Source organism: Heloderma suspectum, chromosome 1, assembly GCF_057233095.1.
Source record: "Heloderma suspectum isolate Gila_16-S chromosome 1, 16-S_ref, whole genome shotgun sequence".
Lineage (NCBI taxonomy): Eukaryota > Metazoa > Chordata > Lepidosauria > Squamata > Helodermatidae > Heloderma > Heloderma suspectum.
This window is the reverse complement of record NC_139458.1, coordinates 224128864-224417221: the sequence shown is the minus strand read 5'-3', so window position 1 is coordinate 224417221 and position 288358 is coordinate 224128864. Positions and strand designations below refer to the sequence as shown.

Below are 288358 nucleotides of genomic sequence, written 5' to 3'. Positions count from 1 at the left end.
TTGTACAGAAGTGTTCAATGACTGAAGTGGCCCCAAAATGGAATATCCTCATATTAAGAGCCCTTTTCAATTACAGTTTTTTACTTTTTGTGCAACAATTGCACATTTTAGTCAAATGTTGTGCTGGATCAAGACACCTGATATGAGAAATTGTAGGGACAAGCCCTAACCCTACCTTAAGATGTTACAAAAAGCAGGTTTTGGTGGCTTCAGCATCACGCCAGCCCATTTTTCCAACAAGAGTTCTGGAGGTTTTAGAAGCTTGCTCACAACTTTGTATCATTTTGTTTGCTCCAAATAAAATATACTGTTGTGTATTTTGGTGTTTTTTTCCTGATATGGGAGCTTGCTAGCTAACTTGGGGATGAGCAGAAAGTAGATCTCCAGATATTTTGGACTTCATTTCCCAACATTCCTGACCATGCTGGGAGGGGCTTCTGGGAGTTGGTCCAAAACATCTGGAGATCTACCTTCTGCTCACTCCTGAGCTAATCAATCCAATTCAGGGGATTGAATGCCTATGCCATTTTGGCTTGCTGGAAGGACTTTAGAAATGTTAGGGATAACAAAACACATATTTAATAAGAGAATGCACCACACACACAAACAAACACAGAGAGTTAACACTGACAATCCACACCTACAGGTTATTTATTTATTGCATTTATATCCCGCCTTTTTTCCTCTTGCAAGGAACACAAGGCTGCTGACAAGGCGGCTTCTCCTCCTCCTCCTCTACACTTTATCCGCACAACAACAACCCTGTGAGGTAGGTTGGGCTGAGAGTCTGTGACTGGCCCAAAGTCACCCAGTGAGCTTCCATGGCCGAGTGGGGATTAGAACCTGGATCTCCCGGCTCCCAGTCCAGCACTCTAGCCACTACACCACACTGGCTCTCTTCAACATCCAATGGCCAAATCAATCTCTAGGTTAATAACTGCTGTACAGTAACTGCTGATACCATAAACCAGGGGTGGGCAATGGGCAGCCTCGGGCCACACACAGCCCCGCCCCCCACTGCCCCTGAATATATATTTTTTTAAATAGCATTTGTAGCAGCTATGGTGGAACACCAAAACAAGCAAGCTAAATGTGGCCTATTTGGTACTCCATAGCTGCAACAAAGTGGCATTTAACTATAGTAGTGCTCTATAATGTTTTGTTGCAGAATATTGGCAGGAAACTGGTAATTTTCTCTTTTGGGCGGAAGGGAAGTGCTACATGGACTCCCATGGGAAGGGGTCTGGACAAAAATGGCCTCCAGACCTCTTGAAGTTGTCCACCCCTGCCATAAACTATGTTGTTGGTGTGGTTTACAACTGCACATGCAGAGCTCTGCATGAACTGACTTTCAGCATGTCACTATGATAGGGGCAGTTACCCATCTACCTCAGCTTGTGGTATGGGTGGCTATGCTGGCATGCTCAGTGGTTACTAAACTGGAGATATGACTCCAATGTATACTTCACTAGCCAGGCTGACTCCAAGGCACATACACCTTGTGAGAGTGGTGAGAGTGACGGACTGGGAGCCAGGAGATCTGGGTTCTAGTCCCCACTTGGCCATGGAAGCTCACTGGGTGACTTTGGGCCAGTCACAGACTCTCAGCCCAACCTACCTCACAGGGTTGTTGTTGTGAGGATACAACGGAGAGGAGGAGGATAATGTAAGCCGCCTTGGGTTCCTTGCAAGAGGAAAAAAGGCAGGATATAAATGCAATAATAAATAAATAAAAATACACAAGTCAAGTCATCAAGATAATAGACATTTTTGTGAACCGCCCAGAGAGCTTTGGCTACTGGGCACTATAGAAATAAACAAACAAACAAATAAATGTCATATAAAATATGTTAACACATTTCACACACATAACATATTCTCTCTCTCTCTCTCTCTCCACTCTGCCAAATGACACAGTATAGCCCCATTTCCCCAAGAGAAGAGGTGAGAAGTTCCAGGTGCAAATGCTGAAGGGTTTCGTTTCTTTTGGGTGAGAGAGTGGTGGATATTTACAATGTCTTTGTAATGTCTTTTACTTATAAATATATACAAGGGCTGTGCAGGGACCCGCGAATCGAAGGCGGAATCAGAGCTTCCCAAAACACGCCTCGGCCCAATCTGGAGCTGGGATGCCCTGCTTTAGCCTCTGTATCCAAAATGAGCTCTGGACAGCCAAAGGGCACCCCCACCCCCAGCCAGCCGCATGACCCCCCTGCACATGTGGGGAGAGCCCGCAGTCGTCTGTCTTGTGGGGAATTGCCATTTTCTTTTAAAATGGGGACTCTTCTTCTTCTGGTAATTAAATGTTGCGTAGATTGTTACCATAAAGGGGCCATCTATGGAAGTTTAATTACCGGAAGAACAGTTGCCAATTTAAGAAAGAAAATGGTGACTCCCTCCAAGGTGGCAATGGCTGTGGATGCTCCCCACGGGTCCAGGTAAGGAGCAGGGGGCTCACGCGGTTGGGTGTGGGGCTGTCTGGATTGGGCAGGAGTGTGCTGAAGTGTTTCAGATCAATCCGACTTGCTTAGGGATGCTTTGGCCTGATCCTGACCCACTCCAGAACTGGACTGCTTCAGTCCGAATCACCCTGTTTCGCTCCAGGATTTGGGATTTGGACCGAAGAGGTGCACAGCCCTAAAATATACACGCAGAAGCTATTGGAAGCAAATAGGCACTCCCACAGTGGTCAGCAAATCCACTGACTCTGCATCAGATTCCCCAAAAGTGACTGTTTCAGGCAGCCCCACAAATCTGTCGCCAGTTTTTATTATCTAACTTCAGCTAATAGTTCTCAGATCTCTTCCTGCCAAACTGCCTGCTTAAATCCAAACTGTAAAAACTTGCTCAGACTGGGTCGCTGCCCCTTCTTCCAGCTGGTGGATTGACACACAAAAACCTGAAGAGAAAAACATCAAGAAAACATCCTGAGTCATGAAAGAATAGCAAGATACCCTTGCTAAAGTCCCCTGCTTCCAATCAGTTACCTATTCACTGTCATGGGCCCTTTTACAATAATCCAGATGGCCAGAGAATATTGTTTTATTATGAATTAAATGCTATTTACACAATGTGAGCAACATATAAGCTAATACCACCAGATTTCATAAACATTTGTTCCAAAATGAGCAGGGCACCCCCCCTCAATATTCCAGAAAGGATTTGTATTCATTATGGAGTTGCACATAACTGTCAGATAGGAAATAAATTAACAAGCTGATGGCTTGAGGGAAGGGAGCAAGCCTAATAGTTGCAAAAGCATTTGACAGAGCCCATTAAAGAAAATTTAAATGCTACTTTTGTATTTAAAGGACTGGGGCAGCTATGCAGTACTCCTGCTTGATTTTCTTGCTGACTGTCTTACCCAAGAAATGAAAAGGGCCTAATTAGACAGGGCAGCATCTCTGATCCTACTAGTCTGTGAGGACTAGCAGTGAACAGACTGAAGTTCACATTAGGTTGCCACTTTTTTTTCTGGCAGGGCTTGTATGCCTTTTACAGCTGCCTGAGAGGAAGACCTGCAAAAGGTACTGTTTTCTTCCACTTCGAAAATACTTTGAAGGGAAAGGCTTCACTTGTTGCATTTCTGCACTTTATGCTAGGAGCCCTGCCATCAAAAAGAAGTATGTAACCTGTCAGGCTTTAGCAAGTGTCAAGCTCGTGGCAGATGTGTACTGTCTGTATCGTCTTCTTAAAGAATGAGATTAATTACGAATGAACACTTTTATTAACTTTGAGAATAACTAGAAAACATGAGCTTACAATCCTTAGAAGTATCTGGCCTGGACTTTAGCCAGTTCCTACTGTTGTCGGCTTGTGATCTCCGGAGTCTCAGAGTAAGCCACTCACTATATTGCAGGAATTAACCATTAGCAGAACGAAGAGCCAAACAACACATTATGCTAATTGCATAGCCTGTAGACGAGGTGTGTCTTTTTATTCACTCTAGTATAAGCAGGCACAGCCTTGATTCATTTTGGGACCATTGTGCTTTGAGAGAGACGGATTAAACTTTTCCCCACCCACAGTTTGCTTTCTGAAATCCTTCCCCCTGGAGGGGAGGGCTTTAACCAAATAAGAAGAAGGAGCCGCGAGTGGTGCCAATGGAGAATTTTTTCTTTTGTTAACCCCCCATGGGGGGCGGGATTCTGGGAAGTAAACAGGAAGCATGGTGGTCCCAACACAAACTGGAGCTGGTTTTACAGTAGAGTAAATCAAAAGATAATCCTGAGCTACACATGATGTGATTTGTGTAACGTATAGTGGCTCTAACTTTAGCCCATCCAGGGTTCCAAATGGCAAAGATTCCTTGCTGCAAAAGTTCACCCGCAACACAAAGAAGGTTGCTGGTAATGATGATGGCAGGAGGGGGCCAGCACACCCACCCTCTCCCCGCCCCCTCATGTGTTCATTATACTCATAGTAAGAATGCCTGAATAGGGCTTCTTCTATGCTACAGGTATCAGGATCCAGAAAAGCTGAGCACTCACTCCAAATGGGCATTCATTTATTTATTTATGTAATCTATAGAGCACTCTTCAAAATAAATGACAGAGTGGTTTACAAATTAAGCGTAACAATACAAAACACAAGCACTAATAAAACAATATTATAAAACTATAAAAATTAGAGCTGTGTGCAAATGGCCTCTACTTGGGTGCAGAGAAATTGAGGGGGCAATTTTTTCACCACATTTCTTCAGAGGGGGGAGAAATTGTCCAACAGTTGTTTTTCACAGGTAGGGCTTGCCCTTGGCAGAGGTTAAAGCACCACTTCTTTCATTTTTCCCTAACAGTTTTTTGGGGGTTTGAGCTGCCACTGAAAGTGGCAACAGCAGCAACTGTGTTGGCAGCCTGGCCCCATTTTCAATGCCCCAGAAAGCCTCATACCTAGCAACATACTGGAGCATTGTGGGATGGGGGGAGGGAAGGTGGCCACCACAAAAGAATGCGGAAGAAGGTCTGGAGAAAAATCTGTGAAGTGGCCTTTTTTTTTCTAGGAGAGTAAGAAAAGAAAAATCTTGAAACTTTTCTGATAAAATTGTCTTCTGGTTCAGATCTAGTTGTCAGTCAGGGTTCAGCATCTTCCACAGGGTCTTCTAAATGTTAAATTTCTTTTTTTAAAAATTAGATGTTAAAGTTCTGAGGGGTGATTGTGGATACATCTTGTCTCTAATGCAGCGTCAGCACCCTAAGATGCAGTTCCTCTGGACCTGGGAGCTTGAATTCATTTAAGGGGCTTAGATATTCCCTGACCATCTCTCTGCCACCCTCAAGTGCACTCCCACCCTTTCAGCCTATTTGTCACATATACCAGGTCATATTTTGGGAGAAGACTGAGTGAAAATAGGAGGTGAACAGTTCCGCCTTTCTTTATCACCTGTCAGCATTTTGCCCTCTTTGCTGAGCAGCTAGTCTACCAATACTTTTGTCTTCCTTTGACTTTGAACATATGTGAAGAAGACCTTTTTGTCATTCGTAGCATCCCTCACCAACCCCACTTCATTCTGAGCTTTAGGCTTCCTGCAACATCTCTGTAATTCAGGGCTCTCTGCCTGTACACTTCCTTAGTGACCTGTACACTTCCTTAGTGACCTCCTTCCACCTCCTATATGTGTCCTTTTTATTTTTAGATTATCACTAAGGGATTGGAATGCTAAAGTAGGAAGTCAAGAAATCACCAGGATAACAGGCAGGCATGGCCTTGGTGTACAAAATGAAGCAGGACAAAAGCTAATAGAGTTTTGCCAAGAGAACACGCTGATCATAGCAAACACTCTTTTCCAACAGCACAAGAGACGACTCTACACATGGACATCACCAGATCGTCAATATCGAAATCAGATTGATTATGTCCTTTGCAGCCAAAGATGGAGAAGCTCTATACAGTCAGTAAAAACAAGACCTGGAGCTGACTGTGGCTCAGATCATGAGCTTCTTGTTGCAAAATGTTGGCTTCAATTGCAGAACGTAGGGAAAACCACTAAACCATTCAGGTATGACCTAAATCATATGAATATACAGTGGAGGTGAGGAATAGATTCAAGGGATTAGACCTGATAGACAGAGTGCCTGAGGAACTATGGACAGAGGTCCATAACATTGTTCAGGAGGCAGCAACGAAATCCATCCCAAAGAAAAAGAAGTGCAAGAAAGCAAAGTGGCTGTCTGATGAAGCTTTACAAGTAGCTGAGGAAAGAAGGGAAGCGAAAAGCAAGGGAGAAAGGGGAAGAGATATCCAACGGAATGCAGAGTTCCAGAGAACAGCAAGGGGAGACAAGAAGGCCTTCTTCAATGAACAATGCAAAGAAATCGAGGAAAACAATAGAATGGGAAAGACTAGAGATCTTTTCAAGAAAATTGGAGATCTCAAGGGAACGTTTTGTGCAAAGACGGGCATGATAAAGGACAAAGAAGGCAGGGACCTCACAGAAGCAGATGAGATTAAGAAGAGGTGGAAAGAATACACAGAACTATACAGGAAAGATCTGAATGTCCCTGATAGCCATGATAGTGTGCTCACTGAACTTGAGCCGGACATCCTCGAGAGTGAAGTCAAGTGGGCCTTAGGAAGCATTACTAACAACAAAGCTAGCAGAGATGACAGTATTCCAGCTGAGCTATTTCAAATTCCTAAAAGATGATGCTGTTAAAGTGCTGCATTCAATATGCCAACAAATTTGGAACACTCAACAATGGCCGCAAGACTGGAAAAGGTCAGTTTACATTCCAATTCCAAAGAAGGGCAATGCCAAAGAGTGTTCAAACTACCGCACAATTGCGCTCATTTCACATGCCAGCAAGGTGATGCTCAAAATCCTACAAGCTAGGCTTCAGCAGTATGCGAACCGAGAACTACCAGAAGTACAAGCGGGGTTTCGAAGAGGCAGAGGAACTAGAGATCAAATCGCCAACTTTCGCTGGATCATGGAGAAAGCAAGAGAATTCCAGAAAAAGTCTATTTCTGCTTCATTGACTATGCTAAAGCCTTTGATTGTGTGGATCACAACAAACTGTGGCAAATTCTTAAAGTGATGGGAGTAGCAGACCACCTTACCTGTCTCCTGAGAAACCTGTACGAGGGTCAAGAAGCAACAGTAAGAACCAGACATGGAACAACCAATTGGTTCAAAACTGGGAAAGGAGTATGACAAGGCTGCATATTGTCGCCCTGCTTATTTAACTTATATGCAGAGTACATCATGAGAAACGCCGGATTGGATGAATCACAGGTCGGAATTAAGATCGCTGGGAGAATTATCAACAACCTCCGATATGCTGACGATACCACCCTAATGGCAGAAAGTGAAGAGGATCTAAAGAGCCTCTTGTTGAGGGTGAAAGAGGAGAGTGCAAAAGCTGGTTTGAAACTCAACATTAAAAAAACTAAGATCATGGCATCTGGCCCCATCACTTCCTGGCGTATAGAAGGGGAAGAAATGGAAGCAGTGACAGATTTTACTTTTTTGGGCTCCAAGATCACCGCAGACGGTGACTGTAGCCATGAAATTAAAAGATGCTTGCTCCTTGGGAGGAAAGCTATGGCAAACCTAGACAGCATAGTAAGAAGCAGAGACATCACCTTGCCGACAAAGGTCCGTCTAATCAAAGCTATGGTTTTCCCAGTAGTAATGTATGGCTGTGAGAGCTGGACTATAAGAAAGGCTGAGCGCCGAAGAATTGATGCTTTCAAACTGTGGTGCTGGAGAAGACTGTTACGAGACCCCTGGACTGCAAGGAGGTCAAATCAGTCTATCCTAAAGGAAATCAACCCTGAGTGCTCATTGGAAGGACAGATACTGAAGCTGAAGCTCAAATATTTTGGCCACCTAATGCGAAGAGAAAACTCTCTGGAAAAGACCCTGATGCTGGGAAGGATTGAAGGCAAAAGGAGAAGGGGACGGCAGAGGATGAGATGGCTAGATAGTATCACTGATGCAATGAATATGAACTTGAGCACACTCCGGGAGAGAACGCAGGAGAGGAAGGCCTGGAGTGCTATGGTCCATGGGGTCACGAAGAGTCGAACATGACTGAACGACTGAACAACAACAACAAGCTTTTTGTGTCGCCGCATTGGCTTCTTCTGTAGTCTTCCATTTTTTCCTCTCTTATAGCATGTTTAGTATATCTTTTTCCAGGAACTTCCTTCCCTCTTGAACTTCTCTTCCTGTTAGGTTTTCCTGCCATGGAATCCTATTTATCATTGCTCTGAGTTTATTAAGATCAGCTTTCCTGAAGTCCAAGGTACATGTCTGACTACACTCAACTTTAGTTTTCCTTAAAATCGAGAACTTAAGCACACATAATCACTTTCTCCCAAAGTTCCTGCAATTTTCACCTCATCAACTAACTCTTCCCTATTGGTCAGAATCACGTCAAGGATGGCTGATCCCCTCTTTACTTTCTCCACCCTCTGAAGGAGAAAGTTGTCGGGAAGGCAAGTCAGGAATTTCCTGGAGAGACCATGCTTGGCAGAGTTTGTCCCCCCACAGATATCAGACAATCAGAGTAAATGAAGTCCTGCATTACTACTACTTCATACTTCCCTGACATATTTGCAATTTGCTTTTGGAAAGCATCATTCACATCTTCTCCTTGGTTGGGGAGGTGATAGTAGAGAGACACCAACCACAGTATTGTTTTTATTCTTTCCTAGGGATGGCCATTGTGGGAAAATCCAGCCCTTTTAGGGCCCAACAGATTCCCACAATGCCCCCAACTCAGCTTCCTTTGCAAGCCAAGCCAGGGGTTTGATCCCCAAATCCAGGAACCTCTTTTCTCCCCCCCCCCGTAAATGCGAGGTTCTGCAAATTACAGCTGTAATTTGTCTTTGCAAAAATGACAGGCATAATTTGCCTAATTTTGCAGAAATTGCAGCTGTAATTTGTGTAAATTACTGCTGTAATTTGCAGTCACATTTACAGAAGAAAAAGAAAAAAGTTCCCACCACCACGCAACCATCCCTCTCTCCCTCCTGGCACTGGAGGGAGAGAAGGAGGGTTATGTGGTGGTGGCATGGTGGTGACAGTGTGGGAGGTGAGCACCGTGGGCCATTGTGGGAGCACTGCTCCTGCCACAGCACTGTTGACACTGGCAGGAAGAGAGGGACGCTTGCACGGTGGTGGTGCAGCAGTGACAGGATGGGAGGGGAGAGCCACGGCCCATGGCACCCCCTCCTACCCTGCCTATACCATCGCCACTGTGCAAAGGCGGAAAATTCAGCAGCTGGCCTGACTCACTGCAGGCTGAGTCAGGCCAGCTGGCAGATGCTGGGTCAGAGTCTAGGGGGCCAAGCCAGCAAAAGCTCGCCGATCTCCACCCCTCAAATGGATTTCTCTGACACCCTTATTCCTTCCTCTCTTTTTGTTAATCCGGATGCTTTCAATGGGGCCACCATGTCCATTCTTTTGAGTGTTTTTGCAGGAATGTACATTTCTAACATACAGTGAAACTCTTCCCACCTTTTATGCCTTTTTGAACAAGTTATATCCTTCAGTTGCTATATTCCACTTATTACACAAATCCAGTATTTCTAGGGATGCAGGGAGATATTTTAACGGATGCTTTGCCTCCAAGTTGGGGGCTGTCAGTATCCATGAAAGGGAACATATTTCTACTGAGATGTGAACTGCCACTGCAGATATACCCTTGGAAATATATACATACCCACCGGGATACATAACAATGTGTATCAGGACTTATACATGTGTTGATGATGCAGAAATGCACGCACATTGTCCTCAGTCAATTTGAATACCCCCCAAGTCAGTGAAGAACCATACAGAACTGACACAGAACGGATTTAGAGGCAAATGCAAATGCAGAAAGTCTGCAGAATCGGACCTGGCAAATTCGGCCATCGCCAGTATGCAAGAGCAGAGCACCACATCAATGCGACTGTTTTATTATGAGTATGTTAAACAGGCAAAAGCTCTGCATAGACTGTTTTTGAATTACAAAGAAAAGCCCCAGGTCCATGTCACCCCTCGGCCTGTCCACACTTTGCTTATCACTAGTCGTTTTTCTCTCCCACTGAACCTGCATTTTTTTCCTTGAGAGTCTTTTCTGCTTTAGGCACGTGATTGCAGCCTTGTCTGGAAAAGCAACAGAAGATTAAAGAAAAGGAAGGGGTCGGTTTTGGGATCTTGTTGTTTTGTGTAATTGTGTACTTCCTTGTTTGCTTGTGTTATGCCTCACATTGTTTATCAGAAGCTACCTGTTTTATCCCATGGCTGCATGATAGCAGAAGGTTTATTGGTCTGTGGAATCAACTCTGTGCCATGTATTTTAATTTCTTCTCTCTGTGGTGCATGCTAAATCCCGTGATGTCACACAGATAACATTGAGCTGTGCGAAGAGACTGCCTGGCATGTCGGTGCCAAGCTGCCGTTGCATTTCCTAGCTACACCACAGCTGAACTCACCCCTCCTCCTCCCCTGAAGGAATGACCTATATTGGCTGCTTTGAAGTTTTGTCCTCTTCGGGGGCTAACTGCAGTCTCAAAAGAAGGGCTGCAAATGAACTAAGGATCACTGGCGCTTTTCTCTGTCCTTCCAATGGGCAGATCTCACAAATGGCATCCTATGCACTATGATGGCATCCTATGCACTATGATGGCATCCTATGCACTATGATGGCATGCTGTGTCAGTCCAACATGTACTCCACTGTTATCTGTTTCAAACTGACTGATGCCAGAAGAGGATGATCTATGGAAACAGTTCCTTATTTCTCTCCCGTTCTGATGTTAGAACAAATCTTGAAAGGAAAGGCTACCTTTCGTCTGTTTCAAGCTTGTTTTTATGTTGATGATGGTGGCAGTCACATTATGAAGTTGATGGTGAACTTATGGAATACGAAGTAGTCTAAAGCCACTTCAAATGACATGGCAACCATGCTGGCATGGCTGTGAGTTGCCAGGTGGGGTCTCGAGCCAGGACTCCCAGCAGTTCATCTGTGGAACCTTATGTTTTCATCACCAGCACTCTGTTTGTATTGCAAGACTGGTTGACTGTGCTCTGGTCTTCAAGGGCATGACTGAGCACCCAGGCCACTGACTCCCAAAGGCCAGTCCTGGCCCACCAGCTTCTGTAATCCCTCAGCCTCAAGGTTTGCTCTTCAGTCTGGTGTGATGACATTGCCTCTTCTGGTATGCATCAGTCTGGCCTCTGAGATCTTTGGAAGGGCCCCTGGTTGAGGTCCGGCTTATGGGCAATGCCCAGGGAGTGGTGACCCAAGTGAGGGCCTTCTCTGTTGTGATGCTGTCATTTTGGAACTCCCTGCCTTTGGAGGTATATCTTCAGTAGCTTTGTTTTGTTGGTTACTTAAGACACACCTCTCTGCCCAGGCCTTTGGGTCTTGATGAGACCTTTGAGTCTTCTGCCTGTTGAAGTGTCTCACTGCTGGTATTACTGTCTCACTGCTGGTTGATGCTGATTAATTTTTAGTGGTGCCATGCTGAACATTTCTTTCACATTTCTCTACCATTCTCACTCAGTTTGATAGAAAAGAAATTGCTTTCAAAAAGACATTCGAAAGAGAAGAACATTTTGGAGAAGTTCTCATGGGTTGGGTCCTCGTGCTTACCTTACTTATGAAGTAGTGTGTGAGTGTCCTGTCTTTCATTTAGGGATGTCCATTGCTGCTAAATCCAGCCCTTTTATGACCCGACTGAGTCCTTCCTCACCCCCAGCTCAGCTTGCCTTTGTGAGCTGAGCTGGGAGGTCTGTTGAACTTGGGTCTTGAACTCTTAGGTTACGTGCCAGGATAGTGATACATCAGACTCAAAGGTTTACTTACAAGGAGACTTTATTGGGTAACTTACAGCACACAGGCGTACCCAATGGTTGGACCAGACAGCTTCTCTGAACCATGAGCCATTGGGTCAAATGGGTCTTATACAATACATGTCAGCAATGAGGTAGCACGACACTAGCAAGCACCCCTAGCATACATTCCCAGCATAGGTGAGAAGTGTTTGGTTCTCAAGCACAGCCCCCTGTAAACAGACTTTGCTTCCCAAGCACATCAGAGATAAAGACTCTCCTCATTAGCAAGGAATGCACCAAGAAGGCCTTTTGGCTCATCTGCACATGCTCAGAGGCTCACTAGCATGGGAATTGCACCAATAATGAACTTAAGCAAGCATTATGGATCTCTAGGCCCCTCTAACACTATAAATTACTTGGCTACACTCCTGGGGCCAATATGGGGGGAGGGGGATCTTCCTGCTCTACCCTGCAACACACAACCATCCCTCTCTCCCTGCCATCATCAGGCACTGTCCTGGAGAGAACCCATGTGTCAGAAAGGAGAGACGGTGGGCTCTTTGAGCTGGAGGCTGACGGTGGCAGGGAGAGGGGACGGTTGCATGCCACTGCTGCACCAGTAGCAGCAAGCGGCAGTGGGAGGACACCTTTATGCACAAATGTCTCCTTCCTCTCAGGCTCCAGGAGGGAGAAGGAGACATTTGCGCACAGTGACCAGCGGTGGTGACAGTGGTGATGGTGCCAGCACCGGCGGGCAGCAGGTGGTGGCAGTGGGGACTCCTGCTGCCGCCGCCTGCCACCTGCCCCGCTGCCGCCAGCATGCAGAAACCCCTCGCGCTCCCCTTGCCAGGGTCAGCATCAGGAAGGAGAGTGCAAGGGGTTTGCACATGCTGGTGGTTGAAGTCAGCAAGCTGGCCTGATTAATGCATGTTGAGTGGGGGCCATCGTGCAGGCAAGTGAGCCGGAGTCCAGGGGGCCAAGCCGCCGACAGCTTGGCGGACTTGACCCCCCCCCTCCGGGATGGAATCCTCTGCCATCCCTACTTTCAGTGATTGTACAATCATCTCTCAAGCAGCCTGTAGCTTCTTTGGCTTCCTGCACTTCATCTACAGCCCTGGGGAAAACATCATGAGGCAATTCCCCCATAGGGCTTTTTTCAGATCAGGAAGTGCAGAGTAACAGGGAAATGTGTAACAGAAGGAAAACACACACACAGCACCACCTCACAGTGATCTGATGAGCTGCGAAACACCACAGAAATGGAAGTCTCTTTCATGGGGGAAGAAAACTCATGAAACTGGAGGACACATTTTGGGACAACACCAGCTCCACCTCTTTCCTGGAGCTGGACACAACACTGCCGCCCTCATACCTGCTGCAGGACTTTCAGGGAAGGAGAAGTATTATCAGCACCTGCATTTAGGGATGTCAGAGAATTCTGCCACGGACTGAAATGGGATTGAATTCCCTTCAGTCTGTGCCACGGAATCCTCAGCGGAATGGCACCACGAGGTCCTGCGGAGCCAGCAGTCATGCGGCTTTTTTTGGTCATCCGCACAGAGTCGCGAAATTTTTGTAAATAAAAACGCAAGGTAGGATATTTCGATAATAAATACGTAAGTTTTTTTTTTAAAAAGAATTATGCTCACTGCCTTGTTTGTGGGTGTTCTTTTTCAATTGAAATCCTCCATCTCCGTTTACTTTCAGCCAAAACAGTTCCTTCTCCTCGGGGCTTCCCAAAACTAGGGATGTCAGAGAATTCTGCCACGGATCTCGGTGAGGCCGAATGCCAGTGCATTCGGCCCCCCAAACTCTGTGGCGGAACGGCCGGCCCCCCCCGCCCCCCCATAGATCCCCCCGGGACGAGACTTACCTGGTGCGGATCTTCTGGGTGGCGGCGGCTCAGTACTGGTGTACTGCAGTAAGCCAATAGTGCTTTCTATAAATCCCCTCCGCTTTCAGCTGCCTTTTTCATCAGGTTTTTAACAGTTTGGATGGACTTTTCCACAAGACCATTGGATTGGGGGTAATGGGGACTGGATGTACTGTGATGAAAGTCCCAATCCTTTGCAAACGCCTTAAACTCTGAACTGGAAAACTGAGGTGCATTGTCACTAAAAAGTTCACCTGGAATTCTGTGCCTTGCAGACACTGCCTTCAGGCTGGCTATCACTGCTACACTACTTGTACCATTCCGACTGCACATCTCTGGATACAGAGAGTAATAATCAGTAACAATCGAGAATGTTTGTGAATTCCAAGTGAAGAGGTCAGTGCCTACCTTATGCCCTCAGTGGGACAGGGTACAGATGCAGAGGCTCTGACTGCCGGGATGGCTGGAACTTTAAACAAATGAAACAGCTTGCTACTGTGTTAGTAATATCCTGGTTGATCCATGGCCAATACATGACTTCCCATGCCCACTTCTTACATTTTCAATTCCTAGATGACCTTCATGGATCTTTCTGAGCATTTTGTGCTGGAGGATTCTTGGAATCACTAACTTGCTGTCTTTGAAGATCACCCCATGTATTTCTGAGAGGTCATGCCTGCAGTTCCAGTACTCCCATAGGCTTGGATAACAGCTGCATCAGTCCTGTGGCCACCCTTCAAGTATCCAGTCTTTTATGAGACCCATGGCCTCATCATTCTCTGTTTGCACTCTGATATTCTGGAATTTTCTATCTGATATGGGAAGTGACTTACTATCAGATCTACGTATGCTTGAACCTCCATGTCAGAAATATGCTTTCAATGTAATGAAGGTTGTATAGCCCTGGACAGTGCATCCACTGTGAACATCAATTTTCCTGGTGTGTAAAACACAGTCAAATCATATTTTGTAGTTTGAGCATCATTCTTTGGATTCTCAAAGTATAGTCATTTAATGTAGGGATGTACGAAAGTCACTTACCTTTAACGAAATTTGATTTGCGGTGGGGGGGAGGCGCTCTGTCCCTCCCCTATCACGGCTGAGTAAAAAAAGAAAAAGAAAAAAAAGCACGTATGCAAATGGCGGCGCCCGTGGGTGCCGCCATTTGCGTTTCTTATTTTGGCATGTCTAGTCTACGTAAACATTTACGTAGACTACGGCGAAAATAAGGGGAACGCAAATAGCGTAGACACTACGCTATTTGCGTTCCCCTTATTTTCGCCGTAGTCTACATAAATGCTTACATAGACTAGACGTGCCAAAATAAGGAACGCAAATGGCGGTGCCCATGGGCACCGCCATTTGCGTTAGGGTTGGCGGAGAATTTCTCCCCGAAACTTCGGGGGGCTGAGCGCCAACATGTTCGGCCGCCCGAACAAGTTTCGGGGAGAAATTCTCCACACACCCCCGCCCCCCCCCCTCGGGACGGGACTTACCTTTGGCGGCGGGTCCGGCCGGCGGTTTGGCGGGTCTTCGTCCGGGGCGGGAGCGGCAGCCGGTCTTTCGACTGGCTACCGTCGCCGCCATTCCAATAAAAGAAAAAAAAAACGCCCCCGTGATAGGCTACGTGACGATTAACGTAGCCTATCACGGCTAGATTTGCAAAGACTGCCGTGATAGGGTACGTAAATTGTCACGTAGCCTATCACGGGTGACTTTAAAAAAAAAAAAAAGCGCGTACGGATAATGGCGGCCCCCATAGGGAGCCGCCATTCCCGTTCCTTATTTGGTCGCTGTAGTCTACATAAATCTTTACGTAGACTACGGCGAAAATAAGGGCAACGCAGCGTTTACTATGTTTACATAGCCTATCACGGTGTTTTTAAAAAATCTAGCCGTGATAGGCTACGTAAATCTTTACGTAGCCTATCACTTTTTTGTTGTTGTTTTTTTTTACTGGAAATGGCGGCGGCAGCAGCCAGTCGGAAGACTGGCTGCTGCTGCCACCGCCGCTGTACCGCCGCCACACCGCCGCTGGAGCCACCGCCGGAGCCGCCGCCACCAGGAGGATTCGCCCAAGATAAGTCCCGTCCCGGGGGGGGCAGGGAGGGCAGACTGTTTTGCCACCAATTTCGGGGGGCCGAATGCATTGGCATTCGGCCTCCCCGAGATTCGTGGCAAAATTCTCTGACATCCCTAATTTAATGGCTTGTCAAACAATGTTAGCAGAGGTTTATGGTTGGTTTGTACCTGCAATTTCTATCCATAGATAAACTGGTAAAATCTTTGGCAAGCAAACGGAATGCCCAACAGCTCTTTTTTGATCTGGGCATACCTGGTTTCTGCCTCTGTCAGTGCCTTGGATGCATATGCCACTGGTTGCCAGTTACCACCATGGTCCTGCATAATCACTGTACCCAGCCCTGACTGTGAGGCATCAGAAGAAACCTTGAGTGGCTTGCCAGGGTCATAGAATTTTAACACAGGGGCTTTGCTAAGTTCATGTTTCAAGATGGTCCATGCTTCCTCCTACGGTGCATCCCAGAACCACTCATGTTTGTTTTCAAGAAGTGGCTGGAGGAGTGTTGCTTTAGATGACAAACTTGGTATAAATTTCCCAAGGTAATTAACCATCCCTAGGAATCGTTGCACATCTTTCTTGGACTGGGGCCATGGCATCATTTCAATAGCCTCAACCTTTCTCTTGGCAGGTTTTACCCCCTCAGTAGAGATCACATCTCCCCACAATGTCAACTCAGTGACCCAAAATACACATTTTTCTTTATTTATTTTCAGATTTGCTGCTCTTCTTGCATCAAAGACCTTCCGAAGCCTCAGATCATGTTCAGCTTTGGTAGAAAGCTACCACATGAATATATCATGTGTATAGTTCTATGGTGCACTTCAGATGCTGAAGCCACACCAAATGGGAGCTGCAGAAAACAGTATCTCCCAAAGGGGGTATTAAATGTGCAGAGTTTGGAGCTCTCCTCTGTGAGTTTTAACTGCCAAAAGCTGGAGGACGCATCAAGTTTACTGAAAAAGCAGGCATTCACAAATTGTGCCATGATTTCCTCCATAGTGGGAAGTTTGAAATGCTCCCTCTTGATAACCTTGTTGAGGCATCTGGGAGCAAGACAGACCCGTAACTTGCCATTAAGTTTCTCTACAATGACTAGAGAGCTCACCCATTCTGTGGGTTCCTCAGTCTTCTCTATGATCTTTAAAGCCTCCATCCTCGAGAGCTTCTTGATGAAGCCAAGGCTGGAGTTAAAATCACTGGAAGAAACATCAGATATGCAGATGATAGCACTTGGATGGCTGAAAGCGAGGAGGAGCTGAGGAACCTCATGACGAAGGTGAAAGAAGAAAGTGCAAAAGCTGGGTTGCAGTTAAACCTCAAAAAAACCAAGATTATGGCAACCAGCTTGATTGATAACTGGCAAATAGACGGAGAAAACGTGGAGGCAGTGACAGACTTTGTCTTTCTAGGCACAAAGATTACTGCAGATGCTGACTGCAGCCAGGAAATCAGAAGACGTTTACTTCTTGGGAGGAGAGCAATGACAAATCTTGATAAAATAGTGAAGAGCAGAGACATCACACTGACAACAAAGGTCCGCATAGTTCAAGCAATGGTATTCCCTAGGGATGGACGAAAGTCCCTTACCTGATCTGCAGCTTGCTTCACGGTGGGGGGGAGGCGCTCCGTCCCTCCCCCCAAAATTCTGGACGGGGGGGAGGCGCCTCGTCCGTCCCCCCCCAAATTCTGGCCGGGGGGGGAGACACCCCGTCCCTCCGGCCGCAAAACCTCCTCTCCTGCCGGGACGCAAATGGCGGCGGCTGTAGCCGCTGCCATTTGCGTCCCTGCAGTCAGCCGCGATAGGCTACGTAAATGTTTATGTAGCCTATCACGGCTGACTTTGAGAAAAAAAAAAGCGCCACCGAGATTCATGGAGAAATTCTCTGACATCTAGGGATGTACGAAAGTCACTTACCTGTTCGCTGATTATGCTGATGCTGGGGGGGAGGCGCTCCGTCCCTCCCCCCGAAATTCTGGCCGGGGGGAGAGGCGCTCCATCCCTCCCCCCTCGAATCCTGGCTGGCCGACTCCACTCCACAGGGATTCTGTGGAGCCGCCTGCCGGCTCTGCCAGCAGTCAGACATGCGGCCGCTGGCTAGTAGGGATGTCAGAGAATTTTGCCACGAATCATGGGGAGGCCGAATGCCAGCGCATTTGGCCCCCCGAAATCGGTGGCGAAACGGTCTGCCTCCCCCGCCCCCCCGGGACGGGACTTACCTTGTGTGAATCTCCCTGGCGGTGGCGGCGGCTCTGGCGGCAGTTTGGCAGTGGTTCGGCAGTGGCGGCTCTGCCGGCCGGTCTTCGCCGCCATTTACAGTAAAAAAAAAAAAAACACCCAAAAAACGTGATAGGCTACGTAAAGATTTACGTAGCCTATCACGGCTAGATTTTAAAAAAATACCGTGATAGGCTATGTAAATGTTTACGTAGCCTATCACTGCTGAGTAAAAAAACAAAACAAAAACCCGCGCGTATGCATTCGCGTTCCTTATTTTCGCACGTCTAGTCTATGTAAACATTTATGTAGACTACGGCAAAAATAAGGGGAACGCAAGTAGCATAGCGTCTACGCTATTTGCGTTCCCCTTATTTTCGCCGTAGTCTATGTAAATGTTTACGTAGACTAAGATGTGCCAAAATAAGGAATGCAAATGGCGGCGCCCATGGGCGCCGCCATTTGTGTATGTGCGATTTTTTTTTTTAAATCAGCCATGATAGGCTACATAAAGATTTATGTAGCCTATCACGGCATTTTCTAAAATTTAGCCGTGCTACGCTACGTAAATCTTTACGTAGCCTATCACTTTTTTTTTTTTAACTTGGAAATGGCGGCGGCGGCAGCTGGTCGGAAGACCGGCCGCTGCAGCCGCCGCCGCCGCGCCGCCGCCAGAGCCGCCGCCACAGCCAGGAAGATCCACCCCAGGTAAGTCCTGTCCTGGGGGGGGCGGGGCGGGGGGCTGTTCCGCCACCGATTTCAGGGGGCCGAATGTGCTGGCATTCGGCCTCCCCGAGATCCATGGCGGAACTTTCGTACATCCCTAATACCATCATCTCCTGCTGCCTTGTTATTAGCAATGCTTTTTAAGGCCCATTCAACCTCACTCTTCGGCATGTCTGGCTCTAGCTCACTGACCACTCCATCAAACCTATCCCCGATATTATTATCCTTCCTATACAGATCTTCCAAATATTCTTGCCACCTTTTCCTGATCTCTTCTGCTTCTGTTAAGTCCTTGCCATCTTTGTTTTTGATCACACCCATTTTTGCCTGGAATTTACCTCCAATGTTTCTGATTTTCTGGAAGAGGTCTCTTGTCCTTCCTATTGTGTTATCTTCTTCCGCTTCTGCGCATTGCTTGTTTAAAAATAATTCCTTATCTCTTCTGGCTAACCTCTGGAATTTTGCATTTAATTGGGCATATCTCCACCTATCACTGTTGCCTTTTGCTTTCCTTCTTTCTTGGGCTGCTTCCAGTGTCTCAGCAGACAGCCATCTTGCCTTCTTGATTTTCTTTTTCTTTGGGACGTTTTTTGTGGCCGCCTCCTGAACAATGTTGCGAACTTCTGTCCATAGTTCTTCTGGGACCCTATCTACTAAATCTAGTCCCTTAAATCTATTCTTCACCTCCACTGCATATTCATGAGGGATATTAGTGAGCTCATATCTAACTGATCTGTGGGTCTTCCCTATTCTCTTTAGTCTGATTCTAAATTGTGCAATAAGAAGTTCGTGATCTGAACTACAATCAGCTCCAGGTCTTGTTTTTACCGACTGCATAGATGTCTGCCGTGATAGGCTACGTGACGATTGACATAGCCTATCACGGCTGACTTTGCAAATCTAGCCATGATAGGCTACGTCAATCGTCACATAGCCTATCAGGGGACTTTTTTTTTTCTTCTTTTATTGCAATGGCGGCGGCGGCAGCCGGTCGAAAGACCGGCTGCCGCTCCTGCCCCACTCGAACACCTGCCGAACCGCCGGCCGGACCCGCCGCCGGGAGGGACATTCGGCGAAGGTAAGTCCTGTCCCGGGTGCGGGGGGCGGGGGAGGGTCCGGAGGATTTCTCCCCGAAACTTGTTCGGGGGGCCGAACACGTTGGCGCTTGGCCCCCCAAGTTTCGGGGAGAAATTCTCCGCCAACCCTACGTTTGACTACCCACCTTAGCATTCCAGTCTCCTACAATGAAAATAACATCTTTTTTTGGCATACTATCCAGTAGGTGCTGCAGATCCCCATAGGACTGATCTACTTCTGCTTTTTCAGCATCTGTGGTTGGGGCGTATATTTGGATCACTGTGATGTTAAATGGCTTACCCTGAATTCGAATTGAGATCATTCTGTCATTTTTTGGATTGTATCCAAGCACTGCTTTAGCCACTTTATTATTAATTATGAAGGCTACACCATTTCTTCTGTGGTCCTCTTGTCCACGGTAGTAGATCTCGTGGTCATTTGATGTGAAATGGCCCATTCCAGTCCATTGCAGTTCACTGTCACCCAAAATGTCTATATTTAATCTTGACATCTCCCCAATAACCACATCCAATTTGCCCTGGCTCACAGATCTTACATTCCAGGTTCCTATGGTGTGTTGATCTTTAGAACATCAGATTCGTCATTCACCACCAGCACCATCGGCTGCTAGCCATCCTTTCAGCTTTGAGCTAGCTGCGTCATCACATCTGGGGCTAGTTGAACTTATTATCTGTTCCTCCCCAGTAGCATTTTGACCATCTTCCGACCTGGGAGTCCCATCTTCCGATGGTATTCCGATGGTACACAATGCTCCTCAAATTTCAGCATCACTGCACTGCACTTCATGTTTTCCCCCTCTGCAGCCTGGAAGTTACTGTCAATCTCGAATGCTTCCTCCCCCACCACATGAAGCAGCATTGATGATTTTACTTTATCAGCTTTCCCTTCAGCCCCCGTGGCTGCCAAATAGAGTTCAAATCTTTGCTTGGATTTTCTCCAGTTTTCTGCAACATTCTCAGACATTTGCAGGCTGGATGGGGGTTGCATCAGCTCCACAGTCACCTCTGTGCTATAGAAGGAGGTGGTTCTGCTGCTCAGTCCAGACCAGGCCACAGGCCCTTGGGCAGGGCCCTTCTCGCCTACAAGCGCAGCTGGCCCAAGGCGGAAGAAAGCTGCACAGCTCCAGAAGCCGTGTGCCCTCCACTACTGACGCCATGTATAAGTTTGGGTCTGTATCTTAAGAAGATAACAGGGTGGTTTTATTAAATAAAGTTATAACGACAAACAGTTCTTTGCTGGAGCTCCCTCAGCCAGTCCAGGCTCCACCGCCTCACCCCACTCTCTAGGGATCATCCCCAAGCTCCCATCCCAATGCTTCTTATAAGGAAATGTCTCTAAATGACTACAATCACTAAACTCTGTATATTATCTTTGAGAAATACTGGAGAATGGGTGAAGTACTGGAGAAGTGGAGGAGGGCAAATGATGTCTCTCTCTTCAAAAAGGCAAAGAGGAAGATCTGGGGAATTATAGACCAGTCAGTCTGTTATCAATGCCCAAGAACTGGAAGCCAGCATGGATTTGTCACAATCAGGAGCTGGCTATAATTGCATTGAAAGGGAAAGGTAGAAGGGAAAAGTTGGTATAAATATAGAACCAAACAGAAAGCGTTGCTTTGAGACTGCGAGGAACAGCCACTGCCTCTGTCAGTCAGAGCTCACCTTGATCACCAGGCTTTACGGCTCCGCATTCTTTACAGTGCAATTCTGAAGGTAATTGTCCAGGAGGAAATCAGTGGACCTTAAACTCTGGGCCAGCCTCTCCTGATGCTAAAGGAAGCAGAGTCCATTTGGAAAGCTGCATTTCTTCATCGGGGGGAGAGACGTCTCGCTTTTGCTGTGACCGTGCTGTGGCTGACACTTGTCCCATCTCAGCCACCACCGAATAAATGAGCTGAAAGCCATGTCTTCAAAAGAAGAAGAAAGAGCAGAAACATTTCAGAAGGTAAGACCCTCTCCGGAGAAAAGCTCTGAGATGGTGAAAGGAGCATAACAGAACTGTTGCTTCATCATCCATTAGAGGAAAGGAAGCTGCTAATATTTAACTTCTAAAGCCACCGCTGCCAGAAAGGTTTCGTTACTTTGGTGGGTGAATGTTTAGCTAGAGAGAAATGGTTTGGATCAGCGCTCACTTATAATAAGTGTTTTCCAAGAAAAGTACAAGAAAAATTTGGATATTAATAATAATATCCAATAATAACATGTGACAAGAATTATTCTAAAACTGCTGGTTCACCACCAGTTCTATTAATTTGATTAATTCCTGTCATAAGTGTTGACACTGAGTAGATATTGCCAAAGTGGCTGTTAGATTTAGTTATAATAATAACGACACTGCATGGGACGGAGTTTTCTCAACCAAAGGTGTTCCAATACCACCGGTGACAAGGGACTAGCGTCTGTTTTGGCATAGTGGCTAAAGCTGCAATCCTAAGCGCACACACTGAGAGGTAAGTCCCATGACACTCAGTAGGACGTGCTTCTGAGAAAACATCAGTAGGACTGGGCTGGAAGACACCGAGCTACAGCTCAGGAAGTTTCCAGGCTCTGCTCTTCCATGAACTTGCCAGATGGCTTTAGGCAAATAGCTATTCTCCCAGCTTCCTATCTGCCAGATGGGGATAATAATGTCGGCGTGTTATCTTACATGGTTGTTGCAATGATTGTATGTGGAATACTTTGAACACCCTACAGTACTATACATTAATATTAAGTTCTGCTACCACTTCTGGGACTTCTTCTGTTAAAGAAGAGTGATCACAACCAGTGTCTTGGATTATCAGCGCTTAGTTACCCCACCTACAAATCGTATGACTATGGCTCACGTCACACAGCCCATCAAGGCAGGGTTTGCACTATGCACAGTTCAGTGTTGGACTGGTACTGGGAGACCTGGGTTCAAATCTCCACATCCATGAATCTTACTGGGTGAACTTAGGCCAGTCACCAACTCTCAACCTAACCTGCCTCACAGGGGTTTTTAGAAGTCTTTAGAAATGTTCGACAACATACATATGCGCATGTGCATTTGAAGTGATATCTCTGTGATAGCCACGCACAGAATTGAACAGACTCATAGAAATCATATAGAAATTTGGACATTTGCTGTTACGAAGTGATATTTCACTTGTGCACTATGTAAAAATATATATCTAAAAATGATAATTGTATCCACAGCTCATAGCTATCCTGGTGTTTTTAATGAAGTGTGCTCAGACTATTTTGTTTCATATATAAGTCACTGGGGCTGTTCACACAACGCGCTAACCCACACTTAGAGTTGAGTGGGTTGTTTTGAACTGTGGGTTGTCCTTTGAACTGTGGGTTAGCATGTTGTCTGAATGCAACCAGGGTGGCTTATTAACCAAGCACTTTGGCTTATTTTCTTGAACAACCCACCTTGAGAACCCACAGTTGGTTGTTGAGTTGTTCAGGATGGTTAGCAACCACACTGCCTGGTCAACAAGCCACCCTGGCTGTGTTCAGACAACATGATAACCCACCTTGCAGAAAATGTGCTGTGTTACAACACACTAACCCACAGTTCAACAAACAACACACAGTTTAAAACAGCCCACACTCAACCACGGAGTGTCGGCTAGCATGTTGTGTGAACAGCTCCACTGTGTGTTCTGCTATGCTCAAACAGAAACATTATTTCAATCAGTTGCACATGCACACAGATGTGCAGTAATGCATGCCCCGAAAGCAATCACGGTGTATTAGTCACACATGATGTAAATTTGGTGCTTGTATTAAAAAGTGAATGATGGTTGTGAAAGGCTGAGCTATGATAGGACTACTATAGGAATGCCTTATTTCCTGAGCTGTGCCATTTGTGAAGAGAGCTGTTTTCAAATTTACCTGTTCAAATCAAGTGTACTGGATGTTAATTGAGCAGGATGCAGTGCAACTCAGTCAGCTCCTTTTAGCCACTTATCTGATGTTGCTTAGATTTTATAGAAGGAAATACTTAGAAAGGTGTGTGTGTGTGTGTGACGCATTTCAAAACCTCAGGTACACAAAATTATGCATCTATAGAATTGCATAAATGGTAGGGCAATCAGGAGCATATTTGCCAAATTTAATCCTTTCTGAAGGTTCAGCAATAGTGAAACAGGAGAGGTAGTCTGCAGCACATTTTTACCAAGAACTCAGTTTAACTGCCTGACTGAATTTACTAGAGTGAAATCCAGTTTACTTCCCTTCCTCTTCCAGAAAAGAACATAGACATATATATCAAAAAGAAATATATATCAAAATACCTCACGGCATACATTAGGGGGCATAATTACTACAACTGAAATGGTTTATCCATATTATCTGTACAACTGCTTGACCCACGAAGGCTTCTTGTGGTCCTCAGCTACCACATCTAAGGCCCAATCTACATGGCCGATTTAGTGTGAAGCAAGAGCACACTGAGGTCATTCATGACAGGTGATGCTGTCACCAATCTGCAGCAACCCCGCAGCTTCCCTCTGGAAAAGGAGCATTTTCGGATGGTCCTTTTAGTGAGTCTTTTTTCCTTAAATGCGGCTCCTGCGCAGTTCTGCTGCAGTGTGCCTCATCCCCCTGCATTAAATCCTGGGCATGCCTCTGTGACCAGGAGGTGACCTGGCGGTGACGTGACCAAGGTGTGGGGCCACCCCTCCCCCCATTCCCTCTTTTTCCTCATTCACAGTAGGGCACTTTTGGACACAGGTTTCTTTCCCACTCAGTCGTGCTGTTTCATCCTTTCACTATATTGCAGTAGTGCTGTTTTCCCATTCACAATATGTAGCCTAGTGTAGTAGCTGCATTACCCATTCATAGAATCATAGAATAGTAGAGTTGGAAGGGGCCTCCCATGGCAAGCGAGTCCAACGAGAAAAGGAGTCCAAGATGGGTGGGAGTGTTTAAAAAAAGGAAATTCTCAAGGCACAATTACAAACAATTCCAACAAGACAAAAAGGTGGAAGACAACAGAAGAAGCCAATGTGGCTTCACAAAAAGCTTAGAGATGACCTGAAAACAAAAAAGCACACATATAGGAAGTGGAAAGAAGGCCAAGCTACAAAGGAAGAGTACAGGCAGGTAGCACAGAACTGCAGGGATGTCATTTCCCACAACACCTGGGATTTCAGACAACTTACTTGTCTTTCCCATGAAGTGCGTGGGAAGGCATCCTGACTAGGGATGTACAAACTGTGTTCCTTCTGCACCACTTGACTTCTGCAGTTTGCATCCAGTCCTCCGTTCCACTGTTCACATGCCCCCAGAATTCTCCTCTTTTTTTCTGCTCTGAAAATTACGTAAATAAATACGTACTGACAAATGTAGGGATGGCAGAGAATTCCGCCACAGATCTCAGTGGAACTCGGTCGGAACGGCCTGCCACACCCCCACCCCCTCCGTGGATCACCCCCAGGATGAGACTTACCTGGGGCAGATCTTCCGGGTGGCAGCGGCTCCGGTGGAAGCTTCGGCGGCGGTGGCTGCGGTGGCTGGTCTTCTGACTGGCTGCTGCTGCAGCCATTTGCATTTTTTTTTTTTTTACAGAGATGTGATAGACTACATAAGTTTTTACGTAGCCTAAAACGTCTGGGTAAAAAAAAAAAAAAAAAAAAATGGCGTACGCAAATGGCAGTGGCTACGGCCGCCGCCATTTGCGTACGCGGTTTTTTTTTTTACCCAGACGTGATAGGCTATGTAAGTTTTTACGTAGCCTAAAATGACTGGGTAAACAAACAAAACAAACACGCGTATGCAAATGGCGGCAGCTATGGCCACTGCCATTTGCGTTCCTTATTTTGGGCCGTCTTAGTCTACGTAAATATTTACGTAGACTAAGACGGCGAAAATAAGGAACGCAAATGGCGGCGGCCGTAGCCGCCGCCATTTGCGTACGCGCGTTTTTGTTTTTGTTTTACCCAGAGCCCTCCGCGGCCAGAAATCCGGCTGCGGATGGCTCTGGCCTGGCTGGGCCTGGCCAGCTGCTCCACGGAGGATTGTGAAGCTTCGCAGCTTTGAATCTTCGAAGATCATGCCTGAATTAGAAAAAGAAAACATCCCGGAGAAGCCCCGATTCTGTGAGGATAACGCCTTAATTAAAAAAAAACACCATCCGGAGCGGGGGATAGGAGGGGGTAAAACTTAATCTCATTTGAAGGGATAGAACAACCCCCTGCTCAGTGCAGGAAGCCTGATTCCCAGGCAGTCTCCCATCCAAGTACTGACCGGGACCAACCCCGCTTAGCTTCCGAAATCAGACAAGCGCGTGCACATCCAGCCCATTGCTTGTTGCTGAGGAAACAGGGGCTGCTGTGGAAGCTATGCGATCAGTAGCTGGAAGAAGACATGGGGCCGTCGAGAACTGTGATTGGACAGGAGGGAAATACAAACACCGCCGTATATGGACAGGCGGGGGAGGGGACTACAACCAGATACGGTAGCGAAGGTGGAAAATCAGAGCACATTAAGGGGAAATACTGGGATATTAGGGTATTGAAAGCGGGAGCACAGAAGTAGGAAATTCAGGTTCCAATTCGAGGTGGGTACTGCATAGTGCAAAAGTGGACGGTGAAACCTCATTGGAAGTGAAAAAAGGAGGTAAGTGTAGATCAGCCCAAGAGTCCATCTAGGCCAGCATTCTGTTCACACAGTGGCCAACCAGCTGCCCACAGGAACCCCACAAGCTGGACATGAGTGCAACAGCAGCTTCCCACCTGTGTTCTCCAGCAACTGGTGTACATGAGCATACTGCCTCTGATACTGGAGGTAGCATATAGCCACCAGGACTAGTAGCCATTGACAGCCGTCTCCTCCAGGTATTTGTCTAACCTTTTAAAGCCATTCAAATTGCTGGCCATCACCATGTGTTGTGGTAGTGAATTCCATAGTTTAACTATGTGCTGGGTGAAGAAGTACCTTCTTTTATCTGTCCTGAATCTCCCACCAATCAACTTCTTGGGATGACCCCGGGTTCTAGTATTATGAGAGAGGGAGAAAATCTTCCTATCCACCTTATCCACACTATGTATAATTTTGTACACCTCCATCATGTCTCCCCTTAGCCTCCTTTTTTCCAAACTCAACAATCCCAGCTGTTGTAACCTTTCCTCATAGGGGAAATGCTCCTGCCCCTTGATCATTTAAGTTGCCCTTTTCTGCATTTTTTTTTCCAGCTCTACAATATCTCTTTTTAGGTGTGGTGACCAGAACTGTACACAGTATTCGAAGTGTGGTCTCACCATAGATTTGTATAAAGGCAGTATGATATTGGCAGTTTTATTCTCAATTCCTTTCCTAATTATGCCTAACCTGGAGTTTGCCTTTTTTACAGCAGCCACACACTAGGTTGACATTTTCATCAAGCTGTCCACCAAAACCCCAAGATCTTTTTCCTGGTCAGACAAGTTAGCTCAGATCCCATCAGGCTAGACTTGAAGTTGGGATTTTTTGCCCCATCATGCATCACTTTACTTTATACTTGGTTACATTGAACCACATATGCCATTTAGATGCCCATTCTCCCAGTTTGGAGAGATCCTTTTGGAGCTCCTCACAATACCTTTTTGTTTTAACCACCCTAAATAATTTGGTGCCGTTGGCAAACTTGGCTGCTTGCAAACTTGGCCACTTACTGTCCTAATGCAAATACATAACCTCACCTCTGGACTTAACTAGTGTGTCCACACCCTTTTGAGACAAGATTCCCCCACAGGAAACTGAGCCTACGCACACCCTCACAAGTTTACAAGCAGCTAACAATGAGAGCTGTGTCTGTCACTTCAGAAAGGAAGTTATACGTACATCTGAACATGCCCTAGGGGTGGACGAAAGTCACTTACCTGTCCTCGAAGGACGTTCGCGGTGGGGGGGAGGCGCTTCGCTGGTCCCCCTGCGAAGTTCAGGCCGGGGGGGGAGGCTTCCCGCCTCACCCCGGCCGAAATTCAGGCCGGGGAGGAGGCTTCCCGCCTCGCCCGGCCGCGAACGTGAAAGTTAAACAAAAAACAAAAAACGCCCCCTGATAGGCTACGTGACGATTCACGTAGCCTATCACGGCTAGATCTGCAAAGTCAGCCGTGATAGACTACGTCAATCGTCACGTAGCCTATCACGGGTGACTTTAAAAAAAAAGAAAAAAGCGCGTACGCTAATGGCGGCCCCCATAGGGAGCCGCCATTCCCGTTCCTTATTTAGTCGCTGTAGTCTACGTAAATGTTTACGTAGACTACGGCGAAAATAAGGGCAACGCAAATAGCGTTGCCCTTATTTTCGCTGTAGTCTACGTAAATCTTTACGTAGACTACAGCGACCAAATAAGGAACGGGAATGGCGGCTCCCTATGGGGGCCGCCATTATCCGTACACACTTTTTTTTTTTTTAAAGTCACCCGGGATAGGCTACGTGACGATTGACGTAGCCTATCATGGCTGACTTTGCAAATCTAGCCGTGATAGGCTACGTGAATCGTCACGTAGCCTATCAGGGGGTGTTTTTTTTTTTCTTTCATTGCAATGGCGGTGGCGGCAGCTGGTCGAAAGACCGGCTGCCGCTCCCGCCTCGCTCGAACACCCGCCGAACTGCCGGCCGGACCAGCCACCGGGAGGGACATTCGGTGAAGGTAAGTCCCGTCCCGGGGGGGTGCGGGGTGCGGGGGGGGTTCGGAGGACTTCTCCCCGAAACTTGTTCGGGGGGCCAAACACATTGGTGCTCGGCCCCCCGAAGTTTCGGGGAGAAATTCTCCTCCAACCCTAACATGCCCACATCCAGCCGGAAGGTCCAGGCTCAATCACTGGCATCTCCCGTTAAAAAGATATGGTAGCAGGTGATGGGAAAGACTGCTGCTTGTTCCCATGGGGAGCTGCTGCCAGTCAAGGTAGATAATGCTAGGCCAGGCGGGCGAATAGTCTCATCAGGGGCCTGTTTCCAAAAGTGATTTACTCTGAACTGGCCACATGTGGAGGCTGGTAGGCCATCCAGTAGCGACCCTGGAGCTTATTGCAGAAAAAACAGATTTCCTGAGACTGCTTATAATCCATTTTCCTTAATTCAGCTTGTCTATGCTTTTGTCATGGTGTACACCAACCCTCTGCATTTACTCCAGTGTGTTAGCCCTGCCCAGAGGTGTGCCTTTCACCATGACTCTAGTCAAGAGGTATTTCCCCAATGTTTTCCCTGCCTGCATTTCCCTGATGTTTCCACCATTTCCTCACTGGCTATCAGAGTTCTTTTTTTTAAAACAAAATAAAGGATTAAACTGAAACAGTGCTTTAGTGCTATATCGCGAACCAGAAGTAAGCACTCCCCATTCACCAGCTACCAAGTGTATCGATGTTGGACATTTAAAGCCATTGCTCTATCAGGGGCTAAGACTTACACTATTAAAAGAGCCATGGGTGAGGTGTACATATATAAGTTCCCAGCCAGATTGCAGTTCTAGAGACAGTTACTGCAGAATTCTCAGTTGCACATTTAGAAGGCATCACAATCACTTGACAGCGAAAAAGCCCCAGTTCTCCAGCACCACCTCTACCCCCCTTTGCTATCTCATTATAACACTATCAGGTGTTTCTTACATCAATATGCATACCTGTCAGGAGTGTTTCTGAGTGCAGGGAGTGGGATAGCAGTTCAGATTCTGAAGGAGAACCACCAGACGTGGGGGAGGTGTTTTCCCAGGCTAGTCCAGACATGACTGGGCCAGCTTCTCAGGTTACAAATGTCCAGCTGGCTGAGGATGAGGGTCCCTCTCACCTCCCCCATGAGAGACAGCAAGCAGAAGGAGGTGGGGTTTGGGGAGTCTGATCTAATAGACGCCACGCGCAGAGCAAAGAGAGAGAAGGCAGGGGTGGAACTTAGACAGTCTACCCAATTGGCCTTGCATGAAAAGCTGCGCTCGAAGGCCGAGAGAGAGAGAGAGAGGTAGGGATGGCAGAGAATTCCACCACAGATCTCGGTGAGGCCGAATGCCAGTGCATTCGGCCCCCCGAAATCTGTGGCAGAATGGCCTGCCCCCCCTGCCCCCCTGCGGATCCCCCCCCGGGATGAGACTTACCTGGGGCGGATCTTCCGAGCTGTGGCGGCTGCGGTGGCTGGTCTTCCGACCGGCTGCCACCACAGCCATTTGTCTTGTAAAAAACAAAAAAACAAAAAACGACGTCATAGGCTACTTAAAGATTTACGTAGCCAATCATGGCTGGGTTAAAAAACAAACAAAACCCGCGTACGCAAATGGCGGCAGTCCGCCGCCATTTGCGTTCCTTATTTTTGCTGTCTTAATCTACGTAAATATTTACGTAGACTATGTGGCGAAAATAAAGGGGAACGCAAATAGCATAGCGGGCGCTATTTGCGTCCCTTTTTGATTCGCTGTTTTAGCCTACGTAAAGATTTACGTAGGCTAAAACGGTGAATCAAAAAGGGACGCAAATAACGCCTACTACGCTTTTTTGTTCCCCTTTATTTTCGCCGTCATAGTCTACGTAAATATTTATGTAGATTAAGACAGCAAAAATAAGGAACGCAAATGGCGGCGGCCGTAGCCACCGCCATTTGCGTACGCGGTTCCCCCCCCCCCGAGCCCTCCGCGGCTGGAAATCTGGCTGCAGACAGCTCTGGCCTGGCTGGGCCTGGCCGGCTGCTCCGCGGAGCTGCTGCAGAGCACAGCCGGCCACGGAGGATTCCGGGGGGAGGGACGGAATGCCTCCCCCCCCATCAACATAATTCGCGAACAGGTAAGTCACTTTTGTACATCCCTAGAGAGAGGGACCTCCCCCGCCTTAAGTTAGGCTGGTGAGACTGCCTTCCTCTTCAAACAGCAGTCAACTCTCATACCTTCCTTTTGAATTCCCCTGAAAGCTTTCCTTTGTAGACTGAGAGTCACTGAGAATTGGCATATGTATGACCCTGTGAAGTAATGAATTAAAGGCTGTAGACTGAAGCCTCTCGTCCGTGTTTGGTTTTGGCGTTGAAATAAAGTGGAGGCTAAAGGAATCCTGACAGCACCCCCTATGTCAGTATCTTGCTATGACTCTATGACTCTGTCACTCAATTGCGAAATAGTACTAACATGCATTTGTGCTATTGCACGATAGCACTATTTCACAATCGTGCATTAGTTCAGGGGGTCCTGCTAACTCCTGTTGTAGTCAATGGGGCTTGTTTCCCAAAGTGCACTATGACGTGTTTGTGCTATCACATGATAATGCATTTATTCAGGGGTGCCTGCTAATACGGAAGCCTGGTATTTAGAGGGAAAGGGGAAAAAATGGGCGGAATCAGGCATAGGTCCAGGAATTCTACTCAGAGGTAACTCAAGCTGCGGTCAATGAGGCTTGTTCCTGAATGTACTGAGATTGCCATTAAGCCAAAAACACTAAGTATACCCAGGGCACATCAGGTATTCATCTGGTGAAAGGCATAGTAACTTTGCTAATGGCTGTGAAGTACTATTTCCAAAGCTGCATGTCTCTGCTGTTTGGTTCAAGGCTTTTGGGAAGTAATTAATGCCAGCTTCAATCCTTTGCATCATCCCCTAACCAAGCGGGCAGAAGAAAAAGGAGTAGAGCCTGGAGGGGGGAGCCTCTCTTATTGGTTGAGCAGCCCCTGCCAGTCTGATGATGTTCACTTCCAGTCCCTCCACCCCACCCGGAAGTATGTTTTTGTCAGCAGCTTATAATGGTGTGCTGCAGTCCTTTGTGGAGCCCTAAGTGGAGCCATGCCGATTCCATGAAAAATCCAGTACTCCTTCCATTGTTGTGGAAACACGGCTCTGGTATAAAGCAGCTTCCTATGGGCCTGGTCAAGTAGTTGTCCAGACTCTTAAAAGCAGCGAATTTCCTTCACAGGTGCTGCTGTTTTTCAGCAGGTTCTGGATCTGCTCCAGAAATGGGGGGGGGGGCTCTACTGAAGGGAGGAGGAGGAGGAGGTGTTTTTGCCTCCACCTTCCTGCCTTAGAGGCCATGGGGCAGGCAAAAGGATGTGACACAAAGGTGGACACGTACTCTTGTGTGTTCCATGGCTGTCCATCCAGGGAGGGGTGTCTGTTTATTTCTCTCCCCTCACTGAAATGAAGTGAATTATGGAGGACGTTTTGGTCCATATTTCTGGCAGAGTGGGAGGAAAACATTCTAGTCTGTGCCAAACCTCAGTGCAGTTCCACCCATCCCAAACACAATTGCCACATCATGTGTGAAGAGGCTATGACTTTCAGGTGAGCAGGAAAAAAGACATGAAGCTTTAAAAAAAGTGATGGGATATATGGAAAACTTTACCGTAGGATATAAGAAGCCCAGCATCTTTCTGTCAATGCAATCTTTCGGCGGGGGGGGGGGGGATCCTTAGAATACCTCAGAAAGAAATGGCTGTTCTTGGTACAAAGCTTACTGGGAAGCTTCTTTACCCCATAATAAAGTGTTCCATATATTCCAACTTTGAGGCTTCATCTCTTTTTCTGCTTGCCTGTTTTGGTGCCCCCCCTCTCTTTTCCACTTCTTTGTCTCAGTTTCAGGGCCACTGCAAATGCTAACACCCTCATGAGTACCATCAAATCTTGTCTTTTTTCTGCTTCTTTCCAGGATATGGCCCAAAGAAGAGTGCAGAACAAGGAGGCTATTTCCTGCTCAGATATCCACTGCCCCAAAGACTCTTACATTTTTAAAGTTGTTCTTCTGGGTAGTACTTCTGTAGGGAAGTCAAGCATAGCCTACCGTTACGTGAAAAAAGACTTCAGGGATTCCCTACCTACAGTGGGCTGTAAGTGAATGAACTATACAGAGAGGGCCTAACATAGGTTGAAGGCCAATGCAAGCAATACATGTTTGGTTGTGGAACTGCCTGTGCATTCACAGCTTCAGCGATCTTATCATATCTGAGTGTCTCCATGGCAACAATACACAAATTCAGCCCAGGGTATTCAGCACTATATCTCTGTTGTTAAAATTGTAGTGACAGAGTGACACCCAGTGATATGACCCACACAGTGCATAACTTGAACATATATCAGTGGAGGGCTGGGAGTGAGGCATGGCTAATCTGCGTGTGCCTCCCCCCCTGCTGTTGACGTGTAGCCGCTGGGCAGTTGAAGAACGAGGCTAGGTCCCTGAAGACGCTCTTAGGGTGCTTACATACACACCAGTGGCACAAACGGAGGGAGACAGGCCCATGCACCTTCCCTGCAGTCAACAGCCAATTGCTGGGAATACTGGAAATGGACCAGAGCTGAAGGGGGCAGTGACCTCAGGCTAGGCTTGGGGTAAAGGAAGGTATTGTGTCTTAGGGCTGAAGACATTCAAGGGAGCAAAGGAAACTAGAATTCGGGATGTACGAAAGTCACTTAACTTGAACAAAATTTTATTCGCGGTGGGGGGGAGGCGCTCCGTCCCTCCCCCCGAAATTCTGGCCGGAGGGGGAGGCGCTCCATCCCTCCACCCCTGAATCCTGGCCGGCCGGGACGCAAATGGCGGCGGCCGTAGCTGCCGCCATTTGCGTCCCTGCAGTCAGCCGTGATAGGCTACGTAAATGTTTACGTAGCCTATCACGGCTGAATTTAAAAAAACAACAACCGCGCGTACGCAAATGGCGGTGCCCATGGGCGCCGCCATTTGCGTTCCTTACTTTGGCACGTCTAGTCTACGTAAACATTTACGTAGACTACGGTGAAAATAAGGGGAACGCAAATAGCGTAGACGCTACGCTATTTGTGTTCCCCTTATTTTTGCCGTAGTCTACGTAAATGTTTACGTAGACTAGACGTGCCAAAATAACGAACGCAAATGCAAATTTGCGTACGTGCGGTGTTTGTTTTTTTACTCAGCCGTGATAGGCTACATAAAGATTTACGTAGCCTATCACGGTATTTTTAAAAAATCTAGCCGTGATAGGCTACGTAAATCTTTACGTAGCCTATCACGTTTGTTTGTTTGTTTCTTTGTTTTTTACTGGAAATGGCGGTGGTGGCAGCCAGTCAGAAGACCGGCCGCCACCACACTGCCGCCGCACCGCCGCTGGAGCCGCCGTCGCCACCGTCGCCGCCAGGAGGATTCGCCCAAGGTAAGTCCTGTCCCGGGGGGCGGGGTGGGGGGGCAGATCATTTTGCCACCAATTTCGGGAGGCCAAATGTGCTGGCATTCGGCCTCCCCGAGATTCGTGGCGAAATTCTCTGACATCCCTAAGTCTAGAATGGCCCTTTAAGGAGGGATGCTTTATGGATGATGCGGCTTACTGGCAGAAATGGAAAGCAGCAATGCCAGGGGCGGTGTGTGGACATATTGGGAAGGCCAAAGCAATGCTGGGTTTGAATCAGACATTGTCAGCTTCCTGCACCTTGGGCATATAGGCTGTAGACAGCAGGCTGAGGGAGAGTGAAGTGTCCCAGTCCAGTGTGCACTGCACATTATTTATTACTTTCAAAGAAGGGAATGTTTGGGTTTAGTACAGACACTGCATCAAATATATCTGAGCTGGCCTGTGTTTTGAGTAGGAAACAGTTTAATATAGAACATTACTGAAACTGCTTTGCAGGCTCAGACGTTGCTAGAAGTGCAAAGAAATCATATTAGTTTAAAATAATTTGCATACAAGAGAAAAAAATATTAAATCTGAAGAAAAGAGTGTAATGCCTTTGTTTTGAAATGATGCACCCTTGGTTGGAGCAGGGGTCATCCTAGAAGAGGCATTTCCGGTTCTCTCTCACACTGAATGCCAACAATGTGATGTGGCTGCAAAAAAGGCCAATGCTCTTTTGGGCTGCATTTATAGAAGCATAGCTTCCAAATCCCGGGAAGTACTAGTTCCCCTCTACTCAGCACTGGTTAGGCCTCATCTGGAGTACTGTGTCCAGTTCTGGGCACCACACTTTAAGAAGGATGCAGACAAACTGGAGAGGGTTCAGAGGAGGGCAACCAAGATGATCAGGGGACTGGAAACAAAGCCCTATTAAGAGAGACTGAAAGAACTGGGCATGTTTAGCCTTGAGAAGAGAAGACTAAGGGGAGATAGGATAGTGCTCTTCAAAGGTTGTCACAGAGAGGAAGGCCAAGATCTCTTCTCGATCATCCCAGAGTGCAGGACACGGAATAATGGGCTCAAGTGACAGGAAGCCAGATTCCGGCTGAACATCAGGAAAAACGTCCTGACTGTTAGAGCAATATGACCATGGAACCAATGACCTAGGGAGGTGGTGGGCTGTCTCACCCTGGAGGCAGTCAAGAAGCTGGACAGCCATCTGTCGGGGATGCTCTGACTTGGATTCCTGCACTGAGCAGGGGGTTGGACTCGATGGCCTTGTAGGCCCCTTCCAACCCTACAATTCTATGATTCTATGAAGGGAATGCCTCTTTGAAGGTGGTGTGTCCCATTTGCAGTTTTTATCAGTACTAGTGTTAAAAAATAAATATGTAAATGTGCAGACTGATTAATTGGGGCACCTCTTTAGTTAATCAAAATGTTTTTAACTTGTTAATTGACTAAACGGCTCAGTCCTAATAATAATACCTAATATTTAAATAGCGCTACCAAGTTTTCAAGGTACTTCACATACATCATCATGCTGCAATCCTCACAGCAACCCTGTAAAGTGTCAGTAGCATTAGCCTCATGTAGCAGATGTGGGGCAGAGGCTGAGAAAGGCTAGCTGTTGCCTAAGGCTACTCAGTAAGCTCAGGGTAGATTCGAGCCAGGGATTTCCTGAGATGTGGCTCAGTTTTTTAGCCACTATGTCAGTGGTTTTCCAAAATGAACCTTCCTAGTAGACTGTTGCAATGAGAACCCGGATGGATGAAGGCAAAAATCTGCTCTCCAGTGTACCTACCGACAGCTTCTCCTGGAGGAAGATATGGATTTCTCTCTTGCTTTTAGGTTCCTTCTTCACTCAGGTTCTAAGTTTGGATAACACTACAATTAAGTATGAGATCTGGGATACTGCAGGCCAAGAGAAGTACCATAGTGTCTGCCATCTCTATTACAGAGGAGCTAATGCTGCTGTTTTGGTTTATGATATTACTAAGAAGGTAAGAAGGTATGCTTTATATTTATATTTATGCTTTAACATCACTTCTCCTCCTCCTCCTCCTTAACTATTCCTGAATGCATAACTTGGTGCATTTTTCAAACGGTTGTTTGGTTTTTAGTTGTGCTTTCTATTTTTGTCTGGTACACTTCTATACCTCTGGGCCCTGGAAAATCTTCCAGTGATGGATTGAACAAGGACATCATAACTCACAATCTGCCTGGGAGCGTGGAGCATTCATGATATCAACTAAGCAAATCAAAATCTCCTTTAAGAAGTCAACCTGAATAGATATTGCCAGGCAGAATAACATATGAATCAGACACAAAATTAGGGACAGAAGTGTTATATGACCTGGTTCACATGACACAGACACAAAATTAGGGACAGAAGTGTTATATGACCTGGTTCACATGACACGACAACCCACGGTGTTGTCCGAACCTGGCGCAAAGGCTTCAGCATGGGTTATTAATCATGTGCAAGCCACCCTGAGAACCCATGCCTTGTGGGTTGCTGTTGTTCAGGGTGGCTTGTTTTCGGGGTGGCTTGTCGTGACATGCGAACCTGGCACTGTGGGTCTGCATGGCTTGTTTGAAAGGGCTACAGAGGCGCCTGGCAAGAGCAGCAAAAACCCCAACCGCTCCTTGCAGTGCCCTCCACCCCTCCTCCTCCAGCTCTGCGCTTCATGCCTTTATCCCCTTGTAAGCCGAGGTAGCACAGCTAAGCCTGTATGTGTGATTGACTTACCTCCAGGTAAGCATGCACAGACAGCCCCAATTTGGGACCATGGTGATTTCGGAGGGGCAGTTTAAGCTTCCCCCCTTCCTGTTTTCATGCCAAAATTCCCCCTGCCCTGTGAAGTGGTTAAAAAAAGAGAAAAAACATCTCATATTTTTCTTTTTTTAGTCCTTGGGGTGGGGGTGGGGGGGAATTTCGGCATGAAAACAGGAGGGGGGAAAGCTTAAATCCCCACCCACCCAAATCACCATGGTCCTGAATTGGAGCCGTGCATGCTTACCCAAAGGTAAGTCAAGCATGCATATATGCATAGCTGTGCTAGGAAGAGGAATGGGCTGCAAGGAGCAGCCAAGGGGGATTTTTTGTAAGTGTTAAAGAACGAAAATAGATAAAACCCTCAGCCACCTCATCCTAAAAAGTAACGTGAGCCTCCCCCCTGAAGATATGGCACATGACTGTCAATGGGGTGGTTTGCAAGGCAAGAAGGCAGCCAGGGTCGGGGGGGATCTCATCACAGCCAGAGTATAGAGGCATTGTGTCGCAAAGGCCCCTGGGATACATGCTGGGATCGGGCGGGAGGATGAAGAGGGAAACAAACCTCGGCAAGCCGGCAAGCGCCTGATCATCTGTCAGCAGCAGTGTGGCATAGCAAGCAATTAACCAACCCTCCATGGCTAGCTTTCAGCGTGGCTTTTCGTGAGGTGCAAACTGGACTTATATCTTGCAATTAGGAATGTCAAACTTACTGAAAGCAATACATCATGGTGGAAAATTACTGCTCTTTCTGCAAAGCGGCACTATCGCCATAGAGGGAGGCCCTGTGGGAGGCCTGGCTCCTTCAGTACTACCCCAGGGCCCCTTCCTAAATGTCCAGCGTTCATTACAGACTCAGACTCTAGCCCGGGGGTGGGCAACAGATGGCCCACGTGCTGCATGCAGCTCCCACTGCCCTTTTTTAGGCCCCCACTTGCCCTGCTGCTGCCGTGCCACTGCATTTCGGTGGCAAGGCAGCAGGGGGGAAATGCACCTTTTTAAGGGAGAATCAGTGGTTTGCCACCAAAATTTTGTTGGGGCAGCAGCAGCCCAAAGGGCCTATTTTAAAGCAAAACAGCCCCTTTTTGCAGCCACTGCTGCAGTTCAGCAGCAAACCACCGATTTCCTTTCGAAGGGGGCTTCCCCCCTGCTGCCATGCTGCTGAATTTTGGTGCCACCGTGGGATAAGTGGGGGCAGGGGTGTGGCCCCCATCACATTGCCCCCCTGACCCCTGGAAGATGCCCACCCCTGCTGTAGCCGTTTAGATGTAAGGAAAAGCCCTATTCTACCCAATTGTTCAATCAGAAGTAATACAATTAAATAATGTCAAACCTATTGTGCTACCTTTATTTATGCAAAGTAACTCCCCACTTAGCCCTCCCACCCCTTACCATGGGCCTGGTGCAAAATAGGGATTCATTGGAATGGCTGGAAGTTGGTAGAACTTTGTTCTATTCAGCTTGCTATACCCATTATATGGGGCTATGGTGTTCTGAATGTTATAATGTCATTGATTTAGGTGAACACAGTGCATTTCTTCAGACTATCACAAAGCCTCATAGGTTACCTTTCTCTCAAGGAATGCAGCTCCAAAAATTATAGGCATGTAAATTGCTCAGGTATATTAATCATTTATATATAATGTGTCTTTTCAGGAAAGTTTGGAGAAAGCAAAAGTATGGCTGGGGGAACTGGAGAAGGAATTCCCTCATGATGAAATAACTATAGTTTTGGTTGGCAATAAACTAGATCTTTCAGCTGAACGGGAGGTCACATTTCAGGTAGGGAGTGTCTAAGCTAATCCTTGACTTTTACAAATATGGCAAATGGAGAAATGTTTTGCAAAATTATGGAGCTTCTAACTCAACAATTTTACCTAACATGTTTTTATCCACCTTCTACCTAAGGTGCTTTTATCCACGTTGCAAGGGTGGGTAACATGCAGCCCGCCCCACTGCTGCCAAAATTTGAGGCAGCAAAAAAACAGAGAGTTTACCACTACAGAGTGGTAAATAGTTCTTGAGCTAAATATGACCTATTTACCGAGGCGCTAGCTACTTGCTGCGCTGTAGTGGGTTACAGCAGAATTTCAGCAGCAAGCCACCACTTTGCTGCTGCCATGAATGCAGCTCCCCCGTGGAGCCCCCCAAAGTTGCCCACCCCGGTTGTATTGAAGTGCTCCTGCATCTTCTTTATACCCATATTTTCTCCCCTATGGGATGAAAAGCAGCTTGGTAGGAGGAAAACAGGCAGAGAGGAAAGAGTGAAGTAGCCCTTCCCCCACTTTGTGGAAACTCTTAGTTTCCCAAGGCTGCTTGGTTAAAAAAGAACATCAGGGAAAATACAGGCATGTGAGTTTCATGTGTAGTTTAGACCTAAGCTAGATTCGTGTTGGCTTTCAACTACAGTTGGGTGAGGCAATCTCCAGTACAGCTGAAGTTCTTTTACTGGTTGTGTATTAAGTTCTCTGTATGTCCAGCTGCAGCTAGTCCCCTGTTTGTATTGCATATTAATTGTGCCTCCTTCCCCACTATCCTCAAGAGAGTTGAGTAGGAAGGGGAGGATTAGGAAACAACAGCAGCAACACTGACAATACAGGTTCCAGCTGGGGAGATTAGGGATAAGAGGTGAGAGATGAGAGGGGGAAGGAGCTTAAAATGGAATACTTCGGAAGTGTGAAGGATAACATCCCACATTACACTATGGTGGGACTTCTGTGAACAGGAACTAATGATCCGTTTCAAGACTATGGGGTTGCAGACACCCCATGACCTGGCTGCTGTAATATTAGAAAATTTTGAAAACCTGGGGTAAAAATATCAGGCTGAGATAATTTATCACCGGATAGCATCTGCAAGGATACCTGTTAGTCAAAAATGAAAACAAATGAAATCACCTACAGCAGGGGTGGGCAACTTGTGGCCCACCAAATGGTGTTGGACTGCAACTCCCATCAGCCGTATAGCTAATGGTGAGGGATGATGGAATTGCAGTCCAAAAACATCTGGAGGAGCACAAGTTATCCACTCCCGACTACAGTCTTACAATGGGAAATTAAATACTGGACAATGTAAAAGCTAATTTATATTATGATATATTATTTCACACTACTGGGAAAATATGATATCCCCCGCCCCAGTGATCCTGATCCAGATTGCTGGGATAGAGACAGTGTGTGTGTGTTTGCGTGTACATGTGGGTGTGTGACCCCTGCTACAGCACCTGGCACAAGCACAGAGCCAAAATGTTGCCCACCCCCCACCACACAATTTAAGGAAATAGACTAATTTGTTATGAAAGTGGCTAGGGAGGAAAGCAGTTACGTGAAGGACAAGGAAAGATAAATAAACACTCTTGTTAGAGATCACTGGATAATGAGAGAAGTGTGTTTACAGTGATCATGGGAGTTAAGCACTGTATTAGATTTCAGTAATGTGGTAACATGACTTTAAAGTTGGTTAGTGTGCATGTCAAGCAGTTTTACACTGCAATACTTTGGTAATTTTTGTGAGTATGTTAGATCTCTTTTCATAATGTATGAATTTATTTTCATGTTCATTAAAAAAAATAAAATAAAAAGAGAGTGGAGTGGAAAGAGGGGAATCTTCAAGAATAACCCCTCATCCCACCCATAAGATTGCATGAACAATATGAAAGCTCAGTAGAATGGGAAGGTTACTTGGGGTTGTTGATTACCGAAAGACCCAGGCAAAAGAACAAGTAATTTCCTTAAGCAAAATGTAGCACTCAACCAAAGCAAAGCCCATCAGCTAGACTCCAAGAGGAACTACTGCACATTTTATCAGATACCGTGGTGGGCATGCCTATATGAGGATGAGTCTATATGCCAAAACAATAACTATTCTGCCAACACAGCATTGTTTGTCACACAGAAAACATTTGTCTTTACAGTCTGTGGTCCCCACAAGTCAAACGGAGCACATCACCAGGGATTTATTATACCTGATCGTGCTGTCTGCATTCGTCATTATTACCTGGACTTGCTGTTGTGAACCACCCAGAGAGCTTTAGCTGTTAGGCAGTATGGAAATGTAATACATGAATGAAATGAACGGATGAATGCATGGGGGTGGGGCAGTTTCTCAAGCACATGGCAGTCCACCACACGTGGCTGGTGGGATATATTTGGCATTATGGGCCACAAATCCAGTGGGGTTGACTTACGATGATTAACGATCAACACAGAAGGCACCACTGTGCCAGAACTCCTGCTTTATACAACCAGGTACTCACACGACTGTCTACAAATCAACGTGTGATTGTGCTAGAGTTATCCCACCACTCTAAAATCAGTGATACTTTGTTGCACTGTCTCCAGGAGGCAATGGAATTCACAAAAACAAAAAACATGCTGCACATGGAAACATCTGCAAAATCTGATCTCCAAGTGACAGAACTCTTCATGACTCTAGGTAAGTTTAACTCACGTACACAGTGGAAATTAAGACTGCCATCCTATAGACCAGGGGTGGGAAACTTTGGGCAGTCTGGGGGCCAATTTCCAGCCCCTGGACTCCCCTGGGAGCCTCATTCCTGCCACTGGACCAGCTGCTGTGGCAAAAAATTGTCCGCTTGCTGCCAAAATTCGGCAGCAAACCACTATGGAGGCTCAAATGGGCCTCATCTAGCTTGAAAACAAGTTAAATTTGGCACTTTTGAGTCCTTGTAGCAGTTTGCCACCGAATTTCATTGGCAAACTATAGATTTCTGCTGCTGCACCACCGAATTTCAGCAGAGTGGGAGCGATCGCAGGAGTGGTGATGGGAGGCCACATGCAGCCCAGCCCTGCTATACCCGCTTATGTGGGAGTAAATCCAATGGAACTCAATTTGCTATTTGCGTTGCCCTTATTTTCGCCGTAGTCTACGTAAATCTTTACGTAGACTACAGGGACCAAATAAGGAACGCAAATGGCGGCTCCCTATGGGGGCCGCCATTTACATACACGCTTTTTTTTCCCCCCAAAGTCACCCGTGATAGGCTACGTGACGATTTACGTAGCCTATCACGGCTGACTTTGGAAATCTAGCCATGATAGGCTACGTTAATCGTTACGTAGCCTATCACGGAGGTGTTTTTTCTTTTTCTTCCTGCGGCCGGGTAGACGGGGCGCTTCTACCCGGCCTTAATTTCGTCGGCAAGGGATGGAGCGCCTCCCGCCCGGCCTGAATTTTGGCTGGGCGAGGCGGGGTGCCTCCCCCCCCTCACATGAACTTCGGGGGGAGAAACGAAGTGCCTCCCCCCCACTGCGAAGCAAGCTTCGAGGACAGGTAAGGGACTTTCGTCCATCCCTAGTGGCAAAGCAAGCCCAATATGAGGCATCTTCATTGGCATGGGGGCTGCCCATTGCCCAGATTTCATGCACCTCTGTATAACCAGAGAAAAGTTATAGCTTTTTGCTTTGAGAGTTTGTGTTGAAAAAAGCACATAGTCATGGAACAATTCTGCCTGCCTTCCTACCAGCCAGTGTTCCCCCCCCCCAGACAATGTGTATTCCATTCAACCAATAGAGAGCCTAAGGTCATCAACTGTGACTGAGGAAAATACTACTAGGGGAATGGGGTTATTTTACACTTCAGAGAAACCTATAGCAGAGATTAGGGATAGTGACCTCCTAATCACTGCTTCAACACCTAGTTTCTCTGAGTATCCCTTCTGAATTTTGGTTTGTGTTTCTGAGAACGGGATACTTTACCTGCGTGTAGCACAAAAACTACTGTCTAAAATTTGGCAGGTGGAATCCCCTCCATGGGTGCTGACAGCTCCCCGAATTTCATGCACTTCTGTGCAACCAGTGAAAAGTTATCGCTCTTTGCTTTAAGAGTTTTTGTTGAAAAAACCAAATTTTATCTGTGCCTAGCACAAAAACTACTAGGCCAAACTATTTGAAATTTCTCACGTAGGATCATCTCCATGGTGGCTCACATGTCCCCAAATCCCATGTATTTATCATGAAAACTGAAAAAGTTGTGGCTGTTTCTGTTTTCCTGTACAAGTCAACGGGAAAACATCACAGCAGAATGATTCAGATATCCAAATCTCGCTTTGGATCTGAATCTGAAGCAAAGTGGATGGGGTCTGAATTGGTCCAAAGTGAAGGAGGGCTGATTTGGAAGGCCCCAATCGGCATCCGAAGTGAAGTGGGGGGTCCGTGCCCAGCCCTAGTAGTTAGCAGTGCAGCCTGTGAGTAATGGCAAAACTGAAAGTTTTCCCCAGTGCTCCGTTTGCTGCTGTGCGCGGAGTTCTCATTTTATTTTACGTCTCATTTTATCCTACATCTTCAGCCTTAAAGAACCACCATCTGCTTTCTCTTCGGGGTGTATATAGAAGGGCTGAAACATGTTACAGACAGAGTGGAAGGCTGTGAAAGTATCTTCTGCATAGATTAGAAAAACTATTTTCCACGTGGTTCAGTATCAGCAGCCCAAATGCTGGCAGTGGTGGGGCTAGCTGGCATGGAGACTCTCCCTGCAATTTGGTCACCACGTAACTGCATGGCTGTTCTCCCTGACCGGGCTCACATGACACGATAAGCCACGGAGGGCTGTGAGCCAGGTTTGTTCAGTGAGGCTTGTCGTGTCGTGCAAACCTGGCGCTGCTATGCCAGTGTGGGCCCTTAACCACTGACCAGTCATGCTGAGGACCACGGCTCATTGCTGGGCTGTTCGCGCTCAGCAAGGCTTGTCGTGTCCCCCAGCCCAGTGGATTGGCCTGTGAGTGGCTTCTTGGGGGGAGCTACGGAGCTGCCTGGCAAGAGTGGAGAAAAACCCGGCCGCTCCTCGCGGCCTCGCTAGTTCTGCGCCTCCCCCCTGATGCCCCTCCCGTTCCTACGTCCTGGCATGACGCTTGAGAATTAGCTGCTCATGGGGTGGGGCAGGGTGAGAAAGAGCTACGTTTCCCTCCAGAGGCGGCAGACGCAAAACGAGGAGCTGTGCTGCAAAGGCTGGGAGCGGGTGGGGGACTGCAGGGGAAGCAAGCCAAGGCAAGCCGCGGAGCGCCTGGCCGTCTGCCAGGAGTAACATGGGCTACAAGTGCACAACCCAGCCACAGTAGCGTACTCTCAGTGTGGCTTATCGTGGTGTGCGGACTGCCTCTTTCAGCTTGTAGAGGACGAGGGTAGTCTACTGTTGGTCTTAAGGGGTCAGTATCTCGACAGTAGCTGTCCTGAATCCAGGAGACAGACTCAGAAAGTGGTGATGTGGTGGAGGAAACAGTTGCCCATGGACAGTTGTTATTCCAGGCAATTAACTAACTTGCACTTTAATTGTGGTTGTTTTTTAATCACAAAACATAATGGAGTCCCTCCCCCCCCCTTTATGAAGCTCGTGAATTGTTAAAACAGGAGCAACGGAAAGAGAAGACAACGCATTGGAAGAACTCACGTGTCGATCTGAGAGAAACAGCTTTGCACCGAACGAAATGCTGCCAGAAATAAAGCCAGGCTGTCTGCCGTGAGATGCTGAGTGTTGCTGGAGTTGCTATGATGACAACAACAGCAACAACACAACTGAAAACTTCCACACCGGAGGGTTTACGCCATGTTCTACTCCTGTTTCCTTCTCAATGTTGTATGGAAGATGTCTAAAAGTGCTCATGGGCATTAGCAATCACTTCCAAATCATGTGTAATTGCATTCCATCGTTCTTTTGTTTCCAGAGGTGATTAGCAGAATAAAGCCCAAAGCATTGCGTCACTTCATAAGAACAGAAGAGGAGCCCTGGTCTGTCTGTCCAGTTCAGCCTGCTGCAAAGCAGTCCTAGCTGCACTGCGCAGGAGGCCAACCAGATGCTTTTGGGAAACCCACAAGGAGGGCACGGAGCCCGCTCCTGCCGTTGCTCCTGCTGCAGAAAACGCTTTCTCCCTTAGGAGCAAGCAGGATTTGAGCGGATGTCTGTTTATTGTTGCGCAACCCCCACAGGACCCCAAGGCGTAGTACAGTCCGAATGGCACTAGACTGGACCTTGGACGACAGGCATAAACATCTTTTATACTCACATGTGAGTGAATATGGCTTAACAAGGAGGAGAGGTTTGATTTATAACAACCTGATTGGTTAAACTCTGCAAAATGCAAGTGTGCATAGAAGCTTTTACAGCCAGTGCCCTTTGGCGCTTTCACAATAACATTCCCTGATAAGGCGGAAGCCACAGTATGGGAAAACACTGAAAAGCTGGACTCAGCATAGGAAGTCTGAGCCAGCAGGATTCAAGTCTACTTGTCACGTAGGCGCTTGCGTGTATGAATGGGAAAATTCTAGGGATGTACAAAAGTCACCTTTTCACAGATGTGATTCGTTGTGTGGGGGGGAGGCGCTCTGTCCCTCCCCCCGGAATCCTTGATGGGGGAGGGATCCAGTCCTCCCCCCTGGAATCCTGCTCAGCCGGCTCCACTCCATGGCGGCTCCGTGGAGCAGCCGACCAGGGCCGTCCGCAGCTGGAGTTCTGGCCATGGACTGGCTGCTGCAGATGCAAATGGCGGCCGCCGTAGCGGCTGCCATTTGCGTCCAGCCAGGCTGCCGTGATAGGCTACGTAACTATTTACATAGCCTATCATGGCAGGCAAAAACACACACACAAAAAAACAGCGTACGCAAATGGCGGCAGCTACGGTGGCTGCCATTTGCGTCCCCTATTTTTCGCCGTTTTATATTTAAATATTTAAGTAGGCTATTAGGGCAAAAAAAAGGGGGAACGAAAATAGCGTAGTGGGCGCTATTTGCATTCCTTTTTTTGCCGTTTTATCCTACGTAAATATTTACATAGGCTATTATGGCAAAAGAAAAGGGGAATGCAAATAGCGTAGTGGGTGCTATTTGCGTTCCTTTTTTCCCCGTCGTTTTATCCTACGTAAATATTTACATAGGCTATTACGGTGAAAAAAAAGGAACGCAAATAGCACCCACTACACTATTTGCGTTCCCCTTTTTTTTCACCGTAATAGCCTACATAAATATTTACGTAGGATAAAATGGCGGAAAATGGGGGACGCAAATGGCAGCCGCCGTAGCCGCTGCCATTTGCGTACGCTGTTTTTTTTTTTTTTGCTTGCTGTGATAGGCTACGTAAGTATCATGGCAATCAGCAGGCACAAATGGCGGCCGTGGCAGCTGGTCAAAAGACCAGCTGCCACTGCCGCCGCTGGAGCCAGAATATCCACCCCAGGTAAGCTTCATCCCAGGGGGGGGGATCTGTGGGGGGGGGCGGGGGGCAGGAGGTTGTTCGGCCACGGATTTTGGGGGGCCGAATGCCAGTGCATTCCGCCTCACTGAAATCCATGGCAGAATTCTCTGCCATCCCTAGAAAATTCCCTCACAGACCATCACGATGCGTAGCCATCGACAGCCTTCTCCAGGAGTGTGTCTAATCCCCTCTTCTAGCCATCTAAGTTGGGGGCAGGCACCACATGCACAGATTAATTGGGTACGCTGTGAAGAAGTGCTTCCTCTTGTCTGTCCTGGCCTGAAACTCCCGCCATTCTGCTTCATGGGCTGACTCCGGGTTCTAGCATTATGTGAGAGGGAGATAAACGTCTCTGCATCCACTTTCTCCACACCAGGCATAATTTTATACAGGCCTATCATGCCTCCTGCCCTTACCCTTAAAAAAAAAATGAAACTAAAAAGCCCCAAACATTGCAACCTTTCCTCATGGGGAGTTACTCCACCCCCCTGATCATTTTGGTTGCCTGTTTCTTCAACTCTACAGCATCCTTTTGGAGATGCAACATGATTGGCGCACGCAGGAGGTTTTTCCAAGAGGGGGCAAAGCTGCACAGCACTATGCGATGGGAATTTGCGGCCATGGCACACGCTGCCCCACACACCGTTTCTTTTTGCGTGTGCTTCATTCCTTAGTGTCCTATTCCATGACATGACGAAGCCTACATAGGGTGGCAGAAAATCTTGGGGACTTGACAGCATTAATACAGAAGATTGTCACACTTAAGCTTCACTCAAGAGGCATCATGAACTGAAAAAAAACTTTATTTGAAGTGAGGGATATACGAACAAGAGGGAGAAACAGATGCATAAACACAGTACAGCAGTCTTAAGGATGTCATATTAGTTATTTTCTGGCATCACCACCCAGGCATCACCCCTTTGACAACTTCTCATGACTTGTCACATGCTTCCACATGGCCATAATATTCAGGTGTCCTTTGGAATGGCCATAGGAATGCACTGGATTGAGACAAGCAGACCTACAGAGAAGGTTGCCATCAGCCCTCAAGGAGGCAGTGATAAGACCGCCCTTAAAGAAGCCCTCCTTGGATCCTCAAGTTTTGAACAACTTTTGCCCAGTCTCAAATCTGCCATTTTTGGGCAAGGTGATTGAGCGGGTGGTGGCGGTGCAGTTGAAGGCACACTTGGAAGAAACTGATTATCTAGACCCATTTCAGTCGGGCTTCAGGCCTGGGCATGGGACAGAAACGGCCTTGGTCGCCTTGGTAGATGATATGAGGAGGGCTCTGGATAGGGGTGAATGCTCCTTCCTTGTTCTCCTCAACCTCTCAGCGGCTTTCGATACCGTTGACCACGGTATCCTCCTGGACCGCCTCGAGGGGTTGGGCATTGGGGACACCGTATTGCGGTGGTTCCGGTCCTTCCTCTCTGGCAGGTATCAGAGGGTAGCACTGGGAGAGGAGGTTTCGGACCCGTGGCCACTTACTTGTGGGGTGCCACAGGGTTCCATCCTCTCCCAGATGCTATTTAACATCTATGTGAAGCCGCTGGGGGCTATCATCAGGAGGTTTGGGGTGCAGTGTCATCAATATGCGGATGACACTCAGCTCTACCTCTCGTTTAAATCTTCACCAAGGTTGGCCATAGAATCCCTGTCCAAATGTCTGGAGACGGTGAGTGGCTGGATGGGGAGGAATAGGCTGAAGCTGAACCCTGACAAGACTGAGGTACTTTTGGTGGGAGACAAGAGGAGGCTGGGGGATGTTGACCTGGTGTGAAATGGGGTACGGCTACCCTTGAAAGACCAGGTCTGCAGCCTGGGGGTCATTTTGGACTCCCAGCTGTCCATGGAGGCTCAGGTGTCAGCTGTGAGCCGGACAGTGCTGTATCAACTCCATCTGATATAGCGGCTGCGCCCCTTCCTTCCCGACCATCTGTTCCCATCGGTCGTACATGCCCTGGTCTCCTCTCGTTTAGACTACTGTAATGCGCTCTACGTGGGGTTACCCTTGAAGACGGTTCGGAAGCTGCAGCTGGTACAGAACACGGCGGCTCGCCTGATTAAAGGCAGCCGCCGGCGAGATCACATCACTCCAGTGCTGAAGGAGTTGCACTGGTTACCAGTTGTTTTCCGGGCCAAATTCAAGGTGTTGGTTTTGACCTTTAAAACCCTATATGGTTCTGGCCCAGCCTATCTTAAGGAGCACCTCCAGCAGCACCAGACAGGCTGCTTAACAAGATCAGCCTCGGATGGCCTTCTGTCTGTCCCATCAGCCAGGACAGCTAGACTGGTGGGGACGAGGGAGAGGGCCTTTTCTGTGGTGGCCCCCACTCTGTGGAACTCCCTCCCTAGGGAACTCCGTCATCCCCCCTCTTTAATGAGCTTCCGTCATGCATTAAAAACGTGGTTGTTCAGGCAGGCATTTGGGGTGGGTTAGGGTATTTTAGAAAATGTTTTTATTATAGAATTTTATTGTTTTAAACTGTTTTTATTGTATGTTGTACATCGCCCAGAGTGGCTGGGTGACCAGCCAGATGGGCGATTAATAAATTTAATAATAAATAAATAAATAAAAAATACAGAGAAGAGCAGGAGCCCTCAAACTGCTCATAGGTGATAGAGTTAGTACCACCAAACATCCCAAGAACCTAGATGTGATGCATACCCCAATAGTCATGATCCCATTCCCTCCCCCCATAGCAATGACCCCTCCTTCCGAATCACCATAAAATTCAGTTGACATTCTGAATGGCCTTAGAAATGCATTGGACAGGCAATAATAGCCCTATATGAAACAGCGGGAGCCCTAATATTCCTCATTAGTGAACTGGAGGAATTTGTACAAATATCCTGAAGCATTGCAATGCCATTACCCTTCCATAGAAATGGTCCCTTCTGAATGGCCACAACGTTCAGCTCTGGTACTGAAAGGCCATACAAATGCATTAGGCTGATGAGCAGACCCACGGGAAATAGCAGGAGCCCCAAAACTGCTTACAGGTGACAGAGGCAGTACTCCCAAACATCACAGGAGTTCCAGGAGTCATTTTTATGGACTCCTGAATATTATGATCCATAGGAATGATCCCTTCTATGTGCATAGCCATAGCATTCACGTTTCCTTCTGAGTGACCATAGGAATGCATTGGGTGGATACAAACAGATGCTCAGAAAACAGGAGCCCCAGTACTGCCCACAGATGCACTGAGGGTGCACACCCCCAAATGGCAAGAATCATGATCTCACACATGCTTCATAGCAATGGCTTCTTCTTCTGAATGGCCATAATATACAGATGTCCTTCCAAATGGCCATAGAAGTTAGCAGGAATGGTAGAAGGAACCCCTTACAAAATAGCAGGTGCCCTAGACTTCATCATGAGTGTACTGAGTGGGTACATCTAAATTATGAAGGGTCCCAATGCCACAACCCCTCCATAGCAATGGCCTTTTCTTCTGAAGGGTCATTGAAATAATCTGTCCTTCCCAATGTCCATACGAATTCATTGGACTGATATCCACAACCCCATAGGATAGAACAGGAGCCCCATTAGTCTTCCCTAGGAATTCCGCCATGGATCTCAGTGAGGCTGAATGCCAGTGCATTCGGCCCCCCGAAACCCATGGTGGAACGAAGCCCCCCACCCCCCCACCCCGCAAAAGACACGTGAAATGGAGCACTCACCTGCTGCCGTTCGCGCTGCTCTGCGAATGGCGGCCGCATCTGCGGCCGCCCACCATTTTAGCCATGATAGGCTACATAGATACTTACGTAGCCTATAGGGACGGACGAAAGGGACTTACCTTGTCCCGCAGCTTGCTTCGCGGTGGGGGAGAGGCGCTTCGCTTCTCCCCCCGAAGTTCAGGCGAGGGGGGGGGGAGGCGCCCCGCCTCGCCCAGCCGAAATTCAGGCTGGGGGGGAGGCTCCCCATCCCTCGCCGGCAAAATTCAGGCTGGGTAGGAGCGCCCCGTCTACCCGGCCGCAAAAAAAAAAGTAAACACACACACACACACACACACACACACCCGTGATAGGCTACGTAACGATTTACGTAGCCTATCACAGCTAGATTTCCAAAGTCAGCCGTGATAGGCTATGTAAATCGTCATGTAGCCTATCACGGGTGACTTTGAAAAAAAAAAAGCGCGTACGCAAATGGCGGCTCCCATGGGGACCGCCATTTGCGTTCCTTATTTTGGCATGTCTAGTCTATGTAAAGATTTACGTAGACTACGGCGAAAATAAGGGCAACGCAAATAACGTGCCATTATTTTCGCCGTAGTCTATGTAAATCTTTACGTAGACTAGACGTGCCAAAATAAGGAACGCAAATGGCGGCGCCCATGGGGCACCGCCATTTGCATACGTGCTCCCCCCCCAAAGTCAGCCGTGATAGGCTATGTGACGATTTACGTAGCCTATCACGGCTGACTTTGGAAATCTAGCCATGATAGGCTATGTAAATCGTTATGTAGCCTATCACGGGTGTGTGTGTGTGTTTTTTACTTTACTTTTTTTTTTTCCAATGGCGGCGGCGGCGGCAGCCAGTCGGGAGACCGGCCGCTGCCCCCGCCGAACCGCCGCCGGGACACGCCGCCGAGAGGGACATTCACCGAAGGTAAGTCCCATCCCGGGGGTGGGGGGGGCGGGGGGCCGGCGGAGAATTTCCCCAACACTTTCGGGGAGCCGAATGCATCGGCACTCGGCCTCCCGAAGATTCGTGGAGAAATTCTCCGCCAACCCTAGTAGCCTATCACGGCTAACGCAGGGATGCCATTTGTGTCCCTGCGGAGACGGTGATAGGCTTCGTAAATATTTACGTAGCCTATCACGGCAAAAAAAAGGGACGCAAATGGTGGCGGCTACAGTGGCTGCCATTTGTGTCCCTGCACAGCCCAGCAGCGGCCGGATGTTGCTGTGGGCTGCCCCGGCCAGCGGCTCCACGGAGTCGCCACGGAGCGGAGCCGGCCGTCGAGGATTTCGGGGGGAGGGATGGAGTGCCTCCCCGCCCCACCGCGGATGTATGAAACAAAACAGGTAAGTCATTTTGTACATCCCTAGTCTTCCCACATGACCTGAGAAAATACCTGGTATAACTACTATGGTCCAGATGTGACCACCCCTCCATAGCGCTGGGCAAGAACCCCACTGTATGACATCCTTATGTAGGGATGGACAAAAAATACTGCACATATAGACTTATGTGTGAAATGGTGCAGTGAATCTTGTGTATATGGGTGACTCATGGCGCCATTTTGCATATAAGTCTATGTGCAAAAAATGTACGCATAGGAATCACCCACATACACAAGATTCACAGCACCATTTTGCATATAAGTCTATGTGCATGGTACTGTGGTCACCATGTTTTTTCAAAACATGGTGATCATGGCAGAGACGGACAGGGCCTCGGTAAGTGTAGGTGGCTCAGAGAGCAGGTGTGGGGCTCGAGTGTGGGTCCGGGGACGTGTGAGTGGGGACAGGGGCTGGGCGGGCACCTGGAGAACCTGGACAGGGGGCTGCCTGTCCATCCCTACGTAAGAGGAAGGATGTCATACAATGTTATTTCCCCCCCCCAAAAAAAAAAACATGGTGATTGCTGCGGAGGCAGATGGGGTCTGGGTAGGTTGCGGGCAGTTCAGTGAGCATGGGAGGGGGTAGAGTGGGGGCAGGGCCTTGGCGGGAATGGCTTGGGGGGCACAGGTGCTCTGCTGGAATTCCAGACTGAGATGGGTGCCTGTGCCATCCTTACTCATATGAAGCAAAAGAGCACAGCACAGCACAGTGATGGAAAACACAACAGGACTGAGCAGGTGCCTCAGATCTGTGTGTGAGGCTGATATTGGGACACCAAGTCTGGTAGCAAAATATGACCTGATCTAGCCAAGGAATCACTGAAAATCATCTCGGCAGTTAATAGGGAAAACTGTATCACATTAATAAGGTCCTACGTCCCCTACGCTGGAGAGAGTGTAGCGAAAGGGGCACCTTCTGTCACATGTGATGGAAGTAGCCTCAGAATTATGGGTGCAAAACATGTGATGCAAAGAATTTGCAAATGCAAGTGGTTCCCATTGATTTGCTGCACTTACTGCAAGTATGAGAAGTTGTGTCACAGTTATTCTTAAATAAAAACACATTCGAATATTTAGTTGGATTTATTAGTTAGAAATGGATGCTATAATATGAATATAATATCTGATTCAATGTTATTAAATGAATATTTATTTACTTCTTTATGGTCTTTATTCAGTCCAATGCATTCCTGTGGCCATTGGGAAGGACAGCTGATGCCTATGCCTCTACAGAAGAAGAGGCCATTGCTATAGAGGGGTATAATTTAAGTGTTCACCCTCAGTACACTCGTGAAGAATTCTGGGACACCAGGTATTTCCTGTGGGGTTCCTTCCTTCACTCCAGCTGAATTCTATGGCCATTCAGAAGGAGAAGCCATTTCTATGCTGCATGCGTGGCATCGGGATTCTTGGCGTTTGGGGTGGGGAGGCTCGGGGCATCCACAGGCAGTATTGGGGCTCCTGCCCACATCTGGGCACTTTGGAAGTTTGGGGGGGGTACTCCCTCTATCACCTATGTGCAAGGCTCCTGCTCATTTCTGTGGGCCTGTTCGTCTCGATCCAATGCATTCCAATGGCCATTCCGAAGGACACCTGAATATTATGGCCATGCGCACGAGAGGACATTCCAATACAGCATGCATCAAATAATGACTCTTGAGATGTTTGGGCTACCCACTCTGGCACCCGTGCACAGTTTGGGGCCTCCAGGTCCTTCCTGTGGGGTTGTTCATCTCAGTCCAATGCATTCCTATGGCCATTCCAAAGGAAACCTGAAAATTATGGATCAGTGGACAAAAGGGACATTGCCATGGAGCATACATCACATCTGGGCTTTTGAGATGTTTTGGGGTACTACCTCCATCCCCTGTGAACAGTTTTGGGCCTCTGCTGTTTCCTGTGAGGCTGCTTCTCTCAGCCCAATGCTTTCCTATGGTCATTCCAAAGGACACCTTAATATTATGCCCATGAGCAAAGAGGGGCCATTCCTATGGAGCGGGCATCACATCTGAGCTCTCAGGATGTTTGGGGCTACTAACTCTAGCACCTGTGGGCACTTTTGGGGCTCCTGATCTTTTCTATAGTTCTGCTCATCTCAATCCAATTAGTTCCTATGGCTATTCTGAAGGACACCTGAATATTATGGCCATATGGAAGTATAGGCCATTCCTATAAAGCATGCTTGAAATAGTGACTCTTGGGGACTCTTGGGGAAATAGTGACTCTCGGTACTAACATGAGCAGTTTTGAGGCTCCTGCTATTTTCTGGGGGCTTCCTGTATTAGTCCAGTGCATTCCTATGGCCATTCGGAAGGACATCTGAATATCATGGCCATTCACTAGGAGGGGAATTCCTGGGGAGCATGCATCAAATTGGTACTTTTGGGATGTTGGGGGTACTAACTCTGCGCAAAGAGGTGGCTATTCCTACAGAGGATACATCAAGTAGGATGCTTGGGAGTACTAACTCTGTGACCTGTGTGAGCAGTTTGGGGGCTCCTGCTGTTTCCTGTGGGGCTACTCTTCTGAGTCTCATGCATTCCTTTGGCCATTCTGAAGGGCACCTGGATATTATGGCCATGCACAAGGAGGGGCCATTCCTATGGAGCGTGCTTCAAACTGAGACTATTGGGTATTTCAGGGTACTCCCCATGTCACCCATGAGGAGTTAGGGGGCTCCTGCTGTCTCCCGTGTGGCTGCTTGTCCCAATCCAATGGATTCCTATGGCCTCATCTCCACGGCCTCGGCATTCAAGAAATCGACATTCTTGACAGTTTGGTTTTTATTCTATAGAGAGCCTTCCCCAATCTGGTGCCCTTGAGATGTGTTGCACTACAACTCCCAGCATGCCCCAGCCAGCATCATGTGGAATGCACCAGATTGGGGAAGGCTGCTATAGAATCCTGTGTTACGTTTTGAGTAGCAGCAATCTGAACCAATCAGACACTGCCTTTAGCAGGGGAACAGCCAATGGGGCACCGGAATGGCAAAGGAGCAGTCTGTTCTCTGCTCCTGTGCCCTTATTGGCCACCCCCCCCCAAAGGCAGCATCTGATTGGTTCAGGGATGGCCTACGCCATCTCATCTAGACTGGCTGCCACCCTTGCCAGGCAGGCACAGTCTTTCTCACAGGCTGTGCTTGGGTGGCAAAAGGTGAGCTATCTGCTCAGGCTGGCAGGATGTCTGCACTGAGAGAGCAGCTACGTGGGCAGAAAGCAGAGGCAGGCAGTGGTGGTGACAACTGGCTGGCTGGCTGGCAGAGTGCGGAGGCAAGCGGTGGAGGAGGCAGGCATGCAGGGAGGGGCAGCGAGGCAGGCGGGCTCCTTATGCATTGAATAAATGCATGTATCAGTCATGACAAGCAGGTTAAATTTCTCGATGTTGTAAATGACTGTGCCCTAGAACAGTTGGTCATGGAACTGACCAGAGGGGAGGCGGCCTTGGATTTAATCCTAAGTGGTGTTGCCCAGGACCTAGTTGTTGTTGTTTATTTGTTCAGTCGCTTCTGACTCTTCGTGACTTCATGGACCAGCCCACGCCAGAGCTTCCTGTCGGCTGTCGCCACCCCCAGCTCCCCCAAGGTTGAGTCCGTCACCTCCAGAATATCATCCATCCATCTTGCCCTTGGTCAGCCCCTCTTCCTTTTGCCTTCCACTTTCCCTAGCATCAGCATCTTCTCCAGGGTATCCTGTCTTCTCATAATGTGGCCAAAGTACTTCAGTTTTGCCTTTAATATCCTTCCCTCAAGTGAGCAGTCTGGCTTTCTTTCCTGGAATATGGACTGGTTTGATCTTCTTGCAGTCCAAGGCATTCTCAGAATTTTCCTCCAGCACCACAGTTCAAAAGCCTCTATCTTCCTTCGCTCAGCCTTCCTTATGGTCCAGCTCTCGCAGCCATAGGTTACTACGGGGAATACGCTGCCCTTATTTTCGCATGGCTTATCACGGCTGAATAAAAAAAACAAAACAAAACCGCACGTATACAAATGGCGGTGCCCATGGGCGTCGCCATTTGCGTACGCGCGTTTTTTTTTTTTCAAAGTCAGCCGTGATAGGCTATGTAAACATTTACGTAGCCTATCACGGCTGACTGCAGGGACACAAACGGTGGCGGCTACGGCTGCCTCCATTTGCATCCTGGCAGGAGACAATGTTTCATGGCCAGAGGGATGGGGCGCCTCCCCCCCGGCCAGAATTTCGGCGGGGAGGGATGGGGCGCCTCCCCCCCACCACGAAGCAAGCTTCGGGATCAGGTAAGTGACTTTCGTCTATCCCTAGTTGTCAGTGTGATGTCTCTGCTCTTAACTATTTTATCGAGATTTGTCATTGCTCTCCTCCCAAGAAGTAAACGTCTTCTGATTTCCTGGCTGCAGTCAGCGTCTGCAGTAATCTTTGTGCCTAGAAAGACAAAGTCTGTCACTGCCTCCATGTTTTCTCCCTCTATTTGCCAGTTATCAATCAAGCTGGTCGTCATAATCTTAGGGATGTCAGAGAATTTCACCACGAATCTCGGGGAGGCTGAATGCCAGCGCATTCAGCCCCCCGAAATCGGTGGCGAAACGGTCTGCCCCCCCATCCCCCCCCGGGACGGGACTTATCTTGTGCGAATGTCCCTGGTGGTGGCGGCGGCAGTGCGCCAGCGGTGTGGTGGTGGTGGCGGCGGCGGCTGCGGTGGCTGGTCTTCTGACCAGCTGCCGCTGCCGCCATTTCCAGTAAAAAACAAAACAAAACAAAAAAACGTGATAGGCTACGTAAAGATTTACGTAGCCTATCACGGCTAGATTTTAAAAAAATACCGTGATAGGCTACGTAAATGTTTACGTAGCCTATCACGGCTGAATAAAAAAAACAAAACAAAACCATGCGTATGCAAATGGCGGCGCCCATGGGCGTCGCCATTTGTGTATGGGTGGTTTTTTTGTTTTTGTTTTACTCAGCCATGATAGGCTACATAAAGATTTACGTAGCCTATCACGGCTGACTACAGGGACGCAAATGGCAGTGGCTACGGCCGCCGCCATTTGCGTTCCCGGCCAGCCAGGATTCGCAGCGGGAGGGACGGGGCACCTCCCCTCCGGCCAGAATTTCGGGGGGGAGGGACGGGGCACCTCCCCCCCGGCCAGAATTTTGGGGGGAGGGACAGAGCACCTCCCCCCCACCGCGAATCAAATTTCGGTTCAGGTAAGTGACTTTCGTACATCCCTACATAATCTTGGTTTTTTTGAGGTTTAACTGCAACCCAGCTTTTGCACTTTCTTCTTTCACCTTCGTCATAAGGTTCCTCAGCTCCTCCTCACTTTCAGCCATCAAAGTGGTATCATCTGCATATCGGAGATTGTTAATGTTTCTCCCAGCAATTTTAACTCCAGCCTTGGCTTCATCAAGCCCAGCAGCACGTCACATGATGTGTTCTGCGTACAGGTTGAATAGGTAGGGTGAGAGTATACAACCCTGCCATACTCCTTTCCCAATCTTAAACCAGTCCGTTGCTCCATGGTCTGTTCTTACTGTTGCTACTTGGTCATTATACAGATTTCTCAGGAGGCAGACAAGTTGACTTGAAACAGTCATCTGTGCTGTCAGATTTAATATATATTTAAGTGGAAAATTGCCCAGGAAGTCCAACACAGTCACATTTAACTTCAAAAGAGGAAACTTCTCTAAAATGAGGGAACTGGCGAAAAGGAAGTTGAAAGGGGGAGTCAAGAGGGTTAAATCTCTTCAAAAGCTTGGAGGTTACTCAAAACCAGAATAACAGAAGCTCAGCTAGAATGTATACTACAGGTTAGGAAAGGTAGCACCAAATCCTAGAGGTCACCACTAGTCCACTATGGTTTATGAGCAGTGTCAAAGAACCTATTAGATAAAAAAGGGTTTCCTTCAGAAAATCGAAGTCTCGCCCAAGTGAAGAAAACAAAAGACAGCACAAGCATGCACAGAGGCGATGCAAGCAGACAATAAGAGATGCAAAAAAGCATTTCGAAGAGCATATCACTAACAGCATCAAGGCCCAATAAAGAATTCTTTAAATATATCAGAAACTGAAAACCAGCTAGGGATGCAGTTGGATGACAATGGAATTAAAGGAGTACTGAAGGAGGACTCACCAATTTTCAAAAAGTTCTTTTAGAGTTCTTTGAGAGTGTCAATAAACATGTAGACAGGGATGATCCAGTAGACATTGTTTACTTGGACTTCCAAAAGGCTTTTGACAAAGTCCCTCACCAAAGTGGCCAACCAGCTGTTGACGGGAACCCCACAAGCAGGACATGAGTGCAACAGCACTCCCACCCCCCTTGTTCTGCAGCAACTGGTCCAACTGCCTCCCTAGCTGGTTTCCTGCTTGGCTGCTTCTGACGTATTTAAATAATTCTTTATTGTTGGCCTTGAAGTCATTGGCAGTATGCTCTTCAAAATGCTTTGTTGCATCTCTTATTGTCTGCTTGCATTTCCTTTGTGCAAAGTTGTGCTCCCTTCTGTTTTCCTCCTTTGGGCAAGACTCCCATTTTCTGAAGGAAGCCCACTTTTTTACAAGAGCTTCCTTGACACTGCTCATTAACTATGCCGGTGACGTCTTGGACATGGTGCTACCTTTCCTAACCTGTGGTCTACATTTCAGCTGGACTTCTATTATTGTGGTTTTAAGTAATATCCAAGCATCTGAAGAGATTTAATCCCCTGAACTTTCTGTTTCAACTTCCTTTTCACCAGTTCCTTCATTTTAGAGAAGTTTCCTCTTTTAAAGTTAAATGTGACTGTGCTGGACTTCCTTGGCAATTTTCAACTTCAATATATATTAAATCTGATAGCACGGTGGTCACTGTTTCCAGTTGGTTTAACAACATTTACATCTCATACTAGGTCCTGGCTAGGGATGGCGGAGAATTTCTCCCCGAAACTTCGGGGGGCCGAGTGCCAACGTGTTCAGCCCCCCGAACAAGTTTCGGGGAGAAATCCTCCAAACCCCCCCGCCCCCCGGGACTTATCTTCGCTGAATGTCCCTCCCGGCGGCAGGTCCGGCCGGCGGTTTGGCAGCTGTTCGTGCGGGGCGGGAGCGGCAGCCGGTCTTTTGACCGGCTGTCGCTGCCGCCATTCCAACAAAAGAAAAAAAAAAACGCCCCCGTGATAGGCTACGTGACGATTAACGTAGCCTATCACAGCTAGATTTGCAAAGTCAGCCGTGATAGGCTACGTAAATCGTCACGTAGCCTATCACGGGTGACTTAAAAAAAAAAAAAAGCGCATACGGATAATGGCGGCCCCCATAGGGAGCCGCCATTCCCATTCCTTATTTGGTCGCTGTAGTCTATGTAAAGGTTTACGTAGACTACAGTGACCAAATAAGGAACGCGAATGGCGGCTCCCTATGGGGGCCGCCATTAGCGTACGCGCTTTTTTTTTTTAAAGTCACCCGTGATAGGCTACGTGACGATTAACGTAGCCTATCACGGCTGACTTTGCAGATCTAGCCGTGATAGGCTACGTTAATCGTCACGTAGCCTGTCACGGGGGCATTTGTTTTTTTTTTTTTAAAACTTTTGAGTTCACATCCGGGCGAGGCGGGAAGCCTCCTCCCCGGCCTGAATTTCGGCCGGGGCGAGGCGGGAAGCCTCCCCCCCGGCCTGAACTTCACGGGGGGAGCAACGAAGCGCCTGCCCCCCACCGTGAACAAGCTTCGGCGAAAGGTAAGGGACTTCCGTCCACCCCTAGTCCTGGCCTGGGCGACACCACTTAGGATTAAATCCAGGGTCATTTCTCCTCCTCTGGTCAGTTCATTCATTCATTCATTCATTCATTCATTCAATTTCTCAATTGCCCATCTGGCCAGTCACCCGGCCACTCTGGGTGATGTACAATGGTACAATTTAAAACAGTAAAATTAGACATTAAAACATTATTTAAAAATACCCTAACCCACCCCAAATGCCTGCCTGAATAACCAAGTTTTCAGTGCGTGGCGGAAGCTCATTAAAGAGGGGGCATGGCGTAGTTCTCTAGGGAGGGAGTTCCACAGAGTGGGGGCCACCACAGAGAAGGCCCTCTCCCTCGTCCTCACCAGCCTAGCTGTCCTGGCTACAGAGAGAAGGCCATCCGAAGCTGATCATGTTAAGCAGCTTGTCTGGTGTTGCTGGAGGCACTCCTTGAGATAGGCTGGGCTGGAACTGCATAGGGTTTTAAAGGTCAAAGCCAACACCTTGAATTTGGCCCGGAAAACAACTGGTAACCAGTGCAACTCCTTCAGCACCGGAGTGATGTGATCATGCTGGCGGCTACCTTTAATCAGGCGAGCCACCACGTTCTGCACCAGCTGCAGCTTCTGAACCATCTTCAAGGGTAACCTCACGTAGAGCGCATTACAGTAGTCTAGATGAGAGGAGACCAGGGCATGTACTACCGATGGGAGCAGATGGTCAGGAAGGTAGGGGCACAGCCACCATATCAGATGGAGTTGGTACAACGCTGCCCGGCTCACGGCTGATACCTGAACCTCCATGGACACCTGGGTGTCTAAAATGACCCCCGGGCTGCGGACCTGGTCTTCCAAGGGTAGCCGTACCCCATTCAACACCAGGTCAACATCCCCCAACCTACTCTTGTCTCCCACCAAAAGTATCTCGGTCTTGTCAGGGTTCAGCTTATTTGTCCCCATCCAGCCACTCATCGTCTCCAGACATTTGGACAGGGATCCACAGCCAACTCTGGTGAAGGTTTGAACGAGAGGTAGAGCTGCGTGTCATTTGCATATTGATGACACCGCACCCCAAACCTCCTGATGATGGCCCCCAGCAGCTTCACATAGATGTTAAATAGCATCGGGGAAAGGGTGGAACCCTGTGGCACCCCACACATGAGCGGCCATGGGTCCAACACCTCCTCTCCCAGTGCTACCCTCTGGTACCTGCCAGAGAGGAAGGACCAGAACCACCATAATACAATGTCTCCAATGCCCATCCTCTCCAGGTGGTCCATGGTCAACGGTATCAAAAGCCACTGAGAGGTTGAGGAGAACAAGGAAGGAGCATTCACCCCTGTCCAAAGCCCTCCTCATATCATCCACCAAAGCGACCAAGGCCATTTCTGTCCCATGTGCTCAGGCCTGAAGCTCGATTGAAATGGATCTAGATAATCAGCTCCTTCCAAGTGTGCCTTCAACTGCATCGCCACCACCCGCTCAATGATCTTGCCCCAAAATGGCAGATTCGAGACTACGCGAAAGTTGTTCAAAACTTGGGGATTCAAGGAGGGCTTCTTTAAGAGCGGTCTTATCACTGCGTCCTTGAGGGCTGATGGCATCACTCCCTCCTCAATGGAGGCGTTCACCACTGTCCTGATCCCCTCACCCAGCCTCTTTCTGCAGCTCATAATGAGCCAAGATGGGCAAGGATCAAGTAAGCAGGTGGTCAGCCTTACAGATGAAAGCACCTTGTCCACTTCATCAGAAAGAAGAAGCTGGAACCGATCCCACAAAACCAGTTTGCCACAGGCTGCCTCTTGCTCACTAACTGTATCCACAGTGCATGGAATAACACTCTTAATCAGATCAATTTTATCTGCAAAGTGCCTTGCCAAGGCCTCACAGGAAGTCTTAGAATGCTCCAGTGGTTCCAGAGCAACTGGAGCGACCAGGCTCTGGACCCCCTGGAACAGCCTCCTGAGACAGCACTCTGAGGATGCGACAGAGGCAGGATAGTATTCCTTTTTCCCTGCCTTCACCGCCACGTGATAGGCTGAAGATACAGCTCTAGCCCGTGTCTGATCGTCTTCTGAGCGAGACTTCTGCCACCGGCACTCTATCCATCTCACCTCCTGTTTCAGAGCTCGTAACTGAGGATTGAACCATGGTGCAGTCTGAGCCCTGTTCAGGGGGAGAGGGCATTTCGGAGGCACCCGATCTAATGCCCCAGTGATTGCAGTATTCCAGCCACCCACCAGGGTCTCGACTGAATGGCCGTTGGCGTCCTCCAGAGAATCCCCAAGTGCATTCAGGAATCCATTTGGATCCATAAGGCTCCTGGGGCGGATCATTTTAATGGGTCCTCCACCCCTGCGGAGGGGTTGTGGAACCGAGAAGTCCAACGTCACCAGATAGTGATCTGACCATGACAAGGGGGTGGTGGATATACTCCCGACTTTCAGATCACTCCCCGCTTCTCCAGAAACAAACACAAGGTCTAGTGCATGACCGGCTGCATGGGTGGGCCCAGTTAGAATAGGGTACAGCTCCCAGGAAGCCATGGTCTCCATGAAGTCCCGAGGTGCCCCCGTGAGGACAGCCTCTGAATGTACATTGAAGTCCCCCAACATCAGTAAGTTAGGGGACTGCACACGCACATCAGAGACCACCACAAGCACCTTGGCCAGGGAATTAGCCGTGCAGCAGGGTGGATGGTACACGAGCAGAATCCTCAGACTGCCCTTCGGGCCCAACCTCCAGTACATGCACTCAGCAATCTTGGTCTCCCGGAGAGGGGGTCTGGTGAAGACCAAGGACTCTCGATAGATAACAGTCACTCCCCCTCCCCGATTCCCAGCCCTCAGCTGCTGTGCATACAAAAACCCATCTGGGGACATGGCCACCAGAGTTGGAGCGGCAGCCTCAGCCAGCCAGGTCTCCGTAATACATGCCAGGTCTGCACCCTCATCCAGGATCATGTCATGGATGAGGGATGTTTTCTGGGTAACAGACCTGGCATTGCAGAGCAGCAAATGAAGGCCAGAAGATGGGGTCATGCCTCCCCTAGCCATCCTTTGGCTCTGGACAGGCCTGGAGCAGGGGACAGATACTACACATCTCTCCCTTGTTCCCCTTACCTGGCATGGCCTGCTCCTAGCGCTCCGCCAGCGCCTGCCACTAGGGATGGCGGAGAATTTCTCCCCGAAACTTCGGGGGGCTGAGCGCCAACATGTTCGGCCCCCCGAACAAGTTTCGGGGAGAAATCCTCTGAACCCCCCCCGCCCCCGCACCCCCCCCCCGGAACGGGACTTACCTTCACCGAATGTCCCTCCCAGTGGCTGGTCTGGCCGGCAGTTCGGCGGGTGTTCGAGCGGGGCGGGAGCGGCAGCCGGTCTTTCGACCGGCTGCCGCCGCCGCCATTGCAATGAAAGAAAAGAAAAAAAACGCCCCCTGATAGGCTACGTGACGATTCACGTAGCCTATCACGGCTAGATTTGCAAAGTCAGCCGTGATAGGCTACGTCAATCGTCACGTAGCCTATCACGGGTGACTTAAAAAAAAAAAAAAAGCGCGTACGGATAATGGTGGCCCCCATAGGGAGCCGCCATTCCCGTTCCTTATTTGGTCACTGTAGTCTACGTAAATGTTTACGTAGACTACAGCGACTAAATAAGGAACGCGAATGGCGGCTCCCTATGGGGGCCGCCATTAGCGTACGCGCTTTTTTTTTTTTAAAGTCACCCGTGATAGGCTACGTGACGATTGACGTAGCCTATCACGGCTGACTTTGCAGATCTAGCCGTGATAGGCTACGTGAATCATCACGTAGCCTATCAGGGGGCGTTTTTTTTTTTTTTTAACTTTCGTGTTCGCGGCCGGGCGAGGCGGGAAGCCTCCTCCCCAGCCTGAATTTCGGCCAGGGCGAGGCGGGAAGCCTCCCCCCCGGCCTGAAGTTCGGCCGGGGCGAGGCGGGAAGCCTCCCCCCCCCGGCCTGAACTTCGCGGGGGGACCAGCGAAGCGCCTCCCCCCCACCGCGAATGTCCTTCGACGACAGGTAAGGGACTTTCGTTCACTCCTACCTGCCACCCAGCCTCTGTATAGTCTGGCCCCCAACACTCCCCCCACTGCCTCCATCAGGTGGACACATGCCCCCTCACTCCTGCCTATCAGGCAGGCTATCCACCCCTAAAAACACAACAACCCCCCAACAGTTAAACAAAGAACAAAACAAAACATCCCCTTTACCAATACTGACTCTCCCAGGCCACCTCAGCCAGCCAGCTTCTATGGTCCTTCCAGGAGGAACAGGTGGTGACAGTGGGGTTGACCTGGGGGCCTGGTCCTGCAAGCAGTGGCGGTCTGCCAGGCAGAAGCCCACAGGAAGACTGGTGGTGGTGGTGGTGGCCACAGCAGCAGCAAGCAGAAGGCACTCCCTCTTCCTGGGTGGTGGCTCTCCTACAGGTACTGGCTACAGTTTCATGACCAACTGTTCTAGGGCAAAGTCGTTTAGGGCATCAAGAAATTTAACCTCTTTGTTGTGACTGGGATATGTATTTATGCAGTCAATTGAAGTTACCCATTATTACAACGCTTCCTCATTTGGAGGCAAGCTCCCAGAGAGCGAGCGAACAGAGCGAGTGAACAGGGGGAGCAAACAGGAGTTGGCCAGGGGAGTTGCAGTGGTTGAAGAGACAAAGGAGTCAAAGGAGACAGAGGCTAAGAGGTAAGTGGGTTGCAGGAAGCCCAGGGGGCTGCCCTTTATCCTTCTGACTGGCTGTGAGCTCACCAGGAGCTTCTGAGAGCTCCAACTGAATTGGAGGGGTGTGGCCTGAGTACTGCCAGCAGCTGACTGGGCGGGAAGCTTCAGTCTGTTTCCCGCCTCCCAGCTGAGCAGAGCAGAGCAGAGCAAGCTGCTCCAGCTGGTCCAGGGACTACAGAAGCAGGCAAGCTCCCAGAGAGCGAGCGAACAGAGCGAGCGAACAGGGGGAGCAAACAGGAGTTGGCCAGGGGAGTTGGGCAGGGGAGGTCAAGGGGGAGGCCCCTAACATTTTTTTTTTTAATTTTTTTTTTTAACTAACTTTTTCCCATTTATTTGTCTTGTAACACACACTTCCACACCAGTGGGACTCTGCTTTTAACCTCTACTGAGTAGAGGAGCAGGCACAGGCTAGTCTAGAACAATCACAAAGCTAGACACAAAAAGGGAAAAGAGGCTATGGAAGGACAAGACTCTCCAGTGGTGGTGACCTGCAAGGTGTGTGCAATGTTTGTTTTCTTGCCTGAGAACAACATGGCCTACACCTGCAACAAGTGCAAGCTGGAGGAAAAAGTAAGTGGACTGGAGCGGCGACTGTCAACCCTCCGGGGAATAAGAGAACACGAAGAGTTCTTGGACAGAATGGGGGAACTACAGCAGCAAAGGGCAGACCAGAAGCTTGAAGAGCAACAGCAAGATGAGGCAGTGGGAAATGCTGAGGTGAAGAAAAATGGAGTAGAGGATACTCCTTGGAAAACGGTGACAGTTAGGAGAAGAAGAACTAGACGACACTATGCACCAGTGGAAGCGGTGGAGCTGTGGAACCGATTCCAGGTACTTGCGGATGAGACTGGAGGACAGCCTGCAGAGGAAGAATCACAGGGGAACCTGCATGAGAGTGAGCAAGAGGCTAAAGGTCAGTCAAACAGAGGCGATGAAACCCAGGCCTACAAGAAGAAGAAGAGAAGAGTGGTAGTAGTGGGAGACTCCTTGCTGCGTGGGATCGAGACCCAAGTATGTCGCGAAGACCCGTGGACTCGCCAGGTATGTTGTCTCCCGGGAGGACAGATTAGAGACGTGACTGAAAGGTTGCCTGCACTCATAAAGCCCACTGACAGGTATCCCTTTCTTCTCATCCATGTGGGAACAAATGATACCGCCAAGCGGAGCTACGAAGAGATCACGTCAGACTTTGAAGCTTTGGGAAGGAAACTCAAGAACTTTGGGGCCCAGATAGTTTTCTCATCCATCCTTCCAGTAGTTAGAAGAGGGATAGAAAGGGAACGAAAAATACTCCGGGTGAATGACTGGCTACGAAGGTGGTGCCGACGAGAGAGATTTGGATTCTGGGACCACGGGCTATACTTCCTGGAAGATGGGCTGTTGGCTAGGGATGGGTTGCACCTCACAAAGGCTGGGAAGAATGTGTTTGGCCACAGCATGAAGAACTTCATCAGGAGGGCTTTAAACTGAATCCTACGGGGAAGGGAGATGTAATGTTGGGGGTAACAATGGACGTAGGCGCATGCACTGCAACGGAGAGAACAGCTCTGATAGCGTCCAATAATAGTCTTCAGACACAGGTAGGAAGAAAGCCAGACTATGAAGCACATGGTCTTCGATGTCTATATACTAATGCCCAGAGTATGGGAAACAAACAGAACGAACTTGAACTCTTAATACAGGAGGGAAATTATGACTTGATAGGTATAACTGAGACTTGGTGGGATGACTCTCATGACTGGAATACAGCAGTTGAAGGATATAACTTGTTCAAAAAGAACAGGAGGAACAGAAAGGGAGGCGGGGTTGCACTGTATGTGAAAAATACATATCTCTGCACAGAAATACAGGAGGAGGAGCTTGGTAGCCCCATCGAGAGCATCTGGGTTGAAATAAATGGAGCAAAGAATAAAAGGAACCTGGTGGTCGGAGTCTACTACCGGCCACCCAATCAAGGAGAAGACAAGGATGAAACTTTTGAAAAGCAAATAGCCAATGTTTTAAGGAAGCATGATGTAGTAGTAATGGGGGACTTCAATTTCCCCGATATTTGTTGGGAGACAAATTCTGCAAAACATGGCCCCTCCAGGAAATTCCTGACTTGTGTGGCGGATAACTTCCTCCTACAGAAAGTAGAGGAAGGAACTAGAGGATCGGCTATCCTTGACTTGATCCTAACCAACAGAGATGACTTAGTGGATAAAGTAGCAGTTACAGGAACTCTGGGGGAAAGCGACCATGTTGTACTTGAGTTCTTGGTTCTAAGGGAAGCAAAAGCCGAGTGTAGTCAAACGCGTACCCTGGATTTTAGGAAAGCTGATTTTAATAAACTCAGAACAATGATCAGTAAGGTCCCATGGCAAGCAATGCTAGCGAGAAAAGGAGTCCAAGATGGGTGGGAACTTTTAAAAAAGGAAATTCTCAAGGCACAATCACAAACAATTCCAACAAGAAGAAAAGGTGGAAGACAACAGAAGAAGCCAATGTGGCTTCACAAAAAGCTTAGGGATGACCTGAAAACAAAAAAGGACACATATAGGAAGTGGAAAGAAGGCCAAGTAACAAAGGAAGAGTACAGGCAGGTAGCACAGAATTGCAGGGATGGCGTCAGGAAGGCTAAAGCGGATAACGAGGTGAGGTTAGCGAGGGATGCTAAAAACAACAAAAAGGCTTTCTTCAGCTACGTGCATAGTAAAAGGCAGAGGAAAGAAATGGTTGTTCAGCTATTAAATAAGGATGGCAAAATGATAACAGAGGACAAAGAAAAGGCAGAGGTGCTCAATTCCTACTTTGGCTCAGTCTTCTCCCAAAAGAGGGTCTATGACCCCCCTGGCAAAGGCGAAGTACAGGCTGAAGGGGCAGGATTGCAGCTTGAGATCGACAGGCATATGGTCAAGGAACACCTCATTACTTTGAATGAGTTCAAATCTCCAGGGCCAGATGAACTGCATCCTAGAGTCATAAAGGAACTGGCAGAAGAACTCTCAGAACCGCTGTCTATTCTCTTTGAGAAATCATGGAGGACCGGGGAAGTGCCAGATGACTGGAGGAGGGCTAACGTTGTCCCTATCTTCAAAAAGGGTAAAAAGGAGGAACCTGGGAACTACAGACCAGTCAGTCTGACATCAATCCCTGGGAAAATTCTGGAGCAGATCATAAAGCAATCCATCTGGAAGCACCTTGACAACAATGCCGTGATTACTCGAAGCCAACATGGATTTGTCAAAAACAAGTCCTGCCAGACAAATCTGATCTCATTTTTTGATCAAGTCACCTCCCTTGTAGACCGTGGGAATGCTGTAGACATCATATACCTCGACTTCAGCAAAGCTTTCGACAAAGTGCCCCATGATATCCTGATGAGCAAACTAGCTCAAAGTGGGCTAGATGAAACAACGATCATGTGGATCCACAGTTGGCTACAGAATCGGACTCAAAGAGTGCTTATCAATGGGACCTTCTCAAGCTGGGGAGAGGTAACGAGTGGGGTACCGCAGGGCTCAGTCCTGGGCCCAGTGCTCTTCATTATTTTTATTAATGACTTGGAGGAGGAGGTGCAGGGAATGCTGATCAAATTTGCAGATGACACAAAATTGGGAGGGATAGCTAATACTTTGGAAGACAGAAACAAAATTCAAAGTGATCTGGATAGACTGGAGTGCTGGGCAGAAAACAACAGAATGGCATTTAATAGGGACAAATGCCAAGTTCTGCACCTAGGAAAAAGAAACCAAATGCACAGTTACAAGATGGGGGATACGTGGCTCAACCACACTACGAGCGAGAAGGATCTTGGAATTGTCGTCGATCACAAGCTGAATATGAGCCAACAATGTGATGTGGCTGCAAAAAAGTCCAATGCTCTTTTGGGCTGCATTCATAGAAGCATCGCTTCCAAATCCCGGGAAGTACTAGTTCCCCTCTACTCAGCACTGGTTAGGCCTCATCTGGAGTACTGTGTCCAGTTCTGGGCACCACACTTTAAGAAGGATGCAGACAAGCTGGAGAGGGTTCAAAGGAGGGCAACAAAGATGATCAGGGGACTGGAAACAAAGCCCTATGAAGAGAGACTGAAAGAACTGGGCATGTTTAGCCTTGAGAAGAGAAGACTGAGGGGAGATATGATAGCACTCTTCAAGTACTTGAAAGGTTGTCACAGAGAAGAAGGCCAGGATCTCTTCTTGATCATCCCAGAGTGCAGGACACGGAATAATGGGCTCAAGTTACAGGAAGCCAGATTCCGACTGAACATCAGGAAAAACTTCCTGAGTGTCAGAGCAATACGGCAATGGAACCAATTACCTGGGGAGGTGGTGGGCTCTCCCACACTGGAGGCCTTCAAGACGAGGCTGGACAGCCATTTGTCAGGGATGCTCTGACTTGGATTCCTGCATTGAGCAGGGGGTTGGACTCGATGGCCTTGTAGGCCCCTTCCAACCCTACTATTCTATGATTCTATGAGGCCTCCCTCATTTTGCTTTCCATCTCAAGGTCACCTTGAGTGCTCTGGTCTGGGGGACAGTAGCGCACGTTCCTAGCACTATATTAGTTTTGAAGCCCATTATAGTCACCCACAGCACTTCTGTGGAATAGTCTTCCCCTTTTAGGTGTTCTAATCTGCTTGACACCATGCCCTCCTTGATGTACAGAGCAACACCTTCCTCAGTACGCCCTTCCCTGTCCTTCCTGTAGAGTTTATATCGAGAGATGACTGTCTGTATCCCACTGGTTCTCTCCATTCCACCAGGTTTATGTAATGCCCACCATGTTTAGGTTCTACTTTAAAACCAAGTACTCCAACTCTCCCATTTTGGATTGGAGGCCTCTAGCATTTGCATAGAAAAACCTGTTCACAGTATCCCTCCCCAGATGCCTCTGGCATATACATCTTTTGCTATGGCACTCGGGCCTCTTTGATTGGCTCTCATGTTCTACCCGGTACTCATGGCCTATTTCCTGCCCTTCTACATTTGGGCAATCAGAAACATTTTCACCTTCAGCCCTTTGGGATGATTTAACCTGAACTGGATGCTTCCCAGCGCCTGTTGGTTTCCCCCCAGGGTTCAGTTTAAAAGCTGCTCCACCACCCTTGTTGTGTTTAGCACCAGCAGTCTAGTTCCATTTTGGTTCAAGTGCAGCCCGTCCCTCTTGTACAAGCCCAGCTTGTTCCAAAATGTTCCCCAGTGCCTAGCAAATCTGAACCCCTCCTCTCCGTGGCACCATCTCATCCATCATGCATTAAGACTCCTCAACTTCGCTTGTCTAGCTGGTTCTGTGCATGGACCAGGTAGCATTTCACAGAAAGTCACCTTGGTGGTCCTGGATTTCAACCTCCTAGCTAGCAACCTAAATTTGGCTTCCAGGACCTCATGACCACATTTCCCCACATTGTTGGCACCAACGTGGACCACGACCACTGAATCCTCCCCAGCAATATCTACTTAGGGGTGTATGGATTACTTAACCCGTTCCACTGGGGTGGTCTGCTGGGGGGGAGGCGATCTGTCCCTCCCCCCCGGAATCCTCCCTGGCCAGCTCCGCTCCACATGGAGCCTGCAGAGCCGCTGGCCGGGGCTGCCAGCAGCCGGACTTCTGTCTGCTGCTGGGCTGTGGCTGCAAATGACGGCCGCCTTAGCGGCCGCCATTTGCATCCCTGCGGTAGCCGTGATAGGCTACACATATATTTATGTATCCTATCATGGCAAAAGGCAGGAATACAAATGGTGGCTGCTACGCCATTTGTGCCCCTGCGGTAGCTGTGATAGGCTATGTAAATATATACGTAGCCTATCACAGCTACTGCAGGGTCGCAAATGGTGGCCGCTATGCCATTTGCATCCCTGCAGTAGCCGTGATAGGCTACATATATATTTACATAGTCTATCACAGCTACCGCAGGGATGCAAATGGCGTCCCTGCGTTAGCTGTGATAGTCTATGTAAATACTTATGTAGCCTATCATGGCTAAAGTAGAGAGGAAATGGCGGCCGCAGACCAGGGCAGCCATTCGCGGGGCAGTGGACGGCCGACAAAGGCAGGCTCTGTCCTGGGGGGATTCCGCAGGGTGGCGGGGGGGATTGCTCCATTCCGCCATGGACTCCGAGGGGCTGGATTCTAAAGAATCCGGCCTCACTGGAGTCCATGGCGGAATTCTCTAACATCCCTATATCTACTAGGCTATCTAGATGGCACGTGATATCTGCAGCCTTCACACCAGGCAGGCAATTCACCATGCTGTCTACATGCCTATCACAAACCCAGCTGTATGTGTCTAATGACTGAATCCCGCACTACCACAAGCCCCCCTCCCCCCAGAGGCACATCCTTGGTGCAAGAGGATATTTGTTTGTCTTCCGAGGAATGGGTCCCTTCTAAGGGATCATTTCCCTCTTCCTCCGAATGATGCTGTCCTTCCCTGAGACCTGCACTCTCCATGAGAGCAGAGGAGCTGTCACCCCAGGAGTGGGACACAGCTAATAGGTCCCTGAAGGTCTCATCCACCAACCTCTCTGCCTCTCTTAGCTTCCCCAGGTCAGCAACCTTGGCCTCAAGGGAACGGACTTGTTCTCTGAGAGCCAGGAGCTCATTACATCGAGCACACATCCATGACCTCTGTCCAGCAGGCAGGTAGTCATACAGGTGGCACTCGGTGCAATACACTGGACAGCCCCCATCCCTCCCCGTTGGCTTCCTACCTTCATAACGGTCTGTTGTTGTTTTGCTGTTGCTGTTGTTGTTGTTATTATTATTGGGTTTGTTCACCTGGAAAATTAAATTGTTACTTGGAGGAGGTGGGGAATTTATTTATAGTCGTTTATTTACACTTACTTGCTATGAATAGGGAGGGAACAAATGGATGCTTTGCTATGAAGTTAACAATCACTGTAAGAATATTTCTTCCTCTTAGGAATATTTCTTTAAGTAGCTTTCAGTATTTCCTGGTGCATTTCACACAGTAAAGTAATACACTATAGTGAAGAGAAATACAGTCAAATGAAATGCTCGAGCCAAACATCTCTAGAGATGCTCTACTCTTTTGGTATTAGCCATAAAAGGAAAACTGCAGCAAGGTCCAACTTTTTTATTTGACCTCAGGAGGGGCTAGAATGTGGGTGTGTATGTTCGTGTCTGCACATGTGTGTGCTCACGTACTATTATTCTGACTTGCCATCATTGTACATTATTCATCATTTCTGCAGCATCATTCATCTTGCAAAGATTCATTGCTCTCTTCTATAGGGAAGCAAGCTTGCTGGTGCCTGTAGACAGGTTTCTGGACACCCTCTCCAGCTGCTCTTCTCCTACCAAACCGTCCAACGGGTCGGATCCCTCGCCCGGTATACCAGGAAGGATCAATATCAGGATCTGGAAGGCAAAACCCAGCAGATAATGAGAACCCAGTGAAAAGAGAAGTTTTGTTCACTTTCATACATACTACAATACTTTCATGGGCCTACCATGTTCCAGATCACTGATTTGGGGATGCAGTGTTGGCATTCTAGCATAAGTTAATGAAGCACAAGCAAATCCTTTTTCGCAGACGACTCCACTGACCTGAGAGAGTACCATGTACACAGAGAGTGCTCTATGTGCACTGATGGATGATGATTTCTAGCAGTGGCAGTAGTAACCAGTAAAAGGAAAGCATAAAAGGACTCTGGCAATTGGTATCCATGAGGGTTCATGATGGATACACAGCAGTCTAACATCTAAATGCTCTTCCTACCATTCTGGGGCCCTGGTATGGGTTGCACGGTTGGGGTATAGTGTGGCTTCTGATAAATGGCCATGTAGACGAACCCTCCTCTAATCCCACACAGTAGCCATCTTAATTCTGGTACTTTGTGCCTTGAACCTCCTGGGAGCAAAGGTTACAGATCAGCAAACCCTCCTTACCCTGATCTGAATTCCTTTGTCAAGTTTATATTCCACCTTATCTGGTTTGAAGATTGGGCTGTACATCCATCCTTTTGTTCTAGCTGTCAGACCAGTTATACGTAGTTGCCATTTATTTGTTTGTTTGTTTGTTTATTTTTTTTTTCATTTCATTTCATTTCTATACCGCCCAATAGCCGAAGCTCTCTGTACCTTAAATCACTGCATTTCACAGTGCTGTGATGGCAAGGACAAATGCATCTGCAGAAATGTCCTTTTCAGCACAACTGCAAAAGCTGTATCAGCTGTGCCCTCTACAGGCCCCTTCTCAGGACTGGGCCAGTGGGGCCTGGCCCCAGGAAGCAAAGCTTCAGCTCCATTACAGGATTGGTGGCTCCACCACTCTTTTCCTGACATTCCCATGTGACCGCTGGGCTCGCTCTCAGCGGTGCAATGAGGGTAAAGTGAACCACGGTGCCTCAGTACCAGCCATATCTGTAGGAAATGTGGCCCACTGCTGGACACTGTGGGTCGTGGTTGTCAATTGTGGACACTGTGGTTCACTGCTGCACCCAATGGACACATCAGAGTTGGGGGAGAGCAGCAACAGTGAGAAGAAACTCTTGGGGAGGGGTGAGGAGGCAGAGGAGAGGTGAGGAGGCAAGATGTCTCTGTGGCTGAGAGTGCGAGAGCAGAGCACTTGTGATGGTGAGGGAGAAGCAAGGCAAGGCACAATCTCTTGGCTAGGACTGCAGAGTGCACATGGTGGGTGGTGGTGTGGCTATGGCGTGAGCAGGAGTCATCTTGCAAAGATTCATTGCTCTTTTCTATAGGAAGCAAGAAAAGAGAAAGACACAGGCTGGCTGGCTGGCTGGCTGAGCCTCAGCCAGCAACTGTCTCTTTTCCTTTGGGAGGAGGAGGAGTTGTCCCCACCCACAGCGATGGCCAGGGAGGAGAGGAGAAATGGTAAACAAATGGATAAAACTCCCACTCAGTGCCCATTGCCATGATGAGGCTTCAAAGTGTGGGGGAGAGAGGAACTGGGTGGGTTGGGGGTCACAACTTGTTTTATATTGGGACTTCTGGTTGTAGGCCAGCAAAGAAGCAGCCAGGCATTTTTCAGAAGGGAGGGAGGAAAAGTGACAGCAGGTCTTACTAAGTTATCTTACCTATTATTATTTTTTCTTTAAGAACAATTGTTGTTGGATTCCTGTAGGCTGCTTTTGGGCTCTCTCGTTCAGTTTGGGGAACAGTCAGAGTGACAAAATTTAATTTCTCTGGCGCCTTCCCAGGCTTTTCGCCTCACCATTCAGGGCACAGAGGGTATACTCTATGTTGAAGTCTAGACTGAGTTTATATTTTGCACATTATTCTGTTCACATTTTATTTCATTAATTTAATGAATTCTTTAAAATTCCTGTTTCCCACTTGGGTTTTCTATCAGGTTGCCTGTGGCTCCATCCTCTCAGTTTGGGGTACAATTCATAGCCATTCTTGGACACCCTGCCCCTGCTGTCCAGGCAGCTGTACGTACACCTGTGGAATAATACATTTTAAAAGTTCTGTTTCCATTTAGGGTTTTCTATCCGGATTGGGTTGTGGCTTAGCTCTGCTCTCTCACTTAGGAGCACACATTAGAGTCACATGAATACTTTGTTCAGGCAGCTTTTGATCACTGCAGTATATTTTAAAGCCCCTCTTTCCCCTTTGGGCTTTTTCTGTCGTGGTCAATGTGTGAATAAAGCTTGGTTCCCAATGAGAATCTTCCTGCTGTGCTGCTGCAGCTGCACACAAGGCCACTCAAGCTGTGGCAGGCGGCCATTCCTCTGCAGGCCACATCTGTAGGAGAAAAGTTCCAGAGGATCCTAAGGACCTGGGCAGCACACACAGCTGCCTGCACAAGCACATCTCCCCAGCTGTCCCAAGTGTAAAGTAGGAGATGGGAGGTGATGCTTTAATAGTAGTTGGTACAAGGGGCTCCCCTAGTTGGAATAGCCAATTTCCAGTGACAAGGTTGTCTGGTGCCCTTGCAGAATATATGCAGAGGAGGAAGACAGAGAAGATCCACCATTCCCTGTCGTTTCCATAACTGGAAGACTGCTCTAGAAAGCAAAAATGGATTTCCGGTCACTGCATAACTAGGAGACTACATTGGGTGTAATCTCCCTATACCAGTCTAGTCTACATTTACTGAGAGAAGCCTTTTCCAGGCTCTGTGCAACAAGGGGAATGTACTGGCCACTGGACATTCATTGTAGAAAACCTTCATCAGACTCAGTACTGATTGTTTAGACTCTGCCCAAGAATCCAGCCACCTTAGGTATCCAGGAGTGCCTGTGTATGCACCCACCCCCCACCCCCACACATTTGTGTGTACATTCTCTCAAAAAACAACCTGCCCCAGCAGAATCTCTTGGGCCCCACCAGGAGAAAAATTGGATCTGGATCTGCCCCTGTTCCTCTGCCACACATGGGCCAGATCTATATCTGGTGTCATATTGATACAATCCCAACATGGTGACGCTATATCTCTCCTGCACATTTATACTTTGTCATTTATACCTTGTCATTTATACAATGACACCTGTTGTGGTATGTTGGATAACACTGAACAAAGAGCAATAGTGCTAAACGCTAAAAGCCCTAGTGTATGGATGGAGCCCTGGTTATCTGACCTACAAGAACTTACTTCTGATTTCCATGGATCTCTGAAGGATTTGGCATTCAGTGTCAGGCAGTACCAGGCAGTCCAGCAGCAGCAAGCACAAGAGGCAGACAACTAGGAGTCTCATTCCTTTCAGGTTTTTTCCCCTCTCTTCAAAATTCCCGTAACTTGTGTCAAAAAGGTAGGGAAGTGCACACCCAGCCTGCAGTAACATTGGAGAAAGAATTATGTCACCAGTCTCGTAAAAGGAAAATACTCCTCAAAAGAGGTTTTGACAGAACTGGTACAAAATTCTACAAAAATACAAGAAATTTGAAAGCTGAATTTCAAGAACTATTTGATTTCCTGAAAATTTATATTTGGGTACCTGTGTTTTGTCACCAAAATTTAACCACTGATATAAATACACATACGCTTTTCATGGTGGTCAAGAAATGCTGACGACCATTGGAAACATCAATGACTATCATAAGAAACCTTCCTTTCCCCTTCCTTCCTTCCTTCCTTCCTTCCTTCCTTCCTTCCTTCCTTCCTATTGAATTCCTTGTCTGTCTTTTTATTTAGATTATAAGCCTGTGGGCATGAGTTTATCATGAATTCTATTTGTTATAGTGAACAGTGCCTTGTTTTTAAACATTTAAGAAATGCTACAATGACAAATGCTACATAACTATTACTAACAATATATCATCATCATCATTTCTGAAGCTGATTAGAAGACTGGCCATCCATTGGGAAGAAGAGACAATGATTGAGGAGCTGTCTTAACTGTAGCATTTTGAACATCCAGGGGATTTGGAACTTTGGATCTTTAATCAAAGTCTACCAAATGCTGTACCTATACTTACTTCTTGGAATGGATTTATGTCCACTTCAATGCAAACTTTCCAAATTTACTCTTCTTGAACCTAAACACAAATTGAAAAGCAGTTTGCCACCAAATCCAAATACACATTCAAAGTTTACAATGCAGTTTGCACACAAATGCACACAGTAGACGCAAAATATATGGATTTCCAAAAAAAGATTGCATACAAATAATGTGCATATTTTAAAAAATGCACAGAAACATTTTATTCAATGGGAAAATCTCTTGAAAAATGTATACATTTGAAAAAAAGTGTGCACAAAAATGTGTACATTAGGAAAAATATATAAATATATATAAATCTTTGTGAAAACTAAAACTAAAATAAAATCACAATCCAATGTGGAATTGGGATGGAATGAACTTCACACTGGAAAAATGAGAACTGTAGCAAAATCAAGTTCAACAGATTCACCATACCTAATTTTAAAGTGTTTGCTATGGTGAGAAAAATAATCTCTTACTTTACTCTTTTAAGACTGCAATTGTGAATGTAAATGCTGACATTCAACTTCTCTAATATTAATTTTGAACTATCACATTTCCATTTGAAATAAGCAGTTTGGAATTTTGGAGCTGTTGTACCATAGCGGCTATGAGAGCTAAACTACACATAGAATCATTGAATCATAGAATAGTAGGGTTGGAAGGGGCCTACAAGGCCATCGAGTCCAACCCCCTGCTCAATGCAGGAATCCAGGTCAGAACATCCCTGACAGATGGCTGTCCAGCCTCGTCTTGAATCCCTCCAGTGTGGGAGAGCCCACCACCTCCCTAGGGAATTGGTTCCATTGCCGTATTGCTCTAACAGTCAGGGAGTTTCTCCTGATGTTCAGCCGGAATCTGGCTTCCTGTCACTTGAGCCCATTATTCCGTGTCCTGCACTCTGGGATGATCGAGAAGAGATCCTGGCCTTCCTCTCTGTGACAACCTTGCAAGTACTTGAAGAGCGCTATCATATCTCCCCTCAGTCTTCTCTTCTCAAGGCTAAACATGCCCAGTTCTTTCAGTCTCTCTTCATAGGGCTTTGTTTCCATTCCCCTGATCATCTTTGTTGCCCTCCTCTGAACCCTCTCCATTGTGTCTGCATCCTTCTTAAAGTGTGGTGCCCAGAACTGGACACAGTACTCCAGATGAGGCCTAACCAGTGCTAAGTAGAGAGGAACTAGTACTTCCCGGAATTTGGAAGCTATGCTTCTATGAATGCAGCCCAAAAGAGCATTGGACTTTTTTGCAGCCACATCACATTGTTGGCTCATATTCAGCTTGTGATCGACAACAATTCCAAGATCCTTCTTGCTTGTAGTGTTGAGCCACGTATCCCCCATCTTGTAACTGTGCATTTGGTTTCTTTTTCCTAGGTGCAGAACTTGGCATTTATCCCTATTAAATGTCATTCTGTTGTTTTCTGCCCAGCGCTCCAGTCTATCCAGATCACTTTGAATTTTGTTTCTATCTTCCAAAGTATTAGCTATCCCGCCCAATTTTGTGTCATCTGCAAATTTTATCAGTATTCCCTGCACGTCCTCCTCCAAGTCACTAATAAAAATGTTGAAGAGCACTGGGCCCAGGACTGAGCCCTGTGGTATCCCACTCATTACCTCTCCCCAGTTTGAGAAGGTCCCATTGATAAGCACTCTTTGAGTCCAATTCTGTAGCCAACTGTGGATCCACCAGACCGTTGTTTAGACCCTCTTTTGGGAGAAGACTGAGCCAAATTAGGAATTGAGCACCTCTGCCTTTTCTTTGTCATCTGTTATCGTTTTGCCATCCTTATTTAATAGCTGAACAGCCATTTCTTTCCTCTGCCTTTTACTATGCACGCAGCTGAAGAAAGCCTTTTTGTTGTTTTTAGCATCCCTCGCTAACCTTAGCTCGTTCTCAGCTTTAGCCTCCCTGACACCATCCCTGCAATTCTGTGCTACCTGCCTGTACTCTTCCTTTGTTACTTGGCCTTCTTTCCACTTCCTATATGTGTCCTTTTTTGTTTTCAGCTCATCCCTAAGCTTTTTGTGAAGCCACCTTGGCTTCGTCTGTTCTCTTCCACCTTTTCTTCTAGTTGGAATTGTTTGTGATTGTGCCTTGAGAATTTCCTTTTTTAAAAGCTCCCACCCATCTTGGACTCCTTTTCTTGTTAGTGTCACTTGCCATGGGACCTTACTGATCATTGTTCTGAGTTTATGAAAATCAGCTTTCCTAAAATCCAGGGTATGTGTTTGACTACACTCGGCTTTTGCTTCCCTTAGAACCAAGAACTGAAGTGCAACATGGTCGCTTTCCCCCAGAGTTCCTGTAACTGCTACTTGATCCACTAAGTCATCTCTGTTGGTTAGGATCAAGTCAAGGATAGTCGATCCTCTAGTTCCTTCCTCTACTTTCTGTAGGAGGAAGTTATCCACCACACAAGTCAGGAATTTCCTGGAGGGGCCATGTTTTGCAGAATTTCTCTCCCAACAAATATCGGGGAAATTGAAGTCCCCCATTACTACTACATCATGCTTCCTTAAAACATTGGCTATTTGCTTTTCCAAAGTTTCATCCTCGTCTTCTCCTTGATTGGGTGGCCGGGAGTAGACCCCGACCACCAGGTTCCTTTTATTCTTTGCTCCATTTATTTTGATCCAGATGCTCTCGATGGGGCTACCAAGCTCCTCCTCCTGTATTTCTGTGCAGAGACATGTATTTTTCACATACAGTGCAACCCCACCTCCCTTTCTGTTCCTCCTGTTCTTTTTGAACAAGTTATATCCTTCAATTGCTGTATTCCAGTCATGGGAGTCATCCCACCAAGTCTCAGTTACGCCTATCAAGTCATAATGTCCCTCCTGTATTAAGAGTTCAAGTTCGTTCTGTTTGTTTCCCATGCTCTGGGCATGATGTTAATTGTATGAATTTATTTATTATTTGTATTATTTATTTATTATTACATTTATATCCTGCTTTTCTCCCCTCTTGCAAGGAACCCAAGGCAGCTTACATGATTCTCCTCGTCTCCATTTTGTCCTCACAACAACCCTGGGAGGTAGGCTGGGCGGAGAGTCGGTGACTGGCCCAAAGTCACCCAGGGAGCTTCGTGGCTGAGTGGGGGCGAGAACACGAGTCCTCTTAGTCCCCACCCAACTCGAACTGCTACACCAGACTCGAATGCAGTTAACATGCAAGTTAAAAAATAAAACAAAATAGGGGATAGAGTGGGAGAATTCAACTTTTCCTCCTTTGCTGTAAACCATCCCACTGAGGCTGCAACCCTGTACCCATAGGAGTAAGCCTCATCGAACTCAACGGGTCTTACTTCTGAGACGAGGCATGCATATGATTGCGCTGTGAAACTGATGTTCTCATAGGGAGGGAAGGCTATTGGCACCAGTGGGAGCTCCTCTTGAAATGCACACAGCCGTTCCGAAGAGATTTTCATTGGGACCATGTGAGGAGGGGAAAGGGCTACACTGTCTCTCCCCGCTCCCTCTGGTCTCTCTGCTGCTTGACAGCCCCACCCCCATGGCCCCACCCCACTACAGCTGCTATTTACATTTTTTTGAAATGTGCATGTTAATTGCATTCCGATCTTACCTCTGCCATGAACCCATCAGGCTGGCCTTAGCCAAGGCTCCCTCTCTCCCCTCTTTCAGGGACAGCCACCACCTGAGAACAGGGGAGCAATGCCAGGTCCAGGAGGAGCCCAGGACAGGAACCTCATCTTTCAAGGAAGGGAAGTGCAGACCTGTCCAGCACAGGCTGAATTGGCAGTCTTGCTGGCATTACATTTAGTCAGCTTATTAGCCCATGTGGCACCTGCCTCTGCCACCATTATCCCCTCTACACAACTGTTAATTCACAGGAGCCCCTGTAACATTAACAACTGCAAAATAAAGGTCCAGTTCACTTGCTACTGAAATCAACGGCTGGACTCCCATTAATTGCAATAGAGGCTAGATCGCACCCTAAGGCTGTTACTGTGTGACTCTTTGGTTTAAGTGTATGTTACTATTTCATTCTTTGGAAGCTGTGCACAGTTTCTCTCCTCTTGGTGCTCAGAGGACATAAGCACAGCTCAGCTATCTACCTTGGCAAGTCTATCCCCTTCTATCTAAAACACGTTCATAGGGTTGCATATTCTTGTGTGTGCATGTGTGAGGAGGCAGGGTGGGGGAGTGGTTCATCCCTGAGCATCATTTTTGGAGCTTGCTAGAATGGGAAAGTCTGGACATTGCAAAGATTTCAGACGCTTGACCTGGGCAGCCTATAAAGCCTTGAAAGGAACCTGACCTGTTACTCATGAGACAGAAGGCTTAGGGTAATGGATGGCCATGAATAGAGATGAATGTGGCTTTTGATGGCAGTCCTGATCCTCCAGCCTCATGAAGCACAATGAGTGGGCCCGCCTCAAGTTGCAGGTGTTGGAGGGACACTGTTAAAGGGCAACAAGCTGTAAATTACTTAGGGAGCAATCCTATGGCCACTAGACACTGTCTAGCAGGCCACAGGATATGCTGTTTTCCAGGAACCAACTGCCCCCCTCATCTGCGCTGCCTCCGAGGCAGCGCAGAGAAGCCCCATCCTCCGCGCTCCGAAGAGGGGCGTGGAGTGACTGAAAAGGGGCAGGGCTGGGGGTGTTCCAGCGCAGGGAGAGCAGAGTTCCATGTATGACACATCCAATGTGTCGTCAGCAGCCTCCTCTCCCGGTCGGCCCCCCCGCAGCTAGACAGTCAAAAACAGCTGTCTAGTGGAAAATAGCAGGGCAGGAGAGGCGCGGAGGGAACGATCCCCCCCATGCCTCTCCTGCCTTGCTTTGGATAGGCGGTTGCCTCTGAGTTCAGAGGCAGCCGCCTATCTTGATAGGATTGTGCCCTTAGTTTATTATTCTATGTTTACCGCCATGGTTTGGGGTTTGGAATTTCTGTCTCAGCAAACAGGGGCTGAATGTGGGGTTCCTCTTCTAACCCAGTTGCTGGGGCAGCATGAACATAGCCTGCTAGAAAATGGATAATAAGCTAGCACTGATAAGCTGCTGGATTAGGCGGTGGGGTGCCTGGATTTAGTTTTCCCCCTCCCCTGCTATCGTTCCCTGTCAAAGTCCTAAGTGGCACAATTATTGATGGTCAAACAGGACTACAGTGGCTGAACATAGACATGTTTGGATTGGAAGGCTGCTTACACTGAAACCTTACTGCTTTCAGGACTCAGTGGATTTCAGTTTCCTGGCCATTTGTAAATTCTGTTTTATAAGGTTTGTCACTCTGCATTTGCAAATTAACTTATGCAGCCAAACAATGATAAATGTTTTCTCCCCTGGCAGAATAGCCGGCATCATTCGTCCATGGTCTTTAAGCTGAATTTAAGGAAAAAGAAATTACAGTAAAACTTCTTTTAAAGGAGTCAAAATTCCTAGGAGCCAGAATTATTTTTAAGGATTCAACCCTGAACAGGATGTGGAGGTGGTGGAGGGGGGCAAGGGGTGAAGGGATATTCTATATTCGAAACACCCAGCAACAAACTTTTAGGCACCAGGGTGATCAGGCATCTGAGATTCTTCTTGTTGTATCTCTATCTGTGTTTTTCTTTATGGGAAATAGGGGGGAAAACTGAAGTGCAATTGTTCATGGCTTGGGTTCCAATCCTACAATTATCCGAGTATAAAAGGAGTAGTACTCTGTGTGGAACTTGAGGTGTTTCTGAGGGTTCTACTACAGGCACTCCCACAGCACAATGAGTGAGGAAGTCTCTTCTTAGTTTGAAGTATGCTTGCTATTCAGCTGTGAGATGAGCTGCAGTAGAAACTTCCAAGACACCTGAATCTCTCTCTCTCTCTCTCTCTCTCTCCCCCCAGCCCACCCCCCTGTGTGGTTAGCCCTCATTAGGGCAATCATAACAATGTTTTGAAAAATTGTCAGAAGCTGTCATTAACATCCAACTTTTAAGAACGTTCAGCTAACTTTTAATTAACTTTGCAGACTTTGGTTGTAGATGAACTCAGTGAAATTCTCAGCACTTAATTCCTTGGACCACAATCTAAAAATCTTCATGTGCAGAAGCAAACTGTATGCTTGGCTACATCAGCCAAACTGATGGTTTATCAGCTTTGACAGTTCTGATTACCTACTGGAGAGGTGAATGGGAAAGGAAGGAAGTGTTGGAAAAATATTTTCCTACAACCTCATATGTGTGATTGGTACTGAGGAAACTGATCTATGTGCAGCAAGAAGCATAATGCAGGCTTTCTTGAGCAGTGGCTGTGGGGTTCTCGGTGTCTGTAGCACCTTTTCCATGCTGCAGTCATTGAGACATATTTTCCTGTGCCTTGATGTGTTTTGATGTGTTTCATAGAATCTTGGAGATCGTTCAACCCCCTGCTCAGTGCAGCTCTGCAATGCAGGGTACAGCTAAATCATCCCTGAGAGATGGCTTCTGCTTAAATATCTCCAGCAAAGGAGAACCCACCACCTCCCAAGGTGATCTATTCCACTGCTGCACAGCTCTCACTGTTAGGAAGTTTCTCCTAATGTTTAGCTGAAATCTGCTTCCCAGCAATTTCCACCTGTTTGTTCTATACCTGCCCTTAGAGCAATAGAGAACAATACTGCTCCATGACAGTCCTTCAGATGTTTGATGACTGCTATCATGTCTCCCTTTGATCTCCTCTTCTCCCGGCTAAACACGCCCTTTCTTCATAGGACTTGGTTTCCATCTTGGTTGCTCTTCTCTGGATGCACTCCAACTTGTCAATGTCCTTCTTAAAATACGGTGACCAGAACTGGATACACTACTCCAAATGCAGCCTGACTAATGCAGAATGTGGTTGAACTATTCCTTCCCATGGCCTGGACACTGTTATTATTATTATTTCTATATATTGCCCCATAGCCGAAGCTCTCTGGGAGGTTTACAAAAGTTAAAACATTAAAACACAATATGCAAAGTTTAAAAACCATGTACATAAAGACATATGGACAATATATACAAACAACATATAACTAAAAACAACTTTGAATTAAAAACAATGCTTAAAAAACACTGCTTAAAACAGTACACAAAAGTCAGCAAAAAGAACCAGAGTTCTCAAAAGGGAAGGCCTGCTGGAATAATAGCATCTTTAATGCCTGTTTCAAAACCTTCAACAAGGTCAGCAGGTGCATTTCAGCCGGCAAGTCCTTCCACAGATGACTGAGGGGTAGCAACGGAGAAGGTCCTCGTGCCGGTGGCTGACAGTCTCACTTTAGGCAGCCGCAGCAGAGAGCCCTCAGAGGACCTTAGGTGTCCGACTGGGACGTAGGGGAGGAGGCGCTCCCTAAGGTGCCTTGGACCTTGACCATGTAAGGCTTTAAAGGTAAGAACCAGCACCTTATATTTTGCTCGGAAACAAATTGGCGGCCAGTGTAAAAATTTTAAACCGGTGTAATATGGTCTCCACGGGGTGTCCCAGAGACCAGCCTGGCTGCCATATTTTGTGCCAGTTGAAGTTTCCAAACTAAATATAAAGGAAGCCCCAAGTACAGTGCATTGCAGAAATCAAGCCTAGAGAACTATGCTTCTGTTAATGTAGCCTAAGATTGCATTAGCTTCTTTAGCAGCCGCATCGCACTGCTGGCTCATATTCAAAAAAGGACACCTATTTCTTTTCTGCTTTCAAGGCCGGTATTCTCGTCTTATACTTGTGCTTTTGATTTTCTGTACCTAAATGGAAGACTTTACATTGAAATCTGTTGAATTTCATTTGGTTAGTTTCATGTCACTTGTGTGTGGACATGAAACACAATCACAACATTATACCCCGAGCCTTTTAGACATCTGTACAAGTGTAACTGGTCATTTATTAGCTGCAAAACACATTAGAAAGTGTCTGTTCTGAAAGCCAATATGATCAAATGTTAGGATCAAATCACCGCTTAGACATGGAGATCACAGACTAGCTGTAGGCAAGTTGCTGTTTCTCAGCCTCAAGTTTCCCAACTGGAAAACTGGAATAATAATTATCTACCTTCATCACCTATTGAATTGTGGATTGCCATTCATGCTGATATCTTAGCATATATACCTACAATAATCAAAGTGACTATTCTTTCCTTGGGAATCCTGCAAATTCTAAAGTGTTAGACAGCATCAGTCACGATTTCCCTTGCTTTACTGGGAGTAACCCTGCTTTATTCCAAAAATGGGACACCTGACCTTGTAGAATGCCTAGTTAGCAACCACCTTCATTTTTATTTAACTTGCAAACCTTATCAGTATAAAATGAAATTGCTGCTCACACAGAAACAGAACTCGCACTTGAAAAATGCAAATAAAAACACACACCTGGAAATGGAAATTGATTGTATTTAGAAAGCCCTCCAAATTACTTTGAGGCTGTAGGTGTTATGCATGCTATTCATTCTATTTACACTTGCTTATGCCCACTTTTCCTGAAACAGGACAAGGATTAGAGATGAACAAAACAACGATAAGCTGAAGAAAAATACTTACTTTTCCCCAACAGGACTGGAGAGTGGCACTGTCTTTCTGTCTCTTCAGAGACTGGACTTGCTCGGTGCAAGCTGGCGGTCCCTCTTTGCCTTTTTATGCCTTGCCTTGCCTATGTGTGGCTGCCTGTGACATCAGCACTGGGACAGGGCATCTCGGCATTATCTCCCCTCCCATAATGACTTGTGTTCATTTGTATCAATTCAAGAAAGGGGACTTCATGACTTAGGATATTTTCTTCCTTTAAACAAATTGGATAGTTTGCAACTAGACAGACTCTTTCCCCTCATTATGTTGCACTTGCGATTTCAGCATTTGCGTATTATTCTGAGATATTCTAAAATGTATCTTTGGTGATTAAAAGCCAGTCCTGAAACTCCTAGATTAAACGGTGGGTATTCAAGCCATTTCTCTCTCTCTCTCTCTCTCTCTCTCTCCACTGACACTGACACTGTTACCAATGAACAGCCTTAATTTAATATTTCACTCTCCCCTCCCCACAAATAACTCCCTGGTTTGGATCCAGACTTAGTCATACTCTGAGTAGACTCATCAAAATCAATAGGACTGAAGTTACTCATGACTCACTTAAGTCCCATTGATTTCAGTGTTTCTGCTCTAAGTAGGACTAAGTCTGGATCCACTCCCTTATATTTTGTGGCCTGATAATTCATATTTATCACTAGAAAAATTTAGGCCAAATTGCACATGTATGTGTATACATTATTCATGCTGTTATTCGTTTTCAGAATGTGGAGTTTCTTTGTCCTAATTGCATTGTGCTTCCTTGTGTAGTCGGCAACAGGTGTGCGAAGGCCATGCATGCTTATGTTTACATAGAGACAGTGATTCTGAGAACCATGGAACTCATGTTTGTGACATGTAGAAGTCCCACAACTGACCACTGGATTCCCATCAAGACCCTCACAGGTGGTAGTAATTATAAATGGAAATCTACCTTTCTCTTCTGAGGCTTTTCTCCACATCTTGGGGGCTTATTTCACATACTATTAGCATAAAAGCAATGTAAACTGTGGGCATAATCTAGCCCTCTATGGTGGGGTGTGTGTGCACACACTGAAGAGGATTCGTGCTGTGCTAAAAATGTCTTCCATTTTTATCTTGACCATTCTCTTGATCTTGACCATTCTCATTTAATTTGATTGAAAAGAAATTGCTTTCAAAAATAAATTCAAAGGAGAAGAACAGTTTGGAGAAATTGTCATGGGCTGGATTCAGTGTTCTTGTGTTTACCTTACTTATTAGGTGGCCAAGGATTATGTGCGAGTGTTCTGTCTTTCATTGTTGTAAGGCCCCAGGCCTGAAACTACTATTAGTAGTTTTAGAGGGGCTTAGATGCCCCATAATGCTCTCTGACTTTGGTTCAGAAGGCTGCTGTTTTCCCTAACAGGCCTCTTGATTTACCAGGATGAGTCAAAGGGTGATAGTCAAGCACATTCCATACTAATGAGTGGAGTGTCTTATCAAGATGTGCCTGGGAAGTGAAGTTTGTTTGTCTTAAAGCTGCAGGTGTCTATGCTGGGAATGAATGCTAGTTGGTGCTTGCTAGTGTCATGCTGCCTCACTGCTAACATGTATGGTATAAGACCCATTTTACCCCATGGCTCTGGGTTCAGAGAAGCTGTCTGATCCAACCATTGGGTATGCCTGTGTGCTGATTGTACTCAATAAAGTATCTCCTTGTAAGTTAACCTGGGTCTGATTTATCACCATCTTGGCACCTCTAAATTAAGAGTTTGAAGCCTATGGCTGGGGCAATACAATTGTACAATCATGTCCCTGGCAGCCTGTAGCCTCCTTGGCTTCCCACACTTTGATTAAAGCCCAGGGGAAGATATCCTGAGGTAATTCCTAATTTTTCAGATTAGGAAGTACATGCAGCCTGGAGGCTGCAGAACAATGGAGAGATGTACCGGAAAGAAAACACACACACCGTGCCCTTGGTCACCTTGTAGTGATTGGGTAAGCTCAAAAACTAGGGACGTATGAAATCACTTACCTGTTTCATAAGTGGCATCTGTGGTGGAGAGGGAGGTGCTCCATCGCTCCCCCCCAAATCCTCCCTGGCCAGCTCTGCTCCATGGCGACTCTGCGGAGCCGCCGGCCGGGTGCATCCGCAGCCGGGCAGCCGGCTGCGGCAGTTCTGCAGCCATAAATGGCGGCCGGCGTAGGGGCCGCCATTTGTGTCCCTTCGCTGAGCCGTGATAGGCTATGTAAATATTTACGTAGCCTATCACGGCAAAAGTGGGGATGCAAACAGCGGCCGCTACGCCATTTGCATCCCTGTCTTTTGCTGTGATAGGCTACATAAATATATACGTAGCCTATCACAGCAAAAGAAAAGGCAGGGACGCAAATGGCGTAGTGGCCGCCATTTGCGTTCCTGCCTTTTGCCAGGATAGGCTACGTAAGTATTTACGTAAGTATTTACGTAGCCTATCACGGCCTCCGCAGGGACGCAAATGGCGTCCCTGCATTAGCCGTGATAGGCTATGTAAATAATTATGTAGCCTATCACGGCCATTCGAAGGAAGGCGAATGGCGGCCGCAGACACGGCCGCCTTTCATGGAGCACCGGATAGCCGACACCAGGTAGGCTCCGTTCTGGGCCCATTTCGCAGGATGGCAGGGGGGGTTGCTTTGTTCCGCCATGGATTCTGGGGGGCTGAATTCACTGGAATTCAGCCTCCCTGGAATCCATGGTAGAATTCTCCAACATCTCTGTCGAAAGATAAATTCAAATAACAAGATAAATTAAAATAAATTAAAAAATGCCCTGAGAATGAGGCAGAAAAATACAAGACGCTTTCATGGGAGAAGAAAACTTTCAGGAAATTGGAGGGCAGATTTTGGCATAGCACCAATTCCACCTGTTCCCTGTAGCTGGATACTACACTGCACCGTCACACCTGCATTTGAGAGGATGCAAAATGCAGGGGGGGGGGGCCCTAGGCTGCCAACACAGTTGATGCTGTTGCCACTTGCAGTGGCAGCACGGGAAAACAAAAATCCTTCAAAAAAGGAAAGAACCTGTGCTACAGCCTCCGCCAATAGTGAGCCCATTGAGAAATGGGTGGAGAATTTCTCCTCCCCTTGGAGAAATTCAGTGAAATTGTCCCCTCAGCTTCTGAGCCCACAAATTTGGTGGAGAATTTTGAGAGGCTGTTTGCACACAGCTCTAATTAGCATAGGCTCAGGGGAGCCATCTTTTCTCCATCCTTCTTCCTGGCTGATCTTCAGCGATGTGCAAACACCACATTGCACCAGCCATTATCTGCAATGCCTATATGCCTCTTACATAAATATTCATCCAATCATCCCTTTCCTCCACAGGGTCCTGGCCTGGTAGCTACTTGTGCATCGGTGTGTGTACAGGGGTGAGAGCAGAATAGGGGTGGATTGTGTCCTAGGATGTATTTATTTTTGCTTCAAAGTCATTAAGAAAATCCTGTGGCAGAGAGAACTAAGGCCTGGTTTCCTCTCCACCAAAGTTTAGAATGGATTCCATGTGCAAGCCTCTGACATGTTTCAAGGCTTAAACCTGCTAGACCTCTCTCTGGATGACCAGAGTGCTATGTGGAATTAATTCTGTACTGCAAAATCTATTCCAGAGTTTTGGTAGGGTAGAATGGATTTATTCTGTGCACTGCCAAAACTATCTGGATTGGAATCAAGAAGTTATCTTCATCCCCGTGTACAAAGAAAACTTCATGGGGGAACAATCCTTTTTCATCGGAGGCTGTAGGCTTCCATACTGACTTGGTGAAAAACATGACTTTACCATTGCTTCTCTGTTGCTGTTTTTTAAAGGTCAATGAAAACAAGCAATTGTTTAAACAGTTAAGGAATACTAGTTTGTAATAGAAACCTGTGGGAAGTTTCTTTTGCTGTTGATAGTTGCAGACCACTGGGTACAGGATATCACACATTTCACAGCAATATCCATGGATGTTCCTTGGCTGCCTGATGTTGTTCTTCCTCATCAGGCCTTTCCTCTTCAACCTTCCCAACTGAGGTAGAAACAAGCCAACTGAACAGAACTCATCCTTGAGATGGGGCACATAGAAGCAAACTCCGGCAGCAATTGTTGTACCCAGGACAGAAGCTACGCTGGAATGGATCATTGATCTTCAGCATCAGCATCACCTTGATGAAAATTTAAAGCCACACAATAGCCTCTCCAAATCCACGATTTTGTTGCACAGTGTTGTACAGGTTTGGGGTTGCTTCCATAGCAATACACAAATGGTTGGCTTTTTTGTTTTTGTTTGCATGATTGAATTTCATTTGGACAAACTCTTTCTCTTTATAATGTTGTGCTTTGTAGTTATGCGATACTTTAGATTTTGACTGCCAAGGTCTGTCATGTTTAGCTTTTTGTACTACGAAGACATAAATGCTACAGCTAAAGTTAGATTTCTAAGATTTGTGGTGTTTGTGTTTTGTATTAGCTACACTGGAGAAGGGAATTCTTTGGGATTAGAGAACAGTGATGTTGACCATAACTATATGCTAAAACTTATGTTGTTGTCTTGTAAAAATAATACATCAGGCTATTTTCTCTCTAGTGTGTTGCAACTGTAACTATGCAACATAATGTTTCCTGCCCAATAATGAAGGGCTGTTTGAAGAATTCAAGCAGAAAGACAGAAATAGAGTTTCTCCTATGGGACATTTAGATAAAAAGCTAGTGTATTAGGGATTAAACAAATAAATATCTGGGTCAACATACCAAATTTTACTATCCAAGGCATTTCAAAATACACATTTCTATTCTATCCAAATATAGCAGCTGATTTTCCAAAGCTTAGTTTGAATGTTACTAAAGATGTGTTTATTGCTCATCCAGAGCAGCTAGAACCCAGGCTGAATTGGCCTGGAAAGCAGTGATGCCTAGGGGTGCTGGAGGAATTTGAGACAGACTAAAATGTAGGGGTGGACGAAAGTCACTTACCTTTTCTCGCAGCTTGTTCGCGGTGGGGGGGAGCGCTTCGCTGCTCCCCCCGCGAAGTTCAGGCCGGGGGGGGGAGGCTTCCCGCCTCGCCCGGCCGAAATTCAGGCTGGGGGGGAGGCTTCCCACCTCGCCCGGCCACGAACACGAAAGTAAAAAAAAAACAAAAACAACGTCCCCTGATAGGCTACGTGACGATTCACGTAGCCTATCATGGCTAGACCTGGAAAGTCAGCCGTGATAGGCTACGTGAATCGTCACGTAGCCTATCACGGGTAACTTTTTTAAAAAAAAAGTGCGTACGCGAATGGCGGCCCCCATAGGGAGCTGCCATTCGCGTTCCTTATTTAGTTGCTGTAGTCTACGTAAATGTTTACGTAGACTACGGCGAAAATAAGGGCAACGCTATTTGCGTTGCCCTTATTTTCGCCGTAGTCTACGTAAACATTGACATAGACTACAGCGACCAAATAAGGAAGGGGAATGGCGGCTCCCTATGGGGGCCGCCATTCGCGTACGCGCTTTTTTTTTTTAAAGTCACCCGTGATAGGCTACGTGACGATTCACGTAGCCTATCACGGCTGACTTTGCAAATCTTGCCGTGATAGGCTACGTGAATCGTCACGTAGCCTATCAGGGGACGTGTGTTTTTTTTTTCTTTCATTGCAATGGCGGGGGCGGCAGCTGGTCGAAAGACCGGCTGCCGCTCCCGCCCCGCTCGAACACCGGACGAACCGCCAGCCGGACCCGCCGCCGGGAGGGACATTCAGGGAAGGTAAGTCCCGTCCCGGGGGAGGTGCGGGGGGCGGGGGGGGTGCGGAGGATTTCTCCCCGAAACTTGTTCGGGGGGCCGAACACGTTGGCGCTCGGCCCCCCGAAGTTTCGGGGAGAAATTCTCCGCCATCCCTACTAAAATGAGCTCAGATTTCTAAGAATCCAACCTGGAGAATCTGCTGCAGAGCGGCCCCTTCAGGCCGCGCAGAGTCTGTGGACTTTCGGATGTTTTTTCTTTTCTTTTTAACTTTCCTGAAATGTATGCATATTTATCTGTAGGAAAATACACAGGTTTCTGCTAAGGAAGAGTTGAATGGAATGGAGGACAATACGCTAAATGTTACGTACTAAGGTAAATTATGTAAATTGTTACAAAACCTCTTATGTAATTATTTGCATATTTTTCCGCATGACAAAAAAAAATCGCATCTCTCTGTGAGCGGATGATGGAACAAAAAGTGCCTGACAATCCACAAAACACAGACAGAACGGATTTACACAGTCCGTACATCCCTAGTGATGCCCACAGAGTAATACATTAGATTACTGTGTCATAATCTCTGGGTTGATACATTTGGACAGTCCACTAATATTGATTGCCTTATATTATGGTGCCATTCAGTGTTACTTATCACCACTGCAACTAATTACGTGTAAACAAGCTGTCACCAACAATCCCCAAACATCACATGTTGATTATCCTGTGCAAATGTGATGTGGTGGCTAGAGTGGTGGTAGGTTTAGACGCTCCACTTTCAAGCTCTGCTCAGCTTTGAGGTCCAGTGAGTGGCCATGGACAAGTGACCATCTCTAAGCCTAGCCAATCTCACAACAAGGCAGTTGTGTGAGCCAGGCAAAAATGCTTCTCTGAGCTCCTTAGAGAAGGGTGGGATGTGAATATAATACATAAACATGCTAAGGTTGGATTCATCATGATACTAAATATGCTAGAGTACAGAAATCCAGCCAAACGGTGGCAAGTTTAAAGCAGTAAAACCTCAAATTGCAGGGGTGGGGGTGGGGGTTGGTTCCCAGAGGCAATTCCCACTAGTACAAAAGTCTTTATATACCCTGCTCCATTTATCATGGGATTCTCACTGTGGGTGGGGTGGGGTGGGCACATTTAGCATGCAGAGGCATATCCAAGTTCCTGCCTCACTCCTTATATTCAATCATTCTCTGTAAAAGTCTTAAACAGAACATTTGAAGCTACCTTAGCCAGACCACTGGTTGAGAGTGGTCTGCTCTGGCCGACAGCAGCTATCCTTGGCCTCAAGCAGAGGTCTTTCTCTTTCCCCAACTCTGCTACCTGAGATGGCAGCGATTGAACTCAAGGAAAGGGTGCTGTCCATAGCCTCGCGCCTCGCCCCACCAGTTAATCAGGTTAGGAATGAACATGAGTGTTCTTTGTTTCCTCCACAGTAGTGGAATCTGGCAGGAAAAGCATGAGCATCTTGAGGAAAGGCTCTGTTGCGGCTGCTTGGCACTGTGCATATGCCAGTGCATGGAGAGGTGCTTTAACTTTGTTAAGTTTTATCTATTTTATTAATTTCAACACAGCATTTCATAGAATTATTGTTATGTAACCTGTGCAGAGCCTTCCAGGCGGGGAAATCTAGAATAAATGAGCAAAGTACATCATCATCCAGTACTACAACGGGCCCTGATATGCAACAAATTGAAGCAACCTGCTTCAGGGAGTACCATGAAGTGTGTGTGTGTGTGTGGGGGGGGACAGATTGATGAAGGTAGGAACTAGTGTCTGAAAGGTGCAGCAAGACTTCTGTAAGTAGCCTTAATTGGGGGGGGGGGCAATTGAGCTCTCCTTCAAGTAGCAAAATGCCTGGGGCTGGCACTTTATTGAAATCCTAATGTGTGTCAAGCATCAGGAGGGGATGAGTGCCAAGCCATACTGATACCACATGATTGGGCACCAGCTGGAGAATTTGCCTCTGGAAGGGGCATGCACAGGCTGGTGAACCCTTCAAGATGGTACCCACCTTTATATTCCATCATTGTCTATAAGAGTGGGAGTTCACTTTTGAATTGCCATCAGTTAATCAATGTTGGCATAAGAAATGGGCATTTATTGGTTGCCTCACACTCATAGTAATCCCTGCACCAGGGAGGAAAAGCCCAGCCGGGGGTGGGGGGTGGGGAGGACTGATCACACAGTCTCTGCTGCCTCTGCCTTTCTACATCTCCCCAAAGTACTGTAATTCGAAGTAAAACAGGAGAGTGCCTTTACACTCATTCCTGCTTGGAAGCTAGAGCTGTCTGTCACAAAACTACATGCCTTTCACTCTCTTCACACTCCTGGTGTTTTCCTTTTATGGAAAGATCACCTGGGGCCTCAAAATTAAATCAATTTTGGACTTACGCAACACTGACACTAACCACCCTCTGAAGCTTCTGAAGTCCAAAACTTCAGGAACAGCCCACTTCACTTTGGCATGCTTCAGACAAGAGCCACTTCATTTCAAAGGTGGTCCAAATACATCTGAAGCGGGCCACTTTGGTTTGGTACGGAGGGCGGGGATGTCGCTCAGTGGCACAGCTTTGCATCTAGAAGGCCCCATGTTCAGTCTCCAGTAGGGATGGCGGAGAATTTCTCCCCGAAACTTCGGGGGGCCGAGCGCCAACGTGTTCGGCCCCCCGAACAAGTTTTGGGGAGAAATCCTCTGAACCCCCCCGCCCCCCACACCCCCCGGGACGGGACTTACCTTCGCCGAATGTCCCTCCCGGCGGCGGGTCTGTCCGGCAGTTCGGCGGGTGTTCGAGCGGGGCGGGAGCGGCAGCCGGTCTTTTGACCGGCTGCCGCCGCCGCCATTCCAATGAAAGAAAAAAACAAACGCCCCCTGATAGGCTACGTGATGATTCACGTAGCCTATCACGGCTAGATTTGCAAAGTCAGCCATGATAGGCTACGTCAAACGTCACGTAGCCTATCACGGGTGACTTTAAAAAAAAAAAAAAGCACGTACGGATAATGGCGGCCCCCATAGGGAGCCGCCATTCCCGTTCCTTATTTTCTCCGTAGTCTACGTAAACATTTACGTAGACTACAGCGACTAAATAAGGAACGCGAATGGCGGCTCCCTATGGGGGCCGCCATTAGCGTACGCGCTTTTTTTTTTTTTAAAGTCACCCGTGATAGGCTACGTGACGATTGACGTAGCCTATCACGGCTGACTTTGCAGATCTAGCCGTGATAGGCTACGTGAATCGTCATGTAGCCTATCAGGGGGCGTTTTTTTTTTTAAACTTTCGTGGCCGGGCGAGGCGGGAAGCCTCCTCCCCGGCCTGAATTTCGGCCGGGGCGAGGCGGGAAGCCTCCCCCCCGGCCTGAATTTCGGCCGGGGCAAGGCGGGAAGCCTCCCCCCCGGCCTGAACTTCGCGGGGGGAGCAGCGAAGCGCCTCCCCCCCACTGCAAACATCCTTCGACGACAGGTAAGGGACTTTCGTCCACCCCTAGTCTCCAGGCAGGCTGGAAAATCTCCTGCCTGAAACCCTGGAGAGCTGCTGCTGCCAGGCAGTGTTGACGATACTGGGCTAGATGGACCGATGGACTGCCTAAGCATAAGGCAGCATCCTATGTTCCTATGGTATTCTATCTATCTACATCTGAAGTGGATGCACACACCTAAGGAGGGCTACATTTCTTACTACCTGAATTCCTCATTTTCTGCTTCAGTGCCACAACTTGGTTTCCTTTATTACTAAATATCTGTATTTTATGAATATGACACATTTGCATATTAGACAACTGAACAAAGTGGTAGGAAACCCACTTCCCTCCAAATATGAGGAAGAAAAATAGACACCAAAGGAAACATTGCTTTTAGGAACATAACATCAAGTTTATTGCATCATTTAGCATACAACACACATACACACACACATTGACTATATAGTTTGTTTTAGGGTGAAAAGAATATATTAGCTGTAGTTCTGTGAGGTGTTCCCCGCCCCGCCCTTGCCTCCCGAGGGCTTCATTTGATGAAGTAAAGCAGCTGCAGGTGGCTTTACATTAAGGGCTGGTCAGTGTGTGTGTGTGTGTGTGTGTGTGTGAACATGTGTGTGTGAGTGTAGGTCTTCCCTTCCCAGCCACTTGTCCACTCACATTTTGCTTCCCTCTGCTGCTTTTCTCTGAGAAAGGTAAAAGATCCAAGGAACCCCCCCCCCTTTCCGCCTTGCCCCCCATTCTTCTGTTCAACAGTTGCTTTATCTGATAAAAAAATAGCCCTTGGAAAAAGAATAATGGAACTACCTGTAACATGTAGTTCTGCCTTAGATTGTATAAATGAAATTAATTTAATCAGTGGAGGGGATCTGGGACAGTTGTTGATGACAACATAGTAATGGGAGATATGTTATAGAGGCACAGAATAGTTCAGTGTGAAGGAGTGTCACAGGTGTAACTGGAAAATACATTCTAGCATGGAGTGATTATTGCAAGCGATGTAGTCTTAGCATTAAGGCAGAGAACTTTGTTCTGGACCCACAGGGATTGACTTGCTTTCTATGGCTTGGAAAAAAATGTTTCAAGAGAGTAGAACTATAGAACAAATAAGTAAATTCCAGTTTCTTTGTGCACCCTTTAGTATGTGATACAATTTGTATTCTTATATGTCAATGTGTCTGAATTCTGCTCACGTAGTTGTGTTGCCAGTTGAATCCTGGACTCAGTAATTTCAGGGTCAGGATGATTCCACTTGGTCTTCTTGGGGTAAAGATAATCAGACATTCTAAAGTGTGGTGGAAAGAAGTAGTTTGAACACAGCTTTCTTGCCCTGAAAACACGTGCCTGAGAATGCAGCAAACTCATGCACAGTGCTTCAGTGGCACTTGGCATGTAGGTCACCATCTTGAGCCATGTGTTCCAGCATTGTCCAAGCATTCTAGCACAGAGAATTCAGGAATATCTTCCAGTGATCAAAAGTGTCAGGGTTCCCCTTATGACCCGGACCCCCTGAGCAACTCCTTAAGGATCTCTTGCCTCCTTAAGAGTCCCACCTTCCTTCTTTTAAACTTCCCCTTCCCAACAACATGGGGTTTAGGCTGTAGACATGGGGTGATTGGCATTTCAGACACCTAGTTATTAACCACAACAGTTTACTAGTAAATTAAAACAAACAAATTACAACTAAAAGAGCTGAGTGAAACAAAATACAAAATAAACGTTGGAAAAACACAAGTTCCTCTACCCTAGCTGCACGTAGACTTCTCCAGGTTGCTGCTGCTTCCTGTTCTCTCTTCAGGCTCTGGTCTTCCTCTCTCTCTGGTCTGCCTCTCTCTGGCTCTTTCTCCCTTTATATCCCCCACTTCCCCCAAACTGAAAGTACTGTTTCAAACCTGGAGGAATGAAACCTAACTCAGGAAAATGAAATCTAACCAGGGAAATGAAAGTACTCCTCTCAGGAGTACTCTCTCCCCTCCCAACAAAAAGCCCCAGGCCTCTAACCTTTTTCTTTTCCTTGCCTCTGTAGGCCTCAAACCTTCACAAAAAGTTTGCATCAAAACCTGCTAATATAATTATAGGAATTTGGATGTGGGATATATCACTGCAGATACTTGGTGCAAGTATAAGCATGGAATGGAAATTAATGTTGTGTAAACAACAAAAAAATCAAACTTTAGAATTTCAGGCTGGAATTCCAAATTTGGAGCACAGTTTAGATTTTAGCAAGAGCTGTGCATGGTGCCAAAACACCAAGTATCAGTAATAAGGTTTGAGCTTCATTATATATACATATATGGAAATACATCAAATGTAGAGTTCAATGCACTTTTATTGCAGTCTAGCTCTGAAGATACATACATGAAGGTGGAATGCAACAATGCCATTTGGCTCATAAGACCATTTTCCTAGGGGGTGAAAATGTACGTTTAGGTCATAAACAGCCCATAACATTTTGGTTACCCTGTGTAGGATTAGAAAGACACCTGAACAGGAATAAGTATCCTACCGCTTACCATGGCAAATTCTGAGGAAAGAAGCTTGGTATGCAACTCAGCATTACTACCTGTCCTTATGATTAACTTCAATAATAATTCAAATGTGATTCCTTAAGCTTCTGCTTAATGTATTTATCAAATAACGTGCTTATCAGAATCCATTTTGCTGTGATTTTGAATCCCTTTCTAGAGCATGTGGAATATGGGATTCTTTTCTTCTCATTTAACTTCCAGTCCTTGTAAGCCTGCTCCTCTTTCCCTTCCTAATGTCCTGCAAATACATATGATACTATAAAACAGAAGGAAAGGGTAGATCATAAAAATAAGTCTATTAAGGTTGCTTAAGAAGCAGGTGGTTACATGGTAGTAGTGACAGCTAGAAGCATGGGAAGCAGATCCAACTGGTTGTCTATCTAGCTCAATACTGTCTACTCTGGCTAGCAGTGGCACTCCAGGTTTACAGGGAGAGGTTACCTACCTGATCTTTGAACTAGAGATGCCAGAGATCAAACCTGGGAACTTCTGGAGTCTGTGCTCTACTACTGCTTTACCCTATGCAACTGTTACTGTCTGTTTGTTTGTTTCTCATCTTTTTCTTTTTCTTTTTTTAAGGGAAACCATGCACAGTTCATCTCTGCTTCTTTGAAGAACTGTCTTGCGCTGGAGAAATCTGAACAAAAATCTTCTCTTGGGGTGTGTTTATAAAACAATGGCCTATGCTCCTGGCTGACCACCAGAGCACTAATGGAACACATTCCAGAAATATCATCCCATTACTCTAATGTACCAAAAACAACAAACAGTTTTGTGAACCTTAAAGGTTAACAGTAACATATTTATTGTGGCATAAACATCTATGGGGTAGACTCCAGCTGGTCAGATGCATCAGAAGCACCTTACAGAATGGGCCATTTATTTTGTTGCAATAAATAAGTCTTCAAAGTCCCACAAGGGTCCTTTCTGTACATGAGGATTTAATTAACAAGGAAAGCAAGACACATCCAGGTATGACTGATTGTCTAGCATCATGTGCTGAAAGACAGCTACAGATACTATTCTGTTTTCTAGTTCCATATACTGAACGGCCACACCCTCCCCTTGCCTTCATTCCCACCCCAATGCCCTCCTGATTCTTGCAGGACAGCATTAAAACCTGCACTGAAATGAACAACCAAGCTACACCACAGGACCAGTGGTCCAGACAACATGGCTTTAATCCACTTGCTCAAATAATCAGAATATGGACACATACTTATGCACTGCATGAAGAAAAAGTAGTTTAGCTGCAAGTCCTATTTAATAGATGTGGGTTGATAATTAAGTCAGTCCTGAAGAAGAAATTCCTTATACTAAGTTGGGATCTGGTACAGTGGTAAAGAATTTAGGATCCAAATTTCACAGGAAGGCTGCTCAGAAAATTCTTTTCAGAAGTAACTTGCTTCTTCCCTCTGCTTTATGGCAGCAGGTAGAAGGGAGAAAAAGAAGGGAAAACTAAGGAAATGAAACGTTGAGCCAAGGTCTCACATTGTTGGCCTGGAAAGACATCATTGTTTTCAAGACCGATGGGTCATCACAGGTTTCTGTAAAGTATCAAAATACCAATGTGAAATCCTTTTGGAATTAACAAGCATAACTACATGTAGAGCTGGAATGAAATTGCTCATTCATTTTCCTATTCCCATTCACAGGGAAGTCAGGGCTTTTCAGGGACAGAGATGAAATGTGGAAGTAAACTTATCATTGGAGGTCCCCTGGGGTCATCAGAGTGAGAGCAGGAAACACCAGCCTCACTTTGATTGGCTTGAATGATGTCATTCAGAAGCCAATCAGGGTAGGGACTCTGCTTCCCACTCTTGGTTTGATGCCTCCTGGGGCAAAAATTGTGTCTTAACCACCAGGACACACAGGATGTCTGTCATCACCAGCACTGGGGTGAGAACCGGTGACAGTGAAAAAGACTGAGGGGTTGATTTGGGGGAATCCCTCCCTTTACCCCCAATTTCAAGCTGAAAGGTCTTTTGAAAAACACACACACAACAAAAGCTCATTTGTTTAATGAAATTAATCCCTCTCTGGTCTGGGTTCTGGTCCCATCTCTGTAACATTTTAAAAGATGACTTATAATGAAATATCACAACATTGTGAAATGCAAAGGGATTAGAGACCTCTGGGTCATTACTACTCTGGATTGTAGTGCCGTCCTCCCACACTACCCCTTTCTCCAGAATTGAGACTAGTCATTTATTCCTGAGAAGCCAGATGATGTCCTTCCCAAACTAATGCATTCCCCATAATAGTGCCAGCCTGTTTTTGTAGTGATTTTGAATGCTCTCACTGAGAGTTTCAGGAGTGATCACTCTATTGCATTATCTGTTTTGAAGATGAGGTTTATGACATAGTTGGAAATGGATATGTAATTCCACCTCCTTTATTACCTGCCGGGCTACCTCACCTGAATGCAGGTGGAGGAAACAACTTCATGTATCTTTAAAAAATTAGAATACTATCAAGCTAGCCCTGGTGCAAACACAGGGCCTTAAAAAAATACTCCCCATCTTTGGAGCAGCACCAGCACCAGTGACAGGATGGGGGTGGGGGCTTCTATGGTTGGAGAGAGCTGCCTTCTGATGGAACCAGGTTTGAAAAAAAAACCCTGTGGAGATCAGTGTCCTGTGCACGGGCACTAGATAACGCACAATTACCAATGAACAGGATTTTTGTCTTCCAGCACCCCTGTCTGGACAATGTATTGTTTATGCATGCATCTGAGGTACAAAATGTTTGTGGGATTACATCACCAGCAGTAATATTTGCATGATGTGAAAGCCTGCTACATTGCCAATTAGCTGTCCTTCCATTCTGTCTGATGTGTGATGAAGATTGCGGTATAACGCAAATGTTTGCACATTCCCATATTAAAATAGGCTGGACTAATAAAAGACAGCATCTCTCCTACTTTGAATTGACTACATATTTATGTATATCCTACTATCAAGAAACAAAACTCCTGTTTCTTTCTGTTTGTTTTAGTTAGGGCATTTCAAGGCAAGTTGACATTTGGTGAACTACATGACGTCCTTGCGTTTGGACTCTCCCTGTCTCTCTTTGGTGTTCACAGCTGATGCTGACTACTCTGCTACCTCTGTTTACCATCCTATTCTCAACCTGCACAGAGGCCATGAGCTAGATCCTGAATACTTGCCGCAAAGATGTGATCTGCTTTCCTGTTTCTTCCATTTGGGTTTCGCTGTGTCAAAGATCCTCTGTAATAGGAGTTCCGAGCAGATGATTCAGGATTGCCTTGAAAAATTAAACAGACACATTCATTATGACATGTCAGTGTCTGGATAAAATCACTCATGGTAAGTTAGTAGTGACGTGCTTGTCCAGTGCCAGTACTTGGAAAGGATGGAGAAGGGACTTGAGCAAGTTATATAAGAAGAGTTACATTATGAGAAGGGAGAGAAACCATAGGCACAAAACCCAATTTAGGAGGCCCATTTAATCAGCGTCTAAAAATAGGTGGGTTTCCTTGCAGCCCTTTTGGGAGGGCCTTCTAATCATTCCAGAACCTTAGGGCCATTGCAGTGAGGGTCCTACTTCTAGGGTGGCCAGGTGTCCCACCTACAGAGAACAGTCCTACATCTGAAGGGTTGTTCAGTCCAAGTCCGGTTTAAAGATAAAGAACCATAAGAAGGGAGAGCAAAGAAGGGGCCTTGATGTTGCCCATCCACTGTTAGCAGCACCTGGGCAGCAGACTGAGGAGGCACACCACACAGGGCACCTGTTCCCAGCCCCTCCCACTATAGTGAGATGTATTCTATTTCTGTTTAAATTATTGTAATTATTTCTAAATTTGCATCTATACATATAAGTTAAGATATGCAAATTCTGTGCTAATGTTCTGTCCTCTTCTGTCCTCTTTTTGGGTGATGTGTAAATGGCTACCCTACCTCATTCCTTGCTCTCATAATGAGGGCAAACAGAGCAGGCCCGATAAGATCTTAGCCAGCATGTGGTGTGTTCAAGGAGAGGCAGTCTCTACGGTACATTGAAAAAGGAGTTGTCTATCTCTCAGGCATTCTCCATATCTCCATCATTCAGAAGCTTTGCCTATTGACCTGTTCATAGCCCTTTTATATCTATTTGGACATGGTACAATAACCTGAACCATTCAGTTCCCTCAAATATCTTAATACTAAGCAGGTAGGTTCAAAGTGCTTCATGTACATTATCTTGTCATCCTTACAACAGCTCTGTAATGTAGGTAAGAATTCTTATCTACATATTGCAGTTGTGGGGGCTGAGGGTGAATAAGCGATCAAGCATCTTTCCTAAGGGCCACCATCTGGTCATGACAGGCAAGATTTGAACCAGGGACTTCCTGATTCATAGCTCAGTCTTCTAGCCACTGTGCTACATCAGCTCTGAATACTTTCTTGAGCATAGTGAGTTCACTTCAGGTACCAAAGAGATAGCCCCACAGGTGATTTGATTGCTGCAACATGATGGCTGATATTTTTGGTTTGTGTGTGTGTGTGTGTGTGTGTGTGTGAGGGTATCATGCAGCACTTCTGCAGCTGAGGTGAGTATCTACCTGGTAGTATTACAAGACACATTTATATAGCAATCTTCTCAACACCATGCAGTTATGAGGTATGCACGAGAATTTCATCTCAGTTCACAAATCATTAGAACTTGCCCTGGTCACAATCCTGAATGTGAACCTGAATGGGAGCATTTTTTTTCAGGGAAAGCTTGCACATTGACGAACTTGTGATCACATTAAAAAACTTCACATTTGGGGGAAAATGCACACTTTAAAATGTGTATTTTACCCCATAACACATTTTCATGCTTTAGTCAAGGGGGGCAAAGTACACACTTGCCCCATTTGAACAAAGAAAAACAGGTCGCAAATGAAAGCAGGAGTGAGGCGAACCGAGCTCTGAAGTGGAGCTCAGGTATCCCTGGTCCTCCCATTCCTAATTTATACCAAACCAAAGTATCACTCAATTTAGTTAACATCCTGGGAGTATTCTGGGAGAACAGACTTGGGCAAGGACTATAAATAAAAACAAAAACATTTGAAATTGTGTGAGACAACTTTGCGATGGTGGTGATGGAGTGGTGGTGGGGCACCGAGGCATTCTTTTCACATAGCAGCAATGAGCTTCCAAGCAAGAGGATAATCTGCTTAAAAAAGAAACTGATGCAATATCCACCGAGTTCTTCAAAATGGCATTAGCAGCCACTTAATCGTTCCTTTGCTGCTTTACTCCTGGAATGCATTTCTGAAATTGCCCGTTTAACTTTGTAATAGTTGTTGTTGTTTGTTTAAATAAATATAAATGTAGGTTAGTGGTATTCCAAAAGAACAAACTTGTGCCAGGAGTAGAAAGAAAAATAAAATAAAATTGTGTGAGTCAGCTTTGTTGTGATTGGGCAGGGGGGGTGGCACTGAGGCGTTCTTTTTACAAAGCAGGGAATCCACTCAGTCTGCTCTCAGTTGCCCCCTTTCTAGCAGCCATATTTGTTGGGAAACCAAGCAGGAAGTTAGCAGATGTAAGAGAGCTGTATGCTGCATATTTCTAAATTAAGGAAGTCCGAAACACTGCCTTTCCAGTAAAAAAAAAACTTTTTTAGAAAAGTGGCAGGTGCTGGTGAGTTATACTGGGCACATGCCCAGAATGAAGAAAAGGTACACAGAGCAAGGGGCGGGGGGACAGGGAAATGACACCTGATTACATTCCGTCATGGACCACCCCCCTTGTGTGGATGTGGAATCCCGCTATGCTCACTGAGAAAAAGGGGGTTGGTGTGGATCATGGGTCACAGGATTGCAGGCAACAAAGCCTGGTAAAAAAAGAGCTGCATGTGGAAAATCCCCAGGAGAAAACCTGTTCAGTGCCTTGCATAAGTATTCACCCCCTTTGACTTTTCCACATTTTGTTGTGTTATAGTCTGGAATTAAAATGGATTTAATTGGCATTTTTACCATTTGGTTTACACAGCATATTCACCCCCCTGAGTCAATACTTGGTAGAAGCACCTTTGGCATCCATTGCAGCTGTGAGTCTTTTGTGTAAGTCTCTACCAGCTTTGCGCATCTGGATCCCACAACTTTTGCCCATTCTTCTGGGCAAAATTGCTCAAGCTCTGTAAGGTTGGATGGGGACTGTTGGTGGACAGCAGTTTTCAAGTCTTGCCACAGATTCTCAATTGGATTGAGGTCTGGGCTTTGACTGGGCCATTGTAAGACATTCAGGTTCTTGTTTTTAAACTACTCCAGTGTCACTTTGGCTGTGTGTCTAGTAGTCCAGCAGATAGGTGAAACAATTGTACCTTTGATGATAAAAGCATGAAATTTGGCATTTTTAGACCATACCATATTGAATATGTTTTGCTATAGAGCCATCTCAGATTTGCCCTGTGACAGAATTTGCAGCCATTTTGAAATATGGCCACCAATCACATTTACAATTCCTCAATTTTTGGAGAATCATGCATATTTTAGGACTTATGAGAGCTGATTTATTTGCACCATAACTTTAGAAGCATATAGAAAGTCAAATGGGAGTTAATAACAAAAAAAATCTTAAGGTTCTGTGATAGAATAGAGACCTATGTTGTTGTTTTTAAAGCTAGGCATTGGGAAAAATAACTTTAAAAAGAACAGAATGATTGGCTGCTGTTTATGTCATGTAAACACAAAATTGTCATTACCAGGTCTACCACACTAAGTTATTTTTTTTTAAATCAAATACACTTGGACACCGTTGGACCCCCCCACACACACACACATCTTATTAGTCAGTACAAAGGGCGCCACAAAGACAAAGAGCAGCACACTGTAGAGCAGCCTTGTGACACTTGCAATGTGCTCCACAGCCTTTCTTGTAGCCCCATTGTATAAGTTCCGTACAAGCCTGTTAGCCTCTGGTAGGACTGTCCAGTATATTTTCCATCCACCCCCACCCTTCTTCTTCCACCCCCAATCACTCGGCAAGGGAAGCTGTGGTGTTGCGATTGTCATTTGGGCCCAGCATTAACCAGCCCGATAGACAGCCCTTTTGATATGCTGAATGAGTGCATTCTGTGTAGGAGGCAGACCGTCAATTGCTCAACCTTTCTGCATGAACAGCTGCTTCCTTGCATCATGAACATGCTCTTCATTGCTGGTGCGGTCATATAGCAAAACTACAAATCTCTCCAGTGGCTTCAGCCATTCTTCTGCTGCCTGCTGTCTGTCTTGGCCTATCAGCCAAGCTGCAGAATGCTGAGGTAACATCTCCGTATGCATTTCAGGTGTCCCATGCAGTCCTTTTGCCCCTGCCTCCAACAAAGGACACAGTATCACACCCAGTAATTGTGTGGAACATTGGCAAGGCGATACATCGATCAGGAACCAGAGTTCTTGCTAACTCATGAGCAGCAAGGAACTGGAAGTTCTTCCCAACTCCAAACACCACCCATAGTTTATTAATGTTCAGGTGCTGTGCTGTTGTTATGGCCAGAACTACAACATCTGTGTCAACAGTGCATAGTTGGGCTTTATTGCTGCACAACATCCCTTAAGTGCAGTAGGATGTGAGTGTCCGCCTCTTCGTGTGAGCACAGAGCCAGTCCCAAGACATCTTGATGATTTACCCAAAGCATGTTGGTTTTGTTTGTTAGTGTCAATGCCTGCTAGCATCAAGTGTCAATGATAGTGTCAATGCCTGCTAGCCAAGAAGGACAAAACTCAGTCTTGTTTAGGGATGTACAAATCCCTTACCTCGTTCTGGGTGGGAGTGTCTGTGGTGGTGGTGGGGGGGCGATCTGTCCCTCCCCCTGGAATCCTCCCCGGCTGGCTCCACTCTGCGGCGAGTCCGTGGAGCTGCCGGCTGGGGTCGGCCGCTGCCTGACTTCTGGCCGCGGCCAGTCTTTGGATGCAAATGGCATCCAGCGTAGCGGATGCCATTTGTGATCTCTGCCTACGCAAATGTCTACATAAAGGTTTACGTAGCCTATCACGTCAAAAGGCAGAGATGCAAATGGAGTCCACGACGCTGGACACCATTTGTGTCTGAAGAGAGCAGTGGCGGGAGGCGGAGGGAAGCTGGAATTCAAGTAATAAGAGATGGGACACAGATGAGTGTCACCACGAGGCCAAAAAGCACTCACAGATGGCATTTGAAAAATCGCTTAAGTCTCTCACTCAAGCTATAGAAGATATGGGAAATCCATTTAGTGAAAACAGCTGTCATCTTATTGTACTAGACAGCAGAAACATTGTAGACCCAGCAGTGGCAGACACACTACTCAAGACTGAGAAACTTGGAGTTGCCCAATATGAAACATATGTCAGTGAGAGGCTTGTCAACCAAGACCAACCTAGCACAGATCCTATCAAACGCAACAACTTCCACATCTTCAGCCATCCTCCAATCAGAGAAAAGTCAAGCAAACTGCTGCAACTGATGAGAAGCTTTATCCACATGTTTGCTGTGTCTCCCACAGGCCTTTTGGCAAAATCCAAATCAGATTTGATATGGTTTTATTTTCCAGCAATGGCTTTCTTCTTGCCACTCTTCCATAAAGCCCAGCTTTGTGGAGTGTCCAAGTGATAGTTGTCCCATGGACAGTTTCTCCTCTTTCACCTCTTGGTTGCTTGTCTGACTAATGCCCTCCTTCCCGGTCACTGAGTTTTGGTGGATGGCCTTCTCTAGGCAAAGTTGCGGTTGTGCAATATTTTTTCCATTTTGTAATAATGGATTTACTGGTGCTCTGGGGGAAGTTCAAAGTTTTGGATATTTTTTTTATAACCCAACCCTGACTGGTGCTTCTCTAGGACTTTATCCTGGACTTGTTTTGATAGCTTTTGTGTCTTCATGATGCTCATTGTTTAGATATGCTCTCCAACAAACTCTGGGGCCTTCCAGAAACGAGTGTGTTTAATCTGAGATCATGTGACACTTGAATTGCACACAGGTGGACTCCTATCAACTAATTATGTATCTTCTGACGGTAGTTGGTTGCACCAGAGTTTATTTAGGGGTGTCATAGCAAAGGGGGTGAATACTTATGCAATCCAGGCCTTTCAGTTTTTTTATTTGTAAAACATTTTGTAAAATATGTAAACTATTTCCCCACTTTGACATTATGGACTATTTTGTGTAGATCAGTCAAGAAATCCTAATAAAATCCATTGTAATTCCAGGTTGTAACACAACAAAATGTAGAAAAGTCAAATGGGGGTGAATACTTATGCAAGGTACTGTACATAGTGACTTTCATAGATGACTACTCAAGTATACAGTCATATATCTCATGAAAAGTAAAGATGAAGTGATGGATAAACTATGGGATTATGTAGCTATGACAAGCAACAGATTTCACAAGCCTCTCACACTACAAACTGACAATGGAGGAGAGTTTACAGGGAAGAAAGTTGAGGTCTTCCTGAGAACCCATGGAATAGAGCACCAAAAGACAGTGCCATATATGCCTGAGCAAAATGGGATAGCTGAAAGAAAAAACAGAATTTTAACTGAGATGATCAGATGTATGTTGACAGACTCCAAACTACCAGAGACATATTGGGGTGAGATAGTGGTCATACCTACATATTTGCAAAACTGACTGTATTCCAGAACAGTGAATAAAACTCCATAGAAACCGTGACATAGATAAAAAACCGAACGTAGGACACATCAAAGTGTTTGGCTGCAAGGCATAGGTATATATCCCAGAAGAGAAACACAGCAAACTACAAAACAGAGCAGGGGAGGGGAGTCTTGTTGGGTACAGTGAGGATTCCAAAGGTTACAGAATGTTGAATCCACACAGACAAGGTCACTGTCTGCAACAGTGTGACTTGTGAGAAGACCCAGGTAAGAACACAATGTCTTTGTAAGAACCAGGAGAAGAAGAACACCAGGACACAAACAATCATTTAGGAAGAGCGACCCTCTGAGCAAGCAGTTGATCAGCTTGCAGGCAGCCACCTGAAGTGCATGAACCAGTGCATCACCTGCAGGTGTTGAGATCAGATGGTCAGGTCAACCAGGGGGAAAAAGGCAGACCTCCTGTGTGCCTATCCTACAAAACTAGCTCTAACAGACTATCTGAACCATTGTCCTGGGAGGACATTTCACACATGCCAGCAGAAGGGGAAGTCACAGTCAGTAAGTGGATAAAGGCAGCTGAGAAAGAAATGAAGTCAATGCATGACAATCAAACCTGGACATTCACTCCCCAGAAACAAGCATATAGACATGAGGTATCTTTTTTTTGAGAGAGAGAGAGATTCAGAGAAACAGGGGTTTATAGACCTGCAGTACTGCCCTACAGAAGGTATGAGAGCAGATATTCTAACAAAACCTTTATCAGGGGAATGACACCATAAGCTGTTGTTTAAGAAGAGGTGTTGTGTTGGAATAAGCAACAGCCATTAGTTAAACCCAATGTAGGGAGGGGGAAATGTGCAGAGAACAAATGTGCTTTTGTTTTCACTTTTGCCTACTTTACTTTGCTTGCTTTAGTTGTAAGAAGAAGATGCCTGTTAGTATTAAGTAAAGGTCCTGTTTAAAGCTTGCAGTTGTCTTCTGTTCTCAAGCGTGGTCAGAACTTACTCTGCAACAGAAACTAAGCATCTTGGCAGGGGTGTAGTGGTGACAGGTCGTGCTGGGGCTTCGCTCCTGCACTTTTATTGAAGCCAGCCCCCAGCCGGGTCACAATCTGCTAGGGGAGGAGGAGGGAGAAGACGAAGCGAGTGTGCGCGGCTGGCAGCTGCCTCTCGCCTACCATGCAGAGCCGGCCAGACAAAGGAGGTGAGAGAGGGACCCTGAGGGAGCTCTGCAGCCTGCTCTCAGCGCCCCCTATTCTCCTCCTCAGCTCTTGGCTTCTCTGCCCATCCCTGCTCTGTGCCTGCACACCTGGCACTGCCCTCGTCCTGCAGCACCGACCACCTGTTCAGGGCTGCTGTTGGCCACGGCAGCAGCAGGAGCATGGTGTGTGTGTGTGTGTGTGTGCAGCCACTGTTTACTTGTGGGGCAGGGCAGGCAGCTGGAAGAGTGCCAGGCGTGGGACAGGAAGAGAGGAGAATTCCCCCCCCCCATCCAGAGAGCCTGCCTGGGCAAAGCAGCTTCGCCTGGCAAAGGGTTAATTAGCCCTCTCTTGCAGACCGCCTTCTCTCACTCCGAGAGGGAGAGATGGAGGAGTTGTCCACCATGCCTGTGCCTGAGACTGTGCCATCACCATCCAGTCTCGGGGAAGGAAGGGAGCACATGGGCCAGGCTAAGTTGCTTGCTGGAAATGCTGATCCTGATCGTCAATCCCGTGCCCCCAGCAAGCCCAGCCAGTTGAAGGGAGGCAGCAATCCAGCAGCCCTGCATGCGTCCGAGAACATGCTGGCCAACATCAGATTTAGATAGGGATGTTAGAGAAATCCATCGCGGATTCAAATGAGGCCAAATTCCAAAGAATTCTAGGGATGGCGGAGAATTTCTCCCCGAAACTTCGGGGGGCCGAGCGCCAACGTGTTCGGCCCCCCGAACAAGTTTCGGGGAGAAATCCTCCGCCCCCCCGCCCCCCGCCCCCCCCCGGGACGGGACTTACCTTCCCTGAATGTCCCTCCCGGCGGCGGGTCCGGCTGGCGGTTCGTCCGGTGTTCGAGCGGGGCGGGAGCGGCAGCCGGTCTTTTGACCGGCTGCCGCCCCCACCATTGCAATGAAAGAAAAAAAAAAACACGTCCCCTGATAGGCTACGTGACGATTCACGTAGCCTATCACGGCAAGATTTGCAAAGTCAGCCGTGATAGGCTACGTGAATCGTCACGTAGCCTATCACGGGTGATTTAAAAAAAAAAAAAAGTGTGTACGGATAATGGCGGCCCCCATAGGGAGCCGCCATTCCCCTTCCTTATTTGGTCGCTGTAGTCTACGTCAATGTTTACATAGACTACGGCGAAAATAAGGGCAACGCTATTTGCGTTGCCCTTATTTTCGCCGTAGTCTACGTAAACATTGACGTAGACTACAGCAACTAAATAAGGAACGCGAATGTCGGCTCCCTATGGGGGCCGCCATTCGCGTACGCGCTTTTTTTTTTTAAAGTCACCCGTGATAGGCTACGTGACGATTCACGTAGCCTATCATGGCTGACTTTCCAGATCTAGCCATCATAGGCTACGTGAATCGTCACGTAGCCTATCAGGGGACTTTTTTTTTTTTTTTTTACTTTCGTGTTCGCGGCCGGGCGAGGCCGGAAGCCTCCTCCCCGGCCTGAATTTCGGCCAGGCGAGGCGGGAAGCCTCCCCCCCCGGCCTGAATTTCGGCCGGGCGAGGCGGGAAGCCTCCCCCCCCCGGCCTGAACTTCGCGGGGGGAGCAGCGAAGCACTCCCCCCCACCGCGAAAAAACTGCGAGAAAAGGTAAGTGACTTTCGTTCACCCCTAAAGAATCCAGCCTCCGGAATCCGCAGCAGAATGGCTGTGCTTACCTCTGCGCCTAGAGGATTGTCTGTGGACCGGAACGGCACTCGTCTCCTTGCTTAACCGGAGCCATTCTCCTTAGGGATGGCGGAGAATTTCTCCCCGAAACTTCGGGGGGCCGAGCGCCAACGTGTTCGGCCCCCTGAACAAGTTTCAGGGAGAAATTCTCTGCACCCCCCCGCACCCCCCCTGGGACGGGACTTACCTTTGCCGAATGTCCCTCCCGGCGGCGGGTCCGGCCGGCGGTTCGGCGGGTGTTCGTCCGGGGCGGGAGAAAAAAAAAAAAAAAAGCGCGTACAGATAATGGCGGCCCCCATAGGGAGCCGCCATTCCCGTTCCTTATTTGGTCGCTGTAGTCTACGTAAAGATTTACGTAGACTACGGCGAAAATAAGGGCAACGCTATTTGCGTTGCCCTTATTTTCGCCGTAGTCTACGTAAAGATTTACGTAGACTACAGCGACCAAATAAGGAACGCGAATGGCGGCTCCCTATGGGGGCCGCCATTTGCGTACGCGCTTTTTTTTTTTTTTAAGTCACCCGTGATGGGCTACGTGACGATTAACGTAGCCTATCACGGCTGACTTTGCAAATCTTGCCGTGATAGGCTACGTGAATCGTCACGTAGCCTATCACGGGGGCGTTTTTTTTTTCTTTGATTGGAATGGCGGCGGCGGCAGCCAGTCAAAAGACCGGCTGCCGCTCCCGCCCCGGACGAACACCCGCCAAACCGCCGGCCGGACCCGCCGCCGGGAGGGACATTCGGCAAAGGTAAGTCCCGTCCCAGGGGGGGTGCGGGGGGCAGGGGGGGTGCAGAGAATTTCTCCCTGAAACTTGTTCAGGGGGCCGAACACGTTGGCACTCGGCCCCCCGAAGTTCCGGGGCGGGAGCGGCAGCCGGTCTTTTGACCGGCTGCCGCCGCCGCCATTCCAATCAAAGAAAAAAACAAAAAACTTTTGAGTTCGCAGCCGGGCGAGGCGCCTCCTCCCCGGCCTGAATTTCGGCCGGGTGAGGCGGGAAGCCTCCCCCCCCCGGCCTGAACTTCGCGGGGGGAGCAGCGAAGCGCCTCCCCCCCACCGCGAACAAGCTTCGAGGACAGGTAAGTGACTTTCGTCCACCCCTAATTCTCCTCCATGCCGATCACCTTTAAAAAAAAGAAAAAAAGGGCGATCGGTGCAGAGGACAATGGCTCCAGGTGAGCGGCCCTCAAGCCGGGCGGCTCTAAGGAATCCTTGTGGAATGGACCACTTCCCCCCCACCCCAGGTGGATTCCCCACCAGAACGGATGGTGGGGAATCTGTACATCCCTAGACTCAGATAGGTCAGCTCAGTCAGTCTGTTGGGTGGTGGCAGCGGCAGCCAAAAAAGGCAGCGGGGTGTGGGGTCAGGATATGGGGAGGGCAGAGAGAAGAAAGAGGAAGTCTATATGAGTGAAAAATAAATGATTTTTTTTTAAAAATTAAAATGATAAGAAATACCTGGGAATAAACCCCATTGAAATCTATGTGCTTACTTCCAAGAAGACATATATGTGGATATTGGGAGCCCTGACACAGCCACCGCCTCGTCTGCCTCCGCATTGCTCTGGGCAGGGTCTGCAGAACTTCTCCATCATGTCTCTCACCCAGCCTTTCCCAACCTTGTGCCCTCCAGATGTGTTGGACTGCAAATCCTATCATCCCCCTCCCAGCCAGCATAGCCAATATGCTACCTGGAGCCAATGGGAGTTGTCATCCAGCAAATATGGAGGGCGCCAGGTTGGGAAAGGCTGCAGCCTGCTTTGTTTCTTCTTGCCTGTTCCTGCAGAGGGTGTGGGCCTAAAGTGCACATTCAAAGCAACCCGATGGTCTTTAAATAAATTTGTTAAGTAAAGCAGCTTTTCTTTTGTTCTCCCTCTTCACACGCACACACACATTTCCTTCATATATTTGCTTTGCGTTTACTTGAGAGTAAGCCCCATGGCCATGAGGCTTTATTCTATCCATATGATAGGGTTACTATTTTATCTGAAGTAGAAAAAAATTACATCATCACTGTTTTCCATATCTGATGTATTATTTATTTAATTGATTGACTGGATGTATAGTCTACTTCATCCCAAAGGCTCAGGGCTGGTAACAATATGCTAATCAATCTATTTTATCTTTCCCTGTTGCTGGTCACCAAAAGACAGTTTGAATAAAACATGTCTTCAGCTGCTTCCAGAAGATGCACAGTCATTGGTTTTTACAATATATGTGGTACTTTACAGAGAATCATAAGTAAAAAAAGTCAGGTCTCTGCCCCTAGAAGCTTACAATCTAAATTTAAATTTAATTTGTAATCTAAAGTTACACAGCTGTTTGAAACTTAATTTTTGATTATACAAGCTATTATTATAATCATCATCATTATGTTCTCCTTTTTTGTCACACCATTTAGATATAATGTGCCTTTAGGAAGTAAGGCTGTAGAGATGTGAATGGCCTAGACCCTTGTCCTCCTCTTGAAAATATGCTCCCATTGTTTTGTACTTTTATTTAAAAACACACATAAAGCTGATTTACGTACCCTTACCTGAGGTTTGTTTATGGTGATGGTGGGGGTGAGGCTCATTACTGCATCATCCTTAAAACTCCTGATGCTTAAACTTGTCCTTGGCAGTTTCCCAAACTTTATCCGAGAGTACCAGCAGCCAGAGCACCATCCTATCCCATTCCCACAATTCCAGGGCAGGAAAGGAGAACAGGGCCACACCAGCTCCCTCAGTAAGTGTGTTTAGGATTGGTGCCTTTTTGTGCTTTACGGTGGGGGGGGCTGCAGAAATTTTGTGGAAAAGAAAGTTTCTTTTACATCTTGATGAACGTGAAAAAGATGGAGGCAGATGGGTGGTGCAAATGAGAAACAAGATGATGTCTTGTTCAGGTATTGAATTATTAATATTCATTGCAAGAATTGATTTGTGTCAGTTTTTAGGATTTATCACACAACCCTATGCATGTTTACTCAGAAGTCAGTCCGACTATGTTCAGTTGCCAATTGGGCTTTCTGTCAGGTAAGTGTGCATAGAACATTAATTTCTACAGTAAGTGTGGAATTGCCAAATGCAACCTGCTCCGTCAGCTACAATTTTTGATACAAGGTTGGCATGTACTTGGGCAAACAAACCCTGGTGGAAGGGAAACAGAAAAAAAATCAGTTTGCAGGGAGGAGAGAAAGAAGGTGTGCGTGTGTATATGTGTGTGCAGTTCAATCCAGCTGGGTGTGTGGACGTTTCTGTTGCGGGCTGGGAGAGAGATAACGAAGGAGCTTGGGGAAGGCGAATGGGTAATGTTGGGGTGCTCAGGGAGTGTGCAAGGAGGCTATTTAAATGAGAAGGGATCTGTCCATGAGGGCTGAGTTGAGCTTCCATAGAGTATCATATTCTGAAAACCTAAAATGTTTGTGTGTGAGTGAGTGAGTGAGTGAGTGAAAAAGATTGTAACACCCCTGCATTTTTTCTCAGATGTCCAATTGAAATGCCACTGCCTTCCTCTCAGCTGCACTGTTGTCAGATCCCAGTTGAAGGTTGCATATCTTACAAGGTTGTACAAGCTTAGATGGACATGGGTGTGAGGGGGCGTGGCTGTGACTGTCACGAAGGGACCCTGCACGTCTGGATTTGCCACTACACTACTGCATGTTGGAGGAATCTTCTTTAGGCATGGCGGAGAATTCCGCCATGGATTTCAGTGAGGCCGAATGCACTGGAATTTGGCCCCCCGAAACCTGTGGCAGAATGGTCTCCCACCCCCCGCCACCCTGCGGAATCCCTCCAGGACGAAGTTAACCTGGGGTGGATGTTCCGGCGGTGGCGGCTCCGGCGGTGGCTCTGGTGGCAGCAGCTGGTCTCTTGGCCAGCTGCTGTGGCCGCCATTTGCGTCCTGCCAGGCTGCTGTGATAGGCTACGTAAATACTTATGTAGCCTATCACGGCAGCCTGGCAGGACGCAAATGGCGGCTGCTACGACAGCCACCATTTGTGTCTGCAGCAGCCGGCCGTGGCCGGAACTCCAGCTGTGGATGGCCCTGGCCAGTGGCTCCGTGGAGCTGCTGCAGAGCAGAGCCAGCCCAGGGAGGATTCTGGAGGGAGGGATGGAACGCCTCCCCCCACTGCAAATCCAAGCTGCGAAAAGGTAAGTGACTTTCATACATCCCTAATAGGGATGTACGAAAGTCACTTACCATTATGCAGCTTGGCTTCGCGGTTGGGGGGAGGCGCTTCACTTCTCCCCCCGAAGTTCAGGCGAGGGGGGGAGGCGCCCCGCCTTGCCCAGCCGAAATTCAGGCCGGAGAGAAGTGCCCCGTCTCCCCGGCCACGAAAGAAAAAATGAAAAAAAAAAAAAAAGACCCCGTGATAGGCTACGTGATGATTTACGTAGCCTATCACGGCTAGATTTCCAAAGTCAGCCATGATAGGCTACGTAAATCGTCACGTAGCCTATCACGGCTGACTTTGGGGGGAAAAAAAGTGCGTACGCAAATGGCGGTGCCCATGGGGCGCTGCCATTTGCGTTCCTTATTTTGGCACGTCTAGTTTACGTAAAGATTTACGTAGGCTATGGCGAAAATAAGGGCAGCGCAAATAGCATGCCCTTATTTTCACTGTAGTCTACGTATATGTTTATGTAGACTAGACGTGCCATAAGGAACGCAAATGGCGGCGCCCATGGGCGCCGCCATTTGCGTACGTGCTTTTTTTTTTTCAAAGTCACCTGTGATAGGCTACGTGACGATTTACGTAGCCTATCACGGCTGACTTTGGAAATCTAGCCATGATAGGCTACGTAAATCGTTATGTAGCCTATCACGGGTGTTTTTTTTTTTTACTTTAGGTTTTTTTTTTTGCAATGGCGGCGGCGAAACCGTGACGAACCGCCGCCGAACTGCCGCCGGGACCTGCCGCCGAGAGGGACATTCGCCGAAGGTAAGTCCCTCCCGGGGGGGGGGCGGGGGGCTGGCGGAGAATTTCTCAACCAACTTCAGGGGGCCGAATGCGTCGGCGCTCGGCCTCCCGAAGATTCGGGGAGAAATTCTCCGCCATCCCTAAATTCCCTAACCTTCTTGGGAAGTGGAACTTGATGAGCTTTTGTCAGCTCAGTCCCCCAGACTCGGGTACAACTTCTGCCAGCTGGCCTGACTTGGTCCACAGCTAGTCGGGCCACCTGGCAGATTTCCCAACTTTTTAAAAAATTGCCCCCCCCCAATTCCTGGATTTCTGGAAAAACACACAGCCCAGATTGCAAAAGCAAGCCAAGCCGGGGGCGCTGTGGAAATCTAGCAAGCCCACAAATAGGTCGACTTCGTAGCAATGGACATCCCTAGCAGAAATAGCTGAAACTTCAGGTTTATTGGTAGTTCTACTCCTGAGATACAGTCAGATAGGGATGGCGGAGAATTCCGCCATGGATTCCAATGAGGCTGGGTTCTTAGAATCCGTCCCCCCGGAGTCCGTGGTGGAACGGACCACCCCACCCCACCACCCTGGGAAGTCTGACCCAGCCAGATCCTACCTGGCAGGCTGGCACCGCAGGCTCTGGATCTGGCTGGGTCCATCCGCTGGCCTGTGCGGATGCAAAATGGCGTCGGGTATAGCGGACGCCATTTGCGTCCTTCCCTTTTTGCTGTGATAGGCTACGTAAATCTTTACGTAGCCTATCATAGCCAAAGGGAGGCACATGGGGGTGGGGCTGAAGGAGTGACCTGGGGGGGATGGGTTTTCCCTCCAGTCTGCTCCTCAACTACTTTAAGAGGGCGCGGCTCAGACCTCCTCCTCACTCTGTTGCCTCGGACTTGCCCAACCCACTTTGCCCTCAGTAAGGTTGCCTATTGCTATGGACTGCTGTCAGCCACTAGTGGATGGAGCTGGGAAGGAATTTTACCTGGGGACCAATTGGCTTGTTTCACAGGGTTTTCACCTTCCTCATAGTAAGTTAGTTTAAAGGTCAATTCTTAAGCATTATTGTCACAACTTTAGTGTGGATGCGATTGGGCTGGATCCAAGTCAAGGGGAAAGGGGGTACACACCCCACTTCCCAGCGGAAGGGTGTCCCTGGGGGTAGGCCACAGGGCTCCAGCCCAGCTCGAGGACTGGCATGCCAGTGCCACTCCTGGGGAGCATGGGGGAAACATGTGAAAGACCCATCCTGTGGCATGGTTAACCCCAGGCTCTGGCCCAAACCTCCCCTTTAGGGCCACCAAGCACTCGGGCTGGGATGTGAATCAGTCAGCAGGCTGGCGGGCTGATGATCAGATCCAGCTCCATTTCACGTCAAACTCTATGCTGTAACCAATAAAGTTGTGGCCAGTTTATAACACAATACTGTTTCTGTGTGGTTATTGGTAGACCTTCCTGGGGTGGCCACCCAATAAGTGTTCTGGACGCAATCACTTAATGGCTGAAGGGGGATTTAAACCCAGATCTGGTTGGTTTATGCAAAACACTCTGTTTACGCTATAGTGAACTCACACCTTTCAGGACACTGTGCAGTCAGTACTCCTTCCACTAGACCACACCACTTAGAAAATAATTAGAGGAAGCCCACCATCTTCTGAGGCAGTCTGCTCCACTGTCAAACAGCTCGTACCATCAGGAAGTTTTTCCTAATGTTTAGTCTAAATCCTTTTTCTTGTGATTATTTCATTCACAGCCTGTCCTTACATAGTGTAGGTTTAAACTCTTTGCAATAGTCAAAATCCTTGTATACCATTCTGAAATTGGGGATCCAGCAACCATTATGACAATAATGTTGTGTTGCAGACAGTGTGTTATACCAGTATAAATGATATTACATTTAAAATCCCATCAGATCTACCCCCTGAAACTCCTACAGCACCACGGAAGGCAAAAGCATCAGGTTTACGAGATTGGACATCTTCTAGCCTCTTCTAAGTAATCTTGCAATTCATTACAGCCTATTTCCAATTTTCCTTATTTGCATATTTCTGGAGCCATTTTGTATATCATTGACCCCAGGGGGAGAGCAGAAAGAAGATATGGCCCCTCTCTTCCTCCATTCTGGAAATGATAATTGATTAGGATACTCTCCTTACATTTGATAGTACTTCACTCTATCTGCAGAACCAGACTGAAAAGTCCAGTTTATCTTCTTGCCTTTAAGAGTGAGACTGGATGACTTATTCTGTAATAGAGAAGGGATCTTGCAAGGTATAGATCAGCCTTCCCCAACTTGATGCCCTCCAGTTGTTTTAGACTACAATTCCCATAATTCTTAAGCATTGGCCATACAAGCTGGGGGAAAGGGAAATGGAAACTGTAGTCCAAAACATCTGGAGGGCAGCAGGTTGGCCTAGATCAAGAAACATGTCCCTTACCACTCACGTTTAACTGTAATACACTATATGTCTTCACACAGCCTTCCCCAACCTGGTGCCCTCCAGATGTTTTTGACTACAACTCCCAGCATTCCTGACAATTGGTCGGCTACAGCTGATGGGAGTTGAAGTCCAAAAGATCTGGAGGGCACCAGGTTGAAGAAAGCTGTATTATCGCAACTTAAAATTCCTTCCACAGATTGCACAAAATTGATTGTATTTAACATAGATCATCAGTGTACAATACTGCAATGTATTCACAGGATTCAGTTATAATACCAGAAATCCTTCCGGTAGATTGAATGCTAATAGCAAGTGGCTCAATGAACACTGCAAAAACTTAGGCAGAAAGAGGACATCCTTGCCTTGTTCCATTTTCAAGTGATACCATGTTAGATCCTACTTCACTAATTACTAGTATTGCCTGGGAGGTAATATAAATTGATCTGATATTTTGCAGGAATGTATCTCCCATACTCAATCTCTGTAATATCTTAAATAAACATTGTTGATCGACCCGGTCAAAAGCCTTCTCAGCATCAAGAAAGATAAATAGTGCATGTTTTTGCTGTTGTTCATATATTCATTAGGAAAGTTCACCATTCTCCAGGAGAATTTTGCTTTTACCCATTTCCTACCACCCCTTCCACAGAAAGGTTTTATAAATAGCATTTAATAACAGCACATGCATTCATTCCAAGTGTTCAACACACATTTCTCTTTAAGGAAATATAAGGAAAGCATTTCTTCATCTCTTTGATGCTTATTAACAGTGGTAAAGAAAAAAAATGAGAAAAGAATGCTAATCCATTTCAGTTTTTTTCAAATTGCTATTTCTGATAGATAGATGACAGGATCTGATTTTGTGTGTGCATGCATGTTTGATTCTTTTTCAAATGTAGCTAGATGCCCCAGCCTAGACTAGAAGGCACAATTCTGAGCATTCTGTACTGGAGGGTGGGGTATAAATTATCTTAAATAAATAAATAAACAAGGAGAAGAAATCAGAGTCATAATGGTAAAGGAACTACAGAGACACTTGAACCCATATATCATTCCAGTTCTGATATCACACTTCAAGGTTTACTGGCAAGAGCCGAATGTAAATTGATCAGATTTCCATGTGAACGTGTAGTCCGATAGAGCTCCCAATAAAATGGGTAGGCTGTTGACACTGAAATCCATCTACACTCACGAATGCTACTTCCAGTGGAGTGCACCTTGGTGTTCTTACAAAAGAGCATGAATGATAGGATCAGGCATTAAGGGTAACTAGAGAACTGGCTTAGACAGACATCAACACTTCAGTCCTAGCATATGTAAAACCTTTGAACTTTTACTTGGCAAGAAGTCAGCATAAATTCATTTTTAGAATGGAAAAATGATTATAATGCATTTGAAATGAGCTGAAGGGCAGGCCAAGAATGCTTAAATCCGTGGATGTTATGTGTATTCTGGCATTTCTTTACTTAACTCATTATGAATAAGAAATTAAAAATTTCGCAAGGGAATTTTTCATACATTTGGAGATGATCATAGACACTTCTAACACATTTTGCATTTTATGTTATCAGTTAACCCTTGAGAAACATACTGACTTCAGACAGCAATTCTGAGGTTTTCTTAAGTGCACAGCACATTTCTTTCTATTTGACTACAGCTGATAGTATAACCCTAGCTATACCTTGGACAACCATTACTAGGTGTGTTGCGTTTCCCTCAACTACTAAGCATTTCCTCCAGTTCATACATAAATTAGTACTGGTCTTACTTGTAATTTCAAGAGAACTGGTGAATTTTCTCCTCAACACATGTGGCATAGACATCACCTAAAAAGAATAAAATCTTATTAGGTTATGTACAAACTAACATATAAATTAGGAGTCACTGACGTTGTTCTACCACAACTTAAGCCTCACCTTTCTTTATCCTCACACAAATTGAATGGACGTATTGGCTGGTGAATCAAATGCTGCCTTGCCTGTCTCACCACCATATAGATTATTATGCTTCAGCATACTGGAGATGCTAGAAATGTTAAGCAGCGCCCCTTCCCCACCTCTACAACGGTTAACTGCAACTGCTTTCAGCATAATGCCATCTGCAGCTTGCAATTTCAAATGTTAGTGTCAGGGAGACCACGAGCAGTACTTAGGACGAGTCCAGCATTCATCACCAACGATACATAAGGAAAACACTGTAAGAATGGCTTTAGGGTTCTTAGAGCATAGTTTGATCTGTGGACCCAGTTTTACTTTGTGGCTCATTGTCCATGGTATGCCTTTCCAGCATATGGAAGCCGAAGCATAGTTGAAGGGTAGTATATCAATTTATAAATAAATAAATAAATAACTAAATAAATGTGGTTTTATCTTTCATTCGGTTTTACTCAGTAATGGTTTTGAACCTTATTTTTGTATCTGTATCCTTCATTAAGTATTGTCAAAATTACAATGGCTGTTGGAAGTAGGCCTGAATTCAGGTTACTATAATTAACTGATATAATTATAATTATAGCTGGCTACATTGGAAAAATATGCAGGAGGTAGGGATGGGGGAGAATTCCACCACGGACCCCATGAGGCCGGATTCCAAGAATGGAATTTCCCCAATGAGGATTCCAAGAATGGAATTCCTCCAAGAATTCCCCCAATGAGGCTGGCAGCCATTGCCGTGCCGTATTGCTGTTCTAAGTCTCTGGATGCAAATGGCATAGTGGGTGCCATTTGCAGCCGTAAAGCTGGTAGATTAGCCTAAATGCAGCCATTTACAGCTGCATTTAGGTTAATCTACCAGCTTTATGGGTGCAAATGGCGTCCACCACGCCATTTGCATCCCTGTTTTTTGACATGATAGGCTATGGAAATATTTGCGAGGCCTATCACATCAAAAAACAGGGACGCAAATTGCAAATGGCATCCACTACGTGAATCAATTCAATATGCATTTACTCTCCATGGTAGCACCTAGGAAGATTCAGTTGGCTAGGTAATCTCTAAGAGATTTCAGTGTAACATGTACTTCGTTTAAATTGGGCAGAAATGTACTAGTCGCTTGCTCTGCAGTAACCCCAGATTAGTCAGATAGATCCCAGTGGGACTACTCTAAAGTAATAAGCCACATACTTGGGTGGGTTTCAACTAGCTGCCAAAACCCCCCAACCCTTTTCCATCCCCACAATTAACATAGATATAGTGCTTTGGCTTTGATGTGTTGCATTTGTGTCTCAGCAGTGTTCACTCACTTTGAAGTCATCGGGTGATGCTGTAACAGGAGAGTCTGAACACTGGTCCTCTGTAGAGTTATGGGCATTCCTGGGATGCTGGGGAGTAAACACCTTGGGGTGGAGACATGAAAAACATTGCACTGGTTTGTTGTAGGGCAAAAAACTCAGCTAAAGGCTGGCAAATTGTGGTAGGTTTTCTGCTGCCCTTAGCCCAGTTACATAGCTGATGTCCTGTTCAGTTCAGTGAGGACATTCCTTCTGGTTTTTGTCCCTCCTCCACTGTATATCTGCACCATGCAAAAGTGGTACAACGTGCTACTAAAATTGGGGAAAGCCAAGCTAAAACCATGTATTTATATAATCTTGGAAAACGGGAATGACTGAGACTGCTCCAAGAGTTTCATGAAGTCCTCTCTCTGCTCCATGTATAATTTAATTCTTTTAATGAAGTGATTTCTACTGGTGAACTTATGGGAATACTTATGGGAATACTGATCCCTGCATAATATTTGAAGTGCTTTAAGAGTCATGGATCAGATGTGCGACCATCAATCAGTAGTAGTAGTAGTAGTAGTAGTAATATTAATATTTTGAAACATTTACTTCAAATCACATCATAGCATTGCTTTCATTTTTGCCCACAAAAGCCTGATCTCTAAATGATTCCACCCTTCTTTGCTGTCTGCAGCTCTCATGCCTGCAACTCCCTCCCAGAATACCTACATGATGCAGTCAGTCTCTCTTCCTTCTTTCAAGCCTCAGTGCAAAACCCACATTTCCAAGGATGCCTTTGGCTTAAGTCCTTATCCCCAATAGAAAGTACGCCCAAGCACACATTATTGCCTTAGCTGGCATTCACCCTGCCTCTCCCTCCCCCCATTTCCTTTCTTCCCAAACCCTGACTTAGTGTAAACTCCTCAAGGGATCTGCCTTTGCTTGTGTTGCTCTGTAAAGTGCTACACTGATGTCACTGTATAAATAAATAAATTCAAATATTAAATAACCAGACACATCATGTAACCTACACGTGTTTACTCTGAAGTCCCACCAAATTCTATGGGATTTGCTGCCTAGTAAGTGTGCTTAGAATTGCAGTCCTAGAATGTAATGCTGCCCATGGGAAAAGTCTCCACTCTCCAGGCCTTCTTAGCTAAAAATCCCTTCACGGAGAGCCTTTTATGACTCTAAGCTCTTATTCACTTTCACATATATGTTAAATGCCAGTGTACCATTCTACTATAGCAGGTGAATTTTATTTATCAGTGTAATAAGGAAATTTTAAGTTTTAAGCTGAACTACATTAATCTAAAGGTCCCCTTCTGGCTTTCATGAATAAGCACTTAAAACAAAGCCCTATGAGGAGAGACTGAAAGAACTGGGCATGTTTAGCCTTGAGAAGAGAAGACTGAGGGGAGATAGGATAGTGCTCTTCAAGTACTTGAAAGGTTGTCACAGGCCAGATCTCTTCTCGATCATCCCAGAGTGCAGGACACAGAATAATGGGCTCAAGTGACAGGAAGCCAGATTCCTGACTGTTAGCGCAATACGACAATGGAACCAGTTACCTAGGGAAGTGGTGGGCTCTCCCACACTGGAGGCATTCAAGATGAAGCTGGGCAGCCATCTGTGAGGTGCTTTGACTTGGATTCCTACAATGAGCAGGGGGTTGGACTTGATGGTCTTATAGGCCCCTTCCAACCCTACTATTATGATTCTATGAGTCTTTGAAAAAGAACAAGAAAGGTAGCCACAGGGGGTTGTTCCCAGGGATCTTTACTGTTACGTTGTTTTTGATTTTTTGATTTTCCTGATATATAATAAAATTCTAATAAAAACAAACAAACAAAAAAGGTAGCCATATTAGTCCATGAGAAAAGTTGGGCAGTGCCTTTAATAGGACCAACCAAAATTCCACAGAATTGTGCAAGCTTTCAGGTTTCCCAGAACTCTTCATCAGGCAAAAAAAGAGCAGGAGATAGGGGAAGAAACAAAGTCAGAAAAATTGGCCAGATGTTATCGTCATAAAATCTGCAGTTTAGACACATCCAGTCTCAATTTCTAGTCTTAATTAGCCAATAGTAGGTGTTACAAGTATCAGATTATACCTAGCAATGTATTTTGGGAAGCAGGAACAATGGCTGATCTCTGTTTCTGAAAACACAAAGGCCAGCTATAAATAAGCACTGTTGTTCTTTGCAAGCAAAGGGCTGGATGCACCTGATCTTGTCTGATCTCGGAAGCTAAGCAGGATCAGCCCTGGTTAGTACTTGGATGGGAGACTGCCTGAGAATCAGGCCTTCTGCACTGAGCAAGGGGTTGGTCTCGATGGTCTTGCAGGCCCCTTCCAACCCTATGATTCTATGAAAATTTAGGTCTACTCACCGGAGTGCTCAATTTCTTCTTGGATTTTTCCACTGGTTTAACTGTCAGCCCAGCAGCACTCAGAGCTGCTATTCGGGATTCTATATCAGATACCTTTTGGGCAAATAGCACATGTCATTCCTTAACAAAGGTGATGCAACTCTTTTTACCAGCATAAAGACAGTATATATATACATAATTCAAGGCACTGCAGCAATAGTGCCATTTCAGTTGGCACTTGTTATGTTGGTAGACTGATCCTGTTGATGATTCTCTTTAACTGTTGTGGTGCAAACAGTAGCCAGTGATGTGGTAACTAAAGGACCGTTCTGTATCTGGCAAGTGGGGCAAACATGTTGTGCTTTGCCTATTGGCCATAGATCTCCAGACATTCTCAAGGATATGCTATTCAATGCTTCTCCTTCTTCTTCTTCTTTTAACGAATTGTACTCTGTTTTCACAGTGTTAACATGGTGGTCATGTACTAGTATTGTGCTAGCAATGGCAAGACACTATGGGAAGGAACTATATTCTTCTTAGAAACCATTATTCTCTCCTCTTATTTTTGAGTCACCAGATCTCTGGGACGAAATAATTTCGACTTCAAGGATTACCTCACTCTCTGTGCGTTGCAGCTGAGCCACTGCCGAAGCCACTTTGTCTTCCAGCTCAGACAGCTCTGAATCTGTGGCTGCACTGTGGCGGGCGTGGCCATCCTGGTCTCCCAGCTTCTTCCCTAGCCCATATGCCTTTCCAGCAGGAATATATACCTGAAACCAACAACACAAGTCACCTTCTAGCTATACAGTATATTTTAAATGTTAACTTCCAATTGAGTAGACTCCTAGATAGTTATTTTTTATTTTGGCTTTGTAATGCTTTCTACTGTTGTCATGGAACACTCTTAAGCGTGCAGTCCTATACACCCTTACCTGGGAGAACATCTCACTGACCTCAATGGGGCTTACTTTGAGTAACATGTATATGATTGCATTGTTAGTGACCTTCGGTCCTTTGAAGATCAATGCTTTTAAGCTTCCAGCATCTGTGTTGCTGAATTGAGTCTCTTTACATCTCAGCAGGATTTCTGACTCAAAATGATTGCACTTTTTCCTTGTCTTCCTGGTACTTCTAAGACAAGCAACAAGTTCAGGAAGACTGAAAAGTGTATTGTAAAATGCCAGAAGAATCATGTTCCTAAACACATAGAGCTGGTTCACAATTAATCCATAGTTTGTTGCCTACCCAGGGGTTGTCTGGCACAGGGTCAAACAAATGTGGTTTGTTTTCTCAATCCCTGAATTGTTTGTTTCTGTCCTCCTTCACCCACTTCCTCTCTGTATCCTAAATCCCTTTATGGCACTGTAGTACTTATATGTAGAGCAGCTAGGCTTTCTTCTTCTTCTTACTACTCTTGTTGGCTGCCTCTGTAGTCTAGTGAAACAACCAGTGAACAACTCACGATTATGGGTTCACACATACTGACAACCCATGTTTTAAACAACCCAGAGTTCGCAACCTAACAACAAACCATGAGTTATCTTTTTGGATTGTTCCTGGTTAACAAACCATGGTTTGTTAATGGGTTTGCACATCACGACAACCCAGAATTCAACAACCCATGGGTTAAATAAAGGATTGGTTAGCATTATGTGTGAACCACATGGTGTCTGTATTCCATCTAGGTTCATTTCAATATACTTTCAAATGGAAAATGGTCATATACACCCAGTCAGATTTGCCTTCTCCAGGAAGGAGTGCAGCAAGCACACCGGGCAATGGCACTGCTGGCCAGAGCAACCATTTACTCTCCAAGAGCAATGCTAGGTTCAGAAGTACCCCCAAACTGTGAACCCCATCCCTCAGAGGGAGTGCAGCCTCATCCAGTACAGGCTGTACTGCCAATTTGGGATCGGCTTGTCTACTGAGAAACAGAATCTGCATCTTGTCTGGATTGAGCCTTTGCTTATTAGCCCACACCCAATCCATTACTGCATCTAGACGATGGTTCAAGGTTTCTGCAGCCTCCTTGACATCAGTTGAAAAAGAAAGGTAGTGCTGGGTTTTACCATAATATAGGGATGAGACCTAACTCCAAACACCAGATTAAACTCCCCCAGCGGCTTCATGTAGATGCTTAAAAGTATAGGGGACAAAATAAGACCCTTGAGGAACTCCATACACCAATAGCTATGGACTCAATGAGTAGTTCCCCAGTACCACCTTCTGAGATTGTTTAACCAGATAAGACTGGAGCCGCCACAAAACAGTGTCCCCAAGTCCCATACTAGCCTAATGTCAATGATACCATGGTCAATGGCGCTGAATGCCGTTGGGAACCCACCAAGGCTGTTTCTGTCCAAAAATTGGGCCTGAATCCAGATTGGAGAGGATCCAAATAATCCACTTAATCCAAGAAAACCTGGAGTTACATGATTGCCATCACCCGTTCTAGGACCCTACTTTTAAAAAGGAAGGTTAGAAATTGGCCAATAGTTATCTAGGATGATGGGATCCAATTATGTTTTTTTGCATTCAGTCTTAGAATTGCTTATTTTAGAGGAGCTGGACCACAATCCTCCTTCAACCAAGTGTCTACAATCTCCACCCCCACCCCCCTCTGGCAGATCTTATCAGCCAAGATGTACATGAGTCCAGCAGACAAGTGGTTGGCCTCACTCCTTCATGCAATTAATCCACAACCTCAGGCTGAACAATATGAAATTCATCCACCGAAACTGGACAAGTGGCTGCCTCAGTCACCACCCTAGAGTCTGCTCTTAATGTGGTGTCCGTCCGAGCAGAGGCAAAGGTTTTATCGGCAAAGTGTGATGCAAATTTGTCCCAGTGGATTGCCAACTAAAACTTAGGATAATCCAATGAATTGGATTGGCAGATTCAGGAAAGACAAAAGGAAGTACTTCTTCACATGACACACATTTATGGAATTTACTACCACAAGATGTGATGGCCACTAGCTTAGATGACTTCATAGGGGAACTGAGCAAATTAATGGAGGATAGATTTATCAGTGGTTATTAGCCATGATGACTATATAGCACCTAAATATACGGAGGAAGCCTGCCACTGAATGCAAGTTACTGGGGGCTGCCATTGTTGCCAATGGCAGTTTCACGTGATAGGTTATGCAAATATTTGTGTAGCCTATCACATGAATGAAAAGCAGGGACACCGAAGAGGATTCCGGGAGGAGGAATGGATCACCTCCCCCCCCCCCATGGGCGGAATCCCTACTGACCAGAAGGTAGGGAATCTGCCCATCCCTAGAGAGGACAGTTCCACAGGCTCTGTATGTGTGCGTGTGTGTGTGATAAACAGCAGTTTGAGACATCGAATGAGTGGAGAGAAACTGAAAGGCTGAGTACTTATAGCTGGATTAGCTGGGGGTAGGGATGTCAGAGAATTCTGTGACGGATCTCAGTGAGGCCGAATGCCAGTGCATTCGGCCCCCCGAAATCCATTGTAGAACGGCCTGCCACCCCCCCGCCCCCCACGGATCCCCCCCGGGATGAGACTTACCTGGGGCGGATGTTTCAGACGGTGGCGGCTTCGGTGGCTGGTCTTCTGACCGGCTGCCACTGCCGCCATTTGCAGTCTGTGTTTTTTTCTTCCCCCCCCCCCCAGACGTGATAGGCTATGCAAAGACTTATGTATCCTATCACGTCTGGGTAAAAAAAAAATGCGTACGCAAATGGCCATTTGCGTTCCTTATTTTTCGCCGTCTTAGTCTACGTAAATATTTACGTAGACTAAGACAAAGACAAGAAAGGGGAACGCAAATAGCGCCCAGTACTGGAGACTGCTTGCCTCTTGGAAGTGGAGAGCATGTAGCTTAATAATAGTATCTTGTGCCTGGACCACTTCTGGCACATGACATACATTTACATAACTATATATAATTCACATATATCATCTCAGCAAACCTTACATCCCTGTGAGGTAGGCTAATGTTATTATCCCCCATGTTAGAGAGGAAGGAGTGGGTGCTGAGGCTGAGAGATAGTAGCTTGCAAAGGTCACCTAGGACACTCATGGCTGAGATGAGATTAGAATTTGGGGCTTCTAGTCTGACAATCTAGCCACTACAGAACAGTGTACTACACTAGGCTCTTCACCTTTTCCCACTTAGCTTATTTCTATGGTTCTGAATTTTTCCCATACTCATTCTTATATTGTCATCCGTATCAGAAGACACTAGCAAACATCAAACTGGGATGCTTACATAACTCCTGGCACCTTTAGAAAATAGTTTCCTAGTTTGAAATATCTATTTTTACATGTGTAAGGTCAAAGTAGCTTGTACACAGCCTGACTGCATGCCTTCTTTTTTTCTTTTAACAGCTTCTAAGACATGCTGCCAAGCCATAAGTTTCTTCCTTGTACTTCCTCAGTTTGGGGCAGCTCCTTCTCATTTCTCAAGCTGCACAGAAGATGAAATCATCATCCTAATGCCTTTATCCTTTCAATGAGTCATGCAGGGCTCTCCATATGGTGTTAATGGCTCTCAAGCGCCTAGGCTGTGCCACAAAAAGCCTTAGCTGGTGATCTCTGCAGGCTCTATACACAGTCAGACAGTTATTTTAACCTGTGTGCAGGGGAGCGGAAATGGGGGAATAAGAGAGAACAGCAGGCACCGTAGAAGCTTCAATGGATGGTCCACATTGTCCATTGAGGGCTCTCAGTCTCAGCCTCAAGAGGAGATACTGCCAAAGTACCACTTTGATATTGGATAATGCTTCACGGAACAAAGCTGTGACAAAGGCACCACTTCAAAATGCAAGTGAAGAGCTCCCATTAGGCAGCAGCTTCGCCATAGCTACATGAGAACTACTACATGCCTCAGAGACCAGGAGCTGACCATTAAAAGTGGCCATTTGTCTCCAATGGGGGACATTTTCATTTGGGCCACTTCACTTCTCCATTCTGCCCATGAGAACACCAAATGGGATGTCAGGAAATTAGATATGCTTGGCAGGGGGAAGATAATTTATACAATGTGAATCTACACATTTTAAATACATATTCAAAATGTCACCACAGCATTCAGTTGTTGAATTTCTATTAGCATTTCCATATGAAACATATTTTCAGATTTTAATTTTCCAAGGGAGTCATCATATCGTGGCCTTGTGATATTTAATAACAACATTATCTGTGTATTAAAATGCACATTTTATTGATTATACCCAACATTTCATACCAAACCATTTGCGTTTAGAACAAAGAAACGTTGCCCCCCAAATTCAAATTAAGATTATTTCTGATTTAGGAAGCCCAGTAAATACTTACCACTCTACCTAGTACTGATATAGTTACTTCTGCTGTCTTGAATTCAGTACTTTTGTCAATGCAGCTGAAAGGATTCAGGCCTTTTGTACCACCATATCATTTATTTACAATACAATACTTATATACTACTAAGGGAGCAATCCCATGGCTCCTAGAAAGAGTCTGGGGGGCTATAGGATAAATCGGATCCCTGGATCTGAGGTTGGAGACAGCACTCTGCCCATGAATCCAGGAATCTGCACTCTCCGCCCCCTCCTCCTACCCCTCCCAGCTGGCACGGGCAACCTCAGAGGTTGGGGTAAAGTGGGGAGGGGACTGAGGAAGCCAGTATATGATGCATCCTGGGGCCTCCACAGCCTCCTCCCCTCCCACTCTGATGCATCCGAGCTAGGTGGGCAGAAAAGCCCATCTAGCCAAAATGCAGAGCGGGAGGCAAAGATCGCCTCTGCCACTCCTCCTGCTCTGCATAAGATGCCCATAAGCCTCTGAGCTTGGAGGCTTATGGGCAGCGCCATAGGACTGCACCATTAATAATATATTAAAATCCCTTTTAAATGATTTAAAATCATTAATGTTATGGATTCATGTTCAGATTGCCACCTGTGAACTCTGGACATTGGCAAGGGCTCATGCTTGCTCACCGGAGCTCCTCCCGCCCTGCCTTGATAACAATTCTTTAATCTCCATTAAACAATGTAGCTGCCCTGAGTTTCACAGCTTACCTAACAGATGAGGCACTTATTTTCCAGCCTTTGTAAGAGATGGGTTTACACAGTTACTATACCAAGCAGAAAAAATATTTGACAAATCTGCCTCGTTGAAGAAACATTTCCACATAAAATAGAAGAGCTAAAGGAACAATTATGCAAAAAGAATGTCTGACTGGGGAAAACGCCCTCCCAAAATTAATGTCAGGTGTTATATTTCATGTTATAAAGATCACATTTTCAAATTAGCATTGGTTTCAGCCACATATCCAAATCAAACACCATGGAGTGTAAGTCCCACTAAAACTGTGGCAAAAAACTGCGTTTTGTGGGACACAGATTTCAACCATGTACTCTTTCTTACTGTCTTTGTGCAATTTTATACTTTTATTGTCACTGAATTTTAATTGTTTTATTTCTTCTGAGCTGCCCTAAAAACTTTGTTATAGGGTGGATATTAATACTGGAAGGAAGGAAGGAAGGAAGGAAGGAAGGAAGGAAGGAAGGAAGGAAGGAAATCTGATGATGTAAACCAGAGCTAGTCAACCTCTTTGACTGAGGGTCACATGTGGAGGTGGTTGGCCAGGGCTGCATGCCACGGGGTGTGGCCAGAGCCAGCAGTTGGCTGGATGGTGGGTGGGCCCAGGGCTGACATCCCCTTTGCTCTCTTACTCATACATACATATTCACACGCACTCATAAACACACACTGCCCTGATTGTGATGGGGGGATGGAGTGTGGAGAGGGCCATCCCTGAGTGCTGTTGTCCCCACGTAAATTGCACCCCCACCAGGCCACCAAATAACTGTTTGTCATCATTAATGGACTTCTGCTTACATGAGGGTTGAATCCAACCCATAGGAAGCTGTCTTATACCGGGTCAGACCATATATCCATCTAGGTCAGTACTGTCTACACTGACTGGCAGTGGCTCTTGAGAGTTTTATGCAGGAGCCATTCTGCCAGGGATTGAACCTTGGGTCTTCAACACAGCTTTTTGGAATGGAGCTATAGCTTTTTAATACCTCTTTACATGGTCAATCCCCACCCGCCCTTACACTTTAAGACTGTCCTTGCTGAAGAATCAGCATTATGATCTATAGTGACCTCTCAGCAATGATGCCTGCCAATGCTCACCTTTAGATTTTGAACAAATATCAAGTCCCTTCCTTCCTCAGACCCATTCACCTGGATTTTTGAGCAGACACCAACTGGAGCATAAGGAAGTAAGGTTGCTACCTTTTAATCTCACAGACTACAGGCAATCTTGTCATTCAGCACTCAGTGGATTAAAATGTGTATGACATCTAGGGGCTTATTGAAATCAAGTACAGTCACATATATGTAGAAGCAACATTTATTGTATTAATTATGGAGCTGGAGAATAGGTCACTTATCTCTAGTGGTCATTAGAACCCATTATCATTTTATGCAGTAATTACAGTTTTCAGAGTTAGGGTAGCAAAATAATATCAATGCACTATATGTTATATTTCTACAAAACTCATTGCTGCTCTTTGCTGCCTTCAGAAACCTCTTTCTCCTTAAATACGTATCTTTGAAATTGAAGCAGTACTGACAAAATTTATTAGGCTACATAGCTTGGCCTTCACAGAGAATACAGGCAGCATCCTTGCAGCAAGTGGGAAACAGATGCAAAGAGCATCACTGGCCAGCACTGAGAGGGCTGTGTCCATATGTAACACATCATCTCATGGAAGGTTATGACATTTGCCCTCCTTGCCGTGATGTTGCAGAGAGCTGGGGGCTGCCCCGTCAGGGTGAAGGTAGACATACATTCTACATGTGGTAGAACTGAGGGTGACCTAAAACCAAATACCATGGAAATGCATGCTCAACCACTTCCACCAGACTTCAGCATGCATGCCCATCTTCACCCTCGGAAGATACTTTACCAATACTGTGAGTCAAGGGATCAAAAGCTTCGCATTGGTCACTGCAAAAGGGGACAAGATTTTATGAACTTTCAGAATGAAAGCTTGCAAAGCGGTGGTGTAGTGGTACATCCTGAAGTGCAGGCACTCATCGTAACAGTGCTCATAGCCATGCCCTGAAGGAGCATCCAGACTAACCAGTTCTAGCTGTTTTCATCTTCACCAGGACCAGGTCTTCTGTAAAGCTACCGTTCAAGACCAAGCCACCCACAAATACTTTGCATTACAACAGGGATAGCTCACACCATTACTGGGGAAATCCACTCCTCCCCCACCCCAGCTGCTGTAAGGACTGGAGCTAAGATCAGAGGGAAGCTTGAGCGGGCTGACAGATGACATCATCGTCCCTGGTAATCCAAAAGTCCTGGAGCTTTGCCCCTGGGAGGCCTGGCCCCACTACAATACTGTTGCAAAGGCTCAAGCATTTTGCAAGCTAAGGGCATGCTCACAGAGCACTCCTGTCTTTTCCAATCTGGGACTACCAGTCCCAATCTGCTGGCAGGAAACTGACTCTGTGTCACTTCCGTGAAGGATTCTGTCTGAGATTCGTAGTCCCAGTCTCATCCCCAGTGGGGAAAAGCACTCCACCAGAGCCTGGGGAGCCCCTTGGCCTGCCACTTTCCAAGTCCTCAGGGAAGCCACTGGGAGCCCTGGGCCACAGGGGGAGGCAGCGGCGGTGCTTGCAGGATCGAAGCAAGCAAGGGCCTGCTTGCCTTGGTCCTGCTTGCAAGGCTGCTTCAAACAGGCTGCTTCAAATGCTCACAACAGCATCGCTGAATGTGGCTCATTATTTCAGCCCATCTTAGAGGCACCCTTCGCTGCCTGGCACAAAGGGGGAGAGAAATGTTTCAACTTCATGCAAATATACAAATGTGGTAATTGTCTTTCTTCTCCCCCGTCTCGGGAATGTATTAGGAAGATGAAATTGGCATCAGGCTGCTGAGTCCTTTTGTCTCTGTTTTCTGTTTGAGATGTCTGTTGCTCTACAGGTGTCTGTTCCATGTATTGCAAGGATGGATTCTTAGGACTGTACATGCAACTCCTGCTCTTGGGTCATGCTGGGATCTCTGGCGTGGTGCACTGCTGCTTTACTCACAGCTGCTCTTCATTCAGTTTGGTGATAAGTTGCTGTATCTGTTCCTGCTCGTCTTTTAAGCTCTGTTAGGACTCTGGTTCAGGATGGTGCTGTTCCTCAGATGACCAGTTTGCTGCTGGATGGCGCGGATGGTCAGACTCTAATTGGGACACATCTCTTTCTGCGGTTTTGGCTTTGATGAAGGGGATGTAAAGGTTGCTATGGTTTTGTGTTTAACTCAACACCTCAATCTCAACTGCACGTGATAAAGTTTGTCCAAAGCCTTCCTCAGCTAAGGCTGCATAATTTTTGAAGCGTTGGTCCCTCATTTTGGCAGGCACTAACAATGAGGGCTCTCTACCACAGCTAATATTTGTGAACTGGGTTTTCTACTATCTATTGTTTGTAGTGAGGTGGCACCTTGGAGAACGGGGTACTGCTGGCTCAGCTCTGATTCCCAAGGCTTCCTGTGTGGAGTGGAGGGTCAGTAGGACCTGGGAAAAGTGAAAGGAGGCTGGCTGAACCACCAGTGCGATGCCCAGGGGTGGGGAATGCCAGGGCACAACGATTGCTATGACAGTGCATGGCAGCTCCATAAGAAGGCCAAGGGAGAGATAAGCCTTTTCCAGAGTAACAAGTCTCCAAGCCCTGGCATGTGGCAATTACGTCATTGCTGTGCACCAGGGCCTGGAGACCTCTAAGTGCTGGCAAGGACTGTTGTGGTGGTGGACACTTCAGATGTCCAAAATATTAATTTGAATTTCATTTCAATGTCCAGAACAGTTCTGTTCATCTGCACTATTTCTGAATGTGTGTGTGTGTGTGTGTGTGTGTTCATCTGTCTCTAATATCAAATGATTCCTCATCTCTCTGGCCTCTCATCACTTTGTCTTCTCAGGCATCTACTTTTTCGAATATCTCCTCTCCCCACCACCACCCCGCTATAAGATGTGGATGACCAAGATCTCATGGAAAAGAGATCCTGCTACCTCTTAGATCAGGGGTGAACAAGCTTTTCTGTTGTGTGTGCACACGCACATACACCTGTGCACACTTGTGTGGACGCGTGCGTGCGTGCGTGCACACACACACTCTTCAGACTCATCCCAGCAGCAACAGAACTTCATCGTTCAACAACAGCATCAAGGTACTAAAGCCCCCCTGCCTGGCCCCAACCCAGCACCCCAACCCAATCACCAAAAAAGAGGAATAAGCGCTCTAGGAACAGGCACTGTGGTTCCTACCATACAGCAGGAACCTCATTCCTAGACTGTCCAAGAAAGTAGGCAGGAACCTTCAACCACTGCTTCAGGTATGAGGTTCCTGCTCCATGGTGGGAAGCCTAAACCCTTTTCCTAGAGCATTTTTTCCTCCCCTGCCCCAGCCTGTGCTGGTGCTGGGGGTCTAGGGGATGTCAGACAGGGCTGGGGGGGACTGCCTACCACTCGCACTTTTTGTACCTTTGTCTTAAATGATGAAGGAAGTAGCCTTTCACAGACTGACAGAGGTAGCCTGGCTCAAGTTCAGTTCTTTGGCATTAAAGCTGTTATTAAGAGAGGCATCATGATGCTCAGCAGCAACAATAAAATGGGGGAAAGGTTGACAAAGAAGCCATTAAAAACCCAAAGGAATGCAAATCTCTCTTTTGCGCTAATGGAGAACCTCAAAAGGAAGAGTGCCCATGGAGAGGCTCGGAGGCAGCAGGAGAGGCACAAGCTCTTCCCACCCTTTGATTGGAATTGAGTGCTTCATTTGTTCTAACCAGAAAGAGACTGGCCAAAAGCTATCAATCCAGGTCCATAGACTCTGGGAATCAAAGATGGAAATGCCTCGTTAATAATTGCTTGAAGATGGTCTCGTATTAGCAATGGCAAATGACATTTGTTCTGCAAAGGTTTTCAGTTTCAGAAGAATGATTTCCCTACCTAGGCTACTGGATTTGGCAAGGCTGAAAATATAGGAGCCCCCTTCCCCCCCACCCCTATTTGCTGACTGACTAGCAGTCTCCTAAGCCATGTTGGACAAGAGTGAATGTTCTATGCTGAATTTTTGTGACCTGCCGAGAGTGCTTCGGCTATTGGGCAGCATAGAAATAAATAAATAAATAAATAAATAAGCCCCGCTGCTAGTTGAGTTTTACATTTCAGGAGGTATACAAAATGACCTGAGGCACATTTACTCAGAATAATGTCCCACTGAGTTCAATGGATGTATAACCCAACAAGTGTATTAAGAGTTATGTTCTTAGTTATTTTATTCATATGTGGTGGCCCACGATGGAACATTTGGGAACCCTTGGCTTAAAGAATTCTGGTAAGAGAATGGCTGAAAATAATAGGTTGATAGGCAGCTTAAGATGCTACCTATTTGCTCTGTATTAAGCTTAATCATTTGCCTGAAAAATATATTTGGTATGTGCTTATATTATCTGCACTAACATAAAAAGTACAGGATGGGGGAAGCCTAGCTTGGCAGCAGTACAGGTGATCAGCACTTAGGTGTCTTAGTGGATCACAAGCTAAGTATGAGCCAACAAAGCGATGTGGTTGCTGAAAAAAAGGTGATGCAATTTTAGCCTGCATTAACAGAAATAGAGATGCATGAGAATTTCATTTCAATTCACAAGTCACTTAAAAGTGCCCTGTTCACAACTCCAGAAGTGAGTGTGAGTGCATGTTCTCCAAAAATGTTCACAAATTCCTGAACTTGTGCTCATATTTGCAAAATGTGCACTTTAAAAATGCACAGCTTTAAAAATGCACAACTTGAAGTGTGTGTTTTTAAAAATGCAGAACTTTAAAAATGCAGAACTTTTAAGAAATGCACACCCTTCAAACAAACTGAAAACAGGCACCAAATGAGAATGGGGGCAAGCCACACCAGGCTTTGAAGTAAAGTTTGGAGAATGTCAGAGAGCTCAAGCATCCCTGGTTCTCCCTTCACTAAGAAGAAGTATAGTATCCAGGTCATGGGAAGGAACAGTTCAGTGCTACTGTGCTTTGGGATTATTTTGTAATTATTTAATAATGAAAAGCGGGTAATAAATGTCATTCATTCATTCATTCATTCATTCATAAATAAATAATGTTCTGCGTTGGTCAGGCTGCATTTGGAGTACTGTGCCCAGTTCTGGGCACCACATTTTAAGAAGGACATTGACAAACCGGAGCATGTCCAGAGAAGAGCAACCAGGATGGTGAGGGGTCTGGAAATGAAGTCCATGAGGAACAGTTGAAAGAGCTGGGTATGTTTGGCCTGGAGAAGAGAAGATTAAGGAGAGACAAGACCTGAACAGCTGTCATGAAGAAGATGGAGCAGAATTGTTCTCTGTTGATCTAGAGGGTCTGTTGATCTCTATTGATCTAGACAGTCTGTTTCCTGTCTCATAGCTGAGCAGAGCAGAGGAAGCTGCTCCAGCTGGTCTAGGGGCTATACAAGAAAGCAAGCTCGCAGAGAGCAAGAGATCAGAGGGAGCGAACAGGGAGAGCAAACAGGAGTTGGCCAGGGGAGTTGCAGAGGAGGCAAAGGCAAAGTGTGGGACTCACTTTGTGTTTTTAACCCCCCCGTGAATAGAGGACAAAGCACAGGCTATTCCAGTACAATCAGAAAGCTAGAAACAAAAAGGGAATAGAGACTATGGAAGGAAAAGACTTTCCAGCGGTGGTGACCTGCAAGGTCTGTGCAATGTTCGTTTTCTTGCCTGAGATCAACATGGCCTATACGTGCAACAAGTGCAAGTTGATCACGCTGCTGGAAGAAAAAGTAAGAGGACTGGAGCGGCGAGTGTCGACCCCCCCAGGGAATAAGAGAACACGAAGAGTTCTTGGATAGAACAGTGGAACTACAGCAGCAAAGTGAAGAACAGAATCTAGAAGAGCAACAGCAAGCTGAGGCAGGAGAGGAAAATGCTGAGATGAGGAAAAATGAAGTAGATACTCCTTGGAAAAGGGTGACAGTTAGGAGCAGAAGAACTAGAAGAACTTCCACTCTACACCAGTGGAAGCAGTGGAACTATGGAACCATTTCCAGGTACTTGAGGATGGGACTGGAGGACAGCCTGCAGATGAAGACTTACAGGGGAACCTGCATGAGAGCGAGCAAGAGGCTGGACAGTCAAGCAGAGGCAATAAGGCCTACAACAACAAGAAGAGAAGAGTAGGAGTAGTGGGAGACTCCTTGCTACGTGGGATTGAAACCCAAGTATGTCGCGAAGGCCCATGGACTCGCCAGGTATGCTGTCTCCCAGGAGGATGGATTAGAGATGTGACTGAAGGGTTGCCTACACTCATAGAGCCCACTGACAGGTATCCCTTCCTTCTCATCCATGTGGGAACAAATGATACTGCCAAGTGGAGCTACGAAGAAATCACATCAGACTTTGAAGCTTTGGGAAGGAAACTCAAGAACTTTGGGGCCCAGATAGTTTTCTCATCCATCCTTCCAGTAGTTAGAAGAGGGATAGAAAGGGAAAGAAACATACTTCGGGTGAATGCCTGGCTATGAAGGTGGTGCCAGTGGAAGAGATTTGGATTCTGGGATGATGGACTATATTTCCTGGAAGATGGATTGTTGACAGAGGATGGGTTACACCTCACAAAGGCTGGGAAGAATGTATTTGGCCACAGCATGAAGAACTTCATCAGGAGGGCTTTAAACTGAATCCTACAGGGGTGGGAGACGTAAAGTTGGGGGTAACAGTAGATGAAGGTTCATGCACTGCAACGGAGAGAACAGCTCTAACAGCATCCAATGATAATCTTCAGAAACATGTAGGAAGAAAACCAGGCTATAAAGCACATGGTCTTTGATGTCTATATACTAATGCCCAGAGTATGGGAAACAAGCAGAAAGAACTTGAACTCTTAATACAGGAGGGAAATAAATTATGACTTGATAGGTGTAACTGAAATTTGGTGGGATGACTCCCCTGACTGGAATACAGCAATTGAAGGATATAACTTGTTCAAAAAGTAACAGAAAGGGAGTTGGAGTTGCACTATATGTTAAAAATACCTATCTCTGCACAGAAATACAAGAGGATGAGCTTGGTAGCCCCATCAAGAGCATCTGGGTATATCCATTTGCATAAGTGGAGCAAAGAATAAAAGGAACATGGTGGTTGGAGACTACTACCGACCACCCATTCAAGGAGAAGATGAGCATGAAGTCTTTGAAAAGCAAATAGCCAATGTTTCAAGGAAGCATGATGTAGTAGTAATGGGGGACTACAATTTCCCCAATATTTGTTGGAAGACAAATTCTGCAAACCATGAACTTGACTTGTGTTGCTGATAATTTCCTCCTACAGAAAGTAGAGGAAGGAACTAGAAGATTGGCTATCCTTGACTTCATCCTAACCAACAGAGATGACTTAGTGGATAAAGTAGCAGTTACAGGAACTCTGGGGGAAAGCGACCATGTTGTTCTTGAGTTCTTGGTTCTAAGGGAAGCAAAAGCCGAGTGTAGCCAAATGCGTACCCTGGATTTTAGAAAAGCCAATTTTAATAAACTCAGAACAGTGATCATAGAATCATAGAATAGTAGGGTTGGAAGTCCTATGGCAAGCAACTCTCATGATAAAAGGAGTCCAAGATGGGTGGGAGTTTTTAAAAAAGGAAATTCTCAAGGCACAATCACAAACAATTCCAACAAGAAGAAAAGGTGGAAGACAACAGAAGAAGCCAATGTGGCTTCACAAAAAGCTTAGAAATGACCTGAAAACAAAAAAGAACACATATAGGAAGTGGAAGGAAGGATAAGCAACAAAGGAAGAGTACAGGCAGGTAGCACAGAATTGCAGGGATAGCATCAGGAAGGCTAAAGCTGCGAAAGAGCTGAGGCTAGCGAGGGATGCCAAAAGCAACAAAAAGGCTTTCTTCAGATATGTGCACAGTAAAAGTTAGAGGAAAGGAATGGTGGTTCAACTACTATCTAAGGATGGCAAAATGAAAACAGACGACAAAGAAAAGGCAGAAGTGCTCAATTCCTACTTTGGCTCAGTCTTCTCCCGAAAGAGGGTCTATGACCCCACTGGCAAAGGCAAAGTACAGGCTGAAGGGTCAGGATTGCAGCTTGAGATCGATAGGCATATGGTCAAGGAACACCTCATTACTTTGAATGAGTTCAAATCTCCAGGGCCAGATGAACTGCACCCTAGAGTAATAAAGGAACTGGTGGAAGAACTCTCAGAACCGCTGCCTATTCTCTTTGAGAAATCATGGAGGACGGGGGAAGTGCCAGATGACTGGAGGAGGGCTAATGTTGTCCCTATCTTCAAAAAGGGCTAAAAGGAGGAACCTGGGAACTACAAACCAGTCAGTCTGACATTAATCCTTGGAAAAATTCTGGAGCACATTATAATAGGGATGTACGAAAGTCACTTACCTTTCCGCGGATTATGTTCATGGTGGGGGGGAGGCATTCCATCCCTCCCCCCGGAATCCTCGACAGGGGGGAGGCGATCTGGTCCTCCCACCCAGAATCCTTGATGGCCGGCTGTGCTCTGCAGCAGCTCCGCGGAGCATCTGGCCACGCCCAGGCCAGAGCCGTCTGCAGCCGGATTTCCGGCTGCGGAGGGTTCTGGGAAAAAAAACACCCGTGTACACAAATGGCGGCAGCTACAGCCGCCGCCATTTGCGTTCCTTATTTTTGGCCGTCTTAATCTACATAAATATTTATGTAGACTATGACGGCGAAAATAAAGGGGAACGCAAATAGCGTAGCAGGCGCTATTTGCATCCCTTTTTGATTCACCGTTTTAGCCTATGTAAATATTTACGTAGGCTAAAACGGCGAATGAAAAAGGGACGCAAATAGCGCCCGCTATGCTATTTGCATTCCCCTTTATTTTCGCCGTCATAGTCTACATAAATATTTACGTAGATTAAGACTGCCAAAAATAAGGAACGCAGATGACGGCGGCCGTAGCTGCCACCATTTGCGTAAGTGGTTTTTTTTTAAAAAAAAACCAGCCATGATAGGCTACATAAATCTTTACGTAGCCTATCACGTTGTTGTTGTTGTTTTTACAAGACAAGACTGCAAATGGCGGCGGCGGCAGCCGGGTGGAAGACCAGCCACTGCTGCCGCAGCTGCCGCCGTCCGAAACATCTGCCCCAGGTAAGTCTCGTCCCGGGGGGGATCCGTGGGGGCGGTGGGGGGGGCAGGCCGTTCTGCCACAGATTTCGTGGGGCCGAATGCACTGGCATTCGGCCTCACCGAGATCCGTGGCGGAATTCTCTGACATCCATACATTATAAAGCAATCCATCTGTAAGCACTTTGAAAACAATGCAGTGATTACTCGAAGCCAACATGGATTTGACAAGAACAAATCCTGCCAGATGAATCTGATCTCATGTTTTGATCAGGTAACCTCTCTTGTGGACTGTGGGAATGTTGTGGACATAATATACCTGCTGGTGATGTACGAAACACTTACCTGGTTTCGTCCAGGGACATCCGCAGTGGGGGGGAGGCGCTCCATCCCTCTGCCCGAAATCCTCGATGGGGGGGGAGGTGACCCATTCCTCCTCCCCCGGAATCCTGCCCGGCCAGCTCTGCTCTGCGGCCAGGCTGCGGAGCTGCCGGCCAAGCCAACCCGCAGCAGGGCCTCCAGCCGCTGCTGGGCTGCTGTGGACGCAAATGGCGTCCTGAGTAGGGGATGCCATTTGCATCCCTATGGTAGCCTGTGATAGGCTACGTAAATATTTACGTAGCCTATCACGGCTAAAGCGGGGACGCAAATGGCGTCCCCTATGCCATTTGCGTTCCCATTTTCTCTGTGATAGGCTACGTAAATACTTACGTAGCCTATGACAGCTAAAACAGGAAAGCAGAGCGGAATCTCTAAATCCCTGCAGAGCGGAGCCGGCCAGCCAAACTTGCGGGGGGGAGGGACAGAGCGCCTCCCCCTGGCCAGAATTTCGGGGGGAGGGACGGAGTGCTTCCCCCCCACCACAAATGTCACCCTTCGAAAAGGGTGACATTTTCGTACATCCTTTCGTACATCCCTAGAAATTGCAAGGAAGCAGATTTCAGCTAGGAATGAGGAGAAACTCAGGATGAGGAGAGGTGTTTGGCAGTGGAACAGATTGACTCAGAAGGTGGTGGGTTCTCCTTCACAGGAGGTATTAAGCCAAGGTTGGATGGCCATCTGTCAGGGATGCTCATGCTGTAGGTAGGGATGTCGTGGGCACCCGAATGGGTCCAGGAGTCCATCAGGCACCCACCCACCTGCGACCCACAGACTGCGCCTGCTGAAACGCTGTCCTCACTCACCCCTTGCTCACATCCTCCCGGACTCAACGCAATCGGTCCAGAGTACCTGCCATTTTCCTGCCTTTGTTGTCTGTGCAAAAAGGGAGTTTTTAAAAAATGTGCATATTTAAATATGCGCAGTTTGGGGCCAGGAAAGCTTAATGTGTGCTATATTAGAAGTATAATGCCTCTAATATGGCACATACTAAGCTTTCCTGGCCCCAAACGGTACATACTTCAATATGCACATTTTTTTACACTTCCTTTTTGCACAGACAACAAAGGCAGGAAAATGACGGGTGCTCATCGTACGGGATCGTGGTGAGTCCAGGCAACTCACTGAGCTCATGGGCAGCCCGAGTGTGGGTCTGGGGGGGCACGGCCAGGGGCTGTGCTTCCACGGGCACCCGGAGAACCCGAGCTGGGGTGGGTTCTCACATCCCTGGCTGTAGGTGCACCCTGCAGTGCAGAACCTGCACTGAGCCTTGGACTAGATGATCTCCAGCACCCTTTCCAACTCTATGCTTCTATGATTCTATATTAAGCACCCAGTCTTTATTGGGAAGGAAGTTCTACATGGTTCAAATGGGACTTATTTTTATCGTATAATTAGGATAACAGCCTTAAGGGTGCAACTACATGTGACACTGAGAGATCTGCTATCAGATCTCCTCCTCCTTTTTTCAAAGTTTAGTAGCAGCTATAGGAAGCCCTGGATCTGACTTGGACAGCAGTCCTGGGGCATGTGTGTTTAAACCAGGGAGGAAGAACGTTGTTGTGGTCTGTGTGTGTGTGTGTGTGTGTAGGTGAATTGCCACCCACTGGGCGCTCTGCAGGCTGGAGGACGTTGGTGGGCATGGCCACACTCACCATCATCAGTGGGCATGGCCATACCCACTGAAGTTATTCCCCACCTGCATATTTTGCTTTTCTCCATGCTGGCGAAGGCACAGAGTTCCGTGCCTCTCAGCACACAGGGAGGGACTTGGCTGGTGCTGGATCAGCCTCTGGAGCGGCATGCAAAGCCAGGGACTTTGCCTGCATTGGGAAGATCGCACTTCCTGGTGCCAGACGAGTCCCATGCCACCCACATCCCCATTGATATTTCCAATCTGAGATAGCCCCACTCCCTGGAGGAACCCAAGGACACTCTGTTGGCTGGATGCAGAACCTCCATGGGCTGGATTAGGCCTGTGGGACAGAGGTTCTGGTTTAAAACCTTCCTCTTATTTTGCATCCATTATGAAAATAGGCTCCTCCTCAAAGCTGCTATTTGCCCTGCAAGGAAAAGCTTATATGGCACCCGTATGTTTGCCCCGTCAGGACAAAAAACTTCAGCATGGCAATTTGCCATGGGAAAACAGCACAGGGGAAAGGATTAACACACATAGCCCAGTGCCACGGACCTGCTCCTTCCCCTGCCCCCATGGCTGCTATGAAACTGTACAAAAGACACAGTGGTGGATTTGATCTCCAATGTTACATCTTGTTTGACCCAAAGCATGATGTATTAATAGAACATAAGGGTAGATTCTCACAGCCATATTATCCACATGGTGATTTTGATTTCCATACACCAACTTCGCTGTACCATTGTATGCAATCATATGGACAATGTCACCAATGATTATTATCACTGCCTGCCTGCAAGTGTTCACCCTAAGACTTGCAACAGGCAAAGCGAGTTATTTACACCATAAAGCAGGCAAACTCAGATGCACAAATTGACTTTCTGTAAGATGTAATGAACAGAAGGAAAGGAAGGCAGAATGCAAGGGAAGACAATACCTTCTTAGCATCAGTAGGCAGGTCATCACTGGATGAGCTCATTTCTGGTTTGGACTCTTCATTCTTCTTTCCCTCTTCTTCTTCTTCAGATGAAACTGCTTTGTCACTGATGTTACTTGCCAGCGCTTCTAGTTTTCTCTTCAGTTCCTTCTCTTCTATGCTAGGATCAGTTTGAGACTCAGGAGCCAAAGGCTAGAAGAATAAAAGCAAGAAATACTCAGCTGTATGAACTGGTTTGCTTTACCAAACTGTTCGAATACTTCAGTGGGTGCCTTCTAGGGCTGGCTAGAAACAGGGATTCTATGAAAAAATCATGAAATTGGGTGAGTGATTTGTCTAGGATGGGTTGGGATTTATTTCCAAAGATAAGTCTGTGAGACTGTGCAATGCTGATCTTTAGAAAAACACGTATTAGTGGTATGGTCAATTGTGATGGTACCAGAATTATTGCTAGTTAATTCTGCTAACACTGGTACTACATGAAGTTGTATTATGGGATATAAATGACTGCTTGTTATTAATTGTATGGTATGTACAGATTCTAGTGGAAATTCTAGTGGAATTTCTCTTACACCCTTACCCTGACTTGGGGCAGCAGCTAATGACTTAGGACAGATTCTGACTGCAGAGCAATAATATGTTGGGATACAAAATCCATGTGGGATTTATAGTAAAAATCTGTGAGAAACAAACCAGTTTCTTGTCCACTTGCACCCTAGAAAGATCTCTTGTAAAATCCACATGATTATGTCTTTCTGATATAACTGGCTTTCACTGTGGATATTCCATAGCAAAAGGAAAACATTACCTTTACATCAGAAATTCAGAGATTTCATAGTGAAAGAAAAACATTACCCTTAAATAATTCCTTAAATTACAATTCAGTTTTCTGCCTATATTAAAAACAAGCCTGATAATTAGGGATGTTAGAGAATTCCACCACGGAACCCAGGGGGGCCGAATTCCAGTGAATTCGGCCCCCTGGAATCCATGGCGGAATGGAGCAACCCGCCCCACCACCCTGCGAAAGCCCCCCGGAACGGAGCCTACCTGGCAGCGGCTCCAGCTGCGGCTTTGGCTCCAGCAGTGGCTCCAGCAGAGCCGAATTTCAGGGGAAGGGATGGAGCGCCTCCCCCCCACCGCGGATGTCCCTGGACAAAACCAGGTAAGTGTTTTGTACATCTCTACTGATAATACAACCAAAGGGCAACATACAACACGGAGGGACCAATCCTATGGCCGTTAGTCATTGGCTAGACGTCCATAGGATAGGTTGGTTTCCGGGAACTAACCTCAGAGCCCGTGCTCCGAGATCGGTTCCTGGAGACCCGACCTCCCCCCACCCCCCGCGCTGCCTCACAACCAGCTCGGAATGGCCCTGCGCTCCGCGCTCAGAAGAGGAGCACAGAGCAGCAAAAATGGAGCATTTGGGGGGGCATTCCGGGGCGGGGAAGGTGGAACTGCCACCGTGACACATCCTATGTGTCATCCGGCAGCCGCTTCCCCCGCTCTGCCTTCCCGTGGCTAGACTGTCGAAATCGGCTGTCTAGCCACAAATGCAAGGCAGCTGAAGCATGGAGGGGATGATCCCCTCTGTGCTTCTCCTGCCCTGCATTGGATAGGCGGTTGCCTCCAAGTTTAGAGGCAGCCGCCCATCCCCATAGGATTGTGCCCTAAAATGGTGTTGTTATTTTGCATTTTCTGCATCTGTAGTAGGTACATAAAATCTTCATTGACTAGAACGTTCATTCTCTTCTGTTTTCTAAGCCACACATTAACAATGCTCACATCTGCACATTGATTCTGTACATGACACACTCAAAGACACTTTTGAGGCGAAGCAGGGGAAGCAGCTGCCAGATGACACATAGGATGTGTCAAATGTGAAAATGCCCCATATAAAAAAAGCACAGGCACATTTCACTTTAATGTCCTTCAAAAGAGTAATTTATTTATATTTTACTTGGTATACAGCTTTAAAAAGCCCTCGGAGAGGCTTACAACTTATAACATTAATACAATATTCAACTGCAACAGTAAAAACCATACATTAAAAAAGAAAAGCAGCATATTATAATAAACATCACAGTAGTCATATATTTCCAATGAAGTCACAAATACCAATTTTCTGCGGCCCTGTTGAACTTCCGAAGGGAGGTAGTGCCATGAGACAGACAGCACTACAGGAAAGGCCACAGTGCCGGCCAAGCTCACCTCAGACAAGGGTCCACCGGGTGACCTTGCCAGGGTTCTGGATTGCATGAGGAGCCTGAGAGGGGTGCAGTCAGCTCCCCGCTCCAAACCTTTTCTTTCAACGCAGGTGGCAAGACTGGGCAATGGTAATGGGATGGAGGGGACATGGCCAGCAAGCACAGTCCCGTTCTCCCTCTCACATGATTCTAATTGCGTGAGGACTGAATGCCCCAGAAGTGCTCTTGTCTATCTGTGGAAAAGGTCTCCATTCCACACTTTACCTCTTCTGAGTGAACCAGGATCTTTTCCTCAAGACGGTTCAGCATGTGTTCGGTAGGTGACATGCGTTTGTTCAGTTCAAGTATCTAGAGAGAAGAAAGAAGATAGCATAGGATAGAGCCCACCACCACCATTTTCTTAGCAGTTAAGGAAGAAATATAGAATAGCTCCTACCACCTTTGCCTTTAGAAGGAGGCGTCAGCAGGTTCCCACTTCCAGCCACTGCAATAAAATGGCAGTACTGCTAATTTAAATAATTCATTTTAAATCATTCAGAAATAACAAAGAAAGCCTCATAATATTACTGGAATAACCTATTAGATTTTAAAGGATTAAGAATTTGGGGGTTTTTTACATGTTTTTTATATATGCAGACTCATCACCTATCTGAGCTAATAGCAATATTATGAGCTGGGGGTGGGGCCTGGATTTAAATTTCAGTTCATTCATGAACTTTTATATTTTAACCTGTTCTCTGTTTGGAAAGTAAGAAAAGTAACAAGCCATCTCATGTGCTTATGGTGGAAATAAATGAGGTGAATAGTATAAAGTATTTCACACTCTAAATGTGCTACTGATATTACTGATTTAATTAATACCAGATTATTCAAAGGCAGTATTTTTGTAGTCTCTTAACATGACGGCTAGGAACTTAACTTCCCAAAAACCAAAGACCAAAGATCAACGGAAAAGTAACTGCAAGAAAAGGCTACTGTATGATTTGTGGCTTCTTCTTCCCATTTCCATAGGCTTTACTTTGTTGTGGGAAGTTTTTTCTTTTCTTTTCTTTTCTTTTCTTTTCTTTACCTAACTCATGTCACAGATGATCCATATGCAGTTGATGAATCAGGATATTAGTATTTTATTGAATACTGTTACTCAGATGAAGGTGTTAAGAGAGAGCATACTACCAACATTGGAATGATCTACGTAATAGTAAGTTTACTATGCCAGAATATGGGCATTTTGTGTAACAGTGAATGCAAATCACATGCTCAAATTTAAAAGTACCAATCTTGCATTAACTGAGAGGTTCATACAATGTTCATGACAGGGCTTAAGGGGGAAAATGAGGTAATGGAATGGACCTGGACTTGTTCCATCCGCAGTTGAACAACAAAGTTATTTATTTGTCAAGTGGGAAGGCTGAACAGACAGACTGTACAAATTCAACTCCCAATACTTTCTGAAGTGATAATTGTACATGAAATCTGAGTGCATGCCTCTGCTTTTCAGGATGGAGGCAGCACAGTAAACTGCCACCTGGGAAGGCAACATCAAATATAAGCCTTGTTGTTACAAACAGAGATTGATAAACATGAATTTGGTGCTTTGCTGGCAAAAAAAATCCTACAGCTCCTAGCATCCTCCAGCCAAGCCAGCATGACTGGCTGTGGCATGCTGGGAGTTGTAGAACTTTCCCCCCCTATCTAAATAGGCATAGGATTGCACCCTAAGTCAATTCATTCACGCATATTTTATCATTGAAGTCGTTAAGATTTATATGTCTATAGCTTTCCAAGGTCTCATGCCAAACACTTTCCCGGCCTTGTTACGCAAGTTCTGGGGCCTTCTGCATATAGAAAACTGATATGGAAGTTATTTAGGCTGATAATAACAAGAACTAAAGGCTATAAACTGAACATTAACAAATTTAGTTTGGAAATCAGGACGTTTCTATTAGTGGTCTAAAGTTAGGAAAGAGGTTTCTTAGCACAGTTGTAGGGTATCTTGTCACTTGTAATCACCATCCTTAGTTGGCATCAATGGAAGAAAAGCAGGGTTTTTGTCTGTGTACATACCTATGAGCCACATTTTCTTCCCCCTGTCCTGGCTTAGGATCCTTGCCAGAGATGAAGTGAAACATGGCACAATTCTATCAAGGGAGGGGAGTCATGTCTGTGACAACAGGATATGCTAAAGCACCTCAATACACTGAGAAGCAATTCTTTCTTTTTGAATAGATAAGAGATCTGGTAATTTGATCACAGTTCTCCCACATCACGCCTGATCTAACCACAAGGACTTACAGATGATATTCCACGGAATACTTTTGTTGATAAAGAGTACTTTTCTCTATCCCAAGCGTCTACCACCTCAAAATGCCCCAGGAATAGCTCTAACCACACTAGCTAGCTATGAAGTGAGCTGACTTTGAGTGTTACCACACACACAGCCAGAAAAAGAATAGGAGATATAGCGTGCTCACTATGTAGTTGGAACTGACAAACAATTGGTTCCCCATATGGCTGGTTCACCATGTGGGATGCTTGTTTGCAGTGACCACATAGTGCATATTCAACTATCTCTACCCTGACAGAGGAATTAAAGTGAGGAAGGAAAAGGAAAATGTACTTCTCCTTCAAGCGTATTCATACAATTACTCCTGAAGGGTTTGTTTGCATAAAAATACTACCCAGGGCTTCTGTCTATGACAGAGTTAGAGGATGGTTACAATGTAGAAACAAAGACAGGGAGGAACCAATCCAAGAAACAAAAGAGGCAAAACCTCAAAGGTGGACAAGACAATGACCAGAGTACACCCAAACCAGAACCTCCCTCAGCGATATCCAACAGACAGTAGGTTACCAAGATTCCAAATTCATCTCCTAAGAAGGGAATGAAGATGCTTTTCCCACAGAAAACCTTGGCAGAAATGTCTGAGGTTCTCCAAATTGCTACATTTGAGGTTTGAAATGCAAGCTAAGAGAAGGCTGGAATCCAGCAGGGAAGAAAACACAACACCTAGTCTCTAAAAAAAATCCAGGCTGAACAGTACACTTTGGCAGTAGATTCAAAGCCTTGTGGGGAAGACCGCCTGACTCTTAATGGGCTAGCACAAGCCACTAACCCTCCCTGAACAAGTCTTCCCCTCCTGGAAATCCTTGTTCTTCTGCAGGCTTCCCAATTCGACCACATCTTCTCAGGGCCTCTTATGGGAAAAGGACTGACAAGGCGAATGGCTCTTGTCTGAAAGAGGCTGCCTGCTTTGAGAGATAAACTATGGAGTAACATCTAGCAGATCAAATGGATCAGGCAGCAGCACTCAGTCCTTGTGGAATCTGGGCACAGGATGATAGGAAGCTTGGACAGGAACTGCATCCCTGGGGCCTATTAAAATTTGCACTATGAGGGAAAATCACAGAAAAACAAAAGAACAGTGTTTTTTTAGACCTGCACTAATGCTGTAACATCCTTTATGCTACTGCAAGAGGATTTTATTTAAAATTTTACCTTCCTGGTTATTTTTTAAAATCTTCTTAAGCATGTTACCTATATTGCATTTAATTAGTTAGGATACTGGCTAATGGAGAGACATGGGGTGTGTTTCCACACTATCGGCTTCACTTTGTTTGCAACTTTGTTGCGATGTTTCCCCAATCGCATCTATTCCTTTTCCTGTTTCCACAGTCCTTAAAGACCCGGCTTATCATCGCTGTAGCCTGGGGCTCTGTGCTGTTTCCACTGAGTTCTAATCGAATTATTTCCATGATGGCTGGGTGGAGTCTGAGTGGGGTCTGGGTTGGGTCTGATTACCTCATCCATGTTCCTGCCTCCTCAGCCGTGTTTCCAGGACAACAGAAGGAGAAGCTAACGGAGGAGTACCAGATTTTTTTTAAAGGAATCAGTTTTGCTGTGGAGAGAGGCTTCCCCCTCTCCCCCCGTTTCTCCTTTTCCCTGAAAGTCCAGATGCACCTGCATTTCAGGAGTAAACCTCATTGAGCACAATGAGAGTTACTTCTGAGTAGACACACATGCTTGTGCTGAGAAATGAGGGGACACAAAGAGGGAAAGTAGCCCCCATTTTAACCCACAGGACCTCACTGACCACAATGGGAGTTACTTCTGACAGGACAGTAATGGGTTTGTTGGGGAAAAGCCAGCAGTAAACACAAAGACAGAAACCAGCCCCCATTGTAACCCACAGGGTATCTATAAGGAGGCTGTGAAGTACTTTCTTCCTAAGGCAATGAATCGGAGCCTCATAATCCCACTTGGTTGCTTAATCGCACTTAAGGAATTGGGCTTTAAAGTGTGCCATTTCAATTGAGGGGGAATCTCTGTAAGTTCAGATGTGGGCATTCAAAGGCAAGCCTCATCGACCGCAATGAAAGTTACTTCTGAGGAGACACTAATGGGTTTCTTGTAGGGATGTATGAAACTCACTTATCTTTTCTCAGAATCTCGATGGGGGGGAGATCTTGATGGCTGTCACTCCACCCAGAACCCTCGACGGGGGGGAGGCGATCCGGTCCTCCCCCCGGGATCCTTGATGGCCAGCTCCGCTCCGCGGCCAGGCCACAGAGCAGCCAGCCAGGGCCATCCGCAGCCGGAGTTCCGGCCGTGGATGGGCTGCTGCGGATGCAAATGGCGGCTGCCGTAGCAGCTGCCATTTGCATGCAGCCAGGCAGACATGATAGGCTATGTAAGTATTTACGTAGCCTATCACGGCTACCCCCCCAAAAAACCCCTAGCGTACGGAAATGGCGGCAGCTACAGCGGCCGCCATTTGCGTTCCCTATTTTTCGCCATTTTATCCTACATAAATATTTACACAGGCAATTACAGCGAAAAAAAGGGAACCACAAATAGTGTAGTAGGTGCTATTTGCATTTCTTTTTCGCCGTAAAAGCCTAAGTAAATATTTACGTAGGATAAAACGGCGGGGGAAAAAAGAACGCAAATAGCGCCCACTACGCTATTTGCAGTTCCCTTTTTTTTGGCCGTAATTGCCTACGTAAATATTTACGTAGGCTAGAACAGCGAAAAATAGGGAACGCAAATGGCGGCTGCCATAGCTGCCGCCATTTGCGTACGCTGTTTTTTTTGGGGGGGGGGTTAGGAGTTAGCCGTGATAGGCTATGTAAATTCTTACATAGCCTATCACAGCTAGAAGGACGGCAATGGTGGCCGCATCAGCCCAGCCACGGCCGGCCAGACCAGCCACCGGAGGCGCTGCCGCCACCACCGGAACCGCCGCTGCCACCGCTGCATCCACCGCATCTGCCCTAGGTAAGTTCCATCCTAGGGGATTCCGTGGGGGGGGGGCAGGAGGCCATTCCGCCATGGATTCCGGAGGGCCGGATTCTAAAGAATCTGGCCTCACTGGAATCCGTGGAGGAATTCTCTGCCATCCCTAGTTTCTTGTGGGAAAGAGATGGAAACCAGTTCCCATTTTAACGCACAGGATCTCTACACCATGCTTAATCGCAATTAGGGAATTAAGGGCTTTGATATGTGCCGTGTCAATTGAGGGGCTTCTCTGTTACTTCTCTGGTCACTGAGAGGGCAAGCCTCATTCAACACAGTGGGAGAAAACACCTGTCAGGGTGGGAACTGAGCCAATAGAACCCCAGAGCAGTTCTGATTCTGAGGAGGAACAGCAATCTGTGGGAGAGGAGCGTGCTCATCTCTCACAGGCACAGCAGCTGGCAGAGATTCTTCCTGCTGGCATTCCTTGGAGAGACAGTGACCCTGGCAGCAAGAGAGTGTGGGAGGGGGGCTTGCTGGATGCTCGATGCCGACGCAGGGAGCAATGACAGATGGAGGGCGCAGAAAGGAGGCGTAGCGCTCGTTTGGCGCGCAAGCAACGGTCGTGTCCCGAGGTCCCAAGGGAAAGAGGACGGACCTCTCCCTAGCCCATAAGTTCAGGGTCTTCCCGTGATTCTCCTTCAAACGGGGACCAACTACGTAACCTGGAGCTTAGGCTACTCTGCTATCTTTCCCCAGTGCTGTTCCTTGCTTAGTCGCTGGTGATTAGAATCTGAAAGAGTCATTAAGTTGTAAAAGGATTAAAGCCTTGAAAAGAATCCTTTTTTCTGTGTCCGGAGTTGGCTATTGGAGTAGACTGTAAGAGGCAGCTAGGGCGCTCCTGACAGCTTTATCCCCGTTCCTCCTTTTTTTCTCTCTCTCTCTCTTCTCCTCCTGCCGAATGGAGGGTGCCAGGGACCCGGCAGTGCAAGCTCTGGCACAAGAGAACCAGATCCTCCATGATCAAGTGGCTCAACTGACGACTGCCGTACAGAATCTGCAAGCTGCAGTTCAACCCCCGCCACCTCCGATACCCACCCCCCCGCCGCAAGTGCCCGGTGGCTTTGCCAGAGAAGTTTTCTGGGGAGAAAGGACTTTTTCAGATTTTCCGGGCCCAATCGGAGCTGTACATGCACCTTCGACCTGAGGATTTCCTGACGGAACAGGTTCGTGTGGGATTCATCATTAACCTACTTTCAGGTGTGGCAGCTTCTTCTCGCTAATGACTTCTTCTCGCTAATGACCCCCTGCTCGGGGACTATCAAGGTTTCATGACAGCGATGGCCAGATTTTTTGGTGACCCCCTGCGCATGCAGATGGCTTCTCGGGAGATTCGCTGCCTCAGGCAGGGCAAGGACTCAGTTTCCAGCTACGCGACAACTTTTCGCTTGCTGATGCAGGATTTACAGTGGAATGATGCTGCGCTGGTGGCTCAGTTTTTGGACAGTTTGAACAATGAGACCTTGGATGACTTGTTGGCGCACACGCCTAGCCCGCCTACTTTGGAGGACTTCATCCAGACCTGCCTCCAGATAGATAGTCAGCTGGAGGGGCGCCGGCAGACCCGGCGGGGTGATGGGGGCTGAGATTTTCCTCCTCCCATTCCCCATTTCCTGGCCCGTCCCCCACCCCCTGCCCCTGTGGTGGGGGCGGAGGGGACCCTGATGCAGCTGGGAGCTACCTGAGCCCCACTGCCTCTGGAGGAGCTAGAGCAGCAGCGTGCAGAGCTCCGATGCTTTCAGTGTGGAAAGCTGGGACATTTCTCCAAAACCTGCCATGCTAGACCCGCAGTCCCACTGCCTCCCCCTCCTCTCCTTCCTCCTCCTCCTCATACCCAGGCCTGACTAGGCTGCCCCCCAAGCCTATTGGGGGTCTCCAGTGTGAGGGGTCAGTTCCCCACCAGGTGGGTGCCTTCCACAACCCCCCCACCCTCCCATCTGCTATTGCATGTTCACCTCCACTCCTCCCAGTGGGGTGGGGTGGAGGCCCTAGCTTTAGTGGACTCTGGGGCTACGACCGGTTTCATGGATGAAATGTTGGCTCTCTTCCACAAGATTCCTACCCTGCCTTTTCCTGCCCCCTTGGCAGTGGAGACCATCGATGGGTGTCCTCTTTCTTCGGGTGTGGTGACCCGGATTACAGCTCCGCTCACTCTGCACGCCCAGTCCCACGTTGAGCAGATTCAGTTTCACTTGGCCAAGGTTCCCCAATACCCTATCGTGCTGGGTGTTTCCTGGCTCTCTAAGCATAATCCTCAGATTTCTTGGGGGCTTCAGCAAGTGGAGTTTGCGTCTCCCTACTGCCAGGAGCATTGCCTCCCGACCGAGGTGCCAGTCCCAGCCCAGGCCTTAACCCTTTCCTCCCCCTCCTCATCTGCTTCTGGCAGTTCTTCAGCTACCGTGATCCTCCCAGAGAAGTATGCAGCTTTTCGGGATGTTTTTGACAAGAAGGAGGCCAACCAGCTTCCCCCCCCCCCCGGCTGCCCTTTTGACTGTGCCATTAACCTCATTCCTGGGGTTATTCCTGAGGTTAATGACCATTAACCGGTCATTCCTGGCCGGCTGTATTCAATGTCCGAGCCGGAACTTCGAGCTCTGTGGGAGTTTTTGGACACAAACCTCAGACGTGGCTTCATTCGCCCCTTCTCCTCCACCGCCTGCGCCCCTACCATGTTTGTGTCCAAAAAATCAGGAGAACTCCATACAGTGCATGATTTCAGAGCATTGAATTTGATCTTGATCCCTGACAAGTACCTCCTCCCCCTCATACCGGAGATGCTGGAGCGCCTGGGGCGAGCCAAGATTTTCACAAAGTTGGACCTGTGTGGCACCTACAATCTGATTCGCATCCGGGAGGGGGATGAGTGGAAGACCTGTTTTGGCACCCGGTATGGAGCGTATGAATACTTAGTGATGCCATTTGGGCTCGCCTGTGCCCCCCCCCCCACGTTTTCACATTTTATGAATGCCATCTTCCAGGACTATTTGGACACTTTCCTCACTGTGTATCTCAATGATTTACTTATATTTTCTGAGGACCCCCACGCCCATCAGCACCATGTCTCCGTCGTCCTCCAGCGCCTCCGCGAGCACCATCTGGAGAATGTGCATGTGAGAATGTTTCTCAGCTGGAGAAATGTGCGTTTGACCTAACCTCTTTGGACTTTCTTGGCTACATTATCTCAGCTGACGGTATCAGGATGGATCCTGCAAAGGTCCAGACTGTCCTCTCCTGGCAGGCTCCATCCACCAAGAAGGACTTGCAATGTTTTCTGGGGTTTGCAAATTTTTACAGAAAGTTCCTGCCCAGCTTTGCTCAGCTGACATTTCCTCTCACGGACCTCCTTAAGGGCAGGAAATCTCCTTTTCATTGGACGGCATCTGCCCAACAGGCTTTTGAGGAACTTAAGAAGCTTTTTAGTTCTGAGATGATCCTGTTACATCCCGACCCAAGGAAGCCTTTTGTAGTGCAAACTGATGCCTCTGACTTTGCGGTGGGGGTGGTGCTTTTTCAGCCAGATTGGGCGGGCTGCGGTTTGCAACCCTGTGCCTACCACTCCAGGAAGATGAACATGTCTGAGAAGAATTATACCATCTGGGAGAAGGAACTGTTGGCCATCAAGTCAAGGAGGGGACACAGCACCCAGTCGAAGTTAGAACCGACCATCGCAACCTGAAACATCTTCAGACAGCCCATACCTTAAACCAGCGGTGGATTAGGTGGTCACTTTTTTTTTCCCGGTTCCACCTTAAGATTTGCCATGTGAAGGCCTCTGGATGTACGAAAATCATTTACCTTTTTGCGGAATTTTTTGTGGTGGGGGGAGAGGCACTCTGTCCCTCCCCCCGGAATCCTCGATGGGGGGGAGGCAATCCGGTCCTCACCCCCAGAATCCTGCCTGGCCGGCTCCGCTCCGCGTCGGCTCCATGGAGCAGCTGGCCAGGGCCGTCCGCAGCTGGATTTCCAGCCACGAACGGGCTGCTGTGGACTCAAATGGTGGCTGCTGTAGCGGCCGCCATTTGCGTCCAGCCAGGCTGCCATGATAGGCTACGTAAGTATTTACGTAGCCTATCATGGCAAACCCCCCCAAATGGTGTACGCAAATGGCAGCGGCTATGGCAGCTGCCATTTGCGTTCCCTATTTTTCACCATTTTAGCCTATGTAAATATTTACGTAGGCTATTACAGTGAACCCCTTCATGGATCACTGCCTTGTTGTGGTGAAGGGGCTTGCGTAACTCAGTGAAGCCATAAGCTATGCCATGCAGGGCCACCCAAGATGGACAGGTCATGGCAGAGAGTTCTGACAAAATGTGGTCCACTGGAGAAGGAAATGGCAACCCACTCCAGTATTCTTGCCAAGAAAACCCTGTGGAATGTATCACAAAGCTAAAAGAGATGATGCCGGAAGATGAGCCCCTCAGGTCGGAAGATGTCCAATATACTACTGGGGAAGAGCAGAGGGTATTTCCAAGTAGTGCCAGAAAGAGTGAAGTGGGTGGGCCAAAGCCGAAAGGACATTCAGCTGTGGATGTGTCTGGTGGTTAGGGGTGGACGAAAGTCACTTACCTTTTCTCGCAGCTTGTTCGCGGTGGGGGGGAGCGCTTCGCTGCTCCCCGCGCGAAATTCAGGCCGGGGGGGAGGCTTCCCGCCTCGCCCGGCCGAAATTCAGGCCGGGGAGGAGGCTTGCTGCCTCGCTTGGCCTCGAACACGAAAGTAAAAAAAAAAAAAAAAAAGTCCCCTGATAGGCTACATGACGATTCACGTAGCCTATCATGGCTAGATCTGCAAAGTCAGCCGTGATAGGCTACGTGAATCATCACGTAGCCTATCACGGGTGACTTTAAAAAAAAAAAAAAGCGCGTACGCGAATGGCGGCCCACATAGGGAGCCGCCATTCTCGTTCCTTATTTAGTTGCTGTAGTCTACGTAAATGTTTACGTAGACTACGGTGAAAATAAGGGCAACGCAAATAGCGTTGCCCTTATTTTCACCGTAGTCTACGTAAACATTTACGTAGACTACAGCGACCAAATAAGGAACGGGATTGGCGGCTCCCTATGGGGGCCGCCATTATCCGTACACACTTTTTTTTTTTTTAAAGTCACCCGTGATAGGCTACGTGACGATTCACGTAGCCTATCACGGCTGACTTTGCAAATCTAGCCGTGATAGGCTACGTGAATCGTCACGTAGCCTATCAGGGGACTTTTTTTTTTTTCTTTTATTGCATTGGCGGCTGCCGCTCCCGCCCTGCTCGAACACCGGACGAACCGCCAGCCGGACCCGCCGCCGGGAGGGACATTCAGGGAAGGTAAGTCCCGTCCCGGGGGGGGGGTGCGGGGGGCGGGGCGGGTGCGGAGGATTTCTCCCCGAAACTTGTTCGGGGGGCCGAACACGTTGGCGCTCGGCCCCCCGAAGTTTCGGGGAGAAATTCTCCGTCATCCCTACTGGTGGTGAAAAGAAAATCCGATGCTGTAAAGAACAATATTGTTTAGGAACCTGGAATGTCAGATCAATGAATCAAGGTAAGCTGGAGGTGGTCAAACATGAGATGGCAAGATTGAACATGGACATCTTGGGAATCAGCAAACTAAAATGGACAAGCATGGGGAAATTTAATTCAGGTGACCATCATATCTACTACTGTGGGCAAGAATCCCTTACAAGAAATGGAGTAGCACTCATAGTCAACAAAAGGGTGGGAAAAGCAGTACTGGGGTACCATCTTAAAAACGATAGAATGATCTCAGTACGAATCCAAGGCAAACCATTCAACATCACAGTAATTCAAGTCTATGCCCCAACCACTGATGCCGAAGAAGCTGAGGTTGATCGGTTCTATGAAGACCTACAACACCTTCTAGAACTAACACCAAAAAAAGATGTCCTCTTCATCATAGGGGATTGGAATGCTAAAGTAGGAAATCAAGAAATCACCGGGATAACAGGCAAGCATGGCCTTGGTGTACAAAATGAAGCAGGACAAAGGCTAATAGAGTTTTGCCAAGAGAACACGCTGATCATAGCAAACATTCTTTTCCAACAGCACAAGAAGCAACTCTACACATGGACATCACCAGATGGTCAGTATCGAAATCAGATTGATTATGTCCTTTGCAGCCAAAGATGGAGAAGCTCCATACAGTCAGTCAAAACAAGACCTGGAGCTGACTGTGGCTCAGATCATGAACTTCTTATTGCAAAATTTCGGCTTAAATTGAAGAACGTCGGGAAAACCACTAAACCATTCAGGTATGACCTCAATCATATCCCTTATGAATATACAGTGGAGGTGACGAATAGATTTCAGGGATTAGACCTGATAGACAGAGTGCCTGAGGAACTATGGACAGAGGTCCATAACATTGTTCAGGAGGCAGCAACTCAATCCATCTAGGGGTGGACGAAAGTCACTTACCTTTCTCGCAGCTTGTTTGCAGTGGGGGGGAGCGCTTCGCTGCTCCCCCCGCGAAGTTCAGGCCGGGGGGGGAGGCTTCCCGCCTCGCCCGGCCGAAATTCAGGCCAGGGGGGAGGCTTCCCGCCTCGCCCGGCCGAAATTCAGGCCGGGGAGGAGGCTTCCCGCCTCGCCCGGCCGCGAACACGAAAGTAAAAAAAAAAAAAAAAGTCCCCTGATAGGCTACGTGACGATTCACGTAGCCTATCATGGCTAGATCTGCAAAGTCAGCCGTGATAGGCTACGTGAATCGTCACGTAGCCTATCACGGGTGACTTAAAAAAAAAAAAGTGCGTACGCGAATGGCGGCCCCCATAGGGAGCCACCATTCGCGTTCCTTATTTAGTTGGTGTAGTCTACGTAAATGTTTACGTAGACTACGGCGAAAATAAGGGCAACGCAAATAGCGTTGCCCTTATTTTCACTGTAGTCTACGTAAACATTTACGTAGACTACAGCGACGAAATAAGGAACGGGAATGGCGGCTCCCTATTGGGGCCGCCATTATCCGTACACACTTTTTTTTTTTTTTTTTAAAGTCACCCGTGATAGGCTACGTGACGATTCACGTAGCCTATCATGGCTGACTTTGCAAATCTAGCCGTGATAGGCTACGTGAATCATCGAAAGACCGGCTGCCGCTCCTGCCCCGCTCGAACACCGGACGAACCGCCAGCCGGACCCGCCGCCGGGAGGGACATTCAGGGAAGGTAAGTCCCGTCCCGGGGGGGGGGGTGCGGGGTGCGGGGGGGGGTGCGGAGGATTTCTCCCCGAAACTTGTTCAGGGGGCTGAACACGTTGGCGCTCGGCCCCCCGAAGTTTCGGGGAGAAATTCTCCGCCATCCCTAAATCCATCCCAAAGAAAAAGAAATGCAAGAAAGCAAAGGGAAGCGAAAAGCAAGGGAGAAAGGGGAAGATATATCCAGCTGAATGCAGAGTTCCAGAGAATAGCAAGGAGAGACAAGAAGGCCTTCTTAAATGAACAATGCAAAGAAATCGAGCAAAACAATAGAATGGGAAAGACTAGAGATCTCTTCAAGAAAATTGGAGATCTCAAGGGAACGTTTTGTGCAAAGACGGGCATGATAAAGGACAAAGAAGGCAGGGACCTAACAGAAGCAGATGAGATTAAAAAGAGGTGGAAAGAAGACACAGAAGAACTATACAGGAAAGATCTGAATGTCCCTGATAGCCATGATAGTGCGGTCACTGAACTTGAGCCGGACATCCTCGAGAGTGAAGTCAAGTGGGCCTTAGCAAGCATTACTAACAACAAAGCTAGTGGAGATGACAGTATTCCAGCTGAGCTATTTAAAATTCTAAAAGATGATGCTGTTAAAGTGCTGCACTCAATATGCCAACAAATTTGGAACACTCAACAGTGGCCACAAGACTGGAAAAGGTCAGTTTACATTCCAATTCCAAAGAAAGGCAATGCCAAAGAGTGTTCAAACTACCCTACAATTGCGCTCATTTCACATGCCAGCAAGGTGATGCTCAAAATCCTACAAGCCAGGCTTCAGCAGTATGCGAACCGAGAATTACTGGAAGTACAAGCGGGGTTTCAAAGAGGCAGAGGAACTAGAGATCAAATCGCCAACTTTCATTGGATCATGGAGAAAGCCAGAGAATTTGAGAAAAACGTCTATTTCTGCTTCATTGACTACGCTAAAGCCTTTGATTGTGTGGATCACAACAAACTGTGGCAAATTCTGAAAGAGATGGGGGTACCAGACCACCTTACCTGTCTCCTGAGAAACCTGTACGGGGGTCAAGAAGCAACAGTAAGAACCAGACATGGAACAACCGATTGGTTCAAAATTGGGAAAGGAGTACGACAAGGCTGCATATTGTCACCCTGCTTATTTAACTTATATGCAGAGTACATCATGAGAAACGTCGGGTTGGATGAATTACAGGTCGGAATTAAGATTGCTGGGAGAATTCTCAACAACCGCAGATATGCAGATGATACCACCCTAATGGCAGAAAGCGAAGAGGATCTAAAGAGCCTCTTGTTGAGGGTGAAAGAGGAGAGTGCAGCAAAAGCTGGTTTGAAACTCAACATTAATAAAACGAAGATCATGGCATCTGGCCCCATCACTTCCTGGCATATGGAAGGGGAAGAAAAGGAAGCAGTGACAGATTTTATTTTCTTGGGCTCCAAGATCACCGCAGACGGTGACTGTAGCCATGAAATTAAAAGACGCTTGCTCCTTGGGAGGAAAGCTATGGCAAACCTAGACAGCATAGTAAGAAGCAGAGACATCACCTTGCCGACAAAGGTCCGTATAATCAAAGCTATGGTTTTCCCAGTAGCAACGTATGGCTGTGAGAGCTGGACTATAAGGAAGGCTGAGCGCTGAAGAATTGATGCTTTCGAACTGTGGTGCTGGAGAAGACTCTTACGAGTCCCCTGGACTGCAAGGAGGTCAAATCAGTCCATCCTAAAGGAAATCAACCCTGAGTGCTCATTGGAAGGACAGATACTGAAGCTGAAGCTCAACTATTTTGGCCACCTAATGTGAAGAGAAAACTCTCTGGAAAAGACCCTGATGCTGGGAAAGACTGAAGGCAAAAGGAGAAGGGGATGGCAGAGGATGAGATGGCTAGATAGCATCACCGATGCAATGAATATGGACTTGAGCATGCTCCGGGAGAGAGTGCAGGACAGGAAGGCCTGGTGTGCTATGGTCCATGGGGTCACAAAGAGTCGGACACGACTGAACAACTGAACAACAACAACAATTACGGCGAAAAAAAGGGGAATGCAAATAGCGTAGTAGGCGCTATTTGCATTCCTTTTTCCCCTGCCCTTCTAGCCTACGTAAATATTTACATAAATAGCCCACTACGCTATTTGCGTTTCCCTTTTTTTTGCTGTAATAGCCTACGTAAATATTTACGTAGGATAGAACGGCAAAAAATAGGGAACGCAAATGGCGGCCACTGTAGCTGCCGCCATTTGCATACGCTAGTTTTTTTGGGGGGGGGGTTAGCCATGATAGGCTACATAAATACTTACGTAGCCTATCACAGCTGCAAGGATGCCAATGGCGGCCAATGCAGCCTGGCCGCGGCCGGCCAGGAGACCAGCCGCCAGAGCTGCCGCCGCCGCCACCACTGGAACCGCTGCCGCTGAATCCGCCACATCCGCCTCAGGTAAGTTCCATCCCAGGGGATTCCATGGGGGGCGGGGGGGCAGGAGGCTGTTCCGCCACGGATTCCATGAGGCCGGATTCTAAAGAATCTGGCCTCACTAGAATCCGTGGCAGAATTCTCTGCTATCCCTATGAAGGCCTCCGACAACCTACAAGCAGATGCTCTTTCTCGTAAACCAGACCTCCAGCCAGGGGGGTGAGGGAAATCCCCCTCCTCTGATTCTCCCCCCCCCCAGAGCCTGGCAGCAGCTGCAGTCCCTCGCTCTTGGTAGGAGCTCCTTCACTCTGCACAGGATCAGGATGCTTTTGTCTGCACAAAAGTGGAGGAATTGGGGCTAGCCTCTGCCCCCGCACTCTACCCCCTTCTCTTTGCGAGGTGGCCTGCTTTACCATTCTGGCCGGGTCTATGTGCCTTCTCGACCCCTCCACGAGAGGGTCCTCCATCAGTGCCACGACTCCCCCACCACTGGGCATTTTGGCTTCGCCAATACCCTGCACGGAATGACGCAGGATTTTTGGTGGCCTCGTGTGTGTCAGGACGTCAAGACCTATGTTGCCTCCTGCCTAACCTGCCAGCGGGCGAAGGCCCCCTCCTGGTGCTGAATGGTCATGATGTCGTGGAAACACAGGGACCTCACTGCACAGCCAGCTTGGAGTAAATCACTGGTGGAAACACAGCCATGCTCAGTTAATGTAAAGTGCTTGTTAGATTACAGAATGCAAGTTATAGGTGTGTGTGTGTGTTTAGCGTAACTAGGATTTTCTCAGACCCTTTGTTTAGAAATACACTTTGCCACATCTGGCAAGCTGCTTTTGAGCAGAGGAAATTTATTATGGCATAATGCATTTGTTAGTCTTTAAGGTGCCACAAGATTCTTTGTTGTTTTTAATACATTACCTGACAGAGTTTGTTCATTAAAATTTAATTTTGTCAATAACTTTGTTAGATAACCTAAGGCTCTTTTCCCCTATTGCTGTTAAATATAAAGCATTTCAAAATTTTGCAAGACTACAAAAAATTGTATGAGTTTTGTGATGCATTTATATTATCAGATAAATCTATATTACCTACAACTGAAATACTTTGCAACGTTGGGCCTGTATAACATAAAGCTCTGATACTGTCATTTTTCTTTGGAGCAGAAGGAAAATTTCTAACACAGTGGAATTTCCTGGGGGAATGAAATTCTATTCTGGACTCAGTTCTAATTGGAACCATGCATAGGACAGCTCTGATGCTCTGTTTCCATTTAAATCTAGAAAGACTTGCATAGGTCAAGAAGACTACATGGACTTTTTGGAGTGCAGAATACCGCCCCCAGTGCTTTAGACAGACTCAGAAAGTGGTGGCAATAATATGGTTACATGCACCTAAACTCCAATAAAACTGCGAAGACTAAGCCACTTACGTAGCAGGAATAATAAGATTACCCCCTTCCTCAGCCCAATTCATTAGACCTTAGCATCTGTATCTCTGCAGCTAAAGCAGGGTTGGTTCTTTTCTCATAAATCCCAATTATGAGGTTTAATGAGCACATGACGACAGCTGGCAACAAGCATTCAGACTAAAGCACTTCCTTCCTTGACATTTATAACACAGATACTATATGTATAAACCGTTGTGTAAAATGCTGTATGCTTTCTGCCATAATCATCTCCACCTTAGAAACCTTCATATCTTAGTGCAACGTTAATAGCAAAAACATATTCTCATATGCATATGTTAATAGCAAAAACAAAAAACACTTCATATCTTAGTGCAATGTTAATAGCAAAAACAGGTTCTCATTAAGGGAAGAAAAGTTAAATGAACCTCTCTTTGGCAGTACACATCACCTTGGAGTAAGTAAGATATTTCACATGTGTATTGTGTGTAGTGTGAAGAACGTCGGGAAAACCACTAAACCGTTCAGGTATGACCTAAATCATATCCCTGATGAATATACAGTGGAGGTGAGGAATAGATTTCAGGGATTAGACCTGATAGACAGAGTGCCTCAGGAACTATGGACGGAGGTCCGTAACATTGTTCAGGAGGCAGCAACGAAATCCATCCCAAAGAAAAAGAAATGCAAGAAAGCCAAGTGGCTGTCTGATGAGGCTTTACAAGTAGCTCACGAAAGAAGGGAAGCGAAAAGCAAGGGAGAAAGGGGAAGATATACCCAACTGAATGCAGAGTTCCAGAGAATAGCAAGGAGAGACAAGAAGGCCTTCTTAAATGAACAATGCAAAGAAATCGAGGAAAACAACAGAATGGGAAAGACTAGAGATCTCGTCAAGAAAATTGGAGATCTCAAGGGAACGTTTTGTGCAAAGACGGGCATGATCAAGGACAAAGAAGGCAGGGACCTAACAGAAGCAGATGAGATTAAGAAGAGGTGGCAAGAATACACAGAAGAACTATACAGGAAAGATCTGAATGTCCCTGATAGCCATGATAGTGCAGTCACTGAACTTGAGCCGGACATCCTAGAGAGTGAAGTCAAGTGGGCCTTAGGAAGCATTAGTAACAACAAAGCTAGCGGAGATGACAGTATTCCAGCCGAGCTATTTAAAATCCTAAAAGATGATGCTGTTAAAGTGCTGCATTCAATATGCCAACAAATCTGGAACACTCAACAGTGGCCACAAGACTGGAAAAGGTCAGTTTACATTCCAATTCCAAAGAAGGGCAACGCCAAAGAGTGTTCAAACTACCGCACAATTGCGCTCATTTCACATGCCAGCAAGGTGATGCTCAAAATCCTACAAGCTAGGCTTCAGCAGTATGCGAACCGAGAACTACCGGAAGTACAAGCTGGGTTTAGAAGAGGCAGAGGAACTAGAGATCAAATCGCCAACATTCGCTGCATCATGGAGAAAGCCAGAGAATTTGAGAAAAACGTCTATTTCTGCTTCATTGACTACGCTAAAGCCTTTGATTGTGTGGATCACAACAAACTGTGGCAAATTCTTAAAGTGATGGGAGTACCAGACCACCTTACCTGTCTCCTGAGAAACCTGTACGAGGGTCAAGAAGCAACAGTCAGAACCAGACATGGAACAACCGATTGGTTCAAAATTGGGAAAGGAGTACGACAAGGCTGCATATTGTCACCCTGCTTATTTAACTTATATGCAGAGTACATCATGAGAAATGCCGGGTTGGATGAATCAGAGGTCGGAATTAAGATTGCTGGGAGAATTATCAACAACCTCCGATATGCAGACGATACCACCCTAATGGCAGAAAGCGAAGAGGATCTAAAGAGCCTCTTGTTGAGGGTGAAAGAGGAGAGTGCAAAAGCTGGTTTGAAACTCAACATTAAAAAAACTAAGATCATGGCATCTGGCCCCATCACTTCCTGGCATATAGAAGGGGAAGAAATGGAAGCAGTGACAGATTTTACTTTCTTGGGCTCCAAGATCACCGCAGACGGTGACTGTAGCCATGAAATTAAAAGACGCTTGCTCCTGGGGAGGAAAGCTATGGCCAACCTAGACAGGATAGTAAGAAGCAGAGACATCACCTTGCCGACAAAGGTCTGTCTAATCAAAGCTATGGTTTTCCCAGTAGCAACGTATGGCTGTGAGAGCTGGACTATAAGGAAGGCTGAGCGCTGAAGAATTGATGCTTTCTAACTGTGGTGCTGGAGAAGACTCTTACGAGTGCCCTGGACTGCAAGGAGGTCAAATCAGTCCATCCTAAAGGAAATCAACCCTGAGTGCTCATTGGAAGGACAGATACAGAAGGTGAAGCTCCAATATTTTGGCCACCTAATGCGAAGAGAAAACTCCCTGGAAAAGACCCTGATGCTGGGAAAGACTGAAGGCAAAAGGAGAAGGGGACGGCAGAGGATGAGATGGCTAGATAGCATCACGGATGCAATGAATATGAACTTGAGCACGCTCCGGGAGAGAGCGCAGGACAGGAAGGCCTGGCGTGCTATGGTCCATGGGGTCACGAAGAGTCGGACACGACTGAACGACTGAACAACAACAACAACAATTGTGTGTAGTGCTTTGCCCCACATTATATATTGGACTGTGTATGTACTAGGGATGTACGAAAGTCACTTACCTTTTTGTAGGGATGTACGAAAGGGACTTACCTTGTCCCGCAGCGTTTTTCGCGGTGGGGGGGAGGCACTTCGCTTCTCCCCCCGAAGTTCATGCAAGGGGGGGGAGGCTTCCCACCTCGCCCGGCCGAAATTCAGGCCGGCCGGGAGGCGCCCCATCCCTCGCTGGCGAAAGTCAGGCCGGGTAGAAGCGCCCCGTCTACCCGGCCGCGAAAAAAAACACAAAAACCCCCCACCCCTGTGATGGGCTATGTAATGATTAACGTAGCCAATCACGGCTAGATTTGCAAAGTCAGCCGTGATAGGCTACGTAAATCGTCACATAGCCTATCACGGGTGACTTTGAAAAAAAAAAGAAAAAAAGCGCGTACGCAAATGGCGGCCCCCATAGGGAGCCACCATTTGCGTTCCTTATTTGGTCCCTGTAGTCTACGTAAAGATTTACGTAGACTACGGCGAAAATAAAGGCAACGCTATTTGCGTTGCCCTTATTTTCACCATAGTCTACGTAAATCTTTACGTAGACTACAGGGACCAAATAAGGAATGCAAATGGCGACTCCCTATGGGGGCCGCCATTTGCGTACGTGCTTTTTTTTTTCAAAGTCACCCGTGATAGGCTACGTGACGATTAACGTAGCCTATCACGGCTGACTTTGCAAATCTAGCCGTGATAGGCCACGTTAATCGTTACGTAGCCTATCACGGGGGTGGTTTTTTTTTTTTTAACTTTCCTTGTAATGGCAGCGGCGGCAGACGGTCGAAAGACGGGCTGCCGCCCCCGCCCCTGACAAAGACCCGACAAACCGCCACCGGGACCCACTGCCGGGAGGGACATTCGTGAAAGCTAAGTCCCATCTCGGGGGGGTGGCGGAGAATTTCACCACCGATTTTGGGGGCCGAATGCGTTGGCGCTCGGCCCCCCGAAGTTTCGGGGAGAAATTCTCCCCCATCCCTAACTTTTTGCGGATTGATTCATGGTGGGGGGGGAGGTGCTCCGTCCCTCCCCCCGGAATCCTCAACGGGGGGGAGGTGATCTGGTCCTCCCCCCGGGAATCCTGCCTGGCCAGCTTCGCTCCATGGCAGCTCCGCAGAGCAGCAAGCCAGGGCCATCCGCAGCCGGAGTTCTGGCCGCGGACTGGCTGGTGTGAACTCAAATGGCTGCTGCCGTAGCGGCCACCATTTGCATCCAACCAGGCTGCCATGATAGGCTACGTAAGTATTTACGTAGCCTATCACGGCAGGCAACCCCCCCCACAAAAAACGGCATACGCAAATGGCGGCTACGGCAGCCGCCATTTGCATTCCCTATTTTTCGCCGTTTTAGCCTACATAAATATTTACATAGGCTATTATGGAGAAAAAAAAGGGAATGCAAATAGCGTACTGGGCGGTATTTGCGTTCCCCTTTTTTTCGCCGTAATAGCCTACGTAAATATTTATGTAGGCTAAAACGGCGAAAAATAGGGAACGCAACTGGCGGCCGCCGTAGCCACCGCCATTTGCGTATGCCGTGTTGTTGGGTTTTTTTTTGCTTGGCCTGCCGTGATAGGCTACATAAATACTTACGTAGCCTATTATGGCAAAGACCAGGATGCAAATGGAGGCAGTGGCAGCTGGTCAAAAGACCAGCCGCCGCCGCCGCTGGAGCCACCGCCGTCCGGAACATCCGCCCCAGGTAAGCTTCATCCCAGGGGAAATCTGCCGGGGGGCAGGGGGCAGGCTGTTCTGCCATGGATTTTGGGGGGCCGAATGCACTGGAATTCCGCCAAGGATTTCAATGAGGTCGAATGCACTGGCATTCGGTCTCACTGAAATCCGTGGCGGAATTCTCCACCATCTCTAGTATGTACTTGTTTGGCCACACACTATTTGCTTGTGCACAATAACATATTTGCTGCACTCACACAGCACACACACATATAAGACCAAAAGAAAAGCAGATACATAAAGAAAAAACTACCTAAACATGCTAAGGGGGGATATTAACTCTAACTATTTATCTATAAAGCCTAAGAGGAGAGAAAAGGTGGGTTTTGGTGTGTGTTTTTTACAAGAATATAGATGAAGAGTTGTAAAATGAGGCTGTGCATGGACCCCCTGATTCGCTTTGGAGGCTGATTTGGATCTTCTGAATCAGCCCTGATTCACTTCAGACCAATTTGGACCTGATCTGATTTGCTTCAAGTTTGGATCCAAATTGAGATTTGGATAGGGATGTACAAAAGTCACTTACCTTTTACGAAATTTGATTCGTGGTGAGGGGGGAGGCGCTCCGTCCCTCCCCCCAAAATTCTGGCCGGGGGGGAGGCATCCCGTCCCTCCCCCCCCGAAATTCTGGCCGGGGGGAAGGCGCCCGTCCCTCCCGCCGCGAATCCTGCCGGCCGGGTCTGCAAATGGCGGTGGCCATAGCCGCTGCCGTTTGCGTCCCTGCAGTCAGCCGTGATAGGCTACATAAATGTTTACATAGCCTATCACAGCTGAGTTAAAACAAAAAACAACCCCCCCGCGCGTACGCAAATGGCGGCGCCCATGGGCGCCACCATTTGCGTTCCTTATTTTGGCACGTGTAGTCTACGTAAACATTTACGTAGACTACAGCAAAAATAAGGGGAACGCTATTTGCGTTCGCCTTATTTTCGCCGTAGTCTACGTAAATGTTTACGTAGACTACATGTGCCAAAATAAGGAATGCAAATGGCGGCGCCCATGGGTGCCGCCATTTGCGTACGCGCGTTGCTGATTTTTTTTAACTCAGCCGTGATAGGCTACGTAAACATTTACGTAGCCTATCACGGTATTTTTTAAAAATCTAGCCGTGATAGGCTACGTAAATCTTTTTTTAACTTGGAAATGGTGGTGGCGGCAGCCGGTTGGAAAAGCCGCGAGTCGGAAGGCTGGAGCCGCCGCCGCCAGGGAGATTCGCCCAAGGTAAGTACCGTCCCGGGGGGGGCACGGGGGGGCAGACCATTTCGCCACTGATTTCGGGGGGCCGAATGCGCTGGCATTCGGCCTCCCTGAGATTCATGGCGAAATTCTCTGACATCCCTAGATTTGGAAATCCAATTTTACGATTTTATGTTTTCCCATTGACTTGCATTGGAAAACAGAAATGACCATAACTTTTAAGTTTTTATGATAAATACATAAAATTTGGGGACCTGACAGCCCCAATGGACTGAACCTGCCAAATTTCAGACAGTTTGGCCCAGTAGTTTTTGTACTAGCCATGCATAAAATTTCATTTTCTCAAAAACTAAAAAAAGGGAGAAAATGTCAGCCATACAGTGGAATAGAGATCCTAAACAGAAGGTGTTTAAGGTGACAATTAGGAGGTCACTATACCTAATCTCTGGTGTAGGGTTTTTTTGAAGTGCAAAAAGTACTTTCCTTTCATCTGTCCAGAATCTGCCACCACCCGAGACTCTCATTAAGTGAAGAAAGAAGAGTTAGGGCACAATTCTATCCAGATAGGCAGATGCCTCCAAACTCAGAGGTGAGCACCTATCCAAAGCACAGCAGAAGCACAGAGGGGATCGTTCCCTCTGTGCTTCTCCTGCCCTGCATTTTTGGCTAGACAGCCGATAGCAGCTGTCTAGCCGTGGGAGTAGGGAGTAGGGAAGGAGGCTGCTGTATGACACACAGGATGTGTCGCACAGGCAGTTCTACCCTCCCTGCCCCGGAACACCCCAGCCACACCCCTTTTTGGCCGCTCCACGCTCCTCTTGCGAATGTGGAGGACAGGGCTGTTCCATGCTGCCTCTGAGGCAGCGTAGAAGTGTGGGAAGGTCGGTTCCCTAGGAACTGACCTTGGAGCGTGAGGTCCGAGTAGGGATGTATGAGAGTTCCGCCATGGATCTCGGGGAGGCTGAATGCCAGCGCATTTGGCCCCCGGAAATCGGTGGCGGAACGGCCCGCCCCCTGCCCCCCCGGGGACGAGACTTACTTTGGGCAGATCTTCCTGGCAGTGGCGGCTGTGGCGGCGGCTGTGGCAGTGGTGCGGTGGCAGTGGCTGCGGCGGCTGGTCTTTTGACCGGCTGCCACTGCCGCCATTTCCAGGTTAAACAAAAACAAAAACAAAAAAAGTGATAGGCTACGTAAAGATTTACGTAGCCTATCACGGCTAGATTTTTTTAAAAAAACACCGAGATAGGCTACGTAAATGTTTACGTAGCCTATCACGGCTGATTTAAAAAACAACAACAACGCGCGTATGCAAATGGCGGCGCCCATGGCCGCCGCCATTTGCGTTCCTTATTTTGGTACATCTTAGTCTACGTAAACATTTACGTAGACTAAGACGGCGAAAATAAGGGGAACGCAAATAGCGTAGACGCTACGCTATTTGCGTTCCCCTTATTTTCGCCGTCTTAGTCTACGTAAATGTTTACGTAGACTAAGACGTGCCAAAGTAAGGAATGCAAATGGCGGCGGCTATGGCCACCGCCATTTGTGTACACGCGTGTTTTTTTTTTAAGTCAGCCATGATAGGCTACGTAAACATTTACATAGCCTATCACGGCTGATTGCAGGGACGCAAACGGCGCTGGCTACGGCTGCCGCCATTTGTGTCCCTGCTAGCCAGCGGCCGGATGTCCGGCTGCTGGCGGAGCCGGCTGGTGGCTCCGCAGAATCGCTGTGGAGCACAGCCGGCTGGCCAGGATTCCGGGGGGGAGGAACGGAATGCCTCCCCCCCACCATCAACATAATCCGCGGAAAGGTAAGTCACTTTCGTACATCCCTAGGTCTGAGGCTGGTTCCCGGTTAACATCCCATGGCCATCTAGCCACTCTCTAGCAGCCATAGGATTGTTCCCTTAAACATCTCTTTGGCTGCAAATTGCAATACACATTATCTGGAAAAGTCACACTGATGGAACTCAGTGGGGCCTATTTGTTAATTGCACTGCTGCACTTTCTCTACTCCATATAATTTTATAAAATTCCCCCCTTATTTGCGTTTAAATTAAATAGCCCAAACATTGAAGCCTTTTATAGAGGAGTTGCTCCAGCTCTCTGATCATTTTGGCGGCCCTTCTCCCCAGGAAGGACAAGATGAAGCAAACATTTCAAAAAATACATATAGCCTAGCCTGATCAACTTCTTATGGTCATTTGATGTACATAAGGAAAAACAAGCAACAGGCAAAGTGTCTTGGAAAATCAGTAGAAGTGATGATGCTTCATATTATGTGTGCTTTGCCCCACAGTATATATTCAACTTTGTATTAGTGTACTGCTTTGGCTACACACTGTTTGCTTGTGCACAACAATGTGTATGGTGCACTCACACAACACACAGCTCTCTCTCTCTCGCGCACACACACACACACACACACACACAAAAGACCAGAAGAAACGCAGATACAGAAAGAAAAAAACTACATAGAAGCTAAGGGGTGAGGGAAATAACACCAAAGCCTAAAAGAAGAGGCTAATATTGTATAAATAACAATATTATTTATATTGCTGGTTTTTGTATTCTTTCTTTTTTTATAAGAATATAGAGAGCTGAAAAATGGGAAGGGAAGGAATTGTAATTGAGAAGGGGGGGAGCCAAAAAACAGTACAAAGCAAGGAAACAAACTGCTAGGTCAAAAGTTCAGCCCTATTAGCACCTAGAGATGTCACTTTCCAAGGCTCAGTTCCCCCCTCCCAACTCCTCCTCTCCTCCTCACTCCTCTAGCAAGTTGTTGCATTTGCTCAGATAGGCTGTCTAGGCTTCAGAATTGTCTGAAGCGATCTGAAGCACTTCTGATCTCTCCGACCCCCTTCAGACTGCTTCAGACCACTCCTGACCCACTTTGGATTTGGACTGAAGCGGTCCAAATCACCCCGAATTGCTTTGGGACCAAATAGGACTGAAGCGGTGCAGAGCCTTAGAAGGAATAGTAATTGAGAAGGGCAGGGTGGGTGGGAGTGGAGCCAAAGAACAAGCAGAAAAACAAAGAACCAAATTGAAACCTAACAACTAGAAGAGAAAGTGTGTGTGTGTGTGTGTGTTTGTGTGTATAAATTGAGAGAGAGAGAGAGAGAGAGAGAGAGAGAGAGAGAGAGATAAATAAATAAATTTCAATCAGGCTTCAGGCCTGGTTTTGGAACAGAAACTGCTTCTGTTGCCCTGTGGGATTACCTTTGCTGGGAGAGGGACAAGGGGAGTGCAACCGTGTTGACTCTCCTGGACCTCTCAGTGGCTTTCGATACCATCGACCATGGTATCCTTCTGGATTGGTCATCTGGGTTGGGAGTTGGAGGCACTGCATTGCAGTGGTTCCGCTCCTACTTGGATGGCCGATTCCAGAAGGTGGTGCTGGGGGATTATTGCTCTGTGCCATGGCAATTATGCCATGGGGTTCCACAGGGCTCTATTTTATCCCCCATGCTGTTTAACATCTACATGAAACCGTTGGGGGAGGTTATCCGGGGGCATGGACTGAGGTGCCATCAATATGCAGATGACACTCAGCTCTGCCACTCTTTCTCATCAAACCCAGGTGAGGCAGTGGCTGTTCTGAATCAGTGTCTGGGCATGGTAATGGACTGGATGAGGGCCAATAAACTGAAACTCAATCCAGACAAGACGGAGGTACTGTTAGTGGGTGGTTCATCTGCCCAGCTAGGTGATGTTCAACCTGTTCTGGAAGGGGTTGCACTCCCCCTAAAGGATCAGGTTCATAGTTTAGGGGTGTTCCCGGATCCAGAACCATCACTTGGGGCACAGATGAACTCAGTGCCACGAAGTACCTTTTATCTAGGGATGTATGAAAGTCACTTACCTGGTCTCGCAGCTTGCTTTGCGGTGGGGGGGAGGCGCTTCGCTGCACCCCCCGAAGTTCAGGCCGGGGGGGGAGGCTTCCCGCCTCACCTGGCCGAAATTCAGGCCGGGGAGAAGCGCCCTGTCTCCCCGGCCACAAACTTCAAAAGAAAAGTAAAAGAAAAAAGAAAGCCCCTGTGATAGGCTACGTAACGATTTACGTAGCCTATCACAGCTAGATCTGCAAAGTCAGCCATGATAGGCTACGTTAATCGTCACGTAGCCTATCACGGGTGACTTTGAAAAAAAAAAAGCACGTATGCAAATGGCGGCCCCCATAGGGAGCCGCCATTCACGTTCCTTATTTGATCCCTGTAGTCTACGTAAAGATTTACGTAGACTACGGCGAAAATAAGGGCAACGCTATTTGCGTTGCCCTTATTTTCGCCGTAGTCTACATAAATCTTTACGTAGACTACAGGGACCAAATAAGGAACGCGAATGGCAGCTCCCTATGGGGGCCGCCATTAGCCGTACGCGCTTTTTTTTTTTTAAAGTCACCTGTGATTAGGGGTGCACGAAAGCCACTTACCTGGTCTCGCAGCTTGCTTCGCGTTGGGAGGGAGGTGCTTCGCTGCTCCCCCCGAAGTTCAGGCCGGGGGGGAGGCTTCCCTCCTCGTCCGGCCGAAATTCAGGCTGGGGGGGAAGCTTCCCGCCTCGCCCGGCCGAAATTCAGGCCGGGGGGGAGGCTTCCTGCCTCGCCCGGCCGAAATTCAGGCTGGGGAGGAGGCGCCTCGCCTTGCCCGGCCGCGAAATAAAAAGTTAAAAAAAAAACACGCTCCCGTGATAGGCTACGTGACGATTTACGTAGCCAGCATGGCTAGATCTGCAAAGTCAGCCGTGATAGGCTACGTAAACCGTCACGTAGCCTATCATGGGGGACTTAAAAAAAAAAAGCACGTACGCAAATGGCGGCCCCCATAGGGAGCCGCCATTCGCGTTCCTTATTTGGTCGCTGTAGTCAGTGTAAATCTTTACATAGACTACGGCGAAAATAAGGGCAACGCAAATAGCGTTGCCCTTATTTTCGCCGTAGTCTACGTAATCTTTACGTAGAGTACAGCGACCAAATAAGGAACGCGAATGGCGGCTCCCTATGGGGGCCGCCATTAGCCGTACGTGCTTTTTTTTTTTTAAGTCACCCGTGATAGGCTACGTGATGATTAACGTAGCCTATCATGGCTGACTTTGCAAATCTAGCCGTGATAGGCTACGTTAATCGTTATGTAGCCTATCACAGGGGTGTTGTTTTTTTTTAACTTTTCTTGTAATGGCGGCGGCGGCAGCCCCGCCCCTGACGAAGACCTGCCGAACCGCCGCCGGGACCCGCCGCCGGGAAGGACATTCGTGAAAGGTAAGTCCCATCCTGGGGGGGGGGGGCAGAGAATTTCTCCCCGAACAACCTTCGGAGGACCGAATGCGTTGGCACTCGGCCCCCCGAATTTTCAGGGAGAAATTCTCCCCCATCCCTAATTACCAACTATGCCTTTATCTGGACAGAGATGCCTAGCTACAGTTATCCATTCTCTGATAACCTCTTGTCTGGATTACTGCAGTGCATTATACGTGGGGCTTTGAAAACGATCCGGAAACTTCAGCTAGTCCAAAATAGGGCAGCAAGATTGTTAACAGGGACCGGCCAACAAGATCACATTATGTACTTTTCCAGCTGCACTGGCTGCCAGTCCATTTCCGGACCCGATTCAAAGTGCTGGTATTAACATTCAAAGCCCTAAATGGCTTGGGAACACCTTACCCAAATGATTGCCTCCTCCCATATGTGCCTCCTCCCATATGTGAGGAGGATAAGATCATCCTCAGGGGTCCTTCTCTGGGAGCCCCTGCCAAAAGAAGTGAGGCGGGTGGCTACCAGGAGGAGGGCCTTTTCTGCTGTGGCCCCCTGGCTGTGGAATGAGCTCCCTAGAGAGGTTCACCTGGCACCTATGTTGTTCTCCATCTGGAGCCAGGTGAAGACCTTTTTATTCTCCCAGTATTTTAGCATTTTAGCTTCTTAATCTTTTAGCTCTGGTGTTTTAAATCTGTACTTTAAAACTCTGCATTGCTGCTAGGTTTTATTCTGGTTGCATAGTTACATTGTGGTTTTAAGCTTTTATATTTTATATTGTTTTATGTTGCACTCTATGATTTTAATTTTTGTGAGCTGCCCAGAGAGCTTCAGATAGATATAGATACAAACACACACACACACACACACACACACACGAATCTAGAACTGGAAGAAGGGTTTAAGGGAAAGGGAATACTAAGAAATGGAATTGAGAAGGGCTATGTAGGTACTGGGAAGAAGCTGCGCTGCGCTGGCACAATCCAATAATAAAGAACTCTCTCCTCCTTCTGCCAGCTCTCTCTCACACTGGAAATGAAAGCAGATTCTCCTGTTATATACGTGATTGCAGACTGCAGGGTTAACTGTTCAGCCCTATAGAGATGTCACTGGCCAAGGCTCAGTTCCCTCCTCCCAACTCCTCCTCTCCTACTCCCTAATCTTCAGCAAATTTTTATGTTTCCCAGACAGACTGTCTGGGTTTCAGAATCATCCGGATCAGTCCGAAGCAACCTGATCCGCATCCGCTTCAGATCTGGACCGATTTAGTCTGAATCGCTCGCTTTGGTTCAGAATTTGGATCCTGAACCAAAGTGGTGCACAGCTTTATTTAACACGCGCTTTCACAGGTCATGCTGCACATCAATCCTCCTTACTTTGGGGGCATGTGGGCGGAGTCCTGCCACTTGCACTGAACATCATCAAACACGGCAATGCTGCTGAGCAAATGGGAGGCTTGTTCCGCACCCATGTCCACGCTGCCCTGCTCAGGGAAGTTTGGAAGTGCTGAATTAAGCCCCTGTGGTTTAGCCCCACACCTCTTCCCTCTCATCCACCACTGGGATATTGTGAAAGATTAAAGATTAAAACTGCACATTTATGAATGGATAAAACAGGCTGCATTCTATGAATGGGTCAAGTTGCTATCCTGACAGATTGGAATTGCAAGACTGCACCTTTACGAAGGGAGAAAACAGGTTGTATTCTATGAACAAATCAAGCCTCTAATAGGAAAGCAGCCACACTGGGGGTGGGGGTGGGGGTGGGGGCTCCAATATTCTCAATGGGAGAAAGATGCTACAGAGGCAGTGGGGAGGGCCGGCTGCTCAAGGAAGTGGTGGGGAGGGCAGGTGGCAGCAGCAGATGGCATCTCCTTACAGCACCCCTTCACCACCCCTTTTGCTCACTTTCTCACCTCTGCTCCTTACATCTGAGTAGACCTAGCAAGCTATTCTCCCAACCCCTTTCTCCAGATCAGGCACAGCCAGACATAGACACACTCCAAGGCATGCAATGCAGGATTTAATTCGGGTGAATGGGGCTGTGATGGTTCTCCTTATGACCTGGACCCCCTGAGCAACTCCTTAAGGAGCTCTTGCCTCCTTAAGAGTCCTACCTTCCTTCTTTTAAACTTCCCCTTCCCAGTAACGTGGGGTTTAGGCTGTAGGCGTGGGGTGACTGACACTCTAGACACAGGGTTTAACCACAACAGTTTGCTGGTAAATTAAAACAAGCAATCACAACTGAACATATTTACACAGTAGAGCTGAGTGATTCAAAACAAAAGGCATTAAAAGAAAATAAAAGTTCCTTTACCCTAGCTGCATTTAGACTTCTCCAGCTGCTTCTTTCTGCTCTCTCTTCCATGCTCTGGTCTCCCTGGTCTTACTGCTCTGTCTTTCTCTTTTTATACCCTCCTCTAGGGATGTCAGAGAATTCCACCATGGATTCCGGTACATAAATACTTATGTAGCCTATCACAGCATAGAGAAGGGACATAAATGGCAGCTTTACAAATTGCGTGGCTGCCTTTACCATGATAGGCTACGTAAATATGTACGTAGCCTATCATGGCAAAGAGCAGGGGCGCAAATGGCGTAGCGGCCGCCATTTGCATCCCTGCTCTTTGCCGTGATAGGCTACGTAAATACTTACATAGCCTATCACGGCTGCTTGCAAGCCAAGGACGCAAATAGCAGCCGCTACAACAGCCGCCATTTGCAGCTGCAGCAGCCTGGCCACGGCCGGAACTCCGGCTGCAGTCAGCCCCAGCTGGCGGATCCATAGAGCCGCTGCAGAGCGGAGCCAGGTGAGTATTTCGTACATCCCTACCCTCCTCCCTCAAAACCAAAAGTACTGTTTTAAACCTGAACAAATGAAACTTAACTGGGGAAATGAAAGTGAACCTTAACTGGGGAAATTAAACTTCTCTCAGGGATACCCCCTCCCGACAAAAAACTCCAGGCCTCTAAGCCTGATCTTTTTTCCCTTTGCCTCTGTAGGCTTCAAACCTTCACAGGGGCACACTGCAGCTGAAGTGGGCAGGAGGCACATTTAAGGTAAAATATGCACTAAAATGACTTTCAGAAGATGTGTGTTTTAGAGAGGGAAGCAGTGGGATGATTGCGGGGTGGCCACAGCATCATGTGTACCAAATGATCCTGAAGTGCTTTCTCTCTGCAGTAAATCACACAAGTAGATTGGCTCTAGACAAAAACTAATGCAGACTAGAAGAAATCAGCAGATAGAATCAGTTGGCTTCTCATTTTGGATGACCAATGTTTTGCAGTGCCACTCACAAGAAAGTTCCAGTTGCTGTGCCATTTGTGCATCAGGGGAAGGACAATTCAGTCTGTGAATGAGGGGCACAGCAATATATGTGGCATGTCTGCTGTGAAAGTTTATTTGCCTTTTACACAGACCCACACTGCATCTGGGTTATACAAGAGTATAGTGTGAATTTTAGTGATCTAGGTCACAGGTTACACAGGATTCTTGTAAAGTGCAGGATCCTGATAATTCAAATTCAGATAACAGGAGATCCATGGGATATGGAAAGCAGAGGTATTTTTAAATCGCACAAGACACTGTTCACTTTTTGTTACAACCAGTACATTTGCTCATTCTCTCCGAGTATAAATGATCACTGCCTTTAGCTCAATCAACAGGATTTTTTCCCCAAGTGGCTTCAGACCTTTGTGTAAAGAGAGATACTTAATCTCCTTTCCTTTACAGGAAAAAAAAATCCCCTTCACCCCCCAGACTGGCATGTGATAAGTCATTGTGACCAAGCTGTACTGTGACTGGGACACTTGGGAAGGGAGAAGAGGCAAGAAGCAGATGAGATTTTTGAAGTTCAGATTCCCCATTCCAAGATCTGTTCGGATTCAAGAGCACTGGCGAGTTTAGTTTCAAGATGCCCCATGTAATACAGGGGGAGCCATGGGCAGCCAAGAGAAAACAGCAAAAGGCTGTGCAACTGATGGCTTCCCAAAGGTGAGAATAATATCTATAAAAACCAAGACAGGCTGGAAAACAACAGCAGGCAAGATAAAGAAGAGGAAAGATAAAAATGCTGTAGTAAATGCTTAGCAAGAAAAAGAGCAAAGATGGAAAGGTCTGTTCTCCAGTTTTGGGTACTAAGGATTTGGTGGTAGTAAAGAGAACCAGTTCTGATATAGCATGGTGTTGCTGCTTTATTCCTGGGGAAAAGAGGAGCACAGCAACCTATTTCTGTCTCACAGATGAATATCTATCTGAAGAGGGCCCAACTACATGTGCCACATGTGCAGAACTTCAGGCCCAGCAGCCAAACCTGGCTATCTGTGATTCCCCAGAGGGCCCCACCCCCTTCCCTTGGCCCCAACCCCTTTCCTTCAACCATCTCTTGTTGGGTGGCTTCCTGGCTTTTGTGCAGTTTTCCTCCATTCTAAAAGGTAGAAATGCCTCTCCTAAGGCTTAGAGATTAGCAGCCAGAGTTTTAAACTAAAATATGCTGGTATCCCCCCCCCCCCCGAAATGGAATTCAGCCCTCTGGCTGAAAGAGGCTCAGTGCCCCTGCACTAAATGCACCATGGCTATTTTCAGTGTTCCCAGTCTGTGAAGTCTCCATCTGTGTTATTCTGCAGCTCATCATACTCTTTCACACAAGGACCTTGGCACTGGCTGTGTTTTCTCTGTGGGCATTTTGGGGGGTGCCTTGAGGAGGAAAAAGTACCTGCCTTTCTTCAGGATGCTTCCTACATTTCTGGCCCAGAGTTGGTATGGTTGGTCTACGGGAAGTAAAACATCCCTTAAGATTCTTGGTTCCTGTTGCAAAGACTCCCTGGAAAAGACCCTGATGCTGGGAAAGACTGAAGGCAAAAGGAGAAGGGGACGGCAGAGGATGAGATGGCTAGATAGCATCACCGATGCAATGAATATGAACTTGAGCATGCTCCGGGAGAGAGCGCAGGACAGGAAGGCCTGGCGTGCTATGGTCCATGGGGTCACGAAGAGTCGGACACGACTGAACGACTGAACAACAACAAGAAATGTACACTGGCACTGAAAGAGCTCAGTTAGATCAAAATGTATTCTGAAAATTGCACTTGTCATGTCCAGTTTAGGGTGCGGCCAGAACCAAACAAGCAGCCTCCTGTGGTTTCAGTACAAATGGTGCTACTTTCCTGCTTGCAGCTCTACAAAACAGGTAAAGCAATTAGCTTCTCTGATAAGATTTCAAGAAGTCTGCACAGGTGTTGTTCTTCCTAGTCCTCAAAAAGGACGCTCATGAATACAATGTATTTAAAAGACATGCCCTGGCATTAACATCCCCCCCCCATCCCTCCAAAAAACACTGAATACAAAAGACAATGAAATTAGCCATGGATTAATGAGATATTCCTGTAACCCCATTTCAATCAATGAATTGCATTATATATGTGTTTGAAGAGATGACGTTTTTGTCATCAGACTGCTAGTTAGGAGAAGTACCTAAAAGTATTTACGCATGGAGCATTTCTACATGATGCTTTTATTGCACGCTCATGATTGGTCACTCACAGAACTTTGTGGGTCCTTTACATGACATCATCAACCTCCAGAGTGTCCCCCGTGCTTTCTGACCTTTACCCAGCTTTAAAAAATATTGGCGATAACCCGATACGGAATGTTAATCCAATATATCAGCTGTGTGCAATGATGGAGTTTCATTATAACCACAGTGCTATCTAGTGGCTGTAAAATGAAACATACAGAACTTGCCAAGAAAGGAATTCCCAGATTCAGAGCACACATCAGCCTGTGTAAAAGAGCCAATCTTAATTCCGCAAAGAATCTAAAAGCAGAAGCCCTGATAAGGATGCAGGATTTTAGCCTTGTGTGGTGAAGCTCGTGATGTAGTTCAGAAGCAGATTCCATTTTATTATGGCTGTCACTCAGATAAATACTTGCCTGGGTTTTAGTTGATTAATGTATATATTTGCATAAATTTTCATATGCACAAAACAATTCTAGAGCAAAATACTGTAAATATAATATTGAGTGAGCATGCTTAGAGGGTTGCCTTATCCACACTATGAAATCAATGGCCAGGAAAAGGCTAAAGTGTGATGGCTGTCCCATCATTTCTCTCCAGCATCCGGTATTCAGAAGTATACTGCCTCAGAAAACAGAGGTTCTGTTGCTTATTGTCACACTTATAAAACAATATAATAACTTGCTGGGTTACAGCAAAGGCACATCTGGCGCAGCATCCCAATAGTGGCAAGTCAGATACTTTCAAAAAGCCTGGCAGAAACTGCATGCCCCCAAGCATCTCATATTCACAGGTTGTGTCTGTCTTCTACTGCTCCATTTTGTCCATTACTGTATTCCACCCCTACCCTCCATTTTCTCCTCCTTGTCACCTTGCTTGGGTTGCCCTTCCCTTCCCTTCCCTTCCCTTCCCTTCCCTTCCCTTCCCTTCCCTTCCCTTCCCTTCCCTGAGACTGGTGAGACACACCAGCACCTTGCTTGGCCTTCTCTCCCTCCCTCTAAACTTCCTGCTCCTGACTGGACATGCAGAATGCTGGACAAACAGACACGTGCACATACACACACCTCCTTCAACACCATCCGAAGAGCTCGGCTTCCTGTGCTCCATCAGCAGGTGAAGGCAGACAGAGAGGAGGCCGGTGGCGTACTCCCTGCTACTGTGGTGGCAGCAGTGGCCCAACGTCCAATACAGTGGAACTGCTGGCAAACCCGCACCCGTCACAAACCCCGCTGGCTGACCCGAACTGCTGCCCACCACATCCTCCTTGCCCTTTCAGACTTTCTGTTCTTTTCAGATAACTCTGAACGTATTTTCTGTGACGGATTTAATCAAAAGGAAGAGAAGGTATCAACTTCCTTATTTTGGATCATGCCTTTTCTTTTCTGAAACCTGAACAGCAAAAAATGCTTATGTCAAACATTTCTTATTCATAAATTTGACTTGTGTGATCTTCTGCTCTGTCACTGTCAACCTTAATTGATGATTTGCACCTGAATATAGGTACCCACACTAAACAAAATGGTACTCCTCAAGCCCAGAATTTGACCACCGTTCCCTAATTTCTATAACATACACATCAAGGCTTATAAAATTTATGACGCGTTTTTAGGAGGGTGTCCAATTTCTTATCTACCTGACTTCCAGAGTGGTTTATGTTTTCCTGGGATGAGTCTCGGCTCCTGCGTTTTGTGTGTGGCTGATGAGCAAGTAACATCTGGGCTCCTTTCCTGTCTTCATCAGAAGTATCCATATCAGCCGAGTATGGGGATCGGTGCTGCTCATTCCATAGAATGCCTTAGGAAGAGAACAGGTTTGGGTAACTTGGGATTAAGAACAGTAGTTGTGGGATTCAAAGCTAATTCATGTTTTTCAGGACAATTTGAAAGGAAAATGGGGAAGTTGGGAAGAATGGAAAGATGTATAAAATATTAGCAAAAACACCAAATAGTATTATTATAGATGAGATATGAAACTGTTGTGAAGTGGTGTTGTAACTCACATTGATGTCAGATGTGTTTACAAAGCAAAGGATAAATCAAGGTATGATAGAGATTAACTGAAAGGAATAGAGTGCTGATATAATCAGGTGTTTTGTTCCTTGCCTCTTTTTCAACCTATTATATCTCAAGGCCAAACTAGATGAAGTAAAAGAGATCCATGATCAGAAGCCCCATTTCATTAAATGTCTACAAGAATCAGCTGTGAGAGGTCCTCATTCAGTTTTGAGCTGCAGCACTGAGGGAGGGGAAGTTTAACCCTTTTCCCATGCAATTTGCCCCTTAGGGAAAACCTACATGTGCCTGGATATTTTCCCTGACCAAACAAATTGGTTTTAGGGCCAGAGTGGGAGGGTGGGGGTGTTCATTGAGAAAGCAGCTCTGGGGAAAGGGTTAACGCCCCTCCCCCTGGTGCCACAATCCCAGTCTGAATCAGGAGCCCCCATGGCTGTGTTTTTTTTCCCCCTCACAAAAGATTGATCTGATCACTGACCCATCATCTCATCTAGGGTAGCCACAGGGACTAGGGTGAGATGGGGGGTGTACTTCCAACATACCATTGTCCTACATAGATGTTGGCATAAAAGCATCATATGACAACTTATTTTTCCTACAACTACATAGCCAAATCCACCCTAACTCTCCACCTTTTGAATAACTTTGGACCAATATCATAACCTCTCCATTTACCCAATTCACTGCATAATTCTTCTGCAGTATTCTGTAAATCGTAAGGCATTTAGAGATGAAATCTCTCGACCAGGGGTGTTGAACCTCTTTCAGCTGGAGGGCCAAATTCCGTTTCAGAGAAGCTCACAGGCGATGCATTCCAGTGGAAGCTGGGGCAATGAAGGCACACGGTAAAAATGCCCACATACTTTGGCTTCAAGCTCTCACTGCCAGTAACTGAGCATTAGAAGAGGCATTTCAGCCTTTTGGAAAAGCTGCACAAGAGCCAGGAAGCCACTAAACAATAGGTCAGGGGTACAGAACTGTTTTAGGGTGGGAGGCTAGATTGCCCCCCCACTATGGGGCATGATCCCGCCTCCTGATGTCACCCCCCTCTCTTCCTTCTTCTTCACCATGCCTTCTCCCAGCACAGGTTGCCCTGAACCCTGCAGGGTAGCCTAGACGTTGGGACTCACCTGTGCAGGGAAAAGCAGCTGCTCTTCCCGGTATTGGTGAGTCCTGCCACACCGCTCCCCCATCCCGGCTGCTATCTCTGATCTCAGCAGGGATGGTGGGCGGCCAGATGCCAGTACTTACCCGTGCGCGCAGACGAGTCCCACTGTCTCTCATCCTTGCTGCTATCTCTCATCTGGGGATCACAGACAGCAGCGGTCGGGACTCGCCTGTATGCAGGGAAGAGCACTTGCTTTCTCCCATCACACCGGTGAGTCCCACCACCTATCCCTGCTGCTACCTCTTATCTCAGGTCAGAGACAGCAGCGGTGATGAGGAGCATCGGGACTCACAGCTCCCCTTGGCGCAGGCAAGTCAGGCCCAGGCTGCCCAGGTTCTGCACCTCTGCTCTAAAACTTATAGACAGAGATCAGTGGAAGAGATGTTCTTCTTAGAGCTGTGATTCTAAAACTGTGGTATGGTGAACACTGGAGATACTCCATTACTTGTCAAGGGTCTTGTCAGAAACTGGCAAAGGCAACCTCTGGTTCCTGTGGAATAGAAATGGGCATGAGAGGCAGTGTGGGGTGGGGATAGAGCTTGATTTCAGTAGCTCTCAAGTGGGGTATCAGATTAATATGTCTTTGATGGGGTACATATCAGAATAAATTATTTGCAAAGAAGAATTGTTTCTACAAATATCAAAACTACTAGGTTAGGATTTGTGCAATGCCAATGAGACACCAAATGTTTCTCAAATATTTTTGGATCCAGTCAAGCAATGAACTGTAGCCAAAGTCAAAATGGATGTAAAGAAAACTATCTGCCAGAAAATATTCTTCCAAAAAAATGGGGGGTGGGGAGCATAAACATACAGCTTAAGTATTTATTATTTATTTTATTTGCCTTTCTGCAAAAAAAAAAAAAATGGCACTCAAGGGGCCTTAAAGAACCAGTTAAAAATGATTAAAACAATAGTTTGAAATACAATAAAAACATAACTGGAGCTTGAGCTGAAGAGGAAATGAAAACCTCCCCGGGCTAATTATGGCTGATTTGAGCTGGCTGGGCCCGAGCTCCCCGGGAAGACTATCTGCCCAGCTCTGATGTGGGGTGGCAGCGCCCCGGTGGTAGTGACACCGCTGAAGGTGCTGCCGCCAAAGGCGGGGTCGCCCCTTTGTGGGGAGATGCGAGGGCCACCCCCCTAACGGGGGTTGACTGGTTCTTGCGGCTTCTATGTGTGGGTGTTGGTTGTTGTTGTTTTTGTGTCTGTTTTGCTTAGGCTCCTGTTATGTGCCTGAGTGAGAGGATATATGGCCAAGTCAGGGCACCTGAGTGGGCCCCAATTAGTGTGGTTACGGGTAAAGGGTGATATGGCGTTGGGAGGAGGGCTAGCCAGGTTAGGGGAACACGGCCAAGACAGTTAACGGTAGTGCCGTGTTTCGGCCCTCCCCCCAACCGCAGGCATGGTGGTTGCCCTGTCACATTTCCCTTGGGTCTCCAGATGCTGCTTTTAAATGCCAGATCGGTTCAAAGTAAGACCTCCCTCATCCATGACTTAATAGTGGATGAGGTGGCCGATCTGGCAGGTTTAACCGAGACCTGGGTGGGTGAGCAGGGAGGAGTTTGTCTCTCCCAGCTCTGCCCACCGGGGTACTTGGTTCAGCACCAGGGAAGACCCGAGGGCCGGGGGGGGGGGGCGGTTGCTGTGGTCTATAGGAATTCCATCTCCCTCTGCAGGCTCCCTGTCCATATGACTACGGGTCTGGAGTGTTTGCACCTTGTGTTGGGCCAATGGGACCGATTGGGGACTCTGTTGGTGTACCACCCACCCCGCTGCTCAACAGACTCCCTATCTGAGGAGACGGAGGTGGTCTCTGGTGTGCTGTTGCGGTCCCCCAGACTGTTGGTTATGGGGGATGTCAACATTCGCACTGAGGGCACCTTTTCTGGGGCAGCTCAGGGTTTCATGTCCTCCATGACAACCATGGGACTGTCCCAAAATGTCATCAGCCCAACACATGTAGCGTGGCATACTCTAGACTTGGTTTTCGCAACTGGACATGGAGATGGTGGTCTGAAGGTGGAGGACTTTGCATCAGTCCCCTTGTCGTGGTCAGATCATTACCTGCTGAGGTTTAGACTTACAGCAGGTTTTCCACTCTGCAAGGGTGAGGGACCTATTAAGATGGTCCGCCCCGGAGGCTAATGGATCTGGATGGTTTCCAGAAGACTCTGGGGAGGTTTCCAGCTGATATGGCGGGCTCTCCTGTCAAAACCCTGGTTGATCTGTGGAATGCAGAAAGGACCCAGGCGGTTGACATGATTGCTCCTGAGTGCCCTCTCCTGAGTAGAGCTTGAACTGCTCCATGGTGTACCCCAGAGCTGAGAGTGATGAAACAAAATAGGAGACAACTTGAGTACAGATGGAGAAGAACTCCTAGTGGATGCAGTCGAATGCTGGTACGTGCCTATGGTAAAGTATATTCAGGAGCAGTGAGGGCAGCAAAAAAAATCATCTTGCTGCCTCTGTTGAATCTTCTGTCTGCCGCCCAGTGGAGCTTTTCAGAGTCATCCGGGGTGTATTACACGCCAGCCCTAACGGCACTGTAGATCCCTCTGAGGCCCGCCATAATACATTTGCTAGTCACTTCCAGGATAAGATCTCTTGCATCTGCCAGGACTCGGACTCCAGTGTTTTAACAGGTGAATCTGGTGAGGTATCCAGAGCACAGCCTTGTCCTGTTCTCCTGGATGAGTTTCAGTTGGTACAGCTTGAGGACGTTGACAAGGTGCTTGGACAGGTTCATGCAACCACTTCTATACTGGATCCTTGCCCCTCTTGGCTGATAAAAACTAGCAGGGAAGGAACAGCTGGCTGGGCCAGGGAGGTGATTAGCATCTTTGTGAGAGGGTGTGGTCCCTGGCCGCCTCAAAGAGGCAGTAGTGAGACCAGTCCTAAAGAAATCCTCCCTGGACCCAGAAAAAGTTAGTTTAGACCAGTGGCAAATGTTCCTTTCCTGGGCAAAGTACTTGAGCGGGTGGTTGCCAACCAGCTCCAGACACTCTTGGATGAGACCAATTATTTAGATCCATTTCAGTCAGAGTTCAGGCCAGGTTTTGGCACAGAAACAGCCTTGGTCGCCCTGTACGATGACCTATGTTGGGAGAGAGACAGGGGGAGTGTGACCTTGTTGATTCTCCTTGATCTCTCAGCGCCTTTCAGTACCATCGGCCATGGTTTCCTTCTGGGAGGATTGTCTGAGCTGGGAGTGGGAGGCACGACATTGCAGTGGTTTTGCTCCTACTTGGATGGTGAGCTCCAGAAGGTGGTGCTTGGGGAATATTGCTCAGCCCCATGGATTCTCCAGTATGGAGTGTCACAGGGGTCAGTTCTGTCCCCCATGCTATTTTTTATATAAAAACGTTGTGTGCGGTCATCCGGAGTTTTGGGGCACATTGTCATCAGTATGCTGATGACACGCAGGTCTATTTCTCCTTTACATCTTCAGGTGAGACTGTGGATGTGCTAAATCAATGCTTGGCTGTAACAATGGACTGGATGAGGGCTAGTAAACTGAAACTCAATCCAGACAAGACTGAGATGCTATTGGTGGGTGGTTCTTCTGACTGGATGGAGGATGCTGCATAGATGATAGGCCCATGTTCTAGATGGGGTTGCACTCTCCCTGAAGGAGCAGGTTCGTAGCTTGGGGGTTCTCCTTCAGCCATCTTTGTCACTTGAGGCTCAGGTGGCCTCACTGGCATGGAGTGCCTTCTACCAACTTCAGTTGGTGGCCCAGCTATGCCCCTATCTGGATAGGGATAACCTGGCTTCAGTTGTCTATGCTCTGGTAATCTCCAAGTTAGATTACTGCAATGCACTTTATGTGGGGCTGCCTTTGAAGATGGTTCAGAAACTGCAGGTCATGCAAAATGCAGCAGCCAGATTGCTAATGGGAACCAGAAGGTCCAAACATATAAGACCGACTTTGGACCACTTGCACTGGAGCGCCTCTCCCGACATGAACCTACCCGTATACTATGCTCAACATCTATGGCTCTCCTCTGGCTGCCTACACAGAGGGAACCTCGGAAGACAGTGACAAGGGAGAGGGCCTTTCCAGTGGTGGCCCCCAAATTATGGAATGATCTCCCCAATGAGGCCCACCTGGTGCCAACATTGTTATCTTTTTGGCACCAGGTTAAGACCTTTCTCTTGTCCCAGGCATTTGGCAGTATATGATAAGTGTTTAATCGATCCTGGAATGTCTTATGGTTTTGATTGTTTGTTTTTGAGACTGTTTGAAGTTGTTTTAGATATATGTTTCTTTTGTGTATATTGTCTGTTCATGTGTTTTTTTTGTAAATGGTTTTTAATCTCTGTATATTGTATTTTTAATGTTTTTAATCTTTGTAAACTGTTCAGAGAGCTCCAGCTATTGGGCGGTATAGAAATGTAAATAACAACAATAACAATAACAACAATTACAGAAAACATTATTTTTAAGTATTTTTAGGTAATCTAAAGGCCTCTGTTACTAACACCATTTCTCTGAGGACCAAACTAGATGTTACATTAATTGCATGAATTAATGAACTGTGGATGCTCAACCTGTTTTGGATGGGGTTGCACTCTAGGAGCAGGTTCCTAGTCTGGGGGGGGGGGGTCTCCTGGAGCCATCATTGTCCCTTCAGGCTCAGGTAGCCTCAAATGGCATGGAGTGCCTTCTACCAGCTTCAGTTGGTGGCCCAGCTGTTCTCCTATCTGGACAGGAAGAACCTGGGCCCAATCTATATGGCCACATCAGGGTCATTCGTGACAGATGACGCTGTCGCCAGTCCACAGCCACCCCACAGCTTCCCTCTGGGAAAGGCACATTTTTGGAAAGTCCTTTTAGTGCGTCTTTTTTCCTTAAACTCCTGCACGGTTCTGCTACATGGTGTCCCATCCCCCTGCATTAAATCCTGGGCGTGCCTATTTCTGTAACCTGGCTGTGAACTGGTCAAGGAGTGGGGCTGCCCCCCTTCCCTTTCCTCATTTGCAGTAGGGCTGCTTTCCTGTTCACAATAGCTAGCCTCTTTTTCCCATTCATAGTATCAAAGTATTGAAATAGTATTGTTTCAGGCATTCACAATAGCACCATCCATAGCCGCTTTCCCCATTCACAGTGTGTAGCCTGTAATTCCCATTCAGAAGAGCACAGTAGCTGCTTCACCCATTCAGATTACGTAGCCTGCTTTTCCTATTCACAATAGCAAATTATCTTTTAATCTTTCACAATATTGAAATGGTGAAAGAAAGGAGACAATGTCAGTCTGTTCCAGAGATTTATGCTGAGCAGGAATTTGTAAGAAAATTCCTTCATCGTTCTGGTCATTTTTATTTAAATTGTAAATGCCAAGTATCTTTAAAGTGCAGTCATTTACTATTAAAAATACATGTTTCATGACATTTCTTTATTTAAATAACAATAATGTAAATTGTTTTAAAATGTTGTATGTTAAGTTTTTATATATTTTTGTAATGGTGTATTTTTTGGGTTGCAGTTTTTGTGAACTGCTTTGAGAGTTTTGGCTATTGGGCAGAATAGAAATGAAATAAATGAGGGCAATGTTGTTTCTAGTGCAAACAACAGCTTTGTGTGTGTGTGTGTGTGGGGGATTTCTGTTGGGATCACACACCAGGTATAATGGTGTGTTTAACCAGGTTAAGCTCCCCTTTCCAACCCCATGGAGTCCTGATGCTGCTTAGTGGTCCTTGTGGCTGCTCTTAAAACATTTTAAGGCATGCACATTAATTGTATTCGTGCAACCAATGTCAAGCCTAGTTTGCTGTGGCATGACATAGCTAGCTGTTTATGAAGAGCTCTCCAAATATATTGCTCTCTATGTGACTGCTCACAAGAAGCCTTGGAGCCTCTGTAAATGAACTGGAAGGCTTTTGTCTTTATATTTTCTAGAGTACCTCAACTCTGGTTTGAAACCTAAATGGGCAGAATTGCCTGTATGTTGACAAAACCTTCCAACGAACTAAGAACACACTGAGTGACATTTGAAGGACTGCAGATGTCTAATCTTCGCACCATACCCTCTTCTGTTTCTTTTGTTACCTTAAGAGAAACCACATTAGGGATAATTTAGTTTCCAATAATCTTGTTTACTAGATATTTATAGTATCTGTAACACATCAAACCCCAGGACACAGCAAAGGCTTCTGAAGGTAATTGGACTGGATCCATCATAAAAGAAATTTCCATAGTAAATTTAACAATGGCAAGTTCACAAAAATGTGTACACCTGGTGAACAATGTGAAAATAGGAACAAGGGGTATCTTCGTCCTGCTGCATGACGTGCTGTACCCAGCCAAATGGAGTGAATCAATGTCGCACCACTGAGTGCTCTGCAGTTAATACGTACAGCTGCCAGAATTGTAGGCTGGTCTTTGTAATCAATCTGGATGTGTTCTGGTACTATGCCTTTATGTTATAATTTTGGAACACTAGAGCCCTATGCAAGCACTGATTTCCCTCATGCAAGTGAAAGTGGGGACACATGCAGTAACTCTGGCCCCCTCTATTGCCATACTGATTAGCTTCCATGAGTTGGAGGGCAACTGTGTGCCGTGGGGGAGCCTGCTGTACTCCTGTGGGCTCCTCCATGTGATCTAGAACCCTAGAGGGTAGAGCAGCAGAGAGGCCTCCTCCCAGCAGCAGAGAGGCGTCCTCCAACTTGTAACAGGGAAGGGATATTGCTGTCATGCTCATCCCTACCCTCCCTCATTGTGTGGGTGATTCAGAACACCTAAGGGGGGGGGGGAGAGAGAGAGAGAATAGTACACCTCCCTTCCCGAATGGAACATAACAAAGGCATGAACAATCTTTTTCTTTACTGAGAGTGGCAGCCCAATGAATCAGCTGAAGTTGCTCCTGCAACCACATAGGTTGTGACTTAAACAGCTGCATTTGACTGAGGCCAGAGTTAGTAAATCTGTTTCTTCCTCCCATAAAACACTCTAGACAAACAGCTTATCATGTGGCGAAATTGTTCGTGAATGGACCACTTATGACTGGAACTGTGCAACTGCATTTTCCCCCTATATTCTTCCATATTGTGTGTGTTTGTTTGTGTACACATAAGTATATGGTATATCTTTCCTCTTTATGTTAAGACTTTTATTGGTATTCTACTTCTTTTGTTTGATTCACCTCTTTACAATCTTGCCTGTTCCTCCCTGGTGGTTTGCCACTGTTAAGTTCCATCACAGAAACCATTTTTACTCCTGGAAAAATATATTCCTTCTGGTCTTCTAGTCAATTGTATGTAAAGGCCAGAGAATAAATCATATCTATCATAAACATCTGGAATTTAAAAGGTATCCACATACTCCATAGTGACAGGGCCCATTTTAGTAACGTATTCGGAAGGATGGTATTAGTTCCTATTTGGCTAGAAGGACTGATCAACTCCAGTGTCAGTGATTCAGCAGGAAAGATCCATACTGTGGTTTCCTGGGGACGACTGGTCCTTTTCTGTGTGTGCAAAACAACTGAAATATATTATTTCCACATGTAAATTAGATGAGTAACTGAGTAACATAAATCTCTAAAAGTATGTACCGTAACATTTTAGTTGGGTTGAGAATAAAATATACATTCCTAAGTAAATGTTTGCTGAAGATGGTCTGTGATCGGAGCAGGTGAACCTACCAGCTTTGTTTTTTCCCCCCAGGTTTTTAGCATGTGAGTTCATTGTAAGCAGGGCCTCGGTGCTGAACTCCTGCTCTGGAGGAGACATCTGCTGCCCCTGCTCCTGGAGGATATGGTGGAACATGGCAGCTAGGTCTGCTTCAGCTCTCATTGATTCCTTCTGTGAAGTATCTTCCTCAGCACCTGGGAATTCTGTAAAGGCCTAAGAAGAGAGAATGTCTATCAGTGTCAATAAGAGGCAGCTTATTCTCTCACTTGCTCACATCCTCCTCATAAAAACATCCACAGGCCTTTCCTTTCCCAAGAAAAGAACTTGTAACATTATGAATCCAAATCTTTTTAACTTGGCTTTTTAAATTGTTATGGTTTTAAGGTTGTTTTCAATGTTTTATGTTGGATTTGTTTATCATTCTTGGTTTGTTTGTTTTTTTAAAAAGTTTTAAATCACCTTAATTTAAAGGTGATTTAAAACCAGACAGGTGGTATAGAAATGTAATAATAAATAAATAAATAAATAAATAAAAAAACCCTCTTCTCATGCCTTCTAACATATTAATCTGTTCTCCCACTTCCTAGCCCCCTTCAGATTCATAGCTTTCATTAATACATTTCACAGAGCAGAGAAAAATTCTCATGCTACAAACTGAGCTTGCAAAGTTCAAACAACTGAGATGAAAAGGAGAGAGGAGAAATTTTAAGGAGCAAAGGCAGACACAAAAGCACACACCACCACCACCTCCCTAATACCTGAAGGCCTTCATTCCCAGGACCTGGAGAGAGCTGCATAGACTGATGGCGAGACTGAGCAGAGTATTCCAAGTCCATGTCAAAATCAAAGGGATGGACAGAGAGCAGGCGCTTTGTCTTGCGCGTCTTAGAAAGCATAGAAAGCGTGAGAATCCAGTTTTAATGGTAAATACAGAATACAGATGGTATCCTTCTTGCTACACTTGCTATCCCTACACTCCTCTGGTTTTATGTCTGAGTTCAGATTCCACACTTGCTGGTCTTTACTGTACAGTCCTTTTCCTTTTCAAGCCAATGAGCCACAGTGGCAACTAAGGGCTATTCCATATACATTTAGAGCGAAAACATGCAAACACACTAATGAAAATAATTTACTTCTTCCAAAAAGTACAGAAACAAATGGGAATAACCATATTCAAACTTAGAATTTTACATTCTGAAATTGGAGTTAGAATTTCTTCAGATTTAAATTCCCAGATATAGTTATTGAAATGCAAAATCTGAATTCAAGATCTGAATTTGGGGATTTAAAATTGCAGTGAGAAATCTTTAACCTAACTAGCAAGTTCTGAGTCAAATGTTTGCAGAGAAATTCAAAGTTCACTGTCAAACTCATATTTTGGCACAATTCATATTCTGGGTAGCAAGTTTTGCAATTTCAAATTCAGCAATGAAAAGTATGAATTAAAGCTGTTCCCCAAAGTTCAGTGTGGGTAAAAGCCTGTTACCATGCTAAACTAAAGGCTTCTGCAAGAAGGGTCTACTCCAACATTTACTCAGTGAATGAAAAAGGCACCTGCTAAGTTTCATGGTGGATGAGGAAGTAGGGATGGCATGGGCACCTGATTGGGTCCAGGAGTCCAGTGGACTCCCCTCCACCTGCTGCCCTGAGCCACACCCACTGAGCCCCCTGCCCTACCTGACCACCCCCTGCTCACCGAGCTGTCCACACTCACCCTGGGCCTGTCCAGTGATCTTTGCAGCTGCCATTCTGAGAAAACAAATGGCAGCTGCAGATATGTGCACATTTGCTCTTACACACAATGGTGCTGTGAATCACGAATATATGCAAGGTTACAGGCACGGGTTGGGTACAGGTCCAGGGGCACATGAATGAGGGCAGGGGCTTGGCAGGCACCCACCCATCCCTGTGAGAAAGAGTTATGGAAAAGCAGGATAGGCTACTTAGAAACTCCAGAGGCCAACATGAAATCTATAATGCATCCTAGTCAGCATGGATGTGAATCTGAACATCACCAGTTATTTTCCTCCTGGGAAGGAGAAATGCCTTCATATTTGGAGTCTAGAATGAATTTCTTTCAGAGTTACTTCCTTGCTACTTTCATCTATCACTCTGCCTCATCTTTATAAACTTGCTCTGTTCTGCCTTACACTGGTGTGGTTTTCCCTGGTCCCTTGGCATCTTGCACATTATAATCCAGATGATGGACAGTGCAGAGTTCTTTTCTTTACAGCCAGTTGCTTAGACCCTTTGGAGTAAATGGGGGGAATGGTCTTTCCCCATCCCCTCCAGTCCTACAGTTTTCATGAATGTTTAGCCCTTGGCCGTGGAGACAACCACTTTTTTTAACTAATAGTGCTGTTACACTAGAAGGAGTGAGAGGTGACTTCTAAAAATATAAATAGCCTTGAAGACAATGCTTTTTATGCAATGTTTTGTATTCTTCTCTGCTGATCTGATTACCTACCAGTTTATGCATCACTTACCCTGGAGTGGTTACCCTACTGTGCTCATGCACAGACACTCATTTAACATGTTTGCTAATATATTTTAGCAGACATTTTCATACTCAATTTCCACTGGTTATAGAGTGGCAAAATGGTGGGTTTCCTTTCCTCATTATATTTTCCAATGGATATAGAATGGTAATTCAGATCCTTCTTAGAGACTGTGAGTACAGAAATAGGAGGACATACTCTGGAACCTTGCCCACTGTTTCAATGACTCAATAGGAAGAGAGTGTCAGGAACCAAAAGCAAAAGAAGCCCCTCTTCCCAGATACAGTGTGCGTGAGAGAGAATGAGAGAGAGAGAGAGAGAGAGAGAGAGAGAGAGAGAGAGAGAGAGAGGATGAACTATCTTCATCCAAGAAGGCCCAGCAAGCCAGCATTATATGAAAGACACATGGATGAATGATGGAAGGAAGTCTTCTTCCAGTACCTTTACCCTAGTATAGCACTCAGCTTCTGCACTATCCATGTTATCGTTGGTCTCCCCCTCCTCACTTTCGTAATTCTCGCCATAGAGTTGGTATCTATCACCTGGATAGGAAAGACATGCGCACTGTTGCCTTCAGCCATATGTTGATCATTCATGTGAAATGAAATTGGGGAGGGGCTGCATCTCAGTGGTAGAACACATGCTTTGCATTTAGGAGGAGTCCAATTCAACTGCTGTTGTCTTTAGTTAAAAGCATCTTATTAGGAAAGACAAGGGAAAGACTTCTGCTTGAGACTTTGGAGAAATACTACCAGCTGAAATATATACTTCTGGGCTAAACTCAGAATAAGCAGCTTCATACATTCATATAACCTCATTTCTGATTATTACTATTATATGCTATTAGAATATACAACATTTGTTTCAAACTCTCAGTGCAATCCTATACATGTCTACTCAGAAGCAAGTCCCATTGAGTTCAATGGAGCTTATTCCCAGGTAAGTGGGTACAGTATTGTAGCTTGAAGCTTACCGACACCCATGTTATGTCAAGACCAATTTAGGAAGCAATATTGTGTCAGCAGCTAGATGGCCATAGGATATCTTGGTTCTGGGAACCGACTTCCTCCCCTTCCGTGCTGCCTTGCAGGCAGCGCGGAGAAGCCCTGTGCTCCACACTCACAACAGCAATGCAGAATGGCCAAAACAGGGCATTCCAGGGGGTGTTCCAGGGCGGGGAGGGCAGAAAGGCCTGTATGACACATCCTATGTGTCGTACAGCAGCTTCCTACCCCACTCTGCCCTCCCACAGCTAGGCAGCCATAATCAGCTGTCTAGCCTAGGGATGTGCGAAATCCCCTTACCTGGCATCTGTGGGGGTCTGCAGGGGGGAGGTGATCCGTCCCTCCCCCCCCTGGAATCCTTGCCAGGTGTCTCTGCTCTGCGGCGAGTCCGTGGAGCTGCCAGCTGGCTCCGGCTGCTGGTGGACTTCCAGCCGCTGGGATGCAAATGGCGTCCGGTGTAGCAGACGCCATTTGCGTCCCTGCTCTTTGCCATGATAGGCTACGTAAAGATTTATGTAGCATATTACTGAAAAGAACAGGGACACAAATGGTGTCTGCTACACTAGATGCCATTTTCTTCCGCAGGATGGCAGTGGACGGACCGGACCGGCCAGTGGCAGGTAGGATCCATTCCATGGCAACTATGTAGAGTGGCGGAGCTGGGTGGTCCATTCCACCATGGACTCCAAGGGGCTGGATTCTTTAGAATCTGGCCTCATTGGAGTCCATGGCAGAATTCTCTAACATCCCTTGTCTAGCCAAAAATGCAAGGCAGGAGAAGCCTGGAGGGAATGATCCCCTCCATGCTTCTCCTGCCCTGCATTGGATAGCCAGTTAGGGATGTACGAAAGTGACTTACCTTTTGCGGATTATGTTGATGGTGGCGGGGGGGGGGTGTTCTGTCCCTCCGCCCAGAATCCTGGACGGGGGGGAAGCGATCTGTTCCTCCCCCCCGGAATCCTCGATGGCCAGCTGTGCTCCATGGCAGCTCCACGGAGTAGCCGGCCAGGCCCAGCCCAGCCCAGAGCCGCCCGCAGTCAGATTTCTGGCCACGGAGGGCTCTGGGGAAAAAAAAGAAAAAGAAACCGCGTACACAAATGGTGGCAGCTACAGCCGCCGCCATTTGCTTTCCTTATTTTTGGCTGTCTGAATCTATGTAAATATTTATGTAGACTATGACGGCGAAAATAAAGGGGAATGCAAATAGCGTAGGGGGCGCTATTTGCATCCCTTTTTGATTCACTGTTATAGCCTACGTAAATCTTTACATAGGCTAAAACGGCGAATCAAAAAGGGACGCAAATAGCGCCCGCTATGCTATATGCATTCCTCTTTATTTTTGCCGTCATAGTCTACGTAAATATTTACGAAGACTAAGATGGGCAAAAATAAGGAATGCAAATGGCGGCGGCCGTAGCTGCCGCCATTTGCGTACACGGTTTTTTTTTAAAAAAAAACCCACCCAGCCATGATAGGCTACGTAAAGATTTACGTAGCCTATCGCGTCTTTTTTTTTAAAAACAAGACTGGAAATGGCGGCGGTGGTGGCCAGTCAGAAGACCAGCCGCCACCTGAGCCGCCGCTGGAGCCGCCACCACCCGGAAGATCTGCCCCAGCTAAGTCTCGTCCCAGGGGGGATCCGCGGGGTGGCGGGGGGGTGGCAGGCTGTTCCGCCACGGAGTTCGGGGGGCCAAATGCACTGGCATTCGGCCTCACCGAGATCCGTGGCGGAATTCTCTGACATCCCTATAGCCAGTTGCCTCTGAGTTCGGAGGCGGCCGCCTATCTGCATAGGATTGTGCCCTTAGTCTCATTTTTCTATCCTTACGGGGATATTTGTATTTCCCCTCTCCCTAGTCATTTAGAGTATGTCCATGTGTAGGTTACATTTAACTGGATACATTACGCTCTAGAGTATGGATACTCTTTTCTCTGATATCAACATGAGAAGTTTTTCTGAAGTCTAGAATAAAAGAACTGAAAATTAAGGCAGGCTTGGGTGTCAAGGGCTCTTTCAAAGAGATGACACAGCTCTCAGGGTCTACAGGGTTTTTTTTTAATGGCTTAAACAACAACAACAACTCACTGTTAATGTCTGGCAAGCTATACACTCTGTCATGAAGACCTAGAATAAGAGGAAGTTAGTGGCTGAAATGAAATTCTTTTAAACTATATTTTTCAGTAAGTATGGTGTAGAGCCAAGAATGAGTATTTACCCCATTGAGGATTCATGCAAAATCACAAGAACATAAGAAAAACCGTACTGGACCATACCAAGGACTGCTGATGCTTATGGGCAGGATATGAATGCAATAGCACCCTCCTGCTCGAATTCCCCAGAAACTTGTATTGAGAGGCATATGCCTCTGATAGTGGAGGCAATATATAGCCATCATGTCTACTAGCCACTTATAGCTAGGGATGTTGGAGAAATCCATAACAGAATGAAATGAGTTTGGATTTCTATGAATCCAGCTTAAGGATTCTGCAGCAGACTGGCTTTTCCCAGGTCACACAGATTCTGTGGACTTGTGGACCATTTTTTTAAAAAGTCTGGAATTTTATGCAAATTTAGTAGAAAAAAACCCACACTGACCAAAAATGCACATTTCCCCATATACAGTAAAGCACGAAAATGTGCACTTTGTTGGGTTTGTGCATTTTGGGGGGAGATTGAGCATTTTCACGAGTGTGGATTTGCACAAATTTGGGAAATTGGAAAAAATCCGATTCCATCAGTGAGCAGACAACAAAATGAAAGGCACCTGACAATCTGCGAAATGCAAATGGAACAGATTTTGCAAAATACATACATCTCTACTTACAGCCTGATCCTCCATGAATTTGTCTAACCCCCTTTTAAAGCCATCCAAGTTGGTGGCCATCACTACATCTGGTGTAGCAAATTCCATAGTTTAATTATGCACTGTGTGAAGAAATGCTTCCTTTTATTTATCTGTCCTGAATCTCCCTCCGTTCATTTGGTAAAGATCATTGAAAATAATAACAGCTACAGTCAGCTTGAATCCCCAATTAAACTTTGAAATCAACAAGCATGTTGCCACATGAAATTTAATTCTTGAGAAAATGCTGTATCGACTTGGAGTTGATACTTTTTAGGGAAAATAGATTTAGTGTTGAAATTATGTATAGTTATAGCACCATGTACAGTAACTTGTGCCCAATTTCCACTCTAACCAACAGCCCTCACACATATAAGGGATCATGTATGGGATACATAGCAATATCATGGGATACACAGCAATATCATGTCAGTTTAAAAAAAAATACAGTGGTATTTCCCTTTAAGACAATTTGCTAGCAGAGTAGTTACAAAGATGTGGTGGAATGGCCACTGGCCAACCAGTGCCATGGCTACAAACATCATGGTTTTCCGTGGTCATGGATTGATGCTCCAATAGCAGCAACAGGCATGCAATGCAGCCCATGCCGGACTAGGGTACAGAACTGAGGATCACACACCTGCACATCATCCTGTGATTCTTTCAGCCTTGCATGAAGCCAGTTGTATTAGTACAAGTATAACACACCCGATAAATTGTAGCAGAACATTTGCAACAGGAATGTAACCAGCAAGGCAACACAGCTTACAGTTTACAATTCTGCTTGCTTTGCACAGACTTCTGCCTCAACTACTGTATATCAGCATCCAAAATCAGAGGCATGTTAACTATTTAGATCTCCATTAATCAACTATTCAGAAAACTAGATATAATCAGTCAATTAAAGCAGGATCGAACATGGATGATCCCATCTCCTGTATGATTTCATATCAAGGTACTGTAAGGTCATTTTTTAAAAAGGGACACACCAGAGGACAGGGATACAAATCTCTCAAAGGAACCAGAGTCACCACATTATGCTGAGAACTTGAAATATCCAGACAAGCACCTTCCTTAATAAATTTTGGCTGTATTGACCAAGCCAAAAGTTTCCCATTATCACATCTCATCCAGAGATCAATGAGTGTTGTAAACAGCATTTTGTTTTCCGCAACAGAAACCTGTAAAACTGCCTAACACTGCCATCTCTTGGCCAGGTTACAGGTATCATTTTGTCATGGTTCAGCCAGGTGTGTGTGTGTGTGTGTGTGTGTGTGAGAGAGAGAGAGAGAGAGAGCTGGTTCACATGTCATGGTGGCAAATAATTTGCACTGCCTGTGAGCTGCTTCCAGTTTCTGTAAATGTGAGCATGATGTGCAAACCCAGACCGATGGGTTATTAGCTAAATGGGTGATGGCTAAACAACCTAGCAGTTCACCGATGGTTTGTTGTTGGGTTAACCACTGGGTTGTTTAGCCCCTAAACAACCCATCAATCTGAGTTCACATGTGATGCTCACAACTTCCAATCAGAGGTTGTTTACAGAAAATGGAAGTGGTTCACATGATGTAGCGCACATCCCAGCAAACTGTGGGTTAATTAACCCATGATTTGCCACCATGATGTGCACACTAGCCTAGTGTCTGAAGTCTCCATCTTGAGGAGATTTAAACCAATGGAGAATGAGTACATTGGCTAGAAAATACAGCATAATATTTGTACATCCCCCCTCCCCTGGCTTTCCTCTAACCCCTGCTTTGCCTGATGAAGAGTTCTGGAGAACTCAAAAGCTTGCTCACTATTTTGTGACATTTTGGTTGGTTCTAATAAAGGTCTTGCCAAACTGTGCATTTTGGCACCATCAATTCTATATATTTATTTTAGAGTCCCTGGACTAGCAAGCAGTCTACCTGGGTACATGGACAGTACAGGTTCTGATAATGCTAGGATGCAGAACCTTAGGCCCAAAGGCCAAGCTTTTGTGCAGTTTTTTCCCCATTTTAAAAGGTTGAAGTGCCTCCCCTATGGCTTTGTTACTGGCAGGAAGATCTCTAAGCTAGAGTATGCTGGTATTTTGGCTCAGGCGCTTTTGCTTTTGGCTCCACCCATCACTGGGATGTGGACCCCGAGAGCTTCTCCAAAATGGAACTCAGCCATTGGGCCAAAACAGGTCCTGCCCCCTTGAAATAATGTATTTGGTAAGAAAGGCTGTGCCTGCAAGCTGTCAGAGTATCTGAAGGCCTTCATTATACAGTGGCTCCCAATGCTATATGAGTTAGCCTGCTGCATGGCTCTTTGACAGTTACAATAAGAAAATGAAGTGGCTAGCAGACAAAACAAGGCATAGAGCAGTAACCAGGAACAGATGTGCAATTATCTGAAATCTTTGGCCATATCAGAGAATTGTTCACTGCGAAGAAGACACTGGAGGTCAATGAGTCCCAGGAAAGCCAGCAGGAAGTCAGTATGTTCCAACTACAAGGTGGAAATATTGGGTTGGATCCAAAGTGGAAGTGAAGTACGTGTGAGCACAAATGCTCACAGAGTGCTAAGTAGGTAGGTTCTATGGCAGTTCTCTTGCTTCTTTTTAAACAAGAGGCTGCACAAGCTCTTACAGAAGCTTTTTGCACAAGGCCACAAGCTGAACACCTCCAGATCGAGTTTCACTTTCCTTGCACAACACTGAAGTTTAAAATGTGAAGTGTAAAACATGCAAAAGGACACCTCTTAAAATCCATGAAGTGTAAAATGTGAAGTGTAAAACATGCAAAAGGACACCTCTGGTTCCAAGACCTCTTCAGCAACCCATGAAGAAGACACAACTGGAGCACAGTGAATTAAAGAAAGTTACCAGAAGACCCAACTGGTCTGCTCCAGTGGTGATAATTTATGACAGGGATGGGAAACTTGTGGTCCTCCAGATGTTATTGGACTCCAAATCCCATCACCCCAGCCATCATGTCCAATGGTCAGGGATAATGGGAGTTTGAGTCCAACAACCTCTGGAGGGCCACAGGTTCCCCACACCTGATGTATGATGTTCCAACTAAGGGCCGAACAAGGTTGGATGACAGAGATCCATGGTTAAACCTCCCATTTCTTTAAATTTTGTCAAGTAGCAGTTGCACCAGGGGGTGGGCAGCAAGCTGGACCAGAAGCTTAGTTTCAACTCTTTCTCCTCTTTCATTTCTCAAATAAAATTCTCTCCCCACCAAATGTTACTTTGTGTTGGGAAAACATTCATGTGCAGGCAATGTCACTTAAGTTTTCCCTAACGGTGCAAATAGCAGGTTTGGGAGGGGAAAAATTTCATTTGAAAAATGGCATGAGGAGTGCACCGTGGTCCTGACTGGATCTTCCCTCCTTCCCCATGTAGCTGCTATGTGCCAAAATGAAAATAGATGGAAGTTCCATTCTGATCATAGATCTCTGTCATCTCGTTTAGTCTGACTTCTTCTTCTTTGTAATATTATTGACTGAACACACCTGCTCACAAGGTAAAGTATATTCCTCATGCAGTTTTCAGCTAAGTATCATTGCTGGTGCTTAAGAAGAGCATTAGGCAAGAACATAAGGGGTGCTTCCAGACAGAGGGCTCTTGGCACTACCATGCAAAAGGTATTCTGCAGCTATTCCACCTTCCCTGCTTAACAGTTTTTTTTGTAGTAAAGAAAAAGATTGAAGAAGCGGTGAGAAAACATGGGAGGATTACAAATGGAAGGCAACATCATCTGGACACACACTGGCATAAAACTCCATGAATGATGCAGAGTGATTGCACAACAGAAGCCTAGTTTGAAAGCACTCAGAACAGCCGCACTGTTTCAGACTAATCATCTACATAACCCAGTGCCCTTTCTTCAATTGGAAGCAGATTCAGATGCTGCAGTAAGATTTAACATTATTCTCTGAATAGCTAAAATATTAACAACACCTCTAAACATGAGATTACTTGCTATCAGTAGTTGCAACCAATGGTCCATTCTTCCAAAATTTTGCTGTATTAAATTTAAACCAACTGCAGTTAACTTTCAAGTGGGCGCCTCTAATTTTAGTATTAATTGAAAGGGCAAACAGCTCATCGCAATACACTTTTTCCAAACCACTCACCAGTGGTGATTAATTTCTAAAAACAAGGTGCTGGGAAGCCAGCCAGCCCGCCAGCCAAGAAACCACATTCTTTGGCTTGGGAGCCATGTCACTAATTCCAAATGTGTAGGAATAGACTGTGATTACTCAGAGATAATTATAGTGATGTGTGGTTACAGTTAATTCAGCCCACACTATTTTGCAGAATCTTAAAAGTGCTCTACAGAAAGTTACTGGGAGGATCTCACCAAGACCCCTGCCCACACCAAGCAGGGTAGGATTAATTTGCTGTCCATGTGTCATCCTTCCATAGAGAGATCGCATCACTTTGGCGCTTCCAAATCGCTTAAAACGAGATCTCACGTGTTCATAGTACCATTCCAGAGATCCGTTCTGCACAATCCTGTCCAAGATAAGAAAGAGGGGCTATATAAACTTCAGCCAGCATGGATTATCCCAAACGTTCAATCAACTGAAACTCACCCATCAACTTTATCATATGGTTTTCACTGTGCCACTGAAAATCACACAGAATGGCAATGCTTCCATTGTGAATAGTAGATTTCCATTGTGATTAGCCTTTCTGTGAATGCATTACTTACATATAAGACAATCACACATAGAATGCCGAGCAGCCCCTCACTGTTGGCCCCGCCCCTGATGGGGATGCCGCTGGACTGGCCCCTCTCCCTCCAGCCTCACATTGAGCACTGACATCTGAAGGGAAGTCCTGTGCATGAGCAGCATCTCACACACAGGGGTTCCTTTCCATATGTCTGTGTTCACTATGCAGGATGTCAGAGCCTGGGACTACTGAAGCCATAGGATCCTAGGGCCAATGATGCAGCCCGGCTCCTCCTTCTATGTGTGAGTGCCCTACACATGACTAGTGTGTGCATAAAGCTAATATTTACCTTTAAAGTATTCTAGGGGAAAAGGGGGCTTTAGCAACCAAGTCCTTGGAACTGGAGATAATACAGACTGGTGCTGAGCCAAAACGGAGAGGCCAGTTTTGTGAAAAGCTTCATCAACAACTAAAAGGGCCCCTCCTTTTGGTGATTGTTCAGGGATTGGTGCAAAAGGGCTGAGAAAGTGTTCAGTTCTTACAGTGGCCCATGATTAGCTAGGATTGGTCATCTGACCAGTACAAAAAGCAGCTCCATGGGCTTCATTTGCCCCTAGTGACTGGGCCAAGTTGGACTGGCTATATAGTATTGTGACATCATCATGCCTAGTACATGAACTTTGGCCAAGGGTCAGTCAGAAACTGGGGGGGGGGTGGCTTCTGAAGCAGCAATAGAAGGAATTAGTGGCTGTGAACAATTGTGAACAACCATGAAAAACTGGCATTAAAGGCTTTTTTCAGGGCCCCCCCCTCCACCATTATTTTTGAGGCAAAAATCAAGCCTGAAGAATGTTCAGCTCAGCACTATTACAGATTCTTCTATAACACTATGAATGTCTGTTATGCTGTGCAAACTTTGTGCCACTTAACCATTAAAACAAATTGTTTCATTCATTAGAGCCCTTTCTACATTATGTTAAATATTTATCCATTTTCAAAGATGAATGACCAAACCCTCAAACATGTTAAGGTTAAGGAGAAGACAAATGGAAGCATCTTCAAGCTACTTTGCCCTTAGATGAACACATGGAGTTTGAGGGAAAGGAGGCCAAGGTCTTAGTAAAGCAGATGTGAACTGGACAGCTGGGGTAGTGTATTAGCTGCAGCTGGATCTTGATTAGGGCGATGGGTTCAAACCTATTCTCAGCCATGTGGCCTTGGGGCAATCACCATCTCTCAGCCTAAAGATAAAAGGTTAGGGAGCACATCTGCTGAGCTGAGTTCGTGGAAGAAGGGTGGGATTAAAATGTAATAACAACAACAATTTTACTTCTCCCTGCTTTTGACAATGGAAAAGTAAAATTGAAAAAGTTCTCCAACACAGCACCTCTCTCTCTTCCCACATCTTCTGCCCTCAAATTTCTATCCTGTTCTGAATATAGTTCTAGGAGGGAATTGCAGGAGGTTCATGCAAAGGAACAAAAAGTAATTTGGGATGTTCTTTGTAGGGTTAGTCCATAAGCCCAGAAACTCATGTTTCATGAGGAATTCTAGACTAGTGTACTAAAAGGACAAGACAGTCCCAATTCTAATATCTACTTTGGCCCACCATAAAAGCAACGACAGCCTTGCAGATCCTCTTGCCTGGGCCACTTACCTGGATAAGCGACATGGATCACACACCCAGGCGTGCTCCTTTTTATTGTAGCAGCTGCAGTTTTTACAGGTGTAGAACTGACAGTCCAGGCATTGCCGTTTGCTATTTACCAGGAACTTGAAAGGCTGCAGACAGTGAACGCAGTGAGTTTCATTGAGGTGAGGCTGACTGGACAATAGTTCTCGCTTTGTGCTTTCTTTTTCAACCTTTCCTTTCAGTTCCCTTTGAAAAAAGGTATAATAGGACTATTTAACACCTGAACTGAAAACTGTGCCAGAAAAAGAACTACAACATCTAGGCAGAAGACATAGGAGAAAAGTTGAATTATTTACTCCTAAAAATGTATTTAGAACTCAGATTCAAAGTATGCCATAGAAAACAGTCTGTTCAGACCTCAGCAACAGTTGTACTCACATAAAACTACTTGGCATATATATAGCACATTTCAGGTATTCATAACATTTCATACACATTATCTGAGTAATCCTTACACCAACCCCCTCAATAGTAATTCACATTATCCCCTCAAAGCAAATGGGTCCCAGTGAGTTTGTGTCTAAAGATAGATTTGAACTGGAAATGTCATGGCCTGTAGGCCACACTATTGCAGCGCAATCCGAAGTCAGGTTGGACTCGGAGCTGGTGGGTGAGCGGAGCAGCAGATCTACTGCCTAATTCATTCAAAGCCCCGCCAGTTCCGCAAGATCTGGGGATGCCCCCACCCCCCTTTAGTTACCATACTACACCAGCTCTCATCAGTTTAAGGAACCAATCCTGATCATTCCATTTACATTTATTTATTCATTTAAAACATGTAATACTCCAGCTCCAAAATAATTCCAGGGAAGCTTACAATTACATATTAATGTATTTGTCTTTATGACACATGCTCACTATTTCTGTCAAGGCTACAACAAACTAATATTTATCACAGGCCACTTACTGCCTTTCCAAATAATAATAATAAAAAATCTTGCATTGCTTCAGGATGATTGTCAGGCTTGGGCTTAAGTAAAGCATTAGAGTTCCAGATCTGGATACTAGAAATCCCTGGGAAAACCTCTCAACCTGGATCTGACTGATTTTGTACATTTGGTCTTTAAACTGATCAGGCACCAGTGGTGACTGTGCAGGAACACAGAGTCACAGTTTAGTTAATTGCAGACCATATGGAATTCTGTCAACATCCACATCATTTGTTTAGCTTAGTGACCAAGAAAACATTATGGGTTTCCCTTAAAAATTCATCATTGTCTACAGTATATTCTAAAAGCACTATTTTCAAAGAGAGTATGGGCAGACATCCTCTGAGGAAAGCTTGGGAATCTGTCCTTCATGACCTCTTCCTGCAATAATAATGGCATGGTTTATCCTAACATGAGGCTACACACATTTTGTGCAGTGTCAAAAAACTTGTGCAGTTCAAATTTAGTTTTGTGGAGTTGAGCAAATGGGGATTAATAAGGAGATAGATTGTAGAGATGGATGAATCTGTCAAGTGTGATTTTGCTCATTTTTTGAAAATTAAGTTCATTCTGTCCCATTTCAACACCAGTCTGCAACGTTTTAAAATGTCTGCATGAAAATGCAGATGTTTGTGTGGTATGAAAAAAGAAGGAATGTAAACCCTGAGTAGTAGTGTCAAAAGCACCTGACCTACAATGACTGTAAGTTAGGGGCTGTATGCTTGAATGCTTCTCATGAAACAATAGGAACATGGAAAGCTAGTATCAGTACAATTCTATATTGGTCTACTCAGAAGTAAGTCCCATTTGATTTCAGTGGGGCTTTCTCATGGGTAACTAGCTATAAGATTGCAGCCTTAGTTAGGAGATGGATTTTACTTCTACCTCTCCATGGTATGCTAGATTCCCAGGAAGGATCATACCACATGCAATTTCAGCATGTTTGACTCAGCCCTGAATAAGCTATAATCTGGTTTGCAGAAAACCTGTTCTATGCTACAGAAGCTTGAACATCTTCAAGCGGGAAACATCAATCTGTTTCCTGCCTCCCAGCTGAGCAGAGCAGAGCAGAGGAAGCTGCTCCAGCTGGTCTAGGGACTACAGAAGCAAGCAAGGTCCCAGAGAGCAAGCGATCAGAGCGAGCGAACAGGGGGAGCAAACAGGAGTTGGCCAGGGGAGCTGCAGTGGCCGAAGAGACAAAGGCAAAGAGCTTAGTGTCTGGAGGAAGCCCAGGGGCCTGTCCTTCTCCTTCTCCAACTGAATTAGGGGTGTGTGGCCTGAGTACTCCCAGCAGCTGTTGGGCAGGAAGCTTCAGTCTGTTTCCTGCCTCCCAGCTGAGCAGAGCAGAGGAAGCTGCTCCAGCTGGTCTAGGGACTATAGAAGCAAGCAAGCTCCCAGAGAGCAAGTGATCGGACCAGGCAAACATGGGTAGGGATGTACAAATCCCTTACCTGGCTCCACACAGGGGCATCTGCAGTGGGGGGAGGCGCTCTGTCCCTCCCCCTGGAAACCTCAACGGGGGGGAGGTGCTCCGTCCCTCCCCCCGGAATCCTGCCCAGCCAGCTCCGCCCGCCCGCAGCCAGACATCCGGCCACTGGGCAGCCCCGCAGGGATGCAAATGGTGGCTGTCGTAGCTGCCGCTATTTGCGTCCCTGTATTGAGCCGTGATAGGCTATGTAAATATTTACGTAGCCTATCACGGCAGGGGGAAAAACCCCAGCGTACGCAAATGGCGGTAGCCACCGCCATTTGCGTATGCTGGGGTCCCCCCCCCCGCCGTGATAGACTATGTAAATACTTACATAGCATAAATACTTACATAAATATAATGTAAATACTTATGTAAATACTTACATAAATACTTACGTAGCCTATCATGGCTAACACAGGAACACCATTTGCATCCCTACGGAGGCCGTGATAGGCTACATAAATACTTACGTAGCCTATCACAGCAGGGGAGAAAAAAACCCAGCGCACAGAAATGGCGGTAGCCACTGCCATTTGCGTACGCTGGGGTCCCCCCCCCGCCGTGATAGGCTACATAAATACTTACGTAGCCTATCATGGCCTCTGCACGGATGCAAATGGCATCCCTGTGTTAGCCGTGATAGGCTACGTAAGTATTTACGTAGCCTATCATGGCTAGGAAGAGGAGGAAGTGAATGGCGGCCAGGACGGCCGCCATTCACAAAGCAGCACGGATGGGAGCAAGTAAGTGCTCCGTTTCGCTCACCTTTCGTGGGGTGGGGGTGGCGGGGACTTCGTCCCGCATGCCTTTTGTGGGGTGGGTGGGGTGGGGGCTTCATTCCGCCACGGATTTCGGGGGGCTGAATGCACTGACATTTGGCCTCACTAAGATCCGTCGTGGAATCCTCTGACATCCCTAAACACGGGAGCCAACAGGAATTGGCCAGGGAGTTCAGCAGGGGAGGTCAAGTGAGAGGCCTCTAACATTTTTCTGAATATATATATAGAGAGAGAGAGAGAGAGAGAGAGAGAGTTTTATTTTATTTTAGATATTTTTTCTTTTTCCCCCTTTTTCCCCTTTAAAAAACAAAAACAAAAAACTTTATTTGTCTTGTTACACACACTCCCATACCAGAGCGACTCTGTTTTTAACCTGCAGTGAGTAGAGGACCAGGCACAGGCTACTCTAGAACAATCAGAAAGCTAGACACCAAAAAAGGGAAAAGAGACTATGGAAGGACAAGACTCTCCAGTGGTGGTGACCTGCAAGGTGTGTGCAAGGTTTGTTTTCTTGCCTGAGAACAACATGGCCTACACCTGCAACAACTGCAAGTTGATCACACTGCTGGAAGAAAAAGTAAGAGGACTGGAGCGGCGAGTGTCGACCCCCCAGGGAATAATATAACATGAAGTGTTCTTGGACAGAACGGTGGAACTAAAGCAGCAAAGCGAAGAACAGAAGCTAGAAGAGCAACAGCAAGCTGAGGCAGAAGAGGAAAATGCTGAGGTGAGGAAAAATGAAGTAGAGGATCCTCCTTGGAAAAGGGTGACAGGAGCAGAAGAACTAATTTTTTTTTTTAAAGGGGAAACAACATAGACACACAATACACATCATTACAACAACACACACAGGGATACACTAAAATACATATAAGATTATAAGGTATCTACCTTCAACTCCTCTTACACAACAAATGCTTATTATTGTTCTCTGCTTCTTATCTTATTTGTATATCATACATTGAGTTCACAGACATTATCTCATTTCTCTCCTAATTTTTAACAAAGAAAAAAGAGAGTTGACCATCTCAAAGATCAGAATCCACATACATAGATATCATTTTTCTCTATTTCTTGTACAAATTCTAAAAAATAATTCCATTCTGACATAAATTTAGTTATCAATCCTTCTTTAATTATAATAGTAAGTTTTGCCATCTCTGCCAGCTCCATCGTTTTCATGATCCACTTATTTGCAGTTGGCATTGTTTCATTCTTCCACCTTCGTGCATACATACAATAACCTTGCAGCCGATAGCCGTTGTCATGTAGAGAAAGAGGGTTCCCCCCTTCTCTTTTACGAGTTTATCCCTTACTCTCAGTAAAAAAGTCTCTGGCTTTAATTCTATAGTAATCTTTAATATTCTTTGAACTAGATACTGTATTCGTTTCCAAAATATTTTAGCTTTTTACAAGTCCACCCCCTTATACATTTTAGACAGTTTACACGGTGACATATACCATCTATACATCATCTTATACAAATTCTCTTTAAAATCTGTACATAAGGTAAATTTTAGATCTTTTCCCCACATAGTTTCCCATTCTTCCATTAATATATTATGACCAACATTCTGTGCCCATTTTATCATACAGTCTTTTACTTGTTCATTCTCTGTCTCGTACCTTAACAATAATAATTTATACAGTTTAGCAATAACATGTTCATCATTTGTACACAACGCTGATTCAAACTCAGATTCTATTTGTTCAAATCCTCCATTTTTCTTAAGCAGCAGAAGAACTAGAAGACACTCAGCACCAGTGGAAGCAGTGGAACTAGGGAACCGTTTCCAGGTACTGGAGGATGAGAATGGAGGACAGCCTGCAGAGGACGAATCACAGGGGAACCTGCATGAGAGTGAGCAAGAGGCTGAAGGTCAGCCAAGCACAGGCCTACAACAAGAAAAAGAGAAGAGGAGTAGTAGTGGGAGACTCCTTGCTGTGTGGGATCAAAACCCAAGTATGTTGCAAAGACCTGTGGACCTGCCAGGTATGCTGTCTCCCAGGGGGATGGACTAGAGATGTGACAGAAAGGCTGCCTGCACTCATAAGGCCCACTGACAGGTATCCCTTTCTTCTCATCCATGTGGGAACAAATGATACTGCCAAGTGGAGCTATGAAGAAATCACGTCAGACTTTGAAGCTCTGGGAAGGAAACTCAAGAACTTCGGGGCCCAGATAGTTTTCTCATCCATTCTTCCAGTAGTTAGAAGAAAGGGAAAGAAAAATACTCCAGGTGAATAACTGGCTATGCAGGTGGTGCCGACAAGAGAGATTTGGATTCTGAGACCATGGGCTATACTTCCTTGAAGATGGACTGTTGGCAAGGGACGGGTTGCACCTCACAAAGGCTGGGAAGAATGAGTTTGGCCACAGCATGAAGAACTTCATCAAGAGGGCTTTAAACTGAATCCTCGGGGAAGGGAGATGTAAAGTTGAGGGTAACAATGGATGAAGGCTCATGCACTGCAACAGAGAGAACAGCGCTAACAGTGCCCAATAATAGTCTTCAGAAACATGTAGGAAGAAAGCCAGCCCATGAAGCACATAGTCTTCGATGTCTATATACTAATGCCCAGAGTATGGGAAACAAACAGAATGAGCTTGAACTCTTAATACAGGAGGGAAATTATGACTTGATAGGTATCACTGAGACTTGGTGGGATGATTCTGACTAGAATACAGCAATTGAGGGATATAACTTGTTCAAAAAGAACAGGAGGAACAGAAAGGGAGGTGAGGTTGCACTATATGTTAAAAATACATATATCTGCACAAAAATATAGGAGGTTGAGCTGGGTAGCCCCATTGAGAGCATTTGGGTTAAAATCAATGGCGCAAATAATAACAGGAGCATGGTGGTCAGAGTCTACTACTACCCACCCAATCAAGGAGAAGACGAGGATGAAACTTTTAAAAAGCAAATAGCCAATGTTTCAAGGAAGCATGATGTAGTAGTAATGGGGGACTTCAATTTCCCCAATATTTGCTGGGAGACAAATTCTGCAAAATATGGCCCCTCCAGGAAATCCTGACTTGTGTGGCGGATAACTTCCTCTTACAGAAAGTAGAGGACGGAACTAGAGGATCGGCTATCCTTGACTTGATCCTAACTAACAGAGATGACTTAGTGGGTAAAGTAGCAGTTACAGGTTCTCCGGGGGAAAGCGACCATGGTGTACTTGAGTTCTTGGTTCTAAGGGAAGCAAAAGCTGAGCGTAGCCAAACGCGTACCCTGGATTTTAGGAAAGCTGATTTTAATAAACTCAGTGTCTCCCAGCAAGTAAGGTCCCATGGCAAGCGACTCTAATGAGAAAAGGAGTCCAAGATGGGTGGGAGCTTTTAAAAAAGGAAATTCTCTAGGCACAATTACAAACAATTCCAACAAGAAAAAATGGTGGAAGACAACAGAAGAAACCAATGTGGCTTCACAAAAAGCTTACAGATGACCTGAAAACAAAAAAGGACACATATAGGAAGTGGAAGGAAGGCCAAGCAACAAAGGAAGAGTACAGGCAGGTAGCACAGAATTGCAGGGATGGCGTCAGGAAGGCTAAAGCTGAGAACGAGCTGAGGTTAGTGAGGGATGCTAAAAGCAACAAAAAAGCTTTCTTCAGCTACGTGCATAGTAAAAAACAGAGGAAAGAAATGATGGCTCAGCTATTAAATAAGGATGGCAAAATGATAACAGATGACAAAGAAAAGGCAGAGGTGCTCAATTCCTTCTTTGGCTCAGTTTCCTCCCAAAAGAGGGTCTATGACCCCCTGGCAAAGGCTAAGTACAGGCTGAATGGGCAAGATTGCAGCTTGAGATAGATAGGCATATGGTCAAGGAACACCTAATTACTTTGAATGAGTTCAAATCTCCAGGGCCAGATGAAATGCATCCTAAGACTAATAAAGGAACTGGCAGAAGAACTCTCAGAATCACTGTCTATTATCTTTGAGAAATCATGGAGGACGGGTGAAGTGCCAGATGACTGGAGGAGGGCTAATGTCTTCAAAAAGGGTAAAAAGGAGGAACCTGGGAACTACAGACCAGTCAGTCTGACATCAGTCCCTGGGAAAATTCTGGAGCAGATGATAAAGGAATCCATCTGGAAGCACCTTGACAACAATGCCGTGATTACTCGAAGCCAACATGGATTTGTCAAGAACAAATCTTGTCAGATGCATCTGATCTCATTTTTGGATCAGGTAACCTCCCTTGTGGGCTGTGGACATAATATACCTTGACTTCAGCAAAGCTTTCGACAAAATGCCCCATGATATCCTGATGAGCAAACTAGCTCGAAGTGGGCTAAATGAAATGATCTGGTGGATCCACAGCTGGCTACAGAATCGGACTCAAGGAGTGCTTATCAACTGAATCTTCTCAAACTGGGGAGAGGTAACGAGCGAGGTACTGCAGGGCTCAGTCCTGGGCCCAGTGCTCTTCCAAAATTTTTATTAATGACTTGGAGGAGGAGGTGCAGGGAATGCTGATCAAATTTGCAGATGACACAAAATTGGGCGGGATAGCTAATACCTTGGAAGACAGAAACACCATTCAAAGTGATCTTGACAGATTGGAGTGCTGGGCAGAAAATAACAGAATGACATTTAATAGGGATAAATGCCAAGTTCTGCACCTAGGAAAAAGAAACCAAATGCACAGTTACAAGATGGGGGATACATACGTGGCTCAAACACTAGGAATGGCGGAGAAATCTGCCACGGACTCCAATGAGGCCGGATTCTTTGGAATCCAGCCCCCCGGAGTCCATGGTGGAACAGACTAACCCCCCCGCCACCCCTGAAATCCCCCCCGGGACGGAACCTACCTGGTGGCAGCTGGTTCAGGCCGCTGTCTTCATCCACTGCCAGTCTGTGGAACAAAATGACATCCAGCACAGTGGATGCCATTTGCATCCCTGCTCTTTGCTGTGATTGGCTACATAAATATTTATGTAGCCTATCGCGGCAAAGAGCGGGGATGCAAATGGTATAGCGGACGCCATTTGTGTCCCTGCCGTTGACCGCAATTGGCTACCTAAATATTTACGTAGTCAATCATGGCCAATGGCAGGGACACAAATAGCATCCCCTGCCCTGGATGCCATTTGCGTCCACAGACTGGCCACGGCCAGAAGTCCGGCAGCGGCCAGAGCCAGCTGGCAGCTCTGCGGACTCCCCGCGGAGTGGAGCCGGCTGGGGAGGATTCCAGGGGGAGGGACGGATCACCTCCCCCCCTCAGCGGATGCCCCGAAATGGAACCAGGTAAGTGATCCTCCCACCCCTATCAACAACACTACAAGTGAGAAGGATCTTGGAATTGTTGTAGATCACAAGCTGAATATGAGCCAACAATGTGATATGGCTGCAAAAAAGGCAAATGCTATTTTGGGCTGCAGTAATAGAAGCATAGCTTCCAAATCCTGGGAAGTACTAGTTCCCCTCTACTCAGCACCAGTTAGGCCTAAAATGGAGTACTGTGTCCAGTTCTGGGCACCGTACTTTAAGAAGGGTGCAGACAAACTGGAGAGGGTTCAGAGGAGGGCAACCAAGATGATCAGGGGACTGGAAACCAAGCCCTATGAAGAGAGACTGAAAGAACTGGGCATGTTTAGCCTTGAGAAGAGAAGGCTGAGGGGAGATATGATAGCGCTCTTCAAGGACTTGAAAGGTTGTCACAGAGAGGAAGGCCAGGATCTCTTCTCGATCATGCCAGAGTGCAGGACACGGAATAATGGGCTCAAGTGACAGGAAGCCAGATTCTGGCTGAACATCAAGAGAAACGTCCTGACTGCTAGTGCAATAAGACAATGGAACCAATTCCCTAGGGAGGTGGTCGGCTCTCCCACACTGGAGGCATTTGTGTCGCCCCGGCCATGGGCACTGAACTCTTACGCTAGAAGTGCCAAGATAGTGATAAATCAGACTCAAAGGTTTCCTTTCAAGGAGACTTCACTGGGTAACTTACAGCTAGGGGTGGACGAAAGTCACTTACGTGTCCTCGAAGCTTGTTCGCGGTGGGGGGGAGGCGCTTTGCTGCTCCCCCCGCGAAGTTCAGGCCAGGGGGGGGAGGCTTCCCGCCTCGCCCGGCAGAAATTCAGGCTGGGGGGAGGCTTCCCGCATCGCCCGGCCGAAATTCAGGCCGGGGAGGAGGCGCCTCGCCTCGCCCGGCCACGAACTCAAAAGTTAAAAAAACAAACAAAAAAAAACGCTCCCTGATAGTCTACGTGACGATTAATGTCGCCTATCACGGCTAGATCTGCAAAGTCAGCCATGATAGGCTACATTAATCGTCACGTAGCCTATCACGGGTGACTTAAAAAAAAAAAAAGTGCGTACGCAAATGGCGGCCCCCATAGGGAGCCGCCATTCGTGTTCCTTATTTGGTCGCTGTAGTCTACGTAAAGATTTACGTAGACTACGGCGAAAATAAGGGCAACGCAAATAGCGTTGCCCTTATTTTCGCCGTAGTCTACGTAAATCTTTACGTAGACTACAGCGACCAAATAAGGAACGGGAATGGCGGCTCCCTATGGGGGCCGCCATTATCCGTACGCGCTTTTTTTTTTTTTAAGTCACCCGTGATAGGCTATGTGACGATTTACGTAGCCTATCACGGCTGACTTTGCAAATCTAGCCGTGATAGGCTACGTTAATCGTCACGTAGCCTATCACGGGGGCGTTTTTTCTTTTCTTTTCTTGGAATGGCGGCAGCGGCAGCCAGTCAAAAGACCGGCTGCCGCTCCCACCCCGGACGAGCACCCGCCGAACCGCCGGCCGGACCCGCCGCCGGGAGGGACATTCGCCAAAGGTAAGTCCCGTCCCAGGGGGGGTGCGGGGGGTGGGGTGTGTGTGGAGAATTTCTCCCCGAAACTTGTTCGGGGGGCCGAACATGTTGGCGCTCGGCCCCCCGAAGTTTTGGGGAGAAATTCTCCGCCAACCCTACTTACAGCACACAGGCATACCCAGTGGTTGGATCAGACAGCTTCTCTGAACCACGAGGGTCTTATACAATACATGCAAGCAATGAGGCAGTTAGGGATGTCAGAGAATTCCACCACGGATCTCGGTGAGGCCGAATGCCAATGCATTCGGCCCCCCGAAATCCGTGGCGGAACAAAGCCCCTGCCCCCAACCCCACAAAAGGCACGCGAAATGGAGCACTTACCTGGTGCTGTCCACGCTGACGTGCGAATGGCTAAATTATGTAAATATTTACGTAAGCTATTATGACGAGAAAAAAAAAAGGAACGCAAATAGCACCCACTACGCTATTTGTGTTCCCCCTTTTTTTCACCGTAATAGCTTACGTAAATATTTACATCGGCTAAAACAGCAAAAAAAAGGGAACACAAATGGTGGCCGCTGTAGTCGCCGCCATTTGCGTAAGCTGTTTTTTTTGGGGGGGGGGTTGCTTGCCGTGATAGGCTACGTAAGTATTTACGTAGCCTATCACGGCAAAGGCAGCTACGCAAATGGTGTGGTGGCCGCCATTTAAGTCCGCAGCAGCCGGCCGAGAGACCAGCTGCCGCTGCTGCCACTGGAGCCGCTGCCACTGGAACATCCACCCCAGGTAACCTTTGTCCCAGGGGGGATTCCGCGGGGCGGTGGGGGGTGGGAGGCCGTTCCGCCACGGGTTTCAGGAGGCCAGTGCATTCAGCCTCACTGAAACTCGTGGCGGAATTCTCCGCCATCCCTAGTCCCTAGTCCGCAGCAGCCCGGCAGCGGCTGGAGGCCCCCGCTGCGGGTTGGCCGGGCCGGCAGCTCTGCGGCCGCGGCCTGGCTGTGGAGCGGAGCCAGCCGGAAAGGGTTCTGGGGGGGAGGATCACCTCCCCCCCATCACCTCCCCCTGTCGAGGCCCCGTCGCACCTCCCCCCCACCGTGGATGTCCCTGGACAAAACGAGGTAAGTGTTTTGTACATCCCTAGAGGCAGCACGACACTAGCAAGCACCCCTACATTCCTAGCATAGGAGAGAAGTGTTTGGTTCTCAAGCACAGCCCTCTGTAAACAAACTTCGCTTCCCAGGCAGAGTGCATGATAAGGCTTTCTACTCATCAGTAAGGAATGCACTGAGAAGGCTGTTATCGGCCTCTTGACTCATCTGCACACCCTCAGAGGCTTACTAGCATGGGAATTGCATCAATAATAACTTAAGCAAGCATTATGGATCTCTAGGCCCCTCTATTACTATAAATGACTTGGCTATGCTCCTGGGGCCAATACAGCATTCAAGACGAGGCTGGACAGCCATCTGTCAGGGATGCTCTGACTTGGATTCCTGCATTGAGCAGGGGGTTGGACTCGATGGTCTTGTAGGCCCCTTCCAACCCTGCTATTCTATGATTCTATTCCTCCTTACTTTCTTGCTGTCAGGATTGTGAAAGGAGAATGTGAGATCTGTGATTGGCTCAGACATCAGAGATGAGTCAGGCATGACTTTCTGAGACCAGTGGAGAAGTCTTCAGCCCTTTCCCATGGATGGTTGACCCTGACTATACAAACCTTTCACTTAGCAATGCCTTATCCCCCTTCCCTCTACTGCAGATACGTCTTCTTTAAAAACACATATCCATATTGTGATTCTCAGCACAGCAAGCCAGATTCCCCTGGGCATCCCATCCCTAAAGTGGCACACAAACCCTGAAAGACTACCCCTCCCACACCTGATATATATAAGTAAGATACCATGCCATTCTCACTGGAAATATCTCGTGATTGCTAAAATGCATGTGTGGCATGCTTTCTGTGACCGCACAGAAAAACCCTCAGGTTTTGTGATCTGTTCAGCCACATTATTAAACTCTGGCTTGTATCTGGGGATGTAAAAGTAAAAACAATGATCAGTAGTATAGGACGTGCTTTAAAACAGAAGCTTTCAAGTTCAGTCCCTGACATCTTCATAACAAGTATAAAGGAACTCCAATTCTTGTAAAAGAATTATTTCAATTTCTCCCCATCTCTAATTTTAATATACTCGGTTTTACCATTTGTGTAATATGCCATACTTTATACAACCATATTTTAATCTTGGGAGCCTACTTATTCCTCCATTTAGCTGCAATCAAAATTTGTGCAGCAGCCTGGAAGCATATTCCATGCTAGTTTTTGATGATCAGATCAAACTGAATCATATATCATAGCACTGAACAACTTATATGGTGAATCTTTTCCCCGCAAAACTTAATTTTGGGATACAGCCACCGTATATGGAAAATTAGCTCTAGAATGATCGCTTTTCCAACACTTATCCATTCTGATTTTATATATCTTATTTGGTCCTGCTGGAGTTGAGTATACGGATGGCCGTCGTGGGGAAATCCTGATCACTTTTGGCACAACGGTTCTCCTCATAACCCCTGACTCGACAGGCATTTGCAAGCTAAGTGGGAAATTTGCCACCATTTTTTAAAAAATCCACATTTATCCAAGCTGTTAAGAATTTGAAGATCCAACTATTACTTCCCATTTTTAAAAATTATCAACTGTGTTCCCTTCAGTACTTAATACATTATAAAACTTTGCTAGCAATCCTTTTGTTCTGCCAGACTTATAAACCCTTAAAAAAAAACATCTATCAAATGCATAATCACATTTCTTACAGGCTTTTTAAAAACTTTATATCTGTTTAGCTGCAAATAATGAAGCCCGAAAACATAATTCATGACATTTGTAAATGTTATTTTGTTCATACGGAGCCCAGAGTATTCCCCTCATCATATATCTGGATGTATGACTTAGAGCAGATGTATGACTTGAACCCCCATCAGCCCCAGACAGCATGACCAATGGTCAGAAATGCTCAGTTCTAGTCCAAAATATTGGGGGGGGGCACCAGGTTGGGGGAGGCTCACTTAGAGCATTCATAATGTGCCTGCCTCTAGCACCCAGAAATGTATCTCTCCAAAATCTTCTAATGACAAGCGTTCTTTCAAACTTTTTGAGAGTTTGAGAATGTTGAACATGTTGAATGTTGACAATGTTCTGCTGGTCAGTTTGCAAGAGTATTTTGTAAGAGTAAAGTATACATTGTTCACACTGATTTTGGCCCAGTTTCTGAATTACGTTTTTATCTTACCAGTTTCACACAGTGAATATTTGTTATAAATCTGTCCCAGTGTGGTGGCCCCTAAGGGGAAGCTCCTGGGACTAATAAACATCCTTACCCAGTAAATACCAGTTATTTATCACAATGTGGGGATGCATTCATTAGTGGAGTAGCGGGGGGCAGAGCTCAGTGGTAGAGCGTGTTTTACATGCAAAAAGTCTCAGGTTCAACGCCTGGCATCTCCTGGTGAAGTTGGGAAAGACTGCTGTCTGTAATCCTGGAGAGCCACTGCCACTGTTCCTAAGTAATGGACTCCATAAAATTGATGAGGGCCTTAGTACACTAATGTAGGGATGGGCACTGGTCATCTCTCAAGGAGTGGCCTTACATCTTTGCAGTTTTACCACTTAACCCAAATATTTGAACTCTCCACAATACTAACAATATGTTCTTGAGATAACAAAGCAAGTTATTAAAAAACGAGCATGGGTGCTGTTTTTGACAATCCCACAAATGGTCATCGCCAATCTTTCTTGGCTTCAGCTGAAAACAGAAATATGATATCTCTGTCTGTACAAGAATGTGGAGGAAATCCACTATGGAAAATCTTTTTCAAGCAGGATTTCAGACAGCAACATGTGGTGACCAGAAAACACATTGAAGGGAGGTGGGGGATCCAATTAAATCCATAGGGTGACATCCAATGAAAAACTAGGGGGAGTCCCCCTCCACCCTGCAGCCCCCTCAAAATCTTCTCCAGAGTGTTGGGGATCCTCCACAGCAGATTTTAGGGGGCACACAGGGCAGCTCAAGGGGAGTGAAGAGTGGGAGAAAGTTGCTTGCATGACATTGCATTCCACCTATTGCAATCTATTTCCAAACAAAGTAAATGCTGGTTTATACTAGCATAGAATCTGTCAGGTTGACCAGTAGGTTTCTGTTTGCTTTTAGTACAGCCAGAAATACACACAACCCTCTATTTGCCTTCTGGAGCATGATTAAGAAATGTAATGTTTGATTTGTGGGACGGGCCCTTGAATGCTTATTTTCAGGTAGGTAGGGTTGGAAATTTTTCACATATGGAGTAATTAACATTGCTCTTGTGGTAAGTTTACTAATAACACTGCATTGAAATGTTTTCTATTTCTGCTTTAGCAAATGTCTGAAAGTATGAACAAGTACAGAAACCTCCACAGAGACAGACAAAAAGGCGCTGATGGTAGCTTGAAACTTACACAGCCAAGGCTGCAGAAAATTAAGTATTAATGCATATGGAAAAGTTAAGTGTCACATAAACACCAGTCAGTTTTAGACTTTGATTTGTTCAATTATATCAGCCTTCTAAGCCATCAAGCTTGTGCTAGTATTGAGTATCTTCTTGTTGTTTATTCAGTCAGACGCTTCCGACTCTTCGTGACTTCATGGACCAGCCCACGCCAGAGCTTCCTGTCGGCTGTCGCCACCCCCAGCTCCCCCAAGGTCGAGTCCGTCACCTCCAGAATATCATCAATCCATCTTGCCCTTGGTCAGCCCCTCTTCCTTTTGCTTTCCACTTTCCCTAGCATCAGCATCTTCTTCAGGGTATCCTGTCTTCTCATTATGTGGCCAAAGTACTTCAGTTTTGCCTTTAAGATCCTTCCCTCAAGTGAGCAGTCTGGCTTTATTTCCTGGAGTATGGACTGGTTTGATCTTCTTGCAGTCCAAGGCACTCTCAGAATTTTCCTCCAGCACCAGTTCAAAATCATCTATCTTCCTTCGCTCAGCCTTCCTTATGGTCCAGCTCTCACAGCCATAGGTTACTACGGGGAATACCATTGCTTCAACTATGCGGACCTTTGTTGTCAGTGTGATGTCTCTGCTCTTCACTATTTTATCAAGATTTGTCATTGCTCTCCTCCCAAGAAGTAAACGTCTTCTGATTTCCTGGCTGCAGTCAGCATCTGCAGTAATCTTTGTGCCTAGAAAGACAAAGTCTGTCACTGCCTCCACGTTTTCTCCCTCTGTTTGCCAGTTATCAATCAAGCTGGTTGCCATAATCTTGGTTTTTTTGAGGTTTAACTGCAACCCAGCTTTTGCACTTTCTTCTTTCACCTTCATCATGAGGTTCCTCAGCTCCTCCTCGCTTTCAGCCATCAAAGTGTATCATCTGCATATCGGAGATTGTTAATGTTTCTTCCAGTGATTTTAATTCCAGCCTTGGCTTCATCAAGCCCAGCACATCGCATGATGTGTTCTGCGTACAGGTTGAATAGGTAGAGTGAGAGTATACAACCCTGCCGTACTCCTTTCCCAATCTTAAACCAGTCCGTTGTTCCGCGGTCTGTTCTTACCGTTGCTACTTGGTCGTTATACAGATTCCTCAGGAGGCAGACAAGATGACTTGGTATCCCCATACCACCAAGAACTTGCCACAATTTGTGATGATCCACACAGTCAAAGGCTTTAGAATAATCAATAAAAGAGAAATAGATGTTTTCCTGAAACTCCCTGGCTTTCTCCATTATCCAGTGGATACTGGCAATTTGGTCTCTAGTTCCTCTGCCTTTTCGAAACCCAGCTTGTACATCTGGCAATTCTCGTTCCATGAATTGCTGGAGTCTACCTTGCAAGATCTTGAGCATTACCTTACTGGCATGTGAAATAAGTGCCACTGTTCGATAGTTTGAACATTCTTTGGTGCTTCCCTTTGGGGATATAAGTTGATCTTTTCCAATCTGTTGGCCATTCTTGTGTTTTCCAAATTTGCTGGCATATGATATGCATCACCTTGACAGCATCTTGCAAGATTTTAAACAGTTCAGCTGGGATACCATCATCTCCTGCTGCCTTGTTATTAGCAATGCTTCTTAAGGCCCATTCAACCTCACTCTTCAGGATGTCTGGCTCTAGCTCACTGACCACACCATCAAATCTATCCCCAATATTATTATCCTTCCTATACAGATCTTCTGTACATTCTTGCCACCTTTTCTTGATCTCTTCTGCTCCTGTTAGGTCCTTGCCATCTTTGTTTTTGATCATACCCATTTTTGCCTGGAATTTACCTCCAATGTTCCTAATTTTCTGGAAGAGGTCTCTTGTCCTTCCTATTCTATTATCTTCTTCCGCTTCCGTGCATTGCTTGTTTAAAAATAATTCCTTATCTCTTCTGGCTAACCTCTGGAATTTTGCATTTAATTGGGCATATCTCCCCCTATCACTGTTGCCTTTTGCTTTCCTTCTTTCTTGGGCTGATTCCAGCGTCTCAGCAGACAGCCATCTTGCTTTCTTGGTTTTCTTTTTCTTTGGGACGTTTTTTGTTGCCGCCTCCTGAACAATGTTGTGAACTTCTGTCCATAGTTCTTCTGGGACCCTATCTACTAAATCTAGTCCCTTAAATCTATTCTTCACCTCCACTGCATATTCATGAGGAATATTCGTGAGCTCATATCTAACTGATCTGTGGGTCTTCCCTATTCTCTTTAGTCTGATTCTAAATTGTGCCATAAGAAGTTCGTGATCTGAACTATAATCAGCTCCAGGTCTTGTTTTTACCAACTGCATAGATGTCCGTCACCTTTGGCTACAAAGGATGTAGTCAATCTGATTTCGGTGTCGACTGTCTGGTGAAGTCCATGTATAAAGTCATCTCTTAGGTTGTTGGAAGAGAGTGTTTGTTATGCACAGTGAGTTGTCTTGGCAAAATTCTATCAGCCTATGTCCTGCTTCATTTTGTTCTCCCAGACCATGCTTGCCTGTAATTCCAGGTGTCGTTTGACTACCCACCTTAGCATTCCAGTCTCCTACAATGAAAATAACATCTTTTTTTGGTGTACTATCCAGTAGGTGCTGCAGATCCTCATAGAACTGATCTACTTCTGCTTCTTCAGCATCTGTAGTTGGGGCGTATATTTGGATTACTGTGATGTTAAATGGCTTACCCTGAATTCGAATTGAGATCATTCTGTCATTTTTTGGATTGTATCCAAGCACTGCTTTAGCCACCTTATTATTAATTATGAAGGCTACTCCATTTGTTCTGTGGTCCTCTTGTCCACAGTCGTAGATCTGGTGGTCATTTCATGTGAAGTGGCCCATTCCAGTCCATTGCAGTTCACTGTCACCCAAAATGTCTATATTTAATCTTGACATCTCCCCAGTAACCACATCCAATTTGCCCTGGCTCATAGATCTTACATTCCAGGTTCCTATGGTATGTTGATCTTTAGAACATCAGATTCATCGTTCACCACCAGCACCATCGGCCGCTAGCCGTCATTTCGGCTTTGAGCTAGCTGCGTCATCACATCTGGGCCTAGTTGAACTTATCCTCTGTTCCTCCCCAGTAGCATTTTGACCATCTTCCGACCTGGGAGTCCCATCTTCCAATGGTATACCGACATATCTCTGGTTGTACTGATCCTAGGGGTGCACGAAAGCCACTTACCTGGTCTTGCAGCTTTTCGCGGTGGGGGGGAGGCGCTTCGCTGCTCCCCCCGCGAAGTTCAGGCTGGGGGCGGAGGCTTCCCGCCTCGCCCGGCCGAAATTCAGGCTGTGGGGGAGGCTTCCCGCCTCGCCCGGCCGAAATTCAGGCCGGGGAGGAGGCGCCTCGCCTCGCCCGGCCGCGAAATTAAAAGTAAAACAAAAAACAAAAAACGCCCCCGTGATAGTTTACGTGACGATTAACGTAGCCTATCACGGCTAGATCTGCAAAGTCAGCCATGATAGGCTACGTAAATCGTCACGTAGCCTATCACGGGTGACTTTTAAAAAAAAAAGCGCGTACGCAAATGGCGGCCCCCATAGGGAGCCGCCATTCGTGTTCCTTATTTGGTCGCTGTAGTCTACGTAAATCTTTACGTAGACTACGGCGACCAAATAAGGAACGGGAATGGTCGCTCCCAATGGGGGCCGCCATTATCCGTACGCGCTTTTTTTTTTTAAGTCACCCGTGATAGGCTACGTGACGATTTACGTAGCCTATCATGGCTGACTTTGCAAATCTAGCCGTGATAGGCTACGTTAATCGTCACGTAGCCTATCACGGGGGTGTTTTTTTTTTCTTTTATTGGAATGGCGGCGGCGGCAGCCAATCGAAAGACCGGCTACCGCTCCCGCCCCGGACGAAGACCCGATGAACCGCCGGTCGGGACATTCGCCAAAGGTAAGTCCCGTCCCGGGGGGGGTGCAGGGGTGCGGGGGGGTGCGGAGAATTTCTCCCCGAAACTTGTTTGGGGGGCCGAACACGTTGGCGCTCAGCCCCCCGAAGTTTCAGGGAGAAATTCTCCGCCATCCCTAACTGATCCATTTAGTTTTCATGGCAAGAATACTGGGGTGGGTTGCCGTTTCCTTCCCCAGGGATTGTACTTAGTCTGACCTCTCTGCCATGACCTTCCCGTCTTGGGTGTCCCTTCACAGTTTAGCTCATGACGTCATTAAGGTGCTCAAGCTCCAGCACCACGACAAGGTAATGATCTTCTTTGCTGAAGATTGAGTATCTGCATGTCTAATAAGAAGTGTGGTGTGTATGTGCGCACACACGCACTAGAGCTATGAATGGACACAAACAGGTCTGATCCTCTGCCCATTTAACTTTCAACCTGTAGAACCTATAATGTAAACACATACATAATAATAAATCCCTGTTGTTGTTTTAACAAAGCTATAGTAAGGCTGTGGGAAGTGAAGCAGGGCCCAATGATGCTTCCCCCCTGCCATCCATGCATACACCATGAACACTCATGAGATTTGGAATCACAGTCACACAGGGTCCAGGTCACTTGGAAGCCTTTGCACGTACGACTGTACATGCAAAGCCCATCTCTCTGCAGATGTTCACGCAGTACACACATATGTCAGGGGAAGGGGCTTATCACCATGTGTCACATTGGGGCAGGGGCTAGTCAGTGTAGTCCCACCCCCTCCCACCTCCCATGTTGGTCTAATATTTGAACAAGGGAACATTTGAAGAGGGCAACAGCAACGTTCCTAAAGCAGGTGGGTGATGCAAGGGCATATCATGTATGGATGTGACAGTCGTCACAAGCTTCTCAGCTGTGAAATTTTTTATCCACTGTATGTTTCATTTAAGTAGGCATTTCACGATTAGGGCTATAGGGGGTGGTATTATTTAGTTATGTGTTTATAATTTTGTAAAGCCTGGATCTTAAATTGACTATAAACTTGCTCATATATGTTCTTTTAAAGTAACAGATTTTCAGCAGTGTGTTATTCATCAATTATTTTCATTGATTTATATGGGTCTTTAAAGAATAACGTAAGAGGAGGAGGAAGAGGAGAGATCCCTGCCCTGAGGAGCTTACAGTCTACTTTTTTCATGAGGGAAACAACTTATTTGAACGAGCTAATAGATGGGGAAGCTACTACTATTTATATCTGCTTACATAAAACCCCACTAAGTTTAACCTAGTGGTTTAACTAGGTCCATAGCAATAGGAAATTTCCTTCTGCATGTTAAATAAATAGTATGGGAGCAGCCTCATTTCTTTATTCATATGTCTGTCCTGTAAGCAGGGGTGGGTCTACTGATTACACGAAAAAGGAGACACAGGTGATACATTATGGACCACCTCCATCCCGCATCTGTCTGCACTCCATCCTATCAGACACTTTTCTTCCAACACGAGAAGTACGCTGAGCTGTGTGACAAGTGCCTGAAATGACAACGCGTGCAGGAACCAGTATTGGGGAGGGTCAAACACTCCTCACCCACATATCCTTGTTGGTGTAACCCTCCCCACCACACACACACATATGGCAGACATGTGAATAGGTAAACCTAGCTGAGCCTGGCCCTATTCAGGCTGTATTTGTAATTACAAGTGTGGAGGCGCTGCACACACCACCCAGTTGAATAGGAAGGTCTACAGGGGGACTGGACCTGCATTCTGCTGTATCTAGTTGCAGTTCTCCCTGCAGTTATGAGCTCTGATTGTGCAAGTTTGCAGTTGTGGGGAGAAGCCAAATGTGGGTACAGCCTCCCTTCACACCTTCCCCCTTAATGCAGGAAAGCTACGGGTGGGGCTGGAGCACATGGCCCCATAGTCCCTCTGCACTTACAATTATGAACACCTGAACAGGGCTCCTCTCACATCTAATTTGGCGCTAATGTTTTCTGTCTCAGACACAGAAAAATGCCCAGATATCACCATGGTCCTAGAAACCGGTCTTGACATTAAATAAAGCCAACCAGTTAATTTACTTTTGTTGTCACAGTGTAGAATATCAGATAGACTTATCAGTGTTGCATTGATAAGGTGCATTAAATGTTGCAATAGAACTTCTGGGACCATTTTATCCCAACTATCTGATCCAAGTCTTCGCATTCTTTGCTTTTAGAAATCACAAGGGAAAGCCTTTTGTTTAGCTGATGATGGATTCCTCACAGAGTGTTTTCAGAGTCAGTGATCGGAAAGAAACAAAGCTGATCCCTGTCACATTGAATCAACTCATCAGCACATAAGCCCAGCTTTAGATTCCAAAACTTGTTGAATCACACAAGATGTTCTCTACACCTACACTGCTCCTGTTCTTGGAGTTAGATTCATTGAATATCTTTGCTCCCTCTTCTTGTCAGGATACAACTCCTGCTAGAGCCAGTTAGAGACAAGCCACTTCACACAGATTCCCTTATATGCAACCAGCCATAGCAGTCCAGTCACACAGGGACATTTTAGTATGAGTTGGACTATACATGGATGCAGATGGCAGCCATTTCTGTGATTGTTGCAGCACTTTTTCTAGCTGCCACCATCACAGGAATAGCTGTGACAGTTGACTGTACAGATCCTGGTTCATGATAATCTTTCTCCATGTGATTGCTGGCAAGGAAATGGCTTTGACTGCTTCCATGTGGGGAGATCTGTGTGAACAAACTAGCTCATGTATTAATTTTCAGTATCTAACCAGCTCCATACAACTATCCTCAAGCAAACACATGCACACAATCATGATGGAGAAAGTATTGTGATGACACATGGATAGACTTGGGGAGCTACATCTGATGTGCAGTCATAACACAAAGTGAAACATATGCTTCAGCTCCCATGCCACTTTTTCTCTGGCTGAAGAAAATCAAATAGATAATAAATTAGGTGCAAACCAGCCTCCCCAACTTAGTGCCCTACAGATGGTTTGGGCTTCAACTCCCATCAGCCTCAGTCAGCATGGCCAATGGCCACGGATGCTGGGAGTTGTAGTCTAAAATGTCTGGAAGGCACCAGGTTGGGGAAAGTTGGTGTAAACTCTTCCCTACTCTTAGCAGAATTAGGGTCAGAAAATCCCTAGCACCAGAGATGGACCACAAAGCTGGCATCATTACATTAAAATATAAACAATAAATTCCAAAGCATTAGATTGTGGGTGGGATAGCAAGGCAGAGGCTGCACAGAATCAGTAATGACAAGACAGAGCATTTGTACATGACATGAGGCTTTTATTGCATGCTTGTAATTGGTCACTCACGGAAGTTTGCGGGTCCTTTACATGATGTCGTCAACCTCCAGAGTGTCTCCTGTGCTTTTTGAGCTTTATCCCACAGTTATTTTTGCACTTTTTAAAAGATCAGAGATAAGCCAATAAGAAACGTTAATGCGAGATATTGGCAGTGTATGATGACGGCATTGCATATACAGCCAATAGATGGCGCTGTATAATGGACTATATACAACATTGCCGAGAAAGGAAGTTTTCAATTCAAATCATGTGTCCCCAGTGTAAAGGAGCCCATCATAATCCCGCAAAGAAACCGGAAGTAGAAAACCCCAGTAAGGATGTGAGATTTCAGCCTCATGTGATGAACCACAGAGAAAGGCAGAAGAGGCTAGATCTGGAATGTCCAAGAGATGTGGAGGCAGGATATATTCGGATAATCTAAAGCAGCAACAAGAAACAGAGGTGTTGCTAGTCAGTGACTCAGTTCACATATCACAACAACCCAGGGTGAGTTTTAAACCCTGGGGCGTTCAGAACGAGTGAGCGTGCTGATGCACGCTGCCCAATAATTCCCACTGTGAGCGGGAGTGGCTAGACAATCCTGGGTTATTTGTTATGATGTGTGAACCATAACCTCTGGCTTGTCTCTCCCCTGATAACCCAAAGAAATAATCAGCAGTTTCTTGTTGGGTTATTTCTCTGGTTTGTTGCGGGTGAAACAAACCAGACTTCCTGGTTCACATGTCCCGACAAATAATGTTAAGCTGCTAACCACATAATGTTTAGTGGGCCTGTGGGAAAGCTAATCTGAGACTACGAGTACAGCCTTGTCAGAATGGGGGTGCACTTCCTCTGAAGGATCAGGTTTGTATTCTGAGGATTCTCCTTGACCCAACTGTGCTCCTGGATGCACAAGTTGCTGCTGTGGCCAGGCATGCTTTTGCACAGCTTTGGTTACTGCACCAACTGTGTCCTTCTCAGAAAAAGAGGATCAGGCTGCAGTTACACATGCCTTGATCACAATCAAATTGGATTACTGCAATATGCTCAACATGGGACTGCCCTTAAAACTGTTCAGTCACTCACTTCAGCTAGTGCAAAATCCAGGTGGTAGCGAGTTGGCAGGGATCCACTTCACAGAGCATATAACTCTGGTATTATGCAAGTTGCATGGGCTTCCAGTTATTTCCTGGTACAACTGAAGGTGCTTCAGATTGCCTATAAAGCCTGAAATGGGTTGGGGCCAGATTATTTGAGGGACTGCCTTCTCCCCCTTGAATTATCTGCCTGCCTTTCACGATTGTCATCAGACATCTTGCTACATGACCTTTTGCCTTCAGAGGCATGGTTGTCTGGGACACAGGACAAGACAGGGCCTTCTCAGGAATGGCACCAATGGTGTGGAATGCCCTTCCTTGGGGAGCTTGGTTGGTTCCCTGTCTTTTAGCCTTAAGACAAGTGGTCAAGTCATTCTTATTGCCTCAGACTTTTAGATTATTTTAAGTTTGCACAGTGCTACTACAAATGGTTTAGAGAAGTTTTGATTTTAACCCTCAGTGATTTTGCATTTTATAGTGATATTATGATTTTATTGTATGTGTCTCTAATCTATAGTGTTAGCCGCCTTGGGTTCACTTTTAGCATATCTTCTAAAAAAATAAAAATAAAGGAACCAGATTACAGCAGGATATGTGAAGAGAAGGTCCTAGGCAAGAGCAGCAAATTTCTTAAGATGTAGAAGCAAAGGAGGCTGCTTAATTTTCTTGGGGCCAGAAAGGCTCCAGATTGCCAGAGCAGTTCTATTGCTATTTGGGATATAGAGGTTCAAGAGACTAGCCACTGTGAATGCATCTGGAATAAATATAGCAAACAGTAATAACAAACAGCATAAATGGCCAAGTGCCTTCAGGGAAAGGCTAGCAGTGATTAGACGATAATGATCCTCTCAGATTTTGCCAGTCATGTATTAAAAATATACTTCCTCCTGGATCACTCATAGTACAGTCTGCTACCATGGACATAGGAAAATATTGTCTTCTGATTATGGATACTGTAAAGTCATTAATGTAAATGTGCTTTTTAAAGGAGCTCCCGATTTTGATGATTCACGTCCTGCCTCTTCCCTCAAAATAAATAATTCTTTTAACAGGAGTGAATTAAGTTTTTCCTTCCCTTCTCTTCCCAAGAAATTTAGTATTTGCATGTTTTTCTTTCACATCCTTCTCTTAGTTCCTCAAGGGAAAATCTAGCTTTTAAAAGTGTATAATTTATTTATTTTTAATTTTGTGGTATGGCAGCTTGTCCTGTCTAGTAAAAGCATCAAACTCCATCATGCTAAATGGCCTTTTAATTGTCAACCCTTACTGAACAATTCAAATTCTCCATCAGTTTTCTTCCTGAAGAGTGCATCTTCATACCCTTCCAGCATTCAAAATGAATTATTTTCATATGCCTTCAGTGCAGAAGATGTAGGGTAAATCCCTGTGCCTGAACTGATATTTTCAGGAAGGAAGTCTGAGGAACTGAGGCAATCCAGAGTGGTGACCAGAGATGAAGTTCTAGACCTTATTGACAAACTGAAAACAAAGCAATTGCCAGGTCCAGATAACATCTGTTCAAGAGTTCTTAAAATAACTCTATTGTGAAATCGCTGATCTTCTAACAAAAAAAAGGGAACATGTCCCTAAGATTAACCACTCTCCAGTCCTCTGGTACAAAGGCCAATGTAACTTAGGTTCTTCTGTTCCCAGTCCAGCTATTTGAGATACTTGAACGGGAAGTGCCAGGAACTGAAACTAGGTACTCCATTCAGCTCCAGCCCCTTCCCAAATCTTAACTGATTGCAGAAGTTCCTTGGGAGTTATAAAGAGCAAGGAGAAAATTGAGAGTTCATGGAAGATAAGAGTTAGGTAGAATCAACGTGATACCACAGCAATATGCAATGTGGGCTAGACTTGATACTGCGTGGGGCATGCACACATCAGAAAGTATAACATTTATTCTCAGCATGTTTCTACTGTACTGCATAACATGATGCAGATGTTCAGTAATGACAATGATGTAGCTGTACCACCTGACATATCATTCTACAGGGGTGGGATAAATCAATGATTTTACAGTGTGCAAGTAAATGCTACCCTAATGGGGCTATGGCACCCCTGCTTCTCTGCCAATTGCTTATGAAAAGGACTGGGTAAACACATACACGAACTCAAGTTCTTAAATTTAGTAAAATTATCATGGTGGATTTCTTTCTGTCACTCTGCATGTTTGGCTGTGGCATGGGAGTATTGTTTCAGTCCAGGCCACAATAAACAACAGAGCTGGTGCAGGTCTTGTGATGAACACAAGAAGATTTATGAACATTCCTTGGTGTACATTTAAGTTATATCCTTTCTCAAAATGTCAGTTTGTTCTACATATTAAGTCTTTTTAAAAGTGCATATCTAAATTTTATTCTCGTGTAAACCAAAATGCTGATGGAGAAGTTACCAAGATGTAGCTAAAGAACTCCAAGAAGCCCGAAGGCTCATTTTTGTATAGCTGCATTTCCCACTCCACTGACTACTGGAGACAAATGTATTGGACCCAACTTACTATGAAAGATGGAGACCTATCTTTTTCCAGTTGTTCACTAAACATCAGTCTTTTCATGAACCTCATGGCTACTTCTCCTTTTTTTCCATAAGATTTAATATGTAATGAGCATTAGTGGTGTAAAAGAAATTTTGAATTTCAATAAAAACACTTGATTACAAATTCAACATATTCATGACATCATTTAGATTATATCCCATAATCTAAGAGCCAGTGTGGTGTAGTGGTTAGAGTGGTGGACTGGGACTCAGGACATCCAAGTTCTAGTCCCACTCAACCATGAAACTCACTGGGTGACTTTGGGCACTGATTGCATAGGCAGCGCTTAGTTGGGTCTGGCCTGGGTGATGAAGGGAAGGGAACAAATTAGACACACCGGCTTAGCTGGGATAATAAATTGGCCACAACTTTACTGACTTTCACTTAAATAGCCTTAGACGTCCCATAGGGCTTGGATCCTGTCATTGGCCAGCCACCTGCTGTCCAATTTCCCCTTCCTGACCCACATGCAGGAGCACTGGTGATGGATGGCAGAGCCAGGGGGTCTCCATGTCACAGACCATGGGGTCGCCATGGCGCACTTGCGCAAGATTGCCAATTAAAAATGCCTAAAAAAATTACAATACCATTTGTGCAAATTTCAAGATCCTAGGGGGAAATTGTGCAAATTGAAATTTGTGCATATGGTGGTACCAGGAAAAAAAGCACAAAATATTTCCGGGATCAGAAAAAAAGATCCGTTACAGTCCACCACCGCTCACCGGATCGGGAATGTTGTAGGATCCCATTGAGCTTAAACAGAATGGGAGTCCCAGCATGGCACATCCCTACCTATCATGCCTACATAGTTGTAACAGATGTTATAAAATGAAGCATCCATGGACCACAAAGAATTTACTGACAGTCCAGATTAACTTACTTACAATGGAATTAATCTTGCAATGGGGAAGGCAAAAAACCCTGCACCGTCTGTGCCAATTGGTATGCAAGCAAACTTCCTTCCTAGCCCCATTAACTGGCGACTACTTCTGCCAGGCCAAGACATATTGCTACCCAGAGTGGGTGGGTGGGGAAGTCAGCAACTGCAGTGCTGCAGTCGCATCAGTGGCCTGCTTTTAGGGACCTCATATTGAACTGGAGGGAGAATGAAGGAGGGAGATCTCACTCTGATGGGCCTGCCACTCCTGTCAAGCCCACTGGAGTGCTGATTGGCTCAGCAGGTGCTGGGAAGGTGCTGGCATTGTGGCTGAACAGCTGCTCCTCACCAGCCTTTCCTCCCTTCGCTGCTAGTCTATGCACCCATCATAGCTCCCCGGTAAGTGAGGAACTTGGCCTCTCAGCTTAACCCACCTCATAGGGTTGTTGTAAAGATAAAATCGAGAGGAGAAGGATCATGTAAGCCACCTTGGGTTCCTTGCAGGAGGAAAAAGGTGGGATATAAATGAAATAAATAAATAATTTCTTTAGTAGAAATTTCTTCCATGTGCCTAGTAGCAGTGATTCAAGCTAAGTGGAAAAACAACTTGAAAACTATGAATAGTAAGGGCTTCCCTCTGTTCTCCTTTGAGAGCCATCAAAGTTCCAATTCACACTTCCAGGTTTTTCTTCCGCACTTACTCTAAACGCTCTTCCTCTTTTTTGCGTAGATCAAAGTCCCGCTGAACCACTTCCCAAACATGTTTGGCCTCTTCATCTGTCAGTTTGGAAAGATCCAGTTTCCGTCCCATCTTTAGAAAGCAGAACCTGAAAAACAAGAACAAAGATAAGGTAAACTGTGTCGAACAAGACATATTTAGAGGTAGTTATTCTTAGGAAATATTTGTTTTTCCTTCCAAAGTATGTTGCTGCCTCCATCACATCTAGTTTGGTCCTCAGTTTCATCACTCCATAGACTTGGATGGGATAGATACAGATCTGCTCTCACAATCTGTGGCCACCAAGCCAAATGCAGCCCACCACTAGCCATGCATTAGCTTGCCAAGTGCTTCACAGTGCCCTGGGCAGGGAGCAAATATAAGAGGATAATGGACCCCCTGGTGAAATACTACTTATGGTTAGTGAGCTATGTTTGGTTTGGGTGCAAAGAAGCCGTCATTAGAAATTCAGAGAGAAATTCATATTCATCAACCGCCGCCACCCACCCAGCTTTGCACATTTTTCAAGCAAGCTATCCATACCATTTCAAGCAAGCTATCCATTTTTCAATCATACTATCCATATATGACACAGTAGTGTTAAGGGCTCTCCACACAGCCACAGATTTTAACTTTTAAAGTCCTAAATGGCTTGGACCTGAAAGACTGCCTTCTCCCAGATATATCTACTGTAATCTTAAAGTCTTCTTCAGATCTGGTCAGTGCCTCCACCAAATGAAGAGTGATGGCAGGTGACCACTAGGGAGAGGCCTTTGGGTAGCAGTGGCACCCAAGTTATGGTATATCCTTCCCAGAGAGATTTGCTCGGCACCATATGCATGATCTTTTTAGTACCAAGCAAAGACCGTTTGTATCTACTCGGGCCCCTTAAATAGTCTGGGCTTCTCAGTACTGTGTGTTTTAATGTTTTTTAGTTTTTAATAGTCTTGATTGTTTTATGCTGTCTCTGTGTTTTGTGAGCTGCCCAGAGAACTTCTGTTATGGGGCAGTTTTATAAATGCAGTTAATAAATGAATACATGGGTGTCTGCCCTTCTGCTTCCAGATAATATATCGGTCAGAATAAAAAGTGTGTGGATTTCTTTCTAGAAGTAAAAAAATGACTTCAGATGTTCTTCTGCAGGAAATAGGCTAGTAAAATGAACTTCATGAGGATGCCAATGAAGAGACAGAAAGGTCTGCCAAGAAAGTCTGCTGATACTATACATCAGGCCAACTTTGTTCAGTGTGCGTTCAGGGAGAGGCATCATTTGTTAGCTGCCACCTCTTCCAAAGGGAAAATGAAAAATAGAGCCATTATCTGACCATATATTTTAGGTCATGTACATATAGGGCAAAATAAAATTGTTCTTTGCTTTGTGTAGAGTCTGGATTGAATTAAAAACTGCATCTAGGTAACAAACAAAAAAAGATACGCTCATTAAAATTGGGAGGGATGTTGGCAGCCTTACATATTATGGGACAAACAGAGCAACTGACTCGATCTATACTTCCCAGACTATAATATTACCACACACAAGATCATCATATTTGTGCACCGCACAACCAAATGAAATGTTTCCTTCAGAAATGTATAGAAGAAAAAGGGGGTTTTAAGAAAGAAAGAAAGAAAGAAAGAAAGAAAGAAAGAAAGAAAGAAAAGTACAGAATATAGCTGGAACTTGTTTTGTCATAATGAAACAGAGAAAATAACATATAGCTACTATCTTTTCTTTTCTTTTCTTGCTTTTTTGAAATGATGTCCTGGTTATAGGCTTCAATCCACTGGGCACTGTGTGGGGCAGTAGACTGAAAAGTGAAACAACCAAATGCAACAAGATGTATAGCATCCAAGTCAAAGAGAATCTGACCAGTTTTATCTGCATAATTGTCACAGCAGGTGGCTGATAATTCAATACATAGGTAGAATGAGCCGGAATTTTATAGCCCAGGTACCACCTAGAACAATGTGACTGTGATGACTCCTTGTGGATGCCTTGGTGCTGGAAAATAAAGTCCTTTATGTCTCCATCAGTGCCTTGGCACAGTCCTGTTAATTTACTCTAAACTGTGTTCAGATTTGACTTCAGTCTTCATCTATCTGCACTTGTCTCCCCTGCCTCTTGTAATAAACCAGGGGGCTGAATGCTGCCATTGTGGAGGACTCCTTGCAAATGACTCTTTGGAGATACATGTTGATGGTCATGGTGACTGACCAATTCCCCAACAGGGTATTGACAAAGCAGTCACCGCTAAGCACAACAGGGGAAGTCTCCAGGAGTATTCTGGAAACTGACAGGATCTGTTAATCTCCTGGGGCGATGGAAAAAGAAGCTCTACACACTACACCAATTCCACCCATGTGACCACCTAGACAGATAGTTCCACCAGTAGCAAGACACATTGCTCCTTACCTAATGCCCTTCCCAGAGAGGCCCACCTGATGCTTTCATTGCTATCATTTAGGTACCAGGCAAAATCTTTTCTTTTCCCAGCCTTTTAAGAAACTCTAAATGTTTGAACTTAGAACACTTTTGATTTTACTGTCTAGTTGAATGGAGCATTGTTGATTTAGTTTGTATGCTTTATTTATTTTCTATTTTTTATAAATATGCTTTTCTTGTTTCTTACTGCTTTATAAACTGCATTGGGAACATAAATTTATGCTGAAGGTGTGGGATATGAATTATGGAAATGAATACATCTGTAACAGTTTGGCCTAGCCAGGCCAATTCTGTGCCATACACATTCAGCCAGGGTTCAGTATTATGAACCAGGTTGGGAGTTTCCTCAGCATTGTTGAAGAAAGCAATGGTTTCACTTGCCAGTAACCTTACATTAAATCAGCAGTAGAATAAAATCTGAAAGGTGTGTCAAAGTCAAATCCAGTCTGTCTAGGGATGGAGGGGGGATCAAAATGGCCCAATATCAACAAAAAAATGGCACACCAATCATGGTAATTTGTTGGGTATTCCAAAATTGTTTAAACCCCTTCCACTGTTGCTCAAGCTTAGCACACAAGACCTCCTCCCTGACTAGTTCCCTGACTAGTTCTAATAATTCAAGTTAATTTATTTAGAACTACAAATCCAATATCTTAATGACCCCTTGTCATTTTGTTTTACCATAGGCTTTATTTGAGTTTTGATCTTTAATTGACAATACAAAAAATAATTTAAAAATATAAATGAAGATCATAAGAAGTGAGAATCTTCTACCCTCAACTGTCTATCTCCAGTTCACAGATGGAGGAAAAAGTCCAGTCCAAAATACTCTTCTAAATGTGGAATGCTGTGATCTGGTTTCTAGAGATATGTTTCTGTTTAGATACCCAACACAAGGGTGAGCTCTGCTTTAATGAGAAAGAAACTAGGACACTATATCTTCCCCATTGGCTCACACCATGAATCTGGGGTCTTGGATAAAATAAATCCCACTCCCTCACTTTATGGCTTTATGGCAGTTATACACTGAGAGAGCAAACTACTCAGGTAAACTTCTCATGGCAGCAAATGAATTGTATGTATTATCAAATCAGTGTCTATCAACCACCATTTGCAACTGCTTTCTTCATTGCCATCTCATCCCAACTGCTCATTTAAATATCCTGGAAATTTCCAAAATTATTCAAAGCAGAGCATTTGAATAATTTCAAATTATTCATCATCATCAAAGTGTCCAACTTGATAAAGAAGGAGCGATTCATGACTCCTTTGAATAGGATGTGTTATAACTAAAAGTAAGTAAAAATGTCTCATCCTAAATGAAAGGTGCCCTTCATCTTTTCCAGTTAAATGTGATTTTAAAAGAGAATCTTCAGGTACCAATATATATGGAAGCCAGTTTCCAAATCCTCTCACACTCAAGCATCACCAGAAGAAAAAATCTAAGGTGGGATGGGGTATGCAAATAAAGAGTTGGTGGTCAGTTTTTCCAGGAATTACATGAGACAAACTAAATGCAATCTGGAACACAGTTGGGAGGGACTAAAACCTGGCCATGCCAAAAGATATAAACCCTGTTTGGGAGTTCAGCCTCTCACATGACTAGAATGGTGAGAGGGGGTGAGTGCGACCCCACCCTCTGTGCCATCTCCACATTGCCCAGCCATCCCCCCGCATAAACAACATTCATCATGATAATAATGGAAATTTTACTAGATTAACATAACATAATCTGTTCCTGATTTCATTGCCTCTGTAAATCTGCTGTGGGTTGGCCTCTTCATTGGAGAAAAAAAGGGACAGGAAATCAGCTGACAGTCATGCTGAAATTCACTTTCCTTCTTATAATAGGAGACAGTATATTTCTTGGGTGCTGGCTGAATGATCTTGTAAAGCTGTAAATTCCAATAGACTCTAAATTTTATATCTGGGCCATCTCATGTAAGTAACAAGATATGATGTCCATTTTTTATACTTGAAATGGCCAGTGTTGCATGAGAAAGGTATCACCTGAAGGGATTTAATCCTCTTGACTCCCCCTTTTAACTTCTTTTTCACCAGTTCCCTCATTTTAAAGAAGTTTCCTCTTTTAAAATTAAATGCTACTGTGTTGGACTTCCTTGGCAATTTTCAACTTCAATATATATTAAATCTGATAGCACGTTGGTCACTGTTTCCAGTTGGTTCAACAACATTTACATCTCATACTAGGTCCTGGGCAACACCACAATTCAGGGTCGCTTCTCCTCTGGTCAGTTCCATGACCAGCTGTTCTAGCATACAGCCATTTAGGGCATCAAGAAATGCAACCTCTTTGTTGTGACTGGGATATGCATTTATGCAGTCAATTGAAGTTACCCATTATTACAATACTTCCTCATTTGGAGGCCTCCCTCATTTTGTTTTCCATCTCAAGGTCACCCTGAGTGCTCTGGTCTGGGGGACAGAGAGAGCGGAGGACAGGAAGGCATGCTATGGTCCATGGGGTCACGAAGTGTCAGACACGACTTAATGACTGAACAACAACAACAGCAGCACGTTCCTAGCACTATATTAGTTTTGGAGCCCGGTATGGTCACCCACAGCACTTCTGTGGAATAGTCTACCCCTTTTAGGTGTTCTAGTCTGCTTGACACCATGCCCTCTTTGATGTACAGAGCAACACCTTCCCCAGTACGCCCTTCCCTGTCCTTCCTGTAGAGTTTACATCGAGAGATGACTGTCTGTATCCCACTGGTTCTCTCCGTTCCACCAGGTTTATGTAATGCCCACCATGTTTAGGTTCTACTTTAAAACCAAGTACTCCAACTCTCCCATTTTGGCTTGGAGGCATCTAGCGGTTGCATAGAAAAACCTGTTCACAGTATCCCTCCCCAGATGCCTCTGGCATATACATCTTTTGCTATGGCACTCGGGCCTCTTTGATTGGCTCTCATGTTCTACCCTGTACTCATGGCCTATTTCCTGCCCTTCTACATTTGGGCAATCAGAAACATTTTCACCTTCATCCCTTTGGGATGATTTAACCCAAACTGGATGCTTCCCAGCGCCTGTTGGTTTCCCCCCAGGGTTCAGTTTAAAAGCTGCTCCTCCACCCTTGTTGTGTTTAGCACCAGCAGTCTGGTTCCATTTTGGTTAGGGATGTACGATAGTCACTTACCTTTCTGCGGATTATGTTGATGGTGGGGGGGGGAGGCGATCCATTCCTCCCCCCCCAGAATCCTCCACAGCCAGCTGTGATCCGCGGCAGCTCCACGGAGCAGCGGGCCAGGCCCAGCCAGGCCAGAGCTGTCCACAGCTGGATTTCCGGCTGCGGAGGGCTCTGGGGGGAAACAAACAAACAAACAAACCGCATACGCAAATGGCGGCGGCTACGGCCGCCGCCATTTGCATTCCTTATTTTTGGCCATCTTAATCTACGTAAATATTTACGTAGACTATGACGGCAAAAATAAAGGGGAATGCAAATAGCGTAGCGGGTGCTATTTGCGTCCCTTTTTGATTCCCTGTTTTAGCCTACGTAAATATTTACGTAGGCTAAAACGGTGAATCAAAAAGGAACGCAAATAGCGCCCGCTACGCTATTTGCGTTCCCCTTTATTTTCGCCGTGATAGTCTACGTAAATATTTACGTAGACTAAGATGGCCAAAAATAAGGAACGCAAATGGCGGTGGCCGTAGCTGCCGCTATTTGCGTACGAGGTTTTTTTTTTTGTTTAAACCCAGGCATGATAGGCTACGTAAATCTTTATGTAGCCTATCAAGTTGGTTTTTTTTACAAGACTGCAAATGGCGGCGGCCGCAGCCAGTTGGAAGACCAGCCACCGCTGCCGCCGAAGCCACTGCTGGAGCCGCCGCTGCCCAGAAGACCCGCCCCAGGTAAGTCTCGTCCCGGGGGGGATCCGCAGGGGGGCGGGGGGGCAGGCCGTTCCGCCACGGAGTTTGGGGGGCTGAATGCACTGGCATTCGGCCTCACCGAGATCCATGGCGAAATTTTCTGCCATCCCTAGTTTTGGTTCAAGTGCAGCCCATCCCTCCTGTACAAGCCCAGCTTGTTCCAAAATGTTCCCCAGTGCCTAGCAAATCTGAATCCTCCTCCCCGCAGCACCATCTCATCCATCATGCATTGAGACTCCTCAACTTCGCTTGTCTAGCTGGCCCTGCACATGGACCAGGTAATATTTCACAGAAAGCCACCTTGGTGGTCCTGGATTTCAACCTCCTAACTAGCAACCTAAATTTGGCTTCCAGGACCTCATGACCACATTTCCCTACATCATTGGTACCAACATGGACCATGACCACTGAATCCTCCCCAGCAATATCTGCTAGGCTATCTAGATGGCACGTGATATCCACAACCTTTGCACCAGGCAGGCAATTCACCATGCTGTCTACATGCCTATCACAAACCCAGCTGTATGTGTCTAATGACTAGGGATGGACGAAAGTCACTTACCTGTCCTCTAAGCTTTTCGTGGTGGGGGGGAGGCGCTTTGCTGCTCCCCCCACGAAGTTCAAGCCGGGGGGGGAGGCTTCCTGCCTCACCCGGCCGAAGTTCAGGCCAGGGGGGAGGCTTCCCACCTCGCCCGGCCGAAATTCAGGCCGGGGGGAGGCTTCCCGCCTCGCCCGGCCGTGAACTAAAAAGTAAAAAAAAACAAAAACGCCCCCATGATAGGCTACGTGACGATTAACGTAGCCTATCATGGCTAGATCTGCAAAGTCAGCCGTGATAGGCTACGTAAATCGTCACGTAGCCTATCACGGGTGACTTTAAAAAAAAAAAGCGCGTACGCAAATGGCGGCCCCCATAGGGAGCCGCCATTCACGTTCCTTATTTGGTCGCTGTAGTCTACGTAAAGATTTACGTAGACTATGGCGAAAATAAGGGCAACGCAAATAGCGTTGCCCTTATTTTCGCCATAGTCTATGTAAAGATTTACGTAGACTACAGCGACCAAATAAGGAATGGGAATGGCGCTCCCTATGGGGGCCGCCATTATCTGTACGCGCTTTTTTTTTTTAAAGTCACCCGTGATAGGCTACGTGACGATTTACGTAGCCTATCACGGCTGACTTTGCAAATCTAGCCGTGATAGGCTACGTTAATCGTCACGTAGCCTATCACGGGGGCGTTTTTTTTTTCTTTTATTGGAATGGCGGCGGCGGCAGCCGGTCGAAAGACCGGCTGCCGCTCCCGCCCCGGACGAAGACCCGCCGAACCGCCGGCCGGACCCGCCGCCGGGAGGGACATTCGCCAAAGGTAAGTCCCGTCCTGGGGGGGTGTGCGGGGGGCGGGTGGGGTGCGGAGAATTTCTCCCCGAAACTTGTTCAGGGGGCCGAACACGTTGGCGCTCGGCCCCCCGAAGTTTCGAGGAGAAATTCTCCGCCAACCCTACTAATGACTGAATCCCCCACTACCACAAGTCCCCCTCCCCCCGGAGGCACATCCTCGGTGCAAGTCAATATTTGTTCGCCTCTTCCTCAGAATGATGCCCTCCTTCCCCGAGACCTGCATTGTCCATGAGAGCAGAGGAGCTGTCACCCTGGGAGTGGTACACAGCTAATAGGTCCCTGAAGGTCTCATCCACCAACCTCTCTGCCTCTCTTAGCTTCTCCAGGTCAGCAACCTTGGCCTCAAGGGAACGGACTTGTTCTCTGAGAGCCAGGAGCTCATTACACTGAGCACCCACCCACGACCTCTGTCCAGCAGGCAGGTAGTCATACAGGTGGCACTCGGTGCAATACACTGGACAGCCCCCCCCCCCCCGCATTGGCTTCCTACCTTCATAACTGTTTTTTTTATTTGGGTGTGTTTTACCTGGAAAACTTAGTTGTTACTGGGAGAAAGTGGGAATTGATTTATAATTATTTATTTACAGTTCCTTACTGTGAGTAGGGAGGAAAGAGTCGACTGCCCTGGCTTCCTTGCCCTGTTGCTAAACTGGTACAGTTACCATAGAGAGGTAAACGGAAGGGCTCTGCTACTTAGTTTTTCACTTAACTTTTGAGTACAGAATGCACACCAGATTGGGAGCAAACCCCTGATATATATTTGCTCTAGGATAATTTTACTAGCAACAATAAAGGCCTTTGTTGTGATAGTAATTGTTATCGATTGACTTGCTGTTTGTGTTCATTGGTGCACAACTACTTTCAAACCAATTGACAACTAGCTGTCGATGGATTTATTGTTCAGCCCTGTCAATGAGTTTTTTTTCAAAAATACTTCAATTTTCAAAAATATTTCAACAAAATCCCATGCCAAAGACTCCTCAGGAAAGTTTCCAGTTATGGGATGACAGCACAGGTCCTCTTGTAGGTAAAAAGGAAATAAAAAGTGTAGGAATAAATGGATAATACAGAAGAGTTTAGATAGTGTGTCTGTATTGGTACCAGTACAATTGACTTTACTGAAATTATCTGGCATTGGGTCAAATAACAGGGTAACCAAGTTTGTGGATTATATCTAATTGTTGAGGGTAATGAAGTCTCAAGCAGATTGTGAAGAACTTCAACAAGATATTTCCAAGCTGGGTGAGTAGGCACCAAAATGGCAGATGAATTTCAATGTGGGTAAGTTTAGTATGTTGTTGTTGTTGATTTCCACCCCCCTCCCTTGTTAAACTTTTTTTTAAAAATTGAATAACAATTACAAAATACCCAAGAAGTGGGGTGGCCCTTGTCCCTTCCAATTTTGCCAACCCATCCAAAAGCAAAGAAAACCTGGCCAGGTTGGTTGACCACCCCAGGGGAACCTCCCCTCTTCAGCTGAGGAGGTGGGACTTCAGTGAGGGGAAAATCTGTTCACCTGATGAAAAGACTGAGGAACATATATAAACTTTACATGACTCTACAGAACAAATTACTGGTATATGGTTAAGTAATTGCTAGGAACAGACGTTAAAGGTACAAGAAAAAAGGCCTACAACTCCCAGCATGCCCCAGCTAGCATGGCCGGCTGGGCCATGCTGGCAGTTGTAGGCCTTTTTTCTGTCTAAACATACATAGGATTGCCCCCTAAGGGACAGATGTCATTTGACTGGCATTCTAACCTCTTACCACTTGTGCACATATGTAAATGAGGTCTAGGGAATGAACAGCCAAAGCACTATCAGTAGAATACATAGTCATATTGGCGTGGATCCAGAGACGTGGAAGGTTGCATCCACTCCTGCATGTGGTCTTCCCAGGTTCTCCCTTCCAGCAGCAGTGTCCTCCTGAAAAGCCACTCCAAAAGGTCAGCGGCCCTCCGGAGTAGCATCCCTTGTAGCACTAGAGGCTGTTGATGGGCAGCACTGAGTTCTCTGGATACAAGCCGCTGAACATGACACATATACCAAAATGGGTATTGTTCTGGCACATGTGAATGTATGGATCTAAGTCAGCCTTCCCCAATCTGGTGCCCTCCAGATGTTTTGGATCACAGCTCCCAACACTCCTGACCCTTGCCATGCTGGCTAGGGCTGCTGGAGGTTGAAGTCCAAAACATCTGGAGGGCACCAGGCTGGGGAAGGTTGCTTTAAGTGCTTTGCAAGCTCTTCAGGTGGCATGAGGAGGGGACACACAAATGTTAACCAATGCTATTATCACATGAAATCACATGAAATCACATTTTGAACATTCAACAAATACAGGTGCTCTAATGGGATTTCAATATCAGAGAGAAAAAGAATAACAGATAGGACCCAAACAATTCTGGGTCAAGGCTAGACAACTTGTGCAAACGAGCCTCGCTTTGCATCTCTGTTCCAAAGAGCTGGCATTCAAAGCTTACAACAACAGAAGCAGGCCACAGGACATTGCCCTTGGTTCCCCACCTATAACCTGTGAATTAGAATGACACCCCGCCCCGCCCCGCCCCGTCTCTCTCTCAGGGTTGTTATGGAAATAAGCATGGAACCAACTTCGGAGTGCTCTGTTTTCAGATATTCAACCTTGACATGTTAGATAGATTCACATATGTACATGCATCACTCAGTGCTTTCAACATCAGATGGTCACTTAAAAAAAAATGTGGGAAAGAGCCATCCAAGTTCAAATACCATAGAGAGCTTTTATGTCACCTGACAGCACTAAAAGCACAACCCCTTTAATGGAGACAATTCATACCTCCAGCTGTGAACAATCATGTGACTGATAATCTAATGATGAGACATCAGTGCACATGAGTTTTTATATCTCATAAAAAAATATAATTTTACAAACAGGTACTTAAGGCGGGGCTGCCAGAGGCTGCTCGGGAAGGAGCCTGGGGGAAGGAGGACCAGCCAGCAGCTGCACCAGGTGGATCCTGAGCCTGCTTCTGCCCCCGCCAAACAGGTACTTAAGGCGGGGCTGCCAGAGGCAACGCCTCGGCATTGTGCCAAGTGCGACGCTAAGTGCACACTTGGCGTCGCACTTGGAGTCGTGTGGAACAGGACCTGAAGACCCACCCACCACCTCTCCAGAGACACCAGCAGCCACAGATACCAGCACCAAATAGCAGTAGCAGAGGGCAGCAGCTTTAAAGACGAGGGAGAAAGGGGCAAACGTGGACTTTATCTGCTCCTTCTTAGCTGCTGTTCCCTTTTATCTTTTATATTATTTTATACTGTTGAACATTTTATACCCTAACATTTTAATATGTGCCTGGGAGGACTATTGGGCAACTCAGGGGGTCAGGGAGATGCCACTGTAACTGTGGTCACGGGCAGAGGGAGGTATGGCGTTGGGGGAGTAACAGGCCAGCTGAGAAGAAGAGGGGCTAGACACCTTACAGCTGTCCCCTCTTCTGGTTCTTCCCCCAACCTGATGGTTCCTGGCAGCCTTACCAGTCTGCCCTCAGGTCTGGTGGTGCTGCTGCTGAATGCCAGGTTGGTCCAAAATAAAATCTCCCTCATCCATGATTTGATTGTGGATGAGGGGGCTGACCTGGCATATATTACTGAGACCTGGGTGGGGGAACTGGGAGGGGCCACTCTCTCCCAGCTGTGCCCCCCTGGGTACTCGCTGCAGCACCAACACCGACTTGAGGGTTGGCGAGGGGGGGTTGCCGTGGTCTATAGGAATTAAATCTCCCTGTCCTGGCTTCCTGCTCATTCGAGTGCAGATCTTGAGTGTTTGTACCTTGTGTTGGGTACCCGGGACAGATTAGGGATTCTGTTGGTGTACCGCCCACCCCGCTGCCCATCAGACTCCCTGCCTGAGCTGATGGAGGTGGTCTCAGACTTGGTGTAGAGGACCCCTAGGATGATGGTCCTGGGGGATCTCAACTTCCATGCCGAGGCCGCTGTATCCAGGGCGGCTCAGGACTTCATGGCCGCCATGACAACCATGGGGCTGTCCCAACATGTCATCGGCCCAACGCATATAAAAGGACACACGCTTGATCTGGTTTTCTCAACTGGGCAGGAGGATGGTGATCTAAAAGTGGAGGAATTAACATCTGTCCCTTTGTCATGGTCAGATCACTTCCTGCTGAGGTTTAGACTCCTGGCAGCCTTCCCCCTCTTCAAGGGTGGGGGACCTATTAAAATGGTCCGCCCCTGGAGATTAATGGATTCTGATGGATTCCAGAGGGCTCTGGGGGATTTTCCTGCTGGTATGGCTGGTGCTCCTGTCAAAGCCCAGGTCGTTCTGTGGAATGCAGAGATGACTTGGGCGGTTGACACGATCGCGCCCAAGCGTCCTCTCCCTCTGAGCAGAGCCTGGCCAGCTCCTTGGTATACACCTGAGCTGAGGGCAATGAAGCAAGAGGGGAGACGGCTAGAATGCAGGTGGAGGAAAACTCGTGCTGAGTCTGACCGAACTCAGGTAAGAGCCCACTATCGAGCCTACTCTGTGGCGGTGAGGGTGGCAAAGAGACAGTTCTTTTCCACCAGCATTGCATCTTCTCAGTGTCGTCCAGCAGAGATTTTCCGAGTGGTTCGCAGCCTGTTACATTCTGGGCTAGGGAGAGAGACAGTGGAACCCTCGGTGGCACTCTGTGATAAGTTTGCAAGGCACTTTGAAGATAAAGTCTCTCAGATTCATCATGAATAGGACACCACAATTAATGCAGTTCCATTGGTAGAGGCGTTCAGAGCACCGTCTGGTCCAGTTTTATTGGATGAGTTTCAGTTACAGAGGCCGGAGGATGTGGACAAGGTGCTTGGCCAAGTCCGATCGACCACTTGTGTGCTTGACCCTTGCCCTTCATGGCTTATTAAATCAAACAAGGAGGGGATGTTCGGCTGGGTCCAGGAGGTTGTAAATTCCTCCTTGAGAGAGGGAGTGGTGCCTGCCGCTTTAAAAGAGGCGGTAATTAGACCACTCCTGAAAAAGCCTAACCTGGACCCAGAGGATGTTAACAATTATAGGCCAGCGGCCAACATCCCCTTCCTGGGCAAGGTGCTTGAGCAGGTGGTTGTAGGACCGCTCCAGGCACTGTTGAATAAAATGGATTATCTAGATCCATTTCAATCGGGCTTCAGGCCTGGTTTTGGAACGGAAACTGCCTTGGTCGCCCTGTGGGATGACCTCTGCCGGGAGAGGGACAGGGGGAGTGCGATCCTGTTGATTCTCCTGGACCTCTCAGCAGCTTTCGATACCATCGACCATGGTATCCTTCTGGATAGGTTGTCTGGGTTGGGAGTTGGAGGCACTGCACTACAGTGGTTCCACTCCTGCTTGGATGGCCGATTCCAGAAGGTGGTGCTGGGGGATTATTGCTCTGTGCCATGGCAATTGTGCCATGGGGTTCCACAGGGTTCTATTTTATCCCCTATGCTGTTTAACATCTACATGAAACTGCTGGGGGAGGTTATCTGGAGGTGTGGGCTGAGGGGCTATCAATATGTGGATGACACCCAGCTCTACCTCTCTTTCTCATCAAAACCAGGTGAGGCAGTGGCTGTTCTGAATCAGTGTCTGGGCACGGTAATGGACTGGATGAGGGCCAATAAACTGAAACTCAATCCAGACAAGATGGAGGTACTGTTAGTGGGTGGTTCGTCTGCCCGGCTAGGTGATGTTCAACCTGTTCTGGAGGGGGTTGCACTCCCCCTAAAGGATCAGGTTCGTAGTTTGGGGGTGCTCTTGGATCCAGAACTGTCACTTGAGGCACAGGTGAACTCAGTGGCACGGAGCACTTTTTATCCGCTTAGGCTGGTATACCAACTACGCCCTTATCTGGACAGAGATAGCCTAGCTACAGTTATCCATGCTCTGATAACTTCTCGTCTGGATTACTGCAATGCGTTATACGTGGGGCTGCCTTTGAAAACGGTCCGGAAACTTCAGCTGGTCCAAAATAGGGCAGCAAGATTGTTAACAAGGACTGGCCTGTGAGCTCATATTATGCCAGTACTTTTCCAGCTGCACTGGCTGCCAGTCCATTTCCAGGCCCGATTCAAAGTGCTGGTGTTAACATTCAAAGCCCTTAACGGCTTGGGGCCAGGTTACCTGAAGGATCGCCTCCTCCCATATGTGCCTGCCTGGACCTTAAGATCATCCTCAGTGGCCCTTCTCCGTGAGCCCCTTCCAAAGGAAGTGAGGTGGGTGGCTACTAGGAGGAGGGCTTTTTCTGCTGTGGCACCCCGGCTCTGGAATGAGCTCCCTAGTGAGGTTTGCCTGGCACCTACATTGTATTCCTTTCAGCACCAGGTGAAGACCTTTTTATTTTCCCAGGCATTTTAGCATTTTAGCTTTCTAAATTTTTAGCTTTGCTGTTTTAAATCTGTATTTTAAACTCCTGCACTGCTGCTAGGTTTTATTGTGGTTGTATTGTTATATTGTGGTTTTAATGTTCTATATATTTTACACTGTTTTACTGTGTGCTGTTTGGTTTTAATTTTTGTGAACTGCCCAGAGAGCTTCGGCTACTGGGTGGTATAGAAATAAATAAATAAACAAACAAACAAATAAATATCAGCCTTTAGCTTCATCCTTTCAGTTTGTCTGTGGCCAGAATTTTCAGTATGCTATATATGGATATATCACAAGATTTAGATTCAATTGAACATTTAGCTGTAATTAAAAACAATATAACCATAACTGTACTCATATTAATGCTACTAATATAAAATTACCTAACAGCACAATCCCATAAATGTCTACACGGAAATGAGTTGAGTTCAGTGGGTCTTATTCCCGGATAAATTGATATAGGGTTGCACCCTTAGGCTTATTTCTGACATTGGGTCTTACTTCTAAGTGAATCTACATAGGATTGTGTTGTCAGGCTACTTTTCAGGTGTATTTTTGTTTTTAACTTAACAGTGCATAACTTCACCTCCATGTCTGGAGCATGAAGGAGTTAAAGAAGTCAAATATGACCATGCTGCTCTAGCCAGGGTAATAATTAATCAGTGTAATACTTAATCAGTGTAATAATGAATCAGGTTAGCATTTACATGGTCAGCTGTAGTTCTCATTGTTAACACCCCAGTGATCCCCCAGCCACACATATTAGAAAATATTGTTTCACACTTTCTGCAGATTCAACCCAATATTTATGTATTATGTTTACCTCTAAGAGTTTTCTTCACAGTTAAAAGAAAAAAACAATTAGCATCATCAAAAATACAGTAAGTCTTAAACATGATATAAAAAGTCAAACTAAAAAAGGAAAGGTGGATAGATAGGTAGAACAACTATCAGATTCAAAACTGGTTTAAAAGTGTGCCTTTTCCCACCAGCACAATACCACAACCCACACACACACACACACACACACACACCGTGAGAGGCAGCGAACAGGAGGAGGCAGAGCCTGGGGAGTATGACCTAATAGATGCCAGATGCAGGCTCAGAGCAAAGAGAGAGAAGGCCGGGGCGGAACTTAGACAGTCTACCCGATTGAACTTGTGTGAAAAGCTGCACTTAGAGGCCTCATGAGAAGAGAGGGACCTCCCCTCACTCTAGTCAGACCACCTCCCTCTTCAAACAGCGGGCAAGTCTCATAACTTCCTTTTGAATCCCCTGAAGGCATTCCTTGTAGACTGACAGTCATTGAGAATTTGTATCTGTATGACCCTGTGAAGTAATGGATTAAAAGCTGTAGACTGAAGCCTCTCATCTGTGTATGTTTGGGCTTAGAAGTAAAGTGGGGGCTAAAGGAATCCTGACACTTAATAGGTCAGATCAAGGGGTAGGAAATGTGGTGGTTGTGGACAACTTTCTTGACGTCTGCCAAGGTGCTTCCCCCCAACACACACACACACACACACACACACACAGAGTTTAAAAAAATAACACATTTTCTTACCAGCAGTTAGGATTGCTGTGACATAGATTTATGTTGGTGCTGAAATTTGTGGATCCAAAGGAGTTGTTTAGTCTATTTGGGCTCAGCACCCACCTCTGCCTTGTACTCAATCTTTTGTGCAGATTACTTGTCCTTTGCCATGCCTCCTATGGCAGCCATTTTGTGGTGGTGCCCAGGACAGTTTCTCAAACTGAGAAATGTGCCCCCAGCCCCAAACAGTTGCCTACCCCTGTGATAGAGAGCTGACCAATGCCACTCAATCAACTTTCTGGTTTAGTAGTTGTGTGAATCCAGGGTTCCCACATCCAAATCCATCATTGCAGTCACTGCACATCACAGTGCTTTACATGATTTCCAGGTACCTCAATCCCCACTAAAGTTGGTTGTATTTATGGGTGGTCCTAGTCAGGTGAAATCTTTTTTGAATCTGCCTAAAATCTGACTGCCTTTTATGCCTGTTGTTTCAATGGTGTAATTTTGATCTTAAAAATGAAATTTTATAGGAGGCCTATCTAACAAATAGACCACACCCCAGAAATGTTTAATGGCAAACAACTAGAAAAACTGAGAATTAATCATAAATACACAAACCAGTCCAATTCTAGTCAGCCTCTAAGCATATGATCTGTAGATCTGAAAAACAATATGCAACCAGTTGACTGGGAGTGGACTGATTTGCATGGTTTGTTATTAGTTTTCTTTTTTTGCTAGTTTTGTTTTGCCACTAAATGTTTTGCCACTAAACACTTCCAGGGATTTGAACCATTTGCTTGAATGGCCTTCTATAACATTTCATAAACAGGAGTTGTCCACTTAATGCTGCTTGCATGCAGCTGAAAACTACCTCCTGATAATGAAGCAGAGTTATACGGTTTATGAATCAGTAAGAAGGCAGAAATCTCTACCTCACATGACAATGCATCAACAGAAAAATAAATGCCTGTTTCTAATCTCCAGAAGCAATTAAGAGTTCCAGAAGGATGCTGTATTTTAACACAGCCCATAAGTTCATGAGAAACAGCACAGCGAGAGCCATCTCTGGCCATGTGTAACCATCATGCTTACTGCATAAAAAAATCAAGCTTGTCAGTTGAAATGGGCATTTTGTAACCTCTAGCTGTCCCCTAAGCATAAAGTGATAGCCTCTTTCCAAACCTGAAAGCATTCAGTGCCACAGAGGAATGTTGGTTTGACAGTTACAGAAAAGTTGCTTATAATTTGGCCACCCCTGAAATAACTGTCTGTAGAGATTTCACAGGTAAATGATTATAATAACATCTTCCTCCCTAATGCACAAAATACTTTTGCTATGGCTCACACACGCACCTGCTTTCAGCCATGTTTCCTTACCTTTGCCACCTGTTTCAACTCTTTTCTTGCCCAGTGCCAGCAACTCTAGGCTCTACACACCCGGCAGCTCTGCCAGCTGACACACCGCAGTCAGACCATTTGCTGTGCTGATAACAATCACGCCCCAGCACCTTGCCAAAACACCCTGTAGTTTTTAATAGCATTTCAACTTTAGACTTGCCATTTTTGATGTTAAATTTTTGCTGTTACCTTGCAAGAGTGCTGCTGGCTGGGTGTTGCTCGGATCTCTGCCTCTCTCTCAGTGCAAATCCTGTCCTAGAAGGTGGTGTAAAAATATGTTTTTGTCACATGCTTTCAATGCTGGGCTCCCATCCTCTCCCCTAGCCCAGGGCTAACCAGAACAAACCACCTAATCGGTGCACAGCGATCACATGGCCTGATTACTGCTTGTCTCTGAGTTAACTTCCTGGGGAGCTGCTGATTCTGCCGCAGCAAAAGAAAAGGACGTGCACAGCAGATTTCCAGCTGCCCCAGACTTCAGCCATCCATGAGACTCTCCCTGGGTACTGCTGCTGGCACCGGCAGCAGGTTAAAAAGAAGCCCACACTATCTGTGTTAGACAAAGCAGGCACTTGGTCAGTGTGCAGGAAACAACAACAACAACAAGAAAAAGTTGGGTGTTTTTGCTTTTCAAAAAAATTGGAAAGGACCTTGAAAGAGATGTAGATCCATTAATGGAAAACAGGTAAGTATCCCATTCCAGCGATGAAAGACAAGAAGGGGGAGTGGTTGTTAAAGCATAAAGTGACACAGTATGGAGAGAGTGGATTGATTTTCTCTCAACACTAGATAAAACTTGGGGTCACTCAATGAAATTGTTGCAGGAGTAGATTCAGGACAGAAAATATTTCTTTCTTCTTCTTCACACCATGCTTAATGCCACAAATGTGGTGATGGCCACTGGCCTAGATTTCTCTAAAATGAATTTAGGCAAATCCATGGGTCTATCAAAGGCTATCCATACTAGCCGGGCAAAGCCTTGGTATTCAGAGACACTCTGAACATCCGTGGCTGGGGGACAAAATAGAGCAGGACTATTGCCTTCATGCCCTACTACTTCTAGGATTCCTAGAAGCATCTGGCTGCCCCCTCTTGGAAACAGCAAGCTAGGCTAGAATGGACTTTGGTGCTGATCCAGAATGGCTTTTCTCATGTACTTAAATAAAACCAGAAAATGTATGTAGACCTGTTTGTAAAATATGTGCATAAACTGCACCAAAACTGGGCCTTCCTGAATATTCCTACGCAAGCAGACTTTTGTCTGTCTAAACATGCACTGGATTGTGCCTTAACTCTCTTTGCTTATGCTCAGGTTCATAGAGAGCCAGTGTGGTTGCTAGTCCTGAACATCTAGAACTCAGAACTATAGCGAAATTGTACACTAGTCACTAGCCCGGAGCTCAACAGTCTCATGCTACTGAACTGGGGTTATTTGGGGAAGCAGAGGATTTCCCACTTGTTGTCCTTCCGCACTCATGATTCTGTATGGACTCCCAGCTAAACATGAATATTTTGCATAATTCTCTGAAATCTTCCATTTATATTCAGAGAAAAAAACAAATGTTTTTAGAAGACAGTTTTAAGTACTTCATTTATGGGGACCAGAAAGTCAGTATGTTTTTGTAGCAGTCACCTCTTTATGACTTTAGGTGTAAAAGCAAAATGGGAGCAGGAGACCCTTAATTTGGAGTTATGTCTGTTGTGTATGTAATGGATCCAGATTTTTTGAATATATAGATCACTCCAAAAGGACAGATTGTGGAGTTATAATTCACATTCATGTGCTACATATACGGCTCTTGATAATATTTTTTCTTCTCTGAACCTGATCTCCTTTCTCATCAAGCAAAAGGCGAAAAGTGACTTCATACTGTGAATTCCTTTATGCGAAACCGCACTTTGCTTCAAGAGAAGATACTCTGCTGGAAAGTACATACCTTGTAGGCAGTTCCGCAGGTTGCTCTTTGTGCTCAGTAGTTTGTGAAAACGTTGGTCAAATGCCTGGGATTTGAATTGACTTGTTAGTGTAGCCAGTTAATATTGCCTTCATATTTATTTCTATATAAAAGGTTGTATTCAATATGTTAGTAGAACAGATTAATGTTACAACATGTGAAGTGTTGTATCTCAAATAGCCAACTGGTGATTTGTTCCCCTGTGACAAAAGGAAATTCTACCAGTCTGCATCTGTATAAAAGGTATATCATAGAGTTAGAGGGGACCCTGTGGGCCATCTACTCTAAATCCCTGCTTCATGCAGGAAACCCAGCCTCTACTTAAAGAACTCCAGTAAGGGACAGCCAACCCACCCTTAATTGGGTCCATTGTCTAACTGTTCTTCTGTCAAGACATTTCTCCTAATGTTCAACCAAAATCTACCCTCCTGTAAATTAAGCACACTATTTTATTTTTATTTATTTATTTATTAAATTTATTAATCGCTCATCTGACTGGTCACCCAGCCACTCTGGGTGATGTACAACCCACCATAAACAATTTAAAACAATAAAATTTTACCATAATTTTTTTTTAAAATATACCCTAACCCACCCCAAATGCCTGCCTGAACAACCACGTTTTTAATGCACGACGGAAGCTCATTAAAGAGGGGGCATGACGGAGTTCCCTAGGGAGGGAGTTCCACAGAGTGGGGGCCACCACAGAGAAGGCCCTCTCCCTCGTCCCCACCAGTCTAGCTGTCCTGGCTGATGGGACAGAGAGAAGGCCATCTGAGGCTGATCTTGTTAAGCGGCCTGTCTGGTGTTGCTGGAGGCGCTCCTTAAGATAGGCTGGGCCGGAACCATATAGGGTTTTAAAGGTCAAAACCAACACCTTGAATTTGGCCCAGAAAACAACTGGTAACCAGTGCAACTCCTTCAGCACTGGAGTGATGTGATCTCGCCGGCGGCTGCCTTTAATCAGGCGAGCCGCCGCGTTCTGTACCAGCACTAGATCTAGTCCTGCCCTCTGGGGCTGCAACAAACAAGACTTCGCTCTCTTTTATGTGACAGCCCTTCACATATCTGAAGTGTATCATGTTCCCCTGCCCCCTCAGTCTTCTCCAGGCTATATATATTTTTATTATTTATTTATTAATTAAATTTATTAATCGCCCATCTGGCTGGTCACCCAGCCACTCTGGGTGATGTACAACAATAAAAACAGTTCAAAACAATAACATTCAAAATTAAAAACATCACATTTCTAAAATTACCCTAACCCACCCCAAATGCCTGCCTGGACAACCACATTTTTAATGCGTAGCAGAAGCTCATTAAAGAGGGGGCATGGCGGAGTTCCCTAGGGAGGGAGTTCCACAGAGTTGGGGCCGCCACAGAGAGTGTGATGGCTGATGGGACAGAGAGAAGACCATCCGAGGCTGATCTTGTTGAGTGGCCTATCTGGTGTTTCTGGAGGCACTCCTTGAGGTAGGCTGGGCCGGAACCATATAGAGTTTTAAAGGTCAAAACCAACACCTTGAATTTGGCCCGGAAAACAACTGGTAACCAGTGCAGCTCCTTCAGCACTGGAGTGATGTGATCTCGCCGACGGCCACCTTTAATCAGGCAAGCCGCCGCATTCTGTACTAGCTGCAGGCAGCTTCCAAACTGTTTTCAAGGGTAACCCCACGTAAAGTGCATTACAGTAGTCTAGATGAGAAAAGACCAGGGCATGTACTACCGATGGGAGCAGATGGTCGGGAAGGTAGGGGCACAGCCGCCGTATCAGATGGAGTTGGTACAGCGCTGTTCAGTTCACAGCTGACACCTGAGCCTCCATGGACAGCTGGGTGTCCAAGATGACCCCCAAGCTGCGGACCTGGTCTTTCAAGGGTAACCATACCCCATTCAACACCAGGATGACATACCCCAACCTCCTCTTGACTCCCACCAAAAGTACCTCGGTTTTGTCAGGGTTCAGTTTCAGCTTCTTCCTCCCATCCAGCCACTCACCATCTCCAGACATTTGGATAGGGATTCTACGGCCAACCTTGGTGAAGATTTGAACGAGAGGTAGAGCTGCGTGTCATCCGCATATTGATGACACCGCACCCCAAACCTCCTGATGATAGCCCCCAGCGGCTTCACATAGATGTTAAATAGCATCGGGGAGAGGATGGAATCCTGTGGCACCCTACAAGTGAGTGGCCACGGGTCCGAAACCTCCTCTCCCAGTGCTACCCTCTGGTACCTGCCGGAGAGGAAGGACCAGAACCACCGCAATACGGTGTCTCCAATGCCCAACCCCTCCAGGTAGTCCAGGAGGATATCGTGGTCAACGGTATCAAAAGCTGCTGAGAGGCCGACGAGAGCAAGGAAGGAGCATTTGCCCCTATCCAGAGCCTAGGGGTGGACGAAAGTCACTTACCTGTCCTCGAAGCTTGTTCGCGGTGGGGGGGAGGCGCTTCGCTGCTCCCCCCGCGAAGTCCAGGCCGGGGGGGGAGGCTTCCTGCCTCGCCTGGCCGAAATTCAGGCCGGGGGGGAGGCGCCTCGCCTTGCCCGGCCGCGAACTCAAAAGTTATAAAAAAAAAACAAACGCCCCCGTGATAGGCTACGTGACGATTAACGTAGCCTATCACGGCTAGATCTGCAAAGTCAGCCGTGATAGGCTATGTTAATCGTCACGTAGCCTATCACGGGGGCGTTTTTTTTCTTTTATTGGAGTGGCGGCGGCGGCAGCCGGTCGAAAGACCGGCTGCCGCTCCCGCCCCGGACAAACACCCGCCGAACCGCCAGCCTGACCCGCCGCCGGGAGGGACATTCGGCAAAGGTAAGTCCCGTCCTGGGGGGGGGGTGCGGGGGGTGGGGGGGCGGAGAATTTCTCCCCGAAACTTGTTCGGGGGGCCGAACACATTGGCGCTCGGCCCCCCGAAGTTATGGGGAGAAATTCTCCGCCATCCCTACCAGAGCCCTGCTCATATCATCCACCAAGTTGACTAAGGCCATTTTTGTCACATGCCCAGGCCTGAAGCCTGACTGAAATGGATCTAGATAATCGGCTTCTTCCAAGTGTGCCTTCAACTGCATCACCACCACCTGCTCGATCACCTTGCCCCAAAATGGCAGATTCGAGACTGGGCAAAAGTTGTTCAGAACTTGGGGATCCAAGGAGGGCTTCTTTAAGACTGGTCTTATCACTGCCTCCTTGAGAGCTGATGGCATTACTCCCTCCTCAAGGGAGGCATTCACCACTGCCCTGATCCCCTCACCCAGCCTCTCTCTGCAGCTCATAATGAGCCAAGATGGGCAAGGATCAAGTAAGCAGGTGGTCGGCCTTACAGATGAAAACACCTTGTCCACTTCGTCAGAAAGAAGAACCTGGAACCGATCCCACAAAACCGGTTTGCCACAGACCACCTCCTGCTCACTAACTGTATCCACAGCACATGGAATAATACTCCTGATCCGATCAATTTTATCTGCAAAGTGCCTTGCCAAGGCCTCACAGGAGGCCTTAAAATGCCCCAGCGGTTCTGGAGCAACTGGACCAACCAGGCTCCGGACCCCTTGGAACAGCCTCCTGGGACAGCACTCTGTGGACATGATAGAGGCAGCATAGTATTCCTTTTTCGCTGCCTTCACCACCACGTGATAGGCTGAAAATATGGCTCTAGCCTGAGTCTGATCTAGGGATGTCAGAGAATTCTGCCACAGATCTCGGTGAGGCTGAATGCCAGTGCATTCGGCCCCCCAAAATCCATGGCAGAACGAAGTCCCTGCCCCACCAACCCACGAAAGGTGCGCAAAATGGAGCACTTACCTGCTGCCATCCGCGCTGATTTGCGATTCACTTCTTCATCATAGAAGCCAAATGCAAGCCAAAAAACAAACAAACAGTGTTTGCAAATGGCAGCGGCTACGGCGGCCACCATTTGCGTTCCCTATTTTTAGCCATTTTAGCCTACGTAAATATTTACGTAGGCTATTACGGCGAAAAAAAGGAGAATGCAAATAGCGTAGTGTGCGCCATTTGTGTTCCTTTTTTCCCCGCCATTTTAGCCTACGTAAATATTTATTTATTTATAGGGATGGGGGAGAATTTCTCCCCGAAACTTCGGGGGGCCGAGTGCCAACACATTCGGCCCCCTGAAATCGGCGGTGAAATTCTCCGTCACACACCTGCCACACCCCGCCACCCCCGCCACCCCCCCGAGATGGGACTTACCTTTCATGAATGTCCCTCCCGGCTGCGGGTCCCGGCGGCGGTTCGTCGGGTCTTCGTCAGGGGCGGGGGCGGCAGCTGGTCTTTCGACCAGCTGCCACCGCCGCCATTACAAGGAAAGTTTAACCCCCCCCCCCGTGATAGGCTACGTAACGATTAATGATAAGTTTTTTTAAAAAAACACACCCCCGTGATAGGCTACGTAACGATAAGGGCTATTTGCGTTGCCCTTATTTTTGCCGTAGTCTACGTAAATCTTTACGTAGACTACAGGGACCAAATAAGGAACGCAAATGGCGGTTCCCTATGGGTGCCGCCATTTGCGTACACGCTTTTTTTTTTCAAAGTCACCCGTGATAGGCTACGTGATGATTAACCTAGCCTATCATGGCTGACTTTGCAAATCTAGCCGTGATAGGCTACGTTAATCGTTACGTAGCCTATCACGGGGGTGGGTTTTTTTTTTCGCGGTCGGGTAGATGGGGCGCTTCTACCCGGCCTGACTTTCGCCGGCGAGGGATGGGGCGCCTCCCACCCAGCCTTAATTACGGCCGGGCGAGGTGGGAAGCCTCCACCCCCTTGCATGAACTTCGGGGGGAGAAGCGAAGTGCCTCCCCCCCACCGCGAAAAAAGCTGCGGGACAAGGTAAGTCCCTTTCGTACATCCCTATTTATTTATAATAATATTTGCGTACGCTGTTTTTTTTTTTTGGCTTGCTGTGATAGGCTGCGAAAATACTTATGTAGCCTATCATGGCAGCTTCGCTGGATGCAAATGGCGGTCGCTACAGTGGCCACCATTTGAGTCCGCAGCAGCCCGTCCACAGCCGGAACTCCAGCTGTGGACAGCCCTGGCCGGCGGCTCTGCGGAGCTGCCACAGAGCGGAGCCGGCCCAGGGAGGATTCCGGGGGGGGGGAACGGAGCGCCTCCCCGCCACCGCAAATCCAAGCTGCAAAAAGGGAAGTGACTTTCGTACATCCCTAGACTCTGATTGTCTTTGGAGCGAGCCTTCTGCCACTGGCGTTCTAGCCGTCTCCTCTCCTGTTTCAGAGCTCGTAACTAGGGATGGCGGAGAATTCCGCCATGGACTCCAGTGAGGCTGGATTCTTTGGAATCCAGCCCCCTGGAGTCCGTGGCTGAATGGAGCAACCCCCCCCCTGCCACCCACCAAGTCTGCGCGGACCGGATCCTACCTGCCTCCAGCAGGTCTGGAACTGGCCGCTGCTGTCTGCTGTCCAGGCTGTGGCCTCAAATGGCGTCCTGCATAGTGGACACCATTGGCGTGCCTCCCTTTGGCCGTGATAGGCTATGTAAAGATTTACGTAGCCTATCACGGCCAAAGGGAAGGACAGAAATGGTGTCCTCTATGCCATTTGCATGCCTCCCTTTTTGCTGTGATAGGCTACGTAAATCATTACGTAGCTTATCATGGCAAAGCAGGGACACAAATGGCGTCCCCTATGTGGGACGCCATTTGCAGCTGCGGCCAGAAGTCAGGCTGCAGCGAGTGGCCCTGGCCGGCGGCTCCGCAGACTCACCACAGAGCGGAGCCAGCCGGGGAGGATTCCGGGGGGGAGGAATGGATCGCCTCCCCCCCATCAAGAATTCCGGGGGGAGGAATGGATCACCTCCCCCCCCGGTGGACCCCCACGGACGCAGGTAAGTGGGGTTTCATACACCCCTACTTGTAACTGCGGATTGAACCATGGTGCAGTCCAAGCCCTGTCCAGGGGGAGAGAGCGTTTCGGAGCCACCCATTCTAATGCCCCAGTGATTGTGGCATTCCAGCCACCCACCAGGGTCTTGACTGAGTGGCTGTTGGCATGCTCCAGAGAATCCCCAAGTGCATTCACGAATCCATTCAGATCCATAAGATGCCTGGGGCGGACCATTTTTTTAAAAAATATATTTTTATTTTATTTTTATAAATGAAATAAACAATAACAAAATTACCCACAACCTAATCAATACTTCAATATCCCAACAGTACAGTATTCTGATGAGGACACCACAATAACAAAGAGAGAGGAAAAAAAGAGGAAAAAAAAAAAAAAAGGGGGAAAGGGGGGAGGAAAGGAAGTGAAGAAAAAAGAAAAATTCCCTCCCCTCCCCCTCCCCCTCTCCCTCTCCCTTAAAGAATTGAGTTTAAACTCCAACACCCCCCGGCCTCCAATGCCATTTTAATTCAATGCCCTGCAGAGGGGGTGTGAAACAGAGAAGTCCAGTGTCACCAGATAGTGATCTGACAATGGCAAGGGGGTGGTGGATATATACCCCCACTTCCAGATCACTCCCCACTTCTCCAGAAACAAACACAAGGTCTAGCGCATGACCAGCTACATGGGTGGGCCCAGTTGGAATAGGGTGCAGCTCCCAGGAGGCCATGGTCTCCATGAAGTCCCGAGGTGCCCCCGTGAGGACAGCCTCTGAATGTACATTGAAGTCCCCCAACACCAATAAGTTAGGGGACTATACACGCACATCAGAGACCACCTCAAGACTTCGGCCAGGGAATCAGTCATGCAGAGGGGTGGACAGTACACGAGCAGAATCCCCAGACTGCCCTTTGGGCCCAACCTCCAGGACATGTAGGGATGGACGGAACACTGACCTTCCATTACATTCTGTTTCCGCGGTGGGGGGGAGGCGCTCCATCCCTCCCCCCGGAATCCTTGACGGGGGGGGGGAGGCGATCTGGTCCTCTCCCCCGGAATCCTGCCCAACCAGCTCCGCTCCGTGGCCAAGCCGCGGAGCTGACTGCCAGCTCCGGCCGCCTGCAGCCAGACATCCGGCCGCTGGGCAGCCCTGCTGTCGTAGCTGCCATTTGCATCCCTGTATTTAGCCATGATAGGCTACGTAAATATTTACGTAGCCTATCACGGCAGGGGGGAAAAAGCCCAGCGTACACAAATGGCGGCGGCTACTGCCATTTGCATACGCTGGGTTTTCCCCCCCCTGCCATGATAGGCTACGTAAATATTTACGTAGCCTATCACAGCCTCCGCAGGGACGCAAATGGCGTCCCTGCATTAGCCGTGATAGGCTACGTAAGTATTTACGTAGCCTATCACGGCTATGAAGAGGAGGAAGTGAATGGCGTCCACAGGACGGCCGCCATTTGCAAAGCAGCGTGGATGGGAGCAGGTAAGTGCTCTGTTTTGCATGCCTTTTGTAGGTTGGGGGCCGCGGGGACTTCGTCCCGCGTGCCTTTTGTGGGTTGCGGGGGCAGGGGCTTCATTCCATGACGGATTTCGGGGGGCCGAATGCACTGGCATTCAGCCTCACCGAGATCTGTTGTGGAATTCTCTGACATCCCTAAGTCAGATGTCACTCCAAGTCACTCCACTCCCCCTCCCTGATCCCCAGCCCTCAGCTGCTGTGCATACGAAAATCCAGCTGGGTACATGGCCGCCAAAGTTGGAGCGGCAGCCTCAGCCAGCCAGGTCTCCGTAATACATGCCAGGTCTGCACCCTCATCCAGGATCATGTCATGGATGAGGGAGGTTTTCTAGGTAACAGACCTGGCATTGCAAAGCAGCAAACGAAGGCCAGAAGATGGAGTCACGCCTCCCCCAGCCATCCTTTGGCTCTGGACAGGCCCGGAGCAGGGGACAGATACTACACAACTCCCACATATCCAGTTCCTCAACCTTTCCTTGTTTCCCACATGACTGATCATCCTCCTTGCCTTGCTCTGAACCTATTCCAATTTGTCTATATGCTTCTGAAAGTACAGCACCCAGAACTGGACACAGGACTCCAAATGAGGTCCAACTAGTGCAGAATAAAGTGGAACTATTTCTAAACCATGCCTTGGAAACAAGGGTTCTGTTAATGCATTAATTGTGTTAGTCATTTTTGCAGCTGCATCACACACATGTTCAGCTTGTGATCCACTAAATCCTGAGATCATTTCACATGAACGGTATCCCTTTCTTCTCATCCACATGGGAACAAATGATACCACCAAGTGGAGCTACCAAGAAATCACGTCAGACCTGGAAGCTTTGGAAAGGAAACTCAAGAACTTTGGGGCCCAGATAGTTTTCTCATCCATCCTTCCAGTAGTTAGAAGAGGGATAGAGAGGGAAAGAAAAATACTCCAGGTGAATGACTGGCTACGAAGGTGGTGCCGACGAGAGAGATTTGGATTCTGGGACCATGGGCTATACTTCCTGGAAGACGGGCTGTTGGCAAGGGATGGGTTGCACCTCACAAAGGCTAGAAAGAATGTGTTTGGCCACAGCATGAAGAACTTCATCAGGAGGGCTTTAAACTGAATCCTACGGGGAAGGGAGACGTAAAGTTGGGGTAACTTTACATATCCCTTCCCGAGTCCTGCAATCTGGGGGTAACTTCCCAGAGTGCAGGACACGGAATCATGGGCTCAAGTTCTGGGAAGCCAGATTCTGGCTGAACATCAGGAGAAACGTCCTGACTGCTAGAGCAATACGACAATGGAACCAATTGCCTAGGGAGGTAGTGGGCTCTCCCACACTGGAGGCATTTGTGTCGCCCCGGCCATGGGCACTGATCTCTTTCGTATACCCCTAGTTGTCTCTATCTTCAAAAGGGGTAAAAAGGAGGAACCTGGGAACTACAGGCAAGTCAGTCTTACATCAATCCCTGGGAAAATTCTGGAGCAGATGATAAAGGAATCAGTCTGTAAGCACCTTGAAAACAATGCAGTGATTACTCGAAGCCAACATGGATTTGTTAAGAACAAATCCTGCCAGATGAATCTGATCTCATTTTTTTGAGCAAGTCACCTCCCTTGTAGACTGTGGGAATGCTGTGGACATCATATACCTCGACTCCAGCAAAGCTTTCGACAAAGTGCCCCATAATATCCTGATGAGCAAACTAGCTCAAAGTGGGCTAGATGAAACAACAATCCGGTGGATCCACAGTTGGCTACAGAATTGCACTCAGTATGCTTATCAATGGGACCTTCTCAAACTGGGGAGAGGTAACGAGCAGGGTACCGCAGGGCTCAGTCCTCGGCCCAGTGCTCTTCAACATTTTTATTAATGACTCGGAGGAGGAGGTGGAGGGAATGCTGATCAAATTTGCAGATGACACAAAATTGGGTGGGATAGCTAATACTTTGGAAGACAGAAACAAAATTCAAAGTGATCTGGATAGACTGGAGTGCTGGGCAGAAAACAACAGAATGACATTTAATAGGGATAAATGCCAAGTTCTGCACCTTGGAAAAAGAAACCAAATGCACAGTTACAAGATGGGGGATACGTGGCTCAACAACACTACAAGCGAGAAGGGTCTTGGAATTGTTGTAGATCACAAGCTGAAGATGAGCCACGTATTTGTTAGGGATGGACAAAAGGGACTTACCTTGTCCCGCAGCTTGCTTCGCGGTGGGGGGGAGGCACCTCGCTTCCCCCCCGAAGTTCAGGCGAGGGGGGGGAGGCGCCCTGCCTCGCCCAGCTGAAATTCAGGCCGGGGGGGAGGCACCCTGCCTCACCCGGCCGAAATTCAGGCCAGGAAGAAGCGCCCCGTCTCCCCGGCTGCAAACTTCAACAGAAAAGTAAAAAAAAACCCAACGCCCCGTGATACGCTACGTGACGATTAACGTAGTCTATCACGGCTAGATCTGCAAAGTCAGCCGTGATAGGCTACATAAATCGTCACGTAGCCTATCATGGGTGACTTTGGGGGGGAAAAAAAGCGCGTACGCAAATGGCGCCCCATGGGCGCCGCCATTTACGTTCCTTATTTTGGCACGTCTAGTCTACGTAAAGGTTTACGTAGACTATGGCGAAAATAAGGGCAACGCAAATAGCATTCCCTTATTTTCGCCGTAGTCTACGTAAATGTTTACGTAGACTAGACGTGCCAAAATAAGGAACACAAAATGCGGCGCCCATGGGGCGCCGCCATTTCCGTACGCGCTTTTTTTCCCCCCCCCAAAGTCACCCATGATAGGCTACGTGACGATTTATGTAGCCTATCACGGCTGACTTTGGAAATCTAGCCGTGATAGGCTATGTAAATCATTACGTAGCCTATCACGTGTTGTTGTTGTTTTTTTTACTTTGTTTTGTAATGGCGGCGGCGGCAGCCGGTCGGGAGACCGGCCCCCGCCCCCGCCGAACTGCCGCCAGGACCCGCCGCCTGGAGGGACATTCGCCGAAGGTAAGTCCCATCCCGGTGGGAGGGGCGGGGGGCCGGCGGAGAATTTCCCCAACACTTTCAGGGGGCCGAATGCGTCGGCACTCGGCCTCCCGAAGATTCGGGGAGAAATTCTCCGCCATCCCTAGTATTTGTGATGTGGCTGCAAAGAAGACCAATGCTCTTTTGGGCTGCATTAATAGAAGCATAGCCTCCAAATCCCAGGAAGTACTAGTTCCCCTGTACTCAGCACTGGTTAGGCCTCATCTGGAGTTCTGGGCACCACACTTTAAGAAGGATGCAGACAAGCTGGAGAAGGTTCAGAGGAGGACAACGAAGATGATCAGGGGACTGGAAACAAAGCCCTATGAGGAGAGACTGAAAGAACTGGGCATGTTTAGCCTTGAGAAGAGAAGACTGAGGGGAGATAGGATAGCGCTCTTCAAGTACTTGAATGGTTGTCACAGAGAGGAAGGCCAGCATCTCTTCTCCATCATCCCAGAGTGAGGTACATGGAAGATTGGGCTCAAGGTACAGGAAGCCAGATCTGGCTGAACTTCAGGGAAAACTTCCTGACTGTTAGAGCAATATGACAATGGAACCAATTCCCTAGGGAGGTGGTGGGCTCTCCCACACTGGAAGCGTTCAAGACAAGGCTGGACAGTCATCTGTCAGGGATGCTCTGACTTGGAGTCCTGCACTGAGCAGGGGGTTGGACTCGATGGCCTTGTTGGCCTCTTCCAACCCTACTATTCAATAGTTCTATGAACCATTGCCAAGCCAGGTATCCTACACCTGTGTATGTGTGTGTGTGCACGCACGTGTACGAGAGAGAGTGTGTAATTTTTTGTTTTGTTTTACTTGAATGCAGAACTCTGGTGAATTTCATTTTGCTTGTTTCAACAGCCCAGTTTTCTAGTATGTCAGGGCCATTTTCAGTTTTATTCCTGTTTTCTGAGGTTTTAGCTATCCCTCCCAGTTTTGTGTCATCCATAAATTTGATAAGGGCCAGCTCTTCATCTAAGTCAACAGTTGGCAACTTGTGGCCCTCCAGATGTTGTTGGACTGCAGTTCCCATCATCACTCACCAATGGCTATGCTGGTTAGGGCTGATGGGAGTTGCAAGATTTATTCTTGACAAATCCATGCTGGCTTCTACTAATCACTACGTTGTTGACAAGATGCTTACAAACTGACTCTTTTATAAACAGAGTATCTTCTTTGTTATCAAAGTCAGACTGACTGGTCTGTAACTTCCTTGATCCTCATTCCCCTCCCCCCTTTACTGGAAAAACATTTGCATGGGGGCTAGTATTTTAATTGTATTTTGCCTCTAGCATTCTTGTTTATTTGTATTTATTCTGGAGTATTTTTTTCAGTACAAGGACATTTTCACAGAAAGTTCTTTTCTTTTTGTGCTGTTTGTATGCTCATTGCAACATCAGCAATTTGAAATAGGAATTGGAAGAGAGCCATTTTTTCATCACATATACATTAAACATAAGTTATATATACATCTATGAAAGAAATACAAATCAACCGCACTCCCAAAGAAATCATGCTCATTTAGTGTCCTGTTTGACTTGATGCAAACTTCAATCTTGAAAAAAGGAGCAGCAAAGCAAACCATCCTGGGAGAATGAGAAAGAGGGCTTCTGCCTTCTCCTAGAAGAGAAGTAGATAGTGCGAAAGTGGAAGGTTGGATCCAAAGATTTCTTAGAAGACAAAACAGATTCTTCCAGGCCTTGAAAATTTGGTGTTTTCTTTTTGCCTGTTAACAAAGACATACTAGTTCAGATGCTACCATGTGTCCTTAAATCAGCATAGATATATTTTTAGATGTACCCATGTGATTAAACAAGCACTGCTTTGTTTTTCATGGCTGATTATCAGACATAAGTGGAGTCAAATCCAATAGGATTTTGCTCAACAAAGAGTCCCATGACTTAAGGCCAGATTAGATGAGATCTGGGATATCTGCAATCTGTTTTTTTTCCAAAAAGCAACTGCAACCTTCCCCTGGATTGGAACAAAGTATCATGGGGATGTTGTGCTTAGAGAACTATGGTCTGAACAGCAATGTGCTAACAGCTAACAATTTGCCTGCTTGGTTCAAGGCCCATGAGTTAGTGTGATCGCTATTTATGGCTTCACTTGTATGACTGAAATAGGGAATGCACTTTGCTAATAAGTAATGATGCTACTGAAGATTCAAAACAGGCTTAGAATGTGAACATTTCCCAGCTTTTAATGTCCAGATGTACTCCAAGGAATACACCCATGCTATGAAATTCTTCCAATGCTCATAATTTAAATCAAGAATATTATGACTTTGTTTATGCCAGTTTTGCACCTTCGTTTTTTGCAGTTTGGGGTCTGCATTCAACATACTTGGAGCTCAAAGGTGGCAGCCACTGGGGGCACATGCTCAGAAGCATATCATTTCCATCTCTTATACTGGATGAAACCATGGTTGATTGACAGGAACTTTTAAAATAGGTCCACAAATTTTCAAGTTTGAAAAATGCAGGTGCTTTCCAAGGACATGTGTCATTCCCAAAGTAACCTTCGCAGGGAGAAATTGGTCAGATGGAGCAGCCAGTTGGCTCCTGCCCTAGCTAAGCAAGACCCCAGAACTGGGCAGGGTCAGGCTGAAGCCTCTACTTAGTGGTTGCTTGTTTGCTTCCTTTGCTTGTGTGGAGAGCAGCCAGGGAGGCGGGGGCGAGGCGGACTTGCAACTCTGGGTTTTGGTGCTGAATTAAATGAACCTTGCCACTGGTTGCCTAGCCAACATATTGCCTTCCCCTGCCCCTGCACTGCATTTCCCAAAAAGTGCCGTGAGAACATAACTGTGTTCCCGAAAGGGTCAAAGAACTGCACAAAGAATTATGAGCCAATAAAGCATTCTCAGAATATGTGATTTTTATCATGCTCTGATGATACATAGTGGCTGACTCAATTCTAAATTAAGAAATGGAAAGTTAACTCACTTTTAATAACTCATTGTTAATAAGTTGCTGAAACAATCTGCTTCTGCTGTTTCTGAAATCAGAGCCAAAAGTAGGGATGTATGAAAGTCACTCACCTTTTCGAAGGGTGACATTCGTGGGGAGGGTGAGGCACTCCATCCCTCCCCCCGAATTTCTGGTCGGGGGGGAGGCGCTCCATCCCTCCCCCCGAATTTCTGGCTGGGGGGGAGGCGCTCCGTCCCCCCCCCAAATTCTGGCCGGCTGGCTCCACTCCATAGCAGCTGCCATTTGCGTCCCTGCAGTCAGCCGTGATAGGCTACGTAAATGTTTACGTAACCTATCACGGCTGATTTAAAAGAAAAAAAAACGCGCGTACGCCGCCATTTGCGTTCCTTATTTTGGCATGTCTTAGTCTGCATAAACATTTACGTAGACTAAGATGGCAAAAATAAGGGGAACGCAAATAGCGTAGCGTCTATGCTATTTGCGTTCTCCTTATTTTCACCATCTTAGTCTATGTAAATGTTTACATAGACTAAGACGTGCCAAAATAAGGAACACAAATGGCGGCGCCCATGGGCGCCGCCATTTGCGTACGCGCGTTTTTTCTTTTCTTTTAAATCAGCCGTGATAGGCTACGTAAACATTTACGTAGCCTATCATGGTGTTTTTTAAAAAATCTAGCCGTGATAGGCTACGTAAATCTTTACGTAGCCTATCACGTTTTTTTGTTTTGTGTTTTTTTGAATTGGAAATGGTGGTGGCGGCAGCCGGTCGGAAGACCGGCAGCCGCCGCCGCCGAACCGCCGCCGAACCACCGCCGAACTGCCGCCGGAGCCACCGCCGCCAGGAAGATCCACCCAAGGTAAGTCCCATCCTGGGGGGGGGGGAGACCGTTCCGCCACCGATTTTGGGGGGCCGAATGCGCTGGCATTCAGCCTCCCTGAGATTCGTGGTGAAATTCTCTGACATCCCTAGTCAAAAGATGTTTTAGGAAATGGGGTATGGGAAAAAGGAGACTCCACATTGGTTGGTTGGTTGGTTGGTTGGTTGGTTGGTTGGTTGATTGATTGATTGATTGACTGATTAAGGCTGAATTCCTATATCTATTTACCTGGCATTAAGTCCCACTGAACTCAATAGGACTTGCTTCTGAGTAGGCACATATAGGATTCCACTGTTAAGTCCTTTTAGGGTGCTTCTTAGGGCAAAGTCAGCACAAAGCAATGTACACTGAATACAAAAATACAATCTCACAATTACCATAAAATGACCATTTAAAACAGCAGTTTAATCAAATAACAGGCCAGCATCATACCATTAAAACTCTGCTAAAATATTTTAAAACACTTTGGGGATTGTGCAGGAACGGTGAATCAGAGCTATATAACAAGCCCTTTACAAACAAATGAATGAAACACTTTGTTCTGGAATATGCCATTGGCAACTTTAATGCCCAGTTAGTATCTAGCTATACCTGAAACAATTGACCACAAAACACTGAATAGCTAAACAAACCCAGCTTTACAGATGACTTGAAACATCCATGGATCCCTGATTGCCCCCTGAGCCCCTATTGCACAGAAAGTGTAAATAACGGTGGTACAAATCAATATCCATAGGTGTTTCACTGACCCACTGTGACTGTGAAGGAACTGTGACGCGAAGAAATCCACAACAGAAAACTCCACCGCTTTCCTGTGCTGGGTTGTCTAAAGAACATATCCTTCAACCTCCAGATAGTGCTTACCCAATTCATAGACCCAGAGCATCTCCACACCAGTCTAAGATCCTGCATTTAAAATGGGGCTTTCTACTTCCATTTTAATAGCAGGATCATGACAGACTCCCTCTCCTTGTGCTTCTTCCCCCCTGCCTTTCCCCTCTCTTTTCCCCCCTTATCAGAGTCTTCCATATGTTTCATTATACAGTCACTAGATGGCGCTGTGGTCTAGCTCCTCTTATTACAGGGTTTCCTCTTCCTTTTCTTTGAGGGAACTCAAGTGCAACTCAAGCAAAGTAATCTAATAGCTCATTATCTCCGATCTTTAAAAAAATGGAATAAAGGTCATTTAGTGTGGGAGACACTCTGGGGGTTCACAATGTCATCTAAAGGACCCACAAACTTCCATGAGTGAGCAATCTCAATAGCAGGATAAAAGCTCTGTGTGAAGAAGCCCCCAGTTAAACAAACCCTGGGTTGCCACAAAGTAGTGGGAGCGAGGGAGCAAGCATGATGGCTCCCAGCAGGCTTCCCATTCCTACTGAACTGAACTGATCCATGATCTCTGAACCTGGAATTCTGGGCTGCTGCAGGAGGAGCTGTGCACACTTGTAACCCATGATTTGTTCTTGTCTTAGTGGGAGCGCCTTAGTGGGACTGGCTGAGCAGCTGGGAGCCAGCACGCTTGCTTGCTCCTGCTCCATTCTCTATCAGTGCACCGGGCTCGCATGCCACAACATCTGAAATTCTCTCCATCTTTTCTAGGAAAGGATTGCAATGTTTTTCTTTACTTGAGCTATCTTCATTCTGGGAGACCAGTGAGTTCTAATGAGTGCCAGAGACAGATTCAAACCACTGGTGGATTTTATATGTTCAAAGGGAAAGTGGCCATTGCTTCTTTATGCCAGCATGCCTTGTTGCAAGCTGAGATCCGCACAACCTAACCTGCTGAGGTCTCCTCTATCCCATTTCAAGGAGATTACAAACTGTAGCTAGGGCTCCCATTTCTACCCAGCAACTTCTTTTTATCCACCCTGTGGTCTGTTTTTGCTTACTATTTCACCTGAGACTCAAAAGCTTGCACACTACTTTTGCGATTTTAGGGGGGTCCTGGTTTGTTCCATCACCTAGGTATACATTACTTCTGTTGCTAGGTGTAGCATACTTACTTCTCAGGCAAATAACCATATATTTTGTAGCAGACGGTCCCGAAGATACATTGTGGGGGCATCACTGTCAATGCCAAAGAGCAAAAACCTAACCATGAGTAATCTAATATATTTAAGTTGAAGAGATGTAATTGAAAATTCCTCCCATGTTGTATTATCTCTGCCATATGTATACTATCCACTCTTTCACCCAAGTCATAGAAAATGAAAATGAGTGCACCACATAGAACACGTGCTTGTTCTAGAGACGACGGAGGGCCAACCTAGATGTGAAGGGGCAGCCACATGCATTTTATCCACGTTCAGGGGCACAGCTAGCTTGGAGGAGGCCCTGCGCAAGCTGTCCCCACCACTGCCAGCCAGCCAGCCTTCCCCCCTTTTAAACCTGGCAACGGCAGCTCCTCCTTTCTCCTAGCTTGCCAAAGAGGCTGCGCCTGGGCCACTTGCCACCTCTTTCTCCTGCTGCTTCTGAGGAGGTGAAAGCAGTGGCAAGAGGCAGGAATGGGTCCCTAGTAGTAGTGGGCCTGCCGAGCTTACACTGCAGCATGCCATTTCAGAATAACTTTTAGAAACGTACTTTTTGAGTAGCAGCAAATCGACACTGCCTTGGGGGGGGGGGCATAGCCGATGTTGGCACAGGAGTGCCAAAGGAGCAGCCTTTACATTGCTCCTGTGCCCTCATCAGCTGTGTCTCCCAAAAGCAGCATCTGATTGGTTCAGATCACTGCTACTCAAAGCATACATTTTTTAAAAAAGTTATTTAAAATGGTGTGCTGTAGCAAGTGCAAACTCACCCGGATGGCTGCTGCAGTGCTTCTTTTTGCTAGCGCCCAGAGCCAGCCAGTCAGGCCAGGTTAGCAGGGAGGGAGGAAGAGCTGCCACCACTGCCAAGTAAAAAAGAAAAGAAAAAGGAGGGAGGGAGGGAGGGAGGGAGGGAGGGAGGGATAAGGGCTGGGTGGCTGGTGGCAGGGGCAGCGGGTGGCTGGCAGTCATAGCGGGGGGCACACCATGTGGTCTTCCCCGGCTGCCTGTGCCACTGTCCATGTGTCTGTCCTAATCACATATAAAGTGCGGGCAGGTCTACTTACACTTGTTCTGTTTCCATGTAGGGTTGACTCCCACCCCTTCTTTGTGTGTGAATGGGACCGGCACATGGACAAAAGCCACACGACTGCCTCTTCTGTCTGAATCTGAAACAGAAACAGATCTGAAACAGAAACCTGAATGGAAGGAGGAAAGGACTTGGGGAGAAGATAAAGTGAACCCAGGACCTGACTACTGTTACTGCCCTGCATAGGACTGCTCTTGAGAAACTTCTATTGGTTTGGAAACTTCTAATGCTGCTGCAACACTATTGGTTGCTTGTTCACATACCCAGGCTCAATCTAAAGTGCCAGTTCTTGCCCTTTAAACCCCGTAAGGCGCAATCCTCATGTTTAGACAGAGAAAAAGGCTACAACTCCCAGCATGCCCTAGCCAGCTAGACTGGCTGGGGGATGCTGGGAGTTGTAGGCCTTTTCTCTGTCTAAAGATGTATAGGATTGCATCCTTAATTATTTAAGTGAACTCTAAGCCTTGAGAACACTTTGATGTAGAAAGGCGCAACAGATATTATTGAAACAAAATAAATGGCTTGGGACCTTCTCCCATGCATAATGAAGATTCCTTCTGTACACTTGGTTCAACATCTGAAGGGGCATCTGAGGGGCTCTCAGTCCCCCTACCAGCTGAGGTTTGGTGGGTGGGTACAGAGCCTTTTCAGTTGTGGTGCTGATGCTCCAGGATGACTCCCTAGGGAAGGCAAATATGCCACCCTCACTGTGCACTTTTTCCCCCCTATTGCTAGGTTCTTTAAAGAGGCTTTTGGAGAAGGCTAAGCTAATGGATGTTTTTGTACTGTTAATAAGATGGATCTTCTTGACTGCTGTTATTTGGTTATATATTGTTTATCTTGTTTTGATAGCATTTTAAGTGTTTTGTATTTCTATGCTGTTAGCCACTTTGTGTTCCTAGTGGAAGAAAAGTAGGATAGATAAAATAAATATAAAATAAATAACAGGATTTTGTTGTTGACCATCCAAACAATATGCATTTCAGTGATAATAATCCAGTATGTGTGTGTGTGTGTGTGTGTGTGCGTGCGTGTAGGAAATATATGGGGCATCAATGCAAATGCTCCCAGCAAGGTCACCCAAGGAGAATCCAATTTCTGTTTCCAAATGCGTGGGTAGCTGATCATTGATCTATCCTCTAATGACTTTCCATTTAGTTTGCTCCTCTGTGGAGCAGCAAACAAGCTGCATGTGGGCTGGCATGACTGTCTCTCCCCTCAGCTTGTTGGAACTGGCTTGATGGCCTGTGTCCAGAGACTGGACTGGGATTAGGAAATGCAGTGATTTGCTCTCGGAGTTGTAAATTTACCAAATGTGACACATAGCAAGGAAATGGGATGGTTTTGCTTGTTCTTCTCTTTCTTGTATTTAAGCATGTGGCCATTTTTCAACTTAAATTCATTTTAATAGTGAGGAGGACAGGAAGGCCTGGCGTGCTATGGTCCATGGGGTCACGAAGAGTTGGAGACGACTTAACGACTGAACAACAACAACTTATTAAATAGCTTAATAATGTATAGTGTTGTTTTTCTTAGTAAAACAATGACCAGGCAAAATTGTCTGGGGTCTTGAAATAGCAATGAACAATCTCTGGTATGCTGGAAAGAGAAAGTCAGAGAAAGTGGTCAGAGAAAGGAGGGTGGGACTTGGAACGTGGAGCTGCAGAGCCATGCAACAAGTTCTGCAGGACCTGGAGGTGGTGGAGTGAGACGTCTGAGATCTTGGGCTCTGTACCCTTACAGGCTGGAGGGGGGCAGTAGGTTCCATTTTGTAAATGCTCTGTGGTCAGACATTCAAGATTCAAAGCAAAACAAAAACGTCCCTGCATGTAAATAATTTGCACATCAAGGAGCTTTTCCCATGGGAAATCCAAAATATGACCACCCACCTGCAGCCTGAAATTCTGCAGTCTATAATTCTTCCCATTCAGTCCGTTATCCCATCCTGTGTAATGTGTACAATGGCTCTCAAAGACAACACATTTTACCACACATTCCCCCACACATTGGCTGTTGGTATGGGATAAATGTTTCCTTATCCCTTGATAAAATGTTATAGGTGACCAAGCAGAGTGGGAGAGCTTCCCTGGGATAGCTTGGTCTTCTCAGTGTGTGGTCCATGGGGTGCAGGGACAGAAGAGCCTTTCCTGGGAGGGCAGGCTCAGACCAGAGCTGGAAAAGCCATCTGTATTGCTGTTAGCGAGCAGAAATATATGCAGCCATGAGAGAGGCAGGCAGTGGAAGAGCCTGGATTATGCTTATTTGTGCTTCCCATCCTTGTATTTTCAGTCTACACACTGGTAAATAAATAGATCCGCAGGAAATATTCAGTGACTTCATTCATTTTGTTTCCATGCAAAAGTTAACCCAACTAACAAAAGGCTCTTCACTCAAAATGTCCTGCCATTTCAGGCAAGAGAAATGGAAAGAAATCCTGTCTCACCTCACAATGCTGGAAGTTTACATTGAAGACACAATCCACATCTGAATGAATCCTTGACTGAATCCTACACAATTAAACAGTGTACTTCAATTAAATGTGACTAATTGTTTCTAAAATGTATTGTGGGGCACAGCATCTACTTGTGTCCGTATGGCGGATGAAAGGAACAAACCGGAGATACCAACTTAAACGGGTTATTAAATTGGCCACAACTTTATGAATGTTGAATAGGATGCGGCGGAGGCATAGGGTGAGGATCCCGCCATCGGGCAGCCCGTCTGCTGTCCGATTTCCCTTCCTGGCCTGCCTGCTAGGAGCATTGGTGGTGGGTGGAAGGGTCAGAGGCCTACTGCAGTGCAGACTGGTAACGTGAACCCTCTCCCTCCTCCCTGGATGTGGCACGCTTGCAGCCACCATGCTGGCCTGGTCTTGGTGCCGCACCCACCCAGACCCCTGAAGGGGATCCCACCACAGGGAGCAGGGACCCCAATCCCACTCTCCCTCCCCAATTGATCCAGCCCAATGCCTATCACACCCACAAAGTTGTGGCATCATCAGTACAATTCCACCAAGAGAGCACACAAATAAATAGTTCGACTTATTTACACATGGACTGCTCCCGCAACGGGGAAGGCAGAAACCCTGCCCCCGCCCCACCGCTTGCCAATTAGAAGGCTGGTAGATTCCTTCCCAGCCCCGTCAACTGGCGACTGACTTCTGTCCATGGCGAGATCTGCTATTAGCAGGTGTGGGTGGGCGGGGAAGCCGCCAACGGCACTGGTGCCAGCCGACCCACGGGGCCCCACTCCTTTGTGAGCCAGGCGGACCAGAGAGGAGACTGCCGGCCACTGGTCCCATGTAGCTGGTCGCCTCACAGCCCCTCCCCAGCCAAGCCAATCTGCCTTTCAATTGGCTCGGCGCGATCGGCCTGCAGGGAGGCGCCGCTGCGGCTGCACAGGCTCCTGCTAGCTCACAAAGGCCCTTTCCCGCCACAGGACCCGTGCGTGCTCCCAAGGTCAGCTGCCCGGTTAAGTGGGGAACTCGATTTGTCATTGGGGAGGGGAATTAATGTGTTGTGGTTACATCATAATATCCTAAAAACACTTTTCTTTGTTTTGTGGGCATTCAGGGCAGAGCTACATGTTATGATATAAACAAGGCTGCTGCTGCTGAAAATGGCATCCTGGTGCCAGCAGGTTCATTACCTCTGTCTTGTAACTTCAGTATAATTTACCTCATGCGATGACACAGAGATTTTTTTTTAAGGTGAACATTTATTGAATACTCTGTCATAGGACATTATTTTTATTCATTAAACAAACTAAAGAAACTAAAACTTGACTAAACATTTTTTTTAAATTAACAGCTAAACTGTACTTAAAAACACAAACTTAAAAAATGACACACAAAATATATATATATAAAATTGCAGCTGCTTATGTGAGTCAAAGAACTTCCTAGAATAGTAGTCAGAGGGGGAGGGGAGGACCAATGGTAATGCGGTGCCACAGTAGTGGGGACGCATGCTGCGAGCGAACACGGGCTTTCTATGCATTTTTACAACATCTATATTATGCAATTCGGTGCTTATTGCAAAATACAACAATCCATTCTTTAAAAGTATAAGAGTGTATCATGCAATTAAACTAAAACGCAAATCCACTTTTTTTTTTAGACATTAGAGTGTGCCCGGCATACCTTGTATGCACACCTATGCACTATGATGCCATCACTTGCATTTTCCCAACCTGGCTCCACTCGTTAGCTGCTGGCAGTGTGAGGCAGGATAGCAGGGAAGTAAGTTTACCATAAATTACAGAGAAGACGGGAGATAATTCAAATCAGGGATATCATTTTCAGCTGCAACCCATAACTTCTGTAATACACAGTTTGTCTTCAATCCAAACTTAAACTGAGTTACAAGAGAGGAAAATAATTCTTGTTTAAGATCTTATGATTTTGTGATCAGAACTATAAAAACAATAATTTCAGAGTAAGTTGATGCAATGTGCAAGCAGATGTAGCAAAACCTCCACAGTATTCTGTGTAAACAAGATGAATTGAGGATAACCACTTTGCTTTCATGAATAGAATGTAATAGGCTCAGTGCATTGAGGCAGCAGACAGCTGCTTTTTCACAGAGTTTGTGCATCTGCTTCCAACAAACTGTTTCTTTGAATCTCAGACAAAACCACACACACACACACATCTGTATAATTCTTCATGCTGCAGGCTAACTGGATTGGGGAATGTAGCTGAGTAAAGGAGAGGGGCCTTTCTACTGGCCAACAGTGACTCCCTCTGTCTGTTAAACCGCTTGTGTGGCAAGAAAGTCGCTGTTTCAAATACAGAAGGAAACTGAGAGCTTCTGGAAACTTCTTTGGTGATAGACAAAATCATCATTATGGCAGATAAAACTGGAGTTTGCAAAAACCACAACAACATAAAGCTGGAGTTTGCAAAACCACCCCTCTCCCCCACCGCAAACAAGAGCTTTCATGTGGTAATGATGAGAAAGAGGAGTGTATATAAATTAGTGCTGTGCCAAAAATTTCTCCTACTTTTTTTTTTTACTATTCTCATTCAATTTGATAGAAAAGAAATTGCTTTCAAAAAGAAATTCAAAGGAGGAGAAATTTAGGAGAAATTCTCATGGGTTGGGTTTGGGGTGCTTGCGCTTCCCTTACTTATGAGGTGGCTGGGGAATGTGCATGAGTGTCCTGTCTGTCATTGTACAATAATCTCTGTGGCAACCTGTAGCCTCCTCGGCTTCCCGCATTTCAGTTAAAGCCATCATGAGGAACACACCATGAGGCAATTCCTCCCACGCGGGGCTTTTTCAGTTCAGGAAGTGCAGGTGCACTGGGAGGCTGCAGACTAGTGGAAAGATGTGTAATAGGGAGAGAAAACACACACAGCACCTTTGGCCACCTCGCAGTGATTAGGTAAGCTCAAAAATACCACCATAAGAAATTCAAACTTCTGTCCCGCAAAAGTGGAAGCCTCAACACAGTTCATGCTGTCACCACTTGCAGGAGCAGTACAATTAACCAAAAACCCCAAGGGAAAATGAAAGAAGCTGTGCTACAACCCCTGCCAATAGTGAGCCCTATCTGTGAGAAACTGTTGAGGAATTTCTCCTCCCTTAGGAGAAATTTGGTGAAATTGACCCCCCAATTTCTCTCCCCACAAATAGGCTGGAGAATTTTGAGGCACCATTTGTGCACAGCTCTAGTATAAATGAGAGTCGTCTCTCTGTACCTGTGCTTTTTTACAGTTTGATTTTGTGCCAGAACAAGCAAACCAGGGATCTGTAGTGCTTCCGAATGAAATAAAGAATGACATCTATGTCAATAGTCCGGAGTGGACAGTTTCAAGAACCATACTGATACTGGGTTGTCTATCTGTTTATAGCACACCGTGATCTGAATTACATTGGTTATTCCGTGGGGATACATTTGGTTGATGGTCCTCCATTCAGGTGGCAAGTTGAACTAGAAGGCCTTGTGTCCATGACAAGAAATTGTGAGGGAGGTAGAGGTTGCTTGCTTGCAATGCAAGTCAGCAAAACTCTCCCGCTGAACTTCTTGTAATGGTTGCCTGCATGTTTTCTTTACCACCTTTATGCCCCAAAGTGCCCACAAATTAAAGCAACATGCATAAAGCCTCTCCCTGGATTAGCGAGGGAAGCATTAATGTATTAGCATGCCACATGTGTATTCCTAGTTGGATGGGGAAAGGGGTGTGGCACCAATGATTCCCCAGTCTAATCCAGCAAGCAGACCTGTACATGCCTAGGCTCCTCAGAATCAGTGATAGTGGCAAGCAGTTTTTCAGGAAGGAAAGCAAACAGATGGATTTCGTTCCTCTTAGTCACCTCTAGGGATGTACGAAAGTCATCTTTTTGAAGGGTGACATTCGCGGTGGGGGGAGGCGCTCCGTCCCTCCCCCCAAAATTCTCTCCGGCCGGCTCCGCTCCACGGAGATTCCGTGGAGCTGCTGGCCGGGGCTGCCCGCAGCCAGACATCCGGCAGCTGGGCAGCCTGCAGGGACGCAAATGGCGGCTGACGTAGCTTGCGTAGGGATGGGGGAGAATTTCTCCCCGAAACTTCAGGGGGCCGAGCGCCAACGCATTCGGCCCCCCGAAATCGGCAGTGAAATTCTCCGCCCCCCCCCGAGATGGGACTTACCTTTCACGAATGTCCCTCCCAGTGGCGGTTCGTCGGGTCTTCATCAGGGGCAGGGGCGGCAGCCGGTCTTTCGACCGGCTGCCGCCGCCGCCATTACAAGGAAAGTTAAAAAAAAAAACCACCCCCGTGATAGGCTACGTAACGATTAACATGGCCTATCATGGCTAGATTTGCAAAGTCAGCCGTGATAGGCTACGTTAATCGTTACGTAGCCTATCACAGGGGTGGGGTTTTTTTTGTTTGTTTTTTTGCGGCCGGGTAGACGGGGCGCTTCTACCCAGCCTGACTTTCGCCAGCGAGGCATGGGGCGCCTCCCACCCGGCCTGAATTTCAGCCGGGCGAGGCGGGAAGCCTCCCCCCCTTGCATGAACTTCGGGGGGAGAAGCGAAGCGCCTCCCCCCCACCGCGAAAAAAGCTGCGGGACAAGGTAAGTCCCTTTCGTACATCCCTAAGCTTGCATCCCTGTATTTTGCCATGATAGGCTATGTAAATATTTACGTAGCCTATCATGGCAAAAACAAAAAACAGCGGAATCAAATGGCGGCTGCTACAGCGGCGCCATTTGCGTTCCCTTTTTTTTGCCGTAATAGCCTACGTGAATATTTACATAGGCTAAAACGGCAAAAAAAAGGGAACGCAAATGGTGGCTGCCGTAGCCGCTGCCATTTGCGTTCCCTTAGTTAAGCCGTGATAGGCTACGTAAGTATTTACATAGCCTATCACGGCTATATGGAGGAAGTGAATGGCGGCCACAGATGCGGCCACCATTCGCAAGTCAGCACGGACGACAGCAGGTAGGTGCTCTGTTCCAGGCCCATTTTGCAGGGTGCGGGGGCAGGGGGGCTTTTTTCCCGCCACAGATTTCAGGGGGCTGAATGCACTGGCATTCGGCCTCACCGAGATCCATGGTGGAATTCTCTGACATCCCTAGTCTCCTCTCCCTGCCCAAAAGCTGATTAGGACATTGCTGAACAGAGGATTACATGTGTGCAAACCTTAGCTGCTTGCAAATGCACACAGTTGGAGTGGGGCTAATGTAAGCATCTGCACTTAGTATCACGGGAGAAAAATAAGAATGATAATTTCATAGTTAAAACATAGAAATGTCAGATTTCTCCCTACATAAGCAGGTTATGTTTCTCACTATAAGTAATTGCAAACGTCCAAGTACACAGCTCTTCTGGAGGTCTTATCTAAAGCCCAGAGAAAGGAAAGGCCCCATTAAGTTCAATATACTTTGGAGCAATTCCCATACTACCCTGGAAAGTAACATCATAAATCATTATGGCTTCCCAGGATAACCCTGCATTGAGGCTATGCAGCTGTGGGTGTGTTTTTCTTAGTGCATTAAGAAAGAGATTACCTATCTCCCCACCCCATTCTAATCTATAGATAGTTTTTGTTTAAACATCCAGTAATAAAATTCCAAAATTCTGATGGCCCAAGTGAAATGGAGTAGTAAATCACGAGGGATCAAGTATAGTTCTATTGGTCACATCTCATATGCTTCATTCACTTCAAGATTCGTCATGAAAAATTGTTGTTGTTGAGTCGTTAAGTCGTGTCTGACTCTTCGTGACCCCATGGATCATAGCACGCCAGGCCTTCCTGTCCTCCGCTCTCTCCCGGAATGTGCTCAACTTCATATTCATTGCATCGGTGATGCTATCTAGCCATCTCATCCTCTGCCGTCCCCTTCTCCTTTTGCCTTCAATCTTTCCCAGCATCAGGGTCTTTTCAACTGGGTTTTCTCTTCGCATTAGGTGGCCAAAATATTGGAGCTTCACCTTCTGTATCTGTCCTTCCAATGAGCACTCAGGGTTGATTTCCTTTAGGATGGACTGATTTGACCTCCTTGCAGTCCAGGGGACTCGTAAGAGTCTTCTCCAGCACCACAGTTCGAAAGCATCAATTCTTCGGCGCTCAGCCTTCCTTATAGTCCAACTCTCACAGCCATACATTACTACTGGGAAAACCATAGCTTTGATTAGATGGACCTTTGTCGGCAAGGTGATGTCTCTCCTTCTTACTATGCTGTCTAGGTTTGCCATAGCTTTCCTCACAAGGAGCAAGCGTCTTTTAATTTCATGGCTACAGTCACCATCTGCGGTGATCTTGGAGCCCAAGAAAGTAAAATCTGTCACTGCTTCCATTTCTTCCCCTTCTATATGCCAGGAAGTGATGGGGCCAGATGCCATGATCTTCGTTTTTTTAATGTTGAGTTTCAAACCAGCTTTTGCACTCTCCTCTTTCACCCTCAACAAGAGGCTCTTTAGATCCTCTTTGCTTTCTGCCATTAGGGTGGTATCGTCTGCATATCGGAGGTTGTTGATAATTCTCCCAGCAATCTTAATTCCGACCTCTGATTCATCCAACCTGGCATTTCTCATGATGTACTCTGCATATAAGTTAAATAAGCAGGGTGACAATATGCAGCCTTGTCGTACTCCTTTCCCAATTTTGAACCACTCGGTTGTTCCATGTCCGGTTCTTACTGTTGCTTCTTGACCCTCGTACAAGTTTCTCAGGAGGCAGGTAAGGTGGTCTGGTACTCCCATCTCTTTAAGAATTTGCCAGAGTTTGTTGTGATCCACATAATCAAAGGCTTTAGCATAGGCAATGAAGCAGAAATAGACATTTTTCTGGAATTCTCTTGCTTTCTCCATGATCCAGCGGATGTTGGTGATTTGATCTCTAGTTCCTCTGCCTCTTTGAAACCCTGCTTGTACTTCCGGTAGTTCTCGGTTCGCATACTGCTGAAGCCTAGCTTGTAGGATTTTGAGCATCACCTTGTTGGCATGTGAAATGAGCGCAATTATGCGGTAGTTTGAACACTCTTTGGCATTGCCCTTCTTTGGAATTGGAATGTAAACTGACTAGGGGTGGACGAAGCTTTCATCGAAGCTTGTTCGCGGTGGGGGGGAGGCAGCTCCCCCTGCGAAGTTCATGCCGTGGGGGGAGGCTTCCCGCCTCGCCCCGGCCGAAATTCAGGCCGGGGGGGAGGCTTCCCGCCTTGCCCGGCCGAAATTCAGGCTGGGGAGGAGGCTTCCCGCCTCGCCCGGCCGCTAACTCCATTGCTTTAAAAAAAAAAAATACCGCCCCCGTGATAGGCTACGTGACGATTAACGTAGCCTATCACGGCTAGATCTGCAAAGTCAGCCGTGATAGGCTACGTTAATCGTCACGTAGCCTATCACGGGTGACTTAAAAAAAAAAAGCGCGTACGCTAATGGCGGCCCCCATAGGGAGCCGCCATTCGCATTCCTTATTTAGTCGCTGTAGTCTACGTAAATGTTTACGTAGACTACGGTGAAAATAAGGGCAACGCAAATAGCGTTGCCCTTATTTTCGCCATAGTCTACGTAAATCTTTACGTAGACTACAGCGACCAAATAAGGAACGGAAATGGCGGCTCCCTATGGGGGCCGCCATTATCCGTACACGCTTTTTTTTTTCAAAGTCACCCGTGATAGGCTACGTGACGATTAACGTAGCCTATCACGGCTGAATTTGCAAATCTAGCCGTGATAGGCTACGTTAATCGTCACGTAGCCTATCATGGGGGCGTTTTTTTTTTTCTTTTATTGCAATGGCGGCGGCGGCAGCCGGTTGAAAGACCGGCTGCCGCTCCCGCCCCGCTCGAACACCTGCCGAACCGCCGGCCGGACCCGCCACCGGGAGGGACATTCGGCGAAGGTAAGTCCCGTCCCGGGGGGGTGTGCGGGGGGTGGGGGGGTGCGGAGGATTTCTCCCCGAAACTTGTTCGGGGGGCCGAACACGTTGGTGCTCGGCCCCCCGAAGTTTCAGGGAGAAATTCTCCACCATCCCTAAAACTGACCTTTTCCAGTCTTGTGGCCACTGTTGAGTGTTCCAAATTTGTTGGCATATTGAGTGCAGCACTTTAACAGCATCATCTTTTAGGATTTTAAATAGCTCAGCTAGAAGACTGTCATCTCCGCTAGCTTTGTTGTTAGTAATGCTTCCTAAGGCCCACTTGACTTCACTCTCTAGGATGTCCGGCTCAAGTTCAGTGACCGCACTATCATGGCTATCAGGGACATTAAGATCTTTCCTGTATAGTTCTTCTGTGTCTTCTTTCCACCTCTCCTTAATCTCATCTGCTTCTGTTAGGTCCCTGCCTTCTTTGTCCTTTATCATGCCCGTCTTTGCACAAAACATTCCCTTGAGATCTCCGATTTTCTTTAAAAGATCTCTAGTCTTTCCCATTCTGTTGTTTTCTTTGATTTCTTTGCATTGTTCATTTAAGAAGTCCTTCTTGTCTCTCCTTGCTATTCTCTGGAACTCTGCATTCAGTTGGATATATCTTCCCCTTTCTCCCTTGCTTTTCGCTTCCCTTCTTTCCTCAGCTACTTGTAAAGCCTCCTCAGACAGCCACTTGGCTTTCTTGCATTTCTTTTTCTTTGGGATGGATTGAGTTTCTGCCTCCTGAACAATGTTACGGATAGGGATGTACGAAACACCTACCTGGCTCCACACCGGGCAGTCTGCGGTGGGGGGGGAGGCACTCCGTCCCTCCCCCTGGAATCCTCAACAGGGGGGGAGGCGATCCGGTCCTCCCTCCCAGAATTCTGCCCGGTCAGCTCCACTCCGCTCCGCAGCCAAGCCGCAGAGCCGCCAGCCAGCTCCGGCCGCCCGCAGACGGACATCCGGCCGCTGGGCAGCCCTGCAGGGACGCAAATGGTGGCTGTCATAGCCACTGCCTTTTGCGTCCCTGTATTGAGCCATGATAGGCTATGTAAATTTTTACGTAGCCTATCACGGCAGGGGGAAAAACCCCAGCGTAGGCAAATGGCGGTAGCTGCCACCTTTTGAGTTTGCTGGGTTCCCCCCCCTGCTCCCGCCGTGATAGGCTACGTAAATACTTACGTAGCCTATCACGGCCTCCGCAGGTATGCAAATGGCATCCCTGCGTTAGCTGTGATAGGCTACGTAAGTATTTACGTAGCCTATCAAGGCTATGAAGAGGAGGAAGCGAATGGCGGCCGCAGGACGGCCGCCATTCGCAAAGCAGCGCGGACAGGAGCAGGTAAGTGCTCTGTTTTGCGCGCCTTTCATGGGTTGGGGGGACAGGGGCTTCATTCTGCGATGGATTTCCGGGGGCCGAATGCACTGGCATTCAGCCTCACCGAGATCCGTCGCGGAATTCTCTGACATCCCTAGTTACGGACCTCCGTCCATAGTTCCTCAGGCACTCTGTCTATCAGGGCTAATCCCTGAAATCTACTTGTCACCTCCACTGTATATTCATAAGGGATATGATTTAGGTCATACCTGAATGGTTTAGTGGTTTTCCCTACGTTCTTCAATTTAAGCCGAAATTTTGCAAGAAGCAGCTCATGATCTGAGCCACAGTCAGCTCCAGGTCTTGTTTTTACTGACTATATAGAGCTTCTCCATCTTTGGCTGCAAAGGACATAATCAATCTGATTTCGATATTGACCATCTGGTGATGTTCATGTGTAGAGTCGCCTCTTGTGCTGTTGGAAAAGAGCGTTTGCTATGATCAGCGTGTTCTCTTGGCAAAACTCTATTAACTTTTGTCCTGCTTCATTTTGTACACCAAGGCCATGGTTTCCTGTTATCCCGGTGATTTCTTGACTTCCTACTTTAGCATTCCAATCCCCTATGATGTAGAGGACATCTTTTTTTGGTGTTAGTTCTAGAAGGTGTTGCAGGTCTTCATAGAGCCGATCAACCTCAGCTTCTTTGGAATCAGTGGTTGGGGCATAGACTTGAATTACTGTGATGTTGAATGGTTTGCCTTGGATTCGTACTGAGATCATTCTATCGTTTTTGAGATTGTACCCCAGTACTGCTTTTCCCACCCTTTTATTGACTATGAGTGCTACTCCATTTCTTCTAAGGGATTCTTGCCCACAGTAGTAGATATGATGGTCTCCTGAATTAAATTCACCCATGCCTGTCCATTTTAGTTTGCTGATTCCCAAGATGTCAATGTTCAATCTTGCCATCTCATGTTTGACCACCTCCAGCTTACCTTGATTCGTTGATCTTTCATTCCAGGATCCTAAACAATATTGTTCTTTACAGCATCAGATTTTCTTTTTACCACCAGACACATCCACAGCTGAGTGTCCTTTCAGCTTTGGCCCAGCTGCTTCACTCTTTCTGGCACTACTTGGAAATTCCCTCTGCTCTTCCCAGTAGTATATTGGACACCTTCCGACCTGAGGGGCTCGTCTTCCAGCGTCATCTCTTTTAGCCTTGTGATACGTTCCATGGGGTTTTCTTGGCAGGAGTACTGGAGTGGGTTCCCATTTCCTTCTCCAATGGACCACATTTTGTCAGAACTCTCCACCATGACCTGTCCATCTTGGGTGGCCCTGCACGGCATAGCTTATGGCTTCACTGAGTTATGCAAGCCCCTTCGCCACAACAAGGCAGTGATCCATGAAGGGGGTCATGAAAAATAACTACATCTTATTCATTGACTTAGATTTACATGCTATCCCTGTGCATGTGATCAAGGTCTCTACAGGGAAACAACTTCCAGGAAAGAGAATCAATAAAACAAAAATAAATAGTAAATCACAACATTTACATTACTTATCCCCAGCTACTGAAAACTTGCTCCAGTTAAACCAAATTCCTACATTGCCTCCAGACAACAGACAACTATGGAGACAACACCCCAGAGGTAAGGACTAGGGGTGGACAGACTCATCTCCATCCGGGGCACGGGGGAGCTCAATGAGTTGCCCCCCTCGCATGGCCCCGCTTGGCAAGCCGCCCTGCTCCCCTGCCCACCTTCCTGCCGAGCCATGCGAGCCGCCCCGCCTCTGTGTGCCAAGGACTCCGGCAGTCCAGCCCTCGTGCTTTATGCACACAAGGGCGTGACTGCTGGAGTCCTGGCCCTGGCGCCCCCCCAAGCACTCTAGCCCTGCCCTTCTCCCAAGGAGGACAGGCTAGAGCGCTTGGGCATCGCTGAGCCCCCTCCTGCCCACACCGGTTGTCGAGGGCTTCCTTGACAGTTGGCAGAGGCAGACGAGTCCTTGGCTCTGCTCCCAGCCACTCACCGTGCTCAGGGCACTAGGCAGCTGGGTCCATCAGTGCCCCACAGCTTGGCAAGTGGGGTCCGGGAGGCCAGATGGGGGGGGACATCAGACTCTACTCCTCCCCACAATCCTGCGCCATCCCTAGTAAGGACTACAGATAAGGACTTATTGTAGCAGGAACTGGGAGAAAATCTGTATTGGGGCCTCTTAAACCCCTTACTAACAATGCAGAGAAGTCCCTGGAACATGAAATTCATGTCTTTTTATATTTAATAAAAATTCATGTCTTTTTATATTTAATTTATATTAATGCTCAGAGTATGGAAAATAAACAGGACAAGCTTGAACTCTTGATTCAGGAAGGTATATATGACTTAATAGGTATCACTGAGACTTGGTGGGAAAACTCCCACAAGTGGAATATAGCATCTGAAGGGTATAACTTGTTCAAAAAGAACAGAAGCCATGGAAGTGGGGGAGGAGTTGCACTATGTGTTAGAACTGTACACAGAAATTCAAGAGAACGGACATAGTGGTACTGTTGGTTGGGTAGTCTACTACTGATCACCCAGTCAAGGAGAAGGTGTGCATGGTGCTTTCCAAAAGCAAATTGCAGATATGTCAAGGATGCATGAAATAGTAGCAGTTTTAAAGTAGTAACTTTAATTACCCTGATACCTGTTGGGGGACAAACTCTGCCAAGCATGGTCACCAGGAAATTCTTGACTTGCCTTGCTGACAACTTTTGCTTTCAGAGAGTGGAGAAAGGAAAGTAGGGATCAGCCATCCTTAACTTGCTTCTGACCAATAGGCAAGATTTAGTTGATGAGGGGAAAATAGCAGGAACTTTGGGAGAAAGTAACCATGTAATGCCCGAGTTCTTGATTTTAAGGAAATCTAAAGCAGAATGTAGTCAAATGTGTACCTTGGACTTCAGGAAAGATAATTTTAGTAAACTCAGAGCAATGATAAGTAGGTTTCTATGGGAAGAAAACCTAACAGGAAGAGGGGTTCAAGATGGATGGGAGTTCCTAAAAAAAGGGCACAATCTACAATCTGCTAAGGCACAATCAGAAACAATCCTGATGAGAAAAACGATGGAAGACTACAGAAGAAGCAAGTGTGGCTAGACAAAAAGCTTCGTGATGATCTGAAAATGAAAAAGGAGATATATAGGAGGTAGCAGGAAGGAGAGACAAAAAGCTTCATGATGATCTGAAAATGAAAAAGGAGATATATAGGAGGTAGCAGGAAGGAGAGGTCACTAAGGAAATGTACAGACAGAAAGCTGAGAATTGCAGAGATGGTGTCAGGAAGGCTAAAGCTCAGAATGAGACAGGGATGCTAAGAATAACAAAAAGGGCTTCTTCAGATATGTTCAAAATAAAAGGAGGACAAAAATAATGGTAGACCAGCTGCTCAGCAAGGATGGTAAAATGCAGTCAGGTGACAAAGAAAAGGTGGAACTGCTCAACTCCTGCTTTGGCTCAGTCTTCTCCCAAAGAGGATCTGTGTTCCATCTGGCATATGTGAGAAACAGGCTGAAGAGCTAGGAGGGCAGCTTAAGGTTGATAGACAGACAGTCAGGGTGTATTGAAGCACCTTAGATGAGTTCGAGTCCCCAGGTCCAGATGAATTGGAAGGAGATAGCAGATGAACTCTCACAGGGCTTTTGTGGGTACTCACCTGGGTGCACTGAATACCCACGGTTTTCCGGATATGTAGTGTTATGTAAATAGTGGCCTTAAAGGGGCCATTCACACAACATTACAGGCGTAAATGGACCATTCATGCCCATAACGTTGTGTGAAAGGCCCCTTTACGGCCTCCATTACGTATCTGGAAAACCCCAAGCCACCATGTTTACACAAAATGGTGACTCACTAGGGGATGCGCAGCCTCCAGGTGCTCACGGACCGTGCAGGTGCTTAGCGAGCGGGTCCGGTAAGTGGCAGCAGCTTGACAAATGAGGTCTGAGGGGCCAAGCAGGAGGGAGTCTGTTGGACTCCACTCCCTTCCCGGACTCCCATGACATCCCTATGAAGCAGGGGATCTGCCTCAGCAGCAGAGTGGGAGGAGTGGCAAATTATGCACCCCCCTGCTCCCACCAGGAAGGCCCACCACTGCCTCCAGTAGGCTCTTCAGAGAACCCCACTGCTGTTCTCCCACTGTGTTGATACTAGCAGGTGCTCTGGAGAACCCTGCTGGTCTACTCTCTCGCATGTGCCACAGCAAGAGAGCAACTGGCAAGGCTCTTCAGTGAGGCTGCCCATCCTCAGAGAAAAACAGAGGTTGGGCGATTGCTCTCAGCTACCTGTCCTCTGACATGCACTGAGAAGCCTCTCAGTGGGGGCAATGGCAAGGGGTGGGTGGAAGGGGTGTCTGGCAGCAGTGTGCTCTCCGGCGGACTCTCAGAAGTCAGAACCTCTATCTATTTGAGGGCTTCTCTACACAAGGCTTTTATTGTGCACTCATGATTGGTTACTCATGGTGGTTTGCGGGTCCTTTACATGATGTCATCAACCTGAAGGGCCTCTCCCGTGCTTTCTGACCATTATCACGACTTTTTTCTTAACGGGGAAAATTCAGCATTTAATTTTAATGGCACTTTACAGCGCTCCAACAGCTCATGTATTCCCGCAATTCCACTATCCCACAGCACCATCTAGTGGCTGTATAATGAAATATATAGAACTCAAAGACAAATAACTCCCCCCAAAAAAGCACGTGTAAAGGAGCTGATCTTAATCCCACATAGTAAACCTACACCAGAGATTAAGGATAGTGACCTCCTAATTGTCACCTTAAACACCTTCTGATTAGGATCTCTAATTCGCTGTGTGGCCATCGGCCGACAGATTTTTCCCTTTTGTTTCAGTTTCTGAAAAAAGGAAATTTTATGCATGGCTAGCACAAATACTACTAGACCCAACTGTCTGCAATTTGGCACGTTCAGTCACCTCCATTGGGGCTGCCAGATCTCGAAATTTCATGTATTTATCATAAAAACTGAAAATGTTATGGTCATTTCTGTTTTCCAATGCAAGTAAATGGGAAAATGTACAATCCAAATAATTTGGATATCCAAATCTTGATTCGGATACGAATCTGTAGCGAATCGGGTCAGGTCTGAATTGGTCTGAAGTGAATCAGGATTGATTCAGAATATCTGAATCGGCCTCCAAAGTGAATTGAGGGGTCCATGCACAGCCCTACTTATTTCTGTGTAGGCATGCAGAGGCTTGATATTTCAGATGCTATAATCCAACTATTTCTGGCGAAAATTATTCAGTAATGAGAGAAAATCTTTCTGCACATGCTCAGAGATGAGCTGGGCTTTATGTGTTCCCAGACTGAACTATTCACATTGTGCTTTTGCATTGGCCTCATAACTGGGTGCTCTGTTGGCATCTGCAGGAGTGAAGATAATGATATTTTTGCTTGATCACTGCATGTCTTATCCATCATGCTTCTTGGAAAAAAAGAAATCAGCAACTTCGCTGTGCCTATGAAGGACTCTAGAGTTTAACTTCCAACCCAAGGTTTGCATAATCATGAAACCAAGTAGCCTACATTTGCTTTGTTTTGTACTTAAATGCTATTTAAATAAATAAAATTTATAGAATTTGTGGAAAGTTCTCCTAATATTTTGCCTGGGTATTCTAACTTTGCCTTCAGATATCATTTGTCTCGCACAGCCAGATGGTTCCATAATACATAAGGGGTACAGGGATTGTTAATCTCAAACATTTTTTGTGGTGGTAGGTAGAGTGGGATTGCACCCAATAGCTGTGTGCTCACAGAGCTGACCAACACATGGAGCTCAGAGATAGGCTCTCTCTCCATAATCTGAGAATACACAGATTCCGAACACCTGCAAAAGGATTGCATTTGTCTAACCATGTCCTCCTTTGAAGTACCCATGAGCCTAGGAGGCCAGGGGTTATATCCAATGTCAGTCCTACTTAGAGTTGACCCATTCAAATAAATGGGACTTCTTAGACTAACACTGGATACAACCCAAGAGAGGGGACCTCCCCCCCCCCAATTAGCCCATGTCTTATTACAGACCTATCCACCCTGTTTCCTTTATCATTGGAGCAGGAGTAGTAGGAGATATACTTCTACCTCAGTAGTTTCTCAGTTAGACTGCTTTGTAAATACATCACTGCTCCTTTCTTTGTTTTTGGACAACCTTGATAATAATACTGTCATGACTTTGGATGTCTTGACCATACAGTCAAGGACTGTAACAAAATGGCTTTTAACAACTAGGGCAAGGTGTGTGTGTTTTCCGTAATGACCTTGAGTGTACTTTGGGAGCTCTAAGGTTGTGGTCATTGATGAAGTGGTAAATTCTGAACTGCAGGCACTTCATGACAGTCCCCATTGCCACATCCACAAATAGAGTCCAACAATGCAGGCCACTGTGTTTCTTCTGCTATGGTTAGATCGGGCTCAGCATTAGGGCAGACTAAGAGGCAATCCAAAAGCAAGTCAACAAACAGGCAAAGGTCATCCACAGAGATATCAGTCCAGTATGTGATCAGTTCAAGGCAGGAGTAGTCAGGAAACAAGCAATGGTAAAGATACAGTATTACCAGGCAAGTGGGTGGTTTCTAGAAGAAAGGTCTGATACACAGCTAAGGTCCAAAGATGGGTGAGTAGTCAAACAGAAACACCATCCAGAAAGCAGAATCAAGCAGAAGTCCAGAAATCAGTAGCACAGCAGTTCAGTTGCAATGTCAGGGAACCAAGGGTACAAGGCACTAATAAAAAGATGCTGCTTCGGGCAGTGAGTCAAATTAAACCAAAGGCTTATATGCTGGATCTTCCATAGCCTCATGCAGGACTCAGCTGCATCACATTTAAAGGTGTATGAAATAACTCCTCCTCATGAGGAAGGCCCTATTAATCAGGAGTCCTTTACTCTTCAGCAAGCATGCATTCCTTTGCCTGGCCACTATCCCAGTCCTGAATCTTAAGGTGCTGGTGTTCTTAGAGGCGGGGGTGGCTCAGCATATCCCGCTGCCTCAGAAGCTCAGCTCTCTGACTCGGAAGGAGGCAGATCTGAAGGCCTCACCACTGAGGGCCCAGGATCATCTTGGGTAGCTCTTGGGGCCTCTCAGGTGACCTGATACCTGGGACCATCTGACTCTGATTGTTCAAGTTCATCCACTGAGGAGGATTCCTCCAGTGGAGGCAGGACACCCGGGACCATGGCAGCATTGAATTGTGTGTGTGTGTGTCCGTGTCCCAGGGCTGCAGAACCTCCGGCTCAGGACCAAATCTGGGCCTCCTGGGGTCTCAATCCAGCCCTCTAGGGTTCCCCAGAAGGCCACCCCCCTTCCCCTGACACCACACCCTTTCTCCCGACCACCAATTGTTTGATGGTTTCCCAACTTTTGTGCAGTTTTTCCCTCATTCTAAAAGGTTGAAATGCCTCTTCTAAGGTTTAGTTACTGGCAGTAAAAAATTAAAGTATGCTGGTATTTCTGTCCCTACCTCTTTTGCCTTTGGCTCCACCCACCTAAAATGTAGTCCCCAAGAGCTTTTCTTAAATGGAATTTGGTCTTTGGCCTAACAGAGGTTCTGCACCCACACCAGAGAGCAGCAGTACATAGCATAATACCCAATTTATTAAGATCAGTTGACAGTCAAGGAATACTGAGCTGGCAAAAGGCAGTGTAGAGCTTAGCATGTTGGACTTTGGTTGGAGAGGCCTGAGACTGCATGAGAAAGGACAAGAGAGGGATTCAGCTAGGGATGTACGAAAGTCACTTACCTTTTCGACGGGGTGATTCGTGGGGGGGGAGGCGCTCCGCACCTCCCACTGAAATCCTAACCTGGCCTGCTCCGCTCCGCAGAGATTCCGCGGAGCCGCCAGCCGGGGCCACCCGCAGCCAGACATCCAGCCGCTGGGCAGCCTGCAGGCAAAGCAACAACAACAGCATACGCAAATGGTGGCGGCTACGGCAGCCGACATTTGTGTTCCCTTTTTTTCGCCATTTTAGCCTAAGTAGATATTTACATTAGGGATGTACGAAAGTCACTTACCTTTTCGCAGGGGTGCTTCATGGTGGGGGGGAGGCGCTTCGCTTCTCCCCCCGAAGTTCAGGCGAGGGGGGGGAGCCATCCCACCTCGCCCGGCCGAAATTCAGGCCAGGGAGAAGCGCCCCGTCTCCCTGGCTGCGAAACAAAGTGTAAACCCCCCCCCCAAACCCCGTGATAGGCTACGTAACGATTAACATAGCTTATCACGGCTAGATTTCCAAAGTCAGCCATGATAGGCTATGTAAATTGTTACGTTGCCTATCACGGGTGACTTTGAAAAAAAAAAAGTGCATACACAAATGGCGGCGGCCTATGGGCGCCGCCATTTGCGTTCCTTATTTGGTCCTGGTAGTCTACTTAAAGATTTACGTCGACTACAGCGTGATAGGCTACGTAAAGATGTACGTAGCCTATCATGGCTAGGTTAAAAAAAAAAGACTTGATAGGCTATGTAAAGATTTACGTAGCCTATCATGCTGGGTTGGATTTAAAAAACAACAACAACAGCATACGCAAATGGCGGCGGCTACGGCCACCGCCATTTGCGTTCCTTATTTTTGGCCATCATAAACTACGTAAATATTTATGTAGACTATGACAGCAAAAATAAAGGGGAACACAAATAGCGTAGCGGGCGCCATTTGCGTCCCTTTTTGATTCACCGTTTTAGCCTACTTAAATATTTACGTAGGCTAAAATGGTGAATGAAAAAGGGACGCAAATAGCGCCCGCTACGCTATTTGCATTCCCCTTTATTTTTGCTGTCATAGTCTACGTAAATATTTACGTAGATTATGACGGCCAAAAATAAGGAACGCAAATGGTGGTGGCCATAGCCACCACCATTTGCGTACACGGTTTTGTTTTTCCCCAGAGCCCTCCGCGGCCGGAAATCCGGCTGCAGACGGCTCTGGCCTGGCTGGGCCTGGCCGGCTGCTCCGCAGAGCTGCCGCGGAGCACAGCCGGCCGTTCGAGGATTCCGGGGGGGAGGAACAGAGCATCTCCCCCCCCCATCAACATAATCCACGGAAAGGTAAGTACATTTCGTACATCCCTAGAAAAAAAAGAATGTAAATAGCTCCCACTATGCTATTTGCATTCCCCCTTTTTTTGCCGTAATAGCTTACGTAAATATTCACATAGGCTAAAACGGCGAAAAAAAGGGAACGCAAATGGCGGTCACCGTAGCCGCCGCCATTTGCGTACGCTGTTTTTTTTTTTAGCTTGCCATGATAGGCTACGTAAATACTTACGTAGCCTATCACAGCCTCCGCAGGGACGCAAATGGTGTCCCTGCGTTAGCCGTGATAGGCTACGTAATTATTTATGTAGCGTATCACAGCTATGATGAGGAAGCGAATGGCGGCTGCAGCGTGGCCACCATTCGCAAGTCAGCTCAGACGGCAGCAGGTAAGTGCTCCGTTTCACGTGCCTTTCATTGTGGGGGGTGGAGGCTTCGTTCCGCCATGGATTTTGGGGGGCCAAATTCACTGGCATTTGGCCTCACCGAGATCCGTGGCAGAATTCTCTGACATCCCTAGATTCAACATGTCTCTCTAGACAGGATAAAATCACCAGCTCAAGGTTTTTCTTTTCCCTGCATGAGGGAGGAAGATTGTATCTCAAAGTCAATAAACCAGTTCTAGCAGTTTTTTCTTCTCTAGCAAGAGAAGTCTTTTGTAAAACTAATGAGTCTTCTTAACTGCTCGTTCAAGACCAAGCCACCCACAAATCCTCTGTACTACAACAGAGATAGCACACAACAGTATATTGTTTTGGGAAGGGAGAACTTACTGTGGTCAAGGTCACGGGCCACTCGCCGGATGCCCACCAGACACCCACCCTGCTCGCAGTGTGTGGCAAATCATTGGGTGGTCCACAAACACCCAGCAAATGGTGTGCGGCCACCAATCCCTTGCCGAGCTGCCATTTTGCATAAAAATGACGGCTTGGCCTTTTTTGTAAAGGGTGATTTTATGCAAATGGCACCAGTAAAGTGGCCATTTTCGCAAGATTAGAGGTGTAAATCTCCATTTACACCTGTAATCTTGCATAAACGGTCACTTTACAGCTGCCGTTTGCATAAAATCACCCGTTACAAAAAAGGCCAAGCCGTGATTTTGCAACTTGGTGAGGGATTGGGGATCCCCGTGCGCCGAGTTGGGCAAGTGCGGGGATTTGCGGACTGGCGTCCAGGGTGCTAAGAAAGCAATTTCTCACTGGGCCTCGAATCCCAGCCAGATGCCCATGACATGCCTAATATTGTTGCTGGGAAATTCATCCCCCCCCCCAGCTACTGTGAGTATTGCAGGTAAGCTCAGAGGTAACAGAAAAGCCGGGAGGGGGGGGGGACAGATGGTGTCACCATCCCTGCTAATCAAAATGTCCTAGTACTTCATCCCTGTGAGCCCCTGGCAGCATTATACCACTAGTGGTGTTGGCTAAACTTAGGTAGCAGCCTGCCTGTGGAGGGATGGGCCTCAATGCTGGTTCCTTGGGAATCTGGCGAAGGTTTTCTACCTAATGAAGAATTGTGTATTCATTTCTGCTCAACTCTGCTTGTGTATTTGTAAATAAAACAAATATTACCAAGATATTTAATAGTGTGAGCCACCAAGAGATTTTATTATATTCAGTGGTATATACAGGCCACAAATAAACAAGATACTGTAAATAGCCAGTGCTTTTCCATCCAAACGAAATTAAACCACGTAACATTGCCCAAGCAGCTTCTCAGTGCTTGGGGAAGTGGGGGCATGTAACAATGATTACCCCCTTTTTTGTACATGTTTGAAAAGGATCTGCATCAAGGAAAGCAAATATAAAGGGAAAGCTCTATTATTTCAATTGCAAGAAAGCAATAGTAATAATACCTAACTACATGGTCAAAAACTTCCCTCTTTTAGTATTACTGCTCCTACTTGAACTTTCCCATCTAAAATGGACACAGCTGCTGCTTTGAAACCTGGATTCCATTGTAGTCACTCTTCCCAACCCAGATGGACCTCAGCTTTTTCTCATCAAATGGAGCCACTTGCCAAGCCCAGAACAGCAAGAAGGGAGGACAAGAAGAGGAATTTCATTTATTACATATTGTGTAACCCTCCATTAAAACAGAAGATAACTATACTGTACATGGCTTTCTCATAAACAGTGTGATCAAGCAGGGTGTAATGCTAGAGTCCCAGCAGTGGGGAACAATGGAAAACATCTGTCTCTGGCCTCTAGGTCTTTTTGAGGGAAGTTATCTGGGTTATGTTCTTAAGACAGCTGCTTATCCTTGGGGCATTAATTTAATAAAACTTTGACAATGAGAAATTTAGCTTTTGAAATAGTTCAACACTATTCAAATACTCCTCCTTCCTCCCACCCCCACTCAACATACATATAAAGTATGTTCACTTTCCACCTCTCTTAAGCCACAGATTCAGAAAAGTGATCACATCAGACATGGAAGTTGCATAGTCATCATACATTTTGTGAACCATATATTTCTGTCACTTAGAGGGGTGCCACTTTCCAAAGAACCTCTGGAATCTGTGAGTGCAATCCAGGACACAGCTAAGCGTATATATGCTATGTTGACATCTATTCTTATTAAGCTTGCTTACATACATCCTGAATCACATCCAATGACTGTAAACTGGTGAGACCAGTCCATGAGCATAGCCCAGAGTATTTCCATTGGCAAGTATGGAAGAAATTGAGCGTGATGAATTCTGGTGTGGACTGAAGACAAGGAAACTTATTTTATTAATTAATTTATTTTATTTTTACCCCAACTTTCAGACCAAACCTTCACAAGGCAGTTTACCCACCCCACCCCAAATAAAGACTTATTTTCTCTGGATTGAAGCCTCTGTGTTTGTCACCTTACAGATCTTGAACTGGGATGAGCAAAAAAATAGTTTCTAAGGGCGCAATCCTATGGGGATAGTTGGCCACCTCCGAACTCAGAGGCGACCGACTATCCAATGCAGGGTGGGCGCAGCATGGAGGAGATGCACACTCCACTGATTTCAGCTGTCTAGCCAGGGTGCCTTGGAGCAGGGGAGGAGGCCCGATGGCACATAGGAAGTGTAGTAACAGCATTTCCGCTGTCCCCTCCTTTCCCCACCCCCGGTAACACCCCCTTCTCAGCTGCTCCATGCTGCTCTTGCGAGCATGGAGCCAGGGATGAACTGTACTGCCTATGAGGTGGCGGAGGAGCAGGCAGGGAATCACTTTTCTAGGAATTGACCTGGCTCCGAGGTCGGTTCCCAGGAAACAAAAAATCCTATGGCCATCTAGACACTGTCTAGTGGCCATAGGATTTGTGCCCCAAATCATATTACTTTTTTCATCTGAAAAATGAAACAATAGGATGCACCTCAGTTAATATAATGTTAAAAGTTAATATCACTGCCAGCAGAAAAGTTTATCAACAATTCACCGGTAGATTCAGGAAAATGAATGATATTCTTTTTTGGGATATCATGCTTATTTCCAGGAAGGCTAGAATTCTGCATAGCTGTAATGGTTTTGTCTAAATATAAAATCATGCTTCTGGTGCAGAAGCTGATGCATCAGACATAAATCCCCCGAATCTTGAAGCTTCATAGAAGCCCCTCTTAGTTTATGGACAATTTTTCCTGTAATCTCAAAATTTCCATTCCACTAGGGATGGAGGAGAATTTCTCCCCGAAACTTTGGGGGGCCGAGCGCCAACGCATTCGGTCCTCCGAAGGTTGTTCAGGGAGAACTTCTCCACCCCCCCTCCGCCCCCCACCCCTCCCCGGGATGGGACTTACCTTTGACGAATGTCCCTCCCAGCTGCGGGTCCCGGCGGCAGTTCGGCAGGTCTTCATCAGGGGCGGGGCGGCAGCCGGTCTTTCGACCGGCTGCCGCCGCCGCCATTACAAGCAAAGTAAAAAAAACAACAACGCCCCTGTGATAGGCTACGTAACGATTAACGTAGCCTATCATGGCTAGATTTACAAAGTCAGCCATGATAGGCTACATTAATCGTCACGTAGCCTATCACGGGTGACTTTGAAAAAAAAAAAAAGCACGTACGCAAATGGCAGCCCCCATAGAGAGCCGCCATTCACGTTCCTTATTTGGTCCCCGTAGTCTTTGTAAAGATTTACGTAGACTACGGCAAAAATAAGGGCAATGCAAATAGCGTGCCCTTATTTTCGCGGTAGTCTACGTAAATCTTTACGTAGACTACAGCGACCAAATAAGGAATGCGAATGGCGGCTCCCTATGGGGGCCGCCATTTGCGTACACATTTTTTTTTTTTCAAAATCACCCGTGATAGGCTACGTGACGATTAACGTAGCCTATCACGGCTGACTTTGCAGATCTACCCATGATAGGCTACGTTAATCGTTACGTAGCCTATCACAGGGGCGGTTTTTTTTTTCTTTTGAAGTTTGCGGCTGGGGAGATGGGGCGCTTCTCCCCGGCCTGAATTTCGGCCGGGCGAGGCGGGAAGCCTCCCCCCCCGGCCTGAATTTCGGCCAGGCGAGGAGGGAAGCCCCCTCCCGGCCTGAACTTCGGGGGGAGCAGCGAAGCGCCTCCCCCCCACCGCGAAGCAAGGTGCGAGACCAGGTAAGTGACTTTCGTGCACCCCTACATTCCACTGCCTGAGGGTGAGGTTTCAATGGCCTGTGTAGCTTCTTGCCCTTCTCCATGAGTAGCAAAACCATACTACATTATTCAAAATGAGCAACATTATGCAATTTTGTAATTTACCCAGAACACAACATTTGAGTTTTCTTTGCTCAGAATTTGGATTATTTGGGCTCAGAATTTTATACATTTAAAAAACGCATAGTAAAGAAGTGAGCTTCTCTGTAATAAACGTGTCAGCACTGAAAAGGCCCTTTTCCTGGTAAGCTCCTGCCAGTCCTCAGATGATGAGGGGTGCCTGAAGACAGACCTCTTTTGAAAATCATGTTGTACAGACAGAGACATGTGGAGACAATCTTTCAGATACACTGATCCCAAGTCATGGAGGTCAAAGGTCAAAAGCACCAGTTTCAGTTAAGCTCAGAATGAACTGGAAGCCACTGCAGTTGGCAAAGCACCAGCATAATGTAATCATAACACCCAGTTAACAGTTGCATCATTGTAATTTGGACTCACTACAGTGTCTAGATGATGGGGCCGCGGTGGCTTAGTGGTTAAGACGCTGAACTGCAGACTGAAAGGTCGGCAGGACAGCAGTTCGAGACGAGTGCTGCGTGACGGAGTGAGCTCCCGTCTTCAGTCCCAGCTTCTGCCAACCTAGCAGTTCGAAAGCAAGAAATTGCAAGTAGATAAACAGGTACCGCTTCGGCGGGAAAGGTAACAGCATTCCGTGCACCTTGGTGTTCAGTCATGCTGGCCACATGACCACGGAATAGGGGTGAACGAAAGTCACTTACCTTTTCTCGCAGCTTTTTTGCGGTGGGGGGGAGCGCTTCGCTGCTCCCCCCGCGAAGTTCAGGCCGGGGGGGGAGGCTTCCCGCCTCGCCCGGCCAAAATTCAGGCCGGGGGGGAGGCTTCCCGCCTCGCCCGGCCGAAATTCAGGCCGGGGAGGAGGCTTCCCGCCTCGCCCGGCCGCGAACACGAAAGTAAAAAAAAAAAAAAAAAAAGGCCCCTGATAGGCTACGTGACGATTCACGTAGCCTATCATGGCTAGATCTGGAAAGTCAGCCGTGATAGGCTACGTAAATCGTCACGTAGCCTATCACGGGTGACTTTAAAAAAAAAAAAAGCGCGTACGCGAATGGCGGCCCCCATAGGGAGCCGCCATTCGCGTTCCTTATTTAGTTGCTGTAGTCTACGTAAATGTTTACGTAGACTACGGCGAAAATAAGGGCAACGCAAATAGCGTTGCCCTTATTTTCGCCGTAGTCTACGTAAAGATTGACGTAGACGACAGCGACCAAATAAGGAATGGGAATGGCGGCTCCCTATGGGGGCTGCCATTCGCGTACGCGCTTTTTTTTTTTTTTAAAGTCACCCGTGATAGGCTACGTGACGATTGACGTAGCCTATCACGGCTGACTTTGCAAATCTAGCCGTGATAGGCTACGTGAATCGTCACGTAGCCTATCAGGGGACGGGTGTTTTTTTTTTCTTTGATTGCAATGGCGGGGGCGGCAGCCGGTCGAAAGACTGGCTGCTGCTCCCGCCCCGCTCGAACACCGGACGAACCGCCAGCCGGACCCGCCGCCGGGAGGGACATTCAGGGAAGGTAAGTCCCGTCCCGGGGGGGTGCGGGGGGGGGTGCAGAGGATTTCTCCCCGAAACTTGTTCGGGGGGCCGAACACGTTGGCGCTCGGCCCCCCGAAGTTTCGGGGAGAAATTCTCCGCCATCCCTACCACGGAAGCATCTTCGGACAGCGCTGGCTCTTTGGCTTAGAAACGGGGATGAGCACCACACCCTAGATTCGGACATGACTGGTTGGGGACACCTTTACCTTTACAGTGTCTAGACTGCCTTCAAATTATCAGAGCATGAATAACTGAAGCCAGGCAGTCTCTGTCCAAGTAGGCCTTTGGCCTAAGTGGCAGCAGTCCATCATGAAAATGACAGTCATAGACTACATTTTTAAGTGATAGGCTGTATGGGTTGTATCCAATGTTAGTCCTACTTAGAGTACACTCATTGAAACAAATGGGACTTAAGCTAGACTAATACTGGATATAACCCTATGTTCTATATCACTCTTTGGGGGTACATACTATAAGGAGTGTAAGACATTCCAAACATGACTGTGTTGA

The 288358-nt window shown here is 46.6% G+C and overlaps 3 protein-coding genes across 11 annotated transcripts; 1 reads left to right on the top strand and 2 right to left on the bottom strand.

The window, feature by feature from the left end:
* The first annotated feature begins 21593 nt into the window (after nucleotides 1-21593).
* Nucleotides 21594-44592, top strand: RAB17 (RAB17, member RAS oncogene family). 4 transcript variants are annotated; one of them, XM_084830221.1, is made up of 6 exons: nucleotides 21594-21708; nucleotides 32327-32504; nucleotides 35607-35758; nucleotides 38188-38313; nucleotides 40872-40965; nucleotides 43876-44592. In XM_084830221.1, exons 1-6 carry the CDS (start codon nucleotides 21667-21669, stop codon nucleotides 43986-43988), a joined length of 705 nt encoding a protein of 234 aa, XP_084686347.1. In that variant the 5' UTR covers nucleotides 21594-21666; the 3' UTR covers nucleotides 43989-44592. The 4 variants fall into 4 exon arrangements, with proteins under 4 accessions (XP_084686347.1, XP_084686353.1, XP_084686361.1 ...); XM_084830227.1 differs by having other exon boundaries at nucleotides 43896-44260; XM_084830235.1 differs by lacking the exon at nucleotides 21594-21708 and adding an exon at nucleotides 21833-22213 and having other exon boundaries at nucleotides 43876-44260.
* Nucleotides 44593-70049: 25457 nt separating this feature from the next.
* PRLH (prolactin releasing hormone) lies at nucleotides 70050-73922 on the bottom strand. The gene is made up of 2 exons (XM_084830211.1): nucleotides 73808-73922; nucleotides 70050-70608 (listed from the first exon to the last, which is right to left on the bottom strand). The coding sequence occupies exons 1-2, from the start codon at nucleotides 73908-73910 to the stop codon at nucleotides 70445-70447; spliced, it is 267 nt and encodes an 88-aa protein (XP_084686337.1). The 5' UTR covers nucleotides 73911-73922; the 3' UTR covers nucleotides 70050-70444.
* A 20708-nt stretch (nucleotides 73923-94630) lies between these two features.
* On the bottom strand, nucleotides 94631-241855 carry MLPH (melanophilin). Of its 6 annotated transcripts, none has more exons than XM_084820288.1 (16): nucleotides 241590-241855; nucleotides 224552-224677; nucleotides 197645-197866; nucleotides 195671-195825; nucleotides 190577-190615; nucleotides 187928-188028; nucleotides 185747-185872; nucleotides 185000-185201; nucleotides 175804-175964; nucleotides 139318-139509; nucleotides 120838-120993; nucleotides 120245-120337; nucleotides 117881-117973; nucleotides 116408-116465; nucleotides 98015-98112; nucleotides 95422-96392 (listed from the first exon to the last, which is right to left on the bottom strand). In XM_084820288.1, the coding sequence occupies exons 2-16, from the start codon at nucleotides 224659-224661 to the stop codon at nucleotides 96366-96368; spliced, it is 1833 nt and encodes a 610-aa protein (XP_084676414.1). In that variant the 5' UTR covers nucleotides 224662-224677; nucleotides 241590-241855; the 3' UTR covers nucleotides 95422-96365. The 6 variants fall into 6 exon arrangements, with proteins under 6 accessions (XP_084676440.1, XP_084676430.1, XP_084676414.1 ...); XM_084820297.1 differs by having other exon boundaries at nucleotides 95423-96392; nucleotides 187934-188028; XM_084820280.1 differs by having other exon boundaries at nucleotides 95423-96392; nucleotides 241800-241855.
* Nucleotides 241856-288358: the final 46503 nt, after the last annotated feature.

Excerpts from the sequence above, each read along its gene's own strand:
- RAB17 (XM_084830221.1), top strand. The coding sequence starts at position 21,667 with ATGTCTTCAAAAGAAGAAGAAAGAGCAGAAACATTTCAGAAG. Across the intron at positions 21,709-32,326 it reads GAGCAGAAACATTTCAGAAG|GATATGGCCCAAAGAAGAGT; the intron begins GTAAGACCCTCT and ends GCTTCTTTCCAG. Across the intron at positions 38,314-40,871 it reads AACGGGAGGTCACATTTCAG|GAGGCAATGGAATTCACAAA; the intron begins GTAGGGAGTGTC and ends CACTGTCTCCAG.
- PRLH (XM_084830211.1), bottom strand. The coding sequence starts at position 73,910 with ATGAGACTCCTAGTTGTCTGCCTCTTGTGCTTGCTGCTGCTGGACTGC. Across the intron at positions 70,609-73,807 it reads GAGATCCATGGAAATCAGAA|ATCCTGATATTGATCCTTCC; the intron begins GTAAGTTCTTGT and ends TTTGCCTTCCAG.
- MLPH (XM_084820288.1), bottom strand. The coding sequence starts at position 224,661 with ATGGGACGGAAACTGGATCTTTCCAAACTGACAGATGAAGAGGCCAAA. Across the intron at positions 190,616-195,670 it reads TGGTGTGGGCAGGGGTCTTG|GTCTTCATGACAGAGTGTAT; the intron begins GTGAGATCCTCC and ends CTCTTATTCTAG. Across the intron at positions 98,113-116,407 it reads CAGTTCTCTTGAAATTACAA|GCAATCCTGAATCATCTGCT; the intron begins GTAAGACCAGTA and ends TAATTTTTCAAG.